This window comes from Mastacembelus armatus, chromosome 23, assembly GCF_900324485.2.
Source record: "Mastacembelus armatus chromosome 23, fMasArm1.2, whole genome shotgun sequence".
Taxonomy (NCBI): domain Eukaryota; kingdom Metazoa; phylum Chordata; class Actinopteri; order Synbranchiformes; family Mastacembelidae; genus Mastacembelus; species Mastacembelus armatus.
The window spans coordinates 5,607,060-5,845,656 of NC_046655.1; the positions used below are offsets into that span (position 1 = coordinate 5,607,060).

Consider the following 238,597-nt stretch of genomic DNA (forward strand, 5'->3'; position numbering starts at 1 on the left):
TATATAACTACAACTGCTAATTTAAATTGGTATGGAAGCTATAATATATATTGTTGCGTGTGCATGTCTAGATGTAGCAGCTTCCTCTGGCCTTTTGTAAGTCAGCTTTGGCTGCATCTGGGATGTTGCTCATTGATATTTTAAATCTTTTAAACTCGCCTTTTTGCTTTTATTTTTTTTATTTTTTTTTTTTTTAAAAAAAGGACTTAAGGATGCAGCTCAGGATGATGGCTGCTAAGTTACTGAAGGACTGACTTAGCTTTTTGACTGACTGAAGAAATCCTGAAATTTCAACAAATTCTGTGAATATCTAATATAATAATAAATGGTATGCGCTTTGATGGTCTTGTTATCTAATCTAATCTGCAAAAAGAATTACACTTTCATGTGGTACGCAGGAGAGCATCATGGGCATTACTGTAGGTCTTGAAAGGGCACAGCAGGTCTGCAGGGCTTTTCTTTCCTCTTTTCTGTGCCATCAGTCAGACTCTGTTGACATGTGCAGACAGGCCACTGAATGACACAGAGTCTGTCAAGTGACACTGGAACATGAGGTCAGCTCCAGAGCAGACAGCGCCTGATATTCATACATGTGAGCGCAGCTTCATTAATGAAGACATCATCATTTAGAAACACTGTTATTTGAGCTTGAAGGGATGAGGTAAGAAATGATCAGATGCTCAGTTTTTAGTTTGCTTTAGAGTCCTGGTCCTGCGGAGACTTTGAGTTTGTTTTGATTTACTCTCAATGCTCTTATAGCGTCATTTCCACGCAAAGCTTTAATAAACAGGGTATGGTACAAGCCCAGCACAAAATGATATGCAAACTTACCAATTAGTAACTAAAGAGCCACACACTGACCTCGGGTCTTGTTAGAGACCACACTAGAGCTAAAAGGAAGGTACATCAGACTAACATTTATCAGGTGACCAGAAACACACTGTTGTTTATCTGCTGGGTGTGAAAAAAAAATCAGCTCCTGTCAACACAGAAGGTGACAGGTTCACAGTTGTGTTCTGCTGCCTCCAAATGGACAAAATCAGTTATTGTAAATTTAATATCCATCAAGACCTTTGCAGGCATAAATCATCTGCTCTATGTGACCTCATCATTTCATATCCCTTAAGGAAAAAAAAAAAGATAGCTTACCAGTAAAGCCAGGCCTATAGAGGCCTAACTGCACTGAATGACCCCCTGAAACTTTTGATTGATCATCCCTTTTGTAAGCAAGACATTGAATGTATTCATCATGTATTATAAAGCAAATCCTAATGTTACAAAGACACTGAATCCATGTGGTCAGGTCATACAAGTTTGTTTTTCTGTTTGATAATTGAGAATTTTATAATTGTGTTAACCAAGCATGTGACATTATATGATCAGAGGCACGTTGTGGTTCCTACCCAGCTCTCTTTATGCATGTGTAGGAATCTGTGCTCTTAAACCAACAAGAGAGGTACATCAACAAAAAGTCATCTATTCACAAATCATGTGCAGAGGTCACTTTAAATTGAAAGATGAAGATGTATTTTCTTGTAAATAAAACAATACAGTGCAACCTAGAAGCACGGGTCATGTTTTTTTTCTAATTATCTGCTTAAAATGAAAGTTACATTTCTCATTGATTTTGTATTGACACAAAACACTAGACCCAGCTACATATTGCATGCTGTTTGCAAGGAGTAGGCTATGTAGTGGGGCCCAGCTGGTGAGTTTGTGAAGCCATCTGCTGATCAAATCAAGTGACACCCTAATTCAACGCCTCCAAACAGTGCAAGGACCATGTTTGACCACTAGATGGCAGCACGTCCAGGTATCGCTGCTCGTCTGCTGAACTTTATGGCCTGCACCAAGCTACTGCTTGTCATCTTGTCATGTGACTGTATTAGGACTTGTGGCCGTCCTATAATCCAGCCTGTTACATTTTGACCAAATGATCCTGACCTGAGATCCATTAGTTCTTCATTTTGGAGCTCGTGTCTCATGGTTGTCAGCAGATAACTGAGCCTTTCAGTAAGATGTTTTTGATTTAGCTTGTCAAGTGCATTGTAACAATTATTATTATTTATGTTTTTTGTTTGTTTGTTTTTTTATTGCATTTCCTGTTGTCAGTGAGGTTGCCCCCTGTCTGGGTTGGTACAGCTCAGGAGGAGGGGTTTGCTTACGTCCTCTGTCTTGGGAATCACACGCCAAGTGGATCCTCTACCTCGCCCGCACACGCTGCGCTCTTCCCCGGGCTGCAGACTGAGACGATGCCTGTGGAGAGGTGACCGCCGCCGGATCCAGACTGGCACTTGCCCGATTATGGAAACCATCAAACCAAATCATGTTTAGTCGCTACGTCGTCTGGCTCCTTTGCGCAAGAGGAGGCGGTGAGAGCGGCGGCGGTGGAAGCTCAAGATAGAAGCGCTTTTCTGGGATCTTGTATGGAGGGCTTTGTCGTCTTCTAAGAGGATAAGGAAAAAGGGAAAACAAGCTATTTTTAAGCGGACTGCTCGGGCCACCCGGTATCACCATGAGCAGCGGGCCGGATGAGAGCTCGGTGCGCGTCGCCCTGAGGTAAGGATGCACCGGAGGACCCTCCTTTATTAAGATGCTCTTGTGTCACACCTGCTAAGACCATGCACGTTTTCCCTTCCTGTATTACTCTTTACCCACATACTAATTTATCCTGAATGTAAACAGCTGCTTGAATCTACCAGAGACGCTAAATTGCAGCCCATCTTCTGTTAGTATCCCCAGATCCCTCCAAAACAATACCCCTTATTGCGTAAATGGGCTTTTATTTTGAAGCGACGTACAGGAGCTGCACATTAATGCTTATTGTGTGATTTACACAAGCACTATAAAGTAGTAGCTACCATTGGATGAGCTTCTTTTGTTAATACCTGCACTGCATGTACATGTAGTGGATTTATGAATGAAGATTTAGGTGCTGGGGGATTAGACTGTCCTCTTCCCTTACAGTCTGTGTAAGCCTACAGAAAAACACACAGTGCTTTGATAGCCACTTACCTGCTTTATATTTATTATTATATTTATTGTTTGACTGCATTTGGCTCTCTTGATTTTATGTTTTGCATTTTGTGTAGTATTGCTGAGTGTGTTGTGTTTCAGGCAGTGTTCATTCCCTGTATCATGCTGATATGACCCTTGTCCCCAAAGCCAGACTGTCACTTATGGTCACCGGTTATGTCAGTGTTTCTCGGGAGTGTTTCTTGTGTGTGTGTGTGTGTGTGGAACAGAAGGACTGAAAGAAGCCCAGATGCAGCTCAAGCAATTAATACATAACAAATCAATAAAGACGTCAATAGACCCCCATGATAGGGCAGCAGCTGATGATGGGGGGCAGGTGCTTGTCTGTAAGTGTGTGTGTGTGTGTTTTGGAGAGGTAGTGTGAAACGTCATGTGAACTGGAGCACTGGAAGAAAGGACAAAAGCTTGTTCCTCTCATGTTTCTCTTCCCTCTCATGTTTTTATGCATTCAGACTTTGACCCAGAACTTTGTTTACTGAGCTAACTCAGATTACCAGCCTGTTTCACTCCTTCATAGATAATAAATAATCTCTGTGTATATTCCATCACACACTCACAGTCTAATTAGTAAGATCCCATACATTTTTTTTAAGTATCACATTTGTCTGGTAATCTAATACGGGCATGGAGGTGCTGTCTTTCTTTGCTGTACACAAGTTTTAAGCTTTGCAGCACAAAAAAGAACACATCACCACACATAGACATACAAGCTGCCGATGGCCTGACAAATACAGCTTGTCCTTTTGAACGGAAACTACTTCCTATTGTATGTTCATTGAAATGTCCGGCTTCATTAATTATTTGGAGTGTTCTGTCGTCTTCTTTGCTAGTTGGGTTCCCACCTTTAGTCCTATTGATGGTCAGTTGACTACTCATTGGTTTATTCTTTTATTCATTCATTCATTCAGCTCTTTCTTTCTTATAATGCATTTAATGGGAGCTTGTGTCTCACCAATAATTGTAAATGAATTAACACAAATGTGAACAAAAGCTGTCAAAACAGATAAGTGGGAGCAAATCATGTAATGATTACATTCCTCCATAGCGTGAAAGAGGTTTTCCTTTAAGCTAAAAGCTAATACGAGTCAAGTAAAATGGCTTCAAAGTAACATACAGTTAAATGTTTGGGTCATTGGGATGAGAGATAAATAGAAGATATGGAGTCTTGGGTCAGGCTCAGATTGTACAAGTCAGCAGTACCAAGCTAGTCTGCACTTATCTGAGGTCAGAGCTGACTACTGAAAATGCTTGGTCACAAATCTCTTACACACACACACAGATGTATGTTTATCTTTGTGAGGACCCTTATCAATGGATGCTTTCCCTAACTTTAACCATCACAACTAAATGCCTAATCTCAGTCCCCTTACCCTAAATTAAACCCAAGTCTAACCCTAAAACCAAGTGTAAACCCTCAAACAGGAATGTGAAAAGTGGGGACCAGTAAAAATGTCCTTAATGTCCTTACAATGACATTATACTCAAAATGGTCTTCACAATGCTAGAATTACAAGTACACACACACACACACACAAGCTTCTTCCTCTCACCAATACTCTCCTGACCTTTCCTGTAAGATCACAGAGCCTCTAATCTTCCTGTATCAATATAAAAGAAGATTAACAGAATGGGAGTACAGTGCAAAGACAGTCTCTATCAAATAGACTGTCCTTGCATGAAAGAGTGCAAGCCTTTTTTCACAGCTGACATATGGCGTTGACATTAGCAACAAAAGCCCAGGTGGAGCTTATAACATTAATGATGGCTCAGTTCCAGGAAGAGACACCACTGAGCCATCATGCACAAAACCACACAACCCTGGAACTGTCCAAACAAGTTAAGATGCAGCAATCATTAATATTATCGTTATTATACCTGCATATAGCCAGGTGCAGTGTAAGTGGGTTTCAATAAGTTGGTCTGTTGAGATAAAGAGCTGGTGCAAGATTGAAGATTATGTAAGAAAAGAAAACCAGGTAACTACACAACACCAAACACAGGGCATACAGTTATCAACTAGCTAGTGAGCATAGTGGACCATTTAACAGTTAAAGAGTTGGAAATGTCATTTAGGAGTTGATGGAGACCAAAGACAGAACCAAAAGGAGAATAAATATTGAACTTAAAGTCTGATGGTAGCCACAAATATGTTTTTAAACCAGTGCTAATGTTTTGCTAACAGGTTAGCTGCAACTAAAAGGCCAAAAACAAGCAGATTACTACAATTTTAATTCAGTTTCATTTTAATTTACATTACTTAAATGTATTGCTATTACGCAATGGTCCAAACACAAGCATACAATCTGTACTGAGTTTTAAACATCAATCCACAGCTCCATGTTGATGTTTTCAGCTCCATCAGTCACCGTGGCAACATTCTAATTATTTTGGAGCTTCATAGTTGTGGGTGAACCTGGACTTTACGGAGAAGTGTTGACTGGCAGCTTCTCCTCCTGCTGTAATAGTTTAGTTAGCTGTGTGTGTTTGCAGAGATGAGCCAGCAGGTTGCCAACCAGTGCCTGCCTCAGCCTGCGAAGCTAATGCTGTCTGTTAGCAAGTCCCTAATCCGCCATCACAACACATCCGCAGTGATGAAATGCTTTTTTCACCCTGAGCCCATCTCTTGTTTTTGAGCAGACAGAACCTCTCAGGGAGTTTTTTTAGTCATTTTGATTAATTACTGGAAAGGTGATGTAATATAAATATGTGGTTGCTCTTTAGAAGTGTGCTTCCCTCCAGTAAGATTGTTTAAACATCAGATCTGTGCACCGTGCTGTGGTTTTGAAGATATTTTTTTTTCATGCCTAAAAGCATACAGATGAGGCACCTCAGGATCATTTTGTTGGACGAGCCAGCTGATGCGCCGGTCTGTCCCTTGGGTGAATGTGTTTGTGTGTTTTAAGTCCTGAGTCCCACATCTCTCTTTTTTTAACAGAACATCCCATCTGTGTTCACACAGCCATGCATATCATCCATATTTAATGAACAGGAAGAACGAGAAGTTAACGATTTAACCAAGGAGTCAGTGATGTCACAAACTTTGCTTCAAGGAGTCAGTCGAGTAACTTATTAGTTTGTCAATACCCTTAAAGGGCAGCTTTAATAATTCAGAGCCGACAGGCAGAATTGGCAGCAAGGACTCAGGTTGAATGAGTACTGTTGAATTCAGCACTGATAGTTCTTCCTTTTTAATTAGACAGGGTAGAATGAATGCTTTTCAAAGTGGTAACCTGAAACCTTTTTTTTTTTTTTAATTCTCATTTTAGTGTTTGACAATGTTTCCACTGCCACACATCAGGTGGAATTAAGATAAAACCGTGTCAAAATCTAAATCTAATCTTAATAATTATTATTTAAGTTGTTTTTTTAAATTTGATTTCCAGTTTCTCCATAATCCCATATTGTCATTGTCATTTAAGACAGATTTACACCATGAAGTTTTAAAGAGTTAATTACATGCAAAGCGCATTGCAGATTGAATTTGTCATATACAAACTACACATGAGGATCCTCACGCCCCCCCCCACCTCCAAATTGTGTCACTCTCATTGGCTGCTCTGAGTGCCTGTCAGAGAAAAGTCCATCCCCTTTGACCTTTGTGGATTATGTTTGAGGGTAAAGGCTGTGTGCCTGTTGCCCTCATACAAAAGCACTGTATTGTCCTTGTGTGTATGTGTGTGCACACATGCAGAAGCCTGTGTCCGTCCAGCCATATTCATGATAAATATTCATGAACCAACTAAGTGAACTGACACACAAAGCAAAGCATGCTGCAAGCCATCTGCCAGCTGCTGCCATGTGGTATATTCAATAACTTCTGTCTAACCAGACAGAAAGGTTAACTGAATATTGATTTTATTTTTAATTGAATATAAGATTAGTATTTATGTGGTTTAAAACCAAACATATCTTTTTTTTTTTTCTGGTATCATAACCACCTCAGGTTTTGTTGCTTTTCCATTTCTTTTACCTTTGTAAGAAAGTCTTTTTTAAAAAAACACGTTGCCTGTTTTTTCCTTTCCCCATTTTTATTGTTTCCATGTGACTCCTACTAGTGGAATCACTGAGCCGAACTGTCCTTGTCAAAACTTAATATTTCCATCAAGCTGCAGTGAGTGCCAGAGGGGTGTGTGGCAATGACCTTGTTAATGGACGGTGGTTAGTCGCCATGTGAAGGACAGGAGGGGGAAATGCTGAGTCAGCAGAACTACCTCTCTTGTCTTTTCATTTCTTTCTCTCTCGCTCTTCTGATCCTGTTTCTCCTCCCTTACTTTACTGCTTTCACATTAGCCTGAGTTAAAAATACAACTCTCTCAGCTCCTGTGGACCGGTCAAATCAGTCTCATGTACCCTTCATTGACAATTAATGCAATAATCACAAATAAATAAATAATTTACTGCTTTACGGTGATGCAAAAAACTGGCTCAGTGTCTCAGACCAGTGTTGCATTTTCATTTTCAATCTGTTACAGAATTACTATTTAGATATAACCTGTCCATCTCTGCATACGTGTCAGGTGGATTATTCATTATTTCTCTGCTCTGTGTGCCTCTCAGGCTGAGGGCTTGTTTCAGCTTGTTGCTTACAGAAGTAAACTGAAGAGAGTGGGACAATGAATTGGCTCTTGATGACAACACCAGCTGCTCGACAATGTAAAGACTGTTACTAAAAACACAGTCTCAGTGCAGCCATCGGGGCCATTTTTTTCCCCAAGCATAAGGTCTACTTTGTCACTTTTTATTTCCATCCTTCCATCATTTCTGTTTCTGTTGCTCCATCATTTCGCTCAGGGCACCGATTAGACCCCTGTCAACAAAAATGTATTATATAAAAGAAAAAGTGCACCAGCTGTTATGAAGGAGCTGTAGGGTTAGTGTGTGTGTGTGTGTGTGTGTGTGTGTGTGTGTGTGTGTGTGTGTGTGTGTGTGTGTGTGTGTGTGTGTGTGTGTGTGTGTGTGTGCGTGTGTGTGTGTGCATGTGTGCGCGTGTTTTTATACCAGTTTCATTCACTATGGCACACCTGAAGGTGTTCTTCAGCCATACACACATGAATGAATTGAAATATTGTGTCACTTTTGTGTAATGTTTTGTACAATAAAGATGTTCCACATACACTGTGTACTCAGCAGCTAGAAATATGAATCTTGTCTCACTGGAGCAACGCAAGTAAATTTCTTTTTCAAAATATGAAATGGGATTTTGTTTTGTTATGCTAAATCTCACCTAATGTCTCATTAAGTGTTTCTGGATCCAGAGATATCTGCTTATACGTGATGAGGTCAGATGATGAGTCAGTGCGCCAGCAGCAGTGTGACTGTGGAGAAAAGAGTCTTGTTGTCTGCTGCCTTGTGGGCTCCGATGTTCCTGCTGTATCACTCAGTGCAGCCTGTGCCAGCTAGATGTGAAACACATTTAACCAAATATTTGATCATTCTTTATTAGATTATATGATTATATGTATATACTGTAGGTAGGCTAGCGATTGGCTTTGTTGTTACCAGTCATGATGCAGGGTGATCAGCTGCGTCACTGGGGATTAAATTGATTGGCTGATTGTCTGGAGGGGTGATGTCAGCATGTGACCTGATTGACTGTTTCAGGAAGGATGAGATCAGCAGCACAGAGATGGAGTGACTCATCTCTCTCTTTTTTTTTTTACCAGCATCTTATCATTTCTTATTTCTTCTCATCCTCCTACCTTTTTATTTAGGTCAGCAGAGGGATGGTCATGTGTCATAATTTAAGAAGTTTTTGTATATGTGTATGTGCATGTAACAGTCGCTGTCCCCTTTAGACATTTAAGACATTTAACTCATATTGTGGCAGAGTGAACTCTCAAGCTGGTTAACATTTTTAGCTTTTGTCTGATCTTTAAATCTCCAATATCATGCTTGATATCTAGGTTTGCGTGTGTGTGTGTGTGTGTGTGTGTGTGTGTGTGTGTGCGTGTGTGTGTGTGTAGTCCACTGAATCTGTTACTGTAATCGCAGTAATGAGGCTGAGAGCTGGAGCCTAACAGGACTTGTCACAATGAGAAAGCCTGACAAAGCCCTGTGTGTGTGTGTCTCTTTGATACTGCGTGTGTCTGTGTCTGTGTGTGTGTGGTACATATGTATGTGTATAATGTATGTGTGTATGCATCTCCCTTTCATCCCTGTAAGAGTTCAGTGAACTGTATCTCTGAACTGTATCAGTCAGGCATCTCTTACTGCTGGATCAGCTGCATATCGGATGAACAGAGTGACATAAATCCTCTCTTCTAACTCTTGGCAAGACAGCAAATAAACATATTTTCGAAATTGTCAATCTCTTATTCCTTTAAGCAAACAGTATCAAAAGCATCTAGTTATCAGTGGATGCAAGTTGCATGTTTCGTTCTTAAATAAGAAGTTCTAGTGTGCCATAGTGTCTTTCTACACTGCATTATTCTGCTCTTTTTGGATCGTTTTTGCTCTAAGGGTCCTCCTGCATGATTCTGTTCCTTTAAAATATATAAATATATAATATAGGATTTTGGTGGACAAACTGGCAACCCTTTAATCCCCTTCACTCTGGAACATATTTTTCTTCCCAGTATACCCTCCAAACAGGCTCAGACTGTCAAAGCAGATTTTTGTTTTGAGCAATTATTGCACAAAGGTTTTGACTCTCTCTTTGGGGCCACTGGTGTGTGTGTGTGTGTGTGTGTGTGTGTGTGTGTGTGTGTGTGTGTGTGTGGATTAGAGTTGTAGGTCTCCACAGTGCTTGAACGGCAGTCAATGTTTTGAGTTGAACCACAGAGTGAAACTGGCCTAACCATAGCTACAGTCAGTCTGCCACACTAATAATAAACCAGCAGGACTTGCTTCACATCTGCATTATCCCTGACCTGGTTATATTTAACTGAAGCAGAATTGTCTCGTCTTGGTCAAAACAAGTTGTCCCTATTAATCTGACAGCAACACACAGGGAAAATCATATGTTTGGTCACTTTTAGCTCCTGGAAAAGACAGGTGAGGAAAAAATAGAATTTACAGACAGAACCAGTTCAGTTTGATGGTCTTGTTATGTGAATAACCATCATTACACAGAGAGATAATAGTATGTTTGACTATAACTATTATGTCTGGTCTCTGTCTTCTTTCGTTCTTTGCCCTTATTAGAGTCTCCTATATTTCTTTTCCTCTTTACCCCACCCCTGGTCCCTTTATTAATGGAAGACCCTGGGGAGGTCGTAAAAAGAAAAAGAAAAAAACCCCAAAAAACATTTCTTCACTGTTTTGTGAAGCCAAGCCCAACCTGATAGATCATATAGGGCTAAAATAATACAGGCTTTTTCCTGTGGTTCCATTTGACTGACGTGATGGCACCTCATTGAATTTTCAAAATTTGATATCTCTTGAGTCTGTGTGTTTTACACTTCTTGAAGGCACTCAAAGTGAACAGTAACTCAGTAACTTAATGCCCTCGCTGTAAGCAGCAATGAGTGGCTCCATTGTTAAACAGGATTACAGGAATGACTCTCTCTCTCTCGCAACTTTTGGGAAGATAGCCAACGGGATTAATGCAGATTCACTCCTGTAATGCCCTAAAACCATCCAACTATTGAATCATAGTCTCCTCAGGTGACCTAAACCTTCTGTTTGTAGTGGTTCTGTGGGTTTCACCTGTTTTTACAGTTTCATTAGCACTTTTATCAAACTTCACATTGCTCTAGTCAATATTTTACTTATTATGTGTAAAATGGGACCACTCCTAAAGTCCAAATGGATTTACCTGCAACACTCATAAAATCCATCATGGTTTCTGTTCACAACACAAAGGTGATAGTGGTGAAGCTGTACAGGTGTTCAGTTCCTGGAGATAGGGCTGTGTGTCGTCTTCATCTTGTTCATTGGTCCCTCCCTGGCTCTCTGCTCTTTTCTCATCGGGGCTGTAATCTCAGAGAGTGTCTGCAAAATAGCTGGGATCTGATGTCACATGCACGCACACGCACACACACACCTGTGGGTTTTTGCTACTAATTCTGTGTGTGTGTGTCTCTCACACACACTCACACACACACACTTTGACTTGCCCTTTCAGGCCATTCACAGCTTCTATAGACTGTAGTGATGAATGTGAAAGTCTCATGAAAGGCAAGCTCACATGAAAAGTGTACACACAAGCACTGCACACAGAATGCAAATTGCATCCAACGCTCACACACACACACAAACACACACACACAGAGGTAATGGCTGCCAGCAGAGAGCAAAAACAGCAGTCGTTCTGAGATCGTTGTTGTTCACTGCAATTTAGTATTTTCTGGGTTAATTTTGTCTGTAGCCTTGGAAAGATTCATTCTGATATTTGAGTGCTTCCAATATGTCCAAATGTTTCCTTGGTCTGCCGTCAGTATTTCCAGTTGCTCTTCAGGTGGACAGTGAGTTCAGTGATGAGAGACAGAGGTACATCATGGGAGGAAATTATGTAATAACACTGTGTGTTTTTTTGTTTTTGTTTTTTTTGTTTTTTTAATGAAAGCAAACAGACTGAAACTGTAATGAAATCCAGGGTGGGACTATTTACCCAGAGCTTTCTAACTCTCTCTTTTCCTCTTATGAACAGTGATGGCACTGTACTGTGTACTGGCACTGCACATCCCCTCACACACACACACACACACACACACACACACACACACACACACACACATATCACAGTAGCAGCACTCATCTGCTTGCAGCTCAGGGAAAAAAATATTCTGCTCAGTTCCATTTATGTTTTTATTATAGCTTTAGCTTTAATGAAAACTATGGTGGGCAGTTAAAATTTTCTTTCTGTCTTCCAGGATTCGTCCTCAGCTGGCTAAAGAGAAGATTGAGGGTTGTCACATTTGTACGTATGTGATGCCTGGGGAGCCTCAAGTGGTCCTGGGTAAGGACAAGGCTTTTACCTATGACTATGTCTTCGATATAGACACCCAGCAGGATCCCATCTATACCCACTGCACTGAGAGACTCATTGAAGGCTGTTTCGAAGGCTACAATGCCACCATATTTGCTTATGGGCAGGTTGGTCTGCACACACACAGGGTTGTGCACTGTTCAACACAAACACACACACATTTGCTGAAGTTGTGAATTTGGATCGCCCAAGGGGAAGGATCTGCTTCCAGAAGCTTGCTGAGATTTATGGCAGCAAATCATTTCATATCATCAGACAAGTAATAACGCAGTGAAAAAGCCTCACAGCCACACCAGCTCTGTCAATATACAAACAGCCTACATGTTTCAACCTGCTCTCAGCACTGCTGCTTAATATTGGCTCTGATAGATTCTCTTGAGAGGGAAAGAAAAGGAAAAAAGCGGGTTTATTACCAAAAGAGAGCAAAGTGGGAATGAATTGCTTTGCCTTAAACCCAAAGTAAAAATTTGTTTGAGACATTGAACAGATGAAACATGCCTGCTAACAACTCCACAGTTCTCTGCTCTTCAGAAAGTGTAAACATGCATTATCATGTATATTGACATCATTGCATATGTGAAATCTGAATGAAAGCTAATTAGAAATGTACTTGAATTATTCTAAATGGCTAAATGTCACATTGAAAGGGCAGTTCATCGATTTAACACATCAAAGATATTTGTGTAATGTTCTGTTGCTCTGAAGGAGCTTTACAAAAGGTCGTCACCAGGTATCTCAGGCTTGCCATGGCGAGTACTAACGTTTCAGAGAAAGCCTGCAGTCTGGGGGCGTGCAGTTTGAGAGGGTTTATGGGCAGTGTAGGAACCAGGGCATTTTTAAACTTGTCCACTACAAGTCATGATATCTCTTCAATTTGAATCAACTGATTCTGCCTAAATCAAATGTTTCAGGCCCTCACTTAAACTAAAATTAGTGACATTGTAATTTTGTACGCCTCAACATCTCTAATCCTTTTAGACTTGATTTTGGGGACCTTATAGTGGGGTAAAGACTGATTCATCAATGCTTTGTCTGCAGTAAGAATATTTTAAAAAGCAGAAGGCGGTGCCACACTGGTGAGGTCTGTGAATAGAAATGTTCTTTCAGAGAGGGAACATTTCCCTCCTGCTGGAGCTGACGCTGTCTCTGACCAACGACGGTCGGACTTTCCCTTTTTTTAATCTTCCCCTCTGCTCTTCTTTCTCCTCATTATTCTCTGCTCTCATTGTTCCTGCGGCCCTTGTGTTCCTGTCAAAGAGCTTTTCATCAGGCTCAGTGGAAGCCTTATGCACTCACACACAAAGAAGCAAGTGCACAAACATACTAACTGCATAGGTGCGGTCATGTAGATTAAATCATACAAAAACATGTTGTCTTTTTTCATACACACACTCCTGTCAGTGCATTTTCCAGCCGGGACAAGAGTGACGTGAATTTGAGCTCAATGTTGCATTCCTCTTTTTGTCATCATGGCAACCACCCCATCCCCTCTGACCCCCCTATGAGAAAAAACACTCAGATATTCACTGCAACCCCTGAGTCTCAGACAGCTGAGCAGTTAGCTGAATGGTTGGGTAATACAGATTGGCTAAGAAATGTAGAAAAACACGCTAAACACACATGATAAGAGCATTTTGTAACTCGTGAGTGTGTTTTCTCTTCTGCATCCAGACAGGCTCAGGGAAGACCTACACCATGGGAACCGGCTTTGACGTTAACATCGGAGTGGACGAGCTGGGTATCATTCCCCGGGCCGTCAACCACCTGTTCAGAGGCATCGAGGAGCGCACACGGGCTGCCACCGAGCAGGGCAGGCCAGTTCCTGAGTTCAAGATCAATGCACAGTTCCTGGAGGTGCTGAAACACACAGAGACTATCAAGTGTGAATGCACATTTATCTGCACTCAGTTATTTGACCCCATCACAACACGCACTTCACTTAAGAGCCATTAGTTAGACATAGCCAGAACTTGCAGACAGCAAGGGGTCAAAGGTCAGCAGAGGGTGTACAGGTTTCAGGTCGTTAAACTGTCCAGTTGACCCAACAGCCATTAAACTGTCATTAGTCTGTTTCTGTGGTCAGCTCCTGGATTTATTTTTACTCACCAACAACTGGCTGTGAACAGATGGGGAAGAAGCAGCTGAGGGGAAAAAGATGGAGCTAGAAAGCAAATGTCTGCCCTAACGATGTATCAGTGATTGAGTATTCTGCAATAACCTGTTTTTGCATTCATTTAACATCCTCTGCAGCTGTACAACGAGGAAGTGCTGGACTTGTTCGACTCGACGCGAGACATCGAGGCCAGGAAGCAGAAGTCAAACATCAAAATCCACGAGGATGCCAACGGGGGCATCTACACAGTGGGGGTCACCACCCGTACAGTCACTTCTGCAGCTGAGGTTCAGTTTCACATATACACGTGTCACAAAGCAGGTCTCTTTTCCACCAAACCCATTGTTGATTTAGCAGGGGATCATGACCACACTGCTGTGATAGTGATATTATTTGCTCATCTTTCAGCATCATGAATTTCATTTGTCGTTTGCAGCATTGAAAAATTCAGGTTATATGTTTTAGGATCAATCCCTATGACTCGAAAGAAATAATCCACAAACTTCACAGTGAACAGTTTTCTCTCTGACTGCTAAGGAAAACATTACTATGAAAGCTGACCATAGCCGTTCTCGTCTAATAGATGATGCAGTGTTTGAAGCTGGGCGCTTTGTCTCGTACCACCGCCAGCACCCAGATGAACGTCCAGAGTTCACGCTCCCACGCCATTTTCACCATCCACCTGTGTCAAGTTCGAGTTTGCCCTCCTGATAACAGCGTATGTACGCTCACAGACCTGGGTCTCTTTGGTAGATTGAGATGATCATTAGCTGCAGTTTCTTAGTGTAGCATTATAATCGTGTCTCGGGCTGAAAAATAACTTGTACTTATGTTTATTTTCTGCTCTTCCCCTTCTCTAAAAGGACAATGCAACAGACAACCGTCTAGCTAATGACTCAACGATTAATGAGTTTGAGACTCTGACAGCCAAGTTTCATTTTGTGGACCTGGCTGGTTCTGAGAGACTGAAGAGAACTGGCGCCACAGGAGACAGAGCTAAAGAGGGCATCTCCATCAACTGTGGGCTGGTGAGGAAACTGAGACCACAGCTGACTCTGACTCTGTATTGGACATTTTATATCACACAGTGCAGTTATAAGCCATAGTCGTGTATAGTATATATGCCTTTAATTCATTGTAATGTAGCAGTGTGGTAATTTATGTTACTGTAGACAGAGTTTTTCCATTATTGGGGTGATAAAAAGGAAAGAACCACACACAGTGTCAACATTCACCAGTGTCTGCTCCTTTTTGTGGAGTGAGAGAGACCCCAGATGGCCAGAGAACAAATTACACTATTTCTTTTACTAACGCTACGACCACTGTCTGGAGCAAGTGTTGTTTATTTTGTGTTTCAGCCTGTCCTGGGATTTAACCAACAAACTTCTAATTACAATCTGCCCTTTTTAAAGTATTTTTTAAACTCTCACAATTTAATGTCTTTCTTTCCAGCTTGCCCTGGGAAATGTCATCAGTGCCCTGGGAGACAGGAGTAAGCGCTCCACTCACGTGCCTTACAGAGACTCCAAACTGACCCGGCTCTTACAGGACTCCCTAGGTGGCAACAGGTCTGTGGGGCTAAATCTTGAACTAAGAACATAGTATTTTAATACTATAAGAGTTACACGTGTTTAGAAACTGTGCTAGAAGTAAAGTTGAGTGAAGTTCTGATTTAAATATTAAATATATATCACTAATCTGAATTTACTGTAATGATTAATGCATAGAAAACCTGATTATGGAATCAGTACATTAACATATACATTTGTATATAAAACAGGACCAGTTAGAAAAAATACATTCGTTTCAAAGCAGGGTTCATGTTTATGTAAAATTCACCCACAAAGATTGACCTTTGTTATATATGTGTGTGTTCTGTAGTCAAACAGTGATGATCGCCTGCATCAGCCCATCTGACCGGGACTTCATGGAAACCTTGAACACACTGAAGTACGCCAACCGGGCCCGAAACATCAAGAACAAGGTGATGGTGAACCAGGACAGAGCCAGTCAGCAGATCAGCGCTCTGAGGACGGAGATAGCACGGCTGCAGATGGAGCTGATGGAGTACAGGACGGTGAGAAGGCCGGAGGTTAGAAGATAAAGTCGATGCAGAAGATTATTGCAGGATGTTTACTATCTTGTCTGATATCCAGGGGAAGCGTATGGTGGGTGAGGACGGGATGGAGGGCATCAATGACTTGGTGCATGAGAACTCTATGCTGCAGACTGAGAACAACAACCTGAGAGTGAGGGTGAAGGCCATGCAGGAGACCATCGACGCCCAGAGAGCCAGACTCACACAGATCCTCAGTGACCAGGCCAACCAGGCTCTGGGTAAAGCAGGTCAGAACTATGACAGGACAAAGTAATGTAAAAAAAAAAAAAAGGTTTTAACATTGGCTAATCAGCCCTAAACACAGACTACAACTGAGTCTGATGGAAAGATTATTCATTTGATCCCTGACATCTGAGTCCGTGTTAAAGCTGAAGTGATTCCTCTCTTTCCAGGCGAAGGCAATGAAGAGATAGGAAACATGATTCAAAACTACATCAAAGAAATCGAGGAGCTCAGGTATGATTTTTTTTTTTAAATATATGATTTTTAGTTTAGTATTTATTATTCAGCATAATAAATGGTTAAAGAGAGACACGTGACTGACATTAGTAGGTCACTCTTTAAATATCTACACAGTGTTAATCATCTACACATACAGAGGCCTTAAGGTATTAGTGAAAAACATGAAACAGTGTTCATTGCACTTAAATATGTTTCGTGACAACACCGACTGACTAACTTTCCGCCTCCCTCAGAGCTAAACTTCTCGAAAGCGAGGCTGTGAACGAGAACCTCAGGAAGAACCTGTCTCGGGCCTCCACCCGCTCCTCGCTGTACGGGGGCCCTGGCTCCTTCTCCCCTGCCATCTTTGCCCCAGAGAAGGAGGCCAGCGACGTCATTGAGCTGGCCAAGAAAAACCTGGAGAAACTCAGGAAGATGGAGAGGAAGAAGAAGAAGAGGTACTGCATGAGAGTTGTTACTGCTGCAGTTTTGATCTGCTCGTATTGTTTCTTGAGAAAGAAAGTTTCATTTGTGGAAAATGTTTCTTTGACAGTCATATTATTGCTGCCAAAAACAATATAATTACTTTAGACCTTGGTTGTCATCAGAGGTGATTTACAATGACAGGATCTTTGACAGAAAATAGAGATTGTCTGTTGTCTGTTACCACAGCGAGGGCATGTGGTCTGGGGAGTTGTGGGTAATCATGTCCTGGCTCTGTGCATTAGCAGCGTGCACCTTGATGTTTCTTATTATTATTAAAGGTGATGGTTGTCTGATAAGCTGTGGCAGTAGCACAGTGACCGCTTATCCTTTTGTTAATGAGTCCTTGCTCTTCTGTACATCTGAGCACCATTAGAAGTGAACAGTTTGTGATCTGGTAATTGTCTTAGCAGGATCCATAACCAGGATTCATTATTTGAACACACAGTGTTTGTGAGGGTCTCTGCACTTACTTGGTCTTTCTTGCTGCGCTCTCACTCTCTGTCTTCCCCCTGTGTTATTATATTCCCTCACCTGATTCATCTTCACTGGCCTGTTTCCCTACTCTGCCTCATCTTCACCTCCACATCTCACTATCCTCGCCTCCATCTCCATCCTTCTCTCTCTGAAGACTGAGGCGATACGAAGAGAATCGCGACCATGATGTTGAACACGCCAGGTTTGCTACATCTCATCCAGGATTGAGTCAAATCTAGTGTCTGAAACCGATTCAATTACCAGCTGGGCCGACCCAGCAGTGCAGATCATGTCTTTTTGAGTTGAAATGCACGTAATTGACAGGGTTTCAGTTGATTTTTGACCTGGGTGTTAACTAACCTCTAACCTTTTCTGTACCTAAAGGCATTTTATCCTCCTGGAGGGAAGCAGATATTTTAACCAGCACTTACCTCTTCCTGTTAATTATCTTTTTTCCTCCTCACCCTACACTGCAAGATGTTGATCAAATCTCATCATACTTAAAAAAATGAAAGTTGGGGAAAAGATGCTAAAATATCAGTGTTTGTATTAAAATACTTTTTAGTCTTTTCAAGTCCAGTCTGTAGAATTTGGTCAACAAATCTTGTGTGTCTGTGTGGCCGCCCTTCTTACAGTGAAATGTTTGTAAAGTGGATGGTAATAACTGTGACTCATGGTGTTTTTCCCTTTGTGTAAATAACATTTTCCCCCTATGTAATCACAGTGGAGTGATTCATTATTCAACACTGATTCCACATCAGCTTCCGATCCAATAAGTGATAATTTGCATGTGCCCTTTACCTATCTTTGTTATAATTCAAGTGCAGCCCAGATTTGACCTGCAGTGATAGAACTAGGTCATTGCTGGTAGCTGGCTAATGCATTTGCTTTTCCTCCATTAGTGTTATCAAAGAAGAAGTCCCAGACAACGAGCAGGAGAGAGCCAATGAAGAGGCAGAGGTGGTAAGTGGAAAATTGATAGATTATACTTTTAGATTGCTAGTGATCAGACTGGTGTTTTTATTGTGTTTCTGCTACGTCGTCAGGAGGGCAGCGATCATGAGGAAGGTGAGGATGCAAATGGAGAGGAGGAAGACTTTGACATTGCTGGAGAGGAGACGTCTGATGGGTCTGACTCTGAAGAACTGGAGGAAAAAGGTAGAAGTCAATATTGCGGGAGAATCTATTACATATAGTTTGTTCAAAGACAGATGATGCCTTAATCCATAGTCTACATTAGCTTTGAGACAAACCTGGTAATAAACAAGCAATAAAAACTAATGGTGTTTGTTTTTCCCCACGACTGTAGAGAATGTCCAGGCTGACCTGGCCAACATCACCTGTGAAATCGCCATCAAGCAGAAGCTCATAGACGAGCTGGAGAACAGCCAGAGGCGTCTGCACACCCTAAAACAACAGTACGAACAGAAGCTGATGATGCTGCAGCACAAGATCAGAGACACACAGCTGGAGAGGGACAAGGTGCTGCACAACATAGGTAAGAGACACATTCAAACACATAGTTAACCTACGTAATGAACCAATTTCACTGGCACCTACAGTCTGTTGAGTATTTAAACTGCTTCATTTTTTGCACTGTAAATATGAAGCATGGATAAAGATGAAGAAATATAGCTCCATCTCTTCAGGCTTAAATACCAAAAAAGTAAAAGGCAGTTTACACACTGGCTCTTTGCAGGTTCAGTGGAGTCAGGTACAGAGGAAAAGGCCAAGAAGATCAAACTAGAGTATGAGAAGAAGCTGAGCTCCATGAACAAAGAGTTGCAGAAACTCCAGTCGGCTCAGAAGGAACATGCTCGCCTGCTGAAGAACCAGTCGCAGTACGAGAAACAGCTGAAGAAACTGCAGCAGGATGTGGCAGAGATGAAGAAGACCAAGGTAAACCATCATCCCTTTTGACCATTTCCAACTTTTTTTCTTCACGTACACTATTGGGGATGATTTTATCCCGTGCCGGGTTGTTTGTCCACCAGGTGGTGCTGATGCGCCAGATGAAGGAGCAGCAGGAGAGGAACAGAGCCACAGAGTGCAGGAGGAACAGGGAGATCGCCTCTCTGAAGAAAGATCAGCGCAGGGCTGAGGTGAGAAGGATGGAGACACTCACAGAGACATACTCTGTAAATGAGCAAACACATAGTTAAATCAAATTAAGTGATATAAGCTCAATAATAACAGTATGAGGATAAATATACACTTTACCCTGAAAATATAGGCTGTATTCATTGATTCTCTTTTGAAACATTGGTTTCCAAAAATGTTGTGATTTCCAACCTTTCAGCACCAAGTGAGGCAGCTGGAAGCCCAGAAGAGACAACAGGAGGTGATCCTCCGCAGGAAGAATGAAGAGGTGGGACACATAGAAGATGGAGTACTTCATAGAGAGCAGTACTGACAACAGTGCTGAGTTTCAATCAGCTGTTTTCCTGTTTTTACTTTGTGTCTGTTCTGTATCAGGTGACAGCTCTCAGGCGGCAGGTAAGGCCTGTGTCTGGAAAGGTGAGCAGGAAAGTGAGCTTACCTGAACCTCTTCAGGAGGCGTCACATCGAGCCACCCCTGGGAGGCTGCCGACCTCTGGTGTGAGCCCGTCTAATGTAGCCAGGTATGGCATCTGCAGTATGTTTTTATACAATAAATATGTCTTTTAGTATTTTAAAACAGATATCACGTTCTTCAGGAGTTCCCCAGTGCGGATGGGAAGTATCTACCTCACCAGGACAGCCAGGGCCAAATGGCAGACACTGGAAAGACGTGTTAGCGACATCATCATGCAGAGGATGACCATCTCCAACATGGAGACCGATATGAACAGACTGCTAAAGGTAACGGTGCAAAGGCTGATTCGTCAAAGAAAAGAAGAACAGAAAAATTATACGCGAAACCATTGATTTCCCTTCTTCTTGTGTACTTTTCCTTTTTCCTTTTCCCCATCACCACCACAGCAACGCGAGGAGCTGACCAGGCGGAAGGAGCGAGTGTCCAGAAAGCGAGAGAAGATGGTGGTGGAGGGTGCAGACGCCGACCGCTCCCTGGCCTCCCTGAACGAAGAGCTGGAGTCTCTGAGCGCTAATATCGACTACATCAATGACAGCATCGCCGACTGCCAGGCCAACATCATGCAGATGGAGGAGGCCAAGGTGAGGCGGTGTGGAATCTCTGGAATTGTTTTTATTGTTTTGTGTAGCCAGTTATGCAATAATGATGTCCACTGTGTTCTTCATACATTATAGTATTTCTGTGAATGCACACACACAACTGTCCATTATTAGCAAGTTTTACTGGACTGTAGCCTTCAGGCAAACATTTGGGAAATAATTGCTCAGTTTAGCACAACCGCCGTGGGCACAGCATAATCCAGACTCAACAGCAGTTCATGAATGTCAAATGTGAAGATTATTTGCTTTGCACAACATCACATCATCACATATTGGAGCTTCACTCTGTCAGGCGCTAACAGGGCCCCTTAAATGGAACAAAATGAGCAGTCACAAGGTACAATAATAACAGAAAGTTCACTGTGGCTACCTGCTGCTATCTGATGACTGTTTGTCAGTGTCTTACAAAATCCTGTGGGTGCTGCTACTAAACTGTACAATTACTTATCACTTGTAAGCCATGGGGCTACAGTGACTAATGAGCTGTAGCTCCCTATTGTAATGTTGTGTAAGTTTAAATGTATTGTTGAATGCAACAGATAATGTGTAAACAGTGCAGGTTTAGAATTAGGTTTTAACTTCTATCTAGTTCCAACCTTCAGCCAATGAAGACTGTAGGAAGATGTAAACTGGTAGCTGTAAAACATTAGCACTCTTCAATCAAAAGCCTGTATATGTATAGAGGAAGACGGTTTGAACATACGCTGCAACGTAGCAAACCAAAGCTGAGTTTTAGGGGGACCACCAGATACAGTGCCAGCATGTGTTTTTATTCTGGGCTGCAGGAGGAAGGAGACACGGTGGATGTTACTGCAGTGGTCAGTTCCTGTAACCTATCAGAGGCCCGCTTCCTTCTGGACCATTTCATGACCATGGCCATTAATAAGGTATCTGCCATCAGCTGACTTAATGTTCTCTGTGTGTTAATGTTATTACAGTTTTGCTGTTTGCGTTCACATAAAAAATGAGCCAGTGTCTCCCTGCATGTTAAGCCGCAATAGATCAACTGCACTCTCCTTATTTTTTATTATACATGATACGTATTTCTTTTAAATTTGTGCTGTCTGTGTTTGCCTGAGCATTGATTGTTGACCTGTGTTGTTGTGGCAACTTGTGTAATTTGTCTGTTCATCCTGATCTTGCTTTCATACTCATGGCTCAAATTCAATGAGACTAAATGAAACAACTTGATTAAATTAAGATTCAATTACATTAGATAAGATTAGATTTGATGAAACCTAATTGGTCCAGCGAGGAAATGCGCTCAACCCAGCGACCCATCAGAGAGACAGAACAAATGAAGCAGTGGAAGCAATAGCAGCAGTATATTTAACTGAAAAACACAAAGCCTTCTGTCTGTGTGATCGTTTGCCGTCGTCTTATTTTTGAGATATTTCCAGGTCGGAGCATGTTTGCAGATGCACAAACAGTTAAACAGACTCTACTCTAACCTGTCTGCCTATGTATGGTCACTGTCAGGGTCTGCAGGCGGCTCAGAAGGATTCCCAGCTGAAGGTGATGGAGGGCAGGTTGAAGCAGACGGAGATCAACAGTGCCACCCAGAACCAGCTACTCTTCCACATGCTGAAGGAGAAAGCTGAGATCAACCCAGAGCTCGACGCCCTGCTGGGCAGCGCTCTGCAAGGTAGGAAAGGCCTACAGAACGATACCAGTGTGAGCACATCAAGCACAATCATAGTCACCTGTTTTCTTCACCACATGGCTACACTTTATTTTCAGGCCTGCGTTTTCTCAGTAGGTGTTTAAAGAGAATTGGTCATGGGATTAATTATTAGAGACAATGTCACATTATCGTTAATTTCCCTGAATGAATCTGAACTTTAAGCCTGTAAAATAAAGCTTAGCCCCTTTTCTAATCTTTAGGTTTGATTTTGATTTGATTTCTGTCTGTTTTCTCTGTGTTGTTGTGAACTCAGAGTTAGGTTACCTCTCACCAGGTGAGTATGACGTTCGTAACAGTGTCACTGTTCTGGTACGTGCACACTACAAGATTTACCCTAAATTTACTCCTAGGTCCAAAAAGCTACAGCACTAAAATGAACTTAAAGGTCAGGAGGGAACATTATTTTTTGTATTTTTTATGCAACAGTGCAAAAAATTACATTTTGGATGTTTTGTAGTAATAAGGTGCTTAGAAAAAGCCCTTGTAAATACAAAAACTCTCTCAAGTAAATTTTCTTAGCTTTTTGCTTTGAGCTCCTTCTCATTCTAACAATTTTTTAAATTAAAATTAAAAAATCGTTTGCAAATGATTTTCACTGGAATAAAGTATCTTAAACCTCATCAAGATTAGTTTGGATTTCTGAGGGGAGACTTTAATTTTAGAATATATTTAAACATCTCAGCACTAAAGTTGCAGTTTTTTAGTACAAAGCCTTGTTGTGTGCATCAACGCTGCTTGTAAAACTAACCAAGCTGAAGTAACGTGCGTAATGTGTTCTCTTTAGGTTTCCCCACCTGCTAGTCAGTCCCAGTTACCCAGGTTGTTGCCACTAAAACCAAACAGCAGTACAAACCCATGGTTCAATGCTAAAGTCGTGTGTATGCAGCCTTTTGTGTGTCTGCATTTCTGTGTTCGTATCCTCCTGCCTCGTTCGTGCTTTCTCCATTCTTCCTTTACACAGGACCAATTCTCCAACATTATAGCTTCACAGTCCACTGATGACACCCAATTATCCTCCTGACTTCTAAAACTAAAGCCTGTGATATTTAGCTTTCTGAATAGATCTTATCATTTGTTTTTGTTTTTTTTGTTTTTTTTTGGAAAATACTGTTTGTTAGCAAATATTTTATATTGATAATAAAAACATATGTAATCTCTGCACATTCACTGAGAAACTGGACTGTGTGTCTGTGTGTGTGTTTATGTGTATTTGTTTGTGGGCAGAAAATGGAGATGACAGCAGCAGTGACGAATCCACCCACAGTCCAGCCACAGAGGGCAGGTAATCAAGACTCACAGTATGTCTTTTCTCAGGTTAACAACTCAACAGCACTTATGTTCAAACTTTTACTAAATGTTTTTATGCCACATTTAACTTTTACAATGAGCGGATGTTTTTGGACAAACCCAACATGAGATGTAAGATGAGTCTGGGATGGGGTAAGTTTGAGGGCTGGGAAACTGATTTTATATGCAATAGAGAATTAAACAAACCTAAAGTCATATTGTGGGCAGCAGCGTATGTTACGTTCTATATATCAGATGCCAACCGCTGCTGTGACTGACTGAGCTTACCTGACTCTGTTTCAGTACACTGGCATCAGATCTAATGAAGTTATGTGGTGAATCCAGACCGAGAAGTAAGGTACTGTACTGTGCACTCTACGAATAAGATGTTCACTGTTTCACATTCAGTTTGTTGAAACTGCTGTGTGTTTTAGTCACAGTAACAGTGACTACCACACGTTTTTCAGTATTTCATATTTTACCTCCTGGAACTACAACTTTTTCCATTTCACAGTAGTTATTTATAGGACATAGACTCATTACCAACTGGTCCATTAACTTCTGAATCAGCTAAATGTTGAGCCAAACGATTCTGGTGCCTCAGGCTCGCAGGCGGACCACCACCCAGATGGAGCTGCTGTATGCCAGCAGTGGTGATGTGTCGTGTGATTCCCCCACTGGAGACTTCTCGGCCCCTCTGCTACCCCTCACAGAGTGCCTGGAAGGGCTGGCGGACATGCAGGGTCAAACCCCTGACCCCGAGCAAACTGTTTTCCCATCTGCACTGGCTGGCAGACCAGCTGGCATGTAAGTGTAAAAGGCAGCATTTTGAAGCAGATTTTTATATTCATTATTGAGCCAAAGTACAAAATGACTCCTCACATGTTTACTCTCTGTAGTTGTGGATCCAGGTCTCCCACTGAGAGGAAGCAACTGGAACGTTCTCCCCTCAACCCAAGGAAGACGCAGGAAAAGGGACCCACAGTGTCACACATCCCAACAGCTACACACACAGCACCAGTTCCCACAGCAGAAACCAAAACTAAATCCAGTGACTACAAATCACTGTACGTGAGAAGTACCACTGTTCAACACAACCGCTTTTTGCTTCTAGTCATGTTAGCTGTACCTGTGTGATGGCGGGCTTTGATGCAGTGTCTTGGCTCATTTTGTTTCATTTTGTCAGGTTGGAGGAGTCGCCTGCGTTTGACGGTCACAGGTAATTCACATCTCTTGATTATTTATTACAAGTCAAGTGTTTAATGGGACTAAATTCTTCATCAACTGTAGTATAAGTCTACAAAGCTGACCAGTGGCTAACTGAACAGTAAATGGAAACTATAATCACTATGTGCCATGTATTTTAGAGGTGTGATCAACCCTGTGACGGCCCCTAAAAACAGCCGTGGGGTCAAATTTCAGTGTGTCTATGTAGCAGAGGGGCACACCAAGCCTGTTCTGTGTGTGGATGCCACAGATGATTTGCTCTTCACAGGATCTAAAGGTAAAACAAAATGGTTGACCGTCGTCGTTTCTTGAAAATGCCTCTCTGTATGTCTATATTGTGATTGCATGCTATGTGTCATGTGACGTGTGTTTTCAGACCGTACGTGTAAAGTCTGGAACTTAGTAACGGGTCAGGAGATCATGTCCTTAGCAGATCATCCCAGCAGTGTTGTCTCAGTCAGGTACTAGTATACCATTAAAGCAATATTAGATGTATTGTAGGAGTAACATAGTGCAAGTATTTATATTTACAGTGGGTACAGAAAGTATTCAGACCCCTTTAATTTTTCACTCGTTGTGTCATTGCAGCCATTTGCCAAAATCAAAAAAGTTCATTTTATTTCTCATTAATGTACACTCAGCACCCCATCTTGACAGAAACAAACAGAAATGTAGAAATTTTTGCAAATTTATTAAAAAAGAAAAACTGAAATATCACATGGTCATAAGTATTCAGACCCTTTGCAGTGACACTCATATTTAACTCACATGCTGTCCATTTCTTCTGATCCTCCTTGAGATGGTTCTGCTCCTTCATTGGAGTCCAGCTGTGTTTAATTAAACTGATTGGACTTGATTAGGAAAGGCACACACCTGTCTATATAAGACCTTACAGCTCACAGTGCATGTCAGAGCAAATGAGAATCATGAGGTCGAAGGAACTGGCCAAGGAGCTCAGAGACAGAATTGTGGCAAGGCACAGATCTGGCCAAGGTTACAAAAGAATTTCTGCAGCACTCAAGGTTCCTAAGAGCACAGTGGCCTCCATAATCCTCAAACGGAAAAAGTTTGGGATGACCAGAACTCTTCCTAGACCTGGCCGTCCAGCCAAACTGAGCAATCGTGGGAGAAGAGCCTTGGTGAGAGAGGTAAAGAAGAACCCAAAGATCACTGTGGCTGAGCTCCAGAGATGCAGTAGGGAGATGGGAGAAAGTTCCACAAAGTCAACTATCACTGCAGCCCTCCACCAGTCGGGGCTTTATGGCAGAGTGGCCCGACGGAAGCCTCTCCTCAGTGCAAGACACATGAAAGCCTGCATAGAGTTTGCCAAAAAACACATGAAGGACTCCCAGACTATGAGAAATAAGATTCTCTGGTCTGATGAGACCAAGATTGAACTTTTTGGCGTTAATTCTAAGCGGTATGTGTGGAGAAAACCAGGTACTGCTCATCACCTGCCGAATACAATCCCTACAGTGAAACATGGTGGTGGGAGCATCATGTTGTGGGGGTGTTTTTCAGCTGCAGGGACAGGACGACTGGTTGCAATTGAAGGAAAGATGAATGCGGCCAAGTACAGAGATATTCTGGAAGAAAACCTCTTCCAGAGTGCTCAGGACCTCAGACTGGGCCAAAGGTTCACCTTTCAACAGGACAATGACCCTAAGCACACAGCTAAAATAACAAAGGAGTGGCTTCGGAACAACTCTGTGACAGTTCTTGACTGGCCCAGCCAGAGCCCTGACCTAAACTCACTTGAGCTTCTCTGCAGAGACCAGAAAATGGCTGTCCACCAACGTTCACCATCCAACCTGACAGAACTGGAGAGAATCTGCAAGGAAGAATGGCAGAGGATCCCCAAATCCAGGTGTGAAAAACTTGTTGCATCATTCCCAAGACGACTCATGACTGTACTAGCTCAAAAGGGTGTTTCTACTCAATACTGAGCACAGGGTCTGAATACTTATGACCATGTGATATTTCAGTTTTTCTTTTTTAATAAATTTGCAAAAATTTCTACATTTCTGTTTTTTTCTGTCAAGATGGGGTGCTGAGTGTACATTAATGAGAAATACAATGAACTTTTTTGATTTTGGCAAATGGCTGCAATGACACAAAGAGTGAAAAATTTAAAGGGGTCTGAATACTTTCCGTACCCACTGTATATAGTATTAAGTCTAGTATAAGTAGTATAAGTCTATTATTATTTTTGTTATATTTCAGATACACTTCCAGCCTTGTTTTCACTGTTTCCACTGCCTACATCAAAGTTTGGGACATAAGAGACTCTGCCAAGTGTATCCGCACGCTCACGTAAGGTCACCTGTTGCCTGCTTCTTTGTAGCTTAACATTGTAACGCATCAGTAAGGATCTAATACATTTTTGTGTGAATCAGGTCGTCAGGCCAGGTGGGTTCAGGGGACACCTGTTCGTCTGTCAGGAGTTTATCCATCCCGCCAGGAGAAAGTCAGATCCACCAGATTGCTCTCAACCCATTTGGATCCTTTCTCTACGCTGCTGCTGGAAGCGCCGTGCGCATGTGGGACCTGCGCAAGTACGTTTGAACAGAGATTGGAGTTTTAGTTGAATAAACTGTCTGTCAGAGGTAGACAGTTAATACACTGAATGAATCTCCTTTTCTCCTTTGATCAGAATTAGTCTCCTCTTCTTTCTTCCTCTAGGTTTGCGTCCACGGGGAAGCTGACTGGCCATTTGGGACTTGTCACATGTCTGACTGTTGACAAGTTAGGTCATGGCCAGGATGTTGTCCTCACTGGCTCCAAAGATCATCATATTAAAGTAAGAGAGACACAGACGCATGGAGATAATGATTTTCCCATTTTCATGTTTGATATAAACCACACAAGAACCAGCTGTTTTGTGAGTGTATGTGTTTTTCCAGATGTTTGAGGTGGCAGAAGGTGCTCAAGGCAGCATCACTTCCAGTCATACATTTGACCCAGCCCACCAGGATGGCGTGGAGTCCCTGGCCGTCCATAGAGACGTATTCTACAGCAGCTCCAGAGACTTCTTCATCAAGAAGTGGGACTTAGCCAGTAGGCAACTACTCAAGGTAAGCTGATACCACTGAAGCATGTACTTTTAAGAGCAGTCAAATGTAAATTCCCCAGACTTCAGTTTATATGAGCAGGAACAACCTGTTTAATTGGCTGTTTCCTAAAGCAGGCTGTCAGTGCCCAACCAGACTGGGTTAGCGCTCTGGGCATGGTGCCAGGCTCCCCGGTGCTGCTCAGCGGATGCAGAGGAGGGCTGCTGCGCCTTTGGCACGCCGACTCTCTGGCGCCCCTCGGCGAAGTCCGGGGACACGACAGTCCCATCAATGGCCTTGCCACCAACAGCAGCCAACTGTTCACTGCCTCCGAGTGAGTCATAAAAAACACTTATTTATATTTTCATGCTAATATTTCTGCACTACATTATGATCCTTGGAATGGAAATGTGATATTGAGGCATCTCTTTTATTATGGTGTGTTTTTTGACAGTGACCGCACTGTGAAGATTTGGGAGACTAAGGGCTCCCTGGAGGATGGAGTCCACTGACAGCCAACTCCTTATAATCACAAAGCAGACATGAACGTGAGTATGGACTGCTGGCCTTCGACCAATCAAAATGAATTATAACTAGATGAAGTATTGGGTGGATGGTCCAGCCTCAGTCTGGAGTCTGAAATTGTGGGTCCCAGACTGAAAACAAATCAATAAAAAACAGTGATCCTTCACAGTTGCTTATCATGGATCAGTATCAGGGAAGTCTAATTATTTGGCCTTTCAAGCACAGTGGAATGACTCGTTTTAGTCAAGACAGATCACAGTGAAGCTCCAGGACTGACAGAACAGCTGGGATGGACAGCACCTTTCATAACTGTGACAGAAAAACAACTGATAGTAAAAAAGCTTTATGGATATGTGTTAAGCTCTCCTGGCGACTCTCCCGTGCTTTTAACATTCCTCAGTCCAGCAAAAACGTCATGGATACCTTCTATGCATATATTTGTTTCTATGTGGAGCTGCTGAAAAAAGGGGGTATTCTTCCTCACACCAGCTGCTGTCTATTAAAACTAAGACTGCTGAAAGAGTCCATGTTCCAAGTCAAACCAAGTCTCTCCTGCGTGTTCACGTGATGTGTGGTCTTCCTGGTATTGGTCTCCAGGCCATTTCAGGTACAGTATGTGTGTGTGTGTTCTCTCTATAAGCAAGGACCAAATGACTACTGAAACTGTGTGGTCTTCTTCAGCTGTTAACTGCCACACTCTCCAGTGGAAAATAAGAAGCCTCTAATTAAATATACTGTTCTCCTTTGACACTTTACACAAGTTCCACTTCTATATTTCTCCAGAGTTAAGTCAGTGTTCATTAAGTCAACCAGTGAACATTATCACTTGTATCAGTCATAGCTGAACAATATCCCTGCATGTAGTAAGTACAGAAACAGTGAAATTATGTGACACATTCATAATTCAAAAAACCTTAACTTTATTAATTAATCTGCAATTTATTACTGTCACCATATCAAATCATGTCAGCTGTGTGATTCAACTCTGTGATAGTGTTGCCTATCGCTGCTCTGCTAGGATAAACTTAATTACTAAGATAGTGGACCATCAAATTAGATTTTAATTACAGGAAGCACGAAGGGAAGGGTGGGTAAATTATACTGGCATATAGTCACCACAGTTTGGTTTTTAACTGGTTTGTAGTTCCTGCACATTTAGCTGTTGTTTTCTGCATTTGTAAGGCTGAATAATGTTTACGTAGTAAAAGAGTCGTCATGTTATGTTCAGGTAGTTACTGGATTTTGGCTCTGCAGAGCAGCAATACTTGACTGACTGGGGTTTTGATGAAAAAACTGTTACGAACCCTTAAAACCTTGTTACGAACCCTTAAAACCTGTTTTAATCTGGAAATGAACTAACTGTTACATCCAGATTAAAATGCAGCTGTCTGAGTGTTTCCTCACTTTCGATGTTTCAGACCAAGGAAAACATTTTTCCTTTCTGTCGGTGGTGTGTTGTCAGCAGTGATCTGCTCTTGGCTTTCTCTGGCCGATGCACAGACAGTTCTGTAGCCTTAAGTGAGGTTTTATTTTCTTGTGCTTAATGGGTTTTACTTTCCTGTCAGCATGCCCCCATCTGGTTTCTCTTAGGACTCTAACATTTATCTTCTCACTTCCAGCATCTCGATTCTTCAAACCAAAATGTTGCCCACTGAGTGTTTCTTTAGTGGCTGTCCAACACTTTTAAAGCTGAAGTGCGGCTCTGGCAGCAAGTGTTTTTAGAGGGTTTTTCTAGAGTTGTATAGGATGAAGTTAATGACACTTTGATGAGAGGTTGTTTCTGATCTGAATAAGGATTATGATGATGGAATCAAGCATTTTGTAATTTCCAGGTCATGAAGTATGTGCTTTGTGAAACTGTTTATTCCTGAAATATGGTTGTTTTTCACACCAAATGTGACAAATACTCATTGTGTTCTCCGTGTACTCTACACTACTTTTCACCTCTGCTGTCTGCTGCTGTACACGGGCCACAGGTAACCATATCAACATCACTCAGTCTTTTAAGACTAAAATACTATTATTTATTTATTTGCTTTTTAAAATTTTCTCTTCCTTATCAGATGCCTCTGGTATGTTAGCATCTTAGATGATGGACTGCACAGACATTATGGGGTGGGTTTCTCCATAATCAGAGGTGTATTTTCATTGCCTGTAATAAATCCTAAACTGTAGGCACAAAGTGTAAATCACTACACTACCCTCATTAAAAACATCAGGTAACAAGCTTACGATCTACTGTCTGATGAATAACCTTTACATTTACTGGAAAAACACTTGCTGCTCTTGTTTGTATTTTGGAGCTGGTCATTGTTTGCAGTGTTTAAATCTATGGGTCTAAAATAAATGCACTGAAAAAAAAATCGCATTTACAAACCTTGACAAAGTTTCCCCACTGATTCACAACATAGTTTATTGCACAAAAGTGAAATAATGTGAGTTACAGAAACTCATTTTCTGTTCTTTTGAATTGCACTTGTGTTGCGAAAGAAATTATCCCAAAAAAAGAAACATGCTGTAAGTATTCCTAATCAATGAGAACTCATAATTATCCTTGTAATTGTATCTTATTTTGAAATTGGACTGTAAATTTGTTCTTGTGTAAATACAACAGTTCTTTTTCTTCTGCTGTGTACCAGTTCAAGTGATTGAAAAAGGAAATGCTGTGTAAAAATACATTTCAAAATAAAAATAGTTTTTCAAGTGTTACGTCTGTCATAGTTTTTGAACCATAGATTAATGCGATATGACCACATGGTGGTAGTACTGTATAATGCCACGTGATGTACTGGGTAACTAGTCTTACTGGTTCTGAGATTTTGGCAAATTTTGTATTCGCGAGTATTTCTGTAGCACCTTTTAATTAGACATGACTCCTTTGAGGTGACATACACACAGTTCAAATGTGATCCCCTTAAACTGAGTGAATCACACCCACCAACCATGAATATGCCATAAAATGACAAATATTCAAATGAAATAGTCTGATCGTATGAGACTATTATTATAAACATCTCATGTTTTACTTCCTCTTATAAATATCATGTAACCTGTAATAATAAAATTTGTAAAAAAATTGGTAAAAACTTTTGGTTGGAGTTCAGTGTCCCCTCCCAAATCCAATACTTGTCTTAAATAAAGCTGGGAATTAGGGATAATAACAAAGCCTCACTATACATATATTACACAATTCCTCACAAGAATTTACCTAGTCCCTGGATCTCGTTTGCCTTCACTAAATCATCATTTGTCTGCAGCTTGTTTCATTCCTCCATTAATTATAACTGCAGGCAGTAATAATGTGTCCTATGATTTCCTCCAGGAGACACAGGCAGAGATGGAGAGAAGGTGAAAAGAGTCAGAAACTCCCCCTGAAGACACAAATTAATGTGAACAGTGATGGGAGGATCAATATTTAATGCTGGGCTGCACTGAGAGCGGAGCGTGTTAATTGGCCTTGCTGGAGCACGGCATTGACTCATGGCTGCCCTACATGGCTTTATGTGTGCCATGTTAAGCTTCATTCCTACTCAGTCGTACTTTGTACTATTCTAAGTGCTTTCAGCTGCCGTAACACCCCCACACAGTGACTCTTTCAACCTCATTGTCAACTTATTTCCTTTGTGTGAAGTTTATTGAACTGAACTGAATATTTCTCATTTTAATTTATATACTGATTTTGTACTTCCTTACTGGATATGCACGTAATTCCCATGGAAGCCACTGCATATAACAGGTGTTCACATTAGTTGCATTTTATTGTTGGTAACTAACCAACCATTAGGAATTGGTTGCTTTATTGCAGCTTTTCCCAGTCTGGGGGGGGGTGGGGACAAAAGCTGTATTGTTTTACATATTCAAATAAGAAGAGCAACTATTATTTTATAGCAACACTGCAAGTATAAAAGGCTGGTAACCTCTGCTTTAATGTATAGTATGATACCATACACGTTTTGATACTCACTATCTGAGGACAATATGTAGATGTATCTGAATTTAACACGTTGTTAAATTCAGACTTACTGTGACCATTAGCCTGGCTTTTTAAAATGTCACGGCATAAAGACTGGAACCAGAGGAAAAGAGATTAGAGTCTAGACTATCTGGCTGGACTAAAAAAAAAAAAAAAAAAAAATCCAGCACCTCTAAAGTTCTCTAATCAACACGTTGTATCTTTCAGGTTTAATCTACGAAGGCAGAGATGTGAAAAAGAAGTTAAACTAGTTATACTGTTATGGGAGTTAACGTGCCTGAAATATTTCAGTCCACGCACGGTGACTTCCACCCTAACGTTGCCAGGCAACCAGCTCCAGCATGGAACCACAAGTAAAACTATGATTTGCCTTTTTCAGATTTAAAGATCAATACTACATGTCTGTCAAAGTCATGTTTACCCTATGATTATCCCTCATCCAGATCTAGTTTTCACATTAGTATAAACATTACCAGAAACTGACATTTTCTGACTCAGGGTAACTAAAGAACGAAGAATTTAAGATTTAACTGCAGTGTGACCTGGTAATGGGCCTATGGGGCATTTCTATACTTTCTATCTAACTGTGAACATCCACAATCGTCCGTTTGCTCAGTTTTGCTACATTATTAATCAAATGCTTGTCTGCACAGGAAACAGGTAACTGTTGCACACAGATTCACAGTTTATGCTGCAAGATCATGCCGTGCCTACAGTCAGTCCAGCACCACATCAAAGCTATCGCTGCTTTTCAGTCCAAACATGGCTTCCTCTGGAGAATCTGGGTTTTTTTTCTGCCATGTGAAGTTGATTATTGGGGAGTTTTTAGTTTAGCTTCATGAATGCAATAGTATTTGCAGTAGTGGCATTACCGAGAGCATCAAACATGTCTGAGACTCAGTACTCACCCTATAAATTACCGTAATTATCCTAGTTTAAAATTGTGAATTGCATGACCTCCTAAGATACCCTCCATAGTTGAATCTGCTCTACCAGCTCTTCAGGATGCTTGCTCTTCACAGGAAACACAATGCTTTCATTACTGGTGCATAGCACATGAAACCACAATCATCAAGTTTCTGCAAGAATCAATGGCTTCTCAGACTAATAGCGTGGGCTGAGAGTTTCACTTTCAGTTTAATTGTACCCTGATGAGTTTGGATAGCATGTCCTCCTCTAATCTGCTCAGTGAACACATTGACTGGTGGTGTGTAGGCCTAACCAGATGCTCTTCTTTCAGTTAAATCCATCTGAGTAATGTGATTTGTACAGCTGCAGGTGCTTTGTATTTACTTAAGGATTACAATCAATAAAAGGTTATTTCTGTGTGAAATTGCTTGGAATGGGATCAGGCCTGTACAAGCTGGATAAAAATAGTAAGAGATGCATTTGTTGAGCATAGAAAGATGTTGCTTTGGACCATCTTCCCAGTCTAAGATCCCTAATAATGCTTGGCCATTAGTTGGTGTATTAGAGAAATTTACTGTCCATTTCTGCTTTGGATGAAATCATGGAATAAATGTGGGCATCATTAGCAGCAAGAATGTTTTGTTTTCTCACACAGAGCGAGCTATTTGCTTCAACTCGCAGTATGAAAAAAACATTTCTAATTTACATTTCTCTTCTATGACAACCGTATGGAAATAAACCCAAACACAGACGTGGTGGATAAAAGGGATAAGGTATGGAGAGAAGAAACCGAGACAGTCATAAAGTAGTTAAAGATGTTTTTCTGAGTGGCAATGAGGCTCAGGGGGACAGGGTCAATATTCACCACCCCAGCGCTTATCTCTGAGCATCCACCGAGTGAATCCTCCAGCTAAAAATACCAGTGCTGCTGTTTTATGACCAGAACTGATGAGCCGTGATACTGCTGCTTGCTCTCTTAATGCGGCTGCAGGAACCAGCCTCGTCCCCTCTCAGAGGATCTTGGTTATCAAGCAACACCAAGAAGAACAACATCTTTAATATGCTGATAAAAGCGTTTTAGCATGAAATTAGAGAGCAGTGCCTTTGAAGAAATAACATCTGTGCATCATTTACTAAATCAGTTTGAGTTTTTATGTCTGTCCAGTTGAATCTTGTGTAGTGGGGATTAAATGAGCACCAGCTGGAATTTTAATTTTAGGGCAAGAGGACGTTTAGGCATAGTTCAGCTGAGAGAGAAACATAGGAGGGCATGTCATGTAATATTTTTGTGGAATCTACTGCAACATTTCAAACCTGGCTCTATATTTTAAACAGTAACTGGTGTCTTATGTAGCAAGCACACATCTGTAGCTTTTGATCCACCAACATGATGTTTGGGTGGATTGATGACAATGATGACATCCTTCCTCTCACAACCTTGGTTGGCACGAACTTCTGGTATAAACACATATTGTCCGGTAGCTTTGATTCATGGCATAATATCTCCAAGGCTAATGCCGTTCCCATCAACATTAGCTGTTCTTTGTATCCAGTACTAATTAACTCATGTCAGCATGCTAATATTTAAAACACCAAGCTTATTATATCCCACACCATTATTGCATTTTCCACATTTGCAATGGCTGATTAAAATAAAAAGCAGAGTTGTGCTCCTCTTTTAGACGGCAGTAAATGCCATATCCTGCATTATCTGGCACTGTTCATAAAACATTAAATTCATTATGAAAAAACACGCGGAGGGGAATCTAGTGTATGTGTGTATGTAGGTGGATCTTTTAATATGCGGTAGATGCATGAGATTACTATCATGGTTGTATATTCATAACAAATGTCTTCATGTATTATGCATGTTCAGGAATTTAAATTATGATTAGTGGATGTCAACATTCTTACAGTTTGGACTCACTAGTTTTTTTTTTTGTCTACGTGTGTGTGCATCTTTAAGCCAGCGTGTGGTGCTACAGTCAGGAGGTGATGATGTGATGTTTGCTCACACAACTGGCTTCTGTTTGTCTATCCGCAGACCCTAAATATGTGTGTGTGCGTTTGTGTGTGTGTGTGTGTATTTTTTCCCCCATTTGGGTGTGAACCCATCCACCGCATGTGGACACAGGGTGGCGGCATGATGTTTGCCCAAAGGTGCCGTAATAGTTTTTACCACACATCCAGCCAAGGGCGTGTCAGTGTGTGTGTGTGTGTGTGCGTGTGTGTGTGTAAGACAGCTATATTTAGAGATGTGGTTGACCTGCTAACACAATGAGTAATACTGAGATGCATCATTTTCAGATCCTATGACTCCATCATCTAAACATAATGCTTACACACACATAAACACAATCATCCAACATATAGCGAAAGTTAGTTTCTTACCTACAGGGTAGTTTGAAATACTTATGGTGCTGGGATTTGTATTTGCATGAATAATATGGGGAGAGATAATCATAATTGTGACATAGAGAAATGTGAGCGAAAACATATTTTCCAAAACACAGACATCTAGAGAAAAACAGGTGGTAGTACTGTAGGTGTACACTTTGTCCTGATAATGTGCTTCTCCTTCTTATCCCCTCACATTCATCATGCTGTCAGACTAGTCTCTACCAGCTCTGGATCTCTCTTTAGGTTAATTAAATCAGATGTTTATCATAGGAGAACACAGAGAGAGAAGAGACGGGAGAGATTAGTATTTCTACACAAATACTGATACTAATATATTGATACAGACTATATGGATTAGAAGTTGTGTAGCAGAGGATCTGGATGTGCTGCTTCTGTCTGGGCACAAATCCAAAGGAAGACTAATGTACCAAAAGGGGGCAAAATAGGCGACTACTCTGGGACAGTATCAAAATCTAATAGATTTACACTTAAATGCACTTAAAGGTGCATTCCAGCAATTTAGTATTTCATTTCATAAAGGTGAGGGATTGGTCAAGGTCGCAAGCACACAAATCACTATAGCCTACATTTCCCATAAGGCAAATCAATAGTGTCTTGTTTGATCCTTCCGACCTGGTTAATGCCAGCAGCTTTCAAACTTCACACCTGCGGTGTGTAAAACAGGCTTTCTGCTGGAAGTGAGTAGGTTCCAAGCCACAATCAGGGCCCCTGAACAGGTTAATGCAGGAGCCAGAAACCCACACTGAACTGAACTGAACTGAAGTGAAGTGAACTGAAGTGATGTGAAAGGGGGCATTGAGGGCAGGAGAAAGACTTTTCATGTCAAATTTATTCTATTTTCTCCACGATTGTATCGCTGTTATTACTTCCATGCCAGTAAATCTGAAGCACTGAATTTTAAATGATCTGAACAGAAGTCAACTGAACTGAAGTGAAAGAGAGAGAGACGGACAGAAAAAAAGAGGGGAAGGAGGATGGCAGGGAGGCAGAAGGAAAATAGCGAAAGGAAAAGAGAGAGAAACCCAGAAAGGGAGAGAGAGGAGGAGGAGATGGAGAAGTGGAGAAGTGACATCACAGCTCCTGGCCTCTCTCTCCGGCTCCTCTCGCCGAGGAGGCGCGCACACACACTTTCTGTTCTCCGAGGGGTTGGACTCCGCCGTACACGGGAAACGGAAAAGCCGAGCAATCCGTGAAGTTTGACAGGATGAACAACACTTTCCTAAGCATGGCGTCGATAGGCGACTTCGACCCGCTCAACGCGACCATTCCTGCCACCAAAGTTGAAATCACGGTGTCCTGCAGGTAGGTTAACCTGGTTTCAGTCCGGCGGACACTCGGTTTGGGTCCGAGCAGCTGGAAGTCACTTGGACTTTTTAACTACGTCCAAGTTTTTGTTGACTTTCAGTTCACAGCGGCAGCAGCGCAGAGAAACGTGTGACACTGTCACATTTTCGCGTCTAATTGCGAGGAAACGCGGATTTGTCTCCGTGTATCGCTGCGTGAATTAGACAGGTGTGACTAACGCCAGGTGTCTGCTTTACTCCGTGATAGAAACGAAGCACAGGAACTATTTCAGATCCACTGGGGCTCACTTAAAGTGATGCCATAAGGTGATACCAAATCATTAGTATACACATATAAAGGGACTCTTTGATTTATAAAGGCAGCATAAACATGTGATTTCCGACACTGTTTATTGTGTCCGTGAAGTGCACAAGGAAGCTAGTGTGTTTTTGTTGTTGTTTTTTGTAGCATGTTGCCCCTCCTTGGAGATGTGTGAGTGCTGTGAAATCGTTTGAAGGTGTGTGTGTCTGCGTGCGTGCGTGCGTGCGTGCGTGTGCCTGTGTGTGAGTGATCTGACGTTATGGAAACAGTCAGGGAAGCTGGACACAAGTCTGGTGTGTATTTACCCCCCACCCCTCCTCAGACAAACGCAGATAATGCGGCTCCTTCCTGTCAGACTGGTGACCGGCCCTATGCATCACAGTCATGTGTCCCCTCCATCAAATAGGTCACCCATGGGTGTAGCAGTACTGTATGGTGTCACACCCCCTGAAGCTGCACTGACATTGTAAACTAGGTTACAGTGTTTACGGTGCACTGATTTCCTCAGCAGTGTTACACCTCTACAGCCTTTAAACTATACTGTGATACAAAGCTCCAATAAGCAGAGGATCAGTGCTGATCAATAAGCTGCAGTGTGTTGGTGCCCCTCTGTATTGATAAAGAGCTTGGTGATAGTTTTTATTGCGTAGTGCACAGTGTGCCCTTACACCTGCTGACGTGTTGCAGGTATTGAAATGTTCAGCAGAAATCTTCTTGATCTCTTCTTCCTGAAAAAACAAAAACAAAAAAAGAAACAGGTTTCACTGATACCAAGTGCTAGATTGAAACTAAAAAAGTATTTGAGTGTTTATTTTTGCTGCTGCTGTGTGTGTGTGTGTGTGTGTGTGTGTGTGTGTGTGTGTGTGTGTGTGTGTGTGTGTGTGTGTGTGTCAATACATTGTTATGGTTTCGGTTGGATTTTTTTTGGCTCAGACATGCTGGTTGGATTGTGATGCAGTTTAATGTTGGCATTGTGTTGTTGTTAAACTCTTACTTACTAATTCAATTGAGACCATATTAAAAATTGTGTTTGCTGCACATATAAAGTAAATCAATCCATTAATGGTTCCCATTAACTTGCTCTTAAAACAAGTGCAGGAATGACTTTAATTGCCCTGATGTTTGCACTGTTAAGATATTCGAGTATAACTTTATGTGATCTTACTGCTACGCTGCTCATTTCCCTCGACACTACAAGAAGTCACCGTGTTTCGAGGAAAGTGTTGGTACCTTCCCCACAGAGAGCGATCATGTCATCCTCCAGAATATATGAACGTGTTTGCTAATGTCTGACTCACCCAGCTCCTCAGCCCCCCAGGGGGGAGTGAGCTCTGATGGCTGTCCTCCCACCTCCAACCTGAGTGGGAGCGGGAATACCATGGTTACCACCAGCTGTGTGTGCGTGCTTACAGTACGTGTTTGTGTGAGCTTATAGGGTATACGTTGTGCGCCTGTGCACGTTTCATTGTTTTGTTAGTGGACACAATGGGCAGTGTACAATATCACCATGGTTACTACTTTTTTAATGTCTGCCCCCCTTGTGTGTGTGTGTAGGGGGTGTTGGAGTGAGAAAATTCACTGAGGAGGGAATGACTTAAGAGTGAGCAACATGATGATTATATCAGAAAATATAGATGAAAATATGTGTAATGTGGCAGCAACAATTATCCCTGTCAAGCAAAGTTGATCTTAGATGAAAGGAAGCACTTTGAGATTATTTTTTTTTCTTTATCATAGCAGGTCATGTAGCTGAGTGTATCACATGGAGTTCAGAAATGTGAAATGATTAGTAAATTTCCAGTGGAGTATACATTCTGATTTTTAGATGCTGTCACTCGACTATAGCTGATACAGTATTTTTAAGACCAATACCAATTACAGTATTTTATGATTTTAAAATCTAATATCCCAAAATATCAGCTATTACTTGAATAACACTGAAGTATGACAGAAGGATTCATCTTCCGTCTGCATGTCTTAATTGTCATTTATTGGCCATTATAAGCGCCATTAGCGATTTATCCTCAAATAGCTCGTATCAGCAGATTACATTGTCACGCCAGTTGGTGGGATTCTAGTTGTCACCTGTTTTGGGAAAAATGGCAATTAACTGGCAATTCACAAACAACTCATGTAATTATCTCTTTTTGTCACTTTTAATTTGTTATTCATACAGCCGACTGAATGAATGTGTCGCCAAACCAGAGAAAAGAAGGCGAGAAAAGAGGAGAAATAGTTGAGATAATGCTCTGATGCTATGGAGATAGAAAGTAGGAGCTTGGCTGAGGCTCAGCAGGTGAGCGGGAGACATTTTGCTAATCGATGGGAGAGCCCGAGATATCAGCTGGGATCGATACACTACCCGCTCTTGCTTACTGTGTCACACAAAAGCACGCAGGCAGGAAAGTATTATCAGGATACTGTATCCTTTAGGGGTACATGCAGTACAGTATACGAATGGCCGTACATACAAACGACTCCTCGCCCACACAGAAAAATAACCACCTGCGAGTTAGTGCCAGAGGACTCTGTTGTGAATGGCCTCAAGTCCAGATATTCCATTATGGTCATTGATTGGGTCAACACACAGACTGTTTCCTGTTATTTCACACTCAAACACACAAAAGCAGCACTTGTGATATTTCAAGCAGGTTTAAAATGTACCTTTGTCAGCTCTCAAATTAATACTGCAAATAAATACACTACATACATAAACATACATACATGTGCGTAAACACAGTAAAATAGAGTACAGTATATGCATGCGTGGCAAGTAAACACACTTGGTGAATCGTTGAGCAGCAATGATGTGGGCTGACTCCTCGTCGTTTCTTGGCTAACTCTGTGTAAAGCATTGAGTCACAGTACTGTTTGGTCACTAGACAAAATGTGTATTCAAACCTGTCAAGTATGGAAAGTTTGGAGCAGACTGTAGTCAGATTCATGCTTGTGTTTAGTTCTTCTGTAATCTGACGGTGATTTTGGAAAACCCATGTGAGGTGACTGTCTGATGACACTTATGACCGTTTGTCACTGTTTTCTGATGTTTTTCTCTCCATGCTGAACAATCCGCTGCCGTGCACTATGGGTTGGTTGCTGTTACCACTTGCACACAAAACCACACATGCTGATGTTAGTGTGTTATTATAGTGGTGGATTGCTTCAGTGTGACAGAAAAGTGCGAAATTACACACATGCACAGAAACAAGCTGGGAGCCTCAGAGAGAGGTAAAGTACCTGATGGTAGAGTAGGAGCTAAGCAGTTTTTTTTTTTCTCCCCTCGATGTCTTTCATACTGCTTGACACATCTTTCTCCGTCTCTGCCTCCTCTGTTTCTTGCCGTGCGTGCGTCCATCGTAACTGTTGACGGTAATAACTCTCACCGTCCTGTCTACGCTCTCTCTGCTGTCGAGTGGCTGTTGCCACGAAATACTGGTTGTGGTGCACATGAAAAATGAGAGGCAGGTGTTTTTCATGGTCAGGTCTGGCTTCACGCTGTGCTGTCTACCATTATCTAGGTAAATATGACTGTTGCATCTGCATGTCTGAATGTGACATCATATTCTCCACATTGGACAGCGTTAAAAAGTTCAGTAGAAATTCATGGCTGGTTTGGAAATATGAAAAGAGGCCAAATTTGAAAACGAGGTCGTATTTGTGCAGGCCTGAAGGCTGGGACACGAGACTGCTGTGGATCCTAATGGATCCACTCAAAAATGTGTCATTGTATCAGCCTCAAATTACTCCTGCGGCTCGAGGTGTTTCTCATCATGTATGAGTTCAAATGCTCATTACGTAAAAGTAGCTCTGGGACATCTTAATGTTTTCCGGATTGATTGAGCAGATTACAAGATATTTTAAAGTAGATAATCTATAGGATGAAGTCTACAGTCAGTCCACATTGATTCTTAATCTGAGTTTTTCCATGTGCAGCATCTGTTACTTAAGGACTGCCTCAGGACACTACAGGTGGTTCCACAGACCAGAGTTTCGTCACCAGTGGAACCTATTTAAACAGGGACACAGTAGCTGGATCACTGCACATTGAGGCAGGTTCACATAGCTGACTGTCTGACTCATGTGGCTGTAAGCAGGCGAGGCGATCAGATGCTTGTCACAGTGTTCAGGTTGATTGTTTTCTGTCTCCTAGTGGAAAACCTGGCCTTTGTCTAATTTTGAATGGGCTCATTTGGTGGTGTGGTTATCTTTATGTACTGGCAGGCACATGGTGATAGGTTGGAAGTGGAAAAAGACCAAATTGTACCACAAGTAACATCTCATGCCTTCTCTCGTTCCTGTGTCTTCATTTTACTAGCTATTAAAAGTGCTGCTGGTGCCTGTCGGCAGATGTTGCACTGACGCAGCATGACCACACGCACACAGCAGCTGCAGTAGTTCCTCCAAATCCATATTAATATGCCTGATGGAGAATTAATTTGGATGGAAATTGGCTTTGAAAACCCAGCTGGTTTCAATACTGCTCATCTCATCAGTGAATGTTTTATGCTTGGGATGCCAGGTGAACGTGGGTCTGAGTCCAGAGAAGCAGCAGCAGCGGTAAAATCTGGGTACGCTGCTGGCTGTTTTGGCTCCTGCTGTCCTTGCAGCCTACTCACTCTGCCATCCTCTCACTTCTCTGGCCTGACTTATTCATTTCTACCCAGAGAATAGTTTGTGTTCCTGCCAGTTTGGCTGTCAGGCACTCGGTCATGTTGACTACACATCCAACAGCGCAGCATTTTAATGACTTTGTATGGGAGAGGGGTGTGTAATTTTTTTTTTTTTTTGGCTCTGCCTAGAAAATGAACATCTACACCAACCTCACTGTGTACTCCTCTCCAAATTCCCAAAAGTCAGTTTTGCTCAAATTGAGAAAAATATTCTCATATTGCCTTCAATGTGTATTTGAATCCTCCTGTTGCCTGTGGAGCAATGTTCATGTGTTTATAGCTTTAGTGAGAGCAAATATAACCACACCCTACTCGCAAGATAAGTCAGTCACATGAAAACATTGACTTGCTTGAATCTCAGCATGGGAAGTGGATAGAAGGAAGATGCTTCAGGTTATTGGGCCACAGCCAAGAAAAGGATGAAAAGTAGGTTGGATCATTGTAGGCTGTAAAGCTGGGTCTTATAAAAACACAGATCTGAGCCCTGATTCCAGGAAAATGCTGACATGTTGAGTTTTATTTGGATTCCAGGTCATTGCAGTCATCTTGACAAATGGCCCCACATTAGGGAATAGAAATATTCATGTTCAAAAACTATTTTTCCAGTTTGTGTTTTACAACTATTTAGTGTTGAGGAATTTCCTTAATAAAACCCATATTGTTTTTGTTTTTTTTTTTCTTAAAATGTGGTTGTGAGACTCTTGAAGGTCACATGCTCTGGACACCACTGACTCCATTGATCCGCATTATAAACTTATAAGCTATTTCTGTTTATAACAACTACTGAAGACTTTCACCCCACAGCCTTATATTTTACAAGCAAACTGCCCGCCCTGCAGCCCTGCACTTTAACATCATAAGTCATGACTGACCTGCTATTTTTCTTCACATCACTCACTCCCACTCCCTCTACGGGAAGTGATTGCGTTGACCTTTTTGGCCTCATACAGCTCACATAATGGCTCTCTTATTGAAGACGCCACTGACAACCATCACTTTGAAGGGAAGACGGGTTGCATGCTGTGCGCCGGTTCAATGCCAGCCAAAAGCACAAAAGGATGTGTGCGAGTGTGCGCGATGGCACGGCGGCCGATAACTTTTCCCCTCTGTTTACGTGTGGTTCTGAACAGCAGGGTGCATAAATGATTTTGGATGAGAACAGGGTGGCGCTGGCAATCAGTGAGACAAAGCTATATTGAAGAAACCCTTTCTGAGCCACCATGAATTGATGTCATTGTCTTGTTTGTCGTACGCTACGTGGATCTCTGTTTGAAATGTGTTTTGGCTTTACCATAAGTGTGTTAGAGGCCACAGTAATATTCTGTAATCAGGTCAGTGTAGATTTTTACTGTAAACATCTTGCTGCTGGTAGGTTTCTACCTACAATAAGTCATATGCAACCTGTGACATTGTGTGTATGTGTGTGTGTGTGTTACTGCACTATGCACCACACATTTTGTGAGGGCGTGCACAAACCCCACACTGATACCATGCCTCCGCTCCGTACATCAAGCTATATGGCCAGGGTGAGAAAATGAATTGATAAAGATCTGATGGAGAGGGAGAGAGAGAGTCATTGGCAAAGGTCAAGGGCTACACACACACACACACACACACACACACACACACACACACAGTGCAAGTGTGTACCACTGTATTCCAACATGCAGAAGTAATGAGTGGAGAGTAATAGGTGTACATTCACATTGGCCTTACTGTCAAGGTTAGACAGATGTGGTGTTATTTTAAAATGTAGGTGATAAGACATGGACTCAAGGACACACGTGCACACCAACAAACACACACCTTTAAACTCAAAGGCAAGCTAACCTCAGGCATAGACAGACGGATGCAAATAATAGAATTAGTGCAACTCATTGGTCTCTTAGTGAGTTAGTACCTAATACTGTAATTAAAGTCTCTCAGAATTAGTAGAATGTTGTCACTGCTGTGGACTTTATTAAAAGTACAGTCTAAAAGATGAGATCGGTATCACGTGTGTTTACTATTAAAGTTTAATTAAAGAATAATTGAGTAGTGATACCTGTTGGATCGACAGGCCATTGGAGAATGTTCTCAAGTGCTAACGGCAAATGAATCTGCCCATAACTACCAAGATGTACAACAGTCAGCCCTAGGGAGCTGTTCAGTCAAAGAGCTACATACACACACACACACACGCACACACACACACACACACACACGTGATATACACACTATTCATGGACACGTGCCTTTAAAAGCATGCAACACTCCTGTGTGCACACACACTCTTAGATATGTGAGTCGCTGACAACTGATGACATTTTCAACACACACACACACACAAAGCACAACCACATTTGATGCTCTGACATTTTATTTTCACAATGATGTAGATTGCCTCCCGTGGGACATGAATCCATAACAAAATAAAACATCTATAAATTCTGCCAGCCCAATTTGACTTTGTGACATTTTGAGCATAATATCTGTTTAGAAAATTTGGCCATATCTGATTAGGATTTTTACAGAAGAAAGGCAAACTCAAGTTTTCAGATTATCACTGCGACACATTTTGACACCATTTGACAAGTATAACTGGTTGACATACAGCAAATTGTCCTTACAGTCTTGTTTACAACCACAGAAAGCCAGAGACAGAGAGTAGAGAGAGGAACTGGCAGACATAATGAAGTCATCTTCATCCCGGTCACATAGCACAGAGGCCGTTAGAATTCCTCCAGGGACGCTGCTTTCCTCCCTGTCTGTCTCTCTCATGTAGAAGCCCCTGGCCTCATCCTGCACATTCAACCATCCCTCTCTATTTTTCTCACATGCACAAACACTCAACATCCTGTTGACAAACATTGTTCGAGGGGCCAGAGCACATGTGCAATGAAGAAAAAAAAGAAGATAGGTAATTTAATACAGTGAGGTACCTTCGCCTTCCTCCGTCCCCCTCTCATCCTCTCGCCTGTGGAAGCTCCGAGTAGCCTCGTCACACACGCGTACCTCCACACTCACACTGTCCGTCAGTCTCTAACATGGTTATTTGTAGAGACAGACGTGCAGACACAATCACAAACCACCCAGTCACACTCCTCACATAAAAATGCCTAAGGTCTATACACACAATTTGGCTGCTTGACAAACATCTGAGCACAGCCTACAGTATTTATCACATATTCATATTGACATTGTAGAGTATAAACGTGTCTATCATCTTCATTACCTTATCTCACCTTCAGCCAGTCACATTCTGTATGTAAAGCAGGTTTGACTTGACATTTGTCCATATTTAGCAGATCCAAGCATAGTGCATGTAGGCTGCTGGCATGTGTTGACGGAGAGAACTAAGCGAGCTGGACTGAACTACATTGAAACTGGTGACAGAGGCAATTAAGGTAAAATGCCACTAGCGTGGATGAGCAGCGTGTGTTGTCCATGACTGATGTGTATTTTGTTGCGCACGTCTTAAATGGATAGTGGCGTGGCATATTTCAGTGTGTGTGTGTGTGTGTGTGTGTGTGTGTGTGTGTGTGTGTGTGTGTGTGTGTGTGTGTGTGTGTGTGTGTGTGTGTGTGTGTGTGTGTGTGTGTGTGTGTGTGTGTGTGTGTGTGTGTGTGTGTAAAGAGATGTTCTCTTGGCTCTCCCAGTCCTTGTCAGGAAGAATTAGGGCAGCCCTCTTAGAGAAGCAGAGAGAGGTTACTAGCTGCTGATGCACCCCTTCGCTGTGTGCACGTGTGTGTGAGAGGTTGGGGTGTGGGGCTTGTAGGTACATGTACTTTTCTTCGTGCTCTCACTAAATGAAACAAAAATTGGGTAGATCAGTAAAATGCAGAAAAGAAGTGATAGAAGAAGAAACTGAGAGAAGAGACGTATGTACCTGTACCTGCAGCTTTTTGCTCGGTGACCTGTTAAGAACCTCTGAGCACTTGTGTCCTCTCTCTCTCCACACCTTTCCATGAATATTCCCGATCTATTGCTAAGCACACACTTTTAAGTGATGAGAAGGAAACACTGCAGTTTCTCTCACTATTTTTGATACTAACATTCAAAGAGAGGACTCCCAGTGAGGTGGAAGACCAGACCTCCTCAGCATTAACACACTGGCCTTCTCCGCTATCAGGAGACTGAACTATCTTACTGGACTAATATAGTACACAGTTCAGCTTTTTGCAGCTTATAGCCAAGCCTGTCTCTTATTGTAACAGTAGCACCTGAATTGTAGAGAAGATGGTAGGGAGAACTGAGGTCTCTGGTATGAGCAGTGTTAGCTCTGTGGCCCACCTTTGCTGCTGGCTGTGAAAGAAGTCTTTATCCAATCATGCCACTTCGATAAGGCTAAGCTGGAGTGCGTCTCTCCCTGGGTGTCGTTCTTTCTTCTTCTCGCGTTTGCTGGTGTTTTCGGTCACACATGGACTGTAATTCCAGATTAGTCACCACAGCAAAGTAGTCCTTTTGTTTTCCACCCAGTGTTATCTTTAGCAGTGCTGATTCGTCTGCGAGCGTGCGTCATCGATTTAATGTAGCCCAGGTTTATTTTATGTGGGATATTGGGTATACACATGAAATCATTAGACCAAACATGAATGATGTGTGTATCTGCGTATGTGTGTAACTTTATCTAGTTCAGTGAGATAGTGTAGTCTCTACAGAGCCTATTCAGGTCATGGTCAAAGTGAGAGAGATACAAAAAGGGAGAGAAGGAGAGAGAGAGAGAGAGGGAGGAAGGGAGGAAGGGAAAGAAGGAAAAAAAAAAGAGGGAACAGAACATGAGTTAATGCTTTGGGCTCTCACGGAGAAAACCCCATTTCCCATGAGAAAAGGACAGAGCTGGAGAGGAGAGGTTTGGAGAATAAAGTAGAATATAGATGTAAAAGAGTGGAGAATAATTCAAGGTGTGTGACGAGTAAGGAGAGAAGAGGTTTGGGGAAGCAGAAGAAATGTAATGAGAAAGTTCCGAGTATTGAACCGAGACAGAGGAAAGGACTGACAGTAACCACAAATAACTGTGATAACTGTGAGTCAGTTCCAAGGCTGTGGTAATGTCATGCTCACTACCTAACATGGCAGCATGCAGCGTGCATGGTGTAGCTTTGCTGAAATTTGTTTTAGAAAAAAAAAGTATCCCCCCCAAATTTTTCATAATATTAGAGGCTTCTGTGACCAGACTCCTCTGCCACCCTGGTCAGCAGTGCACACATAATCCCTTCAGAGCCTCTGCCACAGGGAAGGCCCGGCAATGCCTTTTTACCTCAGCTAACTTAAATGGGCAAAACTTCCCCTGAGACTCCTGATTCATTTTTACCATTGCGCATTAGATTGTATGCTCAGCTATGTACTACTGGTGTCATTCACCAACTGCACCAAGGCAGGAAAGGAGGCCCCCCACACAGTGGTTAAAGCAGTCTGAGATCTTCACTGTTTATGGCCGCCGCTCCCTCGACACGTGAATAAGATTTTCCAGGACCAGCCACACCGAGCTCACCACCTCCTCCAACTACTGCCCTCTGGGCTTAGATATGGGTCTATCTGGGCCGAGGCCAACAGCCTCTACCCCTAAGCAGTCAGGCTTCTGAATGAACAATCTGTCCTATTCTGTTCTGGGTTTTCAAGGGTTGTATTATATTCCAAGCCTGTGTTTGCTCCATCATTTCATTTTTATTCTGTAGTAATGACAGTAAACTATCGAACTGAGTGAGCCTTATCCTTCTAGCCTATCACAGAAAGCCAATATCAGGGGGTGGGAGCTCACCAAGCTCCCAGTTAATATGTGAACATGCTTCACTTAATGCTGTGGCTGGTGAAGTCTATCCACTCTCCACAGTGTATTTTATTCATTTATTTCAGATGTGTTTCAAACAGCATGTGTCCTGTATTTGATTACAAAAATTTAAGAAAAGCCTGGTAACCGTGCAAAACTTTTTCTTTGGGTATTTCTCTGCCGATGTCTATACACTCTAAAGTTGCACATTGTAACTCCAACTTGATTAAATGTAGGGAATGAATGGAAAAGCTCCAACAGTATAAACTTTATTACAAGTAAAGATACAAACCAGCAATAACTGCAGAGTAAATCAAAAACAGCGACAAAGAAAATGTTCTTTGTTATATTATGTGCTTGTTCTGTAAAATTCTGAGGGGAACGCTTTGACTAAAATCCTCTGTTACAATAATAATGAGTGATGTCAACAATGGCAAAAGTCTTTAACCTAGAAAAGCAGTGGCTCGAGACACTGTACTCACTACAACTTGTACCTCCATCTTGTGGCTTTTAAACCCCCTCCTCCTTCACACTCTCCCTCTCAACTTTCTCTCTGCTCATCTTTAAGCCTGGACTCCAAATAGAGTCCATAAAGACAGAAATAGAACAGCTTAAGACACAGTCTGAAAACACATGCAACACAGAAAACCTTCTTCTTGCTGCTTTCACACAGTTTGGGATGGCTAATTAGACTGCCTTCCTCTCCTCCTCAGAGTGTAGGACTCTTTCACGCAACACCTGTATTCTTTGTTTCTCTCAACTCTGTCCTTTCCCAGCGGCGATCCCATTTTCTCTTCTCCTATTATCTTTTCTGTATTAGTCTTTATTTCCTCTGTTAGTTTCCCTCCCATTCTCCTCTCCTCTCCTCTCCTCTCCTCTCCTCTCCTCTCCTCTCCTCTCCTCTCCTCTCCTCTCCTCCTCCAGTGGGCTAAAAACCCAATTTATTTCTGTGGTTTAGAAGAGCGTTGTGAGGATCCCAGGGGGTTTTTGCTGTTGTGTCGTCAAGGTAACACTGTCAGGACACGGCCTCTCAAACCAAGTCCAAAAGGCACTTTAGATACATTCATTAATTTAAAAATAGGAGGGGAGGAATCAAAGGAGATGAGAGGAAAATGGAGGCGAGGGATAAACAGGAGATAAGAAGAAAGGAACTGAGGAGGGATGAATGAAAAGGAGAGAATGAGGAAAGAGTGAGGTGGAAAGGTGAGCGCTACAAATACCACAGCACTTTCGAGTCAGGTGGGAAAACAACACCAACATGCGACAACTGTCAGTCAAGTCAGTCAAGTGGCCCCAGTTACTGTGTAGTTGCCATGGTAACTGCCCCCATACTGCTGTTATGGTGCAGCTCCCCATGTGGAGCAAATGCACAGACGTTTTTCTCCAGTCTGTGACCCCCACATCCAGACTCCACATAATTAGAGAGTTTCCATATGAGATGAAGAAGCAGCCTCTCCCTCTCTACGTACCTCTTCTTTCGTTCGTCACTATCTGTCATTATTTTTAGCCCTTCTTTGCCTTTTTATTACCTTTCTTGGAGGAAGCAAATGAGCATGGAGGTGCATGCATTTTGTGTGTGTGTGTGTGTTTCCAGAACACTTGGTATCAGATTTCTGTGATTGACAGCTGTTAGCAGTGATGCGTCAGAGGCATGGCCAGGATGGCAGGGGACTGCACTGCTATAGGTGGCCCCGAGGGAGGTGGAGGCATGGTTTGACAGCAATCTGAGATCTGCGCTGTCATTTCTGCCTATGACTTTTTGTGTGTCTGTGATGCTGGCAGTGAGTCCTGCTTGGATGTGTGCACTCTTGAGTTGTACTTTCGAGCTGTGCAACTGAGATGTAAAACCAAGGACTTTATTTTCCCATGGTATATGCAGTGTGGGCCTATGTTTTTTCTTATTTTAGAGAGTTTGTTTGTTGCACACTATTAATGTCACCACAGTTCAGGACACACACAAGCTGTCCCTGCTTCAGTGATCTCACTAATATCATTGGCAATAAAAGTTAGTTAATAATTTGCTTCATCCTTGGGTGGAAGGTTTGACATCACTTGATCAATGGTCCGCTGGTTTGCAGTAGCTAATATTATAACTGGGTGTTTTTCTTCAGCCTCATGCACATGTATTATGATTGTGCATGTTTGTCGTGTTTGCAAAATATTTTTTGCAAACACTGCTTGGATAAAAAAATAGTCTGTGTCCTTGCTCTATTGAAAAATGTATTTGAGATTTTCTGAAGCTTTTATGAGCTGAATAAAAATCCATTTTGTCCCCTCACTTAAAATAAATATGCTTTAGGAAGAGATCATTTCATGCCTGGTAGGAACAGGAGAAATGATTAGAGCTAGTGAATCCAATTTCAATCTTCAAATAGGCACCTGATTCTTTTAAAACAGAATAAAAAAATAAATAAATTGTGAACCCAAGTCTTGAGCGCAGTATCTAGTCTGCTGAAATTTATTAGAGGAAGATGAGAAGCTCCTTTGTACGGCTACAAAACCAATACACGACTAACACAATCCACTAACATGACTGGAAATACAGCACAGGGGCCTCACACAGTCACTATGGCTCTTTTTTTCAAAACATACCAACAGGAAAATGTATGAAGTATAGATTTGAAGAAATACATTTTTTAAATTTAATTAAACTTGTGGTAACTGATATCTAACTGTAAGATTGTATTTGTGTAAACTGATCTGCTGAGTAAGGTAATTAAATGTTTTACAGCATCATAATTATCTGGCCTCTGGTCTTTTGTAATAATTGGCCTAAAAGCCTTAAAATATAAGTGAATGCATTACCATGTGGTACGCCCCTTGGCAGTGAAATTTCAGCAACACTTTCTCGTAAGCTGCTTTTCCTGTGTTTCACTGAAACCAGCATTTTTCCATTTTTATTTCAATCATCGCAGCTCCAAACGTTTCCGGCCCAGAATCTGAAACTGATTGGAGTTTTTAAGAGGATAATCAACGCGATTCACACTGGAGTTACTTCGGGTTACGTTTAATTATTTGGAGAGGGCTTCAGTTAGATGTGGTCACGGATTAGATGAGAGGAGGAGAAAAACTACCAAATTAAGTGATGAAACAGCAGTTGAACCAGAGAGGGATGATGCACTGAGGAGTTTTGGTGTGAATGAACAGACATGCACCAGAAAGCGTGAGAGTCGGTGGTGGTGTTTTTGTGAGGTTAGGGTCATACTGAGACAGAGGCTGCAGCTAAAGTCAGAGTACTGTGTGACCTCATAGTCAATTAGTTGATTGATATCATTTTCTGTTAAGAACCCTTTAAGACCAATATTAGACATTAATAGTAGGCTAACACTATTTTAGTCCTTGTACTTGTATTCCTCTCTGACTCAGATGGCAGCTTTTAGCTTTCTGTTCCCTGCCTCTGGATGAAAAGAAGGAAAAGAGTGATAGGAAAAAAAAAAAATAGAGAACCGTGACTCATTCACATTATCCTCTGAAGTGGAAATCCTGAAAACGTGTCTCACTCACACACACACGCACAAAAACACACATCGTGCGTGCAGAGGGACGCCAGGAGCCCATTTGGAGTGCCACCATGTGTGATGTGCTTTGAGCAGCAGCCAGTCATAGACTCAAATTCTCCCTCAAAGGGAGAAAGTGTATTTTAACTTGTGTCCCAAAGTGTACCCCCAGCTCAGAGTGGGAGATTACTCCCAGCCGCCAGCTAAAATGGTGCCACATTATTTCAGGAGTGTTTATATTTTCTAGGATTCAACTTTTGATGCTTAGGTTTATTTATAGATGGTGTTAGACAGTGAAAGTGATTTCTTTATTTGACGACAGATGGACTGAAGATATTATTTTATAAAATCTTGACACGAGATAAAGGGATAGTTCAACATTTGAAGGAGACATGAAATAGACTCAAAACTACATTACCCACGTTCCTCAAAATTACGAAGTCAGTGCAGTGGGGAGACACAAATCATCATCCAAAATGCCTCAGTATGGTACATGTGATATGATTTGAAGTGATTCTGCAATTTATGACTGGATATGTGAGTGAACTGGCATGTAAGACTGTGAACAAGCAGGAAGGACCAAAGTGGATGCCAGAGGTGTTTTTTTTTTTTTTTTTTTAGTTTTTGTTTTGAGAACCAACACGAGAGTGAGACAGAGAGAAAATGCCTTAAGTGGCGTTCACACAAGAAAAAGAGAGAGAAATCCATACTGTACAGGAAGAGGAAGGGAGAGGCAGCTGAAAAAGGGGTGAAAAGAAGAAACAGCTATAGTTTGAGGCTGTGACTGAAAAGCAGTTTGAAGCGTAGGTAGTCTTCAGCCTCTGATCCCTGGGACTGAAGGGATGACTGTAGACATTAGTCACATTCTGATGCCTTTTTCTACAACTGAGAAAACCAGGACACATCAGATGGATAAAATTAATTAGATTAGAGTCGATTTTAATTCGTATCAAGGTCTTTATGTGTTTAAGATCCCACTGAAAACTTAGCGATCCCATTCTTCCTCTCCCCATGGAGCTGTCGCTATCATTCATTTCAATTTTTACAAATCAGAATTAATGATAAGATTTCTTGCCACTTTCATATCGCCCCATGTAATTTTCCCCAGTCCTCCTTCCTTCTCTTTTTGGAGAAGATAAATTCTTCATGATTTCAGGTGAAACTCAATGGTTTGGAAAGAGGACAGTGTCTCCTAGCTCTTTACACTGCACAGCTCCTGTTGTAAACACTGAAGAGTAATGCAGTGCACAGAGAAGCATAGGGATATGTGACTTTTCAGGCCCAACCACATTGGTTTCTAGCTCGTTGAAATGTCTTTCATATTTTGGCTAATGCACTGTGTCCAGCATTTAAAATATTTATTGTGTTTAACACCCGGAGAAGAGAGTTCAGATGCATTCACTGCCACACTGCCCCTTATCACCAGGGGAACTGTGTTTCTGACAGCTGTCCCCTTTGTGTCTCCACAGAAACCTGTTGGACAGAGACACCTTCTCCAAATCAGACCCAAGTAAGATCCACCGCCTCTGTTTGTCTTTCACCCACAGTGAACAAGTTGCTGTCTCTCTGTGTGTGATTGTGTTTGAGATGTCAAAAAAAAACAATCTTCATCTTAACCTTTTGTGAGCTTCACAATGGGAGGGAAGTGGAGAGCAGGTAAAGTATGTGTATGCCACAAAACATGATGAGAATAAGTGACTTTGAATGGTTTTTTTTCATTGTGAAATCTGTGGATTCGAGGCAGGTCGGACTAATGCATATGAGGCCAACTCAGAGGCTTCTTCCTACAGATTCACAGAAGGGCTGGCAAATCCACTCTCCCCTATAATTATTTTGGCAGTGTCAGGGCAGTTAGTTAAAGGAATAATTTGACATTTTTGAGGACAGACTTAATTGCTTCCTTTCAAAGAGTCAGAGAGGTGTGATCCAACTCTGCTGTAGTTAGGTGATGAGGCCAGTACTACTCTGTCTGCACTTTAAATACAAAGCTGTAGCCAGCAGCCATTTAGCCTTAGCTTAGCATAAAGACGGAAAAGTGGTGGTGACTTAAGGAAGTCTTGGACAAGCAGCATATTCTCATCTAACTTCCTCTAACATGCAGCAGTAAAGCAAATGTGTGGAATATAATACTAACTTCTGAAAATACTGTTTATAGTTGCTGTGTACTCCTGTCAGATGTCCCTTAACAATAAAATAAAGTAATTAAAATGAATATATGTCATCCTGAGCTTTGAATGATTTGGAATTATACCATGTTGACTTTTGGTACTCTACTGATTCACCATTATACACACACACACACACACACACACACAAACAAAATGTATTTGCAAACAGTCAGCACTTTTACAGTAGCATGGGATAAAAATGACTCAAGGTGGTCATGATGACAGTGATGAAGATGATGACAGGAGGAGGATGAGGAAGAGGAAGCTCAGGCTTTACCCATAGATTTAGACATGCTTTTATGCTGAGTGGCACTTGTGATTATGCTGAGCACGGTGACTTCAGTCTTCTGATATGAACCAGCCTGACAGAGGAAAAGAGCATGGAGGTTAGGGACCACTGAGATACTGGAAATATAGACACTGTATGTCACTTGCTGGTTTAAAAGAGAAAAAAAAAAAACTTTAAAAATTACAGGGAAAAGACCCAAAGGGAAAACTAAGGATCTGTGGCACAAGTGGAAGAAAGACCTGGACCCCTTCAATACATAAACTGCAAAACCTTGAAGATGCTAAAGTTTCTGTTCTATTATTGGTTTAAATCTGACTCCCCCTAAATGTCTCCTTCTGTTTCCTCAGGGAAGTATTTTTATGTGTCTGTGTGGGTGTGAGTGTATGAACATTGATATATACTTGTGTCACTTATCTGAAAAGAACATTAAAGCCCTCCAGAAATGTAGTGCATGATGAGTGAGCTCAGTAATTTGCTTTTTAGAGAATTGACTTGTTTTGGGAAATTGCATAAAGGCCTGAAATGATGTCTCTCAGCATCTGAAGACAGAAAATCTAAGACATTATATTTGGACTTCATGAATAAAATTATTAGGTGCTTTGAGGTTTTATTTCTGATTCATGCATTTATGACTTATTAGTCATATTCTAATGGATCCATGAAATACCATGACATTTGAGTTTGTTTTTTTTAATTCTTTGCATGGTGTTTTATGGGCGTAATGTTCCTCTGTCCTTCTAAGTAAGCCCACCCATTAGAAAGTTCAAAAATATGGCTATAAATATGAATCAGCACAGTGGTTATGTACATTAGTTATTAGCTACGCTACATAAATAACTGAGAAACATTTTTCTGAAATGCCTGGATCATGGATATTAGTATGAGCTTTAGCATTTGTAGTTAATGATCTTTAATGTTTTCTGTCTGTTCCCCGCAGTTTGTGTTCTCTACACACAAGGCATGGGCAACAAGGAGTGGAGGGAGGTGAGTGACTCACATGTTGTGCAAATGTTGCAAAGCTATTTCTCTCTGCTAGGTTCAAATAAAGTTCCAACAGACTGTAATGGTGCTGGGTGTCTGGTTGAAACTAGGATCAAATCTTCCACAGACTATTCCTGCAGCATAATCCGCTTCTCCGCTGTCTTTTTTATAAATTCAGGGTAGGACTAGTTGATATGACCAAATAAATGTAATGTTTTAATAAAAGTAAAATATCACTCAAATAAGTATTTTCCTGACTTCATATGTAAAATATTTCACCAAGAATGCACCACCTGCAAAGATTTTATCATGGTACTTATTTAACATACATACATTTAACATACAGTACTAGATGCTTTAGCTCATCCGCAAATAAGCTCTTTGTGTACATTGTAATGAGAACTGTAGTTTCTTTGGACCAAATACTACGAAAACATTTATCATCAGTTGTCTGGTGCTTTGAGCTAAATGCTTCCAGCGATGAAGCTGATTTACTCATGTATAGTAGGTATAGTTTTTATGATATTTGTCGTCTTAGTTCAGTTTCTTAGCTACACAGAGCTGAGGTCACAGTCCAGTTGAAGCTGGTGCAAACGTCATATATTTTGAATTTGGTCCTAACAAGGTGTTGGTGGGAGATATGTTTGCATTTGTTGGATTATAGTACTGAAGTGCTACTCAGTCTCCACTAATACTGATAAGAAACCCCACTTGTATAACCTGTTTTTGAACATGTGTTCACTCATGTATGACTGCACAGAAATCAATAGTGTTGCATTATAATAAATATTCATGGGGGCATGTCTTTCAGTCCAAGTCATTCCCAGTGACTCATAGATTTGAGTACCCTGTCATGGGCATGAATAATTAATAGGTTAAGTTAAATGCCAACATGGGACCTACCTGATCCCTATTGACGTGATACTTCAGCTTCTCTGCATTTGTTATTCCAAAGTTGTACATATGGTCATTTTTAGTAACCAGCCTCCCCCCTGATGTGTCTCCTGAGGAAAAACCTGCTGGTAATTAGTTATTCACATTAGTCAATTCACAGAGTATAAAACGGTGTAAGGTTAGCTGAGCTGCAGGAATATTACAATGACAAATGTTTCACATGAACCGGGACGTTTTCGTAGGTTATGTGGATTTAAAACTAACATAATTTTATAGACTAACACAATTTTATGGATCACCACTTTGGAAAAGCTGATTTAACAAAAATGGTTTGACTTACAAATTTTCAAAAGATATTATGTCTTTTATCTTCTTTGTCTAGTTTGGCAGAACGGAGGTGATTGACAACACGCTAAACCCAGATTTTGTGGGGAAATTCATTTTGGACTACTTCTTTGAAGAGCGTCAGAACCTCAGATTTGACTTGTAAGTGAGCTCCACTAGACATGCATATATGTATCACTGACATGATATTTCCTCTAGACGTGAGTCTTTTGCATTATTATTTGCTAAAATGTGGATTTGGCTTCTGCGAGAGATGTGACTAAAAGTTCAAAACTGCAAGTGTGGCTGTTTAAACCATAAGATTTATTTGATTTCTTTATCACTTGCCCAGCTCTGCTACTCTCTCTCTCTCTCCCTCTCTAACTATTTTTTCCCCATCATAAGACAATTAGCACCACATAGAACTAGATCTTAATTTTATATAGATTTGAACATCTGCTTTCAGTTTTACTGCATAATAATACTGGTATTATTTTATACTATTTCAAATTTTTCCAAATGCTTTTCACGTTTTACAGGGACAAATCATCCTTTCATTGTTTTTACACTACCAGACAGGCATATTATAGCATTTTACTGCGATGGCTTCATTTGTCTCGGTGCATGGGCATACTCCCCACATGGGCTGATATCAGTTTTAAAAGCAATATTGGCCTTGATCCATTTTTTAAAAATTTTTTTTACTGATGATATTTGCCAGATTGTAGAATTAGTGTGTCTACTGCTACATACATCATCTAAATTAGCCACAAAACAAACACAATAAAAAGCTTATTGAGCCTAAATTGCAAATTGTATTGCGGTATTGGTATTTGTTCTAGCCTGGGAAGTTATTGCATGTTGCTAACTACTATAAAATAAACATTGTTGTCATATTAGAGATACGTATCACTACACCACTCACAATTAAACTTACTCTCATTTTGTAGATAAGAGGTTTCTCTTTCTTATTCTCTTGCACTAGTGAGTACTGTACCACATAATGGTGTATTAAACAATATTAACGTTTTGGCACTCCAAACTGTGGTCAGATATATTATGTTTTTCAAGATGTGTCTAGAACTAGAACTAGAATCTAGAACTCGAGTCCACCTATGGTGAATTTCATTGATTGAACATGGTGTTGAAACACGTGTGTAAACAATATTCACACAGCATGTTAGAACAAAAGCCAAAACCATAAAGCTGAAGAGACTCTCTGTAGGCCTCTGTGAGCAATACTGTCCGAAGTGAGGCATAGATCAGGGCAATAGGGTAAAAGCATTTCTTAAGCTCTGAGTGTTCAGGGAGCACAGTAGCCTCAGTGATTGTGAAATGGAAGAAGTTTGGTGCCTCCAGGACTATTTGGAGAATTGGCTGACTGGCCAAACTGAGTACCTGAGCAAGGTACCTGAGCCTTGGTCAGAGAGGTGTCCAAGTTTCAGAAATCCTCTGCAGAGATGGAACAACCTGCCAGAAGGACTCCATCAATCAGGCCTTTATGGTACAGTGGCCAGACGGAAATCACTTTGAGTTAAAGGTATCTGACAGCCCACCTGGAGTTTGTCAAACAACATTTTAAGAACAAAATCCAACTGTCTCGGTAGAAATCCAACCCCAGTAAATAATACTAAAAACATGTTTTCACTTGTCATTATGGCTTATTGAGTGTTGACTGATGGGAACAATGGCAATTTAATCTATTTAAAATTAACTACACCACAATTTTTTTTAGATTTAGATTTATTTTGAACCACCAGAAAGCCTGTAGGTGAGGGGATTTTCTTTCTCAATTTGGTTTTAGATCACTTTTCTCATTGAATTACAGAGGGGATTTCAGTGCCTTTATTTTATTAGGTGGAGGCTAATTGTATTATAATCTATGAACCTGGGAGTCACACCAACAATCCAACTTCGATGTGAAAGTTATACTGTGAAAAACAACTGTGTGTGTGTGTGTGTGTGTGTGTGTGTGTGTGTGTGTGTGTGTGTGTGTGTGTGTGTGTGTGTGTGTGTGTGTGTGTGTTTGTTTGTTTGACAGTTCACTGCCCTTAACATGGAAAAATTGAAATACGATCATGCTTTAGGTCATGTGTCAGTACTTCTTGTACAGTATCTCTTTGGTAGTACCCTGAGTGTAGTACATCATACTTGTACATACATCTCACAAGTGTCATGGGGGTTACATGAACATACTGAGCAAAACTGCTGTGCATCCATGTGTGACCACTGTGACTATGTTGTGTGTGTTTGTGTGCTCCTGTGTGGTTTAGCCGTAACCATAACAACTGGTGTTCCAGGGGGTGGTGGGTGTGATATAGGAGTGGACAGATTTCCTTTAGGCGAAGAGAAGCATTTAACGTTTCATATCTACTCTACCCGCTCTGCTTGTTACCTGCAATACATTTCACACCCAAACTGACAGGTAAAAAACCTGTTGCTTAAATAAAGAACATGCAGCACTTGGAGTTGTGTGTTTGGTTGTAGCCTATAACCTTACTTCACCTCCACGTGTTTAACTTTAGCTTAATGTTGACAAAAATCTACATGTCACAATTTTACAAAGATTTTTTAGCAGCTAGCTCTGTTGGTCCTTTGGCTGCTGAATCATTTCTATTTGCTGCTATGGTTTGATTGCGAAAACTGTAGCACACTTCAATGTGTTTCAACCATCTATTTTTATTGGACGAGGTGTTAAATTTTGCATTTACCTGAAAATCCAGTGGGTTTTTTGAGTTATGAGAATCTCTTCTATGTATGGTCTGTGTGTATGTGTGAATGTGTCTTGTTACAAGTCACGCCTGGACATACAAAGACTTTTAAAGGGTGTATGTGTGTGAAGGCTTACACATAAAAACCATACACACATTTGTTGTTGTGACATTTTTATGCTCGGGACATCTTTGTGTGTGTGTATTGTTTCTGTGCCTTGTCATTGGTGCCTTTGTGTGTGACTGCATGTGCATCTATTTCCTGTTTGTGTGTGTCGACCTGGCATACTCCCTGTATGTCTTACAGCCATAGGTAGCTGGTGTTGCCGGCCTGCAGGGGATAATACAGATCATAGCAGATGAAAGACTGCCTCCTCCCTCAGGCTGATGAAGTAGGGATCTGTGTGAAAAACAGATGAATGGTTATGAAATACTACAAGATGTCCTAAATATGACTCACCACCCTCTCTATAAGACACCCATCATCATTAATTGTGTGTCAGTATGAATTTCAAAGCATCTTAACTTGCGATCTGTGTCACGAAAATTATTTATTTAGATCATTTTAAATACTCATGCATAAGATTCAAATCAATTTAGAATGTCAGTGTGTTACGCACCCACACCTATAGATGCACTAACTAAATTGTCCATCATCTCTTTACCAAAACATTACCCAGCAAAATGCAATGCATTTTTAGTAGTAGATGAACAACCTGTCCGATTGCTCCCACTTCTTCAGGGAGGCATTGCACCGGGGGGCCCTGCAGGTAAAACTAACAAATAAATATTCTGTGTGAATAATAAGCAATCACTAATGAGCAAAGATAGAAATACAACAGACAGCACACATTGATTTCCTCACTAGCACAATATTTCGCAGTTTGTATTTGTCATGCTCTGTCATATGCACAAACACTCTCACTCGCATCAGTTTCACGACAGATGCCCAGGACCCTGCGATGCTGGGAGCCTCTGGTGGAGATCATCAGTGACAAGCTTCTTGGCCCTGCTACTGATTTACCCTGTGTGTAATCCCTGCTGTGTTCCCAGCTGAGCTCCTGTCACCCTCCATTGCTTCATTGACTCTCTCTCTTCTTTCCTATTTCTCTGCAGGTATGATGTCGACTCAAAGAGTGCCAACCTATCAAAACACGTGAGTACCAAATTTTATCTTGTATGCCGTTTTTGTGCACATGGAGGCATGCATGTTTATTTCTGTCTCTGCACACTTTTGTTGATTTCATTGTGAGGTTGTGAGTGCTCAAGCATGATTGCAGTCCTTGCCATTATATCCCATTAGCATCATTTCAGCCCCATAACAGTAATTTGGCCATTTCAACGAGTGTGTTTATCACCTAATGTGATAGCAAAAGCCCTGAATGGTCTGCAGTTCATTTAGAAATGAAATAAACACTGATTTCCCCTGTCCACCTTGCTTTTTCCTGCTGACAGTAGTGATTAGCATAATGGTAATGTAAAAGAGCACTTTTCTAAACTTGTGTTACAAAGTGCTACGTGAGAAGACGGCAATTAAAAGAACAACAATAGAAGAACTAGATAAAAAGCAAAGAAAAAGTTAAAAAATAAAATGTAGCCTAAAGCAATGAAATATGACCAAAAATAAAAACAGATTAGTTAAACAAATAAAATTAACTAAAACCTGGGAGGGGCTCTCCAATAAAAGTACGTCTTAAGAAGAGATTCAAAAGAGGTTACTGACTCTGCTGATCTGATATTCTCAGGCAGGTCATTTCAAAGCTTGTGGGCTTTAACTGTGAAAGTTTTATCACCTCTAGTCTTCAGTCGCACCTCTGGATCACACAGAGAAGATTTCTCTGAGGATCTCAGGTTACGTCTAGGTTCATATCGTTTTAACAGGTCATATATATATATATATATATATATATATATATATATAGCGCGGGTAAAGGTCATGAAGTGTTTTCAAAGTTAACAATGAAATCATAAAATCAATCCCAAAGAATACTGGGAGCCAGTGCAAGGACACTAAAACAGGTGTAATATGATCACATATACTCCTTCTAGTCAAGAGTCTAGCAGTTGAATTCTGTACAGCCGATGGATGTCTGACTGGAAAAGCAAAAAGACTAAGGAGCGAGGAGATGAAAGAAATAAAATAACCTCAGTGTCATCACAAGATAAAATTTAGCAAATTTTGGAAATATTTCTGAGGTTATGAAAACACGACTGCACAAGCTTTATGACATGATGCTCAAAACGTAAGTTTTTATCAAACGAAACACCAAGATTCTTTGTAACAGGCCTAATATGTTTTAACTGTGGACCTGTACATGACAGAATTTTTTTTTTTTTTTTAAACCCACTGTTGGGAGTCAGGGACTACAATCCCTGTTTTGGAGGAATTGATCTGTACGTAATCTTAAAGCATTTAGCTTTTAATCTCATCTAGGCATTCATGTATTCAGCATGCCACAGTCTGAGACTCTAACAGGCAGGTACAGCTGCATGTCATCGGCATAACAGTGAAAAGAAACATGATGATATGATATGTCCAAGAGGGAGCATGTACAAGGAGAATAAACTTGTCCCCAAAACTGACTCTTGTGGGACACCGTACTTATTACTAATACTTAACCATGTCAGGGAATAAGGTCTGTGTACTGCCTTATGGCAATCATGTATGTCGTGTTGAGGTGACCAGGGGTGTGTATGGTTGATAATCACTGAGAAGCAGTTTGGAGGGACAGAAAACACCATTTCACCAGGATAAGTTGTAGAAAGGACAGGACAGGTGGTGAATGGGAAGAGTACCCTGAGGTGTTTCTGTAGAAAGAGGTGGAAGATCCACTGACGATAAGTGGGGTCAGTCATGTGAAGCAGACTGTATGGTGTGCTGCAGATTAGCAACTAGCATTCAGCTGCCCAGCCTGTTGGGATGTATGCCATCACTACTGGAGAATGTGAAACAATCCCAAAAAAGATTAAAATTGTCAATAAAACCAAGTTTGTGAGTTCTGGAAGCAGACTAAAGCCAAGTATGGAGACTAAGGAATCTGCTAAAACGCCCTTCTCCTCTGGCTAATGTGGCAGTAGGGCCAGAAATAAAGCTCCATTTAGCACAGCTACTTGAAATTTAAAAAAGATCAGTAAAATCCTTTTTTGTCAGCTCAGACTGACGAGCTGTATAGCCATTTAAGACGGTCAATCTGCAATGTTCAGTTTATTTTAAATAAGAGGACCAAGATTTCATAGTCACTTTGAACCCGTTACCTTTTTTTAATGGACTATGGACAGCTGTCTATCTACGACAGTTATAAACTGTTTGTACAGGTGTTTATGCTAAAATCTGCTTTGACATATATAGTTTTTTTTGCCAGGTGAGAAATTTGATACCAGCCTCACCACCAGCAGCTGCTCAGGATAACTTAGCATAGCTCTAACACTTGTCTTTTGAGCATCAGAGATGCTGTAAGCTGATTATCTACATTCAGACAGCAGCAGACCATTTCCCTGTTTCCAGTCTTAGCTTGCTGGTGGTAGCTTCACCACATATAGACGTGATTGGTCTGCTCGTCTAACTCTAGCTAATAAAAGAAATATACAAATGTATTTTTAATATTAACTTTTTATCTAAGTGGTGGTATTGTGCAACAATAGGAGATAAGGCATTTTCATCCATTGTTTTGAGCAATATCCTGAAAGTCTTTGTCTGACTGTAATTTTGTGAGCACACGTTTGTATAAAATCTGCTTTACAGTGATATCTGATACATGTTTGAGCAGGTGTTAACAGTGAGACCAGCCAACACAAATGATACCATAAGAACAATACACTGGCACCAAAAACAAAGTGGATGTCAAATTTACCTTTTCTCCTACAGCTGTAGTGACAGCAGTAGTCAGTTAGTCTTGCTCCCTCCAGTTTTCTTCCCATTTCTTGGCCACTACCTTGACGAGAATTGCTGCAGCTATGTATATACACTACTATGTGTGTATGCATGTATGTGTGCGTGTGTCTCTGCTTTCAAAAACTCATTCCAAGTGACGCACACTTGACTTTTGTGCCCCAGTCTGCCTCTAAGCAGAGGTAGACAGTAGACTGTAGACAGCAGCTCCCCGCAGGCGACACATTCTGGCCTCTAGCTCTTACTCTTTTCAGTGTCCAGCACCCTCTGTCCGCCCACATAACATTCAACACAGACATGTAGGCACATGACTTCCTTGAGTTTTGTGTAATGCACAAATAGTAAAACGTTGACATTATTGGAAAGAGATGGGGAATGTGAATGGAAATATCTGCCTGTAGTGCTACTCAGTATTGTTAAAATGATTTTTATTTTATTTTATTTTATACAATTATACATGTATATTTTCTATACACATGTAGTTTACACCATTGAATATACAGTAGTGTAACACTACTACTACTACTCTGTAGTAGTACTTTTTGTACTATTTTTTTACTATAAGAAAATATTTGAAATAGAAGTCTTACAGCCAACATTAGCTGTCTATCTACAACAATAACTCATAGAGGACATTACTTTACCTTTAGGGTTGTGTTGTTAATGTGCATCAGTTGAATGAAAGTCATTAAAATTGCTGATGATGATGATCATTGTTAGCAAAAACACAGTGTAAACACATGATACTACAGTTAGAAACACTTTTTCATTTGTCTGGTCCTGTCAGTTTCCTTCCAGGAGCTTACTCTCATTTTGTGTTGCCTTGTTGTCTCCCTGGATGGAAACCATTTCTCCTTTGCTGTTCCTTCTCTTTTTTCTTGTCTTTCCCACTGTTGCATTATGTCACTGTTTGATTTCATTGTCATACCCTCATTCTGTCACTTTCCTCTCAGCATCTCCATTTTTCATTTCACTCCCTCACCTGCTTTCCTCCCCTTTGCCTCACATTCTTGAAATTAATAATCTCATATAAGAAGAGACAAGCATGTTTGCTGTGAGGCAGCACGCCAGCCAACCAACCTCGATGCACGTCTCAGGGGGTAGAGCCAGAGAGCCAATCCATTAGATGGTGTTTTAGCACAGGAGCTGTAGGCTGCAGGCACACCTGGGAACTGGGTGAGAGCCAATGTGGAGAGTGCAGCAGAAACAAAACAAGCACGATGTCCAGTTGATGAGAGCACAGTAACTATTAGGCAGATAGGCAGATTCCATGTTATATAAAAATGCCATTTTGAATAGATTTCAGAAATGTCTTCCTAATAACTTCCTAATACTTTATAGATCAGCTATAAATCAAAACAAACGTTTTGGGTTGAAAGGTCGTAAAAAAAAATTTTAAAAAATCTCTGGCAGTTGCTTATCCTCCAACAGGTTGACTTTTCCTACTACTCCCTTAGAAGCAAAGGTAACCCTTAAGAAGTGCCCAACTTCTTAGCAGTGAACCTCTCAACAAGGTGAAGTGTTATGTGTCACCCTTGTTTAGTATTTTTAGTGCACCTGTGTTTTGCACTAATATTTTTATGCAAATGTTTCATTTGTCAAAAGCTGATGCTGGATACATTTTATATTAGCTTGTTAAAATCTGTTTAACCTGTTGTCCCTAAATAAATGACCACTATGTGTCACTAATGGCCAAAAACACTTATTTTGGCCAAATAAATCACACAGGTGATTTATTTATCACCTGTTTGGTATTTGTGTTTAGGGAGATGTTTCCTGTGCTGCAGCTGATCTGAAGAACTCAGCATAAAACGTGTGATATAACTGTTCCAGTTCAACTACAGAGTAGATTCATGGATGAGAAGCAAACTGATATCCCGATAATGTTTTAATACCATCCGTATCCGTCTGCTTCCACTCCCCTGTCCTCCTCCTTTGCTTTGGATCTCAGTCTTATCTATCAAACAGTTTATTTTTCTGGAACGTTATTGAATGGAGATACACCCACACAACTATTTTTTTCACATTAACTCTTTTTCTAGCCCATGCTGTTATATATATTTAGCCATTAGTTGCACTCGGCCAATTCTCCCATAGACCTCATGCTGGCAATAACCGTAGTTGCTAGGAGATTTGTGGCTTTACTGCACTGCCTCAGCATCATTTACAGAGGGAAATGTCATTTAAAGAAACATTTTAAAAAGGAAAATGGTATCTTACTTATTGCACTTACTTTGGTCAAAGCAAATCAGTTTATGGCAAAGTCAAGTCTAGATGGGTAGACGTAAAGCTGTGTAGATGCGTGGAGATGGAGGCACTGTAATGACAGAAGAGGCTAATCAATGGACCAGAGAGAATTTATTATGTTAGTACTGCTTGGAGCTGGAGTCCAGTGATTACAAACGGTCTTAACCAGTGCGCCCCTGGTTGAAATGACATGCCCATGTAATAGCTTTCATGTATTTAGTTTGGCTGTGACATTGTTTGTGTAATGTAATAAATGTGTTTCATGCTTTGTGTGTTTCTGAAGGCTAATTTTACACTGAATAAGCTGATTACCATTCTTTTATGCTGGCAGCATTTCTAAATGTCACATTTTGATGCAAACAAATTGAATTAGTAACTGTGTCTGTAATCTTACTTACTTTTTTTTTTAACCTTTCTGTCAGTATCAGCTGTGAACTTTGATTACGTGATGGTGGGTTAATGTGCAGAAGTTCCAAGGGAGTAGAGGGGGGCAGTGAAGGCTGGTGGAAGAACAGCTCAATATTATCTGTCAGTGGGGGATGTAGACGTGTTTCAGTGGGTTTCTGTCCTGTGGGCTGCACTTTGTAGAGATCAGGAGGGGATCATTTCTGCTGCTGGGAGTAATTATATGTCAGTTTCATTTTACTTATGTGTTTTATGTGTTTATTTTTCGTCTTGTGTATCTTATGTGGATCTCAAAAAGTCTCTCTTGTTGACTGCAGGATTTTCTGGGCCAGGCCTACTGCACTCTTGGCGAGGTGGTTGGATCTTTGGGCAGTCGCTTGGAAAAATCTCTTGGGTGAGTAAGTGTGCACGTTAACTGGGAGTGTGCTGATACTTCAATATGTGATTAATGTTGATTTATATTCACCACAAATGCAATTAAATATTTGCCTGTGAAGTATACTGTAAGATGAAGGCATTTCCTTTGGGAGTGAGCATGTTTAGGCTTTGACTTTGTGCAGGCACTTTTTACACCTGCAGCTGTTCTTTGTACAGTATTTCTGCCAGGGCTTCCTGATTTATCAGGGTTCTCTGCCACTTGTGCCTGAAAAATGGCCACTGAGGGATATGAGTTCTTGTGGTTCTAGACAGCTGCAGTTTTGTGATAATGATTGAAAGTGGGGTTAAGTGACCAGCAATTTTTCCACAGAAACAGAATATAACGCAGACCTTTTTATATAGCTGGAAATAGCCCAATTTACAGGAACAGATCAACATTTTGGGAAATACATTTGCTTTCTTGCTGAGAGTTACTGTAGATAAAAGGATTGATAAGCAATAGATTAGACTATTTTTCTACCACTGGAAAGTAATTACCTTAGCAATTACCTTACCTTAGCTAAATCATCAGTTTGCTGCTGTTTCCAGTCTTTATGATAAGTACTCACGCGCTGTCTATAGACACATATTACTATATAAACACACTAAATAAATGATGGTATTACGTCTTTAATAAAGAGAGAAAACATAACTGTGTTGGCTGCTGCAGGTATTTATAAATAATATTCATGGGGCAAAACAATGAATTCCTTCAAGTCAAATAAGCTACAGAGATCAATAGATAAAAATGTTCCTAAATGTATCGGGTGTCAAGCAGGGAGCTGTGAGATATGTATAGATTTACTGTGTTAAGGCTGGGACTAAAGCAGCATCAAACGTACATCTGTCTTTTCTGTTTCTGGGGAATTGAAGCTGAGAAACAGCATATACCTTCAGCACTATAGCTGCTAATGAACATACTCCCACGCAAACTGTTCCCACACCCTTCAGAGTTTTCATTACACGTACAAACACAGAGGCTCATTACATTGATGGTGTTTATCAGGCTTGTTAGGCAGCCTGTCCGCTGCAGGGACTCCAGCAGATTTTATATCTGCATCTCTGTGTGCGTACACATGTGCTTCCTTGTGCATTTCAGTCCACCAAGGTGTGAGCCTAATTATACTTCTACATTTGTTTTTAGTTTTTATTGTGCAAGCCATCAGTGCTGCAGCATGCACAAGTTGTCAAAGTGATCTCAGTGCCCAAAAAGTTTAACGAAAATGATGACAACTAAGAAGAAGCAGCACAAATGTAGATTTATTTATCACCTTTAGAAATTCATACAAGACCCCATAATGGATATCTTTGTCCAACAAAGACTGAGTATCAGCTCAGTAATATAACACAAATCACATATAAACATCTGTCAGAATGACCTACAGTTTAAATACTGTATAACACTTGAATAAGACAGAAATGGGGCATTTTTCCTATGGAAAACATGATTCAGCCTCTTAACTTATTTACTTTTCATTCGTCATCCACAGAGAATAGATACATTCAATTAAACCATAAGGAAACTTGAGAGAATGTTGTTAATGACATTTAACACCATTACATTAACACACAACCTCAAAAGTTGCTTCTCATGCAAACTTACAAGCAACAGAGTGTAACATGCAGGGATGCATGCATCTTAGTTAGATATGATGTTGGGTACAGAGCTGTTCTGTCAAACATGCCAAAAACTAATGTAGACATAATGGTCAGTTAGTGTATTAACTTGCACTGTGTTATACATGAATTAAAATGTCATTATTATTATTATTATTAACAGATAATTAATATTATCTGTTTTCATCCAAGTCAGCAGCAAAACCAGCTTCATTAAAAGCACCAATTTGGATGCATCATTATCTACTTTCATCCATGGTGTTGCTCTTTTACCCTCCTCTGTTTCACGTATTTTCTCCCTCGCACAGTTAAAGCCCACTTGGCTTGCATTCAATTATGCCTTTTTAATCCAATTTGCTTCTTCATTTGAAGCCTTGATGAGCCTTCAGATCTAAAAAGGGGGAGAATAACAGCCAAGCTGGCATCCCTTCACTGAGCACTGTCAACAACCTGGCATCCTGGGTGTGCGTGTTTGTGTGTTTTTCCGTGTGTGCGTGATACTATTCCTCTCCGTTTCAAAGTAACGCTGTCATCCACTTGAGCTGCAATTGCCATGGTGATTGCACTGGCAGGTTTCCGACTCAGGGTGAGGGAGAGCGAGCACCTGCCTGTGCGTGCGTGTGTGTGTGCACACGCTTATATGTGCACCATGGAGGCCTCCAAAGTGCAAAGTGATGTTGTCAGCGCTGAAAGTGCTACTTAAGAAGCCCCTTCCCTCCACTCCACTCTTCATCATCCACACACACTCACACACACACACACACAGTACACGCAGATACACAAACAGATGCCAGCCTTACTTGTTGTATGTTAAGAATGCATGCAGTTTAAAACAATAAATATTACCAACAGCACCATCTTTCCACAGATACTTGAAAAAGTTCAGTCTTAGAGTTTTCTTTTTAATTATGTCACCTCTTTCTACTACGAAGGGTCTTTTTGAGATGAGAAATCATGTGGACCAACACAACATGAAAAGGTTTCGCACTTATTTAAATATAAAATCTATTCTTGTTAGTCTCAACCAAGTTAATTCCTTTTCTAATTTTAATTGTATGTGTAACAGGACTCAGAAGGTAAACAAATGGTTAGATCTTCACTGCTGCTCAGCTCTACAAAGTCTGTACAGTCAAAGTACTGTGGTACTGGTTAAAGCTTAGTCTTGGAATAGGACAGTATTTGGTCTGGACTGAGGCTTCTCGTTTTGGTCTGGGTTGGTGTTAACACCCCTGTTGGTATTTGTGTCCACAAGGACTGGGCAGTAACACGTTATTGCCTGTAGCTTTATTATGTAGCAAATTGCGGATGTCCAAATTAGATTTTTGAACTGTTAATTGCACTTAGCTAAAACTAAACACCAAATATTTATTATTTTATATTATCATAAAAGTATGAATTTACGGTGAACACAGCCTTAATGTGCACTTGTTCCTGGGAGGCAATCTCTGAAAAAGGTTGTTTATTTTCCTTGTGAACCACTTGAAACTAGATCCCAAATTTCCCCACTGACCATGGTCATATATTGTATATATATATTTTATATTTGCTTTTTCTAGCTCTGCAGTGACTTAGTTCCAGATAGGCAGCACTGAGACTTGGTGTTAACGCTGGTCTCACAGCAAGAAGGTCCTGGGTTCAAACCCTGCAAGCTATTCTCTGTTTTTCCCGTGCTTGCATGGATCCTCTTCTGGGATGCATTGTTTGCTCTAAAATACCCTTGTGTTAAATGCGGAAGACACAAAGGAATATTCAGTTTTGGCTGTCATATTTATGGCTAAAATGATATATTATCATTTGGGGAAAAGGTTGTGTGAATTGTTTGTGGAAAATAGAGGCACTGTACTCATATTTTTGAGAAAAGTACCAGCAAACAATTCCTGCAAATGCTGCTGCTAAAGAAAGAAGTAAAAATTGATTGAAATCCATGTATTAAATTCAGATACGCCACAGGTGTCTTATGGATGGCTTGTAGACCTTTTCACAGAAGTCCTGAGTTATTTAGTGCAGAAAGAGAAATGCTGTCAACAGTGATTAGAAACAAAGGCGTGGATATGGAGGCCACAGCTGATGCAGTCCTTGTGTTGTTGAGGTTGTGTTTGTTAGACATTGTTAGACACACACCTGCGGTCTGACACGACAGGGGGGGATCTTTTAATGAATGCTAATTACAACTAATTACATTGTTCAATCAAACTCCAGTGGACATTCAGGACCGTGTGAGAGCTGTAGAGACAGAGACTGATGCAGAGTGTAAGCAGAACACAGACGAGTACACTATCCTTTACGGGAAGGCTGCCGGATGACCAGCAGTGTGTGTTTCATGTGTTTACATGTATTGTCTGATTACTCTCAGTCCAGCTGTTGTGTTGACCCGCTGCCTTCCTATAGTAAACACAGTCCATCAATAATCTACATCAATAATCTAACTAATGTTTCAGACACTACAATATAAGATACACACAATCACCACTTATTTGTTCCTTGATGTTTAATAGCCTTCTTTCATGAGAGTGCTAGCAGTGTTTTCACCTATCACAGCATGAAAAGAAATGTGCTATTTTGTTGAATTATCCCTTTAATTTGCAAAGACTATTTTGACTGCCCCCCCCCACACACAGCATGGCATCAAGCTTGGACTTTAACTTTAATTTGTTTAACCAAATCAGTAATTTTGCAAAACATGCTCCGAACCTCTGAAGTAACTTCACCAAAAGCTAAATATGAGTTTAGTGTGCAGCATGTTGAAGCAAGTAAATCCTCTGAGGGCTCCTTTTGACTTTTCAGCTCCAGGACTGCATAAACACGTCACCCTGACTCATTTGTTTGGTTCACTTTGCTCGAGATCACTCACGTTTAATGAGAACCACCTGAGACTTTTTGGCACGAGTTTGCATTTCATTACTGATAACATTTTCACTTGAGCTACTGATGCTGTTGTTCATTTTTATGATCTCATGATTATTCAGTGTTTCAGGTTGTGATGGCTCACTGTCACGTTTTACCTCTCTCTCTTCATCATCCCTGTGCTTTGCTCTCCCTGCATCTTTTTCTTTTTTTTTCCCACTCTGTGTTAATTTTAAGTGGGTACAGGGTGAGAGTGAAGTTTTGATGCACTTTGAAAGAAAACCCGAGTGGGTTACAGTTTGAGATATGAGTACGTAGACACACACCAAAGTGCATGTCTTCAAATATGCGTCTGATTGTAAGCATTTGTAAATGGAAGACAAAGATGCTCTGTCTGCCTCTGTTGTGGCATGGATTTGATGTCAGTGTTACCTTTGTGAGTTTCCTTTTAGGGGAAAGCATGAGCATTTCTGTGTTCTGTGTGTGTGCGTGTGCGTGTGTGTGTGTGTGATGGGTCATGACCAAGAAAAAATGGATTTTTCTGGGTTATAATGATAATTGATATCTCATTCAGGTATTCTCCCTTCATGAGGATTATAATGAAAATAACAGGTGTAAAGTGTGTGAATGTGTGTGTCTGCATGTGTGTGAGCATACATGTGTGTTACACTGTAGCCCAGAAATGGCCCAGACTTAATTACCAGTCTCTTGCCAGACGCTGATTGCAAATCCATGTGTCTTGATTAGAGGATTCACAGCATTTCCTCACACACACGTGCGCACGCACGCACACACACACACACACACACACACACACACACACACACACACAAGGAAAGCAATTTTCTGTGTGCAAGGATGAATTTGTATCACTTTTTCAGAACCGACCATTTTCAAGCTCTGCCTTTTTATTAAAAAACACATTAGAATCAGTTATTTTCCAGTGAAACATAGAAAAACTACAGTTAAGGACCCAATTGTTTGCCTTTTTTCACATCAGTGATTATGTTTCCTCCTTCTGACGTAGAGTAATAAATAACACTAACTCACGCTGGTGCTTGATTTCAGCAAATAACTAAAACACTCATTTCAGGACCACAATATGTTGTTGTAATATTTGGAAAGCAGTGCAGCATAATGTGAAATGCTCTTCTTATGAAGGATTTTGTCCATTGTCTTTATTGTGAGATAAATTATTCATACAGTAACTATGCAATCCTGCCGGTTTCCACTTGTCTATTAGGGCAGATGTTTCAGGCAGAATAACGAACGTCTATAAAAAAAAAAAAAGTACAGCGAGAGCTATCATTTGAGGAAATAACGAGCAGAGGAATCCCATTCGATATCCCGCCGCGGGGGACCCAGCTCGAAAGAGTTGTCATAGCGACACAGTTACCGGGTGCTTGTCTTGTGGGTGTGTGTGTCTGTCTAACCATTTCTCCCTGTTTGTTTTTGTGATGGAATGACATGACTGAGACTGAGAGGGTGACAAACAATAGGACAGAGACAGCGAGAAAGAGTTTTACAAAGTCTTTGTTGCATTTTAAAAAGTTGTAGTTGCGTCTCCTCATCTGCCGTCATAGCTATTAATGTGTGCAGAGACACACTCTAAGTTGAAAATACATGTAGAAGAGTACAAATTAAGGTCTGACACAAATTAAGCTTCACTTTTGGTTTCAGCTAGTAATGAAATGTCCCATTAGTGCTGGATCTGCTCATGTGGAAGAATAATGAATATTCTATGTAATGTGTTCAACTTGAGACAGCAGACTGTAACGTTTATTTTATTTGAAGTCTAGACTTTTTTTATTTTATTTGTCTGGAGAGTTAAAATCATGTTTTTCACATTCACTGAATGTGTTTTTAAAAGCCTTTGTTTAAAGATTATATTGCTCAGTTTCTATGATTTGGTGACGTGTCAGTTATAACCAGAGGTGGAAAAAAATACTCAGATTCTACTGAAAGCCTAACGAGGAGAACATAACATTAAAAATTTAAAAGTCACTGGAAAAGACATCATTCTTACTGACAAGACTCGTGTAGTAGTACCATAAAATAATCTGTCTCATGATGAGACACCGATGAAATGGAACTTATCTGAAATAACGTTGGGTTCAGCTCTGGAAAGGTTTGTCACCGAAATGGTCCGGACACTGAAAACCCACACCGCTCATTATTTTTAATTAGCTCTCTCATTATTGCTGTCCATTCTGCACTCTGACACACATCATGTTGTTAAGAGACATCACGTTGTGTGTCAACAACCATTTGCGTTGCTCATAATGTTTGATGCTGCCGGTGTTCATCGTATAATAGAGAGTAAAGATACTATAGGTGACCATGTGAAAGAGGCCAGTACTGAAATGTGGATATCTAGAACCAGAGAGAGCTAAATTATATTATGTAGAAAATTAAATGACGTGGGTGGAGATTAATGTGCAAGCAACACAAAGTTATTTGCCTTCACGAAAGAAGGCATTGCTGTCGCGCTAAAGCAGCTTGGTTGCACAAAGAATGTCCATATGTGCACACAGCATATGTTGATTTGATGTTTAAGTCAGGTAAATAAAGTCTGCCTCGCTTTCTGTCATTCTTTATTTTTTCCCTACCAATCTTAAGTCTCAATAACTCTTCTCAATATCTTAAACCCACTTTACACACTTAATAATGCAGATTACTTGACCTCACCTTCCTGTGCCGTGTGGAAAACAGAAGGAAATAAGAGAGAAAAGCGAGATATTCTCCTCTCTGTCTCTCTAAGGTGCTATTTTAGTTTTTCTTCTCATCCTCAGATCTCTGTCAAAAGGGTATCACTTTTGCAAGTAGAAAAGGAAAAGAAAAAGCCCTCCGCTCCTCAATGCAAAGCATCAGTTCCAGGATCTGTTTCACTTTGATAGGTCTGCCATTTGAAAAGCACTTTCTTCCCGGTTTCTCATGCTGGAGTAAAAGGAGACTTGAATTACATCCACGCAGAGGTCGTCAACCCCAATTCTGGGCTGTCTAAATTACTGCCCGAGTCGATTTCTGCCAGGTGGATCTCTCAGAGCAGAGCTCATCATGCAGCAGACCTCTTTGTCAGATTGCACAACCTCTCAAAAGTTATCTCAAATTATATTGTTCTGCTCTTCCTCCCACACATATATAGCTTCTTTTAACTACTTATTCTGGCCTGAGGATTGGACTGGGAGTAGACACGTCATTGCATTACAGTTGTACTGTCGGTACAAATTTCCGTCTTACTGCATCATGAAGTATTTTAAGCTCTGCAAATCAATTAATATATTAACTGTTGATGAAATGACTTTGCATAATAAAAAATTAATGCAACAAAATGTAACTATCCAAAAATAATAGTACTGAAAACACCATAAAGGAGATTTTAGTCATGGGTAGTCATGGTAATGTAAATGCATCAGACCAAAAAGAGAACGATTAGTGCTGTGTTTTTAGGTGTGTGTGTTTGTTTCTGTATGCAGCATAAATATGTGAGTGGACTGGAAAATATGATTGTCAGAATCTAAACAGTCTGCCCTTGTCTTTTCCCTTAATGGCCTAAAAGAAATGCTTTACTCAGTAAAATTAGTCAGATGTGTGTATGTGTGTATGAAAGGATTTACTGTAAATGATGTCACTGAGTTCACCTTCAAGGCTGCAATGTTTATTTAGAGAAAGTCTTTACACACACACACGCATCACCATTTTCCACCCTTACTACATCTGCTACGTGTGCACATCGTAATAAACGCACCACTATGGTCGCTCATGCACATCAGTTTGTCATTTAACCCTAAACCACCAACCAACAGAATGGTCCATATACAGACACCCTCATACCAGTGCACACACACACACACACACACACACACACACAATCATAAACACCTTAGGTTCCTTTAGTATCTTGGAAATGTTTTCAGGCGGCAGGAGGATGTAAAACTTTCCATGATGTTTGTTCCTAGCAGGAGACTGAACTGGGTGGTGCTACTACAGTAATGCAGCATTTCCAGTAGGTCTTTACTTTGTAATGTGCTGTCACATTTAAGGATGGTTCTCTGCTGAGTCTCAGCACAACACAAAACTTGTAATCAGCCACAAATAGTGTTAGAGGTCCCACGACTGGTTGACTGAGCTCATCTTTTCCTCCCTGGTCAGTTCATTGCAGTGTCAGTATAAAGTATCACTGAGTAAACAAACAAGGCAGAGACACTGTAGATATACATACAGTATATTCACAGATGATTACTTGGTTGTATAATGTGTGTTTTGTGTGGGACAGGACTAATTTCAGTTGAAGTTCTAAAAATGAACACATGCGGGTTCACACTTGATCATTTTTATTGATCCCTCTTCCAGCATACGGGCTGTTCTGACGTCAAGGTGTTTTTTCTCGTTAGGAAATGTAACATGTGGGCCACATTGTCAATTCAGTCTTTAACCATTAGTGCAAAGACGGGGAAGAAGGGAACATGGTACATTTAACTGTGTTGTCATGCCAGATACACTGTGATTATGATCTCTTACTCTTTTGCTGTGTTGGGTTGTTTACAGAGGCATTCCAGGGAAGAAATGCGGGACCATTATTGTGAAGGCAGAGGAGTTGAACAACTGCAGGGTGAGGATGAATATACACTTCTCATGTTTTCTCATCTGTTGCTGCCCAGTCTGTAGATAAATGGCTGACGTGACATTTAAGTGACAAAAATGATCCATTATAGCAGTGTGGGGTGTAATAGTTTAAAGTAAGTATGTTGGTGACTTAATCATCAATAATAAAAGACTTGGAATCAATGGCATCCATGTGTATTTTTCCTCTGACTGACTATATAGAGCTATGAAACCTTCAACCTCAGGGACCAATGTGTAATCTGGTCACAAACCATGAAAACATGCTCTCTATATTATTTATTATTCTGTTTCTCTGTCTTTCTATATTACTACTCGTTAGGAATCAGTAATGATGCAGTTCTGTGGGAACAAGCTGGACAAAAAAGATTTCTTCGGCAAGTCTGACCCCTTTCTGGTCTTCTACAGGAGCAACGAGGATGGCACGTGAGTTCCTTTCTTCACACTCCTTCCCTCTTAGCTTTCCGAATTTTTCATTTGATTTAGTCTATCCCCTCATCCAAAGGAAATTGGTTTTATTGATTTACATCAAATCAAGCGCCATGCTGCTTGTTTAAGCATGTGTGTGAATTACAGGTGGAGATGGTTGTGCCTAAATGTGTGCTGTGTGTTGTGCATGGAAGCAGGAGCCATTGAACAACTGCGGTGCTCTAGTGTACATATTGATTGTGTGTGTGTGTGTGTGTGTGTGTGTGTGTGTGTGTGTGTGTGTGTGTGTGTGTGTGTGTGTGTGTGTGTGTGTGTGTGTGTGTGTGTGTGTGTGTGTGTGTGTGTGTGTGTGTGTGTACGTGTGTTCGATCCAGCGCTGTGGGCTCTCTTTTCCATCCTGCAGTGTGTGACAAGTAAGATAAGACCTTGTGTGCAGAGGGTGGAAATACCAAGTCCACCTACTAGCTGAGGGACTAATGAAATTACCTTTGTGTGTGTGTGTGTGTGTGTGTGTGTGAGGGTGTGTGTGTGTGTGTGTGTGTGTGTGTCAGGTCAGCGGTATAGCTGCTGGCCCACCACTTTTACTTTCAGTGAGCAAAAAGTCAGTAGAAAGTCTCTTAAATTGTCTTATCCCCTCTCATATATGCATAACATAAGATGAATCTAAGCTTTTCTCTCTCATTGAACTCCCATTGCTCCTCTCTGTTCTCACTCATTGCCCTTATTGTCTCTCTCTGCAGCTTTACCATCTGCCACAAGACAGAGGTGGTGAAGAACACACTGAACCCAGTGTGGCAGGCTTTTAAGATCCCTGTTCGAGCGCTTTGCAATGGTGATTACGACAGGTAAGTGTGATTCCCATTTTAGATACTAGATATTATGAAAACCTAAGTAGAAAGTCATCATCTGAAATCATCCAGGGGAGTTATTTTAGTATCGGAAGTATTGAAAATGTTATGCTAGGTAAGATGGGCAACTCTGATTTTACAGTGAGTGTTTCTGCAGTATCTAATGGCCTCTTCAGCTGAATAACACAGTGGCTTCCTAGAACTACACATACAACAGTATTATATTGTATATAGAGGTGATTAGGGTTAACTGTTCCACCCAACTATTACTGACTTCATGTTATAAAAGTCATCTTTGTTTAAGTAAACCTGGTAACAAATTACGTTTTTAATATGAAAAGCCCAAATAACTGTAGTTTTTAAGGAGATACTCAACAGATGGAAGCAAATTAGACTTAAAATAGCTGTTGATGGAGGCGCAGGTATATATGCAACTTGATCTGTCTGAAGGCATTAGATGACAGCAAGTCTCCAATGATTTGATAACTGATCTGATATAAAACCATGCTTGGGAAATTTGAGAATATGAAGCTTGGAGACGCCCAGTAGGTCAGACCTGTTCCAGAGCTGATGGTGGATCATCTGCCTTAGTGTCTCTGCCTCTGTCCATGGTGCTGATCCTGGAGCTGCCTGGGCTGCAGCATCTGTCAATGCTGCTTGTTGTTATTGATTTTTTTTGATGGACTGCTAACTCTACAGAAGGCAGTCTTTATGGATCATGGAATTACATTTATCTAGTTTTACAAGAGAGATAATAAATTCTGCTTTTTTGCCTCTTGCTATATCAGGCTTTAGACTGGTCCCTTTATTTGTCTTATTTTTGGTAACAATTCATTTGAACAATACAGAATTTCATAATAATTTACCAAAAAAGCAGCTTTAATGTAAAGAACTATGAAAGAACTATTTAGCACATTCAAGGACTAAACATCTCTTTAGGCCACGTTAGCATTTAATTGGAATTCTCCTGACCCATTAACAATGTGCTTTTCAGCATTGTCTCTTAAAATAGATTATATATCTTCATTTCCTATCTTTCATTTCAGCATTTTCAGCTGTTTATATTATTATGTACTTACTTACAGAAATTACGTCTTGTGGAGGACACAAGGTTTACTTTACATCCCAGGGGATGACCAAATCTGAGTGAGAAAACGTCATGTGTTCATTTCCTGTGTGGACAGCAGCTGCGTAGTGACAAAAGGCACAAAGCAGCAGATAATATGGTTTAGCTGAGCTAAGCTAGCAGACAGCAACATTGATCTGACGCTTGGTCCAGTAAGCTTATTAAAGGATTTGAGTCACACAGTATTTTATCAGTGGGAAACTCGGACAGTGTACTGGACATACAGTACACACACTCACACACACACACAGTGACTCTGCAGCCTGGGAGAAGAGATAAGGATGAGTTCTAGCTGGCAAACAATAGAGAACCGTGTGTCTTTCTGCTCATAGGTGCTCTGATGGGCCTGTGTTCACACAAACACACACACACACAACACACACATGCAGTGGCTGTAAAATTAACCATTGAAATCATTGTTAATTTCCTCACAAAGCAGATTGACAGGATGTGATAGCACCAGTTTAATGAGACACACACCCATAAACACGTACATACATATACGTACACACATACATCCCCAGTCAGTGCCAGTCAACCCATTTCCACTCCTCCATTACTGTCTGCTTTCCTCCAATGTGCATCTGGCTCTCTAAGCAGCTCTAAGTTCTTGTAATGATGGTTTTGCATTTCCACTTCCCCTCATACTGAAACATGAGGACGATGGGAAAGTGCAGTTTTGGCTGAAGTTTCAAAGATTTACCGCTAGTTTTTAGAAAGCTGTCCAAGCAAAGTCATACACAATTTATAATATTCTCCTCTCTGCTTACAAACCTTTACACATTAATACTTGAGAGTTAAAAAAAACTAAATTAATTGGTTCATTTCTGTAACATTGTTAAATGTTTATTTCAGTTTTTTAGTCTTCTCTTCACCCTTGCCCACCACTCTCTTTATGCTTGTCTCTTTATTCATCATGGTGCCTTTTCCTTTCTGTTTTGATTCAGTGTCTGCTCTATAATCCTCTAGCTTCACCCCTCTCCTCTATGTATTGCTCCTGCTTTTGTCAGAGAAATTACTCTTCTGTTGAAGATATTGGTAGATAGGGTGGTAGCGCAGCATATCTGCTTCATGCAGACTATTTAGTTTTTTTTTTTTTCATTTTCTTATAAGCCATAATGGGATGCAGAAATAGATGTATTTGGAGACAGTGACAGGCTGACAGTGTGTTAGAATAAAGATAAGCAGCAGAATGGATGTGTGTTTCCTAAAGGCTCCATGACAACAATGACGGAAGAAATGAGCATAATTCTGATCATGGGTTAGGTGCAATGTCTGTGTATATTTTATAATGTCACAAATAGAAAAGAGCAGTGTTGATCTTTGAATGTGATAGAAGTAATAATAGTTCTGGAAAAGTACAAATCTTTTTTCTTTCTTTTATTGTAAATATCCAGCATTTTTATTTTAAAGAATTTAACTTGATCTTCTCCCAACAGAACAATCAAGATTGAGGTGTACGACTGGGACAGAGATGGCAGGTAAATCGTTCTATTTATCCGTATGGTATTTTTGTAATAACACAAATTGCAAACACTTTGAAATTACAGTCTGAAAATAAATAATCATAATAATTTTTCAGTGCAGTTATTATCTACTTTGCGACTAGCGATCCAGTATTTTTTTGCAGTGCTTTGTCTGATGCATGATTGGACAAATAACCTTTTTGTCTGGTTCCTCACCTCTGCTGTTTGTTACTTTACTTTTGGTGAATGAAAGAATCTTAAAACTGCTTTGAGCTGGATAATGTCACTTCACAAAGCACACACATCCATTCATTTGACAGAGGCCACTGCACTGATTTAGTTCTGAGCTGATACCAAGTTATGTCAGGGCCAGAAGACCATTGTATAGATTGTGGTATGTTTTATTATTTACAGTGAGGATTTATAAGGTTAGGGCTATTATTGGTTGTAAGGGTCATGAACATTAGGGCTCATCTGTCATCCATGGATCACCTCATAGCTAATAATCACTGATAAATAGACAGCAATTCCTTATTAATCCTCATCTGGATCTCATTGATATCCAACTCATGTTACATGATCAGTAGTGGTATGTGATCGGCATGTAGAGGGAGCTAAGGTCGGGGACGTCACAGATTGACTGTTTAATGAGGAGTCTGGACTCTGGACTCTGACAGCCAGAGAGGAGGAGGAGGAGGAGAAGAAGGAGGAGGGCATTTGTCAAGCCATAGTTTAACAGAGAGTTATTTCTCCATTCTTTAAACTTTGCAATTTATTTAATGTCAGTCTCAATCTGATAGAGGGAACACTAATATTTTTCAGCGGTACTGAGAAAGCTGTTGAGTTGAACTCAGCTTAAGTGTAATCATTTCCATCTGTATGGAAATGTCTAATTTGGCTTTCACCATGGTGTTCTTATGTTAATACTCACTAACATCTAATTTTATCACCATCTCTTTCACTTTCACTCTTTCACAGTTTTTTGGGAGGCAGTTCAGTTTGCTTTTAAAACTCATAATACACAGTATGAAGACAAAATGTCAGCTATTTCTTCCAGTTTGCTGGTACAGTGTTCTTTTGAGTTTTCACGTCACATGTTGTGATTGTTACTATGTACTGTCTTAAATGATGAAGTGGAAATAAATATATTCCTCCTGTTGTGGTTCCATCTGTCTCCTCATATCTCTCTGTAGTCATGACTTTATCGGAGAGTTCAGCACCAGCTACAGAGAATTATCCAGAGGGCAGAGCCAGTTCAACGTGTATGAGGTCAGTGTTTTTCATTTCAAATCTACAAATCTGGGAGGGGGAATAATGCTTTACTCATTATGTTACTCATCTAGAACAGCTTTAGAGGGTGTGAAGTGAAAGATACTTCCTATTAAATGTTTTTGAAATTATTTAACTTAGCATTCCTCTAACTTTGTTTTAAAAAATTGTGATAAATTCAACAAAACCAGAAATAGTTTTTTCTTATTTCATGCATTCTTGTCCTTGTTAAAACTAGCCACCTACATTACCCACAATGCAACCACAAATGGTTTGGTTGGAAATTTGATTTTGTTTTACTAGTAGGAGCGAGGGTAGCCTCAAGCAGAGGTGATGATCTAATTACATATTCACTAATTAAGTTTAATCTTCAGCACTATTCATGCCAACCTAAATCTCAAAACCCAATGAAACATATATAAAATTTGTGAAACTATATAACTTTATCAAATTTTGCAACTACCATGGCGCAGAGCCCATGTTCATCTCACTGCACATCTTATCTCTTTCACTTCCACTCTCACACACCCTGACAGTTGTGACGGATCAATGGCTGATCTTCTCCCAGGAAGAGTTAATGCTTCTTGATTAACAGGGAACCAGACTGAGGACAACACACAGGGAACTGTCATGTTAAACAGCTGCTGTTTACCTAATACTCCTCAGACATGCACATGCACAAAGGTGTATGTGGCTGATATACGAGATAATCAGGAGAGACATGTATGCAGTCATTTTGAGATTTCTAGCCTGTGTGTCTTCAGCTTGGAGCAGGCAGAGGGTGGATTTGCATTGCTAGAGGTCTTTGCTGTGTGTGTTCATGTTACGGTCATGTTTCAGTCACTGTAGTCCATCTCCAGAGGCAAATTTGTCCTTGTGGGTAGCCATTGCAATGTGAACCAAGGAGAAATGCATAAATCCACACATCTGTATGTTGTTTCCCCAAGGCTCCCTCTTTCTGTTAACCTTGGCACAGTTTAATTTGAACATAACTTTGATTTAAAAGGCCACATCCAGTGTTTGGAATTCAAAATGAGTCTCGGGTCTTTTTTTCTGGCTGGTCCCCACATCTCAGTAGCAATTGTATGTTTTAATGAGCTTGGATTGCAACGTGTGAGACCAAATGAATTGAGGTCCATGGTTGAAAAACCGGCTCTTTTCTAATCAGTTCACAAAAACAACAAAGCCCCCGAGCGATGAAAACAACTGGTTTAAATGCATAGGAATTGTTATTTATCCAACAAACGGTGTCTGTATTCACTCCGAGTCTTGTTACACATTTATGGGGTCTCATTTTAGAGGCACAGTCTACCTCTGGATTTGCCAGCTTCTTTAGATACGTTGGGCTTAAGGTGCATTGCTCAAAGCCTTGTTTTGGTGATTACTAGTTTAGGGGAGGGGGGCGTTTGAGCATGGAGAGAGGGGCAGAGGCAGATGTGTGAATTATGACCTCAAAGACCACACAAGAATTTACTGTATATTTCAGCTTCTGCAGAATATAGTGTTGGCCATTATTTAGATTTTATTTATTGTAATTTAGATTTTGTTTCTACTTATCAAGTCCACTTTTTGTTATATTGAAAAAATAACAAGGCCAAACTACAAACAGAGAAAGTCTTATATACCTCACATTAAAGATTATAGTGGTGGATGAATCAGTGAACTGCATGTGTATGAATGACTTGGAATTACAGGAGAGAATTCTTTACTTTTCAGGTGGTAAATCCAAAGAAGAAAGGAAAGAAGAAAAAATACCTCAACTCTGGGACGGTAAGGCTTCAAATCTGCATCAAAGCTCTATTTAATATTACAGAGTTACACCAACCACTGACCTGGTCACTGAAATGTGGTATTAACAAGGTTAAGTAACCAAATTTCAGAGGCAACATTTAAGTCATCATCACACACAGCTGAATGTGGCCCTGTCACTTACAGGTGACGCTGCTGTCATTCCTGGTGGACATTGAAGTCACCTTCCTGGACTACATCAAAGGAGGGTAGGTCACTGCCCTCACATTCACTGAACCCACACTGAGAGATGGTGTCATGGTCCTTTAATTAGAAGTGCCAAGCTAAATGTGCCGGCTCCTATCTCAGTGATAACCCCTTCATGATTCAGCGTCTGCATTATGCCAAAGATAATGATCCCTCACAGTGAGTGCATCAGATGGAAAAGTGTCCATATGCATATGAGAGGAAGAAAGTGTAAGGTAGAGAGAAAGAGAGAGACCGACAGATGGACCGCCCTGTGTGAGTGGGTCTCAGTCCTCGTGTGTAACCTTATATTCTGGTTCAGCATTTGCTCATGCCATGGGCCGTCATGCGTGTGCTCACATGTGCATCTGTACATGTGCTTGCATATGTATGTTGCTCAGGAGCTTAGAGCGTGTGTAACCAGGCATGGGGTGAGCACTCGCCTACACACACTGCCTTCATTAGAGTCACAGAGGGGGAGGTTGTCAAGGGTGTGTGTGTGTGTGTGTGTGTGTGTGTGTGTGTGTGTGTGTGTGTGTGTGCCTGCGTGCCTGCCTGCTCTTCTTGTTGCCCTTGTAGCTGTGTTTTTTAGGTGTGTCTTCTTAAAGAAGAAAAACTACATTACAAAGTTTTTGCCTGATTTTTGAGGCGACATCATTAACACAAAGTTTTTCTGTCGATGAAACAAGAGCACATCTACAGCTGCTTCAGATAGATTTCACTTTGTGTTGTAAATGGAATAAATTGTCACTAATTTTATTAATCTACTATCACTAACTCATGATGACAAATATGTTTTTAGATAATGATGCATATTTATTAAAGTATTCAGTGTCTTTGCTGTAGAACTACAAATTGTGGTCAGTATAATGTTTGTTTTAACTATCCTGGTCATAACAGGCTTCAGCCAGAGGGGATTCTCCAAGACGTCAATACAACAAATAATGTAAAGGCCTGAAAGCCTGCCTTACGCATTGATTAGTTCCATGTTGACATGCATGTTTTACACTTGTCTGTTAAGTGACGTTAACATTTGATTATAGTGGTTCAGTGATTTTCGCCTCACAGCTAAAAGGTTAGCGTTTCAATTCCTCTTTGCCTGTTCTCCCTCGTGCATGTGTGGGTTTTCTCCAGGTCCCCTGGCTTCCTCCCGCAGTCCAAACACATGCAGGGTGGGTTTATGGGTGATGTAGGTGCGACCGGGTATCTGTTACTGTGTGTCGTCCCTGGGATCGACTGGGAATCTGTCAAGATTGTACCCTGCCCCTCAGTCAGTGTTGGCTGGATTGACCTTTGACAGGGAATAAACAGTGCAGATAATGGATAGATTTGACTGCAGCCCCGTGGTGATTATTAAATAGCCTGTCAGGGTGAAAGAGAAGCCTTGTTATAATTTTTTCCTCTGACCATGTTTGAGAAGAAACGTTTATTATAATAGTAATATGCAAGAGAAAATGTAATATCTGAGTTATTTGACTTAACATACCCTCAATACGCCACTCGAATTTCTATAGGACTGGGTTTGCTATACAGTTAGCATGTGCAACTACATTGCCCGAGCTATGAATTTAGTATAAACACTGGTTCACATACCCATTAATGTCATATGGGCCAGTAGAGATAGCTTTCAGATGCCGATCAACAGGCTGTTGATTCACACTGCATGTGGAATACAATTCAGTGTATAGTCCAGATTAAGATTAGGAAGTTAGATGGAGCTAGTGTGTATGTTTAAGGGGCTTCTCTTGGTGGGGTCAGTTTGCATGATGGACAGTGGTGTTAGACTGAGCTACAAGTGTCATTTAAAGTGCAGTTTCTCTGCTAAGGGAGAAGTCTCATCTTTTTCTAAAAATGCCAAATGCAGTGTTTGAAACCTAAATGGACCACAGTGATCTAGTTGCAGTTTTTTTTTTTTCTTTTTTTTTATACCCAAACCCCTTGTGTGTCTCAGGCTGTTTGGGGCTGTCTACACAGGTATTTTTTCAGCTTGCTTTATTCTGTCTTCTCTCAGCGCTCCTCCTCACTGGCATCGTATCTTTTGATTGACAGCTCTTTTTACAGCTTCAACCCAATCAGCTAATTGTTCATTTGGACATAATTAGGAACATGATCTGCTGGCAGCATTAGCATAAATGACTAATTTGAGAAGACTCTGTCTCAACCTGGGACAGGTCTGCTCTCATTCTTCTCTCCCCCTCTAATAAAGCGTTAGTCCCACCCATGGTTTTCAACAAAGAGGCCTCTATTCATGAGCATGAGGATAAAAATGAAGAATTGTTGGCTGTATCTTTCATTTTGATTTGTGCCTTTGAAGGCATGGCTGTCAGTTATCGTGACAGATATTGTTTCCCCTTGTTTTGGTTTGTGAATTGAGTATTGAAGCCAGAATAGAAGCAGGAGGGAGCTCTCCCTTTGTATTGAGATCATTCTGAGAGGTGATCATTAGCTGGAGGAGCAGACACTCCAGGACAAAAATTTGTAAAAAATCTAATCTTTTAAACGGCCCTAGACTTTTTGCTTTTTGGGTTTCATCTAGCAAAGGAGCAAATGCAGTTTGTGCAGTCTGACAGTATGTGTGCTGATTTGACTTGATGCAGGTATGAGCTTCACATCTCCTCTCTTCTCCTCTAATGTAGCCAGATGGACAATGTCCAACCAGCAACATCTGTTAGCATATCATCAAGAGAGGCCACATCACATAACCTCAGATGCTGTTTTTAGGCCACTCAGTGCACTCATGCATTCTTTTCCCTCTGGCACATAAATATAAAAGGAAAGGAGACTTTTTGTGACCATTTTTGTGTCTTTAAATAGAACACATTTACCTTTTTTAAATAAAACTTTAGCTGCAGGATCTGTACATATGTTGTATGTTTATTTTTGCAAAGATAACTATCTTCATCTATGAAATGAAAGTGCTTTACTACTTAGTATTGAAGCAACAAAATAAAGATACAGCTACAAATAACAATGCTCACCCTGAAACACAACACATTGAAGTATTATTAAATTACTGTAAACAGCTTAACTGATGCTTTTAGACGCCTGGTTACAATATAGATAAATATTCTTTGCATCAGAAAGAAAGGTAGTGGAGCTGTTTAAAGGGCTACTGGTTGGACTCTGTTCTGTTCTGTCTTTAAAATGATTAAGCAAATCTCACTGGCCAGGTATTGTTTTCAGACTAGAGGAAATTATAGGAAAATATACATGTTTTTCTTTTTTGTCTTTTGGTTCACCTGTGATTTCTATTTCACTGTGTCTGCCTCTGGCTTGAGCCTGGCTTTTTCTCCCAGCCTTACCACTGTATGTTGCTTTCCTCAGTCTAGAAATTAGATATGTTAAAGATTTGGGGAAAGCATTAGCATCCAGCCTGTTCAGCCTGCAGGAAGGCTTATCTGAAGCAGTTGTCCAGATGTGATGTTTTGTCATTTTGACCCCCTGCTCCTTCACTGCAGGGGATGATCACTGACAAAACTAGCTGGTAAAGAGGCTAAACCCCAAACATATTATCGTACGCTGTACGTGCACACACAGGGTCGATGACACCTCTCAGAAACGCGCGCATATTTAAGAGGCAGAAACAGCAGGTAGCAGAACTTGGACTAAATCAAAAGGAACGTAAAAGTGAACAGCTGTCTTCAGTGTGCCTTTAAAGCAAGGCGCTTAGCCAGCCATTACTCACTGAGGCTGCCCAGCCGCGGTGCTAATAAAGAGAAACTCTTTACTCTTCTAAAAAGAGGTTAGAGCAGAGCACAAAGCCACATATAAGGGAATAAAAAGGGCCAGTCAGTACAAAACTGACTGCATATCTTCACTGCTCTACTGACTTTATTCTAGTATACAGCTTTTAAAAGGGATTTGACTGTATATCAACCAAGTTAATCTCCATGATTTCATTTTCCAATTCCCTTCAGTGAGGAACAGGTGACATGTAATTTTATGGAATATGTGTGTGTAGAAGTCTTTCCATCTGAAGCAAAAAGCTTAAGCCAACGTGCCAAAAGCTGGATAGCAGCCATTTCAGGCTACCCAATAAAAAAAACATCATGACATGATAAAGCTGCTAACAGCTCATGCAAGTTCTACCTTCTACTTTTAGGACACACAACGATAAGGTTGTTTTTTTTTTTTAAGGCTAAGCTCACATCCTCTTTCTGCTGTTGCCAATATATGATGTAGTTAAGACCACTGCCTGTGGAAATCCCTTATCATACCTGCCGGAGCATTTTGCTGCCTTTCTGATTCGAACCTGTTCTGCAGCAGAGCAGCACCGTTTTAGCATTCCTTCACTGTACCAAGTCGCTGGGCTGGAGTATTTTTTTTTTAATATAGTGTGTGTATGTTATGGTGTGTGTCTTCGACCTGACACCCACACAGTGAAAGTTAAATCTGCAGCAGGAAACATACCATGGAAACAAATATGTTAAGGCTTTACTGTGAAATACTTTCATGCTACTGTGTGTGAGATGGAGAGAGAGAGAGGTTGGCACATGGACATGGATGTTGTTATAGGTATATGTACACACAGTATATTCCTTAGGCTGGACATCCTCAGAGCATGGCATCTAAAACGTACATCACCAGGGAAAATCGCAAGGGTCACTGAACTGATGTCCCACTCAAATTCCTGTCTGATTAATGCAGAGGGTATATTTGACCTTTAGGAGAGTGTCCTGTGCTCAAGTCTGGATTTTAATATTCTCTCCATTTGAAGTCAAATTCATGTCAAGCATCAGGGGTGATTTTCACTAAAATAAGAAACTCTGATGCCGCTGCAGACTGTAAATTTCACAGGCTCATTACAAAAAACAATCACAGTCACACCGCAGAGATTTGATAAAGTTGACCCATGAAAAGGATGAAACAGTTTGGGAAGTATTCAGTAGTTTGCCAAATCTGTTGTGAATTGCTCCTTTTGTCATAATTTGCTTGGCAGCTCCTAAATGTACATTGTAGTTCTGACTTCATGCTGCTGGGGCTCTCTGCCTTTTGTCATATTTGCTGTTCGTCCCCTGGTTCACCTTGTTTTCTGACTGTCCCATCACGCTTCCGCAACTCAAGTTACTCTCGCAAATTGTGTGTGTGTGTGTGTGTGTGTGTGTGTGTGTGTGTGTGTGTGTGTGTGTGTGTGTGTGTGTGTGTGTGTGTGTGTGTTTGTGTGTGTGTGTGTGTGTGTGTGTATTGTCACAGAGAGAGATTGTGTATGGCTGCTAGACTGGAGCCAGTGAGGGGAACTGGGCCAGAGTTTCTCTGCTCCCTTGTCCTTGCAGCTGTCCTGTTCTTTGTACCTGAATTTTCTTTCATTATATGGGGGAAATGAACCACATATGTGACTGACGCAATTTTATACTGTGTTTTTTTTCCCCCCACATTTGTTTTGTTTACAGGCAATACTAAAAACCTTTCACATATTTTATCTGATTCTAATCTGACACTGGGATTTTTGTCAGGATACAATAAAATCTTGTCCAAATGACAGAAAGCTCAGTTCTGAGATTGACAAATTCTGCCACCTCTTACTCATCCCCACAGTCACATCACTATGTGGTTGGGCTGATTATTAATTGTCTCTTCAACCCTTCCCTTCCTGTGTTCCTCCCTCTTGTTGTGTCCCCTCTGGACGGCACAGTGACATACCAAGGTGACAAAGATGATGAGCTGCTGGCTGGTTGACACTATGTGAATGCACGAGATGGTGTATAAGGAAGACAGGGAGGCATTTGTGTTTGTGTGTGTGTGGCAGCGGGTGAGGATTGGTGTGAAAAAGCTGTGACAGGCCGACAGAGCGCTTAACCACATCCTGTTCCTGCAGGTTAACAAGTTGGGGACTGTTTTGATGGGGGGGGGGACATGCCACTCTCGTCCTGGCTGCTGTGCTGTGTGTTGTCAGGTTTTATCTCTGTCTGACCATGCTTCTTTCTCATCATTTCTGTCTGTTTTGTCTGTTTTTGGGAGGCAAAGCACAAGTCAAAAAACACGATGTTGGAAATTTAGTGTAAATACATTTACTAGTGACTATTTACTAGTGAAAAATATGTTTTTAGACCTTATCCAGATACAGAGCAGGCAAATTTTAGCATCATTACACTTTGAAATTTGGTATGTGCGGTACATTCATGTCTGTTGTTTCTTTTTGGAGTGAAATTTAGCATTTGTAAAAATCTCACCTTAAATGATTGGAGCAAAGTCAGGCTGGCCCGTGCTGCTTTAACTTGTGGAGTTGTTAGAGAGACTGGAGCTATGTTCTCCATTAAAAACAGCAGCCACCTCCCTCTGAGCAATGCCATGCTTGTGCATTTAGTGTGAAAGCCCCATAACCCTCTGTCTCCTTATTACTGTCACAGCTACAGGGCAGGGAGAACTCTGTTTGCACTCTGGAGCAGTGATAACTTTAACCTGATTATGTCTGCAGTTCATTGCTCCTGATTGTTTCTTGTTGGGTCACAGGTGTGTGTGTATGTGTATGTGTGTGTGAGAGAGAGAGAGAGAGAGAGAGAGAGAGAGAGAGAAAGAGAGGGCAGGGATGAGAGCTTATTAATGAATCATCTCTCTGCTTTTGTCTTTCAAGGACCCAGATTAACTTCACAGTGGCTATTGATTTCACAGCCTCCAATGGTGAGCCTCCAAACACACACACACACTCTTTGAATATGCACACACACAGCGAGCCACATAAAGACACAGTGCGCTGAATTCCTAGGGAGCGTTTATGCAAATATATGCAGATGGGGGAACCAAGTGTTTCCTAATAACCCTCTTCATCACACCTGGCAGCTAAAACTGAGAGTAGTAACATGCTACGATGGCCCTGATAACGGGCTGTGTTATCCGTCTACTCCTGAGCCTGGTCCTAGCAGGACAGGCGGCGGCAATAGAGCCAGATCCTATTAAATCAAATGGAAGCTTTCAGGCAGTGGATGTAAAAAAATGTATTTGGGGTTGGAGTGTACTTGATCTTGTCTGGCTCTCAATAAAATCTCAATACAGAGGCCTGCAGTTTATTAAAATACAGCTTGAATAGAGATATGACAAGTCACGTACAGGGAGATAAAGAAAGATTTCATATTAATATAACATGAAGTAAATTAGCAGCCAAGTGAGGCCGTTCAGTGACACTGCACAGGACTGAAAGGACCCACGCATGTTGTGGTGTCATACAAAAAGCACTCATGGAGAACCACTAGATCCATTAGGTGGGTGTTTTTGGAAGCTCTGGCTTCTATATTGAACCACAAAAAATAATTATGGGTAAAACATCATTTAGAAGTTCAAGTGGTGCTTCAGATAGTGGTAGTCATTCCCATGAAGCACCATTAAGCCCACACAGCCTCTCACAGGAAATTTGGCTACAGATGGGTAATTAATTATCTGATTGGGTTTTTCATTTGTCTTTTAGAAGGATATATTTCAAAATATGTACATTTTTACTTAGATTTGTTACTAGCCTCTGATTGTGTGTATGTGTGTGTGTTCCCTTTATCACAAACAGGTAACCCAGCCCAGCCCACCTCACTACACTACATGAGCCCCTACCAGCTGAATACCTACGCCATGGCCCTGAAGGCAGTAGGGGAGATCATCCAGGACTACGACAGCGATAAGATGTTCCCTGCACTGGGCTTTGGAGCCAAGCTGCCACCTGATGGACGGGTTTCTCATGAATTTGCTTTGGTAAGGGTGAAAGTGAATAAAATATTGGTTTCAAGGATGAGAGGTAATGAGGAAAGAAAATAATTGAAGCCTGCCTTATGATATTTAACCCCCTGTCCAATGGCTATGTCGTCCATAAGCTCAACCCATAATTAGTTTTACAGTAGAAAGTGAGAGGACATGAAGGAAGGGAAAGAAACAAATGCTGTACTATTATGTTCCTTTCAGCTTTCAGATGTAGTTTTGTGCCCAGAGTTATTCTTCATTATGTCTCAAAGAAAGTAAAATGAACTAATGCAACAGATGGGTTGCATTAATGGGTTTTCCTTCTGGGCCCATTTGTTACTCAGTGATGTATATTTTATTCATGTGGGTAACAGGTAACATGAAGTTATGCATATTTATGTTACAGCGACTGATTTTTACAGTCATTTGTGTGTTTCTGTACCTTGAGAGTTCATGCTGGGTTTTAATGTCACTCCCTCAGAATCAGAGACCAATATACATGAACTCCAGTCGATAATATAAGAAAAAGGTAATGAGAATTTCTCCTCCACCGGCAGCAGACTCCAGTGTTACACACTAATTCATGCTGTAGGTTGCATTTGTGGGAAGGGCAGTTTTTCTCCAGTTGTCCTATTTATTTCTAAATCAGTTGGAATGAAATCAGTGAGCTTGTTTTTTTGGGAATAAAGGTGGATGAGTGGATATTTTCTGTTATTTTCCCTTGTTTAATGTAGAACGGCAATCCTCAGAACCCATACTGTGCTGGTATTGACGGCGTGATGGAAGCCTACTACCAGAGTCTGAAGTCAGTTCAGCTCTACGGACCCACCAACTTCTCCCCTGTCATCAACCATGTGGCCAGGTAACACACACACATGCTGTGCGCATGACATGCCATTTACCCCCTCAAGTCTTTCTATATCAGCAGTTACCTACAGGGACATTTACACAATCAAGTGTAAACAAACAAGTTTTCTGTTTCTTTTTGTTTGCTGTTCCTGCCTATATAATGAACTGAAAGAACGTTTTGCACCACGATTGACACACTCAACATGTGTTCTCAGGTTTTCTGTAATAAACTGTGCAGCGAGTGTTGCCGGGTAGGTAAACGAGAGTGAGACGAAGAGACAAAAACCTGGGGACACAAACTGAGAAAAGCGCCTGAGAACTGATTGCGTGTTTGTTTGTGTCATGGTTTTGACGAGAACATCGTTTATGCTGCAGGGAAGCGACGCAGACGCATGATGTACACAAAGTTCTTAACCAGAAAAAAAAAAAAAAAAAAGACATTCAGGAACTATTCATGCCAGCATGTAATTAAAGAGATCAAGGCTCAAGTGAAGTCTCTCACCAAATTACTTCACATATTTAGAGCATGATTTACTGAAATTTTAATTGCGTAGTTACACTTAAAGAGGCAAAGGCTGTCTGAAGGAAAATGGAACAAGCAGAAATACAGATGCAGGAGTTTATATTTATTCAGCCCATAATGTCACATGGACACTCTTCACTTGCTTTTCCTGTGTTATATCTTCCCCTGTTTATTTAACATAAATATGTTTAAACACTTAAAACTGTGCTTCCCAAAATCCTCTACTCCCACTATTGAGTAGTTTTGCTACACCTTTAAGAATCAGTTCAGTCCGCTCGGATGAGTACTGGACTAATCAGCACACATTCTCCAAACTCATCCTCTTAAGCCTCATTAAAAACTTTTTATTCTGCAGTTGCTTTTTCTAGGGGGCAACTTCAAACCTGTTTTTGTTCCATGTGCTTCGTATTTTCACAGTTTTATTTTCCCTCACCTGCAGTGCCCAACATCCCACCTCCACCTTCTTCTCTGTGTGTTTTCTCTCTCTCCCTTCACTCTGACATTCAGCTTAGTCCCTTTCCACTTTAAATCCTCTCCCCCTCCACAATGTTATAATAGTCTACGGTAAAAGATATAAGTATTGTTACCTCCAGTGGGGGTAAGGCAGGTGGACACACAGCTCTAACCTCCCAGTGCAGAAAGGTGAAACATGCCAGGAACTGAAGTGACTGGAATAATCTCAGTGTGTAAATATCAGGAACAGCCAGTTCACAATTCGACAAAGGTCACACTCAACATTGCAGGAGAAACTAAAAGCCATATTGAGCTGAGGGTCTGTAGAACTGATATAAAGACATATGCACAGGGAGAAATACTTCCCAGATTATGGTCTTCCAGAGTCAGAGGTGAGTGAGATTCATTCAAAGGATGTGTACTACCTTCGCTCTACTGAACTCTGTTCATGTCCTTTATTTAATTTGAGATCACAGGATGATTCTTAATTTGCTCATGTGATTGATGGTCATGGTGGCGCAGAAAAAACGACAAAGGTGTTCTTGTCTGTTTTTGTGCATAGGTATGCGGCTTCGGTGAAGGACGGCTCCCAGTACTTTGTGCTTCTCATCATCACAGATGGCGTCATCTCAGACATGGCCCAGACCAAGGAGTCTATTGTCAATGTAAGGGCAACTATTGCAGCTGTAAAAACTTTACCCTGCACCCTGACCCTCAACAGCAAAATGTCATTCAGGCATTTAAGTTAAGAGAAAATCTGTACGTGGGTAAATAATAGTAATAAATAAAACTGGTTCTGGAAAATTTTGGTGTCCAGTCAGCTGACACACGAGGAGCTGAGGCTCACTGACCTGGAGCGAACAGGACGTCAAGAGAACTGCTGAGTGAAGTTTGAGCACCTGGTTTAACACGTGTTTGTGTGCATGCTTAGGCAGGCTCAGTGCACGCTACCAAAACATGATCCAGCCTCGGACCATGGGCACTCCAGATCCTAGGTCTGCATCAAAACAACACATTGTGTGTGCGTCACTTACCTTTAGTACTGTTCTCTGAAAACAATACAATAAATGTGTTATCAGGTTCCCTACTAAGAAGACTTTGATTTGGCTTTGAGTGAAAGCTGGAAAACAGCTGTGGAGTTATTTCTGTTTGATGGATGATTGTCAGCATAACAAATGTAATGACAGTGGAATTATTACATGACGTTAATTGAAATTAGTGTTTAGATTTTTCTTAACATTGGCAATGTTCTCCCTCGTCCTTGTAGCAGCAGTCCTCCCTGCAGTGTCACCAGAAGTATGATGTGACTGGGCAGCCTTTACCGCTGCTGTTTTTTTTGTGTTTGCTGTACCGCTCCCCTTTTTGACAGCATGTTATTCGCCCTCCATCCACCCTCTCCATCACTGTCAAGCCATAGCATGCTCCAGAGAGAAGCAAGAGCTACATGTAGAATACAAACAAAATGAACAGCGAACAACGGTCATTGATCCACAGAGAAGACGAGTCTTTCCTTCTGAGGCTTGGAAAAGAAAGGAGGTGGCAGAATCAAAATGAAAAACAAAACAAAAGGGCAGTAGAGACATAAAGAGGACTTTAAACTAGGCGAGAAAAAATAAATGAGATGTTTTGATATGATGCTCTATTGCTTTGTCGTCTGTCAAATACACCGGATGCTCCCACCTCTCGCCCTCTCCGGTACGACTTACACACAACACAAACACATGTCATTTGTAAGCTGTCAGAAAGTTCAGCCATGTTGGTGATTCTCTCGACTCTAATATTATTCGCTGTGATGTCTAAACCCACACACCGCCAAGGGAGGTACTGCAGAAAACGCACACATCACACCCACACGGTTACACATACTGTATGCGCTATGCATGCTGGCAAGACATAAGCACAACACAATCTGTCAGTCCGTAGCTTACCTCAGACAAAGGCTGTGTATGTTAAGGGACCCCACCTGTGTGTGTCTTTGCCCTGTTAACACCACATGTACAGATCGACAAGTGAAATGTTTTCAGATTTTGCCATTCATTGCTCCGCTCTCCTCCTGCAGGCCTCCTGTCTGCCAATGTCAATCATCATTGTGGGAGTAGGGCCTGCAGAATTTGATGGTAAGTCGACAAGAACTTGTTGGTCACGATTATATGTAAGAAACAGCTGTTCTGTGTTTCTAAAGTACTGTGAGGTTGTCATCAAGTGCACACACACACAGGATTTGTACGTGTTTCCCTTTGATTCTCCTCAGCCATGATTGAGCTAGACGGTGATGAAGTCAGAATCTCATCCAGAGGAAGATATGCTGAGAGGGACATTGTTCAGGTATGCACCTTTCTGTCTTTCTTCCACGCTGCACAGTGAACCCACCAGATGACCACTGGAAAAATATTAGTTTCCAGGCCGCTGTTAATGTGTTAATGAAAAGTAATGTATTAAGGTTTATGTCATGTAACAAAATAATGTCATTTAGTTTAATATAATTTATTTAAACTGTAGGTGGTGTCTGACAATATTGCAATATCATCAATGCGCATTAAAATAAATTCATAAAGTCTAATTAAAATCTAATATCGTGTTGTGTACTTCTTAAGTATTTTTGTCATAGTCAGTGTATCTGACTTCATCTGCTGTTGATATCTGTAGCATGATAAATCAGGAGATGTGCAGGGGTTATCATGGCTTATAGGCTGCGTCTGTGTCTGTGGGTAATTACTGTGCATGGATTTGATGTCCGATGTCAGATCGGTGCAATGACCGGCTCCTGGAGCACCTCTCCTCATGCACAATAAGCCTGCAGCTTTTGTGGAGCCACAGGGCAGTTTCCCACTTTGTCTTAATAAAAACACTACTGTCGTGAAAGTGCTGTCACTCATCTCAATGTAGGTGTCATCTAATTATGCAAAAATATTTTTAAAAAAAAGCTTATTTGGTAACAATAAAAAAAAAAAAAAAAGAAATCACCAATGTGCACAGTTTTTAGAAGTGTGAGGATTTTTGTGCAAGTCTAGTCACTATATTTTAAAAGTAAGTGGCTAAAAACAAAAAACAACACCTGAGTCCAGTCCAGGCTGTTGAACTCGGCCATGCAGGCAGGCAGGCACCTAGTCACCTCGACCTTATGGTCCACCAGACCCCAGATGGCAAGACCCCCAGATGCACAGGCTCACACAGATGGTGGCATGTTTCCCAGTAAATGTGAAGTGTAACACTGTTTCTCTGCTCTGTCCCTTTCGCTCATTAAAATGGATGAGCAGTGACCCTGAGCTCTAGACCCCGGCCTAATGTACTGTTTACAAAGCCTACAGGGGAGAGTGGGGTCTGCAGTCAGTCAGACAGTGGGGATCTGTGAAGTGCACAGTTTGACCACAACTTCAGATGCTACCTTATGCTTTGCCACAGAGAGTTTGGGACACTAGAGTTAGACACATAACTCACTAACGAAAACGTACAAACTCAAATTCTTAGTGTATTCATTCCTTTAACACATCAGCCATTTGTTCAACCACACCTTTATACGTTTGTGTATTACTTATTAGTATCTGTGTTTATTTTGGTGTAAGGTATCAACCCAGAGTGACAAATATCACTTTTCACTATTATGTCACTGGCTGCCATCAAGGCAAAGAGAAGAAATACAAACATAAAGAGTGAGCCGCTTGGTTGGTTATGTCATGTCCAAGTCACGTTTTTCTCCTCCATGACCTTTTTACCGCTGTATTTATATCTTGCTCCCTCACACCCCCGCTCGTTAGATGACTTTTTAACAAGCTGAAATACACACACACACACACACACACACATACACATACAGATGGCGCTCAGAAAAAAAGACCCAAAGATTGTGGAAACCCAAGTTTCAGTACTGGAATATTACATCAGCTCTGCCTCCAGGCTCTCATTATCAGCAGGCTAATAACACAGAGTGACATGGTGAGGTTTACCTTTCACAGCCAGGCTTTCCTGGACAAAGTGGTGTTTCATTTATTCTTGTAATTATAGGTGACTATAGTTTGTTAAGTAAATGAAACATAGATATTCTCATATATTTCCTCATGTAGTTCAGTAACATGATCTATGCAACGTGCATTTAACCTGTGACAGCTTGTGACACATAGAGGATCAGTGTCGGTGTTCATTGACCTTACTGGATCATCCTGATGTGACCAGTTGACATTAAACACAGTCATCAGGCTGCTCAGTCAAATGGTAAAAGACCCATGGATCATTGTGAAGTCAGTTCCTGAATGTGCTGTTGTGAAAACCTCCATGTTTTCATTGGTTCCTAGTTATCCCAGACATTATTGGTATGTAGCTGCTGCCTCTGTGCTCATTACTGTCTCAAAGCTTGAAGCTGCTCACTTTCACTCCACAGGAGTCCCAAATGGAGTCAGCAAACTCTAATCCCTAACATTCTCAGTGAAACCATTACGTGACTCACTTGCACATTTCTTGTATTTGCTCAGTGCAGTGACTTGAGACACGAGACTTTGCTCTAACTGTTGTTTAGCAGAAAGTTTTGCTTTTTACCATCTCCTGTGTGTCTGACAACCAGAATCCAGAGTTTCACTTCTGAAATCAGGGTGAAAATGCAGCAACTTAATTAGGGTAGACTCTCTTCTCTGTAGCTGCACCAATTTGTGATCTGGACTGGTGAGATGGTTGTATTTTTACAGAAATAACCTTGCAGTTCAAAAGCACATCTTCCAAAGAGGAAGACAAAAGCTAAGAGGATAAATTATCATTTGAATTATTTCTTTTAATTTTATTTTAATTTTTCTCTTTCACTTTTGCCCCCATTAATTCCTTTATTCCTCTTTTCACCATGTTTCATCCACCTTTCGTTCCATCTGCTCCATCGGCTTTTTTCTGCAGTCTCTCTGCAGTTATATCTTGACAGTACTGAAGTTTCCAGTGGACTTTTATTGAAACAAGGACTTTGTAAAAAGGTCCTGTATGGTTTGAAGTGATAATAAAGATCAGGACATAACTGCTAATGCTCAGCTGTCTACCCCAGCTGTGATTGGTCAATCACTATTTAGTGAACAATTGTTTGCTGTTTCCATAGGACACCCCCCCCTCCTTGCTCGCCTCCTGCCTCGCATCCCCTCTTCATTTCCATCACTTTAATCCATGTTTCTTACGTCTCTTTCCTCTCAGTTTGTCCCATTCAGGGACTACATCGACCGCACTGGGAACCACATCCTGAGCATGGCCCGGCTCGCCAAAGACGTCTTGGCTGAGATCCCTGACCAGTTCCTCTCCTATATGAGGACCCGTGGGATTAAGCCGTCGCCGGCGCCACCTCCCTACACTCCCCCGGGCCAACCAATCCAAACCCAGATATGAGGAGTAAGAAGGGGAAAAGTTCTGGAGTCGTGGGTTAACTTATCTGACACAACACACGAAATACTTCCATTTCCTTAAAGCCGCTCTCCACACCTTGTCGGCGTGGATCACAGTGGTCTTTTCTCGTGTTCAGGAAGCTGCATGTCGGGCCAGGTGAATGACAATTTAGAGGACAGGAAAAGCCAATGAGAGTCTGTTTACTTCCACTGAAAAACATTCCTGTTAAACTGTCTGGGTTTTAACTTTTCCTCGAAAACTTGGAGAGAATTCAGAGTCTGGATTCAGTCTTGGAATGATCCGATCTGCCCATCCACCTGTTGAAGGAAAGGAAGGGAGGAAGGAAAAAAGGAAAGAAAGACTGCCCTATGGAAACACTGTAAAAAGAATGTCTCCAGACCAAACAAAGGAATCACTTAAAAGACCTTCTGTAAATAACTGGACATAACCTCTTCTTTCTCTCTCTTTCTCTCTACAACTCACTCACTCACTGTTTACAGTAAACGCTAACAAGGATTTTTACTATTGATACTTTTATATACACAGTTTCAATCTGAAGCTTGTAATACTCTCTCTCTCTCTCTCTCTCTCTCTATCCCTCTCTCTCTCTCTCTCTCTCTCTCTCTCTCTCTCTCTCTCTCTCTCTCTCTCTCTCCCTCCCTCCCCTGACATGTGTGTCAGGTAGCAGCAGTGCAGGTCCTAGTAGCCCTTCTGTACCGTACTGTACCGTGCCGAACCGTACCGTACTGTATTCTGGTGTTTGTATTAACCTTTTGCATGAGTGTAGCCTCAGTCAAGTGCATGCATATAGTGGCCCTGCACTACCTCTTCTACCCATCCGACTGTCTGCGTGTGGAGGGTGAGTGTCTGTCGGCCTGTTTCTCCATCTGTCGTTTCACCTGGTATGTCTGCACTACTCTCAGGACTGAGATATCTGTCGCTCTGTCCCCCTGTCACAGATTTTCTTCCTGTCTGTCTCTCCCGCTCTCTTTTCTTTCAGGACTGTCATTTTTACTAGCTGTGTTTCCATCCAACTCTTTTGTAATAGTTTATGAAGGAAAAATACCAGATGCATTTGGTTCCATTCGGGTCCAGTTAAAAATTGAATATTTGGGCATACTTCTCAATTTGTTTGATCTACTCAAGATACGAAGATTAAAAGCATGCAATTTCTGCTTTTCATCATGTATTTGCGTTACATATACTGACATTGGATGGAAATATATCTTCTCTCTCTCTCTCTCTCTCTCTCTCTGACTGTCTCTCTTCTCCAAACTGCCTTGGCAACACAATGCCCACATGCCCAGGGGTTTCGTCTCATTGTGTCGTCTAACACCCACCTCCCTTCCCCACATTTAAAACAACAGCAGCTGCTCTCAAACAGAAAACTGTTTGAGCTTAAAGAGCCCAGTGGTCAAAAATGCTGAGAAAAAAAACATTATTTCCCTATGTTTGCTTTTTGTTCCATTTTATTTTGTATGTGTGTACTTTTGATTGCATCCTTAGCTTTGATATAGCTTTTTATATGTTTGTTTTTATGATGCATATTTCTATGTGCCAATTGCGTGTAAAAAAAAAAAAAAAAAGATTTGTGTTGTTTCTGTCAGTCACTGACAATGTCTGACATATTTTCAATTTACTGTGGAGTGAGGAACGAGAGGAGGAATGAGTGTGTTGTGATCAAAGTCTGTTTCAGCAATGAGTGACCATGTTAATGTGAATGAGTGTGTCGTATGAAACTTTTTTTTTTCTCCAAACATGAGCTGAAAAAACAAAAGACATACAAAAATATTTTAACATTATACAATAGTAGGTGATTTTCGTTGCAGCACCAAAATGTGAAGTTGCTTTTGCGTTACAGTGATGTTAAAGCTTGCAGTGTTTTTAGAATGGTTTGCTTCATGTGACCAAAACTAATTTGACAAGCATTTGTTTATAATGAACTGGATCTTTTAAGATATTAGTTCATTTCTGCACCTCTAACTATAAAGTCGGACCAGACTGTATCAACAAAACAGTTTTAATGTCAGGATTGTATCAAAATTTTAGCACTAATGTGATATCGTCTTTAATAGAGATGAAAAGAGTCTCTTTTTATACATAATCAAGAAATTCCATCCCAGAGTGACTGAACATGACTATTTTTTTTCACTTCTTTGAATGTCTTACATTGCCATTCCCAAGTTCATCTTTCTTTTCACATGCTCCCCCCTTGTACATCTATTGTAACACAGTGCCGATGTAGCAGGCCTAAGTGTGTGTGTGTGTGTGTGTGTGTGTGTGTGTGTCTCCCGCAGCCGCCTACTGTGTTCAAAGAGTAGCTGGACACATCTCCAAGACTGCTGGTCAAAATAAAGACCTCATTACTGCTGCAGCAGATAAACTGTAAAACCCTGTAAAACTGTTAGTGATCCAGCACTGCAGGGGTCAGAGTTTATTAGAGTCTGGAGGGGCAAAAATTCAATTACACAGTATTAATTTGAAAGGTTAGCTAACATAACAAGTGCTCATGTAAACATGTAAAACTATTAGCAAGGGGCACTTTTATTGCTCATAACCTCAGCTTTTGTCTTTTTTAGATGATGAAGTTATTTTGTCTTTTCCTCATTTTAAAGATTAAAATATAAATCATCAAACATTATGTGACATAAACAGAAAGGCAAAGTAAATTCATGTGCTTACATCTTTGGCAGCTTCTAGTGATTCTAGTATTTTTTTATGTGTGTGTGTTTTGTTGACATTTTTTACTTACAAGCTATTCAGATTCGCACCCAGGACACTGTTGTATACACATGATGTATTCGCCATAAAACCCCCCTCAGGATACTCCTGTCATGTTATTTGAAACTACCTCCTATTTCCAGTCGTGTTTTTTCATTAAAATCCTGTCAGGACAGGAAAATCCATCTCTTACTATAAGCTCAGTTCACCAAATTCCTTGATAAGACCCGTTGACCACAGTAGGACATAGTATGGAAGCAAGAAAGGATCAACTCTTAGAATTAATTGAAAAGCTCTCAGTGAAGTTTTAATTTATATCACTTCAGGTCTTAAACTTGAATCATCTACAAATAAGTGAAGTTGCTGAAATTGGATTGGACACTAAAAATAAAACTTTGTTCTTGAACAGACAAGTGATACCAGTGATAAGCAAAGTCTGAACTGAAACAATTTTGACATTTGGAATTTGCATTGGGATTTTTGAATGTTTCAAAATGTATTCATTTGCTAATAATTTTCTTTTTGCCTTCCTTCCTTCCATACCCACATACACAGTTATAAGCATATTATTGCCAGTTACTTGTTGCTCTGCTTTGGGTGGACAAATATACATATATTTTTACTTCATATTGCAGCAGCTTATTAACTTCGCTAAGCCCCATAAAGCCGCTGTGTGTGTGTGTGTGTGTGTGTGTGTGTGTGTGTGTGTGTGTGTGTGTGTGTGTGTGTGTGTGTGTGTGTGTGTGTGCGTGTGCGTGTGTGTGTGTGTGCGCGCGTGTGTGTGTGTGTGTCATACTTTGTGTGAGTGCGTGTATGCGCGTGTGTGTGTGTGAGGGACCTTTATAAGAGTGTTTTAATAGACCATGTGAGGTGTCAACACACATAAGATCTTTGTTTACTAAAGCTATCCAAATAATATATATTGTATGCTTGTCATATCTTCTAAACGTGCACTATGTTTGCATGTACAGTTTTACAAAGGATGCACCAGTTCCTTTCATTAAAAACTGAGTGTTTTTCGATATAAAAATCTGTATGAAATTTAACTGTACAAAATGGCCTTAAATCTTTCACTGACTTTCTTGGAATTGTGCGATGCCTTCTTCAGAAAAACGACTTGTTTAAAGGAATTAATCGTCATATATTTTGTGTCAGTGTTTCTATGGCTTTCTAGTGGATTTTATTTGCACTATTCAGTTATGGAAAAAAATATCTTTATGAAACCGTGATTAATCAGAGAAAGCATGGTTGATTGTCTGATAATACATATAATAGATTACTATTTCTGTATCAAAGTATGGATTTTTAAATAAATATTCATATTTAACGCATTTTGATGGAGTGTTTATTAGATGGGGAAGTCATTTCCTATCACAAACTACAAAACATAACAGCTTAAAGTGTCACTAGTGCTTTTTTGTCTTTCTGAATCACTGTGTTTTTACCACTCAGTGCTGGGTTAATCTGAATCTGTCATCCTACTGCTGCATGACGCCTATTTTGTAAAATATAAAATTGAGGAATATTTATTTCCCAGTTTTTGTTTCTAAAGTCAGTTGGCACCTGGCAATTAGTAAGTCTGTCAGTACCCTGTCACACAAAAACACTAAAATTTGGTGTGTTTATCTGCTGGGGGTTGATGGAGTCTTTCATTAATACTCAGTAGCTCAGCAAGTACTTCTGACAGGTGCTGAGATCCCCATGATCCAGATTGTTTTTGTCTGCATTTTAGGTAGGATGTTCTCAGTTTCAGGTAAAAAGTGTGCAAATGTTTCTTCTAACTGCACCATCAGTCTCCAGGCTGGAGGGTGGAACTTGCTGCAAGGTGACTAATAATAATAATTATTAATATTATTATTATTAAAACACTTATTGTCCCCTGCATCACAACACACACAACAAACCTGCTGTCGAGGACTAGCTGTCAAGTATCAGGTCTGCCAGTTTGTTAATCTCAGCTCCTTGCATGAATTAAAGACAAACATTAAATGTGTCATATTGTTTATAATAGAGCTAATGGTCACATGGAATCACATATGCCGCCACCCTGCTGTCCAATCAATCACCATCCACCCCCTCGTGTATATTAGACAGATGTCAGGTCTGTCCATTTTCCTCTCATAAATGCATTCATAAATTTAGAGAGCGGACAAAATTGGCTGATGAATTTGCCTTATTACACAGCCGCATTTGCATATATTTGCAAAACAAATGCACTCAGCTGGCTTCACATTTGGCCCTGGTAAGAATCAAATTGTGGATTGGCTGGCTGAAGTGAAGCGAAATTAGAGCTCAAATGACGTTTGAATATCTCTGTACAAAATAGGAGAAGGATTCCATTAAATCCCTGTTTATTATTTATTTAATGACAGAAATAAATTCCGTGACCCAAGAGGATGATGGAGAGGGTGAGTGTGAGTGTATCCTCCCTGTGTCTAATGGAATAAAGATTTCTCTTTATCTTGATGTAAATGATCCCCATTCATTTAAATATTTCTAAAAAAGCACCAAACCCAGTATTCTTTTATTGTCTTACTTTAAGTATGAAAATAACATATTTGCTTTGAATTTTGTGAAACTATAGAATTTAATGAGTGTTCTCAGTGGGTCACAAACCATAGCACCATATATTGAGAAAAACAAACCATTGAGAAAAACATTATATAATTGTTGTATAATGTTTTAATACCTAGGATGTGAGTGGACAGGCTTGCAACAGCCAGAAGAGCAGAGGAAGTTGAGACCATCATCTTAAGGTATAGTCAGTTCATTTACAGTAGCACATACCAAAAAGCATCTGTACACATCACTCATGGTGGCAACATGTGTCTTTAGCAAACTGAAATTACAATACAATATATTTTGTCTGAAAGTTGCATACAGAAGCTGCAACTGCACCTGACTGATTATACTAAATATAATTGCTTTTTTCCTGCAGATTTAAAATACAATGGGGCACCAGTTGAATAATTTCATACACACTATGCAGTGGTTGTGTCTAATGCAAAGGTAAGTGCTGCTAATTTTTTTTTTTTTCTGCACAAACATGAGAGTCTCACGCGCACCTCAGGTTGCTATAAATAGTTTTATTTTCCCAGCGTCCCATGAGGCCAGTGGAGGCGATAGATGGATTGATTGAGGGCTGGGGAGAGGCAGAATGAGGAAAAGGTGCTAATATCACTGTCAATCATCATCTAATGCAAGGCCAGGAGTGGGAGAGAGATGCCGTGTAGTAATACAGTACACAGAAAAACGCAGAGAAGTAACACTGCTCCTTAACAACAACAAAGCAAAGCATTAAGGCCATGACGAATTTTATTATTAGCATATTTGATTTATTTATTTGTGGATTCATTAGGTCTAATAAAATTTCATACGAATTTGTTTTCATGTCATATTATCCAAAAGGGCAAAAAAAAAAAAACCTCAGCAAACCCAACCCAACATAAGCTGCAGTAAAGAAACGATTCCTTTGCTCCTTAATTGTTTAAATACTTATTCACCAAATGATTATGTAGTAATTAGTTGATACAAGTGATCGTGTGAGGTTTTTTTTTTTATTTCCGTCCTTTCAAAAGACTTGATGTCTTAATGCTTGAGTAAGTCTAATGAACACTGTGGTTGGTGTCTGTCATCCAGGGTCGTAATTATGTTCGCTTGTCACTTCCTGACATGGTCTGTATCTTAGCAACCTGCCACGGAGACAGAGCTAAAGTTGGATCTCATTTGAATATTCCCCGGAAATTAAAAAAACAACAAAAAAAAAATAAAAAAATAGGGAGAAAGAAAAAAAAAAAACTCAGGTGGTTCATGCAAAACTGCAGTTTCTAAGTCTGAAGGGGGCATCGGGAAATCTCTCAAAATCGTGAAATTGTGTCAAACTCATGCCTCACACACCAAGAAACTTTTACAGACAGCACATTAGAAAGTGTGATATGAATGTGGGCAGGTTGTATAATTACAGTGTGCTGTTAATAAAACAAAACACATGTTTTGGCCACTCCGCCCACTGAACTCCCACCATCCTTATATAAATAGAAGATTTTCTTTATGTGCTGTAATTGTGTTTTTTAAAGGTGCTAAGAGATGGTGTGGACGTCGCTGGTGTGTTGAGGTCTGTGTATTCTTAGTTCATTATGTAAGTTTTGCATTTATGTTATAAAATGAATATTTGTCCTATAGTGTGTCTGTACAAAATGAGTATTAATGACAGTTGCTTACTACAGATGCAATGAATGGCAGCAGTGTAGGTCACACACAGTTGCATAAAGAAAACAAATGTGCAAACATTATATAGCGCAGTAAATTTTATGTATAGTAACATCTGACAGAGATAGTTGACATACATACATTTGGTTGTATAATTAAATGTGTGGGTCAAACTCCATTTCCCATAGTGCAACTCAATAGTGTCTTTTAATTAGACTCACCTTGTCACTAGCCTGGCTGCAGTCCTACCCTTTGATTTCACAAATATTAAAAGAAAAAAATATATATAAATATATATATATATCTATATATAGATATATATATATAGATATATAGATATATATATATATAGATATATATATAAATATAAATGTTGCTACTGTGGCAATAAAGTAGGTTAAGTGTCAGTGTAACATGTGGTGCTCTCTGCTTCTCAGCTCTTTCTTTATGTACCTGCTGTGATGTGTCGTTCAAGCCCAGTCTGCCACTGTAATCGGTGCCTAATCGAGTCATGATCTCAAGAAATAATTTACTCTAATAATATATCAAGTATTTGCTTTTGATCATAATTATAGAACGAGATATTTGAGTCGTGATCTCGAAATAGAAATTAGAGGTTTTCTCAAGAGAGAGTGAAATTTGTAATGTAAAAATATGAGCTTATGTCTCTGTTTATTTGAAATACACCAAATTAAACACAAAATAAGACACAACACAGACCGTGCGTCTTCATTATATTCCACAAACACCAACAGGGCTAAGTGAGACAAAATGCCAACTCGGCCACTCAGATGACTAATGGTTTTCTTATTGTGCTTGCTGTTTAATCAGTAAATACCACACACACACACACTTACAGACTCACTGCAGAAACCTTGCTTTTGTTTCAATTAGCAGTACATATGAGGCCACTTGTTCTCCCTAACCTGGCATGATATATTATGCATCACAGCTAAGCGCTTCTGTGTGGCTCTTGAGTGTGTGTTTATGAGAGAGTGTTTCCACCTCAGCTAGTTGTGTATTATGCAGTGAGACAGGGGGCAGATGCACAGGGTGATAGGAGCAATGTTTGTGTTTGTGTGTGTGTGTGTGTGTGTGAGAGAGAGAGAGAGCGAAGGTGAAGGTAATGGGTCATTTGGGAAATCTGGTGACTTTCGGATGCTTACTGGGAGCATGTTTTGCAGCATTTTGTGGTCTCCAGCCTCTTATTAAGATGCAGGACAGTTAGTTTCTCTCTGTGCATGTGAATGTAAATACATGTTTGTGTGCTGGCATGTGGATGTGTGTGTAGGAAGCTGAATGATGCACAGTGACAGGGTTGGGAGTCCCTGAGGGCTTAGAGGACTGCTCTTCTGTTAACTCCGCACACTCACGTACACTTTCTCTCTCTCTCACACACACACACACTCTTGGCTGGGTAGACTTGTTGGAGGACTTGTTGAAGCTAAAACTGAGAATGTTAATATAATGTGCAAATATTTTTCAGTTAGTTTTATTTTGAAATACTAAGTTTATTTTCTCTTTTACAAGATGTAGTAGTATTTAGTGCTTTATAATAATTTCTATGCTAGTTACAGACAATTTTAATGAGTTGTTTTTGCTCGCTCCCAGGGAGGCCTCTGGCCACACCAACGCTGACTTGAACAGAATTTGACATTTTTATATAACAATCTCAATATAGTTATTTTTATCAAGTATTAGCTGGAGAATATGTGATGTAGATTTTGTTTAAAATAGAGAAATAATACTTACAAAAGAGACTTTTATTCTGAAGTCACAGAAAGTGTGTGCTCCCAGCAGAGTAGGCAGTGTGGAAAATGAAAAGGTCTCTGTTGGAACCACCCACTGTAGGGGTGATGATAATTATCAGGAATGGCAGGCGCCTTGTCTTTAAAATAATGTCAGTGACAGAGGTGGTGTATTGCTTGTAGTGTTGTGCACATTTTTTGAGGGTCTGGAGGATGTTTTTTAACGTATATATGCTCCCTTTTTGTGCAGTCATGTCACATATTTCTAACATAATATTTCTATTTTAACAGGGAAATATTTACCTGGATACACTTATGACTTAATTTTGTACTGCACGGAAAAGCTTTCAGTACAGTGAATCATCATGTTGCTTCCCGTGTTTGTTATTTGCACTTGGTGCCAAAGGAGCAAAGATTTCCCATTTTGTGCTGCTGATGCTGAGGTTTGACCGGGTCAAACATTTGAGCTGCCTCAATCAGAAGAATGGGCGAAATAGCGAAATAGTGTTATGTTATAATAATGATGTCCATGAAGAAACTGGTTGATTCTGATGTCTTGACAGAGAAAAAGGCTGAGGATATCAAGAAAAGCACTGGACATTAGATAATATAATTGGCAAATAGTGGAATCTGAGGTGTGTTGAGCTGAACCTGGTGTTTTGTTTTCACTGAAATGGAAAGAAGAAATTACCTTTGAGATCATGATTTAGTGTAAAGTCTGTCACTTTTGTACCAGATAACCTGTTGGCAGAGTGTGTGGTGCAGTACACATCCAGCTGCAGCTGTAATTACTGATAACATATTTGTAAGCTCCGTATCTCTTCCAACATTTAGGACTTTTTTTTTTTTACACTTTTACACCAGCGTGATCTTGTCAGGTTGCCAGATACTTTAATTAATCGGGAAAGTGAGCGATCAGTCATTAGACAATGCTGTGAAAGTGAAATGAGTAAACAGAAGGCTTGAGGTTTTATTCAGAGTTAGGTGAATAAAACAGTGTCAGGAAATTTGCATCTTGAGGTTATCTATATTCAGCGTGTGTACAGTCATGAACAGCTCATACAAGTAACAGACACACATGTCTCCACGGTGAATCAGAGACAATAAGCCTAGAAAACAGAATATGTGATTACAGGTCCTGTTTTTTTAATCTTGCACTGCAGGAACTAGTCAACTCTTTGGTAATGAGGTTCTTAATAGGCTGACATATCATACTGTATGTGGAAATCTGGTCTCCTCTTTATCCTCTTCTCACTCTCCCTCGTTTCTCATCCTGATTATTTTTTCCCTTTTAAACTTTTACATAACCCAAGTGGCCAAATAACAAACCACATATTTTGAAAAACAAACCTGGTGTATCTCACTGTGAATATATCATCCCGTACAAATAATGGAGTTGTGTTCTGAGCAAATCAGTCAGTTTATCTTCCAGTTGACTTGTAGTTAATGTTGCTCATCTGGCAGGGAGGTTTGTGACTGACAAAACTCACACAAAGTTAAAATCACCAAATTTGAGTCATATTTACACAACTGTCCCTTTGCACTCGTAAAGTGGTAGGGGAAATATGAATGTTTGTGAGCTACTGCTCTCATATCTGTCCATTAAATACAAGGCTGCAACCAGCAGCTGATAAAATGAGATTAGTGGAAACACTGGAAACAGAGGCAAAGCTCACTAATTGGCATGTTCTGTCTTGTTGCTTTAATGTGTGCAAAAAAGTACAAAAAAGGTGATTTGCCATTTTATGCACAGTTTTACCCAACTATTTCTTTGCCATGATCAGTGTTGGTTGCCTAGCAACTGCTTTAAGCCACGAAATAAACCTTCTAAAATCTGAGGTATTCCTGTCTTCTAAAGCAGTGCATTAAACACAAGACAACCTTTAATGATAAATCACAAAAATATTGTGAAAATTCAAAAATCGCTCCATGCAGCATTGTGTAGAAGAGTTCACATGCCCAGAATAACTTTACAGATTAATCTTAATTTATAGTTTCTGTGTCTGTGTGGCTGCAAAGTGTCATTCGATTTGGTTTTTTCAAACATCAGCTCAAAGCTCCACCAAGTTTATTTACTTTGTGTCTGTTTTTCCCCAAATTGGCCTATTGCTCCGTTCATGCTCGTTGGGATCGATAGAGAAAGTTTCCCGGGCTAACTACTCGTGAGTGTTCACAGATAACTCAATACAGTTGTACTGTATGATTAAAAAGACAGAACACTTTTCTTCCATTCAACTACTGAAAGAAATGTTTTTTTATATTCTGACACAAAAAGCCAATTGTGTTTTCTTTTAAATTCACACTTTTTCAGTATTGTTTGTAACTTTGGTAACAGCTGGGGGGGTGTTTCAATCAGCGATTAATCAAATATTCTTCATTATATGCAGCTGCATCATGAACTAAAACAAATCTATGAATAATAGCAGTGCCACCCTTTGGGCTGTAATTTTCAAAATGCCACAGTGTTAATGTAAGCTTTCATCATCCACTAAAGTGAGAATCAGTAAGATGCTGGAAAGGGAGAAGAGGACGAGCGAGCCTCAGCAAAAGCCGAAATGAGGCTATTTCTAACTTGAACACTCGGCTCCAAAGCAAACAGCATGTATCTCTGTCACACAGGGCTAGAGTGGCTGAATAGTGTAATCAACATTTGTATAATCATCCCAGTTTGATTTTATTAAAGTCTCTCCTCTGAGCTGGCTCCATGCTGCTTCATGTAATTAGAACCTAATAATATGTGTTAGGTGGAGAACAATTGTTGCACCACTTGTTTTTCTTTCACTACCAAAGTAATGAAGACTACTCCAAACTACTCTGAGCAACAACGCAATCGATAGGTTTTATTATTATCATTACATGCTGTAGAATGTCAGATCCTGTTAATCAGATTTGCCTGCTTGAGTTTCTTTTTTTGTCTCTTTGTCCAGCTGTGGTTTCATTTTTTTTAAAAGTGTCTGATAATTTGAGCAATGATCTTCAAGACTTGACCACTAACTTTGAATATTTCAATCTTCTCTGCAGCAAAACCTGAACCCATTCTAAGTGTAAATCAGTGTGAAAGGCACCATGAATTTTCTTCTACTTAAATTAAATGTACTCTACATGGGAATATCCAACTTTGTCCTATAGCTCCACCTAGTGTCTGAATCTGACAAGTTTTAAGTCCGCCGGAGTTTGTGGCTGTTGTGGGCCCCTGAGGCCACGATACAAGCGCCTGGTGGACAACATCTTTGCAGTTTGTTTGACTCCTTGTTTGTACATTTGTAAGTGACACTTCACAGGAATTTTTACCATTGAGAGTGATTTCTGATGTCTGCAGAGATACTCTAGGCATGTATTTTCTACATAAATCCAATATTCCTGTAATGTGAACATTTCTTTTTTAAAAACAAAAATGACAAACCTAAAAACTTAGTGCATCCCTTATTTTTAGCTGTTTGCTGCCCCTTGTTTTCAAAGGTGAGCCACACATTACCCCTAAGACTTGACGTTGCATGAGTTATTTTATTCAAAGGTACACACAGGACTGTATGAACAGCTGGAGCAGCTGGATGGAAAATAAGTGTAGAATACAAAGTGTTTAACAAATGAGCAAACGGTGACAAGATTAAGATACGGGGTGGTGAAATAAGATCTAAAACAATGCATTACACTGAATAAATTACAGAACCTTACATTAAGATTGGACTGAACTTCTTCAGCTCAACTCAACCAAAAAAGTCCGAAACCAAAGCTTTAATCATGTCATGTATTGGATTGAGATCCCAACATATAATTAAATCTTTATCTTTATCTAAACAGAAATAACTGTAATACATATAGATAAATCAGGCACAACAAAGCCAACACAGAGAAAAGGGAAACAGTGAGAAGGTGAGACTGTATCTTTTGTTCCAATTACACCACAAAGTAAAAAAAAAAATACACTTCATGACAAAGAAAAAGCACAAATATCTAAATGAACACATTTCTGTATCATTTCCAGTCAATTCTTATGGCTTTCAGAGTAGAAATGGAAAATGTTTATTTTCAATTTAGTCTCAATTACAAAGTCGTCTGTTTCAAATGTCTTCTTCACAAGCAAAAAGCAACATTTCAAAGTCACTACTAAGAAAAAAGACTTACAATATGGTTATGTTATTTTTGGTCTCCTGAATCATATTTACAGCTAATGTCAACTGTTGTTTCTCCAAATATCGATATAATGAGTTGTGTACAGTATTTACACTTGCAGTACAAAACGGTTTGCCAGGAAAAAAAAAAAAACAACATGCAACCTTGACAGTTCTCAAAATTTTACTATCCCAGAAAAAAAAAAATCAACATTTCAACCAAAACCTGTTTAGGTACAGTAGAAACAACTTTTATATACAGCAACTTTTCATCCAAAGAGAACATTGTATTTCAAACTACCGATGATTTCAAAATTACTTTTACCTACACTGTATGGCTAAAACAAAAAGTCACTGTTTTAGTCATTGTTTGCCTTGTTAGCACTAATAATACCAATTCTCAGTTGGAGCTATAGAATTGGCTATTTATTATCCCAAACAGCATTTGTTTACACTGTATGTTCCTGACATGTAACAAAAGCTTTCCTTTGATTTCTGAGTTGTCACATGTATTTTAGTGCTCTGTAAAGTAGCACTGGGAGAATCCTTTGATGCCAACATCTTGTCTGAGCATGAGTTCACCACATGAACCTCTGTGTGGCTGTGCTGGCCGACCAGTGGAAGGTCTTAGCGATGAAGATGTAAAGCGTGGCCGCATTGACTGCTGTGTACAGGACGAACTCCACGATGAGTCTGGGAAGGGAGGGGAGAGGCATGTGCAGGCGATACATCAGGTATGGAACAATGAAGTACCTGAACTCCAGCAGCTTCTGGGGGACTGTGGCAGCCAGGAGACACACCAGGAACGCCAAGCTCCAGAAGAGTGAGCGCGATTTCAGAGACTCTATAAAATTCCAGCCGGCAAACACATACGCTGGCACGAGGAAGAAGCGCACCAGCTCGTGCCTCTGGAAAAGCCTCTTCCACACATAGAAGGGGAAATGACGGTTATCTGCCAGGAGGTACTTGTGGACGAAAGTGAACTTCCACACCAGGAGCAAGGAGACGCCCGTGACGAAGAGGAAGAACAGAGGCTGCTTTTTAAGAGCCTGCAGGAAGCGAAGGATACGATAGTAACAAAGTGAGACAGGAAGAGAGAAGAAGAGGGTGAAGGAGAAGAAATAGAAGAGCTGGGGGAAATTAAGACAGGCCTCGTGGCTTGTCCTGTCACCCACTACTATCCCATCATTTAGCACCACGAAAACCAGGAAGCTGGTGGCAACCACTGCATAAGGCCAGGCCACCAGCAGCACCGCCTTTACATGACTGGGCGAGGTGAAGAACTCCACGGTGAAAAGCATTATTTTCTTGGCTCCACTGAACGACAGATTCATCTGGGACGAAGGAGACTTCTCATCCCTCTTTTTCGTGTGTTCCACCCTCCAGGCCTCATCCATTTTGCTGGCCACCAAAGTGCCTGCGCAAAACACCACCCAGATTATGTTGCTTTGGCGGAAGAGCACGGAGCAAACTCCAAGGAGCGCTGACGCCTTGTGGCAGCCATAAAGCGTCATGAGGTAGGTGAAGAGGATGAAGAAAGTAGATCCAGCATCTGTGTAGTAGAGGAAGTTGAAGAAGTAGAGCACAGGGAAGGTGGATAGGGACAATGCTGATAGTAGTCTGCGTGATGTTGTTCGTGCCTGGAAGGGAGGTAACGTAACATCAGATATCATGAAAATGACAAAAAAAGATTAGTGACACGTTTATCTTCATCATCTGGTCTTACTTTCTCCCTGAGGTGCAGTTTGCAGGTGAGAAGATAGAGCAAGTAGAGGTTTCCGCAGTTGAAGAGCAGGTTGATGAAGCGTAACATGGCTGTGGAACACACCACCTCGCCTGTCAGGTCAGCGAGCCACACCACGGGCTTGATGACTCCCACAGAGACGAGGTAAAGGCCCGGGAGAGTGGTGATCATTGGGTCCCACTGCAAAAAGATCACATCACCATTAAAATAAGTTTACATGTCATGTAAAAATAGTTTCTATGATGTGAACTGTAGCTCTGAGGAATCCTTCCATAGCTTTTATGTGACTCTATTCTCAAGCTAAGCTTTGTACAAACGGACATATAAACCAGGGGCCATTTTATGCCAACTTGTTTTGTAATCAGCCACACACGTAAAAACAAAGTAGTAGAAGAAGTAGATTAGCGATGAATTTCGTGGTGGAGATTACAATCACAAACAGCCTAAGATGAAAAGTCGATGTTAGCAAATACAGACGCTGACTGTCAACATTATTGTTAAAACTGTGACTTAGCGTCTGTGTGGTTAACTGATGCACTTTAATATTGTAGTGTAAGTGGAGATAACACAGCAATAATGTGCAGTGTTATAAAGCATCGCAATTATTCTTCATTAACAAATTTCAGGTTCATGTTTACATAAAACGTTATGGTAACTTTGCTTCACATGGCAGAGCTTTACAAAATCCCAGAGACATTTTATGGTCAAATTACATAAATGCAATTACACAAGAAAATATATTTACATTGGAAATCTGTACTTCCATAGATGGAGACATTTATTTTTTTTTTTGTCCTCAAAGAAAACAACCAGGTTCAGGTGAGAATATGAGGTCAAAATGATGCTAACCTGACTACATTACCCATAACAACCCAACATTCAATTAGAATAACATTATAAATCAGTACAGATCAATTTATATATTGATTATAGATTCTGTGGTTGAATGTTAAGTTTTCTATTTGGTTGACAGCAGATAGAGGAGAGAGCAGGATGGAGTCAGTAGAACCTGCACTGGGCATCAGGTCCTGTATAAATCTCACATTCTGCTGAGGGGCTGGGTCCCCCTAAAAGCCTGATCCTAGGATCGCCCCTGATATAAAACAGACTCTTTGACAGTGTGACGGTAGAACAAATGAATATGATGTGTTCAGTGTCATTATGACCCTTTAATATCCACTATCCTACAGCCTGCATGGGAACTACAATAACACCACATATCCTCTACTAACATGATCTCTATGTCCGATGTGCAGGTTAAATGCTCCACAAGCCTTCACATCATTTAACCTTAATCAGCTACACAATGACGGGCTCGCCTTCATGGCTGCCGGGACACTCAGAAAGCCACTTCACCTCGCTGAATTTCCCGTGGCAGTACTTCTGAGCCTGTGGGACGTGAAACAGCTCGTCCATGTACGGCTCCCTCTGCTCCCGGGTCACTCTGGAAAACAGCAGGCAGGACACCAGAAAGTTGGTGCTGCACAGAGCGGTGAAGACGTAGCCTTCAAGTCTCTCCATGGCCGACGACCACACCCGATGTAAGAATAAACGCTGTTTCACTGGCGTGTATTGCGCATATTAAAAACACTGTAGGGCTGGAAATAGTGGTGAAAGTGGTTTATAAATCCAATAATGATAAGAGGAAGCGTTTGAATTTCTGACAGCTGGCGGTCCGCTTCGGAAATACAGTCGGTACGAAAACTCTTGTATAGCTAGTAGTTCCTAGTTGCTAATTAGTATATTCATACGGATATAAAGTCACAATCACCGTAATTATACATATGATGTATATGTGTATATGTATATGGTGCATTTTCGTTGTCTTGTTTGTGTGTATTATTTTTCCCCAAATAGGAAACTGCCTTTTAAGCGGTGTCACCGTGTTATGGTTCCCTCTTGTGTGCAGAGCTCACGTGAAGCGCAGTGAATCTTCTGGTGAATTAAAATCCTCATATTTTGACCCACATTTCCCAGCATGAATCAAACGCAGCAGCTGGAGCTTTTCCCCGAGCACAGAGTCACTCAGATGCTTTTCAAAGAGGTCAAAAACGCCGCAGAGCTGAGGAGAAGCGCCGTGGACGGTCAAATAAACGGTGCCTTGGTCAACCCTACAATGGTAAGGTGTTTTCAGCCTGGAAAACAGATGATGGCTTTTAAACAAGACACTTCCTTCACAGTGCGACTTTGTTTTCCATTTACAGCTGGTCAGTCCTTTCCAAGTGCTGGTGGCTGCCAATAAGGCTCTACATTTACAGAAAATAGGGAAAATGAAGACAAGGAGTCTGTATTCTGAAATAATCTTCAACTTGTCACCTACTAATAACGTGAGTCCTCGTGGTCAAGAAATAGTCACTTCAGACAGATGCTCTGTGCCTGGTACAATAGATCAGTAATAGATAAGCATGGAAAGACTGAAACTCAAAGTGGTATGTTTTTGAATGCAGATCTCAGAAGCCTTTAAAAGGTTTGGGATCTCAGATGGCGATGAGTCTGTCATGGTGGTCCTGGTTCACAGCCAAGATGAGTCGCAGATTGTGTCGGACATCGCAGCCAAGGTGGATGGACTGCAGGTGCCAGTGGCAGAGGTTTCTTCGCTGTCAGACACCGCAAAGATCAAAAAGGTTCCCCCCAATGTGGTTTCATGTTACGTGACTCATAAATCTGTAATCAGTTATTTTAATCAAGTTAAGCTTTATTCATACGAAGCACTAGCCGGAACACATATCTCACACATGCAGTAGAAATACACGTTTTGTCTATATGTTGGTTGCCAGTGATAAGTAATAGAGAAGCTTTGCCTTTTTGAAGTCACTTGATTCACTTACACTGAATTTTTGTGTTTCCATTTCAGCTGTATAAAGTCACTCCCCGGGAGGAAAAGTGTGGCACCCTGGAGGATGCAGTCATATGTAGAATGGCCACCAAAGATGTTGTGTAGCTGAAACAGGACACATAAGTAAACTAACAGGACATTTGTTGTATTTTTGTTATATGAGATGTTAAAAATAGGGGGGGTGTTAACATTAGTCCACCACTTTGTAAGATTCAAGTCTACAAATATTATTTTGTGCTCAGTCTGATGTCAGTTATAGGACAGGTCATGTTTTATGTACACTGAGCTGAGTTAAATCTATTCTGAGGAAAATGTTTGGGAGGCAGTCAGACAAGTTACATCACATTATTTGATTACTCATCCTGAGCTCCTGCTGTAACTTTTCATGCTCGTTCCTTCAGGGCTTTCAGTGTTTTGATTCTGACAGCTCTGAGGTTTTTGACAATGTACAGGGAAAAAGAAAGAGAGAGACAATGACAGTGAGGATAATGGGGGAAAATGAAGAAAGGGACAACAAATTGAAACTGGTGGCATCATGTCAGCAGCTGTGAATGATGACTCTAAAGCTCTTAGGGCCAAATATCAGCTGTGTCTCTAGAGGATTAAAAAGATCCACATCCACAGCACTGACATCAAAGATCCAAGTGAAGCCAAAATTTCAAATGTCAAATCCTGTCGGCCGACGATGAAAAGAATATTAAATGTTCTTCTTATCTAAAACATTTGGATGCAGCTTTGTTCTTTTAAATCACCTGGAATGACTTGTGCTATGTGTCCCTTTACAGTCAGAAATTTAGAATATGATATCCAAATGAAGCATTACATCCATGTCCACAGCTTTAAATGTTAACCCAGACCCATCTGCATGTCCTGAAGGAAATGTGTGAATGTATTTCCTAACTGCCTCCCCACTGTCTTTTTATTTACCTTTGCAACTCATTTGCTGTGAAGCAATCTTGTGAAAATGGTGCCAAGATGTTACAACATAAAATCACTGTTTCGTACAGTTAGCCCTCGATTCCCTCCCAGGAGCCATATGTTGCACAAACTTGTGTGAATAAATCATGTTTGTCAGTCTGGGAAGTTGGCAAGCTCGTCTTTTCCAATGTTCCCTCCGCTGATGATACACACAACGTCCTTCCCCTCCAGCTCGGGTATCTTGTTGTTGACAATGGCAGCAAAGGCAGCAGAGCCTGATGGCTCCACCACCAATCCAGACCTGTAGAGAGTGGACACCGCCGCCTTGATCTCCTCATCGCTCACCAGGACGATTGCCTCCACGTAACGCTGACACAGCTCGTAGGGCAGCCTTCCTGGAATGGAAAAGAAAAGAGAGCAGAGGAGTAACTGCACCATGGTTTCTTCCTTCAGGTTTATTCTGTGCACTGGAAAAATATAATGATCATCAACAGAAAGAAGTGCATAGTCAGCTTTTTCTGTTCTCCCACCTCTTTATCGTGGAGATGCATAGCTGATGCATTACCAACTGTTATTCCTGTATCAATCAGTCATTGTAACTGAGAATATTATACAATATTAAAGTTCATGCAGAGAATGAATAGAACAAATGCAGCTTTATGTGTGAGAGAAAGGCGGGGCCACAGATAAGTGCTTTGTAATGTCAAAACAAACTCTTGGTAACCAAGTTTGGCCCAGTACCTGCAAAAGGTGGTGCTAGACCTGAGGCGATGCTCTTGCTGTCCATGCCTACTGGTTTCTTCTCAATGAAGCTTTTGTACATGGTGCATGCTGGGTTTTAACAGAAACACACAGCAGATTGGAAGTTTGTGGTTGAACTGGTTTTGTAGATGATTCTTGAAACACGTGACTTTTTACCTCCTTCTGGTTCTACACCGTAGATCCGGGTCTTATCGCAGCCTGACAATTTTATGGCAGCAGCAATGCCGGCCAGCAACGCCCCTCCACCACAACACACCACCACCACATCGGGCTTAGGATTTACCTCCAGCACCTCCAGACCCACACTGGACCCACAAATACACACGGATTTTAAGTGTCAGCCTAACTAATAGTCAACAGCTACATTAAGATATAATTACTTTTACTGTCATGAACAATATTTGAAATCATCACACAAATAACTGCTTTGAACTTATTTTGTTCTTGTAGATGGAATTTTATATAAACCAAGATCTGACTGCATGTACCTGGCATGACCTGCTATTACATCCAGGTCATCAAAGGGGTCCAGGAAGGTCATCTTGTCCTCCTGAATGCAGCGGTTTGTCACATTCATCAGACTGGAGTTAGGAACTCGCTCCACCTCCACACCGAAACTCTGATGATGAGCGTAAAGGCCGTTTTGCTAACAGAACACATTTATATTTGCTATATCTGACTTCTGTCTTTTGGTGTGTGTGTGTGTGTAATTGAAATAATGTGTGTTTCTTTGTGTTTCATCTCAATGCTCAAGGCTTGTGTGTTTTTCAATAGATGACCTCTGACCTGTATGAGGTTGGCTCGGGACACCGGGGCAGTTTCTGGCATCACCACTTTGCCCTTTGACCCATTGTGTTTTAAAGCATATGCAAAAGCTTTCCCATAATTCCCTGCAGAAATGGTGATAAATCGACCACCTTTTGGTCTCCTGGCGAACTGATTGGCCACTCCCCTAATCTTAAAAGACCCTGTCAATCAAAAACATATGGTCACCAAATCAAATGTAATATTACAGTAGTATTAAGTGGAATCAGATGGTTTCTTCTAACCAGTCGTCTGCATGTTTTCCAGTTTGATGAGGATGTTGCAGTTGATGTTGAGTGGCAGGGTGGTCTGGCACCAGGGAATCATGGGAGTCTTGATGACACCCAAGGGGCTGCTCCTCACGGTCGCCATGGCCTCTCTCAGCAGGTCCAGGGTGATGGCATCTGCGGATACCTCAGCCATCTGTGTCACAAACAAAACAATGAATGTGTGAATAATATGACAAATAGTTCGGGTATATTTTACACAGTGATCATGATTTTAAAGTTTTAGCAGGTTTGTGCAGGTAAAGAAGCGTCAGTAGTCCACGCATGTCTCAGCAGCCCGTCAGCTTTATTAAGAAAAGCCAACTAAAGTTAAATCATAAACACAAATTTTGGGAAAAGTGTCATTGATCAGAAATATGCTAGGCTGTTTACCCACTGACCTTATTACTGGTCTGGATTTTTCTTTTCCTCTTTTAAAAAGTGACAGCTCCGTAATGTTTACGGTGTTACAGCATTTATGGTTCCGGTCAGCATAATATTTCCTCTTTGGGGTGCGTTTCTAGACGGACGTTATTATAAAACGGACCGCTATCATGGCGGCTGGTGCAAGCGGCCGTGGACGCCAGTTAGCTAACTTTTCTTTATTAAAGTAGCAGCAAATGATAAACTAAATGAAGATATTACTCTAAAACATGGGTGTTATAAGGCACGTTGTGTGCGCCATGTCTGGCGGTGTGGACAGCTCTGTGGCGGCGTTGTTACTCAGGAAGAGAGGTGAGAAAAACCTGACAGAAACAAATCAAAAGCAGAATACTTTCCAGAGCTATAGACATTATGCTGACTACTGCTGTAGGTCTAGAGTTTTCTAGGCTGCAAAGTTTGCCAGCCTAATCTTTCAGAACAGGGAGGAACAAAACAGACAACATTGACTCTGGAAGAAGACCATGAATCACAAAGCCACTACAGCAAGTAGCAAGAGGAGGAGCAGTTTTGAGGCTGGTGTATTTAAGATGTTCAGCAGAGATATGATATATGTCCACCATAATTTTGTCTTCTGTTTGTTGTGAAGGCTATAGTGTGACAGGGGTTTTTATGAAGAACTGGGACTCTCTGGATGAGAGAGGGGTCTGCACTACAGAGAAGGACTGTGAGGACGCCTATAGAGTGTGCCAGTTCCTGGATATCCCCTTTCACCAAGTGTCCTATGTCAAAGAGTATTGGCATGAAGTTTTCAGGTATTTGTACCTGCCCTGAACAATTTTTTGCATAGTTATTACTTCTTTTCTGTAATAGTCACATCTGTGTTGTTCCATTTCCAGTAATCTGTTAGCAGAATATGAGAAGGGCAGGACACCAAACCCAGATATATTATGCAACAAACACATCAAATTCAACCATTTCCACAAGTACGCCCTCAGCACTTTGGGTATGTAATCATAATGGGACCCCTGATTGACATAGACTCAGTAATCCGCGTATAATCAGTGTTGTGCTGTTTAGGTGCCGATGCCATGGCAACTGGTCACTACGCCAGGACATCACAGGAGGACGAAGAGGTTTTCCAACAGTCACATAGAGCTCCTCCTACCACGCTCTTCAGGGATCGATTTGAGATCAGAAACCGTAAGCTTTCGACTTGTTTCCTCCTTTTTTAATGGTTGATGCTTTAAGCTTAGACTTGTAGCTGTTTCCCTACTTTATTTGTGTGCCTGTACCTTACTTTGTTTTAACTGTCAGTGAAGCTGTACCACAGCTCGAAGGTTTGACCTTATCACTGCCAATGTTTTTTTCTCTCCGTTCTGCCAGCGGTGAGGCTGTTCCAGGGGGCAGATTTGCTCAAAGACCAAACTTTCTTTCTCAGTCAGATCTCACAAGATGCCTTGCGACAAACCATGTTCCCACTTTCAGGACTCACCAAAGAGTTTGTGAAAAAGATTGCTACTGAAGCTGGATTTCACCATATACTGAAGAAGAAGGAGGTACACACACAAATAATGTATAAACATAAAATGGAATTCATGCTTTATGAGCGTGTATCCTACAGTAAATTCATACGCAACAGTTACAACTTACCAGAATGCTGAGTTTGTTGATGTTCTTCCAGAGTATGGGCATCTGCTTTATTGGAGAGAGAAACTTTGAAAAGTTTCTTTTGGAGGTGAGAATTGAAACTTTGATTCTACATAACAATTAGTCAAATTTGCCTTGTTGTTTTACTTCTCTTCCTTTTTTACCTCGTCAACCTTAAACACTATTGTTTGTTATGAGATGCTGGTAAACTACTTCTGTTTTTTCTTACTTCCAGTATTTAGAACCAAAACCAGGGAACTTTGTCTCCATTGAGGATGGGACAGTGATGGGAACACACAAAGGTACAGGTCAATATGAAGAATAGTTTGTTATATTGTTATAAGAGTTGCTTTTAACATCACTGCTGTTATATGTCAGTTAAACATGAAATCCTTGTTTTCTGATTTATTGTGCATTATTTCTTCACCTGTATTCTCTAAAGGTGTGCTCCAAATTAATTATACCTAAGTCATCCTGTACATTCTGCCCCTTCTCTTGTTCTTTTCTTGTGCGTCTCTGTTCATACAGGCTGGTTCACTCTGACACTAGGCCAGAGGGCAAGGATAGGAGGACAGAGAAACGCCTGGTTTGTGGTGGACAAAGACGTCAGTACTGGAAATGTGTTTGTGGTGAGAAAAATCTGCTTCTGTTGGTAAAATGAAGCATTCTTTGCCTTCTGTTGTTACCAGCATTTAGACTACACACCAAAAGTCCTCATTTATAGTTCATAGCTCACCAGCGTTTGTGATTTTGTATGTTTTGCTAAAGTTTTATTTAAGGTGGAGTCATCTGTTTGAAACATGACAGAAGTTGTTCATTACTTATTTAAATGTCATGTCGCTCAGGCTCCGACTACCAATCATCCGGCTCTTTTCCGTGACACGATGCGGACTGACCGCTTCCACTGGATAGCAGTGGACCCGCCTCCTGATCTAGCCAGGACCCAGATGATGGAGTGTTACTTCCGCTTCATCCACCAGATGCCACTCAGTGAGTTTTGTATTATCAGGGCCTGTAGACAGTACTTTCTAAACCACTGCCCATGTACTGAACAATATAAAGAACTGAGATTCAGAAAATAGATTATTTACTGAAACAAATACCGCTTTTTGTACAGCTCCCTGTACAGTAACTCTTAACATGGACGGCTCTGTATGGATCTCACTCTCCCAGCCACTCAGAGCTCTGACACCTGGACAGGTAACAGCTTCACATGCTTGTGTTACAAAATACAGTGTAGTTGCAGTCCCACTATGAGTTCTCCTGTGTTACTGTAGGAGTGCATGTGTCTTATTTTTTACAGTCATTTCATTTCTCCCACAGTTTGCTGTACTCTACAGAGGGGGCGAGTGTCTGGGCAGTGGAAAGATCATCCAGCTGGGGCCCAGTGCATACACACTCCAGCAGGGCCGAGAACAGGGGACAGCAGTTGCACAACACAAAGAGCAGCAGACCCCTGAACCACCCAGCTGAGATGACCCGGCAGCCAAGCCCAGGTGGAAATCCACTCTGTCTGGTACTTCAGATAGAGCATCCAGTTCCCGCATCTTAGTGTTTTGTGGCCTGATGATCGTGTCTTTAAATGCTCGACTTTGACATCCCCACACAAACACAGAACGGTTGGTTTCTGTGCTGTAGTTTGTGTTCTAATGATATTATTGTGTATTATTGTGTGATAATGTTATTGTTCCCCTGCTGCTACAATGAACCAACTGAAGTGTGGTTTGGAGTGGAGGTGAGATGCTAATAGGATGGTTTGCTGAGTAACAGCAATGTTAAGTTGAAAAGAAATCAGACTTCTCCAGCTGTTCACCTTTACATCTGACATAGTGCAATAGGTCTGCACCAACACCACAGCAGTCGTTTTCAGGTGCAGTACAGTTGGTCTGCTTGTCCAAACAAGTTTCAAGAATCAAACTCACCTTTTTAAAAAGTTTTTTACCTTTTAATGTTTTCAGGTAGTTCAGTTGTTCTAAATTATTTAAACAACAGTGTCATTCTTAAACTTATTCATACTTGTATTTTATACTGTCATGCACATTGAATCCATATCAGTCTTTAAATATACATATTTTAATAATTTCCTGTTCATAAAGAGCCTTCAAAAAGCTCAAGGTGCCTCCTAAGGTGGCAGTGTTGTAGGGTATGAATGTGATTTTTTTTTTCCTTCAGTTCTAAACTGTAAGTACTTGAACAGGTACAGAAAGTGAATAAACCTAATAACTGATGTGTTTACTTATTTTTCATTGGCCTGTATCTAAATATTCTATCAGGGATCATTATATTCTCAAGAAACCCACAGTAGGTATTTGTGCATTGCTTTCTCTACAATTATTTACCCCTAGGGGGAGCTGTTGTACAAGATTAACCTCCTCAGTCAACCTGTTCTTATTTTGTTTGTTTGTGTTTTCTTTGGGGGGGGGGGGGGGGTTATTGATAAATTCCAGTGACAGTCATGACCTAATGATGTACATTTTACTACATCATGTTGTTAGGTTATATTTTGATCTAATCTTAATTTGTGTTAGTCATTTGTCATCTTAATAAAAACTGTCTTTCTTATGGTGAAAACAATCTGATAAGAATAGTAGTAGCAGTAAAATAGGTAATATCCAAAGCAGTTAAAGACCAGACACCAATAACAGTAAGAGAAAAATAATAATTAGCTGTTGGTATACCTTTATAATTATAATGAAAAGATCAAAAATAGCAGTAAAATAAGTTATAACCTTTTTCCTCATCTGCAAGAAATCTTGCTTATTTTGTGAGTAATTGCACTTGATACTATTTTGGTCTACAGAGCTGTAACGTGTTATTTGACTGATAATGTATCACATGTTAAACTGTCCACTCTTTGTTTTTATAGAAGAGCAGCAGCAGCTGTGTGAAAGTGCGACTCATCATTTTCAAAGTGTAGAACTGAGGTCTGACTTTTTATGTGCTGTCACTTCAGCATCCAAAAGTTGAAGCAGGAGCCACAGTTAAACACTCATTAGTTTTTTCCCTAATCTCTCACCCAGTGCAAAACAATGCAGTAGCGCGCTTTGGTCACCCGGTCAGGGCCACTTCCTAAATCTCCATGAGAAAAAAAAAAAGCCCCCCCACCCCCTTGAAAGCGTCCCCGAGGGGGCACGCAGCAGGTTTATGGTAATAAGCCTCTGAGGAGGAGGAGAGGAGGAGAGGAGGAGGCGGAGGAGAGTCACGGAGCCATTTTGTACTCATTTTAAACTCTGGTGGTTAACGCAGTCGCTGCGCGCTGTGGATACACCGATACTATGGATACCAAGCGTCTTTTTCCACGTTAAAACTTCACAATGAGGGAGAAAAGTAAAACACGGTGTTGGGAGAGGGAGAGTTAATGCTTTTGTGGAGGAGTTTCTCACAAGTTGAACGGGATCTGGAAGGTTTACAAGTATGGAGCTACCGATGTGTTGGATTTGGGTTTGTGTCCTGTTCAGCGTGCCACTTGCGGGATGTTTGGAGATACACATTTTGGAGACTTTACAGCCCGGGAGCCTTTTGGCAAACCTGTCACTCGGTCCTGGATGGACTTACACAATAGACAGGACTTTATCACCTCAATTCATCCAGAGCGTTTTCCATGTTGACAGACACGATGGGGTTATCCGTCTGTCCCACAAAGTTCAGTGCGCGCACACACTGCGGAACCCAGCGCCTGTTTATTTCAGGACAGGTTCCGCGACGTCTGGGAACGTTATTCTGACCCAGTTTAACGTGTTTGTCCACGGCCAGGACTGTTTTATTAAATACAAGAGAAAGAACTCGTCCGGTAAGCCAGACATTCACATGAAACATCTTTCAAACCTGGAGCTAACTTCCTGCTTCCCCGCAGGTAAATTGCTTTTCAATGTAACAGAACTCATGCCTGCCTTTACGCGCAGCCTCGCCTTTTTGGACACTCAGTGCGCTGGAAGAGACCTGCCAGTGGTCTTCAGGTATGGGGGCTTGTTCCTGGACAGAGACTTGTGTCTTGCGCGCAGAGGACGAACCGAGGTGAATCTGCACTGCGCGTTGCACAGCTCTCTAGGCGACCGCTTCTCTGTGCAGCTGAGCGTAACGCTTGTAAATGTCCCCAAACAACACGCAGCCTTACCAGAAAAAGTCCAGGGAACGTCTGGCAAGTTGATCCGCAGGAGGAAGCGACAGGTAAACGCGTCTCCGCAGTTCCAGCTCCCCAATTATCAGGTGTCCGTGCCTGAGAATGAGCCTGCGGGCACGCGGGTAATCACCCTGAAAGCAATTGACCCGGATGATGGAGAAGCTGGGAGGTTGGAGTACAGCATGGAAGCCCTGTTTGACAGCAGGTCCAATGACTTTTTCACCATTGACTCTCAGACAGGGAGCATAACAACTGTCCAGCCTCTAGACAGAGAAGTCAAAGACACACATGTTTTCAAAGTCACTGCAAATGACAATGGCACCCCAAAAAGATACGCCACTTCATACCTCACTGTGACTGTGAGTGACACTAATGACCACAGCCCGGTGTTTGAGCAAACTGAGTATCGTGTCAGCATCCGGGAAAATGTGGAAGTGGGCTTTGAAGTGATGACAATCCGGGCAACTGATGGGGACGCTCCCTCCAATGCCAATATGATTTATAAAATTGTGAACAGCGATGAAGTTAACTCTGTGTTTGAAATCGACCCCCGGAACGGACTGGTGAGGATCAGAGAGCGGCCTGACAGGGAGACAAGGGCCCAGTACCACCTGATTGTTGAAGCCAACGACCAGGGCAAAGACCCAGGCCCCCGCAGTGCCACTGCCACTGTCCACATCTCTGTCGAGGATGAGAATGACAACTACCCACAGTTCAGTGAAAAACGATATGTGGTGCAGGTCCCAGAGAATGTGGCAGTCAACACTAAAGTCATCCAGGTGGAGGCTACAGACAGAGATGAGGGAAACAATGCCAAAGTTCATTACAGCATCATCAGTGGGAATGTTAAAGGACAGTTCTACATCCACTCCCCCACTGGTGTGATTGATGTTATCAATCCTCTGGACTATGAGATGATTCGGGAGTACAACTTGAGGATTAAGGCTCAGGATGGTGGCAGGCCTCCACTGATAAATGGCACAGGGATGGTGGTGGTGCAGGTGGTCGATGTGAACGACAATGCCCCCATGTTTGTCAGTACACCTTTCCAGGCTACTGTATTGGAAAACGTGGCCATTGGTTATTCTGTGATTCACATTCAAGCAATTGATGGTGATTCAGGAGAAAATGCCCGATTGGAATACCGACTTACTGACACCACCCCGGATTTTCCATTCACCATCAACAACAGCACAGGCTGGGTTACAGTGAGTCATGAACTTGACAGGGAGACCACAGACTTCTACACCTTTGGTGTGGAGGCGAGGGATCATGGGATACCTGTGATGTCCTCCTCAGCCAGTGTAAGCATCACAGTGCTTGATGTGAATGACAATGTGCCCACATTTACAGAGAAGGTTTACTCGCTAAAGATCAATGAAGATGCAGTGGTGGGGACCAGCGTGCTGACAGTGACGGCCGTGGATAGAGACGTCAACAGCGTGGTGACCTATCAGATCTCCAGCGGCAACACCAGGAACCGCTTTGCCATCACTAGCCAGAGTGGCGGTGGTCTCATCACCTTAGCCCTCCCCTTGGACTACAAACAGGAACGCCAGTATGTCCTGACGGTCACTGCCAGTGATGGAACACGCTATGACACTGCTCAGGTGTTCATCAATGTGACAGATGCCAACACACATCGGCCCGTGTTTCAGAGTGCCAACTACCAGGTGATGCTCAGTGAAGAAAAACCAGTGGGCTCCACTGTGGTGGTGATCAGTGCGACGGATGAAGACACAGGTGAAAATGCTCGGATAACATATGTGATGGAGGACAATGTCCCTCAGTTTAAAATTGACCCGGATACAGGTGCCATAACAACACAAATGGAGATTGACTATGAAGACCAGGCCTCCTACACCTTAGCAATCATTGCCAGAGACAATGGCATCCCTCAGAAATCCGATACCACCTATGTGGAGATTATTATCCTTGATGCTAATGATAATGCTCCTCAGTTCCTTAGAGATATGTACCAGGGGACTGTATTTGAAGACGCACCTGTCTACACCAGCGTTCTCCAGATCTCCGCTTCAGATAGAGACTCTGGGTCGAACGGCAGGCTGAGCTATACATTTCAGGGTGGCGATGATGGAGACGGGGATTTCTTCATAGAGACTTACTCCGGTATCATCAGAACTGCTCGCAAACTGGACCGGGAGAACGTTCCTGTGTATAATCTGAAGGCCTTCGCTGTGGATAGGGGGGTTCCACCTCTGAAAGCAGCTGTTTCCATTCATGTGATGGTCCTAGACATAAATGACAATGCGCCAGTGTTTGAGAAGGATGAGCTTTTTATTGACGTGGAGGAGAACAGCCCGGTGGGGTCTGTCGTGGCCCGGATCACTGCCACCGACCCTGATGAGGGCACCAATGCTCAGATTATGTATCAGATTGTAGAAGGGAATATCCCTGAAGTTTTCCAGTTGGACATTTTTAACGGCGACCTCACTGCACTCATAGACCTGGATTATGAGACTAAAACAGAGTATGTCATAGTGGTCCAGGCCACCTCAGCACCACTGGTGAGCAGGGCCACTGTTCACATCCGCCTTGTAGACATGAATGACAATGAGCCTGTGCTGCAGAACTTTGAGATTATTTTCAACAACTATGTCACCAACAAGTCCAACAGTTTTCCATCAGGAATAATAGGAAAGGTACCAGCTCATGACCCGGATGTATCAGATAAGCTACAGTACAAGTTTGAGTCCGGAAATGAACTCAGTCTGTTGGTGTTGAATGAGGACACTGGTGATCTGAGGCTGAGCAGGGACCTGGACAATGACAGGCCCCTGGAAGCACCCATGACCATATCTGTCTCAGGTAAGAAGATCTTATTCTCGAGCTGTTTCTTTTTCTGTGAAGAATTTCTCACAGTTTATGTGAGTTACGTGTGTCGGAACATGCAAACTGAATAATGTGTCATTTAACTGCTGAGTCAATATAAAATATTTTTTTTTGTTCAGTAGAAACCAAGGGCAGGTTTCAGCTGTGGTGTTGATTGTGTGTTCAGTGTTTGCTGCAGGCTCTATTCAGGATCTGGTTGTGCTGCTTTTAAATATATTGTATGCAAGCTGTTGGTTGGGGTAATAAAACAGTGGTGTTAGCAGGGCACCCTCATGATTAAGCTGCTTTGTTGCAGGTGTTTGGCTTTTTGTCACATGCAGAAACACACATGCATATGGTCCAAGCCTATGCTTTGGCCTTCTGTAGGTGTGCATTAAGGAGCTTCATGAACACCTTGTGGGAAGATGTCTCTCAGGATTTCACCGGACTAGCTTTCCTTGCTTTGCTGAAGTTTTTGCATATGTTTTTTCCCCCACTTGAAACAGTTTTGCCATTCTTTCTGAATGAAAGATCCATAGTTTTGTCTTAGAAAGATTTCAGGGACCGGAGTTTGAGTCTGATGCTGCAAGGTCAAGCTGAAGTAATTTGTGTGATTTTTTTTTTTTTTTTTTTTTTCTCTACTACAGAAACAGACTTTGTTCTTTAGAGTTAAAAATTAGACGAAAGCAAACACTTGTACATTCACACCTAAACTGGCAGGGTAACAGCTATAGCACAGGAAAACACACACACACACACACACAGCGCTTTGCAACAAAGAGCTGTTCCATTAATCAGGTATGTGGATATGAAGGCAGAATAACTAACCAGTCACCTATTGACGGCTGGTTGCTTGACCTCCCCTTTTTCTTTCTCTCAGTTGGTTTATCTCTCAACGCATTAAGCTTGAAAATAGGCAAACAGTTCATTTCTACCTTCCTATGAGTTCTCCATGTTAAAGAACAGCATATGGCACATAGAGTAGTAAAACAAAACAAGCAAAAACAAAAACTGTTGTGGACCAGGCTGTAACAGGGCAAACCATCAGTCTAATCAAGCATGTTTATCTTAAGGTTCTGGATTGTTAGTATAGCTATAAATATTGTCCATGACTTCCTTTCCCTTTTTAGTTGGTCAGCTACTTTTAACTTGAGTATCTTTCTTTTAGCGTTTTGTTTCTCCTCTCTCGGCACGTGACAGAAACATTGATGGGATAGAGCAGCAGTTCCTTAGCTGGACTTAAACCTGTATTGTCGTGAATTAATGGTACCATCATTGGTTCATCAGGCAGTAAAAGGCTTTCATCAGATTCCTCCCCTTTCTTCTCTGGCTGTGTTTTTGCTAAAGGACTTGTGCTTTTCCTTTGTCTTGTCTTTTCCTCTGTGTTTTATAGTTGTTATAGATGACCTGCAGAGCGTCTGAGGAGGCTGTGACAGACCTTATAGCCCTCATTCACTGCCTCTGACAACACTGACCTCATAATGGTCCCACAGGGGGCTGAACCTCTTCATTAGTTGCAGCCATGTGCGCACACACACACACACACACACACACACAGAAATACATGCAAGCATATGTTCATGCACAATTGAACAAATGCACACTTATGTTGAAGAACACCCCCCCACCACCATTATATTTTGGCGGCTTACCCTGATGTCAAGTGTTAGGTAACCGTTACGGCTGATGTCTTGACCTTTTGACCTCAAACTCTTGGGAGGAGAAAGCATGGGGGGTGGGGGTGGGTAAGGAGGGTGATTTGTGAGCTAACTGCACCTCAACATGCAGTAAGAGACAAGGCACTGGTTGTGTCTCTGTCTCTCTTGACTTTGATCCCTCTCTGGCTTCCCTTGTTGCCTGTATTGGCAACTGACTCATTTCTCATTCAGACCTAATTATCCTCAGACTTGTTTGGGCCATTTCTGATAGTTCACTGTAACTCTTAAAAATATTCGATGCACTTTAAGTCTGAGTAGGTGTTTTCTGTTCTGCATCTGTTCAAACTATCTAAAGTACACATGCTTGTCTTCCCGGGGTGGTTTTGTCTTAGAGGAGTAACCCAGCATCGCCTTTATCATCTCATTATGTCTGTTCAATTAAGCATCTGTTCATGAGTGAGGAGACTGATCAGACTTCATTAGTGTCATCCTTCGCCATTAACTGATTATTTTAGCCAATCAATGCCTATTGATGTTTCACAGTGAACATTGGTTTGTTTTGAAAGGGACCGCGCAAAAACTCTGCTTTGAATCAGAAATTCCCAGTGCTTTTATTCTGGCGAGCACAAGGCCTGAGAACGTTTTGCCGAGCAAAGGCTGAAACACAAGAACGCCCTGATAACTCTCTCTCTCTCTTTCAAGATACACTCACTTAACACATTCTGCTAGCCACAACACTGTTCTATCTGTCCTCGTTCCCTCTCCCCTTCTGCTTGTGTGTGAGACGGCAGCTCAGTGGTTGGATAGTTAAGGGCTATGTGTTCCTCATTGTTAAAGCTCTTATCTTAGCTTGTCAAATTTCACTTAAAACCTTATGGGTTTTCACTCTGTTTTCTAAAAGATGAGTATCTGTCAATTTCTTCTGCCTGCTTTGGGCGTCACAGGGTGAGAGAGGTAACATGATTCACTGTAACACACCTGCTTTCTTACTTCAACCTACTGCTGAACGTACTCCAACAGGTGTAGTTAAGTTTTCCTACATTACTGAGCCCAACCCACTATATCCCTCATTCTTCTGATTTCCTGAAATTAAAGGCTGCAGTGGTACAGAGGAAACACTGAGTGTAATTTCAACAACTTGTTACCACTGTTATTGCTTAATAAGACTCTTAAACCAGCTGGGTGATGGCCAGAACTGGCAGTGAGATCCACTGTCTAATGCCAGAATTTACCAGCGTTTGGCTGGCTTGTGTTATTAAAAAGCCTCAGTCTCAGCAGTCTAGATAATTAGTCATTCCCTAGAGTTGTGATGAAGGGAAACGCTTGATTTTTAAATGGAACAGTGAATTTTACATGTGACACTGAGAGGATTGTCTCATTAGCCTTTTTCAATTCGCTCCAAGCGAGTTGTTGTTTCCTGATATGTGAAATGAAGTATCTAATGTGCACGGGCAACATCTGTATGACTGGTGGGGTTTTAGAACAGCAAGTATTACAGCGTGCACAAACTGGTTGTAGGTGGAGTTAGTGAATTGGTACTTAAACGATTAGAAATGATTGATGTTATATTGTCTTTTTCCACCCTGGTTCTGATCTTTTTCCTTAGCATCAGTGAGAGGGACAGCATGCTGCTACATGCACTCAGGCACATACACCCCCGCCTCCCTCCCCTCCCTCCCTCTTTTCCCCAACGGGTCTTTTGCTGAGCTTCCCTTCTTCTGGTTTGGCTCTTAATCCCGTTTGAGGAGTTGCATAGCTCAGCTTTTTAACATTACTCTTCCCATCTGCCCATTCACCCCATCTAACACACACTTTCCCTGGGTGTCTGTCACTCCCCCGTCTCACAGTGTACATAATTAGATTTATACCGTGAAGAAATTGTTGTTCAAATCCAGGCAGAGATAAAAATCAGTCTGCTGCTGGACTCACTGAACTTCCACAACAAAAGCCACGCACAACATTCCTGTGAAAACCACAGCTTTATCATTAACATGGAAAGAAAAGTATTATTGTAGATCAGATGCTTTGGTCTCTGTATGAATTTTGCAGCAGCATCATCAGAAATCTGCCTGTTTTCTTTCTCCATCCTTTGTCCTTGATATTTTAATAGTTTCTCTTCCTCATTTAGTCCTGATATACTGTGTCACACTAATAGCTGTGGTAGCCAGAATGAGTAATAGGGAAGACAAATCACCCCTTTATGTGAGTAAAGGGACAAACACCTTTGCGACAGCCTTCTATTCCCATTTCCCAGAGTGTTCCCAAGTAGTTGTCAAAATGTTCTGACAAGAGAAACGTGACTCCCCGCTGTAGCCCAGGTGTGGCAGTGAAGCACAGACAGTGAAGACACATGACCTCTCACCTGTGAGATCAAAGCACGACATGGGGTTTTACACAAACACACACACCAGTACCATTGGTGAGAAATGTCCGTGTATGCTTCTACACGTGACTTTTGACCTCAGGTTGATGGATGGAGCAGAAAGAGGGTGAAGGCGTAGGAAAAATGAGTGTGTCATTGCAGCTGACATTCACGGATTGTGTTAACTATTTTTCCTTTTTTTGCAGAGACATCTGCTGTAGTGGTTTATTAAAACGTCTTACTCTCAGCAAGGAATGTTAAGCCAAGAAAATTTGCTATAACTTCAATCCTAATGTGTAAGTCTGTATGTAAAGTCTACTTGGATGGTGCCTGTGTGCTTCAGCCCTGTCTGCAGCAGCTCATAAGTTTTCCTAAGGTATGTGTGTGTGTGTGTGGGTGAGATATGCTGCCATTCCCAGGCATAGCACTCTCAGTAACTGATATTGGGAGATCCCATTCATTCCTAAGATATCACACACTCTGCTGGTCTTAAACTTTGTCCCTCTCCAAAATTCCCCACAGTCTCCTCCTCCCTCCTTCTTTTGTCCTTTCCTCTTTAACCTTAGTCTTCTTTGAGTCCTCTTGTTCTCTCTTTGTATTTTTCTCGAGCGCACCCATTGCTTGACCAATCGTCTGGAGAGTATTGCTCTCCTGCCGAGTGGCTGCTAAAGCAGAGTAGTTACAGACACTTATTAGATTACTGACCATCTCACTTTCTTTATCTGTGCTGGATGCCTGTCTGCCTGTCCATGTCTGTGTATGTGTTGTTTTTTTGTTTTAACGTGTCTGCATACCTTCCTGTGTGATGCCCTATCAGGATGTTTTTAACCATGCATGGCTCTATGTGTAGTAATCTGGTCAGTTCACACCGAAACATTTCACTAACTATTAAAAGACGTAAAATTCATAGAAATATCCTGAAGATGAATCCTATCCGTACTCTCCTAACAAGTCACACTTATCCTACTATTGTCCTCCAAAATATAGACTCCCAGCAAAACGTTTTAGGACGGTCTATCTCAGCACTGAACTAATGCTGCCTCTAATACTGAGGCAGGTGAGAGAAGGTAATAAAGTAGAAAGCACATAAAGATGTGTTCAACATTCATGTCTCCGTTTGTGTGTGACTGTTCAGCCACTGTATATGAGTGTGTGTACATGTCTGTCTCTGGGCTGTAGTCTAGAGTGTGAAGTGTAAATAGCAGGGGGATCAGGACTGGACACTGGTCGACTCCACTTTATGTCTAAACGCTCAATTACAGACTAGAAGGAGGAGAGACTTCTAAGGATCTAAGGGTTTCCACTGATGCCGTCACAGACAGAGCGAAGCATTGTGGGATAGGTTGGGTGCTGCTCCAGTTCCCTTTAATTTGTGTGTAATATGACTAAAACTGTGTTACTCATAGGATTGTGTGTTATGATATATACTCATGACAGGATGGTAGTTCTTGGCATTTATCTGTTTGTCTGTTATCTGTCCTCCTTTTGCCACTTGAGCCATCTTTCCTCCCACACGTTTAATCCATGCCCTGCTTTGTCAAGATCAGTGTTTTGTTTCCAGCAGGAAATCTCTCTAAGCATTTTGTGTTGGTTTCTTGTTGCTGGCTGGAAAGTGAACTAGAAAGTGTGATGGCTTCCCATCACACATGTGTGTTTGTTGTGGGGATTTCAAAGATGGGTTGTTTGTTTGCAAACACTTCAGCCTTGGGCTCTGGTTAAACAAGGTAAAGAGACAACAGTGGTTGTACTTGGAAGGGGGTTGTACGTTTGTATTGTCCTTGATGTTCTTATGTGTGTTTTTTAAAATGATTTTTCATGTGTAATTGTGTATTTTACTGCGTGTGTGTGTGTGTGTGTGTCTGTGTGTGCTTTTCAATGACTGAGGCCTTCATCCACTTTGACACACAAATGACACACAACCCCCATTTCCTTCTGTGCCACAAACACACACAGAGGCAGGGGCAGGGTTATCTCTCGTCTACATGCTGCAGGACAGTGATTTCACCTCAAACCCCAGCTGGTTCTGGGTGGTGGAGGGGTCGTATTTGATTGTAACCCGACACACCTTTCCCTCCTTCTTTTTCCTTGCCTCTCACTCAGACGACACAATGCTCCTCTTTGTCTCTCTGACCAAGGAGGAGGCAGGGGAAGCATCGCTGCTGGCCAGCGGCTCACGGGTGTGACATTGCGTGCGCCGTGATGTGCGATGACCAGCTGCGGGAATGTTAAGTGGTGGTGGAGGGATGGGGGAAGTGGGTGAGTATATACAGTGTCCAGCCAGAGTGAATGACCCAATAACGGGAGCATGACAGTGGAGGAGGAGGAAGAGGAGGAGAAAGCGGAGGAGATAGGGAGAGGGTGCTGCAGCGTTCACACCGCAGGGCTGCGTGCTCAGTTACATTTGTGCTTCCCCCCGTGCTAATCCTGGCTCAGCCAAGCTCCTCCACCTCATGTGCATGACCAGACATTTACTCTTTGTCACAGAAGCATTGACGAATTCAGACTTCAGCATTCAAATACACTGAACGCCAAGAGGTCTAGACTTTTTACTTGCACATGGGTGCAAAAATCATGCAACTGTATTCATCATGATCACTGATTATAACAATTCACAATTTTGAACAATTTCACATATTTGGATTTAAACTTACATAACATTAGTTTTAATTTAAGCTTTCACTGGTTACTTAAAAAACTATTTTCCCTTTAGCTCCGTCATTGACCTTTTAACTTAACCAGACTTTACCCTGAGGTGTCCAGGCTTTTCTTCAGTCTAGACTGAAGACCAGAAGAAGCTCCATTTTCATAATTTGGGGCCCTACAATGACGAACAACCTGCCTGAGGAGCTACAGCCAGTGAACTCAGTGCAGTTAGCTCCCTGTGTCTTGAAACCACAAATTAGGAGCTTCAAAGACGTAAAAGCACCACTTGGCTCTTCTGAGTGTGTCATACTTGAATTGTACTCAAGTGTACTGAAAGATCTTACATCCTCCATAGACCATTGTCTGCAGCATCTGAAGATGATGTTAGTCGCACATATTTACTGACCCCCTGCCAGCATCGTTTTAAAAGTTCAAATACTTGTCTTTTCAGCGTGAACTCTGCCACCTCTGTACTAATCCAGCTCTACCTCACAATGCACTGTAATTTAATATCATTGTGAAGGAACAACCCTGTGTAATAGTCCTATTAGACAATGATCCTCGCAGCTATTAACATTAACACTGGCGCTGACGGTGTGGATACTGAGATGAAATTATCATCGGATTAAATGGATCAAGTTCACTTGTACAAACAGGCCAATATGTGTTGAAAGTTAAGTCCAGTCACTTAATCTTAAGATAAACTAAAACCTGCCCTTTTGCAGAAATCTTTCCAACACGGCTTTTGATACCAGAAATGACACTGTAGGACCGTGATAAATCGGAAATAAAATTATTCCAAACTCTTTGTAATAAATACCAGGTCAAACAGGCCTGGTTCAAAGAGTTGGATGAAAACATTACTATTGACAGCTTTTCTGAAAACTGACACCTTCTGATCACTGCACCCCCTTAAAACAACTGCTTGATTGGGGTTTAACTCAGATCCTCTGCAAGTGTTGATACTGGACTTCAGAAAAACACTTCATGCCAGACTGTGTTCACAGAGGTGTCAGTTTTAGTCTTTTCCCCCTCAGCCAGAGAAGGAGCTGGTGACAGGTGTAATCTTGACAGTTAATGGGAACTTGTTGATGCACGCTTGGCTTTCAAACTGCTGTCCCTTTTTTGTCTCACTTCCTGTCAGGTAGCACTTGACTGTCTTGAAACGTTTCCCTTTAAGCTCCTTTTTATCTTTTACCTTGCTATGATGTATAAGTTACAGGTGCTGCAGATGCATATTTAGTTTCCACAGTTTCTGTTGATAGACAGCCATGCAGTCAGGCTAATTCCACAGCCTTTAATTACAGTAGGTAATATTCCTTTCGGGGGAATGAGCAAAGCCATCTTCTCCACAGCAGATATATTGTAGTGGTGTTTCTGGATTTTTGTTTTCAGGAACATTTTACTATATGTTTAATTTTAACCACTGTAGTGGTGTGGTCATGGTTGGTTAGTTTGTCATGAATATCTACTGCTGCTGCCAACTCGGCGTTTAAACCTTCTCCTCTCTGAGTTTGAGACCAAATGTATTCAGAGAACATGGAGTGTATGTAATGTGACGTGCTGTGATGTATAAGATGTATAAACCTGTTCCACGTGGAAAGGTCAAGCACAGAAGGATTTAATATCCTGCTCACAGGCCTGAATGTTTACTGTCATAAAGGTTTTTGAAGTTAGTCAGAGGCAGCTGCTGTCATCATGAGTGTCACCTTACAGCCACCTGACAGCTTCTGTTCTAGTCTAAGAGTCGTCTAGTTTAAGATACATGTGCACACACATACTAACTTACCTTACGCTCTAACTTACAGAGTAGAGCAGAGTCACGGTGTTAAGAAGGCAAACCATACACCACCCCCTCGGTCTCACTTAGCTCCTACAGGTGGAACGGCTTAGGCCTCTGTAAGCGTTTCAAAGGAACAGGCTAAGATGTGCGGATTGAAGCTTTGCATGTTTTCTCCAGCCCTCCAGCCTCATCTTTTAACAGAGAGTGAGAAACACAGATACATAGATGAAGACAGAGGGACCTCGGAGGTGTGTTGGGTTTTCTCAGCCTTTTGATAGAGTGTCAAGATGCTCTTTTGAACTGAGACATCCTCCTGTTACATTTTGGATAGTGTGACTTCTACACCTATACAAGAAAAAAAAAACCCACATCCATAAACTGTACAGAAGCATACACGTGCACACACAGGTGAAGTTGCCCCTGTCTCTTTCACACATGATCAGAGACCAGCTGTGGACTTTGCAGTGACCATCCTCCTTCTCTCCCGGAGTGTTAAGGCCAAGTTTCACACAAAGATCCGTTCCACTGTTTATTCGCCACACAAAACCTGCCTCACCCGTCTTCAGTTACACATGTATAAAAGAAGAATCAGAAGCAGAAGTGATTTTATCCTTCAGGAACAGCTTCCCAGTGATTTTTTTTTTTTTTTTTTTTTTTTTTAATGCCCTTTTGTCACATTAATATAAAACTCTTCAGAATTTTTATTGATGGTTAGTGCTTTTATTTTAATGGGTGTTGTTTTACTTTTACTTTTATTTGTAATTTTACTGCTAACAGAGTGTGTGCTCTTGCCACTGTATCCTTTATGAGCAGGATATTATAAATAATAATAATTAACTGTACATATTATTTGTAATTGTAACTACATTATATTGTAGTAATATGCATCTGTAAGGACATATTTGTGTTTATTGATAGCATTTGAACATTTGAACCATTAGAACCTTTTTTGTTGTGAATATTTAGAAGCCCTCCTGTGACACAGTCACAATGCTCCATGTGATGTTTGAAAATAACGTGTGCTGCTGCCGACCTTCAACAGCCCCTTATCATATTACCTTCTGGGTTACAGTGAGGAGCTGTTTGTCTGTGCTGGCGTACATGATTGAGTGTATGTGTCTGGTACCTCGGGTGTAAATAGTTGTAAGGGGATTGATTGAGTGTTAAAGCTTCAAAATGAGCTAAAGATGCCACTTGAGCAAACAGAACTTCTGTGATCGCTGTAACCTCCACTTGACTTCACCTCCCCTCCTTCTGTTCTTCCCATTTAAAGCATCGGTGCTGATGCTTTACAACAAAATGAGATGTTAGACACCACTACTTTTACTTGTACTAGTGCGTCAGTTCAGGCTGTTTGCCAAAACCCAACCCTGCACGAGTGCTGTTAGAGACTGATGGCGGCACTCAGGAGCTGACCGCAGACACTCCTGACAGCGCACTGACAGGAAGCCAAGCATTCAGAGCTGATGTTGATTAAGTTTAGCCGATAATGGACCCTCAAGTTCTTGATAGATGCATTACGCTGCTTTAATGGTTGTAGATTAACTGCTGCAGAAGTTGTTTTAAGAAATAGATACAGAGTTTTCGCAGTGACTAGTCAGGTTTGGCATTTGGCATTTTTTAGATTTCTGGATGGAGACAAAAATTTTTTAGTTTTGTCTCCATCTTTTACTTTTTAGTTTTGCTGAGGCACACGTACCAGGTTAAAATATCCCCAATTCCATGTCTGCTTTCTGTCAAAAATTGCCAGACAGAGGCAGCTCAGGTTCACTGGTCATAACCTCTAATTATGGTCAGTTCATCTTTGGCCCCCAGGAGGTCACAGACAAAGCAGAGGCCCTAGAGTGCAGCAGCTGAGGGCTTATCTGTTTAAACCTCAGCTCACCGCAGGGTCATCTGGACTGTGATGCTGTTTTACCTTGTGTGTGTCACAGATAAAGGTTGGCCTACAAAAGCTCCCGCTGACATGAAATAAATAACATAGCTCTGTGCAGTGTCTACTACATTCCTCTCTTCAGGATTGTATTTACCCTTACAAACAGCACTGGTATTTATTCACTATGTAGCCACAATCATTAGTTGTTTACCATTTTACATAAGCTGCTTGATACATAGTTTTTAAAAAAATTCCTTATTGAATGAGATGCAGTTGCAATGGGTTACACATTGAAGTTATAAAAAAACTGCTAATATTTCAGCTAATATAATCATTTCCACCTCAGAGTAATGATTTACAGGTTTGTATATGTGAATGAGGAAATTCAGGTTTGCTGGTGTTTTCTGTAACTACACTGTGCAGCAGAGAAAGGTGGTGAGGCTAAGGCAGGTAGAGAATTCACATTTCAGTCTAGGGCGACCACGCCCAAGGTGCAGACAAACAAACAGTTCACAGAGCTGACTTTCAACAGTCAGGCCTTCATTTGCATTTTTTCCTTCCCGTACACAATCCTATTCTTGCTGACTTCGGCTCTGTGTATTGGGATGCAGTACTCTTGCATAAATTTAACATGTGAAGCGTGTGAATTTGTTTCTGCCTTTAAATGCTGATTGCCTCTCTCCGGTCAGTCCTGCTTCAGCCAGTGGCTTTGTCTTGTAGGTGTGAAGTGATTGTCTCAACTTGTTAAGAGTCACACAATTTATAATGGGCTCACAGGACATGGGATATCAATGGAAACCTTTTATTACAGGGTTCAGGGTTAGGCTGACTTCTTATAAGCACATTTGAAATTTAATTTGAAACAATAAAGATACCTGGTGTCTGAAATTAAATAAATGGGCCCATTTCACCACCACTCATTTCACAGCTTATTTGTTGGCCCTGTAATCTACACAAGGATTCGTTGAAGTCTGTGACCTCATCTAAGCTCTTGGTGCTAATGGTTTTTGTAAGATCCAGAGCCCGGACCAACATCCCCCTCCAGTTATATGTAACATGTATCCCAAGCACTTCATGCTTGAATGGGAACAGGTTCTCAGTTATTCGGTGGTTGCAGTCTAAAGCTGTACATCTGATACCAAGTGTGTGTAATGGGCTGGTGTAAAGAAAAGCTGTGGTACCCTGGGGCCCAACAGACGCTCCTCCATGTTCAGTGATGTGAGGAATGAGTTGGTTCAGCTCCAGAGTCCGGTGCTTACGGTTTCCTTACTGAGGGTCCGGGCTGACAGCTGGCTGCACATGCCTTGCATGCTGCTGCCCATGGATACATTCATCACTACATATACACACACACCTAACACATGTACACATTCCTCGTGTGCTGGAGAAAGGCTACCACTGCTCCTATAGTTAGGATGTTGGAATGGATTAAATGCAAACAAATTCTGACTATGTGCAAAATGTATTTGGCAGATAAAGGCTTTAACCTTTAGCGTTTCCATGAATGTGACCAGACTGACGTACCAATTGGTCAAATTATTGATTAGCTGATCAACAGATACTGGAAATGACTGGTATCAATATTTTCATCTCTTGTTCAGTTGAAAAGCAAATAAGATTTTCCTCTTTCCTTTTCCTTGAAGTGTAATTTGTCTTTTCCATGCATTCCCGTCATATTTCAGTAAACGTTAGAGTTTGGTAGCTGTAGGCTAACAAATCTATTTTGGGCTTAGCAGGTCAAGCTACTGTTCATTAAAGGGCTGCACATATTCTAGGGAGTTTTAAAGTAGCTGGGGAATTTGATTGGAAAGTAAATGGCTGATGACTAAGACTCATCGTCTTTGGCTTGCTTGCTAAGTATCCAAACAATTAGGCCGGGTTGTTCAGATGTGTAGGAAATGAACATACTTCCTGTGACCTGTATTTGCGTGCTTGTATTGTGACCACAGCTTTTATATACTTTCCAAGGGGTGTTTCAAGGTCAGGGAAGGCATCTTGAAACAAACTTAAGCATTCACTTCCCTGCCCTGTTTCCCTTTGTAACACCTCGACACACATTCCTTGAACACAAACACACAGGGACAGTTTATTGTGTATGACCTGTCTCTTCCTGAAATGCTGTGCAGTGAATGTGCTCAGGACAGACTGATATGAGTCAAGGCCTGTCAGTCTTGTCAAGCAGTATCCATAAATTAAGAGGAGAGCTGTGGTTAGTTGTTGTGGTTTGGCTTCAGGGTGAGTTGGTTTACAGCTGGGATGATCATTTGCCACACTCAGTCACATGTGCACGATCAAGCCTTGTATTCCCATTCAGTGGCTGCTCTCTGTAGTCAGTCAGTCAGTGGGCTGCAAAAGGCTGCAGGGCTGATGAAGTGGAAATGGCCTGTTATTACTAAAGCGATGACAGCAGTAGTGGCTGGCATCATACCCTGGCATACCTCTGGCATTGCATAAGTGTAGCTGTCCTCTATCATAAACTAATACTTCTTATTTTGTATACTGTTCACTGCACACACTATGTGAAGTCTGTGATTTATACATTTCCTTGGGAAGATGTGTGTACTCATTAAACCCACCATTCTGATTCCTACGTAAATAAATTAAACTCACTGAGTCGGCACGAATGAAATCAGTGCACATTCACAATTTTACTTTTAGGCATGCTAGCAGTGTGGCTGACGAAGGCAGGTTGTCTGATTGCTAAGTTGGTCCACCCACTAAAGCCTGTATCACTTCCCCATTGACGATGTTAGCGTTTAGCACAAAGCACAACTTATGAAGACTTTTATTTTTTGCTAACCTTCTGAATAATTTATGTTAGTAGGCAGAAAGAGAGATAAAATAGTTACCAAAGTTATATTGTAGGCGTTGCCAGTTTCTAAACTTTATAATACAAGCTGAACTAATCATTATAACCATCCCTACATGACATCTTTACAGGTTATGGTTGTAGCTTCTCAATCTGCCTGTACACATGCTGTCTGAATGTAAACGCACAGGCAGTGTCATTCTCTCTTTTTCTCTGGAAAACAACTGCACAGACCTCGTACCTGCATTGAATCATATCTGGTTGACTGGCACAGATGTAGGATAAGTAGAAAAACACAGTCTCTCTCTGCCAAACACACTGGCATCTGTCTTACTAGGTTTTTTGTTTTATTTTTTTTGGGGGGGTGTCTCAGACTTCCTACTTAACATCTGCATTCCACCATTGCCCACAAGTATGACTTCACCTGCAAGCAAAACCAAGAAACATCTTTATAATTGTATATGTGTGTGGTTTGAGTGTAATATGCCGTCATGGTTGTGTATCTACATGCATCGTGCTCAGCATTTGGCAAATAAAACTGATACATAAAAACAGGCAAATTGCCCTGTAGAAATAACTAAGGTGCCTGATGCACATTCCCAGTAGTTTAGTCTCATACACACACACACACACACACACACACTCACAGTCACACAGCCAACTGAGCTTGTGGTCCGTAGTCGTATTATAGTGATCCCATTCCTCATCTCTTTCCTGCTCTTCGTGAAATAATGAAAGCATGTCACAACATGACCCCAAAACCTCAATAACCTTTATTTTGAAGAAATATTCTGTGTTTGTGATTGATTGAGCTGAAGACAGTATTTCAGGGAGCTATTAAAATTAGTCTCTTTGGGGATTTTCTGTATTGTTGTGTTTTGCTGGGGCGTGTCCTTGCAGGTTGAGCTGAAGAAAAAAAACGTTCCTCACTTTAATACATGCCCACTCATAAGAGGAGAGGTGGAGCATCAGAGGAACTTAAGGTAAAAAGAATTGTTGTCATAGTGTCAAAGCATGTGCCCACCAGGCAGTAATGCTAATTTTCTGCGTACAAATTGAGAGAATGGAGATTTGGGTTTGTACCTTTTGGTTGTGGTGTTTCAGTTACAATCTTGACTGTTTAATAGTTTTCTTTTTAAAAAATTGACTGAAATTGTTTGTTTGTCCAAACAGTCCTAAACCCAAAGGCAGAATTGTCCCAGTGAAAACATGGAACAGGAAGAAATGTCTTTGGGAAATGGAAAAGAAAAGGCAAAATGTCTTTATTGTAGCTGTAGAAACCAATTTTAACAGGAGATGTAGAGAGATTCTCTAGAAATAAACTGGAAAGTTGATAGAAACTGATACCTCTCACTGCCTCCCTCCTTTTCTCTCCTGAAGCTGACTCATTATCATACCATTCTTGTCAGCCATGTCACCAGGCACAACATGGTGACATTTAAGTGACCCTCTGTTGGAGAAAAGGAGGGTGAGGCAGAGAGAAGGAAAGAGGTAAAACAGAAGAGGAGGACAGAGATATGGGATGAGGGGTTGGATGTTCTATCTGCGATAAGAGCTGAAGTTAGGGAGATGGATGAATCTTAAGAGGAAGGGAGTAAAATGAGGTAAGGTGAGAAAAAGGGAGGAGGGAGGAAAGGAAGGAAGGGGAGAGGGTAGAGGAAGGGGAGGGGGCGTCTCCTTTTTTACCCTCACATTCCCTTTTTTTTCCCCCGACTTCAAAGAATCTCCTGGTGAGAAGGAATTATTCCCCTCCAGTCAACCATACACTGTCTTACACCACTGTTCTCTCCCCACCAGTCCTCTACCTCTGCAGCCCCTCATCAGCCACATTTACTTGTTGCTTCCAGTGAGAGTACTTTTTCAAAGGGAATGTTATTGGCTCTATTGAACAGCTTTTAGTGGTGCTGTTACAGCTCTCTTTTAGTTTCGCACATGGTTTTTGGCTTAATTTTAATCTCTCAAAAGCACCATATATGCACAACATCACCTAAACCTTAGGGATTCATAGAGATGGATATGATAACTGTAAAACCAAGTAAGGGCCCATAAAAACCAGATGTGGTGCAGGAGCAGACTTTTTGAATTGCACCTAAGTGAACCTGTACATCCTTTCTCTACTTTAAAAAAATTTTTTAAAAAATCCAAATAGAGAAGAGAGAGAGTGAGGTGTTTCAGTTGTGACTCATCCAGGCTGAGTGAGTGAAGGCACAGGCCCAGAGGAGGATAGAAACATCAAAATGTCGGCTGGCAGCCAGCAGCTCCAGGTGGGCTGTGAGCCCGGCTGAGCCCAAGCAGCGCTCAGATATCTGCGTCTGTATCAACCCTGTTTCAGTCTGCTGGCTGGTTTGATTGGTGACTAACCCATGGACTGAGTGGATGAATGAATCGGTGAATTTGACAGCTTAACTGGCTGCCTGGTGACTGAAAAGATTCATGAATGAGTCATTGATTGGGCAAATGTTTGGCTGGGTGACCAACCGGCCAACTGTCCATGAACAGCTGATATATTGTCAGTCAGGGCAATTAGCCACTCAGAAGTTACATATATATATATACACACTGCATAAGTTTGGACACAGACATAAACCTTTCAAAAGCAGGGTGTTGGCTGTAAGATTGTTAGGGGTATCCAACTAAACAAGATTTCATTTTAATGACAGTTACTCTGCCTGGTAGAGATTGATCTTAGTTGAGAACATCACATTCATTAAAGAAAACCTGAGGATGGATTAAGAGCCCTAATGCATAAGTCTGCCTGCTCAGCATTTGTAGTGCTGCCTTCTGATAATTGTTAGCTTTCATTCTTCCTCTGACAGCCTGAAAAGTTCCAGCTAATACATTAACAATTTATAGTGTTTCTCGAGACTTCCTGAAGTTGACAGCAGGTCTGAAAGCAAGCCTTCAGGCCTTAAGTACTCGACAGGAGAACAGAGGGTGAGGCACTCAGAGATTTACCATGCCTAATTAGGAATGAAAACTAACAATTATAGAAGCCTGCTTTAAGAAGTCACTCTGTTCCTCGGCGTTTGATTCATATTTTCCTGCTTCGGTGGGTTGACAGGGCCCAAAGTGAAGAATGGCAGGTATTCTTTTCATCCACTGGCTAACCTCGTAGATAGCTTGGGGTGGTTAAACAAAAAAGGGGAGTAGATGCCTGATTTTCTTCTGAATGGTAACATCAGTAAATTGGGTCTTAGAATTACGTTACTATATATATATATATATTACATATACATTTACTTATATATGTCAGTTTTTATGTAGGAATTTGAGCCACTTTGAAGATATGAGTCTAACGTGTCCCTTTGCTCAGGCAGCCTGCGTCTCTGTGAGGAGCTGAGTTAGTTAGCAGGGTCAGTAGCAGGGGTCAGTCAGGATCGGGGTCTTCAGTGGGTGTTCAGCTGGTGTCGGTGTGGGGTATTCAGGGGCTTAGGAAGGGTCAGTGTCTCCCGAGCTTTGTCCTTGTGATGGCGACAAAGCAACTCTATGCTCGCACACATCCACACACTTGAACACACATGCATAAATGTCTTGAGGATTTTCCCGACTCTCTATTTGAATTGGCGCAGGTCTCATGGTTTCCCAGGGCGACCCCCCCACTACATCAATCCACCCCTACCCCCCTTCTTTACCCTGCTTTGTTGGAAAGAGCCAATCATGTGTTGGCTGGTAACTAGGCACCCTATTTATCAGTAACCAGCACCAACAAAAAGTGTAACCCAACACCTCCTCAGAGGGAAAGAGTTGGAAGAAAAGTAGAGAGAGTTGGAAAGACACAGAAAGAAGAATTTCCAGAAAAAGATTCCAGTTTAAATTCAGTTTCCAGTTCTATTTCAATTTTTTTTTATTTTATTCACCCTTCATTTAATTGTTTTCCTGATAATTCAGATGTGTGTTCCTTACTTTTCCTATTTGTTTTTTTTTTTCTTTTGAACTGCTTCAGCAAGTGAACTTTTGATATTGAACTTTTTCAAAGAAAATGTCAGGAAACGAGAAACAAATCCTCGAACGAGAGCGAGGATGAGCGAAGGGAGGCAGCAGTTAACGACAGAGACGGAGAGAAAGACTGGATCTAGTGTCGCTGTAATGGATACTTGGGTCCTATTAGGCCATTCATGGCTGGGTGGCTCTTAAGAGAGCGATGCAGGCCGACCTGCGAGTACGCTTTTGATCAGGGTCCACCCCCACCAAACCAGCTATTTGTCCGCTATTAGCTTATCGAACAGGATCAATGCTGCAGAGAGTGAAAAGCAGGAGGGGAGTAGGAATGTGTGTTTGGGAATACACATTTAGCTGTTTTAGTATTTCTACATTTTTATGTGTGTATACATATATTTGTATGCATGACTAAATGTTTATATGCTACACTGCCTTCAGATAGTCTGTGTGTGTTTGTGTGTGTGTGTGTGTGTGTATGTGTGTTCACACACACTCCTGTAAATATTTGAATGATTCCTTCTTATGAAACAGAATCACTTGCTTGACTCTTCACCTTCATGGGATGTTTTTAATAATAACTTTAAAAGGATCAGCTGACCACAGACGCACACATTTAAAAGGACTTCACTACCCAGTATGCAACAGTTATTCCACAAAGGTATTAATATAGGTGTTTGTGTATATATGAATCTAAAAATCCTACATATAAATAGCTATTGCTACCCTTCCTATCACAATTTAATCTCTGTTTTAGTGACATTGGTCGTTTTTACAATTGTAGGCAAACACTGAGTTTGTGTGAAGCAGGAGATACAAAACATGGCCTACACCTTCATAAAAAAAAATAACAAACCTTTAGTTATGAATTTACAGATAGCACTTCTACCAGCTTTGAGAGGGACCCAATGATTAATTAAAAAAGTGACGGTTAAATTGCATTTTGGAATTGAACTCTTCAATTAAACTGTCTCTGAGTTGTCAGGCCAAGGTAATGAAGCTGCTGATGGATCATTTTTCTGTCTCGTTAATATACCCTTAGACTGTGTGGGGTGCCTGAAGGTTTTTTTTTATGCCATCATACTATCTGGTGACGGAGACAGATGACACCTGGAAGCTGTGACTTTTGAACCTTTAATAAGAGGAAGTGGAGGGCTTTAACTCGATTAGTTGGCTCAGGACAGTGACAGACAGACACGGGGAGAAGGGGAGAGAGCGGGCTGACACAGCTAAAAGACGCTCAAGTGGAAACGATAAGTGGATTTAACATTTGCTTAAAATCAATTATGAAAGCAGTGGTGCAGTGAAATAGATCTGATAGAGCCTCTGATTGTCTCCACATTTAGGGAGCTAATGGTGCCTGATAATGTGTGCTGATGTGCCTGTGCTTTCTCGAGCTCTGATCTTATGCAACACGACTGATGCTACGTTCTGAAATGTTCTAATTGAGTTTGTGTGAGCATCGCATGACATTCGACTAACTTAGTGGACAAAGAATTTATTTCTCATTGATTTACTCAAGCTTAATCCAGTTTCCCACAATGTTCCTTTCATTCCCTCATTTGTTTCCACTCTGTCCTGAGGTTGTCTTCTCGAACTTGTTAACACCAGAATGTGATGTATAACACCAGCTCTTGATTATCTGAAACCTTGTCACAACAAACATGGTGTGCTTTATCCCAACATGTCTGTTTTCAGTCTCCACATCTGCACTTTATTGATCAAGGTCTCTCTGTGATTAATTACCTTCTTTGGCAATAGCACCGAGCCAACAAGTGCACTAATCCCAGTCAACCCTCAGGTACCACAACAAGCCAGGTGTTCATTTGGGCTCATTTTGCATTGCCTGGCTTCCCTATCTGGGCTCGTTTAGTATTGTCTAGGCAAGAACAGTGCCTCTATTCTTTTCAACTCTCTCTCCCAGGGATCCTAAATGGGACATAGATATTCTAGTCGGGTCGGTTCTTGGCCTGGCACTCGATGCCCCTGAGTGCTCTGCTTAAGTGCAGTGACTAAGGGCATTTGTGGAGGGTTTGTGAAGGACCATTCTGCTTAAAGATGAAGGTGGAGTAGAAGTTGATTTAGTGGCGGGAGCTTCTGATCTGCCTCATGTGCCAGGCCAAGAGTTTGAAACTGACACAGCTTGGAGATGGTTTCTTACCCCTTCTCTACATGTACACATTTTGGATGTGATTTGCAGTTGTGCATTGTGTTGGACAAAGAAAGGTTCAGTCTGAATCAATATGGCTATGTACACCAAATGTCAAACAGGTTACACTTCGCTCGCTCTTCATGGGATTAATTGTGACCTGACCTGTGTTTTTAGAATTACAACCTATTTTCTACTGACATATGCACTCAGGTATATTGATGGTGTAATGTGCTAATGCTGCTAAATGCAGTACTTCTGCTGTTATGCTGCTTATTTTGTTAAATAAATGGGGTAGAGAAAGTAGAAGAGGGTGTTATGACTAAAAACAGCCATGCACAGGTAGGCATTGAAATATGATCCACAAAGGCTGGTTTGAGCAATAGACCTGTTCTGAGTGCGAAGGCATTTCTGATGCCAAACCACAGCATAGTTGTCCATAGTATAATATTATGAGGAAATATTTTAGAACTCAGAGTGACAAACGTTGGAAGTTTCATTGCGACATTAGCCAGGAAATACTGTGTTCATGTTGCAAACTAACCCACCTATGTGTGCTTGTATGTCGTCAGTGCAACGCCCTGTTGGATCATGTTGCACTGAGGGAAAAGTTGGTTCAGGTTCAAGTTCTTTGCTGATGACCCTACGTTTTGACATCCTCTATTGTGTCATTGCAGCAGTGAGTTGTAGTTTGTCTGTCTAAACATGAACTATGGTTTAGTTTAAGGTATACCTCACTTTTGCACTGTTAGAACAGTATTTGCATTCATCTCGGAACAGTGGTCCAACATAACGTTTAGGTAAATGTTCTTTCTACAAAGAAAAAAAAAACACATGTTCTACATTTATGATTTGTGATTTCAAAAGTAACCTGAAACTTCTGATTCCAGCCTGGTGCGCGACACTGTGCTGCCATTGCACCTGTTTGTTTGAACTACTGTTTGGTTCAATCACTGATCCTGCTTCAGTCAGTCTATCTGCATGTAATCCCACCTGTTCTCAGGCTGTAGTTATCCATCTGACAACCCCAGCACACATCCATCCAACACCCAGACCTCACCAACACACCTCCATTCTCCCACCACTCACTCCTGGGGTGAATAAAGTCTTTTGTGTGCCCTCTGCCACTTTTTTCTCCAATGAAGGCTCGAAGAGAGAATGAGAAAGAGAGAGGCAAATCCAGCTAGTATGGTCACTACAGTGAGAGGAGGATGAAGAAGAGGAAGAGGAGGAGGAGAGGGGATAAACAAGGGAGAGGAATTAGGCTTGTTTTGCCTCCCTGAAGGGCTGTGGGTGTTGTAGAGAAACAGCTGTGTGTTTACAGGAATACACTGTGTGTGTGTGTGTCTAGCCTTGATGATGTATGGTCACATATGCACACAATTTTTAACTCTGCCCCACTATCACAGTTCATCAGCCTCCTGCATTAACATGAGATACACAGTTTCTCTTAAACACGCTGCTTTAGCCTCAGTGCGTCTGCCTCTAGTTCTGCCTCTTGTTGTCTCTTTGCTCCATAGCTTTCCCCTCCTTTACCAAGACTTCACCCCTGTTTGGAAGCCCAGCAGCGTTTATGTCCGTCAGGTCTATCTCCGTATGTCTGTCCGAGTGTTCGACGTGTAGCTGGGCATACCCGAGAAAAATATGGCCAGCAGCTTGTGGAAGGAGATGAGAGGGGCTGTCACTGAGTGCTGCCAGATATGAGCAAACACTCACACTTGCATGAGCAGATGAGAGCAGATACAGATACAGACACTGCAGAGCAGATACTCTCTAGCGCTGAGTGCACGCTGACAGACGTGGGAGAATCGTGGCTTTGTCAATTCATTGATAAAGCTGCGATGAAGGGGATAGTGAGGTGTTCTTGGCTGTGATTGTAGTTTTGACTTTGTTATTCCTCTAGAGGTCATACTGTCAGATTCCTAGGATAGCACCCGTTTGATGTGAAAAATGTTTTTAGATGAAATACTGAGCTTAGAAATTAGTTTCTGAGAAACTATAAATCCCAGTCTCTCCACTCTTTGGCTGTAACCTACTGTGTCTGGCATTCCTGTGGTTAATAACCTACTCTTCTAGCCCATGTTTGCATTTAAAGTCACTACTGGTTAAACCTGCAAACATATAACAGATGATGATGAAGGATGAGGCTAATTTTAATGACTGAGCCACATTAACATTTTCAGACATACCTATTCCCCTCAGTGCCTAACTGCTGCTTTCTGGTGATATTTATAGCAGGGCAGTTTAGGAGTCCCTTCTCCTGAATTAATACCACCTGATTGGAACTAAAATTTATGACTGATTTGATTATCTGATTTGTAAAATAAGCAAATGCGACTTGCATGACAACACTCACTGTAAGCTGGTTTGACAGCAGCGCCTGCAGTCAGAGAACCAGTTTATCCCCCAGCCCTTTTCAAGGTTTTATTTTCTAAAAGGAAGATTTATTCTGTTTTTACATGATAATTAGCAGGGTCCTGTTGTAGGGTCCCAGCTTCTAGAAACGGTTGATGCAGATATCACTGGTCACCTCAAATGTTTGTAGAGAGAGATTGTGAGTAAAGCTTGATAAGTTCCGTACCTGTCTTTGTGGTGTTTGTGGATATTTGATTTTGGTTACCCACACTCAGATATTATTATAATATTTATATTCTCACTCATACGTGTTTTCTATTGTAGTCGGCTCTCCAGCCCCACAAGAATTCTCCCTCATTTCCTGCACCCACTAATCTCTTTTTTCCTGTATATCTTTTATTTCTTTATGTCTGTTTGATTGATGGTGCTTTGATTGAGTTAACTTCACTGTGATGTTGGCGGGGTGATTTCCCTCTGCTTTCAGCGTACAGGATGTCTGTCAGCATGTCTGCTGGCTGCTGATAGGCGATCTGATGTTGGCGCTGGTTGCCATGAGAGGAAAAATAGAGACCAAAGGAGATGAGACTTGACATCTTGTTGGACACTGAACAGAACAGACTAACTTATGGGGGAGGGAGAAGTTATTGTTTTGGGCAGCGTTTCCTATCAGTGAGATGTTTTAAAGGCTGCTGGATAGAGAGAAGAAAAGAGGAGGAGGAGTGTTGCCAGAATGTGCGGCTCAAAGTGTGTTTGATCACTGTTGGAGTCAAGCTCAGTGTTTGCTCTTCCTGATAGGCCAGAGGTGTTCAGGTGTATCCAGTGAGGAGGAGCTGATGGTTTAGTTTCTGCGATGTGATTGGCCAGAAGCTTCTCAGGTTACAGGTTTTGTATTGGTTTAAATATTTGAAACCTTTACTTCTATAGCAGAGGCAGAAAGAGGAGGAGAAAGGGGAAAACTGAAAGGAAAAGAGGGAGAAAGCTTCTTGCTGCACTTCGGGGTTTAAAAGTACTTGACAGGCGTTTTACGTCGGCAGCTCTGTTGTAAAACTTTAACTGTGTTGTAAAAAGTGTTGTGGAGTGACAAAATATTTTTACAATGCCCAGTTATATAGGCTTCCTGCTTTTATCATGGCAGGCCTCCCGTGAGGTCGTAACATTTTAAGCTTTCAATTATGATTTCTATATATATATTTGTGATAAATGTCAGCTGAGCATGACTCCACACTAATGAAGCAAGGACGTGTAGCAGAGTGAAAACTAGTGAAAAGAATCAAATCCAGGATGGGTCAGTAAAATCAAAAACAGCCTGTTAGTACAAAGCCTTGATGTGACCATCCATGTACCTCTGAGTTGAGTTTCAGGAAGGCAGAAAGTCTCAGCTGGGTACAGATAATGGACGGATGGAAGAGTGAAGTGTGTCTCTCTGGTGAGCTCGTCACCTCTCTGAAACCTGTCGGAGGTGCAACGTCGTGTTTGTTTTCTGTTGTTTTACTGACCGCCCCTCTCAGTTACTGACTAAACACAGTTGTTGATTCTACCCTGTGGAGGGTGTTGGAGGTGGCCACCATAGTAGAAGTTGTAAATGCAAATTAATTGCAGAAACAAAAATCACTGTCATCTGAATTGTAGATGATTGTATCTTAATCCTGTCATTCTGTGGGGAGAGGGCATCAGCTATGTTTATATGGTAATAATTTGGTGACAATGTTATCACATGGTTGTGTGTGTGTGAGAGAGAGAGACAGAAAGCTGTGTGTGCTTGTCACATTGACAGCTGGACACAGTGTTGGGGTGATTACGACATGCACAAACCACAAGACAGAGACTGTGTGTGTGTGTGTGTGTGTGTGTGTGTGTGTGTGTGTGTGTGCGTGTGTGACAACTGTATGGTTAGGGAAACACACAGACAGTTGATAGACAAATTTATTAGCTTTTTGTGTTCCAGGGTGTGGCCATTCACCGTCATCCACTGGTGCAGCATGCTTCACAGCTCTTTAACAGCTTTTAACACCTCAGCTTCTCTCACCATCAGCACTGCAGCTTTCTCAATGTGTGGCCCATGTAGAGATTTTCTTTTCTTTCCTCAAAAATGAATCTACCTACAGGGTAGCAATAAATGCAAACCATAATGCCTACTAAACAGGGTCAGTCATGCAGATTTTATTTATTTTGACACAAACATATCAGCAACAACCAAAATCATAATGTGCTATAAACATATCAGTTACTGTTAATGGCGTTGCCCAATAAACTAATCACCAGTGCAGTTTCATCACAGCTAATAGAGACAGAGTGGTGTGTTTAGCTAATAAATGATTTACCCATGATACTTTGAAAGTGCTCAGATTATCCTGCAGCTTTAATGCTTTGGCCTCTTGTTTTTTATACTCAGTGGTAATAAGCCCTGTTAACCCCTACCCTGTCCGCTATTGCCTATCCATAGTGTGTCTGTGTCTGTGTCTGTGTCTGTGTCTGTGTCTGTGTCTGTGTCTGTGTCTGTGTCTGTGTCTGTGTCTGTGTCTGTGTCTGTGTCTGTTTGCTGGCTTTTTTTTTTCCATGGCATCTATCCATGACCCACCCTTTCCATGGTTCAGCCCATCCTCTACATGTGTGTGAGCTCATACTAGCAGCTGGTGGCCTCTATATATAGCATGAGTTGGGAAGGAAAACAACAATTTTGTAAAAGTGTGTTAAAACTAAAATATTTGTTGTTTGGTCAGAAAGTCGTTATTGTGCATAAATCGTACGTGTTTAAGAGACGCCATGTCACACTGCTTTAAACCAAGGTTTTAAGTGGCTCTGTTTGATTGCATTGTCAATGTAGCTCAATTGCACATTGCACTTCCTTTTGTATTTTTCTGCCTCATTATTTCTGCTTTGTGTCTTCCCGTGGCTATGTGAACTTTTCCGTCATGGCTGGTCATTTCTGGATCCAATCCTGTGCTCCTAAAGCTGCAACACCGCAAGTCCATGCCAATCAGACAAGCTCATAAGTCTTTGGGCGCTGCCTGTATCAGAGTGCTAATCTGCTGTAGTTTACTTAGTCACGAAATAGCTCAGCTTGTGTGTAGATTAGGTGATGAAGTCCCATGTCAGCCAGTATGTAAAAACCGTACCCTGAGCATTGCTTTCGGTATTTGGGCATGAAATCAGAGTGTATGGATGAAAATGAAAGGGTGAGCATGTTTAGTTAGGCTGAGTGGTAACAGATTGTGTCAGGACCTACATCGTTACACAACTGATGTGATGTTTTGACTAAGCGTGGAGTGTGTTTGAATATTTTATTCACTAAATAATGACTGAGTCAGTTGCTTCAGTTGAGGATTATGGAGTATAAGTTTCCACATTGCGAGTCCATGCAGGATATGTGTATTTATATGTGTGTAAACTATCAGCTGATGAATCTCTAGTGGCAGGTGAGATAACAATGTATTCCCAGACACAGAAGGAGGGGCAGGTGTGGTGCATCGTAGACACAAACACACAGCAGGCATCAGTTAGCAGTGGACTGAATGAGCACCTCCATTCCACCACGCTAGAGCAGCTCAATACACCACACCTGCTGCTCAATGTCTCTGTCCTGCAGATTGACTCGTCCATGTGTGTGTGTGCATTTGTGCGTTTGGTTTTTTTTGTCACACCAGTACCATCCAGGCAAATTCATTTGCGTCCCTACACCTCAGATCCAGCAGCAGTTCGACTTCTCTTAGCTAACTGACCCTCATGTTGCTTCCCATTGGGAGTTTTCATACTGGTGTATTTGGATCTGACCTCCACTGTGGTGGGCAGTCAGCTTGAGGCTGGCCTGACGATCCAGCCTGTCCACACCCTGCTCTGATTGGCGGTACATCTGTGTTTTGTAAGAGAGTTTACGGTCCTGAGAAATGACCTCACTCTGAGAGTGACAGTGCACCTGTGGTCAAACCTCACGGCGGCTCATTCCACCCCAGACCTCCACATACAGATATACCACACTCAAGTGCTCAGTATGGTGCATCAAAGCTGTGCAATCTGACCCGTCTCCCTGCTGCTTTTCAACCGTACTATTCCCCTTGCGAATTTCATCTGGCCCCGCCACCTGTCGTCAGCTGTATTTCACCCAGTCTGTGCCCTCTGCAGCCTGTAGCCTTCTGTTTCCCCTCCATAGGCACCAGAAGAGACAGTTGTGCCAGAAGTAGGTATGGAACCAGAGCCAGCCTTCCCAGGGGACAGAAATCCCATACTGATCCAATTACTCCCAGCCGGGACTTGAATCAGACCATATCTACACCGACTGGCCACTGCATTATCCAATCTAGCTGCAAAAGTGTTACACGGTCAGCGAGTCAAGCTGTTAAGCTGTGGTGTAGAGAGTGCAGAGAGCGCTGCAGAGATTGGACTGGGTCTACCAAATATGGGTTGAAGCTGTAATAAATATTTAGAGCATACATTCAGTATTAAGCCCCGTTCAGGCTGGAAACATCCACTGTTTCAAGCCGTGTTAACACCAATCTTAGATGCTGTTAAACATAATAATAATGTTATGGTAAGCAGTGCTGGGTATTTAAATTTAAAAACAATTATTATTGCTTTAGTATATTCAAGGTCCCACGAGCTGTTTTATAGGAAGAGATGTATTTTGTTTTTTAATGTTTTTGAAAGATAGTTCTCTGCTTTCTCGCTTCTTATTTGCCTTCTTTGAAACCATAGAAACCACTTGCCTTATTTGTGCATGTTGTTTTCTAAGCGTGACCTTCCTCTGCTCTCTTGCGCTGTAAGTCAGAAGGCCTCACCTTACTGGACCTGCCTCTTGAGAGCACAGGGTCTGGTACTTTTGTCCAGTCTGTCCAACTGTGTGCTCTTGATCATTAGGATATTAAATCTCTTTTCTTTTAATTGTTCCTTTGATAACCTTTTCTAAACAGCAAAATGAACGTGTGCAGTTTTCTGATTGTGCTTTTTCTTCCAGATGGCATCCATCGCGTCGTGGCCATCTGCACGCTCCGCGTCACCATCATCACTGATGACATGCTGACCAACAGCATCACTGTGCGTCTGGAGAACATGTCCCAGGAGCGCTTCCTCTCTCCCCTGCTCAGCCTCTTCCTCGAGGGTGTGGCGACTGTTCTGTCCACCAAACGGGAAGCAGTATTTGTGTTCAACATCCAAAATGACACAGACGTGCAAGGCTCCATCCTCAACGTAACCTTTTCTGCGCTGCAGCCTGGAGGTGTCCCAGGTAAAGGAACGTTCTTCCCCTCTGAGGAGCTGCAGGAGCAGATCTACCTCAACAGGACTCTGCTCAGACTAATATCCTCTCAGGAGGTAAGACACATTTGTATAAAGACACACAAACATAAAATAATGAAATTCTCCAAAACTGAAATTAAAACAACAGGAATCTCCCAAACAAATCTATTAAAGTGACTAAAATGTTTCCTTCTCTCCAGGTGTTGCCATTTGATGACAACATCTGCCTGCGTGAGCCCTGTGAGAACTACATGAAGTGTGTATCGGTGCTGAAGTTCGACAGTTCCCCTCCCTTCATCGCCTCTGACACCGTTCTGTTTCGGCCCATCCACCCAATCAATGGACTGCGCTGCCGCTGCCCAGTGGGTTTCACAGGGGACTACTGCGAGACCGAGATCGACCTGTGCTACTCAGGACCATGCAAGAACAATGGCAGGTGCCGGAGCCGAGAGGGAGGATACACCTGCGAGTGCCTGGAGGACTTCACAGGTGGGAGGGGGATTTTCTTTACTGTTTTTGTGGATTGTATCTCATGGGACAGACGTGGGAAAGTCAAAATAATAAAATGACTTGTGATAACTCTAATAAGTATAGTTAAGTCTTAGAAAATGAGATGAACCTTACCTGTTTTTTTTATAACTACATTATATTGTGCTTGAAACAAATCGTACATATCTGATAATAGTCTGATATTTTTCTCCAATGAAAACTACAGAGGTCTATTGTAAGTATGTGCAAGGGCTCATATTGTGTCTGACAATGGCTTTAATGGCTTGTACAAAACTGCCAAACCGCACGGACAGGTTGGAAAAACTTTCACCGCTTATTGTTGTAGGTTGAGGTCGACCCTGGTGCAGGAAGGGAAAACATGCTTTGTAATAAAGTGCACAGGTATATCCACCTGCGCGCACACACACGCACACACACACACACAGTGCAACAGATTGATTGCTGTATAGAGATGGCACAGAATGTATACTGTACTAGTCAAACCAGATCCATCTTGACTATCACTTAACCCAGTAACCATAACCACACTAGCTTTAACACCTGCTTTACACTGAAATCATAGCAGAATGAAGTTTTAAGGTGCCAGCTTTAATGTTGTGGTGATCTGACCACATGACCTGTTCTCACAGAAGACAAAGTTAGTGATATCTGGTGAACATAGTGAAGAATTTCTTTCACACATGTTCTGTGATTGAATGTTTACATTAAAACTCAACATCATGTTTTTACACAAGTCATGAACTCTGCCTCAGAGCTGTGACTTATGGTAATTATGTGCAGTAATCACATGTTAGTTCAGCTATGGGAAGACTGGGAAGCTTTTATTGTTCCCATTGTAATCCCTCTCCAAAATATTTCAGTGATCTTCCTCCCATACCTGTCCCCCTGTATATCTGATACCTGCCTGGCTGTCTCTGCTCCTCTGTCTCTCTCTAATAGGACCTAGGACCTCTGATAGCCTTCATCCCTCCTCTCCCTCTCCTCTCCTCTACCTCCCCTTCGCTTCCTATCTGATGTAATTACCTGATTATACCTGCCCTTGTCTCTCACTGGCCCTCTCTCGCCTTCTTCTCCTACTCGCCATGTCCATCTTCTCCACTTACCTATCATGCTTTCCCTACCTGCATCTCAGTGTCCCCTCTTTGAAGGTCACAGTTCAACTCCAGATTGTCAGGGGCCCATCAGGGGTCATTACGGCACTGATGACAGCAGGGGCCCACTCTGGCCTCCTTGGATTTCCTACATTACAGGGAAACGGATCCTTATAATTCCCCCTAGGAAAAAAGGATTATGCTGAAGAGAGAAGGGCCATTAGCTGGTTCCAGGTTGTGGTGTTGGGGGTCTCTGTGTGTCCTGGGTGGAGAGATCTTGTCTGGACAGCGGGTTGACACACAACACTACATGGGACACAGAGGCAGCCATCACAAATGATATTACAGTCAGAAAGAAGCCTGCTGGCGTATTAATGGAGGAATTTAAATGAGCCAGGCCAGGAAACTGGGTCCAACTTGTTGGTTTTGGACAAAGCTACATGGTCATTTAGAAGGAATTTCCCATGGCAAGACTCACTGCTGTAACGAAACTAAAAGAGATAATATCATTTAATAAATGTTAACTCAAAATTAGCCAGTGAGGACAAACTTATGGCAACACACAGTCCACCTTGGGAATAGCTACAGAATAACTCATAATGAACAGTCCAAAGTGTCCTGCTTAGCCTGGATAGTTTGGTCTCTTGGAGGATTTAGACCTTTAGTGTCTGAGCGTTTCCTGACTTATTCCATTAGGTGTGAATTTCTTTTAACTATTTGGGAAAAAATAGTTAATAAAATAGTTAATATATTTACCAACAGGCAAAGGCTTTGGTTCGATGCCTTTACCCTGTTTTCTTGGACTGATGCTTTAACAACACAATGCTGTCGATGTCTCTTACCTGCAGACTCAGACGTAGAGTATAAATATGCTCGACTGATCATCTAAAACCTCTTGTTAAAACAGCTGGATTCCAGTCGGCTGATGTGAAGCCTGTTTTTCAGCCAACAGTGGACGTTATGATAATACGTTGATGAAATGACATGACAGGTCATTTATCATTCGAGTCACTTCTTCTAGTCAGGTTTAGGACTCGTGTTAAACTTAACCTTTTTATTGTTTCTTGCAGGCGAGCACTGTGAGCTGAATGCATCATCAGGCCGCTGTGTACCTGGCGTGTGCAAAAACGGCGGCAAGTGCGTCAACCGGCTGGCGGGTGGTTTCATGTGCCAGTGTCCACCAGGGGAGTACGAGAAGCCCTACTGTGAGATGACCACCCGCAGCTTCCCCGGACAGTCCTTCATCACCTTCAGAGGCCTGCGGCAACGATTCCACTTCACCGTCTCCTTCATGTGAGTACATTCCTTCCTTCCTCCTGCCTAAATACTGCATCACGCACTGTTTTACAACACAAACACTAGCAGTACATGTCTGCGATACTTGTATCAGTGTGCATAGTAAATGGGTAATTTAGGGAGTGATTTTAGTTCAGTGAGTTAAAGTGTGTCAACCGGGGCGTGCCAAGACCTGCGCACTTTTCCATTGTCTGAATATGCACATGCATATACACATATAAGCACAAAGACACACACTCCACCTGAATGTGCAGCTTTATGAGTTGTGCTCTCACACAGTAAATATTTACATAGCTAAAACCCTTTATCGCATGTTTCGGTACCAGTAATAGGTAGGCTAGGTGGGTTTGATAATGCAAGTTCATCAACAGCATGTCGGTGAGAAAGGTTTGCAGCACGGTGAAAACAGGAAACGCTGTGAGATGAGTTTTCCTTATCAATGTTTGACTACAGCCATCCTGACTTCCTGCCCTGCTGGCCTCACTGGCATCTGCCGGCTGACTCCTCTGCCCTCACCTTACTCTCCTAACACACACAAACAGCTACACACGTGAACTTTATACCCACGTAGAACAGACATGTGTGAAGCTACTGGCTCATTTAAGAGGCTTTTCTACCTCTCTGTAATGTGGATGGACCCAAGGGAACTGTTTCCTTACCGGTTTTACACATCCTTCCTTTCCTTTCCAAGTGACTTTTCCCTTAAGTACTCCTCAGTCCATTCGTCATAAGACCTTTATCCTTTCAGTCCCGCTCTGTTTGAGTTGGATAGGTGCTTAAAAATGTGACAGGAAATATGAACTATAGCAGAGAAAAACAGTTGGAATCTACTTAAACTTTTTTGTGACACAAATCTAAATGTTATTTAAAGTCAGATAGGTTGGGTCTTTTAAGTCAGATATATGAATCCTTCATACAGCAAAGTGCCAGCAAAGCAATTGTGCATGTGTTTTTTTTCTCAGCCTGTAACACACATTAGCTACTCGGACTTGTATGCCATCAAATATAATCAGACACCACAAACAGTATATTCATTTTTGGTTGATGGTACCTTTGTTATCCATACTGTTCCACCATTATGAAACCTCATCGAAAAAATATTGTTTTTTGTTTGTGCAGGTTTGCCACCAGAGAGCGGAACGCTCTACTTCTCTACAACGGCAGGTTCAATGAAAAACATGACTTCATTGCCCTGGAGATCATCAACGAACAAATTCAGCTCACTTTCTCTGGAGGTAAGGCTTCTTAGTGTGTGTGTGTGTGTGTGTGTGTGCCAGTGTACTTGTGAGTGTACTTGTGGCGGTGCCTGTTTAAAGTAATCATTATTAATATCAGCTACATTGTAAATAGAGTAGCACAGGTGCAGCTTATCTGAAGTTACTCTCCCAAAGAGCTGGCTAAATAATTCTTATCAACACGCGCCTTCTTTTAACATGAGTGTGTGTTTTTGTGTGTGTGAGTGTGTGTCTCTCCGTGTGTAGGTAAGAAGGGTGGGAGTGTTTTACTGTTTTGGAAGCGGCTGCTTCCTCAGACAGGGAGCTTGTCTGACTGATTAACGGGGGCACAGACTCTTAAGTGACCAGAAAAAATACACCTCCAGCATAGAACAATCCAGACTTTTTTCAAAAGCATGCATGCACAGATATATACACGTACAGACACACACATACTGTATAGAGTTCAGGTGCAATCTAACACACACCCACAGTCATTGTTAAAGCTGGCAACTGTTGGATTGCAGATCAAACACATCTTAGTTGGACTGGTGACTGTTGTTTTCAGAGTAGGCCTACTTTCCCATGGTACCTTACAGGGAGGAATCCAGTTCAGTACGATTATGTTGGGTGAAGTCTCTTTGGGAGCCCAGCCAAGTCCCTGTGCCCTGGTTCAAATTTGAAATATGACTAAATGATGAATGCATGAATCATCAAATTAAATACTTAGGATTGTGGCTCAAGGTTAATGAGGGGAGTGGGAGGAAAGGCTTTGATTTATTTTTTTTTCCCGATATTTCTATGTTTGCTCAGTATAGCAAATGCATGTATCATTTATGAACACATACTTTGTCCTGTTTCTGTTCTGTTTTGCCACATCACATGCACTGCCAGAAACCATACATTGTTTAACTCTCATACAAGGACTCACATATGAGCTGCCTGTGTAGCTGTATGTGATTACTGATTTCCAGAGCAGTGGATTCTTGCCCAAGCTGCTCCTGCCCTTGATAAACAGAGTAAAGCCCCTGAAAATCTGTTGCCATTGTGCTCTGCAGTCATCTCACTGAGAGCTATTGATACCGCAGACAGCTACCTGATTTATGATCATGGAGTGTGTGTTGTGTGTTGTGTGTGGGTGTGGGTGTAGAATATTTTGAGTGACACATACTGTACATTTCTGTGAACATTACCCCATTTAAATTACATTTTATTCACATTTCACTTTTGCTGTTCACTATTTTCTCTATTCATTTTTTTTATTCAACTCCCCCTTTCATCCCTTACTCTACTCCTTGCCTGTCCTCTTTTGCCATGCTCCTAATGTCCACCCTTCCACCCCTCTCTACTCTTTCCGTCCTAGGTGAGACGAAGACAGCGGTGTCTCCCTACATCCCTGGCGGGGTCAGTGACGGCCAGTGGCACTCCATCCAGCTCCATTACTACAACAAGGTAAGGAAGCAAATCACTCAGCCGACTGCTGCTGCTTGTTCTTCAGCAGACTTTTTAAAACTTCTTTTTCTGCACTTGATAACCTGAGATGCTGAACAAAGGGTTTGCTTCAGGAATATAAAAACGTTAAGTTATAAGAGTTTCATTTTATCTCACAGAGTGCACACCCCACAGTACACGTCAGGATCGTACTGTGATTGTGCTGAGGGTCAATCAATTCAGGAGTTGCAGTGTAGGAGTAAAGTTAATGAAAAGCAGCTTTCCCTGAGGTTACAGAGACAGACTTCGACCTCATCGGTACAGGTTTGGCCAGTGACACAGGTTCACTTCTCTGCTTCAGACCCCCGAATTATTGCAGAACTGGGATCTGGCTTCAGCTTCAGGGGTCAGAAGGTCATCAATCATGTTTTCCCACTAGACAAGATAAGCAGACATTTGTTTCTGAGATTAGACTTTTCATATGCATCTTATGGATACTGCCGTAATGGTACAATATCAATACAGTCTTAACCACCAACAATAGGATTTCCTTTTTGACAGCAAGACAATCGTTTTTTCAAGACATTCCCACGATGGTCTTCTTGCGCTTTAATACATCTAATCTCACAAAAGAGAGCGATTATTTCATAAGCTAGCTCATGTATCCACTTTAGTTGTTATATCATATTAAAAGGCCTTACATTGCTGTCAATTGCTGGTGTTATTTTCCAACAAACTTCCAGTGCCTGCGGGTATTGTTCTTATAACATTAAACCAGACAGGAAATAAGATAACACCAGCCTTCAGAGCACGTATATCGAGTAGTTTTGTGTCTGGTTATTGACTGAATTAATCCTTACGGTTACAGGCTTTTCAGTATCTCTGGTAATTGAAATAAAAGTATAATTTGATTTCAAGTTGAAGGAGTAGTTCATTTGCCACTGTCCATAAGTTTAGCTAACAGTAGTTTTCTTTAGTCTTATCTCATAGCTTTTCAAAGCTAATATGCTAACTATGCATGTGCTATGCTGTGGCTTTACACCAGACATCGATCCCTTTCTCTTACTGTTGCCCATCTTTTTCCATCACTCTCTCTCTCTTTCTTCATGCATCTGATGCTGAATGCTGCAACATAGCAGGCACCCAGCACCCGGCATCATATTTCAGAAAGCAGCACCTGTGTCTTGCGAAGTGTTAAAGAGAGTACCGCTCTGCTTGGCCTAACACTAGCCTACAATGCACACCGTCTCACGTTTCGCACGTCGTTCACCGCCTTCTTGTGTCTATGAGCTATAGGTGCCATAGCTTATTTAGAAGCCTTGACAGGGAAGTATTCATCACGGGTGATGAATCAGGACTCCGTACAGTGGTGTGTTCGCTGCAGGGTCACATCTGTATCTTTTGTCTGAGGGCTTTTTAGGCTGAATGTCTCCCTGTTCAACAGGGCCGCCTTTATAATGTTAGAGACAATGTCTCCAACCTTGTAGAGCTTTGTTAATGTTGCTGCAAGGCTCCTTACTACAACAGCTATTATTTGTCGGGTCCTGTCTGTTTTCACCGAAGACTTCTTTGTTTTGTTCGTCTCTCAAGTTGTCTAGTGTTTGTAGGAGCGTCGCCATAGAAACAACAGATTAATTTTCACGTCTAATTTCCTGCATTGTTCTTGTTCTCTGTAGTTTACTGATCTGTTTTATTTAGCTCTACTCATCCTGTGACACAGAAACACAGATGGTACAGGCACAAACCCACACATGTATGACAACAGTATTATGAGTCTGTCCTGGTGTTCTTGGGGTGTAAAGCAGGGCCTGAGTGCATTCCAGCAGTGACAGTTTTCATACCACCAGTTTTTTTACAAAGCTGGTGACACATTCCATCGAATTGGCCCAAGGCAGGTCAGAGCACCAATAGAGGGTCAGCTCTTCTTCATGTGCCGAATGATCAGAAGTCAGACTGACGGATGGTAATTTAATCCTAAATTAGCTGCAGGGATTGGTGGGAATGTATATAGCAGAAAGCTGTAATGTTCTCACAATAGTGTTGACGTGAATGGACGCACTCGGTCTCAAATTCAAAAACACATTTGTCTGCGGGGAGCACTGCTCGCATCGCCAAGAGAGACTTAACAGAAGATGATGTCATCCACACAAAAGTATATTATACCTTATCTCTTGAGAGATGATGAACTGACAACGCTAAGCCTGCTCACATATGACCTGTTTAGACTCACTATTAAAGGAAGTAAGAATATATCTAACCTGATTCCTGATCAACGTGTTGCTTCATAATGAGGAAAAGCAGAAGGATGTTAAACTGCATTTTACAACAGTAACATAGTTCACCTGAGTCGAACATTATGCTGGTAAGCTCAGCATAAATCAGACTTATTCTAGTGTCAACTAAGTGGCTTTACACGTCTATAAATATAATTAAGTTTAGATTTTCAAATAGTCTGTGCAACCTAATCCAGGATTGTTCTTTTTACATGAGCCCCAGCATGCTCGCACAATACACACATGCATGCACAGACGGTGATTTATTGAGGTTATGAGGCAGTTGAAGCTGTGCAGGGCTGTGGGGGTGCCTGCTTTTTAATCCATTGCTGTTCTCTTCAGGAAACCCAGGGTGCTGCTACTGCTAAAAAAAAAAAAAAACAGGTCAAAGGTCAGGGGATGGTTGGCATGACAACAGACGTGGACTAGCCATTGTCATAATGATGAGGGGTCATTTGGAACGATGTGTGTGTGCACATTGTATCTGTGGGGGGTGGAGTCTGACAGAAACAGACACAGAGCTACTGAAGTATGTGCGTTTTTTAATATGTCCATATGCCAAAGTGCCATTAGTGATGTTACACAATAAGAGTGGAACAGTAAAGACATTTTTGAAATTCCATGGTGTGAAGTCTCAAGGACGATTTATGGTGTCAGCTAAGAAAACCTAAACAGGAAACACCCACACGCACAGAAGAAGCTCTTGTAGGTGTGTTGGAACAGCAGAAGGTTTTGTCTTGGGTGTTTGATGTATGTTATCTACAGGAAATGATGTCATTTGTTGCAGGAAATGATGTTATTTAGCTGGTCATTGGACAGGATGTCAGCCGTATCATGGCTATGTTTACTCAGCCACCTGCATGGATTATATCAGGATAAAATAGATACTGCTTGAAATGCTTGATTTACCTTATTTCCATTGCATTTCTAATTTTGCATAACTACAACTACAATCTCATCATGATAGTTTTGTTTTCACCATTCTACAACGGAGATTTTATTATTTCACTTGGGAAACATGAAAATGATAAACAAGAATGAACTTGCACAAATTGTAATCCTAATTGTGTTTGAAGAACAACTGCTGAAACATAAACAAGCATAAAGTAGGAAAATTGCCTCTGTATGAATGATTGTGTCACCAAGTGGAAACCTCAGCTATGAATAAACTACAATTAACTCCCATGTGAACCGTCCGCATGCTTTCAAACTCAGCAACGCAGAACAGGACTGCAGACATGACATGCCTTGTTTAATGGAGTACTTCAATAATGCTGCTTTGGCTGCACACAGCCTTGATGTCAGACATGTTAAAAGTGTTACACTGGCTAATATGGACTCTGATATTTACAGCTGAGGGTGTGTAGACAGCATTCCCAGACAGGCTCAGCTGGCTCTTATCACCAACAAGTACCAAAAGTTCACTCTTTCTGCTTCCACAGCTCTTCCCTCGCTGTCACTGTTCTTCAGATGGCATCACCAGAACATAGGTGCAAATTACTTCACAGCATAACTTGAAGTACTTTAAAATGTACTGTGTTTATATTTTGGCATTCCAGTTCTGCCCAGCTGACTACTTGATGTAACTCAAGCTGTAACTTAGCTGTATTTAAAAGGTCTTTCTCTACCATAGTTTTGTATCAATAGATAGATACTTTATTAAATCATTATTTAGAGACAGAGAGTACTGAAAACCTTGTCACTAAAATATATCAAATATATATCTGTATTTGCTGCAACAGTTAACACCTGAGCCAAAGTGGACCGGTGTATTGAAAGTAAATGCACAAATAAGAATCCATGATGTTAGTGTTTGAAATAAACACCAAATGCTCCCAGTTTACATGAATTCAAATACACTGCAAGTTTTTCTTGAATAAATGGCCATAATCAAGGGATTCAGCAGTTATCTCAGCCTGCTATAAAATAAATAGCTACTACCCTCCTCTCTGTGTTTATCTCTCTCTGTCTTTCTCTCTTGTCTCTCTGTTGATGTTGCAGAATTTATTGGGTTTCCATGACACGCTGATATACAGTCTAACACACACACACACACACACACATCCACACATGCCCACAGTGGGTAATTGCTCTCGAAATAAACTGCAGAGCACCAGTAAGTGGTTTTTGTAGCTGTCATCCTTCTTGTGCCGCACTTTTCTAACTAATAGTCGAAGCCACATGCGGCTTTCCTGGGTGGTCGTAGTGACATAGAGGGACAGATGCATGCCTTATTAGGACTTTGACTTCTACTAAGTCACAGTTCTTGTATGTGTGTTACCAGCATCATTTGTTTGTGCACAGACATGGTTGCAGATTGTCTCTACTAAGTGTGTTTTGCAAAGGTTAAGTAGTTGTGTTTTTTAGGTGAAGCCCCAGACTCTGCATTCCCCAGCAGGGTGTGTTTTTCGAGGAAGAGGCCATGTTATTCTTTGTTCTTCTCGATGTGTGTTTCCATAGACCTCAGTTAAGGTTATGATCACACATAAACAAAGATATTACATTTAAATACCACTAACTGCTCTTTTGCTAATTTTAATGGAATGTGTTTGCGGCTGTTTATAGATATAAGGTACTGCATGTTGTTTACCGCTTTTAATCACTCAGACATGATTGTAGCACATTGTAATTTAATACTGTGGCATGTAAACATTCATCAAACCCATGTTTTGTGTCACCGTGGTGTAAGTGCCTTTGTTGACACGTGGAAGCTGGTTTCAGGGCTTTTACTCTCTTGTGCCGTGAGGAACATTCCTTGAGTCTTTCCTGCTATAAATTCCACCTGCTCTTCAGGTAGTATCACACACAGTGTGCTGTAAATCTGCCACAGAGGCCTTTGTCCAAAGGTGGCACTGCATGAGTTGTAGCTTATTGTGTTAGGTGGTAAGAGAGGTGTTTTTGAAGTGGCACGGGGAAATGATGTTTTGCTTTGGAAGTCATTATTGTTGGCAAACGGTGGAATATCCAACCACAGGCACCTCAGCATGTCTGCTTCTCTATGCACACATACTGTATGTACATGCACCTGAATATATTTGTGGATTTTTGTACATGTACAATTTTTTCTTTACGTAATTCAATTCAGAAAATTTTTGCAAAAAGTGAAACATGAAAATCACTGAAGCTGGAGTGAAGAGATTTTCACCTGACAACACACACACACACACACACACACACACACACACACAGTGTGATATAGGTTGGCTGTGGGCTGCAGGTCTAATGCGGTGTCTCTCTCTCACGGTGTCTCTCTCCCAGGACGGGGGGAGTCTGGTGGACTCCAGTGGGGCTCTGCGGCTCCCGCTCTATACTGCCTGGCTGGAGCTCAATCAGAAGGAGGTAACCTCTGACCTCTAGCCTAGTCCCCACTGGTGTTCTTTTCCCTGGGGTCTCATTTAGTCCCTGCTCTGCTTCTAGTACAGTGCTGGACTCACTTTGCTGTATATGCTTACCTCAGATATACAGCAGTAACATGGCCTCTAACACTAGGGTGTAATGCTTGTTTAGTCTGGCTCAAGTCTTGTCTGGACTGTAGAAGAAGATTTTGGTGGCATTCTGATTTTAGCTTGGCTGTCAAAGGTTTGTGGACCTAGTTCCAATGTGACCTGGCTTTCTTCTGTCTCCCCCTTTTTGACTTGTTGATGGATTTAGATTCATGACTTAAAGGTATCTGTGGAGTTTGTTTTTTTTTTTGTTTGTTTGTTTGTTTTTTTTTTCAACCAAAATTATCCTTACAGTCATTATCTCCTGCAATCTCCCAATAATCTACCTACCTCTACAGCATTTGCCAGCCCAATTTAAATCTAAATCATAGCTGACATAAAGCACAGAGCCGTTTATCAAAACATTATACGTTCTATATGGCTACTACTAGTCAAAAAACTCCACAGCATATTTTTAATCAGTGTACAAACGTCAGGCTTTAGTCATCTTTCCTGCTTTAGCCTGGTGTTGCATGTTCAGGCACCGTCATGCTCTTCTTTTAAATCTACATACAGCACTTTCATGTTGGCATGAAATGAACAAGACATTCATTTTAAATTCATGGAGATGGAGCCTGATGAGGTGTTTTTAGCACGTGCAGTTCTTTGTTTGTTGTGTGTGGATTTAGAAGGACTTTTTAATGTTGGGGTAGTTTTGATGACGCTGGCCCAGTCACCATTTTAAATTTTAGAATATAAACACATCTGGTCCTGACCCCACAGGGGTCCGAGGACAGCGTCTGTGCTGGTGAAGCAGAAGAGTTGCATCGTTGCACTGTTCCTGCATATTTTTGGTTTTTGCTTAATAGTTCTTCATGTGCACATATGTTACACTTATCCTCCCCATGTGACCATAGATCACCATCTTCTACATCTTTATTTGCTTGGCTCCATTTCTCTGGCTGGCTGGAAAGTCTATTCATATCTAAAAATGGAGCAGCAGTGTATAAGTAGAAATGACACAGTAACAGCCTTCGTGCTCATCTGTCAGCTCTCATTGACTTCCTCCTTTGGGGTTTGTTCAGGTGAAATAAACATGTCTGAGCCTTGGCTGGTAGGTAGGTAGGAAGACACCCAGTGAGCAGTGCTTGTGTTTTTCTTGGCAGCAGAGTGGCAGGCTGTAGCATCGATTCCCTCGGGGAGGATTAACAGTTGTCACAGATGGATCCAGTAATGAACATGGACAGCGAATGTCTGTTGTGTCCAATCTGAGGACAGTGTAGCTAGTTGGTCTCGAGACACATAGGAAGAGAACGTCTTGGCTCCTCAAGCCAGAAGAAGTGAACAAACATCATGACTCCCAACACAGATCCTACATGTGTAGAGGAGTGAGCTATCAGTCATTTACCACATTGTCTCATTGGGGAACAAAGACGTGGTAAATCTGTCGCACAGACACCAACTCACCACGTCTCTGCCTCACATCCATTTCCCTTCACCTTCTCTCATCTTTGCATCCCTTCCTTGCCCTGCTACGACGTGAGGGAGTGTGAAACGAGGAAATTTCACACACCTCACCTAGCGTGACCTAAACCTCTTATTAACACTGAGACAGCAGACAGTGGAATTTGTGGGAGGAGAGAAAAGAACAGATAAAAATGCTAAGGAAATGTTAAAAAAAAAAAAAAAAAGTTGAGATCCATCCACATAGTTTATAACCCATCTATACCCCTGCATTCTTCCTCCTCTTACATCTCTGTCTCCTCATCCTTCTCTCTTATCTTCCTGCACTTATGTACAGTATGTCTTATCTCTTACGCAAGTTGTTTTATTATGCTGCTGCTTTTATGCCACAAATTAGCTTGAGTGCTGATGATTTTTTTATTGCCTTAGAGTCTTATCAGAGCTCTGATTTAGATGCCTGATGAAGACTGAACACAAGAGAGAGAGAGAAAGCTAAATAATACATCAAATGCACAGACTCTGCATGTAAAATGGTTGAAAGGCATGAATCACAAGGTAGTGCCATTGATGTCAGTATGCAGGCAGGTGACCATGTTCGTAGAGTTGTGAAAGGAATTTTCTCAAGCTGTTCCAAATAGGATAAAGTTACTCTTATATCAGTTTCTGTGTCGTCCACACATTTGTTTCGCCGCTGGAAAGCTACAAGCAAACAATGGCTACTGCCCATCTGTTACACTGACAGACAGGAGTGTGAGGAGACCATGAAGGCAGCAGTAATATATAGGCTTGAACACGGGACATCGTAGCCTCGTGTAAAACCTCTAAGACCGTAGTGTGTGTGTGTCTGTGTGTGTATGTGTGTGTGTGTGTGTGTTTGAATTTACACTTCTAGGTTTACAGAGCCAGAGGGCAGGTGAAGTAATGTGGACATGATAGACTCTGTTGGTGCCAGAGGAAAGGTGGGACACACTAAGCTGTGCATGACTGGGCCTAAAACCAACTTTACACAAACACACACACACACACACAAACACATACTTCTAGGAGAAATATTGTTTTTAGTTCATTTCCTATCTTTATTTTGGCTCTACCTTATATTGCCACACTAAAACTGTTCTTTTATAGATATGTTATGATAATAAAAACATATTAAGTCTGGTCTCACCCTGAGAGACAACATGCACACACACACACACACTTACAAATATGCATTTATTAATATCCATCGAGTGTCAGTGTCAGAGTAACAATGGTATTTCCTCAGGCGAGCCAAAATAAAACAAATGACTGTGCGCCTTTTTTCCCTTTATTATCAGAATCAACTGTGTGGCCGTCTGCAGCTCCACTAGCTGCTTCCTGCCTCACACACACACATGCACACGTTTGTCGCTAGCTCAATCGACATGCACGCAGACATCCTTCCCATACTCCCCGTACACATGCACTAACTCATAATCACCGCAGTATTCCCCCCATCCCTCCCTCTACAGACACACACACACACACACACACACACACACACACACACACACACACGCAAATATTTCCTGGTCATTAGTTGCTCATTTTGACAGTGTTTATGGTGTTTTTTGACAAAGTTGTGTTTGGCATGTAACTCAATCTCTGCAGCACGGCTGTTCATCGCAGCCACAGGGCTGGTTGAGTTATCATGTTGGCTTTGACAGGCAGCCTGTTGGTTATAGAGGTGTGTATGAGTGTGTGTGTGTATCTGTTGGTGGGAGGGAGAAGGCGTGCGTGCTTGGGTAGGGCTTTCTCCTGTGTCTGCGTGTAGACTACTTGTTACTGTTGAGAAACAGTGTGTGTGTATGTGTGTGTGTCCTGATTGCAATTGGCAGCATTTCTGGTGAATGCTGAAGCTTTTGTGTGTGTGTGTGTGTGTGTGTGTTCCTCCATCCACTCGTGGCATGTGCCCTCCTCGCCTTTCTGGCGAGCTGCAGGGATCAAGTGCGTTGCCATGGCTGCAGCAAGCCTATCGCCCCTGGAGACGACACCTTAGAGAGAGGGAATCTTCAACGGCTCAGAGTCGGGCAGAGGGTAAATAAGAGACTCTCACGGGGCCCCTCAAGTGAGGGCCAAGTGCACTTTAACAGAAGAAAGTCAGAAAGTAGCCTGAAACTATATACAGTTGTACTGGCCATGGTTACACAGATAACAGACACACTCACCAATGTTCAGTTTAGGACGTAGCATCCAGTGAAGATAAGGAAATTCATAAATACTATCTCTTAAGATGGTCCGAAACAGCAGCTCTTTTACATATGTAAAACTTTTTTTTTTTTTTTATTATGGTTTGCTGATTTTAGCAGATTGATTCCAAAACCTGGAAACTCAGGAAACACGGAATATTCTGATTTCTCCAGTAGTAAACTCCACATTTTCCCACATATTCTGGATCTGGTTTACCTGAATTTATAATGTCCTGCAGCCTGGACATAGTAAACACAATACTAAAGCTTCAGTCATTCATTCTCACAGAACACACAGGTGTGTGGAGTTGGGAACGGTGGGTCCCCCATTATCACCTACACGTCACATACAAATAAAAAGCATCTGCTGAAAACGTGTAGTGTAGGACTTGCACAGTGTAAACGTGTGAGTGTGTGTGTCTATGAATTATCAGCACATGTAACAGCTGCACCCCCTGAGATTTTCGGCTACGGGTCTATTATGTAGGATATCAGGGTATCTCTGCTTCACGCTCTCTCCTGTGTTTTGCTTCCTGTCTTTCTCTATGTCATTCCTTCCCCGCTTGACTGAACTCAGAAGAGATGATAAGATTGTAATCAGTGTGACTACAGACTGCTCTGAGCAAAGTGCTTTTCTTTATCTTCAGTAGTTTATTTGTTGAGGCGCTTTCATGCAGTTCATCACACTTTTCCTCTCATTTTCATTTTCCCACTGGTTTGAAAAGAATTTGTAGGATTTTTAACTTTTGACTCGTCAGCTGTTTTTTTTTTTTTTGTTTTTTTGTTTTTTTTCAATTTTTTGGGAAATTGATATCAATCTTGTTTCTCGCTCACAGGCCCGTCTTCTTATCTCAGCGAGTAAAGTGTATTCCACAAAATGCAGAGCTATTCCTTTATATTTCTGTGGTGGGATTGTGTAGATATTATTCAAAAAGGTGCACAGAAAAAAGGAGGACATGAAGCAAAGTACTTATGTGTTGTTTAATCAAAATGTATAACTTTTGGTCTTCATTATTCTCCTGCTATGTGTTTTCTATAGATTCAGGCTGTAGGCTTTGCTGTAATTGGAACAAATTGTGCATACATTGTGTGCTGGAGAAAGTCCCCTGATAATTAATTGCAAAAAATGGATCTCCTGAGCACACAGTATGTATCAGACCTCCCAGAATTCCTATGCTGTACAGATCTGAAAACCACCTGAGGCAAATTTAGGATTTCTGGTATTGGGCTGTACAAATAAAATTTGACTTGACTGGACTTGATTTCCTAAACTGTAGCGTCTCACCATTGGGTGCTGTTTTGTCAAGTCAACTAGAATTCAAGTTACATAAGAACGCATTAAATCCTGGCAGTCAAAGAATTTCCTTCTGGCCTGATTGACACTGGGAGGACCCAACAAGAGTTCACACATGGGCTGCCTGGAAAGACAGATGTTGGTGGTTGCCATGGTGATGTTAGGTATTAGGATTTGGTGGGTTTAACCAAGGTAGCCACCTGATGACACCCTTAAACATGGTCACATACCATGAACACTGATTTAGTACATACATGTAATTAAAAAGTGACATTATAGCTGTTCCTATATGTTAATTAATTGCTTAGTCATATTCTAGTTGTTTAGAAGACATGACAGAGGTCTCCCATGATGCCTTGCTCCTCAGCCACACCTTGGATAATTGCTGACGGCCACACTATCAACTGTCACACCTCCGCAGGAAAACGATCAAATCCTCCCACGCTTTTCTCCTTCGCTCCGTCTGTGCTCACCTGTTTATCTGTGTGACAGGGTTTTCCCACTGACCCTCTGACTTGGGGGGGGGGGAAGTAAATGAGCGACAGAATGAGATTAGATGTGAAAGAGAAAGAAAGCAGCAGCGGCGTCAGAGGCGTAGTACCTTCTTTTTGCCTTTATGGAAAGTGTGAAAGTGTTTTTTGTAGAATCAATGGAAACGGGACATGTTTAAGGGAGTGGCAGTGACAGACTATAATAAAACTCCCTCTGGGTTGGAAAATATGCCCGGACCGGAGCCCACCTGAGCCAAAATAGAAGACACTGCACCCCTCTGTTGCCTGTGTGCCAGTTTCTCTTTTGTTCTTTTTTTTATTATTCGTCTATTGGTCAGTCGCGCCTTCTTTCTATTTTTCTTCCTCCTGTTTTTTTCCCCTTTTTTTTTTTTTTTCTCTGCCCCACTGGTGTCTCATTACTCTAATCCTATTTATGCTGGAGACACATGGGCACGTATTGTTTTTCAACTGCCTTTTTCTTTCCATCTCTTCTGCTGCTTTTCGACTTTTCTTGGTCTTTCATATGAAACTGACAATGCAACAAACTAGATTAAAATGTGTTTTAAACAGTTGAAGAATTTGAATTTTAAAAAATAAATTTTTGTTTTTCATTCTGTAACATTGAGCCTTTAACTCATCATCCTATTGGTTTCATAGTCTCTATCGCCCAGCTGTCATCCTTTGCACAGCCTTACATAAATAAACGCAGCACTGTGAGCAGATCTGGGATCTGTAGTACTATCGTTGTGTTTTTGTAGTCTAGAGATTTACCTAGATAGTAGAGACTATCTAATCATTTCACCTAATGGAAGCCACTCACAGCGAGGAAATGAAAAGATTATGTCAAAACTTCAAAATATGAATTTCTGTCTCCAAATGGCTCATATGCTTCAAATCAACATGTCTTTTCCTGTTCTTTAATGCCAGGAACGAAGAGCCTTTATTTATTAATTGGTAGAAAGATTTTTGAATAAAACTCCTCAAATACCTTTAGTGTCCTGTTCCGAGACAGAAGAAATGCTCCACTGAATTTTGCTTTGAGGACAGATGTTACAAAACACTAAAGTGATTTGGTGGCCTGATTTTATAATCGGATCCATATTTTCTCAGATCAGCGTTGGTCGGCCACAGTCCTTGATGGAGGAATTAGCCTACTTTGTAATCATTAGGTGCAAGCAAATGCACAATGGGCTTTTTTGTGGTCTTAAGCCAAGTGAGGCCTCTGTTCCTCTGCTCCAAGTTGGCTAAAGTCAGCTGGACTTTGTTTGTGTAGCGCCGACCCGCACAGAGCGAGCACCAAAGCTGTCACCCTGGCCATTTTTCTCAGATCTGATGACAGGAAACAAAGAAAGAAACCGAGCGTTAAAGATTTGAACAAAACATAGTCAGTTGAGGTAATTTACCATAACAATACAGTGTAAAAACTATGTTGGCATGAGACAATAAATGGGATTCCTTGTAGTAAAGAGCATTTGTTCTCAGCCTGTTTTGTAAGGAGCCAACACAATGTCAGATTTGAATAGATTTTAAATTATTTAACAAATAATTTTGAATAGTTTATTTTATATTTACATATTTTCCACTCCTTTATTCATTCATCCATGGCTTATCTATTAGCTTTTAATCATCATTTATTGCCTTATTTCATCAATTTCAAGTTCAACGGTCTGGTTTATTAGTTTTAGGTCTTTCTCAAATTTTTACCCATGATGTATATTTTTATTAAATTTAATTCAAATCATGCTATTATCCAATTATTTTGCTGCACCACAGTTTTACCAAGTATCCCCTGGCAACTGCAGAAAAACCCTTCCAGGTAGTGAATCGTTAGAGATTTACAAGTTTTTGCATTAAAGTGTGTAAATGTTGAGGAACAATTTAACTTTTATTTAATCTTTTATGTTTTTATGTTTTTTTTTTGTTTTTGTTTTTTTAGCCGAACATTGGACGTCTGGGCATCCCTCATGGACCCTCCGAAGAAAAGGTGGCTGTGGTTGCCGTGGACGACTGTGATATCTCCATGGCGATACGCTTCGGAAAGCAGATTGGTAACTACTCCTGTGCTGCCCAGGGCACCCAGACGGGACAGAAGAAGTAAGCTGAGATCTCTGTCTGTCACTCATCTTTTTTTCTTACTCTCTCTCTCTTTTGCCCTCATTTCCAGTCCCTCCCTCAGACACTGTCCTGTAGTTGTAAGACTAATAGACGACTGTGTTGTACCTTGGGGGCTACGTCAATTTGCCTTCATTATAACAGATTATGCAACTCTCATTTTACCATCCTCCCCTGCTCTTATCTATTAATCTGCGTTCATCCTCATAGCCTTCGTGCTGTCAGACATGGCCTTAGACAACCAAAAGCTCATCTAAAAGCAAGCTTAAAAGGAATTACTGCGTGTGTGTTTACCACAGACTAATTAATTTTTATGTTTATAGCGTGAGATTTTTTTTTTTTTTTTTAATGGGTTTTTAGGAGAAGTAGCATGCTGAGACACATTTAGCGCTGAGAGGGTGGGGACACAGAGAGAAACCTTCAAAGGGAGTTAATGAGGTTACATTCTTTCAGGAACTTGTTGTGCAGGTCACTGACGCTGAGAGGATATTTAAACTGTGTCAAGCAGACATATACAAATATACATTGCACTGGTGCTGCAGACAAGCAAACGCCTTGAAAGGTTTGGCTTTTGGAAAAGTCTTGACATAATCCAGAGTATCACTGAGACAGAGAACAGGGGCCACTTGACTTTAAGTGTTGGAATTAACTTCATTTTAAGCATTTTTTTTGTAACCATAGCAAAAAATAAAAAAGTGTACATCAGTTCAGAGCACTCCCCTTTTTTTTGTTTTTTTTTTTTGTTTGTTTGTTTTTTTTACTAATTCACTGCTGAAGATCCTGGGTGGTCTATGTTTAAGATACTGTATAAACCAGATGACCAATGGAAAACTAGAGGCTTTCCTCATGTAATTCCTAGAGGACTGTTTGAATAAGCTGCACATGCTCCTGGCCAGTCGACAGTGTTTGTACTGTGCCGTATATGCTCGCGACTCATTCAGTGGTTGAGGTGGTCTTTAGTGAAGCATTGCATCACCTTAAATCTCACCATCAAAAGGCCTTTGGCTTTTGATCTTGAGGGGCTTGTGGTGTAAGCAGCTTCTTGCATGACCTACTATTTACTCTGCCATGGTGATGGTAGCAGTCAGCCTTGTGACAGCTTAGAACATGGACACAATAACCTTACTTCAGAATGTCAGTCTTACTAAGTGTTGAGGCCTCACCGCACTCGCCCTTTCCAGGGTGAGGTGGGGGCACTGACAGGTATGCATAACATCTTTTCACTCCCTTGTTTGTCACTGATTTATGAGGAAAAGTAATAAAAATTCCTGAGTATATAGGCCAGTTTTCAGTTTGTTAACTTTGTACTCAGTTCAAAATATAAGCGTCTTGTTCTGGTCTGTTTGTCAATACGAGTCTAATTTTGTGGTTTTGTTCACCAAATCATTTCACACTATCTCATAATAGGTTCAAAATAATGTATTTATTCAGTAGTTTGGGATTTTGCTCTGATCCATTTTCTGTTTGTGTCCTCTGTAGGTCACTTGACTTAACCGGACCGTTGTTGCTAGGCGGAGTTCCCAACCTGCCCGAGGACTTCCCAGTCAGGAACAGAGACTTTGTGGGTTGCATGAGAAACCTCAGCATCGACAGCAAACCCGTCGACATGGACAGCTACATCGCAAACAACGGCACCACACCAGGTCAGACATGCCTTTGTGTCTGTTTCTAGAGCCCATGAACAAATGTACACAGTACATACATGAAAACCTGCCTATACTGTATCAATTCCCTTTTTTCAATTTAAGCTAATGCAGATGTGTTTATGTTCAGGTTGTCCTGCAAAGAAAAACTTCTGCACAAAAGATCTGTGTCAGAATGGAGGAGTGTGTGTCAGCAAGTGGAACACCTACAGCTGCGACTGCCCGACTGGTTACGGTGGCAAAAATTGCGAACAAGGTAAGAAATGTGTGTGTGAGAGAGATTTTTTTTTTTTTTTTTGAACAGATCGTTCACTTTCTGGGATAGAAAGAATTAGAATCTAAGAAAGAGTCAAAATTTGTATTCATGTGTGTGTGTGCGTGTGTGTGTGTGTGTGTGTTGCATTTACATATGTATTGCTAAAGAGGTGTGTCTCTGGCCCATTGTGCATGTGTCTACTTGCTCCTCTGTGAGCTTCTGTGCACACACATGTGTGTGTTTACCTACTGCAAGTGTGTATGCGTGTGTCTTGAGGACTTCCAGGAAACTGTGTGTGCTTGGAGATCAACTGGGATAAGGTACACCTCCTTTGACTCAGTCTGACTCATGGAGAAATCACAGTGGAAAGTCACAGTGAAGCCTCCGCTCACTGCTGTACAGACACTAAACACGGCCTCGGGTTTGGAGTTTTTGAAGAGAAATAACAAACTATGACTCACTCCTCAAAACCCAGATTCACAGGATGAAACAAAAGATTACACTATCCCCATAGCTGTCCTCAATGTGTCTCTGCTGCCACCTCAGTGGACATGTGACACACAGCTCACGTTACAGAGTGCAGGCTGGATATATATTGTACCTACAGTGCAGATAGATAGGTAGGTAGATTGACTTTGAAGCGGTGTTGTTATTTACACTGCATAACTGTTCTCATGTTCTTCTATGGTAAGGAGAGAACTTTGATTTCCTCCTTCAGGGTGAGCTTCCAAACAATGTGCTAAGGTGTGAATCCTTCTCCATGTCCTCCAGTCTATGAGGTAGCCGCCGAGCCAGTGCCAGGCCCCAGTATCCAGTGTCTGAACTGGGCTGGGATCAGAGCGAGCTGAGAGGAGGTTTTGGCTCCTCTGCTTCTTGTTGACATGTTTGGTTTGACACACAAGAAACCAGAGATTTATCCTAACTAAAATCATCCAGACTGGACGGACATGAAGAGACTAGAATGTACTGAAAGTCGCCCACATGGTCAGATTTCAGATTATAGTAATATAGTAGTAATATAGTAATAGTAACTATTTTTTGCAAGAAATGAATTCTGTCATGCTACCATAACACAGATTCCAGTCAGTTTAAATTTAGGTATACTGTATACTGGAAATACATCTACAAGCTCGTGGGTGGTTTAGCTTCTTATGACAAGTAGATCTCAAGTTTAATGTCTGGACTGGTGTCCAACGAGCTGTTAGGCACAGATGCATTTACAGTCAGTATACCTGCTTAATAAGATCAATAAGGCTGTATAAAAAGATGATGTATAAAATAGATGAAATTAATGACAATAATAAAATGAATGGTGATGGCCTACTGTACTAAACATTAGCAGGTTAGCATTGTCACTGTGAGCCACACACAGCTGTGAGCGTTGACCTGAGGAGTGCCTGTTTTTTTCCACTTCATGGTGAACTAAGCTTCAGCAAAGTAGTCAAACTAAAACCACTTCAGCTACCAGCTACTAGGAACTAATATGTGCTTTGTCTCATAATTACAGCCTGTGAGTGTGTGTGTGTGTGTGTGTGTGTGTGTGTGTGTGTGTGTGTGTGTGTGTTTGTGAATGCTTCAGGTGAAAAATGTGCCCTGAGGACTCGTATTGAATTTATGCTGCAGATTATACAGGAGGAAACACTAAATGCATGCTCTCATGAAAGATTGACCCTTGCTTTGTGTGTGTGTGTGTGTGGGTGAGTGGGTGGGCGTGTGTGTGTTTGCATGTTCGTTCCTTTATCTCTCTCTCAACATCCACAGGAGTCTATTCAGACTGTGTCATGTCTGTGGGATTTCGTGTGGATTTTCAGAATGTCTCTAGACATTGGATGTTTGCCTAAGAATTACTGCGTAGTAATCCATTAGACACAAAGTAGTAATTATATCACATGCAGGAAAAACATGGCCATAGATATTAGAGTGGAACTAAAGATGAACTAAAGCTTTTGGTCTTTATTTTGTCCCTCGAAATAAAGAACATATTTCCATTAACCCTCTTCCTTTATATAACAAAGACATATAAAGTATGTGTCACTTTCTGTTTCGCTTCACTGAAGAAGATAATTGCTGTATTTCAGACACAGTTGCTCAATTGGCTGTTCACTCATTATAAAACTGAAAGCCTTAGCATCATATGTACCGTATTTTCTGGACTATAAGTCACACTTTTTTTTACTCCTCTGGCTTATAATGTGACTTATACAGCAAAGCTACTTATATGTACGTGTTTAAAGTCATTTGGTTGAGTAGTCACTAGTGTTAGATGGCATGCTCGGCTCAGTTATTACTATAATATTGTACCACCAAAAAAAAATGCTTATGTTCACGCTAAACTACAACACCTAGTGTAACACAAGTGAAAATGTCCCCAAAAGAATGAGCTATACTGCAGACTGCAAAGTGAAGGTAATAAAGTCTGCAGCTGAAACAAAGTTTGGAGTGTCAGTACTCAGACAACCTGAGAGAGGAGGAGGAGACATCGCTTCATCTTCTCCCTGATGTTTGTGCAGCTGTTTAGCATTACTTGACACGGATGAATGAATTTATAATTGTAATGCGACTTATATGTTTTTGTCTGTTCAACAAAGCTGTTTTTGCTAAAAGCAACTTGTAGTCCAGAAAATACCCTGAAGGAAGAACAGCGTCTTTTTTCTCTTTTTGTATCGTAAAGCAATCCAGCAGATTTTCTGTGAAGTCTAATCTGTAGACCATACCTTCACAGCAGTGATCTCATACATTCACTGAAAATATTTGTTTCAACACAAATATGACACATATTTTACCTTAAGATGCTAATCAGAGCATCTTAAAACTCACCCACTGCTAAACACTAGTCAAGATTTGCCCACAACATGAGTCTTTTTCTTTCACTTGTCCTTCTCCAGTGATGCCATCCCCTCAGTTTTTCGATGGCAAAGCTGTGGTTTCCTGGAGCGAGCCAGACATCACCATCGCTGTTCCCTGGTACATAGGCCTCATGTTCCGCACCAGGCAACCTTCTGGCACCCTGATACAGGCCAATGCCGGGCCCTCCTCTACCATAAACCTCATGGTCAGTACAAAGCACACTGTCGACAGATTATTGTTTTTGCAGTGTTTTTTGCTCTTGAGTACTAATTTATTAATGCACAGCCAACTTAAAGTACTTTTAGAATGACTTATCAGATTTCTCCATCTCCACACCATCCAGCTGAGTGAGCAACAGGTCCGAATGGAGGTGTTGTTAAGACAGCAGCTGGTGGCATCCCTGAGCTTCCAGCAAGTTCGTGTCAATGACGGGGAGTGGCATCATGTACTGGTAGAACTAAGGAGCGTTAAAGATGGCAAAGACATCAAATACATGGCAGCTGTGTCCCTGGACTACGGCATGTACCAGGTACAGGGTGAACAGTATCACATCACAGGTGGTGAAGTACATAAGGTTACTTGGAGAAAAAGAGTCCTTAATCCCAATTTTGTGTTTTTAAGCAGAAGTTAGTAGAGATTGGTAACGACCTCCCGGGCTTGAAGGTTCATACTCTTCATGTTGGAGGTTTACCTGGAGAGGGAAACCATGTTAACAAAGGATTTGTTGGCTGCATACAGGTGAGTGTGTCTGTGTGTGTCTGCCAAAAAAATATTGCTTGAATAATGAAAAGCACAACTTCTTTTCTGGTTTTCTTTCTCATCTTTATTTTTCTCTCTCTTTCTTTTTTTGTATTTATCATGCTTCTGATTCTTCCATCAGGGTGTGCGTATGGGGGAGACATCCAACAATGTGGCCAACGTGAACATGGCTCAAGGCATGAAGATCCGTGTGGAGGACGGATGCGATTTGGCCGACCCCTGCGACTCCAACATCTGCCCCGACAACAGCCACTGCAGCGATGACTGGAGCACACACACCTGTGTCTGTGACCCAGGTAATACGCAAATACACAAACCCAAACACCTAATGTCCCCGTATAAAGTGTATGTTCCACTCAGTAAGGTGAATCCAATGCTTGTCCTGCAGGGTACTTTGGTAAAGAGTGTGTGGACGCTTGCCAGCTCAACCCATGCGAGCACGTTTCCACCTGTGTTCGCAAACCAAGTTCCTCCCATGGCTACACCTGTGAATGTGGACAAAACTACTACGGCCAGTACTGCGAAAACAAGTAAGGTCCCTCTACGTGTGTGTGTATGTGTGTGTGTGTTTATGAAGAACTATGTATTATGTACCAATAGCAAAAAGCATCATTTGTCAGTACGGTGAGCTTGATATTGTTTCTGAATGTGTGAGGGAGAGAGAAAGAGGAAAGAGCAGAGGGCACATGAATTAGGCAGCCCTGTTGGAGAAGCAGTCGTTTCCCACTAAATGCTGACCCCTATGACACGCATCGCTTCCTGTCTTAAGCAGGATGTTGGGTTTCCCCTCCACGCCTGACTGATCCTCCATAGGTGTTTAGTCTCTGCTGTCCTCATACTGCCACTCGTCCCGTATCAGATCACAGTCAGTCGGAGATTGCATCTCTTAAGAAAGTCTGTGTGTTTGTTTAAATGACTCGCTCTTGATCCATTTGATTTAAAACTCTAGAGGAAGTTTACTCTTGATTGAACGCGACAAAGTAGTTAGAGATAAATAGATTTTTACGAGCTGATACCATGTCAAAGCCTGACTGACCTTCAGTCTGATTTGTGTAAGACAATAAACTGAATATACAACACAAAATTACTTTTTTTCTTGTTATTATTCACAACACTTGTACAACACTTGAGTGTAAAAGCTGCAAGAATACATTTCTGCTAGATTAGGCAGCATGTTTGGATGGATGTTGTGTGCATATATCAGTTAGCTGTTTTTGTTTTTCCAGTCTATATTCGACTTCACTTTACATGATGTAAAACTCTTTTACAATGCAAACATGCTGACTCTTATTTAATATGTTCTTGTTTTTGATGACAGAGTGGAGAAGCCATGTGCTCTAGGGTGGTGGGGCAGCCCCGTGTGTGGACCCTGTAACTGCGATACCAGCAGAGGATTTCATAAAGACTGCAACAAGACCACCGGAGAGTGCCGCTGCAAGGTAAAACATATGTAACCTGGCATTTCACAGCTTGACAGGGAGTACAAGTGAGGTAAAGGTGGGTAAGCATAGGAGAATACAAAAAGTTGGCTTACTATTGTTTTTTGTGCAGTTTTTAAACCCAGCCAAAAAAGCAGTGGCTTCTGTTCAAAACAACTCATATTTTTCACTTTTTAGCTAAGTCAGTATTTTCTTAGTCAGCTGCTCTTTCCTCTGCAGGAAAACCATTATCGTCCAGAAGGTGAGGATACTTGCTATCCCTGCGATTGTTTCTCTGTCGGCTCTGAGTCTCGGACCTGTGACCCCAGCACCGGGCAGTGTCCCTGTAAAGGAGGAGTCATAGGTCGTCAGTGTAACCGCTGTGATAACCCCTTCGCTGAAGTCACCCCCACTGGATGTGAAGGTTTGTCAATTCATATTTTTGTTTTGATTATGTATTTAAAATGTCACCTTTCTTAATTTGATTTGATCTTTTTCCAGTGATGTCCTGCAATTTATAGGCAAAAAACAGTCAAATTAATTTTGATCCTATTAAACAGAAAATTAAGTGTCAGAAATCATAAACACAAATTTGTACAGTTGAAATAAGGACCTTAAATTCTCCAAAATTTGTCTGGGTATTCTCATATTGACAAATTTACACACACACCATGATCAGTCCTGTAACAGCCAATTTCTAATAGACTCATGCATATCTGAAGTGATAAATGAATAACAGGGATTAGTGTAACTCATTAAGGTAAAACACATACTGTATGTGATAATGCTTTCAAACTACATCATTTTCTGTTTATGAAAAGCCAAACCATGCAGCTCAAATAAAGCAACTGTAATATTTCTGACATGGACAGTAATGGAGAAAAAAAAAGAGAGAGAAGCTGTGTGTACAGTATTAGTCCTTTAAATGGTCTGGTTCACAAAGAGGGTCCGGATGAAGCAATGAAGTGTCTGTAGGAGACAAATAGTGTCGCTCACATCTGCTGGTGCTGCAGTTGAGCTAACTTCACCTCTTTGTCACCACCCAGTCAAGCAGAAGAGGCGAGTCTGGCTAGTGGGCTAACTTGGCAGAGGGACCGCACACAAACAATACAGTAAAGAGGAATAGAAGTCAAAGCCACAAAGTCTCTAAGAGAAAATGAATGTCACTGTGCTGACTGTTTGACGCAATGAGAAGCTCTTCACGGTCTCAGAACATGCTCAGACTTTTAATTGAAATGAACCAATTTGTTATTTTTTGTTGTCTTTATGTGATATTTTCAGGTTGATGTGATTAAATAGTTTCTGATTCAGAGAAGCGGTGAAGGGATGGGTCACTGAGATGTGACCGTCCGTGGCAGGCTTCATAGCAGGCTGTCGGCTGTATAGCCAACACAGCCCAGCTGACAGGGAGACACTCAGTAAATCTGTGGTTATGTCACTTCTGCCTAATATGATGATTGAATGTGTTGTGTGTGTGCGGTTACAAACATTTACTTATTTTATTCCAAGTACAAGCTCAAATGCAACAGTAGGAAAGATATCAGTGAGATACTATAGCTCCTAGGATACCCAGATATTTTGAAATATATTATGTATCACAGCTTGTGAAACTGCTTTTGAGGATTCATTTGGTTAAATGTCACCGTGTTGGTCTGTCTGGCTGTTTCATAAGGTGGGGTGGATTGGTTAGGTAAAGTTAAGGTTCAACTTTGTATTTATGATGTATTTTATCTCTTGTCAAAGTAAGTAACATATACTATAATGCTCTTAAACCAATACTTACTGTGTTTAAAACTACACTGCAACCAAAATGTTCTGTTTCTATCATCTTTGCTCCCCTCTACAGTGGTATACGAGGGTTGCCCTAAGGCGTTTGATGCAGGCATCTGGTGGCCCAAGACCAAATTTGGACGCCCTGCCGCCGTGAACTGTCCCAAAGGGTCCATCGGTGAGTACCTTCATATTCCTCCGATGACAAAATGTGGAGTAATTATTTAGCTCTTCATGTCAAATGAAGCTTCTCTGCCTCCAATGTATGGAGACAAGAGTTTCAGGCCAGTGGAAAAGTTTAGATCAAGGTCACTGAGAAGATGGAGCTCAAATGTTATCGTCCAGTTTCAGAGAAATATGTACATTAAGGAAATGATTTGGCATTTTGACTAAACTAAGGCTCTCTGATTGGTCAGTTGATGTGCCAGTCATATAGAGGAGTAATCTGTGGAGACTGCAGTAATATTTCTCCTCCACCTGTGAGTCTGTGTATTCGTGTGTGTGTGAGGGGATCGAGGTGAACTCCGAACTGATCTGTTCCCAGTAAAGCACAATCACTTCAGTAACTGCCGTCACCATGGCGACCCCTTTGTCTCCTACCCAGAGTCACTGGGGAATTTATTTGCTAACGTAGCTCGTCGCCCTCGCTTAGCTCCAACTGGCAACTCCTTCAGCTGTTTCTTCCTGCACAACAAAAGCCTGAGAAGAGACTTTGCATTTGGATAAAGTCTTTTATCAGACTGAATCAGGGTGGAACAACTTTAAACCACTGGAAGTGTTTTACATTCAACCACAGCAAATATTCAGTATCTGATCAAATGATGGTTCATTATCATGTGTGTGTCTCTTATTTTTTGATAGATAATATTGTATTTGTATCTTTACTATCCACTGCACTGTAGTACTGTGGTGATACAATATATGCATAATGACCCATGAATACAGACTGAGATTAAATGAAATTCATATTTTCACATCTATTTTTCTCATCTTTGTAATATCCCTTTGTGAATATGTTGTTCTTGGTATTTAGAACAGCTGCCTCCAGTGTATCAGATAAATACATGTGGGGAATTGACTTGAACTTCATTTTTCTTTCTCCTGTTTTTTTCCAGGTACTGCCATTCGCCACTGTAGTGAAGAGAAAGGCTGGTTGGCGCCCGAGCTCTTCAATTGCACCACCATCACCTTTTCCCATCTAAAGAAACTGGTAAATGCTAATCAAAATAAAATCTGTCATACCGTCACTTTAAACAAAAGACGTTGTACGCAAAAATATGCATTGTGCGGGAGCTGATGTGCTTGGAGCACAGTGTAATTTGATTACCAGGCTTAAGGAGATTTCTTCGTCTATTGTGTTTGAACCTGAAGCTAATACCTTGGGACTGAACTTCTCAAAGTCTCCCTAATCCTGGGATTGACCAATTTCTATTATGTTTCATCACACCCACACAGCTTTCCTCTGCCCTGACCTGCTTGCTCTCTTTTCATCCCTCAACCCTGTGCTCTTCCAGAACGAGGATCTGCGACGCAACAGTTCGAGGATGGACAGCGAACGCTCCAAGATCATTGTGCGAATGCTTCACAGCGCCACCAATAACACTCCGCATTACTACGGCAACGATGTGAAGACGGCAGCCCAGCTGCTGAATCACGTGCTGCAGTACGAGAGCCAGCAGGCGGGCTTTGACCTCACCGCCATGAGGGATGCAGAGTTCAATGAGGTAGAAACGTACAACAACACGATATGACGATCAACTTTAATTTAGTGACGTTTAGTGGAGTTTTCAGAAGGGGTGGGCTAAATTACAACTGAAATGAATGAAAACCCAGTGAATCCCAGTCTGTAGCATTGAGAGCACTGGTGACACACTGCCCTCCACTGATCCGTCACCGTAGGTGTCTAATACCTTTACCTTTGCTTTACTTACTCACTTCACAGTCTTCAGTACAGAGGTACATTTTCATCTGTGTGATTTGTTTATTTTTTTTCAGAACTTGGTGCGTGCAGGCAGCGCCATACTGGATCCTGACAACAAGGAGCACTGGGAGCAGATCCAGAGGACTGAAGGTGGCACCGCACACCTTCTCCGCAACTTCGAGGACTACGCCAACACACTGGCACAGAACGTCAGGAAAACCTACCTGAAACCCTTCACCATCGTCACCGACAACATGAGTGAGCAGATGAACAGAAAACCTACCACTTGAAACCGGGACACATTATTATACATCACATATTGTTTTTATCTCTGTCCTCTAGTTCTGACCGTGGACTACCTGGATGTGTCGGACCCAGAAAGGGCAACATTGCCTCGATTCCAGGACATCCAAGAAGTCTATCCCAAAGAGCTCGGGTCCTCCGTCCACTTTCCCCAGTTCAACCTGCGCACTCAGGGCCACAGAGGTAGGACCAGTGGCAGAGCTTCAAATGTGTTGTACCTGCTCGAGGTTGAAATTGAAATCACAGTCAGTGAATTTATCTATGCATCTTCTTTCTGTCTAACCCAGTGGAGCCCACTCCCGCCTTTCCAACTCAGACCGATCCCCCAGTGGAGGAGGAGCACACAGTGTCTGATAGGAGAAGGCGCCACCTCGAGCCAGCTGCCCTTCTGCCGGTTGCCGTGGTGATAGTGTATAAATCACTGGGAACACTGCTCCCGGAAAGATACGACCCTGACCGCAGGAGTCTTAGGTAGACTATTGACATATACAAAAAAAGATCAATCCACTGTAATTATGCTTAATATCAGGCTTTGAATAAAATAAAAGTTCAGGTCTATGCACATTATGTGCCTTTGTCAGACACTAAACAAGCAAGTACAGACAAACGTTCTTATGTCTTTGCTAGGATTAAACTTCGACATGTAATCCAGTTAGATAAGTTGCAATCAAGGCCCAAAAGAGGGGAAAAGAGCGCCCACGCTATCTGAAGTCTGAAACTCTGTTGTATATGTGCCGATGTGTATAACATTCACTATATACTGTAAAACTGAAGAAACCCTGCGTCACATGAAAATATTTAATCTTTGATGATAATAAGTGTTCTAAATATTTACTTTAGGTGAGTTTGAAAGAACCACCCTGTCACTTTCATACATAGTTGTATTTTTTTCCTTGTGTTTCTAGGGTTCCCAACCGTCCAGTGATCAACACAGCCATAGTGAGCACCACAGTCCACAGCGAGGGTCTGCCTATCCCACCCATCCTGGACCCCCCTATCACCCTTGAATACACCCTGCTGGAGACGGAGGAGAGGACCAAGCCTGTCTGTGTCTTCTGGAACCACTCTATTGCGTGAGTTGGACTTATAATACATATTCCACTTTTCCTGATATAGTGAGTAGCTCAGACGTTCACTGCAGATAAAGATGCTGTCATAGTCCTGCTTGTTATTAGCATTCTGGTGTCTACTGATGTGTGTGTGTGTGTGTGTGTGTTTAGGGTTGGAGGAACAGGTGGTTGGTCCTCTAAAGGCTGTGAGCTGCTCAACAGAAACAACACCCACATAAGCTGTCAGTGTAACCACATGACCAGCTTTGCTGTGCTGATGGATATCTCCAAGAGAGAGGTACCTCTAAAAATATCTGTAATTTCAGCCCAATTCTACATGTAGAATATCCATCTGATGTTTGCTGTTTTCTCTGTGTTTTATTTACTATTAACCTTTGCCTTGATTTCTGGGAATTACTTTCCACAGCATGGGGATGTTCTCCCCCTGAAGATCGTCACTTACACCACGGTGTCGGTCTCACTCTTACTTCTCCTCCTCACCTTCATCCTGCTGTGCCTCTTGCGACGGCTTCGCACTAACCTCCACGCCATCCACAGGAACCTGGTAGCGGCACTCTTCTTCTCTGAGCTTGTGTTCCTGCTCGGCATCAATCAGACAGACAACCCGGTGAGTGTATTTTAGGCCCCAGTGCCTGGACAATGGATACACTTCGCTGTGTATCTACAGCTTATACTCTTTGTTTAGGGCAGTGGCAGGCATACCCCCCATCATGTTGCAAATGTGTTTATTGTGTTTTTATTTCAATTGGTAATAATCAAACTGGGTATTGTTACAATAATGAGATTTAGATGGGGAAAAAAGAGACTTTCCATATATTGGACACAGACACAAACAGGTTTATGTTTTTCCTGTGCTTGTGATGCGTTAGGACTTGATGGAGGATGAAGCTGTCTTGCTCTGGTGTTTACTGTATTAAAAACTGCCAGGTATATAAAATATTTGTTTGGCCTGCAGGCAGCCATCTAATGTTGTGTTGACAAGGCTTTTAAAGGTTTACTGGGCCAAGGCCTACCTGTGAGTCTGTCTTTATTTGACAGATTATGTGCTTGACTAATGATTGTACTAGTTGTGGAATGTGCTGCCAAAGCTCAATATGAGTTGGTTTTGCTGCACTGGCAGCCCGGGCTAAAAGTGATATTGTTAATGTAAGCCTCTGTGATTGAAGAGACGTAGGATGCAGTCTGAGATAGTAATCATTTGAAGTTCAGAATCATCTGTGGTTCGGTTAAAGTAGCAACCAGAAACATGCTTCGCACATATACATATATTCATACAGTAAATGATCGAAGAATGCTTTGAAGTCTGCTGACATAGACCTACAGACACACACACACACACACACACACACACACACACACACCATGCTGTGACTGGTACCTGTCTCTAGAAGCAGGCCTCAGGGCAATAGACCCTGGCAAATGTTTCCCAAAACAACTTCTTAGTTTTCACTTCATAAATCTCTCACATGTTCATGGTGCAGAAAACACAGTTAATCCGCTAATTGATGGGTGATCCCTGTTTTGTATAGTGATGAAGTTTGGAAAGTTGATAGGTCTTATGAAACATAAGGACATATTTAAAGGAATCATTCACATTTCATGAAATCGCACTTTTCTGCTTTGTTGCCGTAAGTTAGCTAAGTAAATCAGAGTAAAGGGCTGTATCAGAATTGTTGATTATGTCATGTGTGTATGTTTAAAATGGTTATCTGCCTCAAATATCCAGTATCAGTTGTGATATGTTATTATCATTAGCACCCAACAGCACAAAGACTGGAAACATCTTGAGTGTAAAGCTCACAGATTATATCACTTGTTTAATCCAAACAAAAATGGTTGGTTGGTGGTTGAAATGGATGCTACGTTATCTTAGCTACCTGTCTAGGCTTAAGTCTTTCAATTCCACTATGTTTAAAATAATAAACGTATGTGTCCGTTCTGTCTGATTTGGCTAAATCAGATTCCCACAGTCTACACGGGACAACACAAGATTATCAGGTCCAACTGTCCTCCCTGTAACACTGCCCTGGGTTGTAACTGCCAACCCCCAACCCTCATCCAGCTAGAAAACTTGAGTCTGACCATCACCGTTTTGGTTGAATGACCCTCAGCTGCATCTCTATGTATGACCACATGTCAACAGAAAAAAAGTTCTTTCTAAAAAAGAAAAGGAAGAAGGTGGCAGTCAATCAGAAAATATCTATTGAATTGGGATTTTAGGTTGTTACATAATGAGCACAAACTTGTCTTACATACCACAAAATATGCATAACAATTAAGCATCCCCTCTGCATTTGGAAACATATCCAGCTCCTGTTCCAAGTATGAAAAGGGGCCCAGAGCTCTTCAAAAAATCTTCCCACAGCCTTCATACCCATATTGTCAACAGCTCATTTCTGACCAATCAGATGAGATCAGCTGCTTTCATCACTGCTGGGTGATCTTTCCTGATTCAGCTGTGACAACATGTCATACCAAAGAACCAGGGTAAAAGTTTAGCTGCTTGTAAGTTTACAGATTGCAGATAAGGCGTCTATTTTTTTCTTATAGAAACATTCTGACTCACAGTATTTTGACTGGGATGAGGGGCACCCACACACTAAAACACAACCACATGGAGCATTACCTGCACCGGGGTGGATTTTTGTGAAGACTCAAAGCCAAGTCTACAGGGAGTTTAAAAAGAGAAAGAGAGGGTTTAATCTGTTTTGTTAAATTTCTCTGGACTCAAAAGTGCATATCTGTGTACAATATGCATGCATGCCCTCCAATGAGTGATTGTGGGTGGGTGTGTGTGTGTCTGTGTCTGTGGAATGCTGTCAGTGTATGCCCAGAGCTATCTACGGGATGATTTATAACCCTGTCAAAGTAGTTTCTTTCTCTCTCTGATCTCCAAAGCAATTCACAACATTACTCAAATACAGTATCTCAGCTGCAGGGACATTCCTCTATTACAGCAACAGACCTGGAAACAGGGAGGGAAGGACATATGGGGAAAATGGGAGATGAAATGTGTGGAAGGCTAAATCATTACTGTTACATAAATCGACACTTTTCCTGAAGATGTTGGAGCTGTCGGGGCTGACAATATTGATTCTTTTAAATTCTTGTTCTACCTAAAGTTTTCTTTTCCTTTTTCTGTTTTGTCCCTTTTCTCATTATTTCTCCTCTCTCTTACCTCCCTGTAGTTTGTGTGTACGATCATAGCCATCCTCCTGCATTACTTCTACATGTGCACCTTTGCCTGGATGTTCGTGGAGGGGCTGCATGTCTACCGCATGCTGACCGAGCTGCGCAACATCAACCACGGACACATGAGGTTCTACTACGCCATCGGCTGGGGGATACCGGCTATTATCACCGGTGAGACCTGCACTCAAACTCTCACACAAGCTCAGAGTAATGAGTGATGTAAGGTGGCAGTGACAGAGAGGTTCATGCTGCAACTTGTCGTGTGACGATCGTGGGAAAATGATTGAACAGGAGAGATTCTGGGGGGTGGGGGGTAGAAACCCTTTACATAGATGTCTATAATATGTTAAAACAGAAGAAAAGCATAAATCGCATATAGAAAAAATAAGTTTGTCTTGACAGGCCTACAAACTCAATAATTTGTTGATTTATTTGTTTTTATAAACACCTTTACAGCCTCTATAGATAACATCAGTCATCTGATAACTCCAGTTAGCACCGCTTCATTACACCTGCTATTTACTGCACACTTTTGATGCACTGGCAAACTGTGGTAGTACTGAATAGCAGCAGAGCTTGGAAGTTGGATTGATTTGGGGAAATTGTATTAGGAGGAAAATTTGGGGAATTTTTAATGCAGCTAATAAAATGTTTTTATTTTAAAACTGTAATGCTCGATATATATATATATATTGTATCATATATATATGCTGTGTGTAGGTCTGGCAGTGGGCCTGGATCCTCAAGGTTATGGGAACCCAGATTTCTGCTGGCTCTCTGTCCATGACACACTCATCTGGAGCTTCGCAGGACCCATCTTTGTAGTCGTCCTGGTATGTGACCCTTATTGAATTGAAACTAATGGTGGTGAGATGTGAATAACCAGTCATGGTGTGCAGTGACAGAAAATGCTTTCTTATTGAAGATCATGTGAAATTCTGTAATGTCACAGCCACATATGTAATGTGGAGTTACACATCCTGTTAGTTTGAAGTTGATCCACACTTTTAGTGACATATACAGTCAGAAATAGATGTAATTCTGTGCATCAAAGTGATTGAATTAAACTAACTCTACTCTCCCTGTTAATAGGTGAACATAGTGATTTTTATTCTTGCTGCAAAGGCTTCCTGTGGTCGCAGGCAGAAGGCTATGGAGAAGTCGGGAGCTATGTAAGTTTTAAGTTTCACATTAACCCATAGAAACACATCAGTGGTAAATAGGATGTGGGTATTTACATTTTCGAAATAGCTGATAATAATTAGCATGAATCTACTTGGTGCATCTCAGGATGCTGGGGCAATCTGATCGTCTGTGTGTGTTTCCCTCCTCAGTCCTGCGCTGCGTATGGCCTTCCTCCTGCTGCTGCTTATCTGTGCCACCTGGCTGCTTGGCCTGATGGCGGTCAACAGCGACGTAATGACCTTCCATTACCTGTTTGCTGTCTTCAGCTGTTTGCAGGTAACACATTGTTTACAGTATGTTTCACCTCTATGGCTTCTCAGACTCTACACACCTTTTATCAAGTACAATCTGATTAAGGTTTATTTCCATGCATACATACAGGTCTAACCTTTGTCATCCTTTTTGCTCAATATCTGATTTGCTTTCTTTACAGGGAGTCTTCATCTTCTTCTTCCATGTCATTTTCAACAAAGAAGTGAGGAAAAACCTCAAGAACGTCTTCACAGGAAAGAAGAGCATACCAGATGACACAGGCACTACGAGGGCGTCTTTGCTCACAGTGAGTGAACACACACGCATAGTTTACCATATTTCTCCTAAGTGTCACTACAGTTAGTTTAAATGGAAAATACCTTTTTTTTTTTTTTCTTCCTTCCATCCTCAGCGTTCTCTCAACTGCAACAACACGTACACAGAAGATGGCCAGCTGTACCGCTCAGGCATCGGAGAGTCCACCGTCTCCCTGGACAGCACGCTCAGGTCAGCCAAGAGCCGCAGCAGCTACCTGGCTTACACACTCAGGTACAACACGCTTACTCACTGCATGTCTCTATCTGCTGCGCTGCATCTCTAAATGTATGTACGCCTGCGCACGCGTGTTTCTGTTTGTCCGGTTCAGTTTCTTTGGACTTTTGCACATACTGTTCTCTTTGTACTGCCTGCATGCCTGCTGATGTGCCAAGTGACTCACACACGCTAACACACCCAAAGCCCATGATTTATGCACACACTTTATGATAGCACACATCGTGTCGCCCTGCCTGTGCTTTCTGCCTCATCCAAGGCAAAGAGAAGTTTGGCTGTCGAGTGTCATTATACTTGGAGGGCGCTTTTCTCTTTCCTTCCACACATGCATGCTGCCACATGATGGCAACTGAATGTTGCGTAAAGGCCCGAGCTGAGATTTGCTAGTGCATGGAGTATGGCTTTGTAGCAAATCCCCACACAGACATACACATAGCAGCTGTCACAGATACCCAGGAAAAGGGACTACAATATTTACTGTAAATCCATTCACACACTCATCCAAGCTGTGATGTCGTTCTGTTTCATTTATTGATAGAATAAACTGCTTATACTGTTCACATGGAATTTGACTTTATTTAACAAAGAAGACACGAAGTGTAGAGTCAAAATTGTTTCAGCCAAAAAAACATAACCTTCATGATTTATTTTAGCTGGTGACATTGACACTTTTCATCTGAAGCTAATCTCACCTGTCTTGTACACCTGTATGTTTGGAGTGTATCATAGACATGTTTTCACAGTAGTGAGGTGTTACATATACCTGGTGTTTTGAAGAGTTTTATAGAGCCAACCTTAGGTCTGACTGTACGCCTTGGCTTGTAAAGCTGTCATCTGGGTAATACGAGCTGATGCTAGGGGTCAGCGAGAGCAAAAGCGCTTGGGGGGCGGTGGGCAATGTGGCGTGCTGCGAGACAGGCAGAGTAAGAGGAACAAGGGAGGAATGGGAAAAGACAGGAGCGAGATAGGGAAAAGGTGATGGCGGAGGAGTTGGGGTGGCGGAGAGGGGGTGCTGACACTGTGTCTGTTTCATGGGAATGTAATACAGACACACATACCTCTTCCCTGCAGCTGTTGGCATGTTTTCAGCTGCTTCCAGAAGCTTCTTCTTAGATCAGGCATCAGACAGGTCAGAGTCTCAAGTAGCATTTTTGCCCTCCAGCCAATATCTCAATCTAACCTGGAACACACAGCGACAAGTGAAGAGGAGAGAGAAGAATGTTATCAAACGTTGTAATTATTGATGCATCTAAAAGGAAGTGGCAAAAAGCTGCTGCTGTGTATTTATACTATAAACAGATGGAAACAGATCATGATGCAAGTATAACAATAAGTTCTTCATTTTACCCTGGTGCAGCCATATCTACCAAAACCACATTGTATTATTTGTTCTGGTCTTTATTGTAGCCATCAACAGAGGTAAATGTTTTGTAAGGAGAGATGTCTGCTTGTGCATTAACTGTCTCAAACCTCAAGTTGAGGCATGAATTCATTGCAAGCGACGTTGTACTTCCCCTCTCTCTTCTTTATCCACTTCTGGATTTTCACTCCCATTTCCCTCTGCCCTCCTCCCCCTCTCATATCTGCCTTTATCTGTGTAGGGAGGAGTCAGGTCAGAAGCCCAGTGTCTCTTCAGGAACAGCTAAAGGACACACTGATCTGGATGGACCTCTGTTCCACAGAAATGGCGCCAAGGGGGATGGTGAGTTTAGTTTTTTTGTGTATCATTAGCCACTTGTGTCCATTACTCGATGTATTGTTTTGATCTGTTCTATTCTATTCTTTCCTTGTCCCCATCAGACTCTGACTCAGACAGTGAGCTGTCAGTGGACGAACACAGCTCCTCCTACGCCTCCTCCCACTCCTCCGACAGTGAAGAAGATGACGTCGACGAGAAGCCGAAGTGGAACAATCAGAGGCAGCCCATTCACAGCACGCCAAAAGGTATGAGTGGGCCAACTGAGATGAAAAACAGAACCTAGAAGATAAATTAGAAAATAGAAAATTAGAAAAAAGACTAAAATTTGGTCTCCTTTCTCCCATATTAGTAGATTCAGTTTCAAATCACGTGAAGCCTTACTGGCCAACGGAGACCACCACAGCCAGTGACAGCGAGGATCCCGGCGTGGCAGACCGGCTGAGAGTGGAGACTAAGGTGAATGTGGAGCTACACCCTGAGAATAAGCTCAACCACATTGGTGAAAGAGAGAGGGAGACACTCCAGGAAAGAGATAAACATACACCCAGTAAAGACGCAGCACCACCCAGCCAACCCATCGGCAACCACCAGCCAGAGCAGAGAAAAGGTAAGAGAAGAGTGATCATTTAAATGAAGTGAAGTGATCTTGCTGGATTTACACTGGAATAAACCCTGTGTTCCCTCTCAGGTATCTTAAAGAACAAGATCAGCTACCCCCCTCCCTTGACTGACAAGAACATGAAGAACCGTCTGAGGGAGAAGCTGAGTGACTACAACTCCCCTACCATCACCTCTTCTGCCCCCAACAACCACAACCCATCCCCCCCATCTGTCAACATAATGACCCCTTCGTCCCGACCACCCTCGCTGACCTCCAATGATGGAGGTCGCCCCGGCAACCATGAAACCAGCTCCCTCATCAAACCACCCACTGCCCCTCGGCCACAGATCTCTGCTGGGACCCCACTGACAACCACCTACCGGGAGACCAACGGGGGGGTGGCAATGCACTTGAAGTCAGGGACGGTGAACGGAGGAAATGAGTCTGACTCAGAGTGAGTAGTCTTGGAGAGTTGGCACGTAACAGTCAATAATTTCTTTATTTTGCATCACTCTAATGCTAATACAAACATCACCAAATGTATGCTGCATCAGAAGTAAGGCCTTGAATCCTGAAATGTAGACCACTTTATAAAGCATGCAGAATCAGTCAAAGTTTGAAAACCTTATTGTTTGACATTATACCAACCAATGCAACAGTGCATGTACCATAACAGGATCCATACTTAAAGGAATATTTCAGAATTTTGAGACATAAGCTCATTTGCTTGTTATGCTGAGGTGACATGAAATGGTTGATAGCACTCTCTTATCTGTTCGCTGAGTATGAAGCTAACACCAGGAGGGGGGGAGTTGTTCCATGTAGATAGCGCCAAGCTAGCTTTTTCCCTCTGTTTCCAGTCTTTGTGCTAAGCTAAGCTAACCAGCTAATGGTACTAGCTCCATATTCAGCGTACAGATAAGACAGTGGTATCTATATTCTCATCTGCCTCTCAGCAACAAAGAGAATCCCAGAATGTGTTTCTATTCCTTTAATGAGAGCATGATAATATGACCACCCTGCTCAAATGCTGCATGATGACTTTCCTGCATCCCTGCATTCACTTGCATGACGTCATCTTCCTTTTGTTTTCCCTAAACCCTACCTCCATGCATCCCCACATCCCTCTTCTCGCCATCCCTCCATTTGTTTCCATTAACAGCGGCAGTAACGAGACTTCGATTTGACCTGTTAGGAAAACTGAGACCAGCCTGCCCCTGTGAGAGGAGGAGCGAAGAACCTGCTGGGGGAGGATACTAGTAAATGCTAAAATGAAAGAACCAAGAAGACTAAGGGATGCTGAAGATCGGATGAACCAGTGGATGATCTGTCCATCCATCCCTCCTCTTATGTTCCTCTCTCTGGAGAGCAGTATTAAATGCAGACTTTTAAGACTGCCTGAGACAAAATAATAAGCAGAGATAACGGAGAGATGTCAGAAATAATAAAGGGAATGCTGCGCTGGACTGTAGAAAGAGAGGAAGAAATGGAACTATGCGTGCCAAAACAGGTAAAGGAGTCAGAAGATGAAGAATGCTCCCAGAATGCATTGCAAGCCCCAAAATGATCATGGTTATGAGGGGTCTCTGAGTGGTCATCACGTCGCCTTTCCTATAATCAGGGAAAGTCAGGAAATCTTGGCAATACTTTCTTTCTCATGGAGAAAGGTAGATGTACAGTATAATCTCTGCGTATGAATCCATACATGCTGGTACAGTTTTATTTGTAGTCCAAAAGGATTTCATGGACCGAATTACACAACCTGCTCTCGCTGACTTTTTAATGCATCTGACTCATCAATACTGGACGACACTATCACACACCAAGTGCTCTTTTCTTCTCTTTTTTTACTCCAAGACAGGCTTTCTGAGCCTCTCAATGCAGTGCATTCAGAGTGTAAATAATGTGTGGATATTGTTAAAGTTAAGAAATGACCTATTTTGTATTTCAGCTGTAGTGTGGAGGAGTTGAGTCTGAACTAAAAATCATCTGCCTGTGTCGAGAACGCTTTCCTGTTGTGAAAGTCACCCGATGTGCTGGTTTAATTGACTGAGAACAATAACTCATGTGCCTTCGTCCTGGCCCGAGGCCTTACACACCCTCACACACACTCACGGAATTAGCTTTGGGTTGGTTTTAAGGTGAAAACCGCATGCAGCATATTTTGCTAATCATATATAAACACACACATGATAAATTAAGCAGGACTCTTGCTGCTGTATGTGTGTGGACCAGAATGTCCCAAGTACATGCACACAAAGAACAGTGGGCTTAAATGAGCATTAATTGTGTGGAATGGAGAGGAATTTCCCCCTCTCAGTTTTTCAGTTCGAGCACTATATAAACCTGAAGCCTTCTTCCCCAGTGTCCATCCTGCCTGTTTGTCCAATGCAGTCCTGGTTACCAAAGCCATAAAATACAGTAAATGTGCAGATTAGTTTTGGGATCAGGTCGCTTTCACTCAGTTTAATTCCAAAACAGTTTAAAAAAGGACATCTGCTGGTCTTTGGTGGCATAAAGTGTGACATAGAATGAGACGAATGTCTGAGTCTGAGTTCAAAGTGAAAATGATGCCTGATCTGGTGCGTTTTGCAGCTAATATAAGGCAACTTAAAGTACATTTGTGTACCCAAAACCAATGCCTTCGTACTACACATGTACACCCCCAGTATTTTGCCCTTCTTTTATCATTGCTGTTGATTTATGTCCTTGTGTTGTTTGTTTTTTTATGATTTGAGACACTGGAAATGTTTTGTAACATAATGTATATTTATTTTTTATGGTTTCAAGACACTGGAAAGAAAAGATGATTGTGACTGTAAAATTAAAGATGACATGATGAATTTTTAACTACCTTGTACAGCGTCTTACATATCTTTCGGTTGGAAGGAAGCAGGGCCAGTTGGAACCTGTACACTACTGAAGAAAAATTAGGTAACATCACCTTCTTGGATCCAGCAAGTAATGAGTAACAGAAATTATTAGTCAGCTTGATTTTTGCTTTCAAAATAATTCTTTTTTTTTTTTTGAGAAAAGCTAAACATTTGAGACCAATTTTCCAGGCATGTTATTGCTGTGGAGTTTACATAATAAAGTACTCCTGTTATGACAGCGGGTAAAGATAAGTGTAGATAAGAAGGAGGAATAGAGAGACAGATAAAAGCATAGAAAGCTGGAAATAATCCAGTAAAGATGACTGATTTCAAACAGAGCAGCACCCTGGAGGGCTGTGTATACTATGGATGTGTTGTCCATACAAGGTAAAGTGGAGGGAGAGCAGTTTTACTGTCTATCTTGTGCCTAGTGATCATTCCCCGACTAGTGTGATTCAGACTATTGAGTAAACCAGTGTCAGTCATTACATTGTGGATGTAGGCTAAATGCTTGACTGCCTCATTTGACTTAGAGTCAGCCTGAAGCTAGGGCATATGAAGTTAGTGTGTATCAAACTGGGTGAACAATGGCAATGGTTAAGTCACCTCAGTTTGATCTGCATTATCTCTGGGCATGATTTCTACACTGTATTATATGAATCTTAAAACATGCCTTTGGATCCACCTTGTTCTTAATTGACAGTGATGTCATACACTAAACTTTTACCCTGTATTATTTCTTCCACAGACTTTGCTCTTGCATTCCAGGTAAGCCGCCTATATGGAGCCCCTCACTTTAAGATTTATCTGTAGGAATTAGTCTTTAGCCATATGTGGCAGACTAGGGGAGATGGAAGTGAATATTACTACAAACTAAAAAAACAGCGCTTTTCTCTCTCATTTTTTCAACTAGATTACCTGGGGGCAGTCATCTCATTGATGTAATGTGATTTTGAAAGGTTAGATACCATGTCAGGGCCTTGACATGGCAACTGTGCCAAGTTCATCACAAAAACAAGCACACATAGAGCCTGCTGCCACTGGGTATTGCCAAGTAAATTATTGTGAGCAGGCGGAGTGAAAGGTTAGATGGCAGACTCAGGTTACAGCCCATTGGGCGGTTAGTTGTTATGGTGACTGAAGTTGGTCTTGCTCTCTCAGCTGCAAGAAGGTACAAAGGTGAAGTAAGGAATTGTAACACAGGGAACATGTCAAATTATGACTAGTAGCAGGACTAGTCATCAAAATAGTAAATCATATTCGTAGTAAGACTACAGTAGCCACAGTCTGTCTGCTGTCCATGTCTCTATTACATTACGTTCACTTCAAGACTAGTAATAAATGTGTCAAAACAGGTGTTTTGTCAGGTGGCCTATATTTCACTTCAGATTAAAACTGTGAACTTGAAACCTGAGGATCTGAGTAGGATTCAGTAACTAGCTCTATCAGAATGACCCTCTGTCCTCCTGTTTATCTGTGCCCCATCACAGCTGAGCAAACTAAATAATTTAGGCTCATCAGAGTCACAGTCGGCTCACTGAGCTGTGCCGAACAGCAGGCAGGAGGAGAGAAAATGACTGATGCAATTGTGCCATCTACTGGTGGAAAAGTCAAAGTACACCTGCAGTGTGTGCAAGAATGTATTAGTGTATTTTTGTAGCTTAAATTAGGTGACTATTGCTCCTACACTGTATGGGTTGATATGTTGGACTCTTATTTAGGCCACATCCTAATCAGTAATCCAGAGACAGGTAAATCTGATTTCAGTCAAAGGCATCAGAAAATAATTCCCACCTCAAAGTTGATAGGGGCAACAGATTATCATAGACTCACATGTCAAAAAAATATGAATTTCAGCTGACTAAAGTAGTGTGTTCTTTATTTTTAACAATGGTCAGTATAAGGGTTAAATTTAAATGAGCATACAGGCACTTTAAGGATGACTTCAAGGGTTAAAGTTATGGCTAGAATTAACTTTAGGGAGCAAGCATCCCATGTAGTGAAAAGGCTGTAATTTAGGTTCAAGCAGAAAGGTTTGAGTGCAGTGAGTGGATGGTCCTCAGAAATATAGTAATACAACCAATGCCAAGCTGACAAAAATAACGTAATAGTCAAATTTAAACACTGAAAAATACTTCCTTTTGAAATCATACGTAATCATTTGTTGTGTGAAATGAGCCCAGCATGACAGCATGGTTAATCAACCATCTTATTTAAATTTGTTTTGCATCAGCAGCATCATCCGTCCCCCACTTCCTCCCCAGTGTTTTATAATTGACTCTGGATACGCTGCCAATTGTGTAAGACACGTGTGGTTGTGTAACCCTCTAGAAAATGCTGGTTTGGGATTAAGCGGTTTATTACAGGGATACTAAATAAGTGCCAAGGGCGGATTTGAGAAATCTCAGCAGTAGTACTTTTGGTAGAAGACATCTGAAGAGGATCACAGGCCAGAAACCCATTGCAAGTGTATGTGTGTGTGTATTAAGTGTGATTAAGGGGAATCCCATGTAAAAGCATTAGTCCTGTTGTTTGCTGCAGTCTCTGATGACTATGCCCTGAGTGGTTTTCCATTGGGGTTTGCAGTATTTACAGATCAGCTTTTGCATGGTCACTTCCAATCATACAGCATTTGTTGCTGCTGTATGAGAAGCCTAGAACACAGAGAGACATCAGCTACGTTGGAATCAACACATATGACAAATGATGCCTTGAAAGTGATTATGTAATAGAAATTAATATGGAATTCCCGTTTTATTCCATATAAAGCCAATATTTTAATTTAAAACACTATAATTTTAACTGAGCTAGAGAAAATGTGTTAATATTGTTTCATTACTCTGGCAGAACAAACACAATGCTCAGCCTATTCTTTCCCATTACCCACTTTACCTAGATTGTTCGAAATTTCTGTATGATTAGACTAAGATTCATACATGACAGAGATGTCTGTCCCTCTTGTGAATATAGAATATACTGAGTGGCGGAGAAAACTAAACTTTTATAAACAAAACAGGATTAACTAACACCTCTTTGACACCAGACCAAATAGATGTAATATAATACATTTGCAGGCCAAAGTTAGTGAACTGTCAGCACAGTGGCTTAGTGGTTAGCATTGTTGCCTCACAGCAAGAAGGTCGTGGGTTTGCAACCCGGCCTTTCTGTGTGGAGTCTGCATGTTCTCCCTGTGCTTGTGTGGGTTTTCTCCAGGTACTCTGGTTTCCTCCCACAGTCCAAAAACATGTATGTCAGGTTGATTGGTGACTCTAAATTGCCCATAGGAGTGAGTGTGAGTGTGTGAGGTTGTTTGTCTCTATGTGGCCCTGTGATGGACTGGTGACCTGTCCAGGGTGGACCCCTGCCTTTCACCCAAAGAGAGCTGGGATAGGCTCCAGCAGATCCCTGGGACCCTGGTTAGGAATAAGCGGGTATAGATGATGGATGGATGAATATTAGTGAATTGTGTTGATTGATGTTTAGCCACTTGAGGGCAGCAGAAACATCACTGACTTATATCCCCTTTTAAGTTGATGTGTTGAACAGATATGTTGCCATTTTTACACATCAAGCAGAACAACATTGGAAAAGTAGTAGAAAATGTTTGATTGACTGCTATTATAAAATATTAATTATAGCTTGCTTCAAGGAACCTTTGGAATTAACTGAAGAAAAGCAAAACAAACACCTTTTGCTTGATTCATGTTTTTACAAATTCTGTGCTGTTTTTCATATAATTTGATCAGTGTTGTAAGATACAATGGGAAATTCTCTGGTGCTCTAGGACTTTAAATGTGCCTTGGCCTTGTCATGTAAAGTCTCCAGAAAGTATGGCCTGTGTATGAAAAGTCCTCTCTCTCTCAGATGCACAGACATTTGCCTACGCAAATGGGAAGGTAATCAGTCAATCAGCCAGCCAGACACGGACTACTCGTCAACAGAGGTTGCACCTGGGGGATGGTAAGTCACAGCTTTCTGTTGGAATTCACTTTTTAATGTAGTGAGCCACTTCAATTAACATGGAAAACATTCTGGTAGCATTCTAAAGTCTGATCCAGTTTCATGCTAACATGTTCTTATGTAAGCTGCTGAGAGACAGTATCATTTTGGTGCTAGTGAGGAGGTGGCAGCAGAACAGCCACAGGACAACCATGACAACATTCTACACTGATCCTGACTGGCTTCTTTGGTAGTCTGACTGAAGAGACAGAAAGTACTTGCAATTGCGTGTCCATAATCTATGGTCTCATCTCAGGGGTCAGGAGTCAGCTGACTCCTGTTTCTCCCTCTTACTTTCAATCCATTTCACTCTTCAGCCCTTCAAACCCGTCTTCTTTTTTGTCCATTTGACTTATTCACAGTATGAGTGCAGTGACGAGGATTATCAGATGAATCTTAACTCAAGACCACTTCACCACTTGCAAATACGACTGCTGAAATAGGGGGAATAACCAGGACTTCAGCAAAGACACTCTAACTTGGATTCTTTAATTTGCAAGAGATGAGGAGAATCTCACAGACTGAGAAAACAAATGCGCAAAGGTTAGTGATTCAAAAAAGTCCTGTTTTCTTTGTCTGAATTTTAGTTTTAGGTTGTGTGAAAAGTATAAATAACACTGCTACTACTAAGTTCAACCTACTTGAACCTATTGCTTTATTATTTTAGATCATATGTTACTGTAGGTAGTGAAATGATTGCTTACTATACAGAAATAATCTTGTACAAAAATTTACCTGATATTTCAAGTGCTGTTTTAGGAGGTCTGTCAAAGGCAGGCCCTGACTTTCACTGTGGACACTGAACGCATGCATTCTGTATTTTTTCTTGGGAATTTTGGTACTGTAGCAACATTGGGCAGTTTTTATTCAGCAGATACAGTAAACACTTCCCCCACTTCCCATTAGAATAATTCCAGTATGTTTAGACTCCCCTGGATTTCCCCAGCAGGATTCAGTACTTTTCTATAAGAAAATTAAGCCCCGAAAGTGTGGAAAGATCTTGACAAATTATAATATGTTGTGTCACTGGTGTTTAAAATCCTTATGAGACATTTACTGGAAAGAACTGTGTAATATGATAGGGACAAAGTTCAGTTATTGTAGTTAGTGTTTACCATCTTTTTCAGACATTAAGTCGCACCGGAATATCAGTCGCTTTTAGCGAAAACAGCCTTGTTGAACACACACAAAAAACAAACAAATCGCATCGGTGGATGAGTCGCATTTCTAATTACCGTATTCTCCGGACTATACATCGCACTGAAATATTAAAATAGTCTAAATTAGCTTATGAAGAATATAGGCTAGGTATAACAACAAGCGCATGTGCATACGAAATTCATTCATCCGTGTCAAGTAACGTTAAACAACTGCACCAACATCGGAGTTGGGGTCAGGAGTGCAACATAACACTAGTGACTACTCTACAAGATGACTGCATATATACACATATATGTGTATATATGTAGAAGTCGCAGTACAAACCTGAGGAGTAAAAAACTGTGACTTATAGTCTGGAAAATACGGTAATTATTTTTGTTGCTTTTGTTTTCAGGAATATCTGTAAAAGAGTTGCTCCATTTGACTTAAAGAGCAAGGTATTCATAAATAAGACAGAATCCGAATTGAAAAGTAATCAGATATTACGCTAATAAGGATTTTTCTATGCATATGCTTTCAAACACATGCTTGTAAGGCATTGCTTTACAAGGGCCAGTTGGAATGACATCCCTGTAGTGATGTTATCACTCCTCTTTGCGGTTTATTTACAGTAATGCTTAATTACATTACACTGAGACCGAGCTTACCCACCTGTTTTATAATTTAGCACTACATGATAGCGACGGGGCGGTGGTAAGAGGAGGCGTCTGTATTTCCGCTCACGTCCCGTCTCAGAAACGTCCCTCCCCGCTGACGGCCCCTTTAAGAAAGCGGCCCCGACCACTGACGAAATTTCCTCGGCCCTGCTCCCTGGCCGCTTCTGCGAAACCAACAAGAGACGAGGACGAGCCCGAGTATCAGCAAGTAGTTATCTCTCTCCAGGGAGGAGAGGGACGCAACTGGTATTTTCTTTCTTTTGGTTTCACCCCCAAGTGTCTGCCTGCGTTACCTGCTCCACACTCAGCCACCGAGGACACGTAGCCGGTGGGGAACAGAAACATTAGCGGACACCGTTGAGATGGATGGACCAAAGTGAACCGTTTTTCGCCGTGAGACTGGCGCTAATTTGGACCGTCCTGAGCAGCAGGTGTACTGAAGGATAAAGCAGACTAAAGGCAAACCTCAGTGTTCATGAAACTTTGCTACGATTTACGTGCTGGGTAAGAACATTTATTTCTCCTCCCTGTGACATTATTCGAGTTAATATTAAACGAAGGGTGATTTTATATCACTCGCTCCCCGGGCTCCAGGAGAATGCGGTGTTGTTTCGTATTTAAAGATAACAAATATGTCCGACCATGTCAGGGTTTACTGAAATCGTTGATTCGAGGCCTAAATTCAGACTCCAGCCTTTAATTCAGCAGCTGCCTCCACAGATGAAGCGTAACGGGCACGTTTGTATTCAGCATTACAGCCTGGCCTAGCTAAAGTCGACATGTACGAGCGCTGGATGGAGCCGTGAACATCAGTCTAACGGTCGGCACAGGTCTGCGTTCAACAGCGCCCATTGCTGCTTTTAAAGGGGCATTTCGGTTTTTCTCTGCGATTCATCCCCTACACCACCAAAAACAAATGAATAATAACGTAACCTCAATAACGCATCTGTGTTCATTTCTTTAACTACTGAATATTTAGACAGCCCCCGGATCACTGGTTTAGTCATGTTCGTACACCTTAAACTAGAAAATGGATTTGCAGACTTGAAAACTTGACCATTGATGAACATTAACGTTACACTTTTCTGTTCCGTTTAGTCCAATTTGCACAACGTCCCTGAACGTGCATGAATAATAACTGATTGAAGAGGTGCTGGGGTGGTGTGTTCAATGACTGTAGGAAGTGCTAAGATCTTTAGAGTGCTGTTCTTAAGGGTGTTGTCAACGCAAAGTGAATTACCCATTCAGCGTGCAAGTGGGCAACAGGCTTTAGTTTCCTGTCCTGAACTGGTCTGCTTTGTTCGCCTCACACAGAGTTCAGATTCTTTTTTACACTTTGACCTGAGCTGCCATCGCGTATCTGATCTGAGAGAGACAGCAGATTGATTAGTTGTTAAGGAGAAATCGATTGTTTGTATTCTTGTTTATGTAACTGCATGGTGAAATAATAGCAGCAGAGTAGGAGGGATGCTGCAGGGCCTGCAGTGAGAGCAAGGACAGTGTTAGACCAACACAAAAGTATTTTCATGCTTTCATAGCTTGTGCCTAATATTTATTTGAGTAAATTTCACCAGTTTACTTCTGGTGTGACTGTGCCCTAATGCAGGAAGCCACAAAGCGTAGGTTTGCATGTTTTACTGATGTTAGTGCTCATGAAGCAGTATTCATCCAGGTGTCTCTAAATTCATCAGCTCAGTCTAGCTTAGAATGAACCATAAGGACAGGCCTTAATTTGGGTCATTGTTCGCAGAATACAAAAAAATTCAGAAGTTGTGATTTTTTTTTTTTTTTAATTTTAATTTTTGCCCTTCATTGAAATTGTCTACTTTGTTCTTATTTGTAATCAGAGGTAATCAAATCATGAGCAAAATTCATAATGTCACAAACACAAGACAAGATGGAGCATTCAGAACCAGTGCAGACAAAAAAAATAAACAAAACTTAGGCTTTGAAAAATGCATGCCAGAACTGACTTATTTTTGTTCAGCCAGCTGCACGCTGCCCAGAGCATTAGCGGACAGGATGAAAGCTCTTGCCTCCTTCCTGCTCCTACCATTTCTCCAAATTTGTTGACTGCCTGAGACGCTACTAGTTTCTTTACTCTTGAGAGCTTTGTTGAGCCTCTAACCACAAACCAAGCAGAATATGTCTAACAGGGCTAATTAAAGTTAATCATATCTGCACTCTCCTCCCTTCTTCCTGCTCTTTCCGCAGGGTTGACATTGAATAAAAAGAAGAGGCCTGATGAAAACATTTACAAGGGCAGTGCATATCAAGCTTGAGATTGTGTTCTAACTTAGCAACAGTGTGGGCACTCCACAGCTGCACTCTCTCACAGTGGTACCTAGCAGCGTACTTAGTTTCAGTTATTATTCTGCATGATAGTAGCCTGATGTTTATTTATTTAGCTTTGTCCATCTATTACCTGCTACTCTATTTTTTTAAACAGGTAAGTAAACTAAAGAATAGTCGCAGCTCCATAATGGAACATTCTGGTCAGTGCTGGCATTTGAGATATTAAAAGGTCATGCTAATCTCTTAATCAGTCTGCAATGTCTTATGAAACTTGTTGAGCATAGCTCCACAGGCGAGTGTCTTGCTGCAGCCAGCTTAGATTCTGAAGAAATTTAGCAGCAAGGGGGTTGAAAACAACAGCATAGCCATGCATGATTTTTTTTGCAGTATGCTCTGGTTAGAGCACCTGTTAAAGGAAATGAGATTTGCATCAGCTTCCAAAGTGAAACACTCCACTGTGACATGTCTACCCAACAAGCTACGAGCATTTTTTTGTTTGTTTGTTTGTTTTTTTTTGTCTGTTATTCTGAAACAAAACCTGACTGCCTCCCAGCCCGGGAAATACAAGTGATCTATTTGTACAGGCGCTCTAGGCTTTATTGTACTCAACAGTATTTACTGGTTTGAGTATTTCCACTGCCCTACTTCTTTTTCACGCATGGTTGCAGACAACTGAGATATATAATGTAACTGTAGAAAGAGCCACTCCCATATCATGTGGCTGTACCATACCAGTATCCCCTAATGAAAACCTGGCCACACACCTGAATTGTTTTTAAAGTAAGATGAGTGCGCTGGTGTAAAGCTGAGAACATTTCTTAACCAACCATTCAGTGTACATTTTAAGCCAAACTACTGAGATGAAAGTAGCTATGCTCTGCCACTAATAGTGTATATAAAGTAGGTCTCGTACAAATACTGTTATGGTCACTAACAAGGATTTATGTTGAGTGTTATCCTTATAATCTTGGTTTGTGATCAGTGTAGCATAATATGGCTGCTCAGCCAGCATCAGTTATTTTCACACGCATTAAATGGTTATTAATTCATAAAAGAAGTTACTTTATATTTTGTACTTTTTTTTTTTTTGTGACTGACCGTGGGCATCTTAAATGCATGTTTCTTCAAAGTTATAAACCTTAAGATTTCAGTCCTCCTTGATTTGGCATCACCCATGGTTACTATGGCAACTGCAAGTGCAGATTAATACTACACTTTTTTTAGCAGCTGCTTTGTCAAAAATATCACTGGAGAGCAGCTGGTGTATCTATTAGCATTATAGCCAAACAAACTGTTGTTTCAAAAAATAGTAGTCAATAATGCTTGCAGTGCAAAAGGGCCTGTGCGTCATTTGCATTAGCTGTTACTTATCATTAAGATAAAATCATGTATTGTTTTCTGATTGTGAAGACACTTTGAACTCATGGCAGACCCTACTGCCAACAATACAAGCTAAGGTGGAAGTAGTCTAATTAATGGATAAAAGTACATTGTGTCTTTTGTAGGCCATAAATGATATCAAAAATTGGTTTTGAATCTATCAAAATTCTAATTTTAATTCATTAATATTTTTACATCATGAGCAAAACTCCTAATGTCAAAAACATTTAACATTAAATTAATTTCTTGGTATGAGTAGTAGAAAATGCCCATTATTTTATTGTTTCAGTTGATCTGGCAAAAAATTGATCAGTGACAAAGAACAAAGATGATGTCTTCAAATTGTTAATTTTTTCTGGCCAATAGATATTGAATGTGCCAGAAAAACAGGAAAGCCTTAGAAGCTGGAACCAACTAATGTTTGGCATTTTACTTGAATCTTTTGTTATAAAATTTGAGAAAGACTGAAGTAGGGCAAAGGCCATTTAGACTTCCTCAAACAGCCTGATATCCATGGGAGACTGTGATTGGCTATTGCAGTGAGCATGATCCATCTGGCCAAGAGTAACCTCAAGCTACTTTGGGTCATTAGCAGGAGGTTACTCAGACAGACGAGCATTGCCTCCACCCCTCACTCACACACTCACACACACTAACCCTAACCCTAAAACCAGATGGCATTGTGAGGACCGGCCACAAATGTCCTCGCAAGAATGGTATCAGAGTAATACGTGTCCACACAATCATAGAAAGATGTGTACAACCACAATAATTCACTGTAATTCACTCACAATGATAGTGTATATTAGCTGTGTACAGGGTTGCACAGGCTGGGCTTGTAAAGTCACTCACCTTTCACTAATGTATGCAGTAATAAACACTATCCACCTGTGTGTTACTACATTGTCATTTTGTTTTATATGCACATCTGTGTGTGCATATCTCTGGCTCTCTGTTGTTATATTTTATGACTGCAGCAGCCTCTCTTATAGCTGGTGTGTTAGCACTGACTTATGGTTAGCTAAAGGTGGATCGAGGTGTCTTTTGTGTTTGTACATCGCCAAGCAAATGACTCATGAGGGCTGTATATACTGTGTATCCCTACAGTAAAATTCACAGTGATCAGACCTTGAGCTAAAGCCCCTTCCACCTCCTCCTGTTCTCTCTTTTCATCCTCTTATTTATGATAGGTTTGCTTTTGAAAGTGCCTGTAGACCAGAGAAAAAAGTCCTTAAAAAGGAAATAAATAGGAGCGGGAGCCTGAAGAACACTGCAGTGAGAAGAGGTAAAGAGTAGTATAAGTATAGTATGTGATGTTATTAAACTGCAGCTTATTTATACAAATGATATATTTTTTTCACACTTTCATAGGGATTGGGATTGTGATTATATGATCTGGACCATGAAAATATACATTTCAAGGGTTGCCTTTGAATTTTAAATGTGCATGTGAAAGCTTTCAGTGTCTGTTGTTATGGATAGATTGGATAGAACAAGCTAATGGTAAGCAGTTTGAGCTGACCAGTGCCTTTTGCATGGCTCAGGCTGTAAATGGATTGTGGTTATAATTGTGAGATTAGATTTCATTTTGGCAGTTTTCTTGACAAGTGGAGTTTATTAACCTGTCACTCATAATGTCTTTACTCAGCCACTCACTTTTATAATGTCCACTTAACTGTGACCATGTTGGTGGGTTGTCTATTCGCAAAAATAAACTATATTCCAAAATCTTTTATGCACAGTAACCTTCTATGCCTGTCTGTGTGTGTCTGTGCCTACATCTCATTTTCCTTATCTAGAATCTTGTTTCCCTCATATATTTCATTTCCTTCTTTATTTGTCCTTTCTACAGAAGATGTGAAGAAAGATTTGTAGATAAATGAATTTCGGCATTTGTATCTGCAGATTATGTCCAGTTCTTAATGATAAGGGTGCACAGTGATTACTGCCACTGCTACTGAAGTGAAATATTTCTCCATTTTCCCTTGCTTATTCAGCTTGTAAATTCATTGTCTAATCATACAAGTTATCAGATAATAGGTCAAAATACAGTGTTTAGTTGTGTGTTTCTTCTCAATCAGCCACATTCTGGCAGACTTTTAGTCGAATTTTCACCAATGATCAGTTGGGTTTGGTAGAGTTCTGCCAAACTGGTTGCATGGGCTAAGGTCAGGACTTTATCAAGGTCTTTCCAAAAGTGTAATTTATAGCCTGATTAAAACATCCCTAAAAAATGTTATTGATGTTTGCTTTGTTTTCCTACTGGAATGAAAAGCCCCTAGTTATGTAATTATAGAAGTCAACAACTGTGTAAATCATAATCACTGACAGGAAGTAAACATTTAGTATAAAGGCACTGGAATGTGCTTCGTGATGGCTGGATTGATTTCCGAGTGAAGATATAGCAGTGACTGTACCCCTTTTAATATTTACATCAAAGGAAAGTGATTGAGTCAATCCTTTTTTTTCTTTTCTTTTTTTTCCCCCCATTTATTCAGTCATGCAGCTTAGACACCTCAGTCTGACTGCTTATCAGGTCAGATTACCATGTTTACAGTGTGACAGCCAGTCACCCAGTCTTCACTCAGGATTACAAGAACTACACTTAATCCCTTCCCAGACGACAAATCGCAGCAGTCAAAAAAACAATTCTATCATGACTACCATATGTTGGCTCTGTGCTGAGCTGCTGGAAAGGCTACCTGTCTGTTGTGACAAGTTGAGGACATGCAACATATGATCAAATCAGGATTCACCTCCTCGCAGAGTAGTCCTACAAGGGAACCTCACTGTTGCTTATGCAGTCTGAGTTTAATAGGTTGGGTTTGCCAGCAACAGTTGAGCACCTTTTGTGGTTTCAAACTGGATTTCATTTTGGTTTTTACTGTGATCTATAGCACATTGTACTATAGTTGACTTTTATTATCTTATATTTGGTCAGCATCGATAGGGTTATTAATCCTGTCAGTATTTTCTTTCTGTCAGTGGGATTAATGTCACTGCAGTGTCAAGCTGTTGCTGCTGAGTGCAGAGAAAACACTGCAGAAGCTTGACTCCCGTGACTCTGACCATGGTGACTCAAACAGCCCTCCTGTTCTGTCATCATTGCATCCTGGCCCTTGATACCAAAACACAAGTATTAAACCTCTCAAAGCGTCTACAAACTGCTGCCAGCACTACCACCATGGAAATTAAATCAGTAAATGAGGTCAGCGGATCTGTTGCTGTCAACTGTTTGCCAGAGTAGTGAAAGGATGTGTTTGTCGTGGTTCTAACAGGGTTACTAGTTGTTTGGTCTACTGGTTCCTATGTAGGCTGAAGGGGAGGGCAAATCACAATTACAGTGTCAATAGCATTAAATGTTATCGATTGCCATGTATTATGTCATGTTTCACCTTTGGAAACATTTGCATGTTTGTGTCAGGCAACCTTAGATTGGGGTGATGGATGTATTCAGTGCTCAAAGTGCAAGTTTTGAGAGAAATCAATTGTAGCCTTTAAAGTCAGAAAGACTAAGTGCTAATTGAGCAACAATCAATCCAAGACAACTGCAATCTTTTTGTCTTCAACCCCTTTTGGTATTATATAACTGATTAACTGATTATCTTTTTATGGACTGTTCTTAATTCTGTTTTTATAAACATGATTTTCAATTGTTTTTTCAGAAAATGCTGATTTGTTTCTGCAATGATTAGTTAAGTAGTCACCTAACCCATCACCTAAAATCTAATCACTGGCCTGTTGACACCACTTGACAAACATGCAAGGTTGCCACTCTCCATTCAGTAATAATGTCAGATGTTGTGAACATGTACCAACAGTCTCTACCTTCTGTGTCCCTCAGGGTTGCCGTCCACCATGTTAAGGTAAAGCCCAGGTGTGCGGTGTTGACCATGCTAAAGCGCCTGGACAAGATCCGCTTCCGAGGCCCCAGGACAAGAGACGACTTCCCAGATCTGGCTGAGTCGCCACCCGCCTCTGACAACGAATGTAGCGACGACATGCAGCTGAAACCCAGAGCAGCTCTACGAGACACAGAGGACCTCCTGAGAGACCCTGTGAGTGCTCACCATACATTTCTGAGTGTGCACTTGGCCTGGATTTTTAACTTATGCACACATGCAACATAGCACATTTCAGGAACAGAAAATAAATTTTAATTCCCTCTTCCTTCTTTTCTTTTTCTTTCATTATTGCCTCTTTTATTTCCTAATTCTTAATTTATATTTTATCACCTCTTCATATCACTTTGTATCATCATTTATCATCTGTACAGTTACATTATTTCTTTTTGTGTTTGTTACACATGTTCACCCCCCCCCTTTATTTTTTTTATGTATTTGTGAATTATTCTATAGAAGATGCTCTGTCCTCAGTCTGACTCCAGCATCATTTCTTAAAAAAATGGAGGGAGAATGCACTCTAGCCATTGTAGGCCTAATTTTCTCAGCTTATACTTTGTGCTACTGAGCTGAGGAGAATGGAAGGATGATGGATGGAGGAATTGTCATGATAAAGGAAAATGGAGGACAGTGACAAAGATTTTCCAAAAGGGGAAGCAGAATAGCGATTGCAATCGGTACCAGACAAGAGCAGAAATAGTGCAAGCAGTGCTGAGATGAACCGATACAGGCTAGCAGGAAGGAAATGAAAAATGCAGGGAGAGAGCAGATTAAAGCAGGGAAAGTGATAAAGGAGGCGAGAGGACAGGAACTTGGTCTTGAAAGATTGGACTCATAAGATGTCTAGAGGGGAAGAGGTGGACACAGTGGACAGGAAAACAGGGAAAAGGACGAACTCCCCAGCTGTGACAAAAAGTACGGATCATGTTTTCTGATATATTTAATATGCCCCCTCCCCTCATTAGATACCTTTCATATTTTGTAAAATCTGCAACTGCCTCTTGTCCTTATGGATGGCTAAACACACCAGGATTGTCATCATGACAGTGCACATGCATTGATAGGAAGTACACTGGATTAGTCACTTTGATTGTGTCACTACCAAAATGAAGTGACCCTTGTCTCCCTTTATTTATATATATATATATATATATATATATTTTCTGCTTTTTGTGTTTTGGTTTCTCCTTAAAAAGACAGTTGATCTAACCTTTGAGTATATCTGCATCCCACTGAAAGCTGTGCAAGGCCAGTTTGGTACTTGGAGAGAACTGCATCATAATGCCATAACAGATTTTGCTATCTATACATAATAAATAAGATTCAAACTGTGGCTTGTTTTAATGATCTAGGTGACTATGGGCATGTGCAGTGTTGCTGTATTTGTCTGTGTGCACTTCCGTTTTCCTCTGTCCACAAGTGTGTCTGTGAGCTGGTGTTTGAATATCTGCATGAGTTCCAGTCCACTGGGAAGGCATCGCCCACATCACGGCACTGATGAGTCACACTCTGAAGCCTCAAAATAGACCAAGCAGAGACACACGCGCGCAAACATACATGAGGCATACTCGCTTTCTTTTACACATTGCACTAGCACACCTGCCACTGCTTGGTGGAAATCTCATCTTTTGTGCATACTGTAGATTTCTTCATAAGTCCAACCATACTGTCATATCAGTCCCTCCACCTGCTAGGATCAAATCACATGACCTGGGTCCAGTATACACCCTTATTACCTCATCTGGTTTTAACAAAAAACGAAAGAGGAGAAAGAATGCCCTTGGGCTGCAGAATACATGTACTGAGACTTTTTGACATACTGGCTTGTGTCATCCATGCTAAATAGGTAGAATATCATCTGGCAGATGGTGTTCAGAGTGTGTGCACAGACAATTGCAGCTGACCTCACTGGCTTTCCTCACTTTTCCTGCCAGATCAGGTGACTTCCTCACCACATCTGTCATACTTTGTCATTTTATCCTTTATCTAAAATACATCTAAGTATGTTTAAGATGTTCAGTGCTGAACAGCTCTTCAACTCAGTACTCTCACTACTGGGTCATGAATGCTTGACCCTGTAATCATATCCTCAGTATTTAAAATCAAGTCCCTCATCTCTTTCAGCTTCATAGTAAAGGCCAAAGATCAAATGTTATTGCAGACAAAATCAAAAACTGTTTGCCTGTAATCTCTGCACAGAAATGTCAGCTGTAGTCTAACAGAATATATACAGTTTGGATTTAAACTAGCCAGCTAATGTAATAAGGAGCTGTAGATTGCACCTATTCGAGGGTTGTTGTTGTTGTTGTTATCTTTTCTAAAAAGTCTGCTCTCCTTGTTACTGTGGTGCTTGAGATTTTTGTTTTGTGATGTGAGATGCCTCTCCCGATCCTGTAAGCTGCCATTTCTTGTTGACTTTTTTAGGCTGGTTCATATTCATTTAAAGTGATTTGCCTTGCGGTCACATTTTTTGAGTGCGAAAGTGGGAATGGTTGGGTAGTGAGGAAGGTAAATGGTTTCAGTGGCAGAAAGAAAGTGAAAGTTGAACAGGCAGTTGAGTATAACCACATGCTCTCTTACACTGGATTTTCTACCTTAAGGAGAGGATCTGTTTGCTGTTTTAAGTTTTCCTTTTCTCTGTGAAACAATGTAATTTTGTATCATGATGCTCCTGCTCTCCAATTCTGTTTGGAGAGCAGTTACCTTTAGTCTGTTTTTATGCATTTGGTTTCAGCCACACAAAGCCCACATTAAAAAGCACTGTTAGACCTGCACCCCTGTCAGTGATCATTTTCAGAGACTATTTTATCTGACAAGCAAGATGTTAATTACTGGACTACTCAAGCAGCACCGACAGCCTGCTAGAGTAATAATATATCAAACATTAATAGACTCTCCTGTAATATTTGTTTTTAAGTCTTGGACTCACACCTCCTCTTTTTACCTCCTAGTGTTCATACTGAACCTCATGAGAAAGTTCCAAGCTTTAAAAGCACGTTATACAGTGTATATAAAAAGCATATTACATCCCCATGATAAATCTGACATTTGACTTTCAGTTCCTTGAGACAAGCAAGTCATTCATAGTATTGTCCTTGTAGAGGCTGAACACAGTGTGGATCAATCCAGCTCCTTAAAGAGATGCAGAAAAGAATGGATTAGAATGGTTTCCTTTTTCAGTGATACTGTTCAGATACTTTTTGATACTGTTTTCAAATGGTAAAACAAATGTTATCAACGTAGAAAGCCAGTGAATGCATATATACTGATAATGTGTGAAAGATCTCATAATACTGTCTCACTACTTTATCATTTACAGTTCTGTTGGCTTTCATCAGGGCGGAATTTAATTTAAACCAAAAAAAGAAGCTGTCTGTCACACATTTGATTTAATCTAGATTTGTTTTTGTTTTTTCTCTTGTGGAAGTGAATTGCTTGCAGTTCACCTAGTAGAAATAACAGGAAGAAAGCCAGTTGTCGATTGTGACTTATTTGCAACGTAGATTCTTAATACTGTGCAGAAGACATGTCCGGTAATGTGTTCACCTCGTCCTAACACAGAAGATAAATCTTAACTGTGGAATAAATAGAAATCTGTTAATATCAAAAGAATGATATAATAATTAAATGAGTATTTTCATTTGTTTGCATACATTTAAGTCATGTCTGATCAGTCACTGATCAGTGGACTTTTAAGGCTGTGTACAGAGAGGCACCGTCATGAAAATGGGAGAGGGGGAACACAGTAATTAATCAGCCAGTAATCGTCCATGGTGACGTCAGGGCCTGACCTACTTTTGACAGCAAGGAGGTTCTGACTGGGAGCTGCCTACTGCATTAAACACAAGAAGGTGTGCCTATGTTATGCATGATCCTCAGACCAAACCATTAGATGATATTTTGAAAATGCAAAGTGGACAAAATTCAAATCCTTGTAGAGCATTTTAGCTAATGGCTCGTAATCTATCAAAACACCTTTGCGTCACTCCCACCGCCCTTTCGTCGCCACATCCCACTACTTGTTCCCTTTCCTTCTTTGTTTTATCCTCCTGTGTCCATTTAATTCCCATAAACCCCCCTTCCCTTTCTATTCCCTCCTTTCAGTCAACGTCCTTTTTCTTCTCCATAACACATTTCTAATTTGTTTTCTTTGAAGTGCTTCTTTATTCAGTGACAGTCTCCATCTCTGTGTGTCTGTGTCTCCCCACCCACCTGTCTTGTTAGGCTTTGGCTCTCTCCCAAAGCACATCTTTTCAGGTCACTGTGAGTTTTGTGTGGTCTCCATCTTCCCTCTGTCTTTCTTTCTCTCTCTCGTTCGCACTCTATCTTTTGCAACGTCTTCAGATATTGCAGTGTTATCTGCGCAGGCACACACAAACCATGCTGGTTGCTATCAGGGAGAAGCTGCTGCAGCGTGTGTGTGGCAGGAGTCTCTTAAAGGACCCATCACTGTAGTTGAGCAGTGCAGTGCTCTTCGTCCTGCTAGCACAGCCGTCTCTTCTGTCCTCTAGCTCTTTTCCTCTCCTTTTCCTGCATCATCCACTCACTCCTAATTCCTCACACCTTTCTTCCTCATTCTTTTCCTCTTTCACCCAGTCGTCATTTCTTTATCATTGCCCTTTACTCCTTCCACCTACACACATGTTGTGTTGCTAGTTTTGTGTGTTGGGGTTAAAGCCCTTAGTCACAGATGTGAGTCATCAATGTTGGTGTAGTCAGGAGAGGGGGAATCTCCTCTTTGCCTTTATCCTCCTATCTTCTTCCAGCTGGATTTAACCTCGGTGAGGAAGCAGTGGTGTGAGTCATGGTGCCATGCTAGTGTGTGTGTCTGTGTGTGTATTAGATCATATGGGATATATTGGATATTCCTGCTTGTGTCCTTTTACATCAGTTTTGTTGCCAAGAAATTGAAATTCTTAAACAATATCTTTTTCTTTTTGTTGTTTGAATGTTTATGGGTTTGTGTGTGTGCATGAATTTTTGTTTGTACACTGGTATATGTGCTATATGTATAAATGTGTGTGTGTGTTTGTGTGCGTGTGCACAGGCAGGTTCAGGGTCTCCCACCATGGCTGCAGCCATCCAGGACTTCCAGAGGTCAGAGTCCGACCGACTCAATGAAGTCAAAGGTCACCTGGAAATTGCCTTACTGGAGAAACATTTCCTACGTGAGTATTCTTTTTCACCAGACACACACACAAGGCCTGGACTAGATCAATTTCTGACACTTGTGTTTCATGGTGGCCATTTTGGTACATGTAGATTAAGAGTTTCCTGTTATGCTTTTAAGTAAAAAGTTATTGTCAGGCTGTGTTCAGAGTGTTGCATTTGACTGTTTCATCTCCCACAGTCTACTGCTAATTTTGATGAGAAATTTCAGCTTGATCCCAAGCCCTGAACATGTAGCCTGGAGCCAGTGGTTATACTGTACACTGTGTATAGGTAGTGAGGTAGTTTGCAGTGGCAAAGGCAAAAAAGCAACAGGGGGTGAGTAATAGGTATGAGTTGCAGTGTCTTGAAATCTTGACTTTGTGTTTTGGAGGTATTTTGTATCCTACAGTTTCTAATCTACAGTGTCTTTCCTACATTTTTTGCTGTTTAATAAATATTGACTGTATTAGGAAGCATCTTCTTTGTGATCAGAGAGGGTCTTGTTAAACTCAGTTGCAGCTGAAATTAAGATCTGTCCTCGACCTCATGCTGGCTCTTATTGTTGTGTAACTATAAGCCTCTTGTGATATGTCTGCTGTGTGGTTTCAGTCTTGCAGGAGGTTGATTTTGTGCATTGCTGCTTGCAACCTGGTATATTATGTTGTGGTCATCTTATTACATAAAGCAGTGGCATGTTGCTAAATTCAACTTAAAAGGTTTAATATCAAAATGTATTTGAAACAGTACTTTGACCCTGACTTTGCTATAGTGTAATGTTTTTAATTTCCCAAATTCCAGTGTTGTACTTTGACTTGAGTTAAATAGACTTAATATAATCTTAATATAATGTAATCTGAGCTGAGAACGAGCTGTAATGACATTACCACCTGTTTCGATAACTATGTTAGCAACCATGACATTACCCTGTAATAGTAGCAGCAAGCAGCTCAGCTAATGTTAATCACTTTGCCATGCTGCCCCATAGGGACACACTGTGAAATAAAGCATCAATGACACAAAGGTGCGTCCTCAAATACCCAGAAAGCATTTCTTTATTTATTTGTTGTTTCTAACCATGCATCTGCTCGTGATCTAGAGTGTAAATGATGTAGTTCTGGGAACATAATGCCAGAGTTGACTGCTTTTTAAACCCTGTATCAAGTTTTTTGCTCTGGAATATTATCTTTGTTACTTTACAGTCAGTTATAGGTTTATCATTTTGAAAAATAATCTTCACTCAAGTTCTTAAAATCTTTTTGTGGAGCTGTCAACTAGTATGGACCTTAACCTAACTCAAACCAGCTCTTACATACATGGAGTAAAAGGGATGAGCAGCATGTCTGAGGGGTTGTCCATGCCAACCAGTGCAAGTACTGAATGATGGGAATCTTACCGCAATGCTGAAAAATGGATGTTGTCAGTTGCCTGTTTCAATGTATTCAAGACAAAAATTGGTCCCAGCATTAGCTGGAAGTGGTGGCAGTCATTCACCAGGTGTTTGAGGCTATCCACATGCAGATAAAACTAACTACCAATCTTTCGGTCAAGAATGTAACTCCATACTTTAAATTAAGAGTTCTCTATAAAAATACTGATCAGAATCATGACTGTTACACATGGTGTGGCATCCACTAGCAATATGATGGACTGTATGATGCTTGTCCGAAGTCGACCCACTACTGCTTGTCCTGTATCGTTGCAGCACATTGGTATTTCTGTGGCTTGTAATGGAGTCTAAAGTTTATTTTCTCTTTCCCTTTCAACTGTCAGTTAGAGAGAGTCAGAGACAGGGAGGGGGAGTCAGGCTGTGCCCTTTCTTATAATGCCTGTGCCGAACAAGACAGCCTACATTCATTGTCACACTGTGAGGATGCTAGCTAGACAAGACCTCCCTTCCTTCCTGTTTGTCCTTTCCTTTCTTCCTATGTTCTTCCTTCGCTTTTTTATTTAAAGAAATTTTTCTAGAGCTCTCTTTGCCTTCTTTCCATCCTGGTGAGCTGCTCTTTCAGACTCTGCCTACCATTCCTTGCTATTCAGTCTCTTTTTGTTCCTCTGTTCTCTTTTCTTTAATCATGCTTTTGATTTCCTTTTGATTTATGCTCTCCTTCTCTGTCAATTGCAGCACCATGACCTGAGATTCTTCTAAGGCCAAACAAACACACATGCATGCACAAACATTCATGCATGTAAAACAGCTGCGATGGGTTTAAGGAGTTGAGAACAGAACTGCCATCTTTGCTTTACCTAGGATAGCAGCTACTTGGCATTTTGTAAAGGGGTGAACCTTCATACATGCTGCCTTCTGCTGTTGATAGGGAAAGGGTAGTAATGTTGTTTTCGCTTCTAACATTACCCCATGTGCTTTGTGTCACCTGCTGCTACTCCTTTGCCCTCTCATTCTCTGGTTATCCACTTCTATCATGTCTCCCATCTTCTTCCTTGCCAGTGTAATCATACTTCAGGGAACACTGAAGCATGACATTCCATTAGCATCTAATGGAGTCCTGGGTTCTCTGCCCTGCTGTGCTTAGCTTTTTTTTTTTTCCAGCATTATGAAGTCATTGCACAAAAAACAATGAGCTGCTGAGAGTGTGTGACTCCTACAAAGGTATGTATTCATCATGGTCTTAGTTCTGAATTGAGAGCAGTTAAACAGACTTATATACAGTTGTCATTAGCTCAGGCTCTTGATATTAGTGAGGTGAAACAAAAGGTTCATTGTAACAAGACATTATCTGTTTACGTGTTATGCAATGGCTTCTCTGGACTATAGTTAATATAGGAAATCTATTTACTCAATTGCTGAATGTAAATGAGTTGAGTGGCTGTTGCAGAAAAATGCCATCCATTAATACTGTAAAAATTAGGCTTGATTTTATTAAAAATGTTAAAGATAACAACTTACCAAAAGGTGTAGCAGAACAGGAAGTTGCTTTTCTGTAATGTTTTTTTTTTTTTTTTTTTTTAATTTTTTCAACTCTTTTTAAACATTCACTCTTGATTTAAATAATTATAAATAACGCAAATAAGCGTGTAGTCTTCAATCACAGTTTTGTAATTCAGTGTTTTGTAGCCCATCCAGCTTATTATTTTTACTTACTGTAGACAGGACAGTCGGTTCAACAGTTCAATATGGCTCTTTAGCTGCTTCAAGCTGTTTAACTCTTCTTGTCTCAGTAGATCTAATTTCAAGTCATAATTCAGTTTTAATTTCACCATACAGTTTGGCCCTTCACTAAAAGCATGCACTACTAAAGGCAAACAACAAACATGCTTCATTATGAAATCAGAACAAAAGTAACCGAGTTTCATGATTCCAAACCTTTAAGTGTGTATTGGTTTTGTGTTTATTTTTGTATTGGTGCATCAACATTTAACCCAACAAATGATTTGGGCTTCTTGGATGTCTTTCACACCAAACTAAGTGTAGGCGTATTCTCTCTTTCTCGCTCTCTGACGTCTTTCTCCCTGCTGCCTATAAATAAAGCCGGGGCCCACGCTGCATGCTAAAACAAACACACTGCTTAAGTATATTGTCTCTTGCCTTCACAGGAGACATGAGTTTCCTTTCCAGATGGTGTGTGGATACAATGATCCATGTCTTTCCCTTGGTATTTGTTGTGATTGGCCTGTTCTGAGGGCACTGAATTGGTTCATTTATTACAGTGTTTCTGGATGTTAGAAGAGGCTAACACACACAGAGAGACATGCAGTGGAGATCATGATGGTCTTCTGCTGTGTTACAATTTGTGTTTCCTTCTCTTTTCCTTTCTGTCTCCCCGCAGGTCTTTATTCTTTCCCTACATCTCATCTGATCCCTTCTTTCTTTCTTTTTTTTTTTCTCGTCATTAGGTCTGTGTGTATGCGCACACATACCCCACAACAGATTGATCAGATTATTTTGAAGGGCTTCTCACTTTTTTTTTTTTTTTAATTGAAAAATGCATAAATAATGTATATTTCAACAGATTCTAACTTGAACAAATGAGGTGTGATAATATTCTACCCTCACAGGTTCCAAGCTTAGATTTGGTGCAGATCCTTGAAAAATTACAGTCAAAACATGTCTCCTTTTAGAGCCATTGTTGTGGTTATACATGTAGAGTTTTTTTTTTTTTAATGTAGACAGAACTGTAGCTGCGGATAAATTTCTGTCAGGTGTTTGGATTATCCACAGTAAGACAAATTATTCTTAGTTTCCTGGTTTTAGCCATGCTATGGCAGGAAATCCAGGTGCATATAGACATTTTAGTTTAAATGCATGTTGGCATTACCAGGTTTTTAATAAAAATACAAAAGTATCTTTAAACCGTGGATGTCAAAACAGAGGGATATATCAACTAGAATCTGTCCCATGGGGTACAGAGCTGAGCTGAACTGACTTTCCGGCTAGTGGTCAAATGGCAGAGGGTACTGCCAGTGGAGATCATCTCATGTAATTACACGAGCATGCTGAATGTGCTAAGCTTCTATGACTTCCTTTTTCTTTCTCTCCTTGGTCCTCTCACTATTATTCTTGTTCCTTTTCACTCCTGCTGTGAAACGTGACTGGCTCTTTTTTTTTTTTCTCTCTCTCTGTCCTTGTGTCCTCTTTTTGCTTTCCTCTTTTGTGAGTTTCTTATTCTTGGCTTGTTATCTCTGGCTTTTTTGGTCTCTGTTTTTTTTTTTTTTTATTACAAAACACCTCATTTGGACTCAGAGCTAGTAGATGCTGGCTAAGAAAAACAAGTAGCTGTGATAGACAGAAGCTAAATGAATAATCACACAGACGCACAGATGTGTTGTTTTGTTGACATCCATCATTGTCCTGGCAGGCTGTTTTGTAGTGCTTTTATATTCTCACATTGCACTGTGTAATAGGTCGTCTCTGCCTTAATTGGGTTGTATTGGTTTTACCACTAGTTCCATAACATTTGAAAGAACTACGTGTGTGTGTGTGTGTGTGTGTGTGTGTGTGTGAGCGAGAGAGAGAGAGGTTATGCTATTTGAGGTTGTGTATTGAAGGTCACTGCAGGGGAACAGGCCAAGCTTTGTGCTGTACAGTGACTTGCTGATCAATACAGTGTCCTAGCTGCTGTCCTACTTCACACTGGGCAGGGGAACAGATAAAGGCTACGTACAAACGTGCACAGTGCCGCTGCAGCACAACCATAACCTAATGGTTCCAGAGATGACTTGCAGTTGTTTTGTAATGCACTGTGTTTGACACAGTGCCATCTGGTATACCCACAGGTACCTGGAAATCACTGGAAATCCCCCAGAATAAGAAGTACATTTGAGATGTGTTTATCGCACAGATTAGGAAGTGTCCCATTTCCAGAGGAAGGGATTTAAAAATAATGGATCACAAGAATCCACAGATATGCAGTATGGCAACATAACTCGTGTTCCACCCCAACAGGTGTTTTCAACTACTCTGCCTTATTATACTTCTTGTCAGGACTGATTTAAAGCTCTCTACTCTACAATATGCTAGGATGTTCTAACAGAGGTATGAACAGGACGGATGCTTTCATCTCTCTGACTCTTCTGAATTGTAATCTTTTCACATCACACCTGCTTAACAAAGAAATGAAATCATGGTTCTTTAAAGGCAACTCATGTAGGCTGATGCAAGAGTTGTGTGGACAAGGTGAGCAGGTACAGAGTTATTAAAAGCCTCCTGAAGGTTCAGTTAACCCCCCCACCCCTCGCCCAACCCTGTAAAGTTGTTATGAGTCTTTTGGTAAGATACATCAGGATAATAATGATGATGGAGGTGTTTGTTTAAAAGCAAAATAAATACTGTAAATAGCAGATTACGGAAATTGATGTGCATATTGTGACTATGTATGTGGAGCTAATTATGTGAGTGATTGATCGTTCTGTGAGACAGCGCCTCATTACTTGTACTCCCTCTCCCTCTTAATAGGCAGCTACACTACATGCTGCATGGTAATGAATGACTCTTTCACAGTCCCTGTTAAGGAGACAGTCTTCTGTTGTAGGTGAGCTTTGTTCTATAGGAAATGAAGTGGTTAACACAGAATAGGTCCTGACAGCTCAGAAGCAGAGGTGGTTGACTTTGCTACGAAGAGCCATGTTGTAAGGGCCTGTAAATTATGTAATCTCTACACTGGTGCAGATATCTTATATTGCAATAGTTTCTCCCACTGTAGACCATGCCTATGCTGAATCTTGTTGTACCCTTTTGAGATTACATGCAGTAATGTTAAGTCATTTTACAGTAGCTGTAGCAGAGGGTGTGAGAAAGCAACAGGTGGCCATGTGGGTAGAGAAAAAGTTCAAACTGTTGTTTGACCAGACATTTTGCCTATAACACAATATATGTTTTGAGTGAGTACACTTCTATGTATTTTCTAGCAAGATCCATGGATTGATTTTCCTTACTGTTTTCTTGAAAGCATTGCAGAGTCTAGTATGTATGATGTAATAACCTATTATGTGATTACTGTTCTCTAAACAAGCAGATGCTTTCTTGCTGACACAACATTGGATTATGGAACTTGTTTATCTAGATCATTTCTGACATGTTTATTTTTTCTTCCCAAGTAAATATTTGAACACACACAAAATCACATACCACAGAGAGAGAAGACATAGTGAAACTCCTCACACACCACCTGTCAGGGAGCCTGGCCATGCGCCATGTGAACGAGAGGTCAGTATATTACAGGGCGTACTGCGAAGTTGGAGATTTAGCCCTGAAGTGAACATCATGTTGTGGAGGAAAAGTAAAACAAACGAGTGAAATCTAGGTCATATGCTAGTATCAGGGCCAGAGTGGAAGGAGGCCACAGAGTGGAAAGAGAATTTTAAAGGCACAATAGAATAAGAAGACAAAAAATTAGCTCTTTGTGCACTCCATTTGCCACTTGACAGTGGAATAATTAAAAAATGTAAAATATAAGTGTTTGTGAGAAATATATGTAAAAAAAGGGGAAAAAAATTAACCTTTTATCTTTTGATAATTTGACATCATCAGGTGCTTAAAAACAGATGAAGTTGCGCAATGAGGGCACTGTTGTCTGCTAGTGTGAATATTTAGCAGATTTACTTTGAAAGGTAGAGGTGAAATTTAAAGAGCATGCTGTCTGAAAAGCTGAAAACATTTAGGCTTTTCTCAAACACTCCACCTACTATTCTGTGGGTTTATCTTGTTTTTTTTTTTTTGTTTTTTTTAACCCCATCTTCCCCTGGTCAGTGTGTTAAATGGTATATTAACATCTGGATGGGCTCAACCTTACTTTCTGTTCAGGTCAGCTAGTTTTGTGTCAGACACTGTGGAGAATAGGAACAATGGCAGTCCAGTGTCTCCCCCTCTCTCTCTCCCTCTCCCTCTCTGTGTCTGTTTTTCTCTGAACCCCTGTGCCCCCCCTGTGTCCTTTAATGAAAGGATCCATTGTCTGTGGTTTGGACTGAAAAACTCACACAGTACTTTTCCTTTGAGGTCTTAACAAACTTTGCCTGCTTAGATGAAAAGTGATTTGCTTTACTTGAGTATGTGCAGTACACATGCACTTCATTGTGTGTGTGTGCGTGTGTCTCTGTGTGTGGCAAAATGCTTCAGTGTGTTTGGAAATCTCAGATTCCAGGCCCTCTTAGTGTCCTGGACATCCAGCACAGCCCCACCTCTCTCTACCTCCACTGCCCTCCTTCTCTTTCCACCCACACATTTCTAGCCACACATTCATATCAGCTCTGGTCACTCTACTCTGCCCATCTCCCTGTGTGTGGAGGCCTGCCTGAATAGTCTCTTGTGTTGCTGGTGACTAGCACGGAGGAGCTGATTCTGTCTCTAGATTGAACTATGTAAACATGTAGAAAACACTTAAGCTTTGGTGAGCTTTGAAAAGTTTTGAGGTCATTGGTAAAGAGACATCGCTAAACAAGTTGGGCAGGACCTGGAGAACCTATAGTCGTGGCTCGATATCAAGAAATACCTAAGGCGGCCACTCTGCCATCCAGATCCTGCACAAGTGTTTCAGGGACAGGCCATCTGCAGAGAAGGATGGGTTTGTGTAGGATGGAGGACTGCACCTTTGACAGCTTTGAGCTGCTTTACAGTGGAGCTGTCGATAAGATCAAAAGCCGTAAAAGTAACCTCAACCTTGGTAAGTGCCAGCTTCAACATTAAGAACTTTAAACCTCTGTACATTGGCCAGTCTTGTTTGGTAAATATGTTGCTTCATCAGGATGTAATCATCCAAACAAACCTTATGTTAATACTAAGGTATTTGTTTGCATCATCTTATTTAGAATAGCAATCGAGGTAACCCAAACCTGTATTGGCCCATAAACTTCAGGATGCCGTTCAGTTTCAATCTCTATGCACTAAATAACTTGTGTCCTAGAGAGTTTATTCTTTGCTGATGCTATTATCATCTACCTTATCAAACTCATCTCTGTCCCACTAAAATAGAAAATAAAAATAGAAGCTATCCAACAGTGGTGGTTGACTTATTTACTTCTATTCTGTATTATGGTTTGAGTTGTGGAAATTGTCATGCAAGTGATATATGGAAGGCTCTCATGTGACACCCAGCCAAGGTGGTTGCTCCTCATGCAACGTTTTGCTTCATTAACCAAACATAATCGGTGTCATTTTGCACAATGCAGCTGAAGGTAACCAATGTCTGTTTTTGTAAAAACAAAAAAGTAAGTTTTTCCTTTTTCATTCCATTTAGACAAAGTACAATTACCAACCCATGATGATGTAATGAAGTTTTATTTAAATGAAATATTTCTTTCAGGATATTTTATTAAACATAAACCTCAGCAGATTGCTTCATTACATCATCATTTTATTCTCCCTACTTTGACCTTTCCTGCTACTGAATGTACTGTATTACTCAAATGCATGCAAAAATCAAAACCACATTCACTCCCACTGGACTCAGTTTCCTCCTTATATTAGATCTAACTTCCATCAACCTTACTGGAGCTTTATAATCAGTTTATACCATGTGTGAAACGCCTTTCAAATGTTTGTCTTTAGCTTTTTTTTTTCTCAGAGATCAGAGCTTCATGGAACACCTGCATGAAAGAGAAGGTCAGCTCTATTAAAAGTGACATCCCCTGGTATGGCATTTAGCTAATGCTCTCTGTGTTACAGATAAATGGTCTAGTTACTAGCCTTCATAATGGGAAAGAGACCCTGTGATATGTTAACCCTAGATGAAGATTCATATATAAAGAAGACAGAAGTCTAATTTTAGAAGCCGAATGGGCGTGTTGACAATATTATTAATATGCTGTGGAAGTAGAGGGCCTCTGTGGAACAGGAAAACGATTGTACTCTGTCTGACACACATAGCATACTGTGTCACACATTTGTGGGTCCACAATCTAATTCTGAGCTACTTTTGCCTACATAACCCGCTGTGCATCTCCACTGTTGTTCGCCATTTCTGTGATAGGTTTACAGTTGGCTGCGGATCACATGGCACAGGGCAGCCTCGGCAGCACTAAGCTGCTTAGCTCATAGCAACCTTTGTCCGGCCTCTCACTTGCTGCCTCTCTTACACACATGCACTTAACTCTCTGTCTTGTTTATATTCATAAGTACTCTACCAGGAACATATTTGTATGCTACCACATCAGCAGACTGGGCTGAAAAACTAAATTCAGACAGTGGTATATGAGACAAGTCCTATTACACAGATGAAGTATTACACCAAAATATACCCAACTGCTGTAACAAACCTGAGATGCAGATGTTTTCATAAGCAAGTGTAGTATATTGGAATGTAGAGATACAATATATGCCTTCTCTCAGTAAGAGCTTCCTTCCAGTATTGTGGCCTGTAGCTGCAGGAGGCACTGGCTATGAATGTTTTATTAGTGTTAATGGAATGAGATAATGGACGAGTGAGATATGAGATTAGGTAATGAGAGAAAGAAACCAGGAGCTAAATTGTTGCTCTATGAATCCCCTACAGTATCTGTGATAAAATGATATCAGGGAGAAGAGGGAGGCTGGTGATAAACATTTTGATTATCAGTGGTTGCACTCCCCTGCTTTTATCACTTTCTTTACTATCAGATAAAACGAATGAGGTTACAGCTTTGTTTTTTAGGTCGAAGAGATATTGAGCTTAGTGGTCAGTGGTACAGCTTGTGCTTCTCTTACCAATATCATGCGGTGTAATTTTTAAGAAACACAGTTTGATGGTGTTTATAATTAAAGTAGCGCTACAGTAGAGTATATTGGAGCTTGTTTTTAAGGAAGGTCTTGCTGTCAATCAAAAAAGTTGGTCCTTGTATTTGTGGATGTAGAGTAGGTTTTTGTCTTTGACGAAGGGTTGAATCTATACTTATACCTGTTCTTATTATGCCTAATTTGGTATGCATGTAGGTATTTATTCATTCATTCTGCATGTGTGTGTTCCTCTAATATTCATGTGTCCCATTTAGTCAGCAACAATAGGCTGAGAGGAAACACAGCTGGTGTTGCACCCCAGGCTTAGAAAGCCCTGATACCTGAAACCATTTGAAGCTAGGAGCTGATTGACAAGGAAGTTGAGTGGGGGACAGGTGAAGCTGAGTGAGATGGATTGATGGTGATATGGGAACAAAAGAGACATACATGAGGAGAGTTTGCTTTTTAAAGTCTGTTTAGTTCTATGAGATCTTGTTTGTTTCCACTTCCAAAACAGCCATTTTCCAATAAGCTAATTTGATTTAAATTTGTATTTTAGATGTCTGTTTTAGTGTGGTTAAAGTTGTTTTTTTCCAGGTTGGATGAAATGTTGCACATAAATTCAGTTTCAAATACTTTCTTGCATACTTACCAAATGCGTTTTCCACGACCTGGAATGTGTGTGTAGAATCTTTCTGAGTTGTGTTGATACTGACTTCCCATTGTTTTTGATATGTTTTCTAGAGGAGGAGCTGAGGAAGCTGCGGGAAGAGACCAACGTGGACTCCCTGCGGCAGGAACTGGAGCGAGAGCGAAGCAAGAGGATAGACCTGGAGCAGAAGATGAATGAAGTGCTCAAATCCAGGTACGACAGGAAGAAAAGCTGAGTGCAGTGATGTGGACGACAGGAAATGAGGACTAAATGTGCAAAATAAGAAGTAGACAGGAAATTGTAACTCTGCACTTTGTAACATTTATCATGGGTCAGGTCAGGTGGTATGTGTGTGTGTGTGACTCGTTGCTACCCAAGATTTGGGTTATAAATAGATGCCTCAGCAGCTTGGTAGGCGGGGAATTCCACAAGGAGGTGTGTTTGTGTGTGTGTTTTTGTGGGAGATGGAAAGAGAGAAAAAAAACGAGTCACACACGCTATGACATACTGTAGTAGCTATGCTGGTGTCCGGAAAGCCCGTGTCTCTTGGCATCAGTCGAGCCACCCATAAACCCAGTGTGTACATGTACGCCTGTGTGTGATCAGGTGATGCTTCTGGTCTGCCAATAGGAAATTCCACTGTTGCTTTACAAGTGATTACCAGAAGAGATTTCACAGCCTCCAGAATGTCAGGCAGAGTTCAGGGTTTTGTGAGAGGTGCACTAATGTAACATGACCTGGAAATTTTCCACACTTAATCCCTTACTAGCTCTCTCCAGCTGGAGAGATGCATGTCATGATAGCTGACAGTAAACATTTCTTTGCAGTAATATCCAAATGCCCTTAAACAAGGTAGTAGAGTGGATTTGTCCACAAAATTAGGTTTAGCAGGAAGCTTCCAGATTTCAGTGTGTGTAAGTTGGAGTAGGTGGAAATTAAATATTTCGAATGATTTGTGACTTGTCAAAATGCAGTAGAGTATTGTATAATATTCTACAGCATTCTATTGTATAGTTGTCAGTGTGATGCAGACTTGGAATAATCAGTCAATCAGTTTATTATTAATAATATTTATTTTCTAAATTATTTATTTTCACTAACTTCTACTAACGGTCAGCTTCAGTGCTTTAAGTCTCAAAATCAACTGGAAAGGCAAACACCAATCTTACAAAAGATAATTCATCATTTGGTGATTTATGAAAGGTGGTAGCGAGCATTCTCTAACATGCCTGTCAAAAGTTTACCGTAGGTGTTTGATTGATGAGATTGAGACCATTTTGATACTCAGACCCATGTGCTGTATTGAAGCATCATTAGTCCTGTTTCACTCCTCATTTATTTAGATTTTGTCGGAATAAAACTCCATATTGTTAAATGGTCAAAAACCCCTTGAAATAAATCATGAAGCCCAAAGTTTGAGTGACAATCCTTTTAAATTTGTGTTTCTAGCAAGATCAACCAAGTCGTTCTGTTTTGTGCCAGCAGGTCTTGGACATTAGTAATATGTCTGTCTTTAAACTATAAAGAAGACCAGCAAGTTTGCCATAGCCAACTGTTCACTTTTTATTTTTGATATTGAGATGCATCTTATTCACATTCTACTTTTTTCTCGATTTCACACATTTGCTTAAATCAAATCATGCAGAAATGTGGAACCAATGTGTGAAGTGTATGTTTTCTTAGTTGTAGAGAAGCCTGTTTTATTTCCCCCACTGTGTTTTGTTTGTCCAAAAAATATTCAGTTTCAGCTAACACCAGCTCTGAGATTTGTTACAGTGAGATAGACGTCAGGCAGACCGAATTACTTCTGATAGTTGTTTGCCTCTCTCTTGACAGTTGGTTTATCCAGTGCAGCAGCTCTTCACATATTAACACGTGAACTTCCTGAGATGTGTCTGCTGTGGGATTGCAGCTCTGACAGTAGAGAAGTGAGAGTGATAGTTGACAAATCTTTCCCCTTTTCTCTCTCTCCCCCTCAGGCTGGAAGACTCTCCACCACAGCCCCCCCGAAAGCAGCAGTCACCTGCAAATAACGGAACAGGTAGGAGACCTCTGGGAAAGAGAGAGGGAGGTGAGGGTGAGTGATAGTCCAAGGGACAAGCAGGAAATGAATAGGCAAGGAACAGTTCCAAGTGTGACTTTTTGTGCGAATGAGTGTGCCTGCATGTGTACTGGGGAGGTGGGGATGTAGTATGTGTGCTGGATAAGAGATGCATTTTGAAAATCCTCTCAGGTTATTCTAGGACATGTAGAGTGTGTGCAACACAAGATATTTATATATACACCACCAGTCACAAGTTTGGACACACTTTACTATTGAATTGAATGAGAAGGTGTGTCCAAAATTTTAGTATATATGTATAATATACATGTATATGTCTATTCTTGGTCCAAATAATAGTGACTTCCATCTGTGTGTGTGTGCGTGTGGTTTTAGAGAAAGAAAGGGAGGGAGTGACATAGTGGCTAATTTTGGAAAATGGGTTATGATTGTGGATCATTTCATCTAGGACAGACATGCCTGAGCTCAAACTCTTGTCGGAAGTGTGTATGGACAGTGAAATTGGGGCTGATGAAACTGGCAGCTATGTACACTACAAAATAAATAGTTTGTCAACCCACACCCACTCATGGAATAAGCAGCAGGAACAACAATTCTGCAAGTGTTCACTTAATAACTGTAATTACATTGTCTTTTTCATTCAGTGTATATTTATCTTCAAAGGGAATTCTGACTGAACACAGAGGCAACTGTTTTTCAGATTCACATTTTTATTCACTGTCACCTGTGTTAGCTGCTCAGTAGCCATGGATGATTAGTGCACATTTAGCAGTTACAGCAGACGGTTGTAATCTCTGCCCAGGGGCATTTTAGCATTATTATCTGAGCAGTTACTAAGTTCATCTCTATGACACTGGTGCTATCGCCCATCAGGAAATACTTGGAAAGTAAAGGAACAACTGTATGTGTTTAGAAAAATTTGCCAGGACAAATTTTATTGGTTTGTCCATATTAGTATCTTCACACAGAAATAGTATGAGGAATAACTCATGAGTTTGGCAAACAAGATATTAAATTGTGTTATATATCCTGTATCTAATGTTAGGAGTGAGAAATCAAATAGTGCTCAGGTATACACTAGCAGATTGGTTTCCATGCAGTGCATGAGTCAGTCCTCTGTAGGTATATTTCTAACCTATAGTCATATAAACAATGAATAAATAAATTTGCCTATTGCAGTTGTAAGAAATGTGGTAACATGCTGTTAATCTGTTTTCTGTAGCGGACAAACAGCAGAAGGAGGTATGGAGTTCACGGCTGCAGAAGTGGCTATACGAACGCTTTGGGGTTTACATCGAAGACTTCCGCTTCCAGCCAGAGGAGAGTACCGTGGAGGCAGAGGAACCACTAAGTGCTAAAAGGTAGGACAGAGCTCCTTTAGTATAAAACATGAAGTGTCTGTCTATAGATATTGATTCTACAGTTGTGTAAGAAGATGTGGAGTCAGACAACTAGGTAGCAGCTTGGGAATACTAAAGGTGTGCAGCAAAACACAAGTCATCTTGGACTGTATCTTTGATACATTTATTGTTTATTTAAATAATCAGCCTCAGAATCTTTGACATGTGCAGTGCATTTCCTATAGATGGCTTATTGCAGTGTCGAACCGTTCAGTTGCCGCATGTTGGTCGCCAGATGTGATCAGTATTTATTTTGCAGGGAGAAAGAACAGGACGTTAGAGGCTCTCACCTCATTTATTTTCTCTATTCCTCCTTTCATTCCTCCTCTGTAAAGGCGAGTGAGTCATGCCAGGCTGATGAAGGCCAAAGTGGCACCACCTCCTCTCACACCTAAAGTGTTTTCTTTAGCGCCTACATGTGTTCTGACCTTCACTTTTTGTGTTTTTTTTATTCAGGTTGACAGAAAATATGAGACGTCTCAGTGAGTACTCAAAGCACATACACAAACAGATATGAAACTCTAATAGCGTCAGTGTGTTAAAATGTTAACTTTGGATGCCAGTCACTTTTGTGAGCTTAAACTTATTACAGAGAAAAACAGTTGAGTGAGCTTAAAACAGTTAAATGAAAACAGATTTTACCTAACAATCCCCTTTTTCTGAAGTTAATCACATCCATTTAAATGAGTGAATAAATCCTGATATAGCCCTCTTCAATTGTTTCAGAACGAGGAGCCAGACCTGTCACCAATTTCTTAAGGAACCTCTCTGCCTTATCTAATTGGCACTCCGTCTACACCTCAGCTATTGCCTTCATTGTGAGTATACACGTTTCCTACTCGTAGTCCCACATTAAATTCTGTTTGAACATAGTTATTCGATGTACAGATCCGTGAGATCTATTCATTCACTCTCAACCCATTTGATCTCGCATCTCTAGTACATGACAATGAAATAAATGGCACAGTAATTTCTGCTTCACAGTGACAGATTGCAATGGTTCTGCCAAGGTCTGCAGAAGTATAATCAAATCTTCATTAAAGTCCAGTGTCCAGTCGCCAATTATGATAAATAAGCTTCATCTTATTGATTGTTGTCTTATATCAAAATGTCAGTATGCAAATTTGATCCTACTCTAGTGTTGACAGGTGACTAATACTATCTTCTACTGCTATTATGTGTCCATTATCTATAGTGCTTATCCTGTAGAGAGTTGCAGAAGGGGCAGTATGAGCTACAATTAAGTAATGAATCAGTCTGACATCCACCCTGTAATGCTTCAAACATTGGTGTGAAAATGTAGCTCTGTAAACTTCGATCAGCAGTTGACAATCTGATATATATACTTATGTGAAACTGTTGCATAATGTTTCTTTTCAGATCTATATGAATGCTGCTTGGCATGGCTGGGCCATTCCCATGCTCCTCTTCCTGGCTATCCTGCGCTTGTCCTTAAATTACCTCATCGCCAGGTAAAAGCATTTCTCAGCAGTTCAGTGGACATCCTTTGTGCCAGTGTTTACTATAAGAACACTTTGTGGAATCAAATGTAAAATCATACACACCTGCTTGTATTTATGATCAGTACAACTGTTGCTACAAAATAAACAGCTAAGCATAATTAAAGTTCCATAATCATCAACATTATATGAAGTGAGGCATTTTGGGGATTGTTAGTACTTGTCTGGAGTTACACAAATTGGGACACCTCACCACATGGAGGAATGTTGTAAAGATGTTACTTGGAGACACTAACATCATGCCTTATTAAAAATGTGCAATTTTCATTCTCTTCCTGTGTTCCAGAGGTTGGAGGATACAGTGGAGCATTGTGCCTGAGGTCTCTGAACCTATGGTAAGGTACCTTCCCCCTTTCTGTTCCTCAGGTTCTTAGGAAGGTAGCTTGGTTACTAAACGTGTCTCTTCGGTTCATGCAGGAGCCTCCAAAGGAAGACTTGACTGTGTCAGAGAAATTCCAGCTTGTACTTGATGTTGCACAGAAAGCACAGGTACAAAACTCACCAGGATCAGTGTGTACAGAAAATCTTTGGGATTATTACCATGAATTGTTTCATCATTGTTTTGATCTGCACAGAGATTGAAAAGGGAAAACAGATAATAGAGACAATCTGTAGAAAGTCATACAGCATATTCTCAGGCTACAGATACCACTGATGTGTATTATTCTGTTCATAGATGTCAGATGAAATACTAAGAGATGACAGAGCTCTCTTAAAATATTTACAAAAAAGTACAGGAAACAAACTATTTGTTCATACTGTGGTTCAACTCTCTTTACAGAACCTTTTTGGTAAGATGGCAGATGTCTTGGAGAAGATAAAAAAGTAAGTAAGGAGTAAAAAAAATTGAGTTTGACATTGAGTGTTGGGGTTAAGTATGCAAGTACTGTATATAATCTAACTGTAATCTCAAGATATATTTTCTTTGTCTATCTGTGCATGTGTTTCTGTGCATTTGTCTGCCAGCCTGTTCATGTGGGTGCAGCCAGAGAGCACACGGAAACTCTACATCTGCTTATGGGTGGCTTTCATCACTTCCTGCGTCCTGCCATACAAATTAATGGGCTTCATGATTGGTGAGAGAAATTCACACACAAAGTCTCATTTTCCTTTTGACATACTGTACAGTACATAGTGCATTTTGTCCTTGATTAAATGCAAATACAATCAATGTGGTGCACACAAACAAATGCATTCACACAGGACTTGTAAGTGTATGTGCCTGTGCAGGGCAGCTGCTGTTGGCATGTCTACCTGATACTATTAGTTTCAGCCATTTCAGGTAAACAAAAGGTCTCCACACTGCTAATAGTTCCAGGGTTTTTGTGGTGGTTGTAATTTTGCTAAAAGAACTCACTCCATCCATATACTTAGTGTCCAGTTCTCTATGTCCTGCTGACACGTGTGTAATTCAAGGCTAATTTATATGACTATACACTGTTGTGTCTTGCAAACTAGATCAGGATATAAAGGGAATGTTTCTCACAGCCTTTCTGCCTATCATTGCTGTGCAAGATTTTCTTGATAACCTCTCCCTCCACAGCAGTGTTTTTCACCCCATCCCCTATTCTGAGCCTGTTTTCCTCTCTTTAGGCCTGTACGCCGGCATCAAGTTCTTCATCATTGACTTCTTGTTTAAGAGCTGTCCAAAGCTGCGGGACAAATATGACACACCCTACATTGTGTGGAAAAGCCTTCCCACTGACCCACAGCTCAAGGAGAGGACCAATGCCATCATGTCTCGACGGGTAAGCTGGCAGAAACATACATACACATCAGCTGCTTTAACTGCCTCCTCTATATGTACTTGACTCACACATAATAACTAAGCTAATCTTAAAACATGACACAGAGTTTGTTTGTGTGCATTCAACACAAGGTAGAAAGTCAGGTGTCATGTTGGGGTGGCAGAGTAGTTAGGGGCCATTTTTAGTTGCAGGTCTTTTGTTGGTGAGTCCAGCAACTGAAGTGTCAGTCTGCCTCCCACTGCTGACCCTCTGGGGTGGAGCAAAAAGCGAGAAGAGATCAATAACACATCAAAATATCATCCCTCCTGTCAATAATACATTACAGCACCACACTGTCATGATCTGCCCACCACACAGTGTCTGTAGATGTTGCTTTGAGTGTGTGAGTGTGTGTGTGTGTTTGCTGTGGCCTCAGTCACAGGTGTACTCTGTCATTTCTCTCTCAGCTCTCTGGCACTGAGAAGGTAGGGACTTTGGTGTGTCTCCCCATGGCTCCTATAATGTACCTGGGTGTGCTGCCAGCTCAATTCAAAGCGTGTGTGTGTGTGTGTGTGTGTGCGTGTGCGTGCATTTGTGTGATGTGTGACACACTTTGGGGTTGGCCATAAGTGATTGTGAGCAGAATGGATCAAAATGTCATGATAGTCTGTAACCTATAATTTTTTTAAATAAATCTTCTGTAACTTCTTTATGAATATCACAGTATTTCTGTCCAGATGTAAAATTTGGTTTAAGTGACATTTTGGATCCATTGGTAAAGCTTATCAGTGAGAAGTAGTAATATGTTTACTGAGTAGGTAAAATACATAGAGTAGCCCCCTCACCATTGTAAGTTCATTTTAGCTCATTGTATCATTTGTACTCTCCACTATTAACCCTTTGAAGTAATTGAGTTTAGATCATTATATATGTTGTTTGTTGATAACCTTTGTCATAATATAACCATTTATCTTAGGATAACTTCACAGTAAAACGCTTACTTCAACTTTCCAGCCATGTGTGTGTGTATATATACATATTTCTAAGCATTTCCACAAACTAACAAGTGTCAGCCCAACTGCCGACAGTATGTAGCATGAATGGTGGCACCTTTACGCTTTCCATGTCACAGCTGAGCCTCCTACCAAGAAGTACACATGCAGAGGTGTACATAATGCATAAAGTTGAGGAGCTGTGTCAAGTTTGGTCACTTGTCCCAAGTAGTTCTGGGATCATGTATATAATTCAATCCATCTCCCTCTCCTTCCTCCGTTTCCTCATCTATGCACTGTTTTCTTTCCCTCCTAATTGCCTCCCTTCTCTCTCACATGCCCGTTTGTCTCCTTCATGTCCTTCATGGCCATTTTTTTTTTCCTTTTTATTTGCTTGCATCTTTACGTCATCCTGGCCCCCCCCCCCTCCATTCCTGCCTCTTCTCCTCATCCTCTATCTCTCTCTAGGTTCAGCCGGTGGTCTCTCGCAGCAGCCTCGCTACCGTTCCATGTGGAGTGAGCAGGGAAGAAGAGACGGGTCGCTCGCATAGCACCAAGAAGGGAGCCTTTCATGAGATCTTCAACCTGCCAGAGTCAGAGCGCCCTCTGGCGGGTGAGGGAAATTACTGCAACTTAAAAAAAAAAATTAAAAAAACCCCACAATGCCAACCTGTTGTTGTTTGCACATAATGTGGCAGATCTTAGATCATATTTAGCTGCAACTGATTTCATGATTTTGCAGTGTTCTCAGTGTTCTTTGTCCTGCGTGTTCTCAGTGTGTGAGAATGGCTGGAGGTGTTGCCTAATAAACAGAGACCGGAAGATGCCCACAGACTACATCAGGAATGGAGTGCTTTACGTCACAGAGAAGTAAGTGGGACATGTTCTCTCATGAGAGCATCTTTTTATCATAAAATCTCTGACTGCACAGGAGAAAAAAGGCGTTACATTAAAAGGTGGAGCATTCAGGAGAGCAGTATGGAGTATCGGAAGAGTTTTTATACTTAGAGCTTTAGCAAAGGTGCTTCTCTTTACCTTTAAAAAGTATACAAGGGCAATGTTTCAATGAGAATGAGAAGCACCCACACATCTCCTTTCCCTCTCTGTCAGTCAGTCAACAGTGGACAAAGCAGGACAGGCCTCCTCCTAAGAATATCTGACATCTTTGTCTTCACTTGTTTGGATTGTCTAACCGACAAGAAGACCATTTAGGTTGTCTTCTGCTTGTTTTTCCCCAGACCCCTTCAGTCTAAGCTGTTTTCTCTCTCTCTCTTTCTCACAGTTACCTGTGCTTTGAGAGCTCCAGCTCCAGATCCAGCTCCTCCAAGAAGAATAAAGTTATCAAGCTGGTGGACATCACTGACATACAAAAGGTAGTCTCCATTTAATATACTTATGAATGTCTTAATGCCTGTGAATGAATTATGTCCTATTGCAGATACATTTACAGCACTCTTTTAAATTAGATCAACCATCTCTCCAATTGATGATCGAGATATGTTCATTTAATAATGTGAAGTTCAATGACTTTTTTTTTTTTTTTCTATCTCCTCTCCAGTACAAAGTGCTGTCAGTCCTACCAGGAAGTGGGATGGGCATTTCCATAGCTACCCCTTCCACTCAGAAGGTATACTGTGAGAGTCCTGTCCTGTTTTTTTTTTTTTATATATATATATTTATTGAAGGGGGCAGCATGGTGGCGGAGTGGTTAGCACTGTTGCCTCACAGCAAGAAGGTCGTGGGTTCGCATCCCGGCCTTTCTGTGTGGAGTTTGCATGTTCTCCCTGTGCTTGTGTGGGTTTACTCCGGGTACTCCGGTTTCCTCCCACAGTCCAAAAACATGTATGTCAGGTTGATTGGTGACTCTAAATTGCCCATAGGAGTGAGTGTGAGTGTGTGAGGTTGTTTGTCTCTATGTGGCCCTGTGATGGACTGGTGACCTGTCCAGGGTGGACCCCTGCCTTCCACCCGAGAGAGAGCTGGGATAGGCTCCAGCTGGTCCCTGGGACCCTGAGCCAGGAAAAGCGGGTATAGAAGATGGATGGATGGATGGATATTTATTGAATAGTTTGGAATTAGTTTTGCACTTCCATAAAGATGGGGAACAGGTTATTAAAAAAACAACTGGGTTTAGAATTTAAGAAGCTGATCCAAAACTGCTGTATCTCCCATAATGCAACTCAGCAATTAGGCTCAGCTAGACAGGTTTGCATATTTGCTGTATTATCAGTATCTTTATTTTTTTTCTTCTGCTCACTGATTTTTGGTTTGCAACTCAGATTTGTACACGAGCGGCTGTGCTGCATGAAAGTTTTGTAAGCTGGTGTGTGTCTGACATGTAGGATGTAGCTGATAATTACCGTCTGTCTCCTTTAGCCATTGGTGTTTGGAGCCATGATCCACAGAGACGAGGCTTTCGAGGCTATCTTCACACAGTACATGAAGATCATGACCACCACCAAACCACCGGCCAGCACAGAGCTCTAGTTAGCCTGCATGCCAGCAGCTCATCTCCACCTTGGGGCTAAAGTCTGAGCTTCTACGGGACTGGAAGATACTTTCAAACACCACACTCATCTGCTCTGTGATGGACGTCACTGGCCAGCTTCAATTGGTGGATTTTACTGTTGAGGCCACGTCAGAGGGGAAATGTGCATCTGTCAGCTACATGTGTAGTAGGGATTTAGTCACACACTTGTTGGGTGTTGGATAACGGACATAATCCACTACCTGGTTCAGTGAAGAGCGAGGAGCAGTGTAGTTTTTATCAATCAGCAGAAGTCTGGTGAGGGAGCTGGTTCTCCTCTCCCACCTGACTGACAAACTGACTGGCTGACTGGTTTCCTGACTGACTTGTTTCTGTGTTTGCATGTGTGAGTGTTTGGGTAGAAATTAAGGTCTTAAACTTCATCAAGCGGCTGTGTTGTTTTCTTTATTCCTCAGTCGGTGGTCTGCTGTGGTAGAAAGATGTCATGAAGTGCTCAGCCTGGCTGTAAAATGACTCATACACCGACTAGAAGAGAAACAAAAGTTTCTTTTAACTGCCAGACCCCTGTAGGAACAAACATGTAAGTGTAGATTTACCAGTGCAAAAACAACCAGTAATGTTGAAATATGTAGACCTGGCTCATTGGTGCCTCTTGGTATAGCCCAGCGAAATTACAGGCGTCTTCACCTGTGAGTGTTTTTGTTAAAAAAATATGTTGCTGTCAGCATTTGACTGACACAGAACCTGTGTAACGTACACCGCTGCTGTCTAACGTCTGGATTTTTCCTCGTTTTGAGAAACGTTTCAGCAGCGACAATGCGGTTTAGTAGTTGACTCTGTAAGCTGTGTGTTCAGCATCCGCTTTGGTGTTTGTGTGTGTATGTGAACTGTGTAGTGAACAGGTTTTGTTTTTTTGTTTTTTTTTTTCCCAAGAATGCCTTTGTTGAAAAATGTCTTTCTTGTCTTTGTAACAAACAGCCTTTAGGATGAGTAACTGGCGGTCCTGCATCTGCTGATTGTGTCCTGAGACACAAGCACAATACTGACTGCCATTTCAGAGAAGCTTCTCTTTTAAAGGCACAATTTGTACATATATAGTGAGTTTTTCTTTTCCCCATCAATTGTATTCTCCCTGCACTTTATCAGAACATTAACTGGAATTCCTGACATTTGTGTCGCATTGAATAGACTTCAGCTGGAGTCCACAGTCAGTGTTTGCAGATAGTTTCAAAGCTACAGTTCACTTCCTAAGGTATTTTCTTTTGTCTGACTACTTGATCCAGAGCAGGTCTTGTTGCTGCTATCAGAGCAGCACAAATGCATTCAGAGGAAAATGTATTAATGTATTGATGTCTGCCACAGGGAGGAAGTTACTGTGAGCCAGACAGCCTTCAGACTGACCATAGAAGAAGAAGGTACTTTAACTTGAAAATTAATGCACTGGCAAATTACTGTCACACATGCTGTGATATTTCAGCCTATATATAAAGCTAATCCTGATCACCACCTACTGATAAAATCATTTCCCTAAATGTCAGGCTGTTCAAAGTTTGATAAACTGAAATTTTAATTTTGGATTTGTTTCTGTAAGTCAGTCTTTTTGAAAATTCTAAACCAGGACTCTGAGCTATAGAGGGAGAGAGAGAGAGAGAGTAGAGATTGACATATGGGTGCTCTTTCACTTGTTCCGGTTTATCTAAATGTAGGCTCTTTTTTTAGTTGTTACTGTTTGAATGATGAATTATATGGAGAAAGGTCTAGACTGAACAGAATATTTCAACGTTTTATTTTGAGATGCCTTTCTCAAGAATAAAGCTGGTCTTTACTCTTGCAGAATTGGCTGAACATGTAGAAATGTAATGCCAAACTACATCAGACACTTTACCTTGTTTTGTGAGATGATGGGAGAAGGGACTGGAGATCATGATTTCACTTCAGATTTTAGTATGCGAGACAGTAGAATAGTAATTCCACACTCCCTGTTCACATTTACTATGTGCCCAGCAGCATAAGATTTAGCTTCCTTTTAAATCTTACAGAGCACTGTTTAAATAGGGAGACCTTGACATTTAAACTCACTTATTCTGATCATTTTTCCTCAATTGTTTCTAATTTACAGTCCCTAATCAGCATCAGTGGCACTTGCCCTCAAGAAAGCCAGAGAATTGTGTGATCTGCCCTCAGACTTAAAATGTCAAGGTTTCTCTTAAAATCTCAAGTCCTCTTGCTATTGGAGTCAACTGGACTGGATATGAAGTTGCCAGAAATGCAATGGACCAGTTCAAACAACTGCATTATCATTTTTAGTTAAAACTGAGGGTGAATATTGAATTAGAGATCCAGTTGTATGCTTTGGCCTCTAATTTATAGGCTGCCTTTCCAGATGTGGATTTCTATTTTTGTGTAAGAAATAAACGTGTTCTATGAACGGGTGAAACCTGTTGGATATTAGAGCAGGTAAAATCAGTGAATTATTTAGCACTGTCTCACTGTGTGATTGGATGGCGCCTCGTAGTCTTAAAGCTTTTACCTGAAGCCTTTTGTAATCTGTTAACTGAAAATCAGCACTTGGGGGGGGTCACACAGATCCTAACAAGGCTGGACTCAGATAAAGCACAGAATGTATCATGTAGATGACTTGGATTATTATTATTATTTTTTTTTTTTTTTTTTGCCAAATTTTTAATTTTTTCTGCCATATTTTGCCTACGCTCATGTTTACAGAAGGTTGGAAAATGATTTTGTGTCTTTTTTTTGTTACACAACCCAGTTTGAATTCCTTTGACTTTGGAGTTATGAAGACTGGACTGCTACACTGTTCTTGAATTAATGCCTCAGCTCCTATTGGCTCTGACTCACATGACTATCTCTGCTCACCTTTAAACCACAGGACATCACAGTAGTAACAGAAGCAGTATTTAAACCTCATACAGCATGTACATTGTAGTGTAAGTGGCAGTAAAACACCATATTGACAGGCTTCATACAGAGCAGAGATGGCCATGGTGGACTGAAAGGACAACATCAGTGTTTTTGACACTTAGCTTGTCCATTGTGACTTGAAGCACCTTTTGGACAATTGTAGAGGCAGAAATAGAACAAAAGTTGCATTCCTCTTCTTTTGAAAAATGAAATAAAATGTATACATACACAAAAGTAAGGTACTTTGGAGGGAAGGATGCAAGTTTTTCATCGGTGTTTATGTATTTACACACACACACATATGTATGTATATATATATATATATATATATATATATATATATATATATATATATATATATATATATATATATATATATATATATATATATGTGTAAACAGTACTGTGCAAAAAAATTTAGGCTGTTTAGATGTTTTAGATTCTGATTGATCCCAGATTCATAGTGCAGCCCATTGCGGAGGAAAACACCATAAAGTATCCATTACAGTTCATGAAGAGTATTTTCAGGGGCAAGAAGAACCAGGAGTCCTGCAGCAGATGGTCTGACCCCCACAGAGCCTTGATCTCAGCAGTGTGGAGTCACCCTGGGATCACGTGATGAGACACAAACACTGGGAGAGACTGAATCTACAGAAGAACTGCAGCAGCTTCTCCAAGGTGCTGCAAAGTACCAGGAGAAACTGTGAGCAGGTCAAACCAGAGAGAACTGCTGCTGGTTTAAGGTCAAGTGCTGCAAATACTGATTAGATTTAGGTTTGGTTCCCTCCACTTTGTATGAAGTTAACTGATAAATGAAAAACTATTTATGTTAAAAGCATCACCTGTGCTTTAAGTGCCTAAATTTTTTGTACAGTACTGTTAATCCGTGTGTGTGTGTGTGTGATGAGAAAATTGATCTTCCTTTCACATCTGTATGCTGAATATGTAGCTAATCTAAGCAGCTTGTTATCTTATTTTAGTGGGATTATGTAACCTGTGGCCTGAGGCAAGTTGGCTGTTTCCAGTCTTTGGGTTGTACTAAGTCGACTAGCTGGTGCCTATAGATGGAAATTCTAAATTACCTTTCCACTTTCTTTCCTCCTCACATCCCACCCTTGAAAAATCCTATTTCAGGGAGCTGCAACCGCCATGGCATTGTTAGCTATGTCAGTGGGATTTGTGGTTTCTGTACTTCTGAAAATAAAACCTGGAAGTCCTGGTTTCTTTTGCTATAACACTGTAATGTTTGCCACTGTCTGATTGTCCTCAGTCCACCGCTGTGTAGACTCAGTTGCTGGTACAGCCTGTTCTCTTCAGCTCAGTATAACATTAGACCTATAAAGATTACCAACTCAACAGCTGAGTCTCTTCATGTAGCTCTGCACAGACTGTGACAATAGTCTTTTAATATTATGACTGGTAAGCTGCACATACTGTCCTGCTACAGGCAAAAGATACAGAACAGTATAAGGATTTAACTGCTGTCAAAAACTGTGATGTTGTCTCTGTCCTCTCAGCTGAAGCTGGTGTCCTTGCTGTTGTATTAAATGTATAGTTCCTCTGACTGTGCAAATGTCATTTAAGGATTTTCCAGACGTTTTCCAAGTGATCCACACAGAGTACACTGTACTAACTGTACCAGGGCTCCTGTCTCAAGGCTGCAAACAACCTAAATCTGACATAAAAACTGATGTGAATTGATAAGGTTAAATAAATTTAAAAATGTCAAGGGTTCAGTCCTGTTTTATGGACTAAGACAGTACTCTTATTTGCAAACGAGAGCCGAAGTGTTACTGGGGAAACACTGCAGTCATTAAAATGAGTAATTTCTTATATGTGAAAGTCACAAAGATGACTTGATATTTTTTTTTTTTTTTTTTTTTGTCAAAGTGGAATTTGTATACTGAAATGTACAGTGAAGAAAACAAAAACCACAGTTTAAAAAAAAAAAAGTCTATTGTAAAGGATAATGTGATGTACATTTTTTTTAATTTAAGTAAATGATTTGAAGGTATTTTGTGTTTGTTTTTAGTTCCACTACAACTGCACTCCCTGTTTGCAGCCACATGAGGTCGCTATGAAACCTGGTGAAAGAATAATCAGCCCAGAGAGTTTGATTTTTTTCTTTTCCCCACAGGGAGGTCAAAGGTCAGAGTCAGCTGCCAAGCCTTCTCACTCAATGATATTTCAGTACTTCATTCTCAGTGTAGAAATTAGAAAGTGGTTTGACATCTTATGCATTTCTACCTAATCTTACTGCTGTTTCTGCTCCGAATGGTGAGGGAATTGATGAAGAGGTGGGTGAAGGCATGTCCGCACTCTTTCTTGCTCTTCTCAGCTTTAACCATTCGGGCAACAATATTTCAAGGCTGTTTTCTGC

The 238,597-nt window shown here is 41.1% G+C and overlaps 8 protein-coding genes across 18 annotated transcripts; 6 read left to right on the forward strand and 2 right to left on the reverse strand.

The window, feature by feature from the left end:
- Positions 1-2,146: 2,146 nt before the first annotated feature.
- On the forward strand, positions 2,147-29,441 carry LOC113142132 (kinesin-like protein KIF21A). The gene is made up of 36 exons (XM_026326961.2): positions 2,147-2,559; positions 11,850-12,072; positions 13,637-13,819; positions 14,216-14,365; positions 14,662-14,796; positions 14,942-15,106; positions 15,531-15,646; positions 15,960-16,155; positions 16,235-16,424; positions 16,590-16,653; positions 16,893-17,096; positions 17,753-17,800; positions 18,501-18,561; positions 18,645-18,756; positions 18,908-19,096; positions 19,298-19,497; positions 19,593-19,700; positions 19,898-19,966; positions 20,074-20,219; positions 20,295-20,439; positions 20,560-20,754; positions 21,558-21,659; positions 22,252-22,417; positions 23,681-23,738; positions 24,047-24,101; positions 24,348-24,550; positions 24,643-24,810; positions 24,930-24,962; positions 25,111-25,247; positions 25,347-25,431; positions 27,194-27,283; positions 27,367-27,525; positions 27,653-27,770; positions 27,874-28,044; positions 28,155-28,354; positions 28,475-29,441. The coding sequence occupies exons 1-36, from the start codon at positions 2,516-2,518 to the stop codon at positions 28,530-28,532; spliced, it is 4,746 nt and encodes a 1,581-aa protein (XP_026182746.1). The 5' UTR covers positions 2,147-2,515; the 3' UTR covers positions 28,533-29,441.
- Positions 29,442-36,999: 7,558 nt separating this feature from the next.
- LOC113142154 (copine-8) lies at positions 37,000-100,768 on the forward strand. The gene is made up of 20 exons (XM_026326997.1): positions 37,000-37,150; positions 52,839-52,879; positions 54,764-54,810; positions 56,084-56,187; positions 59,853-59,892; positions 65,595-65,671; positions 74,704-74,767; positions 75,101-75,204; positions 75,948-76,052; positions 78,621-78,662; positions 79,841-79,916; positions 81,633-81,686; positions 81,852-81,913; positions 88,462-88,508; positions 89,383-89,564; positions 90,284-90,411; positions 91,937-92,039; positions 93,434-93,491; positions 93,626-93,699; positions 96,535-100,768. The coding sequence occupies exons 1-20, from the start codon at positions 37,053-37,055 to the stop codon at positions 96,721-96,723; spliced, it is 1,695 nt and encodes a 564-aa protein (XP_026182782.1). The 5' UTR covers positions 37,000-37,052; the 3' UTR covers positions 96,724-100,768.
- Positions 100,769-108,894: 8,126 nt separating this feature from the next.
- On the reverse strand, positions 108,895-112,943 carry alg10 (ALG10 alpha-1,2-mannosyltransferase). The gene is made up of 3 exons (XM_026326739.1): positions 112,611-112,943; positions 111,237-111,434; positions 108,895-111,150 (listed from the first exon to the last, which is right to left on the reverse strand). Exons 1-3 carry the CDS (start codon positions 112,773-112,775, stop codon positions 110,089-110,091), a joined length of 1,425 nt encoding a protein of 474 aa, XP_026182524.1. The 5' UTR covers positions 112,776-112,943; the 3' UTR covers positions 108,895-110,088.
- Positions 112,944-113,145: 202 nt separating this feature from the next.
- On the forward strand, positions 113,146-114,810 carry tprkb (Tp53rk binding protein). Its single transcript, XM_026326743.1, has 4 exons — positions 113,146-113,373; positions 113,459-113,581; positions 113,702-113,878; positions 114,109-114,810. Exons 1-4 carry the CDS (start codon positions 113,233-113,235, stop codon positions 114,193-114,195), a joined length of 528 nt encoding a protein of 175 aa, XP_026182528.1. The 5' UTR covers positions 113,146-113,232; the 3' UTR covers positions 114,196-114,810.
- On the reverse strand, positions 114,541-117,333 carry LOC113142016 (L-threonine dehydratase catabolic TdcB-like). The gene is made up of 7 exons (XM_026326742.2): positions 117,242-117,333; positions 116,820-116,997; positions 116,557-116,738; positions 116,259-116,389; positions 115,927-116,075; positions 115,750-115,839; positions 114,541-115,403 (listed from the first exon to the last, which is right to left on the reverse strand). Exons 2-7 carry the CDS (start codon positions 116,995-116,997, stop codon positions 115,162-115,164), a joined length of 972 nt encoding a protein of 323 aa, XP_026182527.1. The 5' UTR covers positions 117,242-117,333; the 3' UTR covers positions 114,541-115,161.
- trmu (tRNA 5-methylaminomethyl-2-thiouridylate methyltransferase) lies at positions 117,285-121,042 on the forward strand. 2 transcript variants are annotated; one of them, XM_026326741.2, is made up of 11 exons: positions 117,285-117,575; positions 117,871-118,036; positions 118,121-118,227; positions 118,302-118,424; positions 118,611-118,780; positions 118,906-118,959; positions 119,107-119,173; positions 119,400-119,500; positions 119,717-119,861; positions 119,989-120,071; positions 120,195-121,042. In XM_026326741.2, exons 1-11 carry the CDS (start codon positions 117,494-117,496, stop codon positions 120,342-120,344), a joined length of 1,248 nt encoding a protein of 415 aa, XP_026182526.1. In that variant the 5' UTR covers positions 117,285-117,493; the 3' UTR covers positions 120,345-121,042. The 2 variants fall into 2 exon arrangements, with proteins under 2 accessions (XP_026182526.1, XP_026182525.1); XM_026326740.2 differs by having other exon boundaries at positions 117,291-117,575; positions 118,608-118,780; positions 120,195-121,039.
- Positions 121,043-122,112: 1,070 nt separating this feature from the next.
- Positions 122,113-193,374, forward strand: celsr1a (cadherin EGF LAG seven-pass G-type receptor 1a). Of its 8 annotated transcripts, none has more exons than XM_026326676.1 (37): positions 122,113-125,820; positions 152,343-152,698; positions 152,824-153,112; positions 155,295-155,517; positions 156,640-156,755; positions 158,098-158,186; positions 163,697-163,777; positions 171,253-171,410; positions 172,908-173,071; positions 173,202-173,327; positions 176,213-176,379; positions 176,518-176,703; positions 176,796-176,912; positions 177,055-177,229; positions 177,322-177,463; positions 178,252-178,372; positions 178,592-178,775; positions 180,198-180,299; positions 181,237-181,331; positions 181,636-181,845; positions 182,117-182,300; positions 182,385-182,528; positions 182,633-182,816; positions 183,251-183,418; positions 183,566-183,692; positions 183,822-184,022; positions 186,604-186,778; positions 187,328-187,440; positions 187,700-187,779; positions 187,942-188,068; positions 188,226-188,351; positions 188,457-188,593; positions 190,198-190,298; positions 190,397-190,540; positions 190,645-190,902; positions 190,984-191,350; positions 192,059-193,374. In XM_026326676.1, the coding sequence occupies exons 1-37, from the start codon at positions 122,286-122,288 to the stop codon at positions 192,081-192,083; spliced, it is 9,297 nt and encodes a 3,098-aa protein (XP_026182461.1). In that variant the 5' UTR covers positions 122,113-122,285; the 3' UTR covers positions 192,084-193,374. The 8 variants fall into 8 exon arrangements, with proteins under 8 accessions (XP_026182461.1, XP_026182460.1, XP_026182463.1 ...); XM_026326675.1 differs by having other exon boundaries at positions 192,092-193,374; XM_026326678.1 differs by having other exon boundaries at positions 190,648-190,902; positions 192,092-193,374.
- A 6,327-nt stretch (positions 193,375-199,701) lies between these two features.
- On the forward strand, positions 199,702-235,927 carry gramd4a (GRAM domain containing 4a). 3 transcript variants are annotated; one of them, XM_026326620.2, is made up of 19 exons: positions 199,702-200,089; positions 207,105-207,318; positions 212,210-212,330; positions 223,199-223,319; positions 225,086-225,147; positions 226,391-226,529; positions 227,025-227,050; positions 227,295-227,386; positions 227,949-228,040; positions 228,375-228,423; positions 228,506-228,577; positions 228,870-228,913; positions 229,055-229,164; positions 229,682-229,836; positions 231,276-231,420; positions 231,584-231,677; positions 232,090-232,180; positions 232,366-232,434; positions 233,184-235,927. In XM_026326620.2, exons 1-19 carry the CDS (start codon positions 200,061-200,063, stop codon positions 233,292-233,294), a joined length of 1,836 nt encoding a protein of 611 aa, XP_026182405.1. In that variant the 5' UTR covers positions 199,702-200,060; the 3' UTR covers positions 233,295-235,927. The 3 variants fall into 3 exon arrangements, with proteins under 3 accessions (XP_026182405.1, XP_026182407.1, XP_026182406.1); XM_026326622.1 differs by lacking the exons at positions 199,702-200,089; positions 207,105-207,318 and adding an exon at positions 221,328-221,365 and having other exon boundaries at positions 212,274-212,330; XM_026326621.1 differs by lacking the exons at positions 199,702-200,089; positions 207,105-207,318; positions 212,210-212,330 and adding an exon at positions 219,543-220,427.
- Positions 235,928-238,597: the final 2,670 nt, after the last annotated feature.

Excerpts from the sequence above, each read along its gene's own strand:
- LOC113142132 (XM_026326961.2), top strand. The coding sequence starts at position 2,516 with ATGAGCAGCGGGCCGGATGAGAGCTCGGTGCGCGTCGCCCTGAG. Across the intron at positions 17,801-18,500 it reads CATGATGTTGAACACGCCAG|TGTTATCAAAGAAGAAGTCC; the intron begins GTTTGCTACATC and ends TTCCTCCATTAG. Across the intron at positions 18,757-18,907 it reads TGAAGAACTGGAGGAAAAAG|AGAATGTCCAGGCTGACCTG; the intron begins GTAGAAGTCAAT and ends CCACGACTGTAG.
- LOC113142154 (XM_026326997.1), top strand. The coding sequence starts at position 37,053 with ATGAACAACACTTTCCTAAGCATGGCGTCGATAGGCGACTTCGACCCG. Across the intron at positions 89,565-90,283 it reads TTTCTCATGAATTTGCTTTG|AACGGCAATCCTCAGAACCC; the intron begins GTAAGGGTGAAA and ends TGTTTAATGTAG. Across the intron at positions 90,412-91,936 it reads GTCATCAACCATGTGGCCAG|GTATGCGGCTTCGGTGAAGG; the intron begins GTAACACACACA and ends TTTTGTGCATAG.
- alg10 (XM_026326739.1), bottom strand. The coding sequence starts at position 112,775 with ATGGAGAGACTTGAAGGCTACGTCTTCACCGCTCTGTGCAGCACCAAC. Across the intron at positions 111,435-112,610 it reads GCCACGGGAAATTCAGCGAG|TGGGACCCAATGATCACCAC; the intron begins GTGAAGTGGCTT and ends ATCTTTTTGCAG. Across the intron at positions 111,151-111,236 it reads AACTGCACCTCAGGGAGAAA|GCACGAACAACATCACGCAG; the intron begins GTAAGACCAGAT and ends CCTCCCTTCCAG.
- tprkb (XM_026326743.1), top strand. The coding sequence starts at position 113,233 with ATGAATCAAACGCAGCAGCTGGAGCTTTTCCCCGAGCACAGAGTCACT. Across the intron at positions 113,374-113,458 it reads CCTTGGTCAACCCTACAATG|CTGGTCAGTCCTTTCCAAGT; the intron begins GTAAGGTGTTTT and ends TTCCATTTACAG. Across the intron at positions 113,879-114,108 it reads ACACCGCAAAGATCAAAAAG|CTGTATAAAGTCACTCCCCG; the intron begins GTTCCCCCCAAT and ends TTTCCATTTCAG.
- LOC113142016 (XM_026326742.2), bottom strand. The coding sequence starts at position 116,997 with ATGGCTGAGGTATCCGCAGATGCCATCACCCTGGACCTGCTGAGAGAG. Across the intron at positions 115,840-115,926 it reads CGGTGTAGAACCAGAAGGAG|CATGCACCATGTACAAAAGC; the intron begins GTAAAAAGTCAC and ends GTTAAAACCCAG. Across the intron at positions 115,404-115,749 it reads TCTAGCACCACCTTTTGCAG|GAAGGCTGCCCTACGAGCTG; the intron begins GTACTGGGCCAA and ends TTTCCATTCCAG.
- trmu (XM_026326740.2), top strand. The coding sequence starts at position 117,494 with ATGGGTGTTATAAGGCACGTTGTGTGCGCCATGTCTGGCGGTGTGGAC. Across the intron at positions 118,781-118,905 it reads ATATACTGAAGAAGAAGGAG|AGTATGGGCATCTGCTTTAT; the intron begins GTACACACACAA and ends ATGTTCTTCCAG. Across the intron at positions 120,072-120,194 it reads GAGCTCTGACACCTGGACAG|TTTGCTGTACTCTACAGAGG; the intron begins GTAACAGCTTCA and ends TTTCTCCCACAG.
- celsr1a (XM_026326675.1), top strand. The coding sequence starts at position 122,286 with ATGGAGCTACCGATGTGTTGGATTTGGGTTTGTGTCCTGTTCAGCGTG. Across the intron at positions 152,699-152,823 it reads GACTAATATCCTCTCAGGAG|GTGTTGCCATTTGATGACAA; the intron begins GTAAGACACATT and ends CCTTCTCTCCAG. Across the intron at positions 187,441-187,699 it reads CCATCTTTGTAGTCGTCCTG|GTGAACATAGTGATTTTTAT; the intron begins GTATGTGACCCT and ends CCCTGTTAATAG.
- gramd4a (XM_026326620.2), top strand. The coding sequence starts at position 200,061 with ATGAAACTTTGCTACGATTTACGTGCTGG. Across the intron at positions 227,387-227,948 it reads CCTCAGCTATTGCCTTCATT|ATCTATATGAATGCTGCTTG; the intron begins GTGAGTATACAC and ends GTTTCTTTTCAG. Across the intron at positions 228,914-229,054 it reads GTCTTGGAGAAGATAAAAAA|CCTGTTCATGTGGGTGCAGC; the intron begins GTAAGTAAGGAG and ends TTTGTCTGCCAG.